This window comes from Rhinolophus ferrumequinum, chromosome 15 (assembly GCF_004115265.2).
Source record: "Rhinolophus ferrumequinum isolate MPI-CBG mRhiFer1 chromosome 15, mRhiFer1_v1.p, whole genome shotgun sequence".
NCBI lineage: Eukaryota > Metazoa > Chordata > Mammalia > Chiroptera > Rhinolophidae > Rhinolophus > Rhinolophus ferrumequinum.
The window spans coordinates 34,096,555-34,329,290 of record NC_046298.1 but is presented as its reverse complement, the minus strand read 5'-3'; the positions used below and the strand labels follow the sequence as shown (position 1 = coordinate 34,329,290).

The 232,736-nt window shown below is 43.4% G+C and overlaps 7 protein-coding genes across 13 annotated transcripts; 3 read left to right on the top strand and 4 right to left on the bottom strand.

The window, feature by feature from the left end:
- The first annotated feature begins 9,967 nt into the window (after positions 1-9,967).
- On the top strand, positions 9,968-58,055 carry RHPN2 (rhophilin Rho GTPase binding protein 2). Its single transcript, XM_033128867.1, has 15 exons — positions 9,968-10,088; positions 22,176-22,291; positions 31,920-32,048; positions 34,576-34,651; positions 40,524-40,601; positions 40,972-41,096; positions 42,696-42,862; positions 45,005-45,192; positions 45,596-45,752; positions 47,318-47,437; positions 49,321-49,515; positions 52,589-52,665; positions 53,382-53,528; positions 53,933-54,088; positions 56,727-58,055. The coding sequence occupies exons 1-15, from the start codon at positions 10,020-10,022 to the stop codon at positions 56,994-56,996; spliced, it is 2,070 nt and encodes a 689-aa protein (XP_032984758.1). The 5' UTR covers positions 9,968-10,019; the 3' UTR covers positions 56,997-58,055.
- Positions 58,056-58,168: 113 nt separating this feature from the next.
- On the bottom strand, positions 58,169-61,879 carry FAAP24 (FA core complex associated protein 24). Of its 3 annotated transcripts, none has more exons than XM_033128344.1 (5): positions 61,827-61,879; positions 61,413-61,531; positions 61,150-61,289; positions 60,817-60,969; positions 58,169-59,250 (listed from the first exon to the last, which is right to left on the bottom strand). In XM_033128344.1, exons 2-5 carry the CDS (start codon positions 61,516-61,518, stop codon positions 59,002-59,004), a joined length of 648 nt encoding a protein of 215 aa, XP_032984235.1. In that variant the 5' UTR covers positions 61,519-61,531; positions 61,827-61,879; the 3' UTR covers positions 58,169-59,001. The 3 variants fall into 3 exon arrangements, with proteins under 3 accessions (XP_032984235.1, XP_032984234.1, XP_032984236.1); XM_033128343.1 differs by having other exon boundaries at positions 61,726-61,864; XM_033128345.1 differs by lacking the exon at positions 61,827-61,879 and adding an exon at positions 61,722-61,729.
- Positions 61,880-62,096: 217 nt separating this feature from the next.
- Positions 62,097-129,512, top strand: CEP89 (centrosomal protein 89). The gene is made up of 20 exons (XM_033128931.1): positions 62,097-62,261; positions 64,071-64,177; positions 68,830-68,988; positions 70,340-70,526; positions 77,146-77,242; positions 82,519-82,547; positions 83,264-83,306; positions 85,597-85,815; positions 87,506-87,648; positions 92,993-93,043; positions 93,208-93,291; positions 95,242-95,345; positions 98,209-98,324; positions 100,970-101,150; positions 102,444-102,611; positions 103,241-103,382; positions 106,212-106,301; positions 115,045-115,214; positions 120,747-121,426; positions 129,425-129,512. The coding sequence occupies exons 1-19, from the start codon at positions 62,223-62,225 to the stop codon at positions 120,982-120,984; spliced, it is 2,367 nt and encodes a 788-aa protein (XP_032984822.1). The 5' UTR covers positions 62,097-62,222; the 3' UTR covers positions 120,985-121,426; positions 129,425-129,512.
- Positions 129,513-129,659: 147 nt separating this feature from the next.
- Positions 129,660-146,061, top strand: SLC7A9 (solute carrier family 7 member 9). 4 transcript variants are annotated; one of them, XM_033128929.1, is made up of 14 exons: positions 129,660-129,677; positions 130,329-130,415; positions 131,049-131,161; positions 133,201-133,348; positions 133,626-133,868; positions 134,278-134,403; positions 134,626-134,725; positions 135,507-135,551; positions 136,061-136,184; positions 137,017-137,120; positions 142,113-142,209; positions 143,122-143,271; positions 144,220-144,394; positions 145,398-146,061. In XM_033128929.1, exons 3-14 carry the CDS (start codon positions 131,075-131,077, stop codon positions 145,457-145,459), a joined length of 1,461 nt encoding a protein of 486 aa, XP_032984820.1. In that variant the 5' UTR covers positions 129,660-129,677; positions 130,329-130,415; positions 131,049-131,074; the 3' UTR covers positions 145,460-146,061. The 4 variants fall into 4 exon arrangements, with proteins under 4 accessions (XP_032984820.1, XP_032984819.1, XP_032984821.1 ...); XM_033128928.1 differs by lacking the exon at positions 129,660-129,677 and having other exon boundaries at positions 130,099-130,415; XM_033128930.1 differs by lacking the exon at positions 129,660-129,677 and having other exon boundaries at positions 130,335-130,415; positions 131,012-131,161.
- Positions 146,062-147,000: 939 nt separating this feature from the next.
- On the bottom strand, positions 147,001-199,426 carry TDRD12 (tudor domain containing 12). The gene is made up of 31 exons (XM_033127147.1): positions 199,369-199,426; positions 195,243-195,401; positions 193,385-193,521; positions 191,679-191,798; positions 190,676-190,731; positions 189,292-189,377; positions 184,476-184,665; positions 182,843-182,937; positions 182,174-182,250; positions 178,985-179,065; positions 177,369-177,429; positions 176,874-176,981; positions 174,228-174,413; positions 171,775-171,931; positions 171,131-171,258; positions 169,545-169,736; positions 169,175-169,303; positions 166,882-166,999; positions 165,902-166,041; positions 165,544-165,764; positions 162,796-162,895; positions 160,991-161,178; positions 159,581-159,791; positions 157,764-157,856; positions 155,681-155,853; positions 150,410-150,504; positions 149,325-149,385; positions 149,119-149,232; positions 148,879-149,032; positions 148,728-148,794; positions 147,001-148,304 (listed from the first exon to the last, which is right to left on the bottom strand). Exons 1-31 carry the CDS (start codon positions 199,390-199,392, stop codon positions 148,213-148,215), a joined length of 3,813 nt encoding a protein of 1,270 aa, XP_032983038.1. The 5' UTR covers positions 199,393-199,426; the 3' UTR covers positions 147,001-148,212.
- Positions 199,427-204,298: 4,872 nt separating this feature from the next.
- Positions 204,299-214,162, bottom strand: NUDT19 (nudix hydrolase 19). 2 transcript variants are annotated; one of them, XM_033128902.1, is made up of 4 exons: positions 213,142-214,162; positions 208,097-208,304; positions 207,082-207,269; positions 204,299-205,593 (listed from the first exon to the last, which is right to left on the bottom strand). In XM_033128902.1, the coding sequence occupies exons 1-4, from the start codon at positions 213,895-213,897 to the stop codon at positions 205,555-205,557; spliced, it is 1,191 nt and encodes a 396-aa protein (XP_032984793.1). In that variant the 5' UTR covers positions 213,898-214,162; the 3' UTR covers positions 204,299-205,554. The 2 variants fall into 2 exon arrangements, with proteins under 2 accessions (XP_032984793.1, XP_032984794.1); XM_033128903.1 differs by lacking the exon at positions 204,299-205,593 and having other exon boundaries at positions 205,702-207,269; positions 213,142-214,159.
- Positions 214,163-217,844: 3,682 nt separating this feature from the next.
- RGS9BP (regulator of G protein signaling 9 binding protein) lies at positions 217,845-225,525 on the bottom strand. Its single transcript, XM_033129170.1, has one exon. It carries the CDS (start codon positions 224,675-224,677, stop codon positions 223,970-223,972), a length of 708 nt encoding a protein of 235 aa, XP_032985061.1. The 5' UTR covers positions 224,678-225,525; the 3' UTR covers positions 217,845-223,969.
- Positions 225,526-232,736: the final 7,211 nt, after the last annotated feature.

Sequence of the window (232,736 nt, the reverse complement as noted above, 5' to 3'; positions counted from 1 at the left end):
AAAATAAAACTCAATTAGTAAGGAGTGAGGCTGAGATGAAAACTAGATCAGCAAGCCCAAGTCTTCAAAATGAGGGTCAGAAGTCTGTGAGTCAGAATCTAGGATATTGTTAAAATAACCATCCCCCCCATCCCCTAGACCTCCTGAACTGGAATCTGGGAGTGGGGCTGTTCCTTGAGCACTCGAAGCAGATCTGACCTCAAGGCCTTTGCATTCACTGTTTCCTCAACTTGGAATGTTATCCCCCCAGATACCACAGCACTCATTGACTCACCTTCTGCAGGTCTCTGCTCAAAGGTTACTTTCTCAGTGAAGCCTTCCCTGACCTTATTTTAAAAACAATCCCTATCTGCTACACTCCCTATCTTCTTTACCCTACTTTAGATTTTCCACAACACTTATTATCTTTAAAACACTATATAATTTGATCTACTCTATTATGTCTATTGTCTTTCTCCTTTGGGATGTAAGCTCCACAAGAACATAGATTTGGGCCAGGTTTTTTTTTTTTTTTTTCTCTTTGTTGTATCATCAGAGCTTAACAGTGCTTGGCAGGCAGTAAGTACTCAAATAATTTTGAAAAAAGAATGAATAACTAGTTAAATAAGTCATGATACATCACGTTAAAAAACAAAAGTTTCAAAAATAGAAAACAGGTTTTAAGATATAGCCCCAAAATTGTTTGACAAGTGTCCCATCGAGAAATGGAGTCTATATCCCCTCCCTGTAAATCTAGGATCCATGATTCCTTGACCAAAAGAATATATAGTGAAAGTGACAATAAAACATTTCCCACATCCAACTTTTAAGAGACTGGCAGACTCAACTTTCAACCTCCTTAATTCCCAAGGTATAAAAGAAACTGCAAAACTGTCATTCTCTGGAGCATTTTAGATCTTGCAATGCTTGTCAGTTTGGTTCAAATAAAATCTCATAAAGTTTGTTACAGGTATGGATGTTCTCACTTCCACACAAGCTAAATACCAAATGCCCTTCCTTCCTTTCAGATACGCAGGAAGACACAAATCTCAGAATCTTATCAGGAAACTGCAGATAAGAAGATGGGCTGAGTTACCTGCGTAGGGAGTAACTTTTCCCTCATGGTACACACGTCAGTGCTGGCAGTGGGATGGTTACTCGTGACATGCAAAGAAGCCCATTCTGTATGCTTAGGAATCAACTTCACTTTATTTTTTTCCATTGTGCTTTCTTGTTGAAATATAACATATGCACAGAAAAGCGCACAAATCATAAGTATACAGTTCTATTCATTTTCACAAGCTGAGTATACCCATGTAACAACAATCAAATCACAAGAGAAAATTTCCAGAATCCCAGAAACAATAATACCAGAATGGACTAATTTTGTTTGGTTTATACTTTATATAAAATGGAATCAGACAGTACCTTGTCTGGCTTCATTTGCTCAACAATATTTTTGTGACCAAAATACGCTGCTCAGAACATACTTGTTGCTTGTAATAGCAATGTGTTCATTTTCATTGCGTAAGCTTTTTCATTATGTCACTATGCCACATTATCCATTCTATAGGCAATGGTATCAGTGATGGAAAATTTTTCCCATCCCCTTCAAGGTTCTTCAGGCTGATCTAACAATCAAGTTGACATGAGACCGATTAGCAGGAGAAAAGCAAATTAAGGATTAATAACATGTATACCTCCTTGGATACAAGGGAGAGACCCAGGAAAATTGAGTAACTCACCAAATGGCAGACGCCATCACCTTAAATACCGCCTTCAGCTGAAGACAAAAGAAGGTGTTGGGGGTGCAGAGTCAGTTACAGAGGTTACCAGCACAGTAAAAAGCACAGTAAGCAAGGGTAAGATTGTTATGCAGATTTAAGTCCACGCCTTCCCTATGGGCAGTGAAGGCAAGCCTAGTACAAGTGAGGGAATATAAACAGAGATTTCCCTTACAAATGTAAATGTCCTTTTACAAAGGGTAACTTCTACTTGGTTTTCAGAGCTTCTCCCTAGTCCTGTTTCTTAAAATTAAGGGGAGTAGCATCTTTTGCAGTTTCACTGACTTGGATGATGTCATAGGGTGTTCAGGTAAACTAAGTGGCTTACATAGCAACAGGCAGGAAGATCGTCCATATATAAATGGTTGTGGTGATTTCTTTGAAGTTTATATCTAATTGCCTAGTTGCAGTTTGCAGGGCTTCAAGAAAAAAGACAGTTTGTAATGATTCCAAGTCAAAGGATGGGAGAAAACTGGAAATGTTGGTTTGGACAGTTACAGCCAAATATTTTAGGAAACTGGGAGAATTCAGGATCCAGTCCAGTATACAGCTAAATAATAATAATAATAATGATAAAGATAATAATAATAAACTTTCAAGAAGTTAATAGGACTAGAATTTAAAATCCATAAATGTGTATTATAGTTTCTATTGAATCGTAATTTTTCTAAAATCACCTTCATTTTTACTAGGGATTGCCAAATTAAGACTAATTTATTAGCAAAATAATAATTTTCAGTTTCAATAAACTTGGCTTGATTATTTGTGTAGGTACAATAAAAACAGCAATTGACCATATAGGTTCTTTTAAATCCACTTTGCTGGAGGTTTTTTTCATAAGAAATCTCCCTCCAGGTTGAACTTTAAAAGGCCTCTCAAGACCAAAAAAGTTCAAGAACTTGTCAGCAGACTTTGCCTACAATACCTATAGATTTGGATGAATTCCTATGTTTTCAAGATCTTAAATTAGACTTAGGCTCCTGCACCTGCGAAAAAGTGAGCTACCTTACTCATCTGGTACAGTTGCTGCAAACCATGTAAGCAAGATACCAGGCAATTTTTCCAAGGAGGCTTCCATAAGCCAGTCTTAATTCCTTAATTCCTTAAAGCTGTCTGGTCACATCTGAGTCTGTCTTTCGCAAACATGACATTCCAGTCAAAGCTTTGGTAATATAATCAGTTTCCAATTGTGTCCTGTTACGAGGAGAACAGATTCTAATTGAATTTATGCAAATAGCAATATTGCTATGAAAATAAGAATACTCACTGAGAGTTTCTGAATTCTGGAAGGATCAGGTAGGGAGAAAAGGACAAATGTTTCAATTCTTCATAAAAAGGTTTATTTTACCAAATTGATCTAAATCATAGAGGCGAAAAAAAAGAGTTTCCTTAGATCTGGAAAACAAAAGATTAAAGAGGCAGTAATATTTCAAATAAAAAGTCATAAATATTATAATTATCCTCATCGGTTCATTCAGTCCCACCTAATTAAAACTCGTTCTGCTAGAATCCAGTTTTTCCATTAGTTCTCTGAACATTGCCTGATGATTAAGGGTGATGACAGTGATAATTCCAAGACGTTTTCAAGGCCTTCATCAAGGCTCCTATGATTTGCCCAATGAAGTGGGTGCTTTGATCACTAGAGATAGTATAAAGTATACCCCATGTGGGAAACATACTTTCTAGCAGTTTCTTTGTCACTGTGAGGCCACAAGCATTTACAGGGGAAGGCTTCAACCCATCCAGAAAATATACATAAAACAAGAACATGATGATAACTTGTACTAAGTGGAGTTGAATGAAGCCCAGCTTAAATGCACTATTGTGGATGAAGGAAAGCAAAAACTGAAAAGTGGACTTTGCCAGGGATCTTGGAAGAACCAAGTGGCCATCTTGGGTTTCCCATAGCCCCGACTATTCTTGTAACTTACAGCTATTATTTACCAATACAATATACCCTGGAAGTTTATCATCACTTATTTGACAATGCTTGCCTTGTGATTCAACACACCAAATAAGCCTAATTATTTTAATATTCCCCTTTTATAAGGAGAGAAAGAGAGAGAGAGAGAGAGAAGAGAGAGAGAGAGAGATCCTTTAAAATGATGTAAGGGGACTTTTGGAAAATCTCAAAGTTATTTTCAGGTTAAGAAAAAAACCTAAAATTTAAATTTTGGGAAATTTGTCAAAAAATATCCAAAGGTTTAAAAACACTTGACTAAATAGGATCATGGGTCATTATGAAACAATACATAATCATCCATTTAACCAAAGTGGCAATAAAGATTTCAAGAACAAATACAGAAGGCTACATAATTGTTAGCAAAACTTAGCTCTTACTATTGACAAGATTCCATTTTCTTAAGTAATCAAAGACCTGATTAAGACAACATAAAACACAGAAAATTATTTGGATAAAACAGATGCTTTGCTTTCCAGGCAAAATACTTTTCACAACATCTTCTCAGGAACAGACCAATAATACAGGGAAACTTTGTCCTTTTAACAGGGAGAGAAAACTAAACTCTAATTCTGCATCAGCTTACTTTTGGCATTTAAATTCATGTACTCAATTCATTCCAATCTTATTCAGCTTGATCACACATAACATTTCCTTTCTCAAAATACCTTTTCACAAACCTTCTACATCTTTCCTGGTCCCTTTCAGTTTGTCTCTTCTTAGTCATTCAAAAATAACCAATTTGTTTTAGTGCAAACCACTTTCTTTTAATTTGCTCAAAAATGCATCTCCATACATCATACAGGTCAATGTCCATGTCAGGAACGGCCAAAGCTGTACAATTTTATGAGATCAGTTGAGCCAAACATGCCAGGAAACAAGACCTCAAATGCTTTGGCAAATGACAGTTTTGCAGTTCTTTTCACACATTTGGAATTAAGGGAACATAAGTGATACTACTTGAAGGTGGGAAAAAGCAAATCGGAGAAATCTCTATGATTAGATTACAGGACAGTTAACAAGATTATGTGCTCTCTTGAGGGTGGTTTGCCTCTGATTAGTCCTGGCATTTCAAAGGTATGTTAACCTAGATGTACAAGAACAATGGGTAAGTCTTGCTTAAGGCAAAGATAAACCTTTTATAGGCCTGGGGCATGACTACCCATCATGACCTGCTCAGTTAGGAATTTAGGATCAGAACACCCTGTGAAGGTACTTTCGGTCACTGAACTTGTCAGATTTATTACAGAGCCCCTTTTTTGTTCCCATACCTTCTTTTACTGAAAACATATTATTTCCTTGCATGCAAAGTTGTTTATTCTATTATGGCAAGTATTTTCAATTACATACACTGGAATTTTTAACTCTTCAAACCTTAATTTCTAATGAAAACTAAGTAATTAGCATTCTTTAGATCGGCAAATGTGAATACATTCTGCAACCTCTAGAAACCGGCTTTTTTACTGGTAAATATATTTCATAATTTTTAGAAACATATGCTTCCTCAACATAGCACAAAATATTTTTATTAACAGACAAATTTATCTTTCAGTTTCTGTATATTAAGCAGCCAAAAGCAGGGCCTGCCCGGTGGCTCAGGTCGTTGGAGCTCTGCGCTCCTAACGCCCGGAGGTGGCCGGTGCGATTCCCATGGCCCGCTGTTATGAGCGGCCGGCACCAGGCACGAGTGGCCGGAGGACGGGTAGAGCCGCCAAGCGTGGCCGACCTGCGACTGACTGCCTCAGTGCAGGGGGTGGGGGGAAGGGAAGGAGGAGAGGGAGGGGGAGAGGCGGGGTAAAGAGGGAGGGGAGGGACGGAGGGGGAAGGGGTGGAGAGGGAAAGGGAAAGGGGAGGAGAGGGAGGGGGAAGGGGGAGGAAAGAGGAAGGGGGAGGGGGAGCTAACAATGGCTTGAACCTGAGTGTTGGGGGGAGGCGGAAGACGTGGGGGAAAAGAAAGAAGCCAAAAGTAGGTAAACTTAGGCTGATTTAGCAAATAATGTTTCAGTTTTTTATCTTATTTGGAAATGATACAGATTTTCAATAATTTCCATCTTTTAACTTCATTTAGTAAAACTAAGGTTTCAAATTCCCAAAAGATAATGGAAAACTATTCTTAAATACATATAACACATAATTATTGCTATAAAAGCTTTACCTAAAAACTTTTTATTCTACTTACATCTATTTTTTTTTATGAGAAATAATAGGTTTTATGTTTTTTTGTTTTGTTAATTGGGGAATAGTATGTTTTTCCAGGACCTATCAGCTCCACATCAAGTTGCTGTTTTCAGTCTAGTCGTGGGGGGCACAGCTCAGCTCCAAGTCAAGTCGTCTTTTTCAATCTAGCTGTGGAGGGCCCAGCTTACTGGCCCATGTGGGAATCGAACTTGTGACCCTGGTGTTATGAACTCTAGGCTCTAATCACTGAGCCAACCAGCTGCCCCTAATTACATCTATTTAATTTATTTATCCTTAGCAAATATGTTTAGATGAAAACTTCATGAGGTGTTAGACCAAGTCAGCCATCACTCTAAGTTATTATTTTTGCTGACAAACTTATAAACTCATGTAGAATAAAAGTATTATATTTAATGTTGATAATTATAAAGACATGTCTGTTTTACTTAAATCAACAAACTAAATTGGCTTTAATTTCTAATATTTTTTCCCAAGTCATATGAACATGAAAAGCATTTAGCTTAGTTTCTATATTTCTGAGAATTTGAGTATACCCAATCCTTAATTTATATAAGTACTTGTTTATTACACACACAAAAACAAATGCAAACAGAGACCTCATGGCTTCCATAAAAGAAATGGGTTCTGTTCAAATGACCTTCCTCCCCCAACCCTTCTTAGAAAATAAGAATTATCTTCCTGGAATTTGCAGTTCAAAAAGATAGCCTAGGTAAGAGTTCCTAGAGAAGACCAGGTGTTTACATCTCAAAGGCAGAGGGAAAGAAATGCAAGCTCCTCTTAAAACGACTTTGAGATAAAGAGGGGAGGTTTGAGGAAGATGAAAATTCCCATGCTCCTGTGGCACCATATATGGCTTCAATTTCTACAAAATTTTCCATAAAATTTGAAAATTTTGGTCTATAATTTACAAAGAATTTTACTCACTTAAGGATGACCTTGTAATTTCTGCTTTTAATTTGGAAAATGTCATCAGATGCTCCAAGAGGGGATGTATGCCAGGCTGCTCCTTGTTAACCGAAAACTAAAGGGCAAAGTAAGAGGCAACTAGCATTTATTTGAGATCCAAGAGAATAGCTACTCTGGAAGCACTGATTTCAGATAGAAACTCAAATAGTGTTCCAATGAGACAGGGAAGGCAAGGGGTATTTATGAGAAAGGGAAGGGGAACAATTTCGTCAGTAGAAGGATGAGCTGACATAGTGATGATGCTAATTCTGAAGAATGTTGTTAATTTTCAGTCCCTAGTCACGATATCTGCTTTTTTGTTATCTTTGCAAATAGTTGCTCGGAATACAATGCCTCTTGAGACCCAGTTCAAAGGTTATTTTGCCCACTTTCAACATTCCAAAGGTTTGAGGAGATGTGCAAAGTAGTTCCTCTAGGATGGTTGCTGCTCTGCCTTCATTTTAGAGTGTGGCTCTGTTTATATTACTTTTCACACCTCAGAGAAGCCAATGTTTCTTTTGTCACCAAGCGTGTCTTAGGAGGTGAGACATGCATTATATTTGGAGGAACTGGGTCCCTGGACAATTAATTGCTGGCTTCAGCCAGATGGGAAAGCAGCAACGTGACAAAAATAGTTGTTTGCAGCTGAGATTTTAACCTTTTGCCCATCTCAGAAATGCCCACCCCACTTTTTGTTAGGCTCACAGGTCCTCACTGGTGTGCTTGTGACACATGCCACCAACAGGGTTGACAAATAAGAGGTGATGTTACAGTCCTGTTGGGCGAGCACACAGCAGGATCAGATATATGGGGTCAGACCTGTTGGTCCCCCAAGGAGTCATGAGAACGTCTAGTCCTGCACAGCCCCAAGGAATGCCACTGATACTCACGTTGCTCACATAGCCAGGAGATGCCAGCTGGGACTCAGAGAAGTGCTTCTTTACCTCCCAAGTTGCCCAGGAGCTAGTCTTAGGGTAGGTTGGTGCGTCTTTAACAACATGCTTCCTTCTCTTTCTCTTCCTTTTTAATCAAAGAAGCCATTCAAGAAGGCAGTGGTGCCAGGCTGGATTAAATAACAGGTTTTGGTTTTCGCTGTATTAACTTTTATGTGTAGCTCCCTACATGGCAAAGTGTGGCTGGTTTTCTGCTTAGTTATGACATAGTTGTCTTTTAAAATAAAGTTTGTTTAAATAAAGAGAGTACATTTAAAGAAGACTATTAAGTGAATAATAGTACAAGTGACACTATAGGTGAGAAATTGTAAAGGCGATTGGAGTTTCAAGGTGGTAGGTGACAAAAATCTGAAGGTGATAGGGAGTGACTTGAGTCAGCAAAACGGATCTCAACCAGAGGGTGTGCCTTTGACCACTCCACCCCTCTGAGCCTCAGGCTTCTCAAATGAAGGTTACTTAATCCATTTATTTGCAGAAGGGTATGAGAATGAATGAAACATAATATCTATAAACTTTCTGGCTAGAGTAGAGGTCCTATTATTGCTAACTTTATTATTATAGTAGTAGTAACAGTAGTAGTATTAAAAATGTAAAAGAATGACCCACCCAGGGATCCCCCAAACCGAAGCATCTGTTTTTAATTCCCACCTGGGGGTGGTACTTTTCCAGAGCAATGGATCAATTATAGGGTGACAGACCATATGATGCAATTAGCTTGATACTCACTTCTGATCCCAAAAGAGAACGTAAGTTTTTGCATCTGCTAGAGTTTCCCATACATCTGTCCCAATGCTGAGCTGGTGAGGACCCTCCAGGGTCTGAGAATTAAAACAGTCCTTTCCGGAACCGCCTTTTCTTGCGCAGCATCTTGGAGCTGGCAGTGATAGGTGGATTTTTTTGAAATTTACTTGGTTGTTGGTGCTTGGTTGTTGCTACTAGTTATTTTAAAACTTTCGAACACCCCCTAATATATCTTCTTCTTAAATTTTATTTTTTAAAGAGAAGTAAACGCTTCGCTTGTTTTGAAAGCAGATTGTTCTGTTCTACCTGTGGCATTTACTGCGACCCTCAAACGCAGCGACAACTGCGCAAAGGTGTCCCTTGGAGGAGTTTTGTGACTGCAAAACAGAGGCTTGGAGGGGCGTGCCCCCCCGCCCCGGGCTGGGGGCTCCGGCTCGGGCCGCAGGGTCTGGGACCCTGTTCTGCCAGGCTTCTGCCGGGAGTCTACCGGTCAGCGAGGGACGGGTCAGAGAGTAGTGCGAACCCCGTCCCTGGAGCCCCCCTTTCGCTAAGCCAGGCTCGTCCCTTCATCCAGCTAAGAGCTTTAACACGCACTTTAGTTGAAATACTTTCGAGCAGCGAGAGAGAGGGTGATCCAGCCCCATTCTGCAGTTGAGAAAGCTGAGGTTTGAAGTGGTGGTTAAGAAACGTGCTCAAGGACATCTGCCAAGTCTCTTGAGCACAAAACCCTTTCTGGGGATCCCTCCATAGTCGGACTCCCCTCTCCCAGAGCCGTCTGCGACCCCCAACGGATCCGCCTAGTCATTGCAGTAAGGGTAGGGAGACGGGGTTGACCGCAGCGCCAACCGGCCTGAGTCACCCGCCCAAAGCCTTCAAGTCTCTCTCAGAGTCCCCGACTCGGACCTGGGGTCCCTTCCAGCGGAAAGCTGTTCCGGACCACACGGCCCGGAGCCCAGAGAGCCCGCCACTCTCTCGACTTGGCGTCAGGTCTGGTCACTGTTCTCCTGCGTCTGCGCTCCTCCTCCGAGGAGCCGCTACTTGACCCGTGTGCGATGCATTTGCGCCCCCCACTCCAGACGAGGGGGCCAGGTCCCTAGCTCGGGCCTTACTGTGGGCGCGGAAAGCTCGGCCTACCCCTGCGCCACAGGGCTGAGACAGCCACGATGTCCAGGTTAGGCCCCCAAGGCTTGGAGAGAGCGAGCTACGCGTCCAGGGATCCCAGCTCTCTGCGCGGCCAGCCTCAGGCCTGGGCGCCGGCTCCGCCCCGCCAATCAGGAATAGGGGCGGGGCCAGAGGCGTGGTCTTGGCAGGCCCGGCCGGGTTTCCAGGGCTCGCAGACTGGCCCCTGGTGGGGTGGGAGGGGCGGTCTCGAGGGCGGGGCGGGGGCGGGTCCGGGCGCCCTCTGGAGCTGGAGCAGCTGCCCAACCTCAGTCCACTCTCCGCGCCCGCGTCGCCAGCATGACTGACACTCTGCTGCATGCGAGCCCCCAGCCACTGGAGAAGGAGGGCGACGGCTACTTTCGGAAAGTGGGTGTCCTCAGGCAGGCGGGAAGTCTGCGGGCTGCAGACCCCCTTACCCCCAGGCTGCGGGGTGGGGGCTGCGGGAGAGTGTGGCCGGGGTCGACCGGACCCGGAGGGGGAGGGGGCGCAGTGGCCTAGGGTGGGCCCGACGGAGTCTCGGGCTGAGGGGTGCGGCGGCTGTGTACCGGGCGGCCGAGAGCTGGTGGCTTGCGTGGCTGGGGCACCTGGGGCCTCTCCGCTCAGGTGCTGGCGGAAGATGTGGCCAGGAGGGTGCCTCTGGGGAAGGGACTGGTTCCTAGTTGCGCTGGCGCCCTCCTCGCGGCGCATGGGGACCCAAGCGCTTGGCAGGGGCGCGGGTGGAGATAGAAGGACCACCCCAGGCGGGTTGGCGGTCTCCTTTTGCCTCCAGAATGCTTCCAGTGTCCGTTTCTTCGACTTTTTAGAGGGCAAGGGAGGGCTGCTGGTGGGAGGTGACCTCGGGCGTCGCCCCCTCTTCTGCTCCAAGTCGCCCAGGAGGGCGTGAGCGCAGCAGATGTGATTGATTTATTTGATTGTTGGAGAGACCCGGGCGAGTGCGGGCTCCGCTGGAGCTTGGCTCGTCCCGGCGACCCTCGGCACACGTGCAGGCTTCCCACCCTGCAGATAAGTCTACAGTCCAGTCCCTCAAAAACGACCCCCGCCCGCAGAGCAGGGGCACTCGGGTGCCCGCAGGTGGCAAAGCCTGGGCTACAAAGATGCTTTTGAGCCTGGAGTCACGGTGACACCTTCCACCTTTCCTCCTTGCAGATCCCCGCCAGTCTAAAAATAGCCTTTGGAAGCTTGGCCGGGTTTGACTGGGTGGCTTGAGAAATTGTTGTGTGTGTTTTTTGTTTTTTTTTATAACATATGTGACCCACGATAGAGTACCTAATTATAAACAGGGAAGTGAAACTGTTTCCCACAGAACAATCAGTTCTTAATTGTTCGAAGCCTAATGATCCAGTGGGTGAATGGACTTGGTATCTTCCTCCTTCTCCCTTGTGAGGCAGTCTTTGGGTTTTTGCTCTCTGGTGAGGAGCAATGGCCCCAGGGGGTGGGCAGGACTAGAGGGAAATGTGAAAACAGGTGAAGGCAGAGTGGGAAAAAATTCTTTTTGGTGAAATTGCTTTTAGCATTTAAAAAAAGAGTAGTTTTAAGGTATATTTAAGTTCAAAGCTGTCATCATGGAATTACAGGATTATAACTTCTAATTATGTGTGGCATTTGGGACAGGATCACAGGCCATGGAATTGCAGAAGGAAGCCAGGCCTGGGAATCACTAGAGCCCCAGAGCCTGACGCCATCCCCACAAAATTGCTCTGTAGCCTCCAGCAAGTTGCTGCCTCTTTCTGGGACTTCATTTCCTCCCTGAATTATTTCTCTGAACCGATGGAGGTCTGGACCTACAGCAGCATCTTGGAGCAATGATAGAGGGAGGGGCAGAAGAGATAGAGAACACCTGTGAGGGTTCTCAAGTCTTCCAGAACAGGTTTTCCAGTGGGAGGATGTGCAGGGGGCCAGTGAGCCATGAAAGGATGTTTTTAGATGTAGTTTCTCTTTAGTGGTGGATAAGAGAATCATAGGTGCAAAAGAAATCACTGGTTTACAGTGAGGAACATCTCTTTTGAAAAGGAGTCCTTGTAATAATCATCATACAATTCTACATCATATCAGTCCAAAGAATGCACTTTGTAGGAGGATAAGAAAAGGTGTTGATGTTGCACCTTTCCTGATCTGTAATCCGAGCCAGTTTGACCTAAAACAAATACTCCTTGAATGAAAGGTAGAGGAGGGTGAAGAAGAGGAAGAGCACTTCAGGTAGATGCGACAGTATGAGCACAGGCATGGGACTGTGACCACTTGTGAGGGAAACCTCTGGGCTGTGGATGTGTAAGTGGGAACTAGGCTGTTAGGGGTCGTGCATCCTGGGTCCATGGGAAGAGTCCTGTAGGATCCATCAAAATGTTTAATGCAGGGCCAGGCATGTGAGATACATGGCACAGAAAGGCCGTTTTGACAGCGAGGGGTTTGTCGGTGGTGCGTGGCCCGCAGCGAGGAGTTGGAGTTGGGGGGTGGGGTTAGCCCCCTGTGATCTCCATGGTCTCTGCCCTTCCTTCTCTGATGTGGACTATTGATGACTTTTCAGTCAGTTACATAAAGTACTGTATAAGCACCGCCTCACCACCCATCCTTCCCACCCGCTTGCTCCTCTGACTCAGGCTGGAGGCAGTGATCCCAGTGAAGAGTTTGAAATGATAAGGTCCTAAGCAGTGACAGTGTCAGCAGGGATGGGAAGAACTAATGGACAGGCTATGGTGGGGAGGGCTGCGGAGAGGAATCCCAAATGTCTGCCTTAAGTGTCTGAGTGGATGGTCATGTGTCTCACTGACACGGGGAGCCCAGGAGGCTAGTGTGGGGGCAGGTAGACTTGAGGTACCCATGAGATATCCAAGTGGTGGTCCCAGAGGGGAATCCGCTCCAGGGACCTGGCAGCCATGAGAGCACCCTGGCTGGAGATGTGGTTTTGGGTGGCACTAGTGTGGGCTATTGTGAAAAAGGATCCAAGACAGAAGGGAATAATAGTACTCCCACTTAAGGGCCAGGCAGAGACAAGAAGCAAGCTAGGAGGGTGGCAGTGTGAAGGAAGCTGGGAAAAGAGAGTCTTTTTAATGGAGAGGTGAGGTTGAAAAGTTGGAGGACTTAGTCCTTTAGGATTTAGTCCTTTAGGATTTAGTCCTTTATGGGGTTGTTAGTAAAGGAGAGTTGGGGGCAAAAGTCAGGAAGAGAAGGGTGGAGAAGACAGTTGAGGGAGATTGGGGTAGAGAAGAGAGAAGAAGGCAGATTTGTTTTAGAAAGGAAATCTAGAGCCTTGTTAAAGCTGAAGGTGAAGAAGTTGGGTGGGGTGGGTTTGTTGAAGATTCAAGGGAGAGAGAGAAGCCGTGGAGGAGTCCCAGGAGGCGAGGGGGGAGATGAGGATTAGAAATAGCTGCTGTACAGAACGGTTGGGTGAGCCAACCAGGGGCAGGCAGTAAGTTAGGATCCCCAGACTGAGATGTAGTCAGAGCATCATATAGCTGCCCCCAAGGCTGGCTCCCCGATCCTGTCTTCAGACTTTTGGGATTTTATGCACCCTTCTAGTACCACTTTAATTTCTGCTAATGTCGTTTCCCTTTTCACCCTGTTTCCTTTATCCTACCTTTCCTCCCCTTCCTCTTTTCTTGAAAATGCCATTCTGCTCCATTCGTTCCAAAAGCATTTAGTGAGTGACAGCTCTGAGCCTGACCGCTGTTAGGTTCTTGGGTGCATGCGACCCTGATTCAGTGTGGTTTTTGTGGCAGTTCACAGTGGGCCTCATTTTCTGGGTGCCGAGCAGTGCTGGGAGTTGGTGCTTTGTCTGATAGCTCAGTCCATGCTTGGACAAGAATCAGCTTTTTTGCTTTAGTCCAGACAGCAAAAAGGGAGGGGGCTGGTCCGTGGCCTATATTCACAGCTTCAAGTCTGTTCTGTGTGACTTGTACATACAATGAAGACAAATTGCCCAAAAGTCCACTGTGCCAGCTGGGCCAGGACCCTGAATGTGTGAGACAATCATCGGCAGAAAGGGGGGCCCCTTTCAGGGTCTTCTTGAGGTTGTGCAGAACTTAGCTTGTACAAAGCCCGAGGACTCGGATAGAACTTCGCCCCAGGTCACTCGCGGACACCCCCAGTACAGACCCTGGCCTCCAGGGCTGGCAGCTTCGGGGGTTCTTAATTAAAAGCAAACAAAACACAGAACACTTTCTGGTTCATCATAATATATTTCTCTCTCTGGCTTCTCACATTAATATGTTGATACAGAGGTACAACTCTGTAAGATGAATACTATAAAGTCCTTTGTTAGAAGAATGACCAGTGGAAATGGAGTTTCCTTTCTTTGCTCATCCTGACGGAAGCCTTGGAAGAATGTGTGTTCTGGCCTACAGTGAACTGTAATGCGGGTTTCCAAGACACTGCACCCTGAGAGCAGGGCCTGTCTGCAGGGCTCTCTGGGTGCTGTAGTCCTAAAACCCCGGGGAAAACCTGCTCTTGGCCAAGAGAAAACCAGCTGGAGAAAAACTAGAGAAAGCAGTTCCCCAGGAGCGAGGAAAGGGCCTAAGGGAAAGGTCGTAGCACTGTGAAAAAGAAGAGAATCAGCACAGTGTCACTTTGTCAGTCCTTATCTCTGCCTCTTGATCCTTGGGGAACACTAATGACCCGAAATGAAGTTAGCTCCATTGTTTTTACTCAGGCGCTGGAGGAGACTTTGTTTCTTTGTTCACAGAAACCTGCAGGCTGGACAGGGCCCCAAGGTTCACTGTGTCCTGGTTTATGGTCATTGTTTACTCTGGGCTTCCCAGAGGCTCCAGCAGAGAAGGAAGGAGGAGAGTTTTTGTTGTGTTTTTTTTTTTAAACCCAGAAGCTCCTCCTGGGTCTTTTCCACACTATTCATCTTAGTGGGGTATAATTTCGTGTTAGACATGTGGGCATGATTTATGAGAACACTTGCGTGTGAAGAAGCCTCATGCGGGGCCAGGTCCGAGGAGAACCAGTCATGGGGGTTCCATGCTTTCCTGGGTAGTGATGGTGTCCCTCCAGGTACTTGGCTCCACGCCTTGGAACCTCACAGTCTTTCCCAGGTGGGGAGGAAGGGAGGAGGAAGGATGCGAAGGTTTGTGATGCTGCCTCTTCCCCACCCCATACCCCACCTTGGTCTGAGCCGGGTCCTAAAGGCCAGGCTGGACCCAGGATGATGACGACTTTGGGGAGGGTCTCACTGTACGGGTGCACACTGAGCTCAGAGGGTGTGTCTGGCAAATACCTCCTCACTCTGTGGGATCCTGGCCAGGAGGGGTCCCCTGGCAGCAACAGAATTTTCGTGGTGACTCAGACCAGAGTCAACGTGATAAGTTGTAACACTAAATGTCCTTTGTTTCCTGGGGCTATTTGGACGGGTTCCAGGACACCACCTGATGACACCAGGCATTAACTTTAGTCCGATCGCCACTTCCTCCTCTGGCTCAGATACCAGAGTCTCGTGACTCAAAGGCTGGCGGTGGCCTCAGAGGACAGTGGGATAGCAGGTGCAGCTCAGCAAGAGGACTGAGTGTGTGGCAGCACGAGCAGCCAGGAGTCCAGTGGGAGCAAGGTCTCCCGCCTGTGGCCCCAGAGACGGGGAGAGGTTAAGTCCTTCTGGCCTTTCCTGGCAGACCCATAGAGTTCACGATGGCCATATGCCCGTAGAGTCCCAGGCTTGGATTGCATTATAAGAAGAGAAAAGGCAGACCCCTTTAGAAGTCGTTGCTTTTTCTCCAATATTATTTGTATGATAAAAGTAACAAATAGTTGTGAAAAAGGTAATTACAGAAGTGTACAAAATCACACACACATGCCAGCCCCCACCCCACCCCACCCCACCCCGTCACCTACTACATAAGGACTGTTAACTATTGGCGACTACATGCTCCTGGCAGCAATAAGCAGATCGTTAGTTGTGGAAATGCATTTGCTTCATGAGAATTTTGGTGATTGTGAATCTTTGTTATTCATTCAGCATGTTGAAAAACAACTGAGTGGCACACAGTAGGTATTTATAAAGATTTGGAAAACTGACCGGAGGGAGCCTCTAGTTAAAGATGGCTGAGTGTTGATTCATACTGTGGTCCTGTACCCTTGAGTGAATGGATTGAGGTACTTTTGATGAGGCAGCTGAGTCTCGGCCTGAAGCCCTGATGGAGATCCTGGCAGGGCAGGAGGACTGTTTACAAGCGCCAAATTCATGTATTCATTTTTATGGATGTGGAAAAGCTGGATTTCGTCCATCAACTTGCCCCAAATCGCCAGTGTGGTGAAGAGTTAAATTGACGTATGTGTGTTTTGCAGGATATCGCATGCTATTTCTATGCTTTCTGGTTGACAGCTTCTGACTAACTCATAAACAAACAATTCTGGTTTTCAGACTTCGGTGGTTGAGTGAGGGATTACGTAACTAGGAAGGAGTGAGAAAGGCAGAGAAAATACCCTTGCCCTAAAGGGAGCAGCCAAAAGCACCTACTCTCCCATACCATGGGCGAGGGTCTGTATCCAGGAGAGCCTGCATTGTCACTCAGTCTTACTCCTGATCTGGCACCCCAAGTTCACACTGAGTCCTCAGTTTGCTGGAAAGGCATCTACATGTGTGGAAGGATGGCCCCGCTGGTTCCCCAGGTGGAGGGGTGCAAAGGCCCAGAGCAGAGCCCCAGTCGGGGAGGAAAGACTGCTCCATTCCTTCTGTGTCTGCTTCTCTGGTGCCCTGTCCTATCTACCTTTCCAGTGCCAGTCTCTGCAGGTGTAGATGAAGTATCCTTCCCTTTCTTTCAAACCAAGTGCCTCCAGTTTCTTCTGCTTAGTTCCTGCTCTTAAATACTTGCTTCCTATCTAAACAGTATGACTATACACTAAGGGCATGTGGGTGTAGGTTGATGAATAGAGTTTTCACTCTAGGTGAACTTGTTCTAGTTAGGACTTTTTTAGAGGCAGGTGCCAGAAGATCCAATCCAAAATGGCTTAGGCGATAAACACACAGTGGGACATCCCTACAATGGAATTCTATTCAACACTATAAAGGAACAAACCAGTGATAAGTGCAACCGCATAGATGACCCTCAAATACTGAGCAAAATAAGCCAGATACAAAGGAATACATACTACCATGTTTCCCCCAAAATAAGACCTAGCCATACAATCAGCTCTAATGCATCGTTTGGAGCAAGAATTAATATGACCCGGTCTTATAGTAGAATAAGTAGAATAACATAATATAATGTAATGTAATATAACATAATATAATAATATAATATAATATAATACCCGGTCTTATATTAATTTTTGCTCCAAAAGTGCATTAGAGCTGATTGTCCGGCTAGGTCTTGTTTTCGGGGAAACACGGTATATGATTCCATTTATATGAAGTTCTAGAACAGGCAAAAGTCTATGGTGATAGAAAAGAGGGAATTGGTTGCCTGGAGGGTGACAGAAATGTTCTACTGTTTGATTGGAGTAGTGGTTACACAGGTGTGTACATTTGTCCAAACTCAATGTACTTAAAAATCTACATATTTTATTATGTAAATGATACCTCATTTAAAACGTGACTTAGGCAAGAAAGGGAATGCACTGACTCCTGTAACTAAGAAGTCCAGAGGAATGGCTTCAGGCCTGGCTTGATCTAAGGCTCACACGCTGACACCAAGACTCAGCTTCTCAGCTCTGCTTCCCCTGGATTGGCTGCATTTCTGGGGAGACACTCCCCTGCTGTGGTGAGGTGGTTGCAGGGGCCCAGTCTCAGGTATTCCTAGGTTCACAGGAGATGGGGAAAATGAAGCCGGTGGGGTTCTGAATATCCTATGGCAGGTGCTCACCTGAACCCATCTCAGGGCCAGGGGCCTTTGATTTTCCAACTTGCCAAGCATGAATCAGATGTTCTTCCCCTTGGAAGGTAAGTGTGGGAGCCTCCTCATAGATTTACTACACCTGAGCATCATGGGTGGTGAGGTGGGAGAGTGAGCTGCGGGCCACGGTGACCACAGGCTGTGCAGTGACGCTGGGCAGCCCTCAGCCAGGAAGCTTGGGAGGGGTGTCTGGGGACTGTTTGGAAGGCGAGCTGTCACATCCCGTACATTTCTGTTGCTCAGGCTGCCTCATACCCCATCTTAGAGCGCCAGGAAGGGGCACGGGCCTACGTCCTATGCCCACCCTTACTGCCTCTAAGGTCTTTAGTAGCTCACTTAACCTCTAAGCCTCAGAGTCGTGGGATCCAAGATGCTCGGTCCACATTGGCTGCCTGACACGTGGGAGACACACAGGGCTAGCGATGAAGCTGAGGTTTCTCTCAGTACTTGCCTTTCTTGAGTGTTGGCTGTTGGACCATCCTTCCATGATCTGAGACTGATGCAAATGCCCAAACCTTAGTCTGGTAAGGGAACCAACGGACCTCATGTAAAGGAAAGACTCACTTCACTGTATGTCTTGCTGACAAGTCAATCCATCCCTCAACCCCCTCTCCAGGTTCCCAGGCCAAGCAGGTGTGACAGGTGCTTCCCTGGTCCTTGGTGCAAACTCAGTTTTGGAGCGAGCAGCTCTATATCCTGTTGTGAACCAGTCAAGAACTAAGTTGTGGGCAAGGACTGTGGGTTCCACCAACAGAATACCCCTGGCAGGGGCCAGTGGATAGCTAAACAGCCTTTGGTGATGCCGGGAGTTTCTTCTGGCCGTCTTGCCCGGATTCACCTCTCAGGGCTCTGGGAAGTTTCCCAGTAACCCCGTCTGTGTTTCTGGTGTTTCCAGCAGCCCCAGCATTCCTACTTGTCAATAAGAAGTAATGTTGTTTGGGTCCAATTACTCATTCAACTCTAATCCTAAACATTCCTATGTCTTATCTAGAAACTTGACCCCACATCTGTGGGCTGGTTAGGGTGTAGCAATTCTGGACCAGCCAGAAGGTGGGTAAAGTATATGAGCAAGAAACGTTCTTATCCGTGAGCTGGAATAGCTGTTTATCTTAGTTCTGGGAATGTACATAAAGGAATTAGGTATTAAAGCTTCTCTGTCGAATGGAACACAGCTTTGGTGAACTATGTAATTTTTAAGTCAGATGGAACCATCCTTTCACAGTAATTTTAGGAAGCGGAAAGGAAAGAGACTGGCAATTATTTTAGTCCTTTAATGTTAAAGATATTTTAATCATATCTGAAAAGAGACAGTTTTCTGATTTTTATTTTAAATCAGGGATCATTTAATAATTTGAAAGATGTGAACTTTAAAATCATTCTAACTCAGATTCTGAAATTTGTGTAATTTGAACTAGGGGGCTGTGTGGGGACAGGTGGGTAGCCACCTGCTGGGAAATGAGAAATCTTTGTGGAAGGAGAAACGTATCTGCCCTGCTAGTCCAAAGGCCACTGATATGGGGATCCTTGAGAAGGTTGGGGCTGTAGATAACCCACTTCTTCCCTCCTTCAGGTGGAGGCCAGGGGCCTGGCTGGCTCAGGTAGAGGTGGGGGAGGCTAGGTGTGTGCAGAGCTGCCATTGCAATGACGCAGCTGGAGAGAAAGGGCAGTCTTCTCACCAATACTGCCCACCAGCCACTCCCAGGGCTTAATCACAGATGCATCAGTGGGCAGAACCTAAAGATAAACTTAAAAAAGGAATGGAGACTTCACTCAGATCCCAGGGTTTCAACTGGCTGGGTTGAAAGAATACCATTGGGGGGGCTGCTGGATGGCTCAGTCGGTTAGAGCGCAAGCTCTCAACAGCAAGGTTGCTGGTTCAATTCCCACATGGGATGGTGGGCTGCGCCCCCTGCAACTAAAAATTGAAAACGGCAACTGGACTTGGAGCTGAACTTAGCCCTCCACCACTAGATTGAAGGACAACGACTTGGAGCTGATGGGCCCTGGAGAAACACACTGTTCCCCAATTTAAAAAAAAAAGAATACCATTAGGTTAAAATGAAATTGATTCTGATCTTAAACTTTTCAGAATAAAACATTGTAATCCAAATACCCCAAGAAATATGCGCAGAGAACATAGACAGTTCACTGACAAAGAAATTCAAGTGATCAGTAATATTTCAAAAAAATGTTTATCTTCACTAATAAATGCAATTTGGAAGAATAGGATACCTGTTTTTGCATATCAACTTGCCAAAGATTAAAACCAATACTTTTCTTTTTTTTTTCCTAAAGCTTTTATTGGGGAAGGGGAACAGGACTTTATTGGGGAACAGTGTGTACTTCCGGGACTCTTTTTCCAAGTCAAGTTGTTATCCCCTCACTCCTAGCTGTGGAGGGTGCCGTTCAGGTTCAAGTCGCTGTCCCTCCAGTCTTAGTTGTGGAGGGCGCAGCTCAGCTCCAGGTCCAGCCGCCGTTGCCAGTTGCAGGGGGCGCAGCCCACCATCCCTTGCGGGAGTCGAACGGCAACCTTGTGGTTGAGAGGACACACTCCAACCAACTGAGCCATCCAGGAGCTCAGCGGCAGCCCAGCTCAAGGTGCCGTGTTCAATCTTAGTTGCAGGGGGCGCTGCCCACCATCCCTTGCGGGACTCAAGGAATCGAACTGGCAACCTTGTGGTTGAGAGCCCACTGGCCCATGTGGGAATCGAACCGGCAGCCTTCGGAGTTAGGAGCATGGAGCTCCAACCGCCTGGGCCGGCCCCAAAACCAATACTTTTCAACTCAATAATAGAAAGACAAATAACCTAGTTTAAAAATGGGCAAACAATCTGAATTGATATTTCTCCAAAGAAGATATACAGATGGCCAATAAGCACATGAAAAGACGACCAGCGTCATTAACTATCAGGGAAATGCAAATCCAAACCATAATGAGATACCACACACCCTAGTTTGGCTATAATAAAAAAGACAGTAACAAGCATTATAGTATATAAATTGTAACACTCATATACTGTTGGCGGGAATGTACAATAGTGCAGCCACTTTGGAAAATAGTTTGACAGTTCCTCAAATGGTTAAACATAGAATTAACCATATGCCACAGCAGTTCCACTTCTAGGTATATAGCCAAGAAAGGAAAGCACACGTCTACATAAAAGGTTACACACAAATAAGCAACCCTATTCATAATAGCCAAAAAGTGAAAACACCCCCAAATGTCTATCAACTGATGCATGGATAAATGAATATGGTGTGTCCATACAATGGAGTATTAGCCAGGGAGAAAAAGGAATGAGGGACTAATACACACTACAACATGGATGAACCTTGAAAACATGCTAGTGAAGGAAGCCCGTCGCAAAGACTGCATTTTGTATGGTTGCATTTATATAAATGTCCAGAATAAGCAAATCTCTGCAGACCGAAAGTAGATTTGTGGTTGCCTACACCTAGAGGGGAGAAAGGACAGGGAACAGGGCATGTCTTTCTTTCCCTGAGGATAACTGGGCTGGTGCTTGGGGTCCTTAAAAAGGTTAGACCCCCACTGTCACTCTGCCATAGAAATCTACTTGAAGAAAAAACTTGAGGTTTATAAAGATTTGTGTTTACAAATATGTATCAAATGATTCTATATGATAGCAGATGCTTGGAGATAATCTGTCCAACTCTAAGGAAGTGGTAAATCCTAAAAAGCAATATTGCACAATCATTAAAAATCATGACTTTGAGGAACATTTCATAATAACGGACATTTTCATGATAGAACATTAAGTGGGGAAACATGATAAGCCTTCTGTGCCACTGTACAGAAAAGGGTTGACACAGCAGGCCTGAGGCTGCTGTCCTTAGGAAGGCCTGCTTGCACGGCTGGCCCTTGCTTGGCCTCTGGGAGCCTGGCCCCTGGAGGGTGGCTTCCATTGCCTAACTGATGACTTGGCTCGCTGTGTCAAGACTGGTGGCAAAAATCATATAGTTGACGATGAACCCCTGCTTTCCTTCTGCAAGCCTGGAATTTTGGTCCATGTTAGGGGGAATGTTCCCTTGTGATCAGCCCCCAATGACACCTCTGAGCTTTGATTCTCAAGTGTGCTGACCTGGGCAGACACATCATATACAGGTTACTGCATTTTTCTTGCTGGGAGAAGAATGCTCTGTGTACCCCTCATGCGGGAGGGAGAGAGAGAGAATAAGGAAGCCTGTGCATGGATTTCTCCACACTCCAACGAGTCTTTTTTCCTATGATCCAGCCATGTATCCTTACTAAGCTGCTGTCATAAATCTTAGCCATGAGTGTGATTATATGCGGAGTCCTGTGAGTCCTAACGAATCTCCAGATATGGGACTGGTCTTGGAGACTCCTGACAGCCACTATGTGGAGAATAATACCATGACTATAAATTACATGGGTAGGAAAGAAGAAACCAATTTATAGTGGCTGTTTTGGAGTTGTATTGTTACAAGTATTTTTTTTTCTTTATCTTTTTTATACTTGTCAATATTTTACATAGTTTCCAGGTTGTTTTATTGTCAGAAAAGTGTAGTTTTTAAATCACTTTCTGTTATATTAAACATCATCAGGTTAGTGTGGCTGACCTCTGAAGGGGCGTCTCTCGTTTTCCCTTAGGGTTGCAATCCCCTGGCACAAACTGGCCGGAGCAAACTGCAGAACCAGAGGGCAGCCTTGAACCAGCAGATCCTGAAAGCTGTGCGGATGAGAACGGGAGCAGAAAACCTTCTGAAGTAGGTGTCTGCTGGCTCAGCCTCTGCAGGGAGAGCCCAGCCTCCCCTGAAGCCTGTCCACCTATTCTCTAAACTCCCAGGCCTGCCCAGCTTTCTCTCCAACTCTCAGTTTTAGCTTTGGGTGCCTTCCTCCTTTCTGGCACCTGGAGCAGGTCCTTTCTTGTCTAGAGCTTGGTTATGTTAACGGTAAGTACTTTACTTAGCCTGTCCATGTGTTTGGGGGTGAGGGGCCACGGGGAGAGTGTCCAGTTGTATTTGTGTTTGTTTTTCCTGCTTTCCGTGGCACTTGTCTATTTTCTCTACTGCCTAGCACTGTGTCTGGTCTAGGATCAATGCTTGGGAAGTGTTTGTTGAATGTATAATATAAAGGAAAGTAAGGCAGAAAGGAGGGAATACGGGCATTTCTATTGCCAGTGTCCATCCTTCTAATGAGAGGGGCCCCGTACAGCCCCAAGCTCCCGGGGCACTCATTATTATGCTGTGGTAGTCAAATAGTTACTTATCAAGCATGGAACTCAGTGAAGCCTCACCTGTGTCATGGGCAGCTCTAAGCCCTCCCCACACCCTTCAGTGCTATGCAAGACCATGTGCCAGCTTCCTCTTCTGAACTTCCTTCAGAGTTCCAGGGGTAACGCTTGGCAGCCCCATGCTGCCTTCTGCACTGAGTAGTCGAGGCAGGCACCATTTCTGCTACCCCAGGAAGTGAGACAGATGCCCCCTGGAGCCTCAGAAAGAGATAGGGAGCGCTTGCGGGAACCTGGAACCTGGGAACCTGGCAGGGTATGGCTAATGGGTGTTCCCCATGGGGCAGCCTCTCTGGAGGACTTAGGGAGCCCAGAGGTGGCTCAGAGGTTGTTGGGAAAAACAAATCCACTACACTGAGTGTTTGTGAAGGAGCCACAATACTCTGGTGGTCGCAGATACTTCCCGTAGGCAGGATCAGCTTCTCCACGTGGGGGCCACTCACCGGAACACTCAACACACAGGAGGAGCCTTTCTGACCATGCACTTGGGCTAAATTTGTTTCCGAATCCATCTGTATTTGCTCCTTAAGAAAGATTTCTGGGTTAGTAAGTGGGGAGAAGAAAGGTGCAGGGCAGCATGGCCTGCATCTGTGTTTAAAGGATTTGTACACATGCTTTTGTGTGTGCGCAGACGTTTTCCAACAGGGGTGAAGAAGGAAGCTGTTTGTAGTGTCGGCTCTTGGGAGCAAGACCAGGGTTGGGGGTGGAGGTGACTCCTTTTCATTGTATTCCTTTCAGTGTTTGAATATTCTTTTATAAAGTACATGAATTACTCTTATTCATTTTATTGTGAAATACTGCAAAAGGCACAAGAAGAAGGACATAAACAGCCCCCTGACCGGGCCACTGGGTCAGGAAATGCCAGCGCTGTGCCTGGGTTGGGTTTGTTCCTCCTGGACGAGCCCAGGACACAAGTCCTGGGGGTGGCCACATGTCTGGAACCTCTTTTCCGGTTGCTTCTGTAACAGGGTAGAAGGGAGGTTATGACTGGAGGAGACTGGCAAAAGTATCGTAACATTTCACCTTTTAAAATGTTTGACAGCGTCCCTGTCCCCAGAAAAGCCTGGGAATTGTCGGGTGTACGGAACTGTGGACCACATGCAGCCAGCGCGACTCAGGAAAGGCCCCCAATTTCGGGAGTGCCTGCCGCATGCCGGCCTTGCTGTGCCAGGAAGGCTGTGGGTACATTGCTCTGGTGTGTTCTGTGGCTGCAGATTTTGGTTAACACTTTGACAAGCCAGGCCTGCGGCTGAGGGGGCAGGTGGGCAGCCCTGACTTTGTGGCTTCCCCAGGAAGTAGGCTACAATTGATTTACCTGTTCGTTCACCCCACACACAGATGGACTCGTTGAGTACCTACTAAGCGGCCAGCAGTGCTTGAGGGGCAAGAAGATATGGCTGCAAGCAATTCCAACAGAGGTTCTGCTTTCCTGGTGCTTAGTCTCTTGTGGGGAACCTTAATACCCTAGGAAACAAATCCAGTTGTGTCAGGAGGTGATATTTCTAGGATACCAAAGAAGGGGAAATGTGATAGAGGTTGACGCAGGGAGGTGCGGACTTAGAGACGGGGCTATCAGGGAGGCTTTCTCTGACCAGGGGCCCTGTGGTTTCTAACACGGGATCTAGGGCGGTTTTGTCTGTCTTGCTCTGTCAGTAACACCAGCACACAGTTTCTCTGAGGCCCAGTGGCTCAAGCTCATTGTCAAGTGGGCAGTTGAGCTGGCTGGGTGGGGGTGGGGTGGTGGTGTTAATGATTCTCGCAGTGACCTAAAGGTTCAAAGTGCCCCTCTCTGGAGAATGTTGTCAGAGGAAACCCTAAAGGTATTTATTAATCTGACTCAACCGGCACCAACCGTTCTGAAAACAAATAGGGCGTTAAGCCAAGCCCAGCCCTCGCCCCGTGGGTGTCCCCGGGCTGCGATGAGGTGGCTGTCCCTGCCAGCGTGGGGTAGTTTCAGTCATAAACTGGGCCCCGCCATCCTGTCTGTCCATCTGTCTGTTTTCGGGTTCCCAGATGTCCCATCACAGCCCTCCGATGAAGGTAGAGCAGTTGGAATATGGTTGGAGGGAGGGCACTTGGGAAAATGTCTCCCTAAATGCAGGAGTGTGAGGGTCCCAGTCCTTATCTACATTGGTGAGGGGCCTTCGAGGCTGGGCAGGCGCTGTGAGGGGCCCGGTGTCATACCCCTTGGGGGGGCTTCTCCGATCTGTAATCAGCCAAGAGTCCATGAGCTTCCTGGAGTTTGATTAGGAGCATACCAGATATTTTCAATATACTTTTTTCAGGTTAAGCAAGGGCAAGATTCCCTCTCTTTCCCCAGCTCCCTTCCCTCCCTTGTGAAAAGCTGGGGTAGAAATGTGATGATGTTTCTCTGAAACAGAGATGGTCTTTGTGAAATTTAACGCAAGTTGCCACTCAGTTCAGTTTTAACTAACTGGTTCTTTGAACAAGAAGGGTAAGTCATTTAACCTTTTTGGGCTTTAGGTTCCCCTCTCGTGCTGGTAGCAGTGGCCTGGAACAGGGGTGGCCCACTCTGAGGGCCCAGGTGGGCATGGAAAAGAGCGAAGGGTTGGGACTGGGGGACTGAAGGGAGTGGTAGCGACTGTGGCAAAATACGGAGCATGTGCGCTCTTTGGAAGGGCAACTGCAATTTGCCCCAAATGGAGGGCAGGGCCAGGGTGGCCAGGTCTTCAGATCTTTTTTTTTTTTTTTTAAAGATTTTATTGGGGAAAGGGAACAGGACTTTATTGGGGAACAGTGTGTACTTCCAGGACTTTTTTTTTTTTTCCCAAGTCATGTTGTTGTCCTTTCAATCCTAGTTGTGGAGGGTGCCATTCAGCTTCAAGTTGTCCTTTCAGTCTTAGTTGTGGAGGGCGCAGCTCAGCTCTAGGTCCAGTTGCCGTTGCTAGTTACAGGGGGCACTGCCCACCATCCCTTGTGGGAGTCGAACCGGCAACCTTGTGGTTGAGAGGAAGCGCTCCAACCATCTGAGCCATCCAGGAGCTCAATGGCAGCTCAGCTCAAGGTGCCGTGTTCAATCTTAGTTGCAGGGGGCGCTGCCCACCACCCCTTGCGGTACTCGAGGAATTGAACTGGCAGCCTTGTGGTTGAGAGCCCACTGGCCCATGTGGGAATCGAACCGGCAGCCTTCGGAGTTAGGAGCATGGAGCTCTAACCGCCTGAGCCACCGGGCTGGCCCCAGATTTTTTTTTTTTAATTCATTAATTATTTGTTTATTTTTTTCATGCGGAGCTAGAGATCTGACTTTTTTTGTTTTTTAACCTTCTGACAGTTGAATGTTTAAATATGGGCAACTAGTTCAAAGGTGGTAAAGATAACACCCCGAGAGCCAAGTGAACAAGTCCCACACACCTCTAGTTTGTGACCTTGGGACCAGAGGGTCATGAAGTTATGGGCCAGGGGTGACCTGGGGTGGCTTTGGCTGCTATGAGAGTGACCCACTCTGAGGCCTGCCTCCCTCCACTGAGAGAGGGGCTGGGGACAGATGTCCCGCCACACTGGCTGATCTGCTGCCTTAGCGTAGTGGCCACAGGAGGCACTGGGCAGCACGTGCTCCTTCCTGTCTCCCTGGATCCCTGGCCCGGCAGCATTTGGGGTCAGATGGATTAAGGCCAAACTGCTCCCCTAAGGCCTCTGACGCCGATACCTGTCAACGTGCCTGTTCCTAGAGGGACAATTTTACTGAAAGACTGAAAGAAAAAAATTATGCTAAAACAAGTGAAGACGTAGGGGTCAGAATACAAGCGATACGGGGCCTGGAAGCCATCATCACATAGGGGCTTTTTGTGGGGGGAAAGGTCTCCGATGCTCTACACTGAGGGAAACCGTGCGTGGAGGTGGTCGGCACCGTAGCTTCAGGAAATAACTGAAGGTGGCTTTCCTTCCCCTGGCCACACTTGTTGAGTTGATCACTCAGAGAAAGTAAGTGGGACACCTTCTCCTTCTTCACCTTTGCAGTACGTACATGCTCTTTATGAAAAACCCAAGGGAGTAGGCCTTCCCTTGGTGGTCCCAGCCAGAGGGAGGCCATGGAGACTCTGGGCAGGAAAGGGCAGGAACGCCCACTGCCTTATCCTGGCTGCTCTCTAGGCCTCTTTTGGTTGTAACATCAGTTACCAGACCACAGGGCCTCAGAGGAGGGGCACACGCAAGAGAAAGCTGAGCAAAGCCACGTTCTCCCAAGAAGGCCCATAAAAGCGATTCTTTTTATCCGGAAAGGCATCCAAGACACGGGGCACCAACGCACACTGAGCAGACCCAGGCTCTGATCTTAATTCCTAATTTGGGCCAGCGGATTCTGTTCTTGTCTGTTGCCCCAAGCTGTTCCCCCAGCTTGGTCACAGGGAGCTGGCACAGGTACCATATTCAATGGGTATTCCTTATTCGAGAAGCTGCCTTCCACCAATCGATCAGTGACAAATCGTTACCCATACTAGAAACAGCTCAAACTCTAGCGTTGCTTTCTGAATCACCATCGTACCCAAAAGTCAGCATCGTAGAAACCAAACCTGAGGTTCCGCCTGGCCACCGACCCTTTCCACAGTGACCCACATGAAAGAGGGCCACATCCAAAGAGCATCAATTTGTTGCCAATCGTAAAAATCTCAAATTGTTGCCAAGTCTAGAGGGAGGAGGCATTGGATATCAGTACGTAGAGGCAGAAAAATTGTTGGCCTATTTGGAGGCTCTCCAGATATTCAGACAGGGATCTTAGCGTCTAAACGTTATATCTAAGTTGGACTCACTCTGCTATGAACCAGTCAGCACCCCCTGCCCCCACCCCCACCACAGTTGCCTCTATGGAGTGGTCTTTATTCTGCCAGCTGTTCTTTCATGACTGACATGTGTTGAGCCCCCACCTGTGGAAAGGACTACGCCAAGTTCGAGGAGAAATACAAAGAGATAGAAGGAAAAGAAAGGACTTGACATTCAGGAGTTGCGATTGTTTACCTCGCCTCATTCCAAGATGGAGTTGAGGCACCTTAACACACTCCTACAACATGTAAGATTAACACAGGAGTGAGTGAGAATGTGGGGGGGACGGAGGAAGAAGAATGAAGGAGAGATTTAGCTGGAAGGAAGGCTGGCTAGTACATGCTACCACTAGGTCCTATATACTTTATTAAATGTGGGCCCCAGTTTGTCTCCGAGCTTCTGGGAAGGCCGTATGAAGAAGGGATGTGACCTGGAACACATTCCATACCCATTAGCCAAACGCAAACGAGTTGCTCAGAAGGAACCTTTCCCAACAGTCAGGGCTGGGAGAACTTTCTTCCGTTCATCCTCGCGGACGTTATCAGGTAGTGAATCAGTCACGTTCTCAGTAACATCTCTGTAGTACAGGTTTGACAAGCCGCAGGTCGTAACCCAGGGTACGTAATGAAATCAGCTCAGTGGGTTGCTGTGGTGGTTTAATAAAAAATAAATATTTGGTCTTTGTGCCCGGGTCCTGGCCCAGAGCTCCGAAAAGCCCAGGACTCTCCTGAGCATCTTTTGTATGCAGTGACGTGACTCCTGTGGGGCGGGGGCTTCAGCCTGGGAAGGGGGGCTGGATGCCAGAAAGACCAAGCCTGAAGAGAGAGGGTTGGAGCTTTCAGCCCCAACCCTGGACCTCCGGGCTGGGGGAAGGCGCTGGAGATTGAGTTCAATCATCAGTGATCAATGATTTCCTCAATTATGAAGCCTCTATAAAGCCCTAAACGATGGGGTTTGGGGAGCTTCTGAGTCGGTGAACACATGGAGGTGCGGGGAGGGTGGGGTGCCCAGAGGGCATGGAAAGTCCATGCCCTTCCTTGGCCTATGGAACTCTTCCATCTGGCTGTTCCTGAGTTGTACCCTTTTAAAATAAACCTCAGTGACTGTAAGTAAAGTGTTTGCCTGCGTTTTGTGAGATGCTCTAGTGAATTATTGAACCTGAGGTGGGCATAGGTGTGGGAGCCCTTGATTTAAACTGGTTGTTGAAAAGTACAGGTGCCCTCTACTTGCACCTGGTGCCTGAAGTGGGCGGTCTTTTGGCATGGAGCCCATGGCTGTGAGGTCTGTGCTAACTCCGGGGGTTGGTGTCAGAACTGAATTGAATCATTGGGCACCCAGTTGGTGCCAGAGAATCAGAATTGGAGAGCTTCAAACAGCATTGTGGTTTTGTTTTTAAAGATGTCATTAGAGTAGAATAGACTATATTAGAGTGTCCCATACATGGCAAAGAGTGGTTTTGTGAGAATTTGTTTTAGGGGTGCGTGTGTACATGTACTATGTTGTGATAGAAAATGTATTTGTTACTGGTGATCATAGCTTCAAAAAGAAAATATCCCCAAACCAATGACAGTCGCCAAGCTCAGCTTCCAAGATCTCCTTACCTGGCTGGGGAGCCCAGACATGCGTGTGTGAAAACTCACTGGGCAGTATATAGGGCAGGTGCCATCATATCTGCAGGCAGGGTCGGGCTCCGCTTTTCCTGAGGGGGCTGAGAAGAAGCCTGTTGTTTGGTCAAGGAGGACTTCAGTGAAGGGAGGAGAAGAGAGAGAGAGAGAGAAGGGAGTGAAGTATGAAAACATCATGGAGAGAACCTGATGGGCCCAAATATGTGGTGAGGTGGGGAGCCGCTCCAGTGGGGAGGACAGATGGGAGGGGAAGCCGAGCACTTTGCTCTCTGGAAGCATGGTGGTGAGGAAAGCAAGCTGGTGACAAGTGGCTGGATTTTCATCAGTGAGGAGGGGAAGGTGGTCAGGCCCCAACTCTCTGGCTGGCTGGGGCTCTTGGCTGATGCACCTCAGGTGTCATCTGTGAAATGAGCATAAATTCTAGTACCCGGTGTGAGGGATGACCGAGGACCTGCCTGGATGGTGCACGGAGGTGCGCTCAGCTAGGTCTGGCTCAGTACTTGGTTTTCATTGCCACTGCGATGTTTGCATTGATTCCTAATCTATAAAATGCGGGAGCACCTGTAAGGTCTACAAGTCAATGTCAAAACCTCTGCTGGAGGTTTTGGGTGAAGTTCATTCCTTTGTAGAGCTTCACACGAGTCTGCTTCACACGAGTCCATTCTATAACTGTACCACATCCGGTGTATCTATTTGCCATTTAGTCGGTATCTGGATTGTTTCCACTTCGAGGCTCTTATGAATAATGCTAGTATACACATTCATTTAACACGTCTTTGTTTGGATGTATGTTTTCATTTCTCTCATATGTAGATTCCTAGGAGTGGAATTACTCTGTTAGATGATAGGTTTAGATTTAACATTTTTAGAAACTCCCCAAGGTTTAGATTTAACATTTTTAGAAACTCCCCAACTGTTTTCCGAAGTGGCTGTACCCGTGACATTCAGCAGTGGTGAGGGTTCCAGTTTCTCTACATCCTCATTAACATTTGTTATTGTTTGTCTTTTTTTTTTTTTTTAAGAAAAGCCAATCTAATGGGTGTGTATTGGTCTCTCATTATGTTTTTAGTTTGCATTTCCCTATTGACTAATGATGTTGAACATCATTTCATATGCTTATTAACCATTCATAGTCTTTAGTAAAATGTTTATTCAAATCTTTTGACTACTAAAAAATTAAGTTGTCTTTTTATTATTTAACTAACAGAACTCTTTATATTCCGGATACAAATTTTTATCAGATATGTAATTTGCAAATATTTTCTCCTAGTCTGTGGCTTATCTTTCCTTCCTTCTTTCCTTTTTCCTTTCTTTCCTTCCTTCCTTCCTCTGAAGCACAGAAGGTGTTTTTTTTTTTGAAGCACAGAAGTTTTTAAATTCGACACAGTCCAATTTATCAATTTCTCCTTTTATGGACTGTGCTTCTGGTGTGTAGTTAAGAATACTTTTGCCCAACCCAAGGTCATGAACATTTTCTCCTATGTTTTCTTCTAGAAGTTTTAGCGTTTTAGCTCTTTTATTGAGCTCTCTGACGCATTTTGATTTAATATTTGTGTATGATATGAGATTTAGACTGAGGTTTATCTTTTGACTGTTGTGCAGAAAAGAGTTACCATATGCAGGCCTGAGGTGGCTATCCTTAGAAAGCCCTGCTTGTAAGGTTGGCCCTTGGCTGGAGTCTGGAAACATAGATTTCAGGAGAGTTCCCACCAGTCCCAGGACTGATCAGAGGGGCTCATTGTGCCGAAACTGTTTGTACAAACAATGCGCTTTATGTTGGACACGTGCTTTCCTTCTGGGAGTCTGGAACTTTGTAACACGCTAGGCAGAGGCTGCCTACTTGACTCGCCCCCAGTGAAAACCCTGGATGCTATATCCCTAATCAGCTTCCTTAGTAGATAGCATGTTACATGTGTTGTCATAACTCCTGGCTGTATTCTGAGTCTCGTGAGGCCTCCTAGTGAATCACCGAACCTGGGGGAGGTCTTGGGGGCACTGACGTACAGAGGGATGTCCAGTTGCTTCAGCACCATTTGTTGGAAAGACTGTCTTTTCCCCCTTGAATTGTCTTGTCACTTTTGTCAAAATCAATTGACCACAAATGTAAGGATTTATTTCTGGATTCTGTTCTGTCCTGTTGCCTATCCTTATGTTAGTACCACACTGTCTTGATTACTGTGGCTTTATAGTAAGTTTTAAAATTTCATAGCATAAGTCTTCCAACTTTGGTCTTTTTCAAATTTGGTTATTCTCGATCCTTTGCATTTCCATAGAGTTTTTAGCATTAGCTTGTCAATTTCTACTAAAAAGCTTGCTGGGTTTTGGAAGTGCATTGAATCAACAGCAAATGTCAATAGAGAATTGGTTCCTTGATAATAGTGAATCTTCCCATTCATAAACATGGCAGGTCTCTCCATTTCCTATCTTAGCAATGTTTTGAAGTTTTCAGGGGCTGAGAACAGGTCCCTTTTCTCTTCTCAAGGCTAATTCTTTGCAGAGATATCTTTAGGATTCATGTCTGGCAGCTCAGTGTCCTTGGCTATGTCCCAGGTCTGTTTACTGGTAGGTGTGGCTCAGAATGGGGCAGACACCTGACATCCCTGGGACACCTTATTGATCACATCTGTCAGTGGACCCATAGTGCTCACTGGGCACCCGGGATACCTGGCTGAGGGTGTTTCTCTCCCCCCTCTCTTTTAACAGAGCAACCACGAACCAAAAGGTACGAGAGCAGGTGCGCCTGGAACTGAGCTTTGTGAACTCAGACCTGCAGATGCTCAAGGAAGAGCTGGAGGGGCTCAACATCTCCGTGGGAGTCTATCAGAGCACAGAGTAAGTGGGGGTGGCGCTTCTTCCAGACACTTTCTGAGCCTCGGAACGTGCCGCATCAGGGATGGACTCAGAGAGTCCCAAGGATGTCGTAGACCCCACTTTGGGAAGCGAGGAAATGACCAGGTTTGGGGTTGAGCAAAGTGCAAGAGTTAAAGGGGTGAACCTCTGTATTTTTTTGAGAATACCCAGAGAATTGACCAAGACGACATTTATTTGTCCCGGGACCCTTGGAACGTAGATTTACAGGAGCTGCGTGGCTGGGTCTAGGCAAGGAGATGGCATCTCTCACGTGGCTGCGTAGTGGCTCCGTCATAAATAGGCTCTGAAAGCACCTGTGGTTATGTTACCTTTGAGAGCTGACCTGCCAGGTGGGGCCCAGGTTGCCCTGCCTTCTTCCCCTTTAGCCTCACCACCATGCACAGGGTCTGACTGGCTCACTCTGTTGATAGAATGCAAAAACGTATGAACTGCCTTTTACATCAACGGTCAGGGGGCCCTTGCAAGTTCCCTGAGGAGAAGGTGCAACAGAGACACTTCAGAAACGGACCCTGTTAAATATTTGAGAAACGAATGTGCTAACGCATAAGTCTCCATTAGGGAGTGTTTATGGGAGGTGAGGTATCGAGTGAGGTGTGGCCTTCAGAACAGCTCAGAGAATCTCCCACCCCATGGTGAACTACCTCGGAAAGAAATGTCCATCTTTAAGGAGAAATCACTTTGAGAAATTCCAAAGAAGGGTTGGCCTCCTTTTCTGTGTGGGGAAGTGAGACTTCTCAAAAGCTAGGGCAGCCGCAGGGGAAACGCAGTCAGAAAATAGTTCTCTGGATTAACAGGATGACATTTGGGAACCTCTGAGTCTCTGGAATGTGCTTTTCCTGATCATCCCCCATCCCCTGCACGGCACGGCGTGTTTTTCCGAGCGGAGGGAAAGCGTCAGCACGTGAAACCTCTGCTCTTCCTTGTTACGTCCGTGTGCTTTGGCTCGCTCAGCCGTGGGCTCCCAGTGCAGTTGTGAACACCTCGGCGAAACAACCAGTGAAAGCCTTCTTCTTCTTTGGTATTTAATTCCAGTGTTTTGCCCAAAAGGTCAAAGTTCCTCAAGGAGGCAAGGCAGGGCCAAACTTCGGTGATACATGGAGGATGTTTCATATTCCCATTTGCTTTACTGAAGCGCAGGGATGTCCATCATGAGGGCATCCCACGGAGACACGCAATTAAGGCCCCTGTGTGATGACGGTGTGGCTCTAAAGTGGCCAGTCGGTCCCCTGTGCTGTTGGGAAGAGGGAGAGAGAGGTGCACATTCATAATGGAGCCTTGTATTTGACTCCACCCCCTTCCTATTTTTAAAGCAGATTGTCTGTTTCTTAGCACAGTTGATCTTTAAACTCTTCTGTGAAATAAGTGGGGAAGAGACAGTCTCATTGTGCAGATGAGAAAACACAGGGAGGCCAGAGCTCATGGAGAAAATTACGTTAGCCCAAGTTTGGGGCTGGGGTGCCCTGGGCAAGGGGGGGGCCTCAGGACACTGGCTGCTCCTGGACAGTCGCAGGAAGAGCAGCCTTTGTCTCCAGTTCTGTGTGGGCCGAGGACAGGAGGGCACGGGGGTCCAGGGGAGAGGGGCATGGCCCATCCTCATCTTCTTCCAGCAGGGTCCAGCTTTCCCTGTGGGCTTTGGGGAAGACGCGCACCTCTGTTGGCTCTCGCCTGCTGAGCGCGCAGCCCCCCTTGTTCTCTCTCCATCACAGAGGCAGTGTCAGCTTACAGCTGCATTGTCCACTCACCCTGCTCTGCATTCCTGGCCTCCTCCCTGGGCTGGGCTGAGCGGCTGTAGGAGGTCTCCTGTTACAGGTCAGGGAGCTAAATCCCTGTTTGCAAAACAGCCTGAGCAGGTTCACTTCCTGTTGACCCTGCCCCTAAGAAGTAGGCTCAGGGCTCACTCCCATGGTGAGCTGTCGGGTAACTGGGTGGTCAGTGGGGGGAGAGGAGTTGGAGGGGCCTGACACTGGGCAGCGAGCTAGAAGCATGTAGATGTCAGATGCATCCCCTGCCTTCCGGGCTTTCCCTGTGCAGGTGGTGAGACACCCAGGGAGATACGCCCCAGGGAGGTGGGACCCACTGTGGTGACGAGAGAAGGAGGAGGAGTGTGGATGGAAATTGGGGGCTGATGAAGGAGGTCCAGTGGCGGGGTGGTGTACCCAGGTCAGGGAGCAGTGAGCACACAGGCGCAGGCCCTGGGGCGCAGTGGGTTCTCAGCACAGTTACTGAAGGAAGGGCTGAGACTGGCGGGTAAGTTGATAAGCGGGCCCTCGTGTGTTAGGCTGGACCTTCCAGAAGTGGCCGGGGACCGGGGCCAGTTTTAGAACAGCGACAGGGATGTGACCAGAGTTGTCTTTTATGGAAAATGAACCGGTGTGGGCTGGGTTGGCGTGAGAAGGGGGTGAGGACCTGAGCTGGGCTGCTGGGGGAGACTGTGGGTGCAGAGCGGCCGGAATAGGGATATTCATATACCTTGCTGTGCTCTTTGTAGGGAGACGTTTACGATCCCGCTGATTCCACTCGGCCTGAAGGAAACCAAGGATGTTGACTTTTCAGTCGTTCTCAAGGTAAATCTCAAAGCGATGGGAGCTGGACTCACTGTTGAAGAAGGAAATACAGAAATTGTGTATTCCCTGCAAGTGGCCTAAGGCTCAATGGGCCACGTGTCAGTTGATGTCTGCAGGGTGACCCTGAGTCCCCTCAGCAGACCACACAGAGACCTTGTGCAGTCCTCTTCTCCTTTGGTCACTCTGAGGCTCCTTTGCCTGGGGACAGGGATTGGAAACCCCCTCCAGCCTGCCCCCCCCCCCCAGGCCAACTCAAAGAAGTACAGTGGTGGATGTGCTTTGGAATTTCCAAATTGTATCCTAGTTTAGTATCTATTTTTCTTACATTTTGTAACTGATGCAGGCCATGTGTTTAGAAGAATAGCTACATTCCCCCCCCACCCCGCAAACATTTTATTATGAAAATTTCCAAACTTACAGAAAAATTGAAAGCATGTTTCATTGAACTCCTGTATATTCACTACCTAGATTTTACCATGAACTTTTTACTACCGTCACTTTATCACATAGTTATCCCTCTCTGCATCCCTGTGTCGCTACGCCAGTCCACCTTATTTTTTGATGCATTTCAAAGTAACTCAAAGATGTTGGTTCACTGACCTTAAATACTTGAATAACTAGAGTTGATGGTTGTTGTTGTTTCCCCATCTAATTCCTGGGGATCTGGCCTCCTCTTCCCTCCCTCCCTCCCTCTTTTCCTCCCTCCTTTCTTTCCTTCCTTCTCCTCCTCCTTCTTCTTTTTCAAATAATAGCTTTATTGAGATATAATTCATATACCATACAATCCACCTCTTTAAAGTGGACCCCATCTGGCTTCCCCATAAGTGGGTGTGTCTCTGGCGAGTAGCCAATACTTGGAGGCCCACCTGTGCCTGTCTCTGTGCTGGGTGCTGGTGATGTCACAGACCCTGTCTGCCGGCTCTATGTTTCAGTGGGGGATTCAGGTGGGAAGCGGGGGAGGGGCTTTGATGGAAGCATCAGGAAATGTGACGCCCTCAAGAGATGCCTCTCCCAGCCTGGAATGCCTTCCTCTTCTCTCCCCAGCTCCATCAGTCTGAGTTGCAATGAATCACCTCCAACTTCCATTTAGGAGGAGAAAGTGGAGGTGGGGCGGAAAGTTGTGCTTGTCTCTGGGCTTTCCAGCACAGGCGTGGTATATAGGAATGGATCCCAGCATCATGAAAAATGCTTCAAAGAAATAAGTTTCTTTTTCATAGTTAACCCTATTGATTGACTCACTTTTGACTACTTTTAGTTTAGAAAAGAAAAAAATCATCACATGGCATTTTGGGCGCTATAGAATTTGTCCTTTTAAAATAAATGGGTTAATGTTTCAAAAGTTTCTGCAGTTGACCTCCCTTCTGGAGCAGAGACTGTGAATTGTTTAATAGAAGATCTTTCAGTCAGAGCATTTTTTGCCTGTTGCCTTGTTTAAATGGTGGTCCCAGTCCCTGTGAGTTTGAGAAGGGATGCTGGTTGTCTTGCAGGACCCAGGATCACCAGAAATTTGATTATCTGGAGAGTAAACAATCCAGGAGCTGCAGCTTCATGCCAACTTTTCGCAGGCAACATGAACTTTCAAATGTGACACTGGTTGCACCTGTGAGACTCAGACAATCCTGTCTGTGGAAATGTCTTCAGTTACTCTTGTAGAATAGTTTCCTTAAGAATCAGTTTGTTGCTCAGTGCCAGACCTGCAAGAGTGCAGGCATTTTAAAGGGAGACTCTCTTAGAGAAACTTGGGAATTTTATGGGCATCTGTAAGGACTCAAACATATCACGTGATGAATTCCACATTAAAGGCAGTGAAAAAAAATCACATTTTAGGCATGGCCAACTGCTGTTCAGCTGCGGCTTCCAACCATGTCATTTTAGCCTAAAAGGGACTCTTCAAATGTCAATCATACAAAAATGAGAATGTTAAGGGATGTTCTCCCTTCCACATTTGTGCTTGAGAATAACACAGACAGATGCCACAGGAGTAGTTTGGCCGACTTAATGAGGGCAATCCAAGGTGTCTTCCAAATCTGACGTGTGTGTCTGTGTGATATTTAATGGTCAGTAAAGCTTCAGGATGTGACTTGGGCTTTATTTTAAAACAGGTTTTAAAATGGCCTCATTAAGAGCACCATCAAAATAAATTCCCTTTCCAGAGAATTCAAGTTGGGTTTTCTTTCTTTCTTTCTCTCTTTCTCTCTTCCTTCTTTCCTTCTTTCCTTCCTTTCTTTCTTTCTTCCTTCCTTCCTTCCTTCTTTCTTTCTTTCTTTTTGCTTTTAAATAGAGCTTTCTTTTTCTGATTAACAACAGTATTGCAGAATGTTCAGAAAATACCAAGACGTGTAGGGATCCCTCAGAGCCCACCACCCCTCCCCACTGAGCTCTGTAACTTGCTCAGCATTTAATCTTTGGACACCCCCGGCCTCTTCCTCTGATCGGGACCTGCCTCATGAGGGTGTATGTCTCCTCCCATCCATAAGGGCTCAGCATGGTGTCTCCTTGTGCTGTACAAGGTAGCTGTTAATTTCCTTCTTTAGGCAGCTAAAGTTCTTGCTATTGTCAGCTGAGCATCTCTGTACAGGTGGCTGAATATTCTCTTTGGATACATTTCTAGATGTGGATTTGGTAGGTCAAAGATACATAGTATCTAGTTACCCACGGGAAGTGGTCCTGCCTTCCGTCCTCCCATCTGTGTGTGACTGCTGATCTCCCTGCACCTTTGGTTACAATGTCATTCATCATTTTGATTTTTTAAAACTACCTTTTTGGTTTTTGTGAAATCAGGCAAAAGCAATACTTTATTATAATTTACGTTTCTTTGATCGGTACTAGTTGAATACATTCTCACATGTGTTTATGTGCCCCTTCTATTTCTCCTTTTCAAAAGGACTGCTTCTGTCTTTTGCTTTCCTTAGTATTATTGCTCTTCTTATTTCTTTTTTTCTTTTTCTAAAAGATTTTGTTGGTGAAGGGGAACAGTGTGTACTTCCAGGACATTTTTTTTCTACGTCAAGTTGTCCTTTCGATCATAGTTGTGGAAGGTGCCGTTCAGCTTCAAGTTGTCCTTTCAGTCTTAGTTGTGGAGGGCGCAGCTCAGCTCCAGGTCCAGTTGCTAGTTGCTGGGGGCGCAGCCACCATCCCTTGCGGGAGTCGAACCGGCAACCTTGTGGTTGAGAGGACGCGCTTCAACCAACTGAGCCATCCGGGAGCTCAGTGGCAGCTCAGTGGCATCTCAGTGGCAGCTCAGCTCAAGGTGCCGGGTTCAATCTTAGTTGCAGGAGGCGGAGCCCAGCATCCCTTGCGGGACTCGAGGACTTGAACTGGCAACCTTGTGGTTGAGAGCCCACTAGCCCATGTGGGAATCGAACCGGCAGCCTTCGGAGTTAGGAGGTCTAACCGCCTGAGCCACCGGGCCGGCCCTACTCTTCTTATTTCTTAACAAGAGTTTGTGTTGCATGTGAAGGATGTTAACCCTTGGTTATATACATTGCAAATATTTCTCTCAGTACATGCTTCCCTTTAACTTTTGTTATATAAGCAAGTTTAAAAGTATAATATGTATATATTTTTTTCATACAGATTTTATGTTATTAAACATATCAGTCCTTCCCTTTACAGTTCTGCCTTGATGACTTACTTGTTCAGAAAGGCATTCTCCACACCAAGATGTCATAAATATTTTGCTGTTGTTTCTTTACGTGCTTTGTTTAAAAATTTTTAACATCAAATCATTGATCTGTCTAGAATTTGTTTTGGGGTAAAAAGTAAAGTGTAAGCCTATAACTTTTTATTTTCACCAAATGGGTAGCCAATTTCCCCTGAACTGTGTGTAGAGAATCCAGCTGTGTTGCTGGATGGTGTCTTTCCCTCCTCCCGCTCTACCCCACCATCCTCCATCCTGCTCTGTCTGGGGAGGCCGAAACCAGCTCCTGCTCTGTGGTTTCCCACTGGGTGTGGCCGAGGGGCGGAGCAGCATCAGGAGATGAGAGGGTAGGAGAGGGAGGTCCGGCATTTAATTCCAGGCTCCCTCAGCTGGCTTCCTTTTGCATTTGCGTAGGGAAGGCCGGTAGCCATCTCTCCAGGTTTCCAGAGCTCCTTCTCCCCATTGACCCTTCAGCTCTGGGATTCTATTGACTCTGCAGGTCCCGCACCATCCACACCACGGCAATAGCCCTGTCCTTACACTCACATCGGTCAGTTTGCACAAATGTGTGCACCACCTCTCTCCTTTTAAGGAAATTCTTGCCAGTGTCCACAGTGGAGGTTGACAGAATAACGTGCTGCTCTGAATGGTGCATCACCTGAATGGTGGCCCTTAGCATGGCTCGTGGGATGTCATCTGAGAAGCTCGAGATAAACTTTGTCCTTCTCCTCATCCTCATTGGAATTAGTGTCACAAATAACAGAATTAATAACATTTGAAAACCATTGCAAATGTCACAAATCATCCTATTAGAAGAGCTGATTCCAAACACCAGCTTTTTAAGTAAAATCATGAATAAAATCTGTGGCGGCATCATCAAACAAAAAGAAAACGTGGGTAAAAATGAGCAGAGTAAAAAACAGGGAGCCTCTGCATATCCTCGGGCCCAGCAAGACCTCTTCTTGGGGTTTATTCTGAGGAACCAATCAGACGTGGACACAGGGATGACCTTTACGTGGTGTTATCTTTCATTGCAAAACGTACCAATGACTTTAATGCTCAACAAGAGGGCGTGAAGACTCATGGTGCATATTGGCTAGCACATAGTAGGGGCTAAATGTACTTGTTGAATAAATAGCTTAAATACGTTTATTACATTGGATGGTTATATGACCATATTAAAGGTTATGTTATAGATTATTGTATAGCAAATGAAAATGTTTGATGCATTGCCAATTTAAAAAACAAAGCAAAGCAAAGGTGTATATTTATTCAGTACAGTCCCATTTATGTAAGGTGAGGGGATATGGTGTGTGCGTGTGTGTGTAGATCTGCATTGAACGTGCAAAAAGCAGGAGGAGCTTTAACGTAGAAGGTGTGTAAAGAGTACACTCACGGGTACTTGAGAAAACATAATTGCACTATCTCCTCAACTTTCTTGCCACCAAGGAGAGCCAGCACTCATGGAAGATGTTGTGCAAGAACGAATTCACCATACCCCCTATAGTGTTCTTCCCCCCCCCCCCGCCTACAATACTTGCCATATTCTAATCTATGATGTAATTTACTTATTTGTTTGGGCCCATTACGTATTATCTGTGCCCCCTGCAAGAATATAAGCTCCATGGGGCAGGATCTTTGTTTAGTGCACAGATGTATAACCCTGGCTGTGTGAACATGCCTGGCACAGGGCATGTGCTGTGTCACGTGACTGAGTGAACTCACAGGGCACTTGTCAAACACTGGGCTGTGGGCCCCATTAGGGGGTCTCGCTGGGGTACTTCATTTGTGGAAGTGCTAGAGCTGCTCTCACAAAGGTTCTCATCGCAGATCCTGACGGTACCATCATCATAATAGTCCCCAGACGCCAGTTTCCTTTTTGCCCGGGTACTGAGGACAGCCCTAAAGACGAAGGTCTAAGCCCCTGATTATCTGTGACATTTGCCAGAATCGTTTAATGAATAGGTCATGTAATTGGCGCAAAGACATTAAAAGAAAAAAAGTTACTCAGCTTTCTTTGTTACCAGAGCATCAAAAGCAAAATTTAAAAATGTGCATTAAAAATTGATAAAATAAATCCCATCACTCAGAAAATCACTGTGGTATACAATCTCCCATAAGTTTTCGTGTGTTCTACATTTATTTCTAAAGGGAACACATTAGACATTACTCTCCTACCTATTTATGGCTTTGAATCACACCTTACAGTGTCTTCTCTCATTTTTCTTACAGGATTTTATTCTGGAACATTACAGTGAAGATGGCTACCTATATGAAGATGAAATAGCAGATCTTATGGACCTGAGACAAGTATGGTTTTGCACGCAGCAGGGAGAGGAGGATGGCTGCTAGAGCTTGTTGAGTCTTCAGAATATCCCATAATTGCTCACTTGAGGTCATATAGGCGCGCAGATGGTTGGAGGGGATCGGGAGGGATTGTCGAATCATCCATTCCACTTGCCACAGAAGAAGAGCAGGCGAGAGACCTGCCCGCTGGCATGTCTGAGGCTGGATTCTGGGACTCCTGAGTTCACCCCAGCCCTTTCCTTCCCTCCTAGAGTTCACGATACCAGCAGCAGGGCCCAAGCTCCACAGATGTAGCATATGTGAGCACCTTCCAGGATGCGCCGTCTACTCTGTTCTCATCTGCTCACCCCTTCGGTGTTTCCTGTCCTTGCAGGCTTGTCGGACACCCAGCCGGGATGAGGCCGGAGTTGAACTGCTGATGAGTTATTTCATCCAGCTGGGCTTTGTCGAGAGCCGATTTTTCTCGCCCACCCGACAGATGGGGATCTTGTTTACGTGGTAGGTGCCTGGGGCCTGTGCTGTTGCTGTCCCCCTTTCAGTCACAGCTTGGAGCCTGGGCACCACAGAGGCTCCTCTGCTCTGCAGGTCCCTCTCTCTAATGTCCCCTTTATGCAGGAGAGCCCAGGACGTGTAGCTAACCAGCTGTTGGTTTGTGAAGGGGACCCAAGGGGGAGGAGGCTCCAACATACCTTGCCTTCTTGATTCTCAGAACAAGTGAGCCGACAAAAAGGGACTTTTTTTGGGGGGGGGGTGCTCATTTTATCATCAGAGAAACACCAGGGCTCTGAGGTGGAACTAACCGGTAACAGGAAGCAAGAGTCCTGTCCCCGATGGGACTGGGCTGAGGTGGAGGGTGGGAATCACGTTTTGTCCCAATGACAAGAGCAGCAAACAGAAGTAGATCGAATTTAAAAACGGAAGCAGAACATTTGGTTCTTCCCTAGCGTTGGTATTTTCAAAGATTAATGTTGTTGAAATACGTCAGAGGTGCTGCGTGTGGGTGAGAGGAGACTAAATCCCCATAGCTAACGGGCACGTTCAGAGTGACAGTTTTACCACAGCAGGCCGATAGGGTGCCTTCCTTTTGAAAGGAAAAGCGGATCACGCTTTGTAAAGATGCTGCTAGCTGTCTGCTCTGGTGAAGGGAGAAAAGGGGCTTTCTCCCAGGCCTCAAATTAGGGAGAAGTTGTGTGTCTACCTGCTGATTGACGTGTGAACTTTAAAACAAATCCTGAATCCTTTTAGACTTCAGAAGAGATTATGAGGGGTTTGTAATTGCTGTATTTCATTTAGGAGAAGCCTTGTATTTTTAAAACACTTCATCTTTTAGAGCAGGTCAGGTTCACAGCAACATTAAGAAGAACGTACGGAGATTTCCCCTATGCCCCCTCTCCCACACCCCAACAACCTCCCTCTCTACCAACATCCCCCACCATAGTGGAGGTGCGTTCTACTGCAACTGATGAACCTCCCACTGGCACGTGATTGCCCAGAGTCCACAGTTTACATTACAGTTCGCCCTTGGTGTTGTACGTGCTATGGGTCTGGACAAATGTATGACATGTATCTACTGTTCTAATATGCAGAGTGGTTTCCCTGCCCTAAAAACTGTCTGTGCTCCATCTATTCGTCTTCCCCCCTAATCCCTCTCTGAAACCCTGGAAACCACTGATTCTTTTTTTGTCTCCATTGTTTTGCCTTTTCCAGAATGTCATAGAGTTGGACTCCTACAGTATGTAGCCTTTTCAGACCTGGCTTCTTTCACTTAGCAATATGCGTTAACGTCTCCTCCATGTCTTGTCATGGCTCAGTAGCTTAGTTCATTTTAGTGCGATAGTTATGCACCGAATGGATAGGCCACGACTTGTTTATCCATTCACCTACTGACAGACCTCTTGGTTGCGAAACCTTATTTTTGTGTGCGCTTGTGGGTGTCTTCAGTGTGACCTGGCCCATCACCTTGTTTGGAAATGAAAGCCTCATTGCATGTGCGTCTTTGAATTTTATTCAAGAAACAGATTTTGTCCATTTTTCACCCCAAAGTGGCATTAACTAGCCAAGTAATCCCTATTCTCATAACACATTTATATTAAATAGGTATGACTCCCTCACTGGTGTCCCAGTCAGCCAACAGAACTTGCTACTGGAGAAGGCCAGCATTCTGTTTAACATTGGAGCCCTCTACACACAGATCGGGACCCGGTGCAATCGGCAGGTGCAAGCTGGGCTGGAGAGTGCGGTGGACGCGTTTCAGAGAGCTGCAGGTGTGTCTCCAAGAGGGCTGCTGGGATAGAATCCTGGCGCTGCCAGTTGGCACTGGGTACCCCAGCCGAAGTGGATCTGGGGGTCCTCTCCAGGCCGCATGGGCCTGAAAAGGCCAGGCCAGTTTCCAGCGCTGGTGTCATTTCCCACCAAGAGAATTACTTAATGGTTTAAACCCTGTCGGCTCAGTCTGGGTTATGGCTCATGGGCACAGTGAATCCTGTGGTTAACAATTAATCTTTTCCAAATGAGTGGCCCCAAGGATGGCAGTGAATGAACTGTTACTTTGAACACTATATTGAAGAACAGAGTCCGTTTTACCAGCTAGTGAAAACGTATGCTTTTTTTTTTTTTTTAAACCAAGTGTGCCTCACTAGTACCTATTACTATTTATTATGCCTTTATATGTTCTTCATTCTATGAAGCCTGCCCACCTGAGGTTGCTTTTTTCGGCCCTTTGTCAAGCAACGCCTAGTGCTGACTCATAGCGGACCCAGGGTCGCCAGGCCGGGTGCCACTCACGGGTTATCGAGGGTTCTGCCTCGCTCCCCTCTAATAGGACTTGTGTCAGGCATAGCGGCGTGGGCAGTGGTCAGCCAAAGCAGCACCCCAGCACAGCCCACAGCACGATCCCCCGAGCTGGCACCACAGGTCTCCTTCTGTGGCAGCCCTCATCACTCTGCTTGGGGGTGTTCCCCTGCCAGAGAACCTCCTTGAGTATCTCATGTTGCTCTGCAGGGCTGTGAAGAAGCATAGCTTTGCCGTTTTCACTTATTATGGACTTGCTTGTGTTTCAATGATTGATCCCTCAGGATGAACCAATACGCTAAGATTCCGCATGGGAGTTGATTTCTTTCACTGTAAATCCTTTTCTGGGCTCATCTTTCTTTCTGAGGAATCTTTATCAGGTGGACTTTGTGACTTGTCTCTGAGATTACAGATATGAAGCTTGAGAATAGAGTGGAGGAATCGCAGAGGGGAGCAAACAGCCTGCAGCAGTTGTCGTCCTTCTACAGGGCGGTTTGTGCTTTGTGACAAAACCTGAGGAACCAGTTAGATGGGATTCATGGCTGGAGATTTTATTTTAGCTCCAGGTTGATTGTCAGTTTATGCTGTGACAGTTAATTTTCTAAAGCATAAAAAAAGTCAGCTGAGGGCTACAGCATGAAAATTTCCATTGGATTGGGCTGAGATGATCTTTCCTGGGTCTGGGGAAAAGCCCCCAACTTCTGAATGACCCAGGTGTGAAGTGTTAGCTTCCCCCGAAAGCCCCTCAGTCTTTCTGCCTGCTTTCTGCTTTTGCCTCCATCAAATGCCTGGTCATGGTTGGAGTTTCTCACAATTGTCCCAGAAGAGACTGGAATGGACCGGAGCAGGCTGGTTTCCTTTCTTGATAACACGCCTAAATGTTTTGGAAATCTGTAAATGTTTTGGAAGAGAATCCAATTTTTTTTTTTTTTAACTATGGTAAAAGATACATAACAAAATTACCGTTTTAACCATTTTTAAGAGTACAGTTCATTGACATTAAGTACATTCTCATTGCTGTGCAACAACTGTCAACCTCCAGGATTTTTTCATCATCCCAAATGGAAACTCGGTCCCCATTAAACAGTAACTCTCCATTCCATCTCCCTGCCAGTCCCTGGCAGCCACTGTTCTACTTTTTATCTCTATGAATTCCAGACTATTCCAGATACCTTGTCTCAGTGGAATCATACAATATTTGTCCTTGTGACTGGCTTGTTTCACTTAGCACAGTATCTTCATCCATATTGTAGCATGTGTCAGAATTGCCTTCTTTTTAAGGCTGAAGAATATTCAACTGTATGCATATACCACATTTCATTTAGCTATTTTATCCGTTAAGGGACATCTGAGTTGTTTCCCCTTTTTTTCTTTTGTGAATAATGCTGCAGAGAGCACTGGTGCACAAGTATCAGCTGAAGTCCCTGCTTTCAATTCTTTGGGGTGTATACCTAGGAGTGGAATTGCTGGCTCTTATGGTAATCGAGAACCAGATTTTTTAAGATGCTCCAGGATACCAGTTTTAAATTTCTTCTTCTGTCCTTCTCTTTATTTCTGAACAGCAAGGTGAAATAAATATGATCCCCAACTAATGTGCAAAAACTTTCCAATTGTAGGGGTTTTAAACTACCTGAAAGAGACATTTACTCACACACCAAGTTATGACATGAGTCCCGCCATGCTCAGTGTGCTGGTCAAAATGATGCTTGCACAGGCCCAAGAAAGCGTGTTTGAGAAACTCTGCCTTCCTGGGTTACGGAATGAGTTCTTCATGCTGGTGAAAGTGGCTCAGGAGGCTGCCAAGGTAAGTCTTCCTGGTTCCCGTGACTCTCAGGGGTGGGTGGGATGCGTCGGTGTGGCCTCACTGGGACCAACAGGGGCTTCCCATGGCAGCCGGCCCAGCACCTGGGCAGCATGCCTGCCCAGGCCAGAGTGTTGCCTTGCATTTTCTTGGCAAGTCCTGATGTTTCAGATACGGATCACTGATTCCATCTGCAGCTTAGCCTAAAAACCAGCATAATGACAGTTGCCTGATCTCCCTGTTAACTCTGACACTGACAGCACGAAGAACCCTTGGAGTCGCTCCCAGATTCTGGAGCGGACTCTGGCAGGGGCTGTTGCATAGAAGAAAGGGCTCTTTTTCCGTAGCCTGGGTGCGTGAGGGCCCCTGTGCCAGGCTCCCCTGCCCAACATCCCTTCTCTTTCAGGTGGGAGAGGTCTATCAGCAGCTGCACGCAGCCATGAGCCAGGCGCCCGTGAAAGAGAACATCCCCTACTCCTGGGCCAGCTTGGCCTGCGTGAAGGCTCACCACTACGGAGCCCTGGCTCACTACTTTGTAGCCACCCTGCTCATCGACCACCAGTGTAAGGCTCGGGGCTTGGAGGCTCTGGCTTTGCTCAGGGTTGTGGTTTTCCTGCCTCCAGGAGACAATGAGCTGGATGGGAGCTGTCTGCCTGCCTTGGAGATGCTCACAGCCTGGGGACAGGTGGTGGGAAGACAGATGGCCTAGGCAGCTGTCACACAGGCCAGGCTGGGATTCAGGGTTATACGTTCCTGCTGTGGGAGGAAGAGAGGAAGTGTTAATTCTGCCTGGGATGGAGCAAATAGCTTCATGGAGATGACTTTTCACCTGGAATCCAGAACAGGGCTAGGCCAAGTGAGGCTTCAGTCTCAGGCACAAAATCTAAGGGAATGCCCCAAAACTCAGTAATCAAGATAACGTTGTATGGTGATATTTAAAATGAATCAGTATTAATACAAAAAATTTCATGGTGATCAACATTTTAAATAAAGACAGGGGTCGGTAACAGTGCTGTGCTGAGCCACAGTGGAGCCTGAAGCAAAAAGGAATTTGGGTGTTTTGTTTCTCATGGAATTTTTTGCACTGATTTTGATGTTTGGAAGCTTGTATTAAAATATTACATATCTCGATTGCTGAGTTTTGGGCACCTCAAACTTTTAGCCCGACTTGAGTGCCTTACTCTGCTCATCCTAGTCTTAGCTTTGATCTCAAGTCAGGTGGGGCTTTTGTTGTAATTAGTACTAATCGAGGCAGCCCCAGAGTAATGAAAAGGATCACTTCTGGAGGCAGACTGCCTGGGTTCATTTCTCCGCCCTGCCATTGACTAGCTGTGTGATCTTGGGCAAGTTACTTAGCTGTTCTGTGCCTCAGTTTTCTCATCTCTAAAATGGGGGTATGAAGAGAACCTGTATCGCATGGCTGTTATGAAAACTGAGTGCCGCTATGCAAAGCTAAATAGTATATGGTGGGCTCTCTGAAAGTGTTAACTGCTACTGCTAGTATGATTATGTCATCTATTAGGCAAGGCAAGTCATGTAAGCCAGTGGAAATGCAATGCTTCAGTAATTGTGGTGGAAACAGCAGTGAGGCAGCAGTTGGATTCCTTGGTGTAGTAGTGGGCAGTTTCTCATTTGAGTTGGACTTTGAACTCTAAGAAGTACTTTTCCAGCTGAACAAGAAAGGACAGCTAGAGCAAGAACACAGTCTGAGCTCTGGGATGGAGGCCGAAAGTGGTCAGGTAGTACTGACTGCTTTGGTGAGGGTAGAGGGGCACACGTGCCAGAGAGGGTGCAGGCACGGAGGCCACCAGAGATTTGAGGTGGGGCTGTGCCGGGAGGTTCCGTGAGGTGGGCGGCCTGGAGGAGGTCGAGAGAGGGGCCTCAAAGCCACATCATGAGCCCCTAGCGTGTGCCTGGCTCTGAGTGCAAAGACCTGTGGGCTGGGTTGCCTGGGGTGGGTCCAGGGGCCCAAAGGAGACCTATTATCCCAAGAGCCTTGTAAAACTGGAGAAGAAAGGCACCTGAAGATGTGGGTGAAAGAGAAATCTCTAAGTGGGTCTGCAGCGCCATCTCCAGAGCCCATGGCCACAACCACAAGAAGGAATTAACCCCCCGGTTCTCATTGCAGTGAAGCCTGGTGCAGATGAGGACCACCAGGAGAAGTGCCTGTCCCAGCTCTATGAACACATGCCAGAAGGACTGACGCCCTTGGCCACACTGAAAAACGCTCATCAGCGCCGACAGCTCGGTGCGTATGGGCTCTCCTGCTCCCTCTCCTCCTCCTTCCTCGTGCCCCATTTGGTGCCCAGCTGGTCCTGCTCACCGACACCCCCAGGCAGGTCCCAGGGCAGGACTTGGAGACTGGGGTCCTGAGTCTACTGTGTCCCCTCTGGATTCAGAAACCATGAGGGGTAGTCCCCTAACCTCAGTGGGCTTCCAGAACTTGTTCTCACAGGTTCTGCGAGGGCCCCGGCTCCCACAGGGAAGCTAGAGCTTTGACAATCTTTCAGCACCTTCGTGGTTCTTGGGGTTGGCCCTTGGTCATCCTACTGTGGAGGGACATGGTGGTTCCTATTCTCAGGCCACACCTGAGAACTAACTGGTCATGAATCGTCCTGGTGTGGTCTCTGCCACGTCTCAGAGTGAATATGTGCAAACCTGCATTCCTCCACTACCCAAACCTGCCCCCCAACGCCACCCCCCCCAGTTTGCCCATTTCAGTGATGGCAAATGCATCCTTCTAGGTGTGCAGGCCAGAAACCTTGGACTTACTCTCCGTCCACATTTGATTAGGAAATCTCATTGACTATCCAGTAAACATAACCCAAATCTGCTTACTTCTTACCCTACCACCCTGGTCCAAGCTACACTCATATCATGTTTCCCCGAAAATAAGATCTAGCTGGACCGTCAGCTCTAATGCGTCTTTTGGAGCAAAAATTAATATAAGACCCGGTCTTACTTTACTATAAGACCAGGTATAATATAATATAATATAACATAACATAACATAACATAACATAACATAACATAACATAACATAATACTTGGTCTTATATTAATTTTTGCTCCAGAAGACGCATTAGAGCTGATTGTCAGGCTAGGTCTTATTTTCGGGGAAACACAGTATAGTGTTTACTAAACAAACACAGACTTGCTGAAACCTCACACAATCCTGAGATAGGTATGGTATGATCTCCATTTTTCATTTGAGGAAACAGTGGCCCAGAGAGGTTATACAGCTTGCCCAGTGTTTTGCGGTGTCCTCACACCTGGTCTCCCAGCTTTCCTCTTTGCTTCTTCATAGTCCATTCAAAGTCAGGCCACATCATTCCTCTGCTCACACCCTAATGGGCTCTCATGTCACCCAGAGTAGGAGCAGAAGTCCTCACCCTGCACTTGAAGGTTGGACACGGTCCAGCCCCTGCTCCTCTCTGCCCTCATTCCCTACCCTTCTCAGCCACTGTCATTCCCTCTAGCCACATCCCCAAGCTCCTTGTGGTCCTCGAACACATAGGCATGGTCCTGCCCCAGGGCCTTTATACTTGCTGTTCCTTCTTTCAGAAATGCTTTTCCATCAGATAGCCTCAAGGCAGTTCCCTTACTTCCTTAGGGCACTGTTCAAAAGTTTCCTTTAAAACAGAGTTTCCCTGATCACCCATCAGAGAAGAGCAACTTTCCATTCCCACTCTTCTCTGGCCACATCTGCCTTACGCTGCTTTACGTTTCTCCATAACCTTATTGCCACACAGTCCATTGCATGTTATTTTGCTTGTTAATTATCTGTCTTCAACCACTAGCTTGAAAACTCCATGAACGCTGAGCCTAGTGTTTGTTCACTGCCTTCTCTAGTGCCTGGAATATTTGATAACTATTTGCTGAATGGATGTTTTATAGACATAAGTGAGCATAATGCATATGCATTGAAGAGGGGCTCCGTGGGCCACTGTGAGCTGTGCCCTCTTTAAAAAAAAAAAAAAAAAAAAGAGGGACTCCAGCCGTCCAGGCAGATCCTTCAGAAGAGAGAATGTCCATCTCTCTGGGCTGATCCTTGGGCACTTTGGCTCTCCTGGAGGTACATGCGTTGCAATTTAGGACCCATGTCCCATGGCATTGCTTTTCTGTTGGCAGGCAAGTCCCATCTGCGCAGAGCCATTGCCCATCATGAGGAGTCGGTGAGGGAGGTGAGCCTGTGCAAGAAGCTCCGCAACATCGAGGTGCTGCAGGAGGTGCTGTCCGTGGCACACCAGCGGTCCCGGCTCAAGTACACGCAGCACCAGGAGGACGACGACCTGCTGAACCTGATCGATGCTCCCAACATTATCTGTGAGTGACCTGGGTGCCTGTGCCAGGGGCCGAGTGTGCCCTGTGTGAGACACAGGGTCCCTCGGGGCGCTCAGCCTGTATTTGCTCATCCTGCAGGGGTGGGCAAACCCTCTGTACCAGGAGGGGACGAAATGCTTCTCTTGCCCATTTCCCCTGCCCGAATCCAGGGCTCCTTTATGGTCTCAGCCTCCTCAACCACTTTGCGACATCTGACTCTCCTGCTGCCTCTCGACACTCCCTTGATGTTTGGGCACCTTGCCGCTTTGATCTGTTCTCACCTTTCTCGCCACCCCCCTTTGCTTACTGTGCTTCTTGCCCAATCCCACCCACCCCTCCTGGCATTCTCAAGGTCCACTCTTCCTCATTCACTTCCAACCTCCTTTGGGGTTCCAGACATCACCTTGTCAGGAGACCCCTGAAACTACCTTTCACCTTGACCATTTTTGCTAGACTCAACATCCACATACATTCCGTCTGCCTTCTGGGAAACTGCACTTTGTTAACCGTCTTTTACCTCTGGCTCCATGATTTGAAAGCCAAGTGCATCCTTATTCCCGCTTCTAGCCTGGTGCTTTCCCTTGTTTTCTCCATCTTTTATCGGCACTAACATTTTCTTTTAGGACAAAAATTATTTTTATTATGAAATGAGAAGTAAAACTTTGGCTGATATAGTGGAACCGGCGGTGCAGGGAAAATGTTTACTTTGGCACTGAAAATTCGTCAGAACCTACCATGTTTCCCCGAAAATAAGACCTAGCCAGACCATCAGCTCTAAGTGTCTTTTGGAGCAAAAATTAATATAGACCTGGTCTTATTTTACTATAATATAAGACCGGGTCTTATAATATAATATAATACCAGGTCTTATATTAATTTTTGCTCCAAAAGACGCATTAGAGCTGATGGTCCGGCTAGGTCTTATTATCGGGGAAACATGGTAGGTATCCTGTGTGTGTGTGTGCGCGCGTGCAGTGAGAACACTAAAATCTACTCTCTCAGCAAATTTCAAGTATACTATACTCGTATAGTATTGTTAAGCATTGTCACCATACTGTGTGTTAGATCTCTAGAACTTACCCATCTTGTATAACTGAAACTGTACCCTTTGACCAGCATTTCACCTCCCCCTCCCCCATACCTGGCATCCACCATTCTGCTGTCTGCTTCTGAGTTGGACTATTGTAGACTCCACATGTAAGTGAGATCATGCACCACCAGCATTTTCTAAGGCTCTCCAGGGTGTAGAGCACTGCCCTAGGTTCAGTAATACAGAGACGAACTGCATAGTTGTTGTAGCCCTTGGAGAGGTAGCAATCATTCTGTCCAGGAGGGCAAGAGCTGGGGAGACCTCCCTGAGAGGTGACTTTAGAGGGATGAATAACTAGGGTCTTCCCACGAGTTAGGGAAAGGAGATGGAAGGCGGCCTAATCGAGGGAACCCCCTTTATCCATACCCCTTCCCACCCCATTTCCTACACCTCTGTCCCTAGTCTCTGGAGTTCCACCCCCTATTTTCAGGGACCAGGTCCTTAGAGACAGAGCCCTGTTCAAGCTAGAATCCTGGGCTTGTCTGTAGTAATGTTGGCTAATACCCACTGGGCATTTGAGGCCTGCCAGGCACAACAGTAAGCACCATTTGTATACAGAATCTCACTGAACTCTTCCAACTCTATGAAGGAGATACTGATATTGCCTTGGTCTGAAAGATGAGGCGATAAAGCCTTAGAAAGATCAAAGTCCTTGCCTCAGGTGACAAGGCTGGTCGGGGGAAGCAGGACTGGCTCCCAGGGATTCTCCTTCACGGACACTGGCCACCTCCTTGCCCCCTGTCCACACGGTGTGCTCTGTGGCCAGGAGGTACAGCCATAACCTCCATGGAGGGTGGGACACACACGGCTCCTGGTAAGGCTGTGCAGGGGTGGTGACACCACTCTTAGCGGATGAGCAGTCTGTCCAAACCCAACGCTACCGTGTTTCCCCAAAAATAAGACCAGGTCTTATACCGTATTTCCCCGAAAATAAGACTGGGTCTTATGTTAATTTTTGCTCCAAAAGACCCATTAGGGCGTATTTTCAGGGGATGTCTTATTTTTTCATGTACAACAATCTACATTTATTCAAATACAGTCGTGTCATCTACTTCTGGAACATTGTCATAATGTACTAAATGCATCCGTCTGGCTGACGATCTTAATTGGGGTTTATTTTCGGGGTAGGTCTTATTTTCGGGGAAACACGGTATGTCAGGCAGATTATAAGAAGCCACAGGATCATCCTGTAAATTGAAGGGTGTGTTCTACCTTGGCGGTACCAGTCTTCTCCCCCAAGTTTCCTTTTTAGACTATTGTTCATGTACACTCGGGGATCCTTTGTGAGAAACTGACTAGCCTCGTGGTAAGGGTGAATTGGGCCTGCCACAGATATGCTGGTGGAGATTTGAGCCATCGATGGACACGATTTGGCAAACTCACTGCTCTTTGTGAAATCCTCACATCACAGATTACTAATGAAAGAGGAATCACATCTCCCCCAGGACTTTGTGCTATGAGACATGGTACTTCCGTCACAGACACACCTGATAGGGTTTTATGAGTGCCAAAGGAAGTCCACTAGAATATAAATAAGCCACTTGAATGTCCAGTCGTTGTTTTCAATCTTTCATTGCAGGGGGCACAGCCCACCATCCCATGTGGGAATTGAACCGGCAACCTTGTTAAGAGCTTGCGCTCTAACCAACTGAGCCATCCGGCCGTGCCTCTGGCAGCTCAGTGGCATCTTGTTGTCTTCAGTCTAGTTGTGGAGGGTGCAGTCTGGTTCTCACTATTTCGTCCCAGCCCCAGAGTGGGGTATGGCTCGTAGTAGGTACCAAACGGAAGGTACAGGTCACACTGGGCCAGGGGGTTGACTAATAGTCCATCTTCTGTAGTGTTTGTCTAAACCGAGCAGAAGGGACAGTGACGAGGAGAAAGGTTTGCTTCCTCTTCCCTTCCGAGTGAAGACTTAGACCTGAGTTTTCAAGGATAACTTTCAATTACAGAAACATTTATGCTTTCCCTTTTAATTTTCTTTTCTAGCTAAAACTGAGCAAGAGGTTGAAATTATACTGCCACAGTTCTCCAAGGTGACAGTAATGGATTTCTTCCAGAAGCTGGTATGTTGAACCCTTATTTCAAAATGACCTAAGGGGGGCAGTTTTTACGTGTTGCAAGTATGTAAAGGCTATTTTTAGATATTTTAGATTTTTTAAGTAGAGATTTTATTTTTTATATATATTTTTTAAAACAAATTTTATTGGGGAACAGTGTGTTTCTCCAGGACCCATCAGCTCCAAGTCGTTGTCCTTCAATCTAGTTGTGGAGGGCGCAGCTCAGCTCCAAGTCCAGTCGTTGTTTTCAATCTTTCATTGCAGGGGGCACAGCCCACCATCCCATGTGGGAATTGAACCGGCAACCTTGTTAAGAGCTTGCGCTCTAACCAACTGAGCCATCCGGCCGTGCCTCTGGCAGCTCAGTGGCATCTTGTTGTCTTCAGTCTAGTTGTGGAGGGTGCAGCCCACTGGCCCATGTGGGAATCGAACCGGCAACCCCGTTGTTCAGAGCCCGCTCTCTAACCAACTGAGCCATCCAGCCGCCCTTAATTAGATATTATAAATTTTAAAGATATTTTTATTTAAAACATATTGGCTATTTTGGGGGGAAATGGCAATGTTCTCATGACTGCTGTAGCATGTGTTATCCCAGATGGTGACATGAGCCTCTGAGCAAGGCCAAGTGAAATCTGCAAGGACAACAAGGCAACATTTCCTTTAGCTTTCAAATGCCTGATTCAGCCTTCAGATCCTATAGCTAACGATGCTCTATTCCAAAGGGCCCGTTATCTGTGTTTTCGGCGAACAAGAGATGGACACCTCCTCGAAGCATTCGCTTCATTGCAGAAGAAGGGGATTTGGGGTTCACCTTGAGAGGAAACTCTCCAGTTCAAGTCCACTTCCTGGATCCTTACTGCTCTGCTGCGGTAAGCATGTGCCGTTCTAGATTGGAAGCAAAACTCACTGGCATCATTTTTTTTTTAAATTTTGTTTTTTTCCCAGTTACAGTTGACATTCAATAATATATTAGTTTCAAGTATACAGCAAAAACTCACTGGCATCTTTGCGGGCAGTCAAACTAGTAAAATACAAAGAAAGCTGCTCAAACAAATATATCTGGGTGAATGAATTTAGGGTTCCTTTATGTAAATGTCCTGGCTTTATGCAAAAGGCCTTTCACGGATGCTACATGCCCAAAGAAAAAAAAGATTCATTTTTGCTTTCTTGAAGCAAACTTATGTAAATATCTATTTTGATAATGAACTTGGAAACTGATTCAGGGAATTGAATGAATAGAACACTGACCTTTATTTATATCAAACTTTTATAGCTGGCAGGAGCCAAGGAGGGGGATTATATTGTTTCCATTAAAAACGTGGATTGTAAGTGGCTGACAGTAAGCGAGGTTATGAAACTGCTGAAGAGCTTTGGCGAGGACGACATTGAAATGAAGGTCGTGAGCCTCCTGGACTCCACCTCATCCATGGTGAGCGCTGACACCCCCTGGCAGTAAATAGCGACTGAAGTCGGTGTGATAAGCTTGTCATTGCTGCGATGTGCTTTCCTTGGGTCAAAGAGATCACTGGACAACTTTTATTTTTGATCCTGTAGATCAAACCACCAATTGGTTTTGCTGATTACACCCACACTTTTTAATTCCGAAAGTACTACATACTCATGGTTAAAAAAGGAGTCAAATGATACAGAGGGCTTAAGACGTCGTGAGAGACCGTCTCCACATGTCAGAGAGCATTTGCTGCTCTCCTATGAGATCTTGGGAAGTGTTTGTTACCTGTGCAAATTCATGTGCATATTTATAGCCTCCTTTTTTCCCTAAGTGGGAGGAATCATTCCATATGTACTCTTCCACACTTTGCCACGTTTAATAATGTACCTTAAAGACTTCCCTCTATCACAACGTTCATTTATTCATTCAACAAATATTGATTGTTAGCTGTGTGCCAGGCCCTCCTTAGGTGTTGGAGCTACTGCTGGAACTAGATAAGCTCCCTGCCGCCCCAAAGCTGCCAATAAGTAAGCGAATAGTCATAATTTTGATAAGCGCTGTAAAGAAGATGTGTAACATACTAGAATGAGTGGGGGTAGGGAGAGGCTCCTCTAGACAGGGCTTGCACTGAGATTTGAGAGACAAGGAAGAACCTTTTGTATTCAAAGAGGTGCAAGAGAAGCATCCTGGGCAGGGGGACCAATGGGTGCAAAGGCTTTGTGGCAGGAATAAGCTTCCGCTGAAGGAACGAAAAAAGAGGGCTTTTCGGCTGGAGCATCGTGACAGCAGTTAAATGAGGTGGAAAGGAGACTGGGCCTCATTGGCAGTAGTGGGACTTTGGAGGCCACTGAACCTTTTAAGAAGGGGAATGAAATGGTAGGATGTTTATTTTAGCAGGATGTTTGCTGCCTGGAGGCTGGCCTAGTGGCAGCAGAGTGAGCTGGCTGTGGCAGTCCTCCAGGCCAGTGGTGTTAGCTGCTTACCCTAGGAGGCGTGACACCGGAGGTGGAGAGGGGTGGATGCACCCAAGACTTATTTTGGAGGTATTGCTAATGGGGATTTGTAGATGATTTGTGTCAAAAAGATGGTGGAAAGAGAGATGACGCCTCAGTTTCTGGCTTGAAGAGCTGCATCATTTCTCAGAATGATGGGAACGGGTTGGGGTGAGGGAGGCAGAGGGGAGAGAAAACAAGTCATGCACTGAATGTTTCATACGCCCTTAGACGTCCAAATGTAGATGCGAAGTAGGCCATTCGATGTTCAAATCTTTAGTTCGAGGGAGAAGTCAGAGACAGAATTAAATATTTGAGAGTCATCAGCATAGAGATGATACTTAAAGTTGTAAGAGACGAAAAGAAATTGCCTGTGAGGGGTTGAGGGCTGGGGATTAGACTCTGAGGTACCACGAGCATCTGCAGTTCTGTTCGAAGAGAAGTGGGTGCAAAGGGAAGTTGTGAAAGGGAGGTTGGAGAAAAAGGAGCTTCTGAAATCTAGAGGAGAAAACCCTGCGGGGAGAAAGTGGTTGGCTGTGTTGCAGTTAAGAGGTGCAGAGAGGGACGTGAATAGAGGGACTTCATTCAAAGGCGGCACACTCGAGTGAACGCCCTTTATTGCGACATCACTCAAATTCTTGATTTACATTATGAACAATGTACCCAAGCACTTTAGGTATATTGTATGTATATTTGTATAGATGGCCTGATTTCAGTGCCTGGAACACAGACGTTCAAGAAACATTTGGTGAACAAAGCAATCTCAATGTTAGGCAAACCTTAGAAGCAGGTGATAACCCATGTGGAAGTGTTTAGAAAACAAATTTCTTCGGATCTCCTATTGGAGTCCTATACAATCCTTTAAAAGTTAACAGTAGTAGTTAACTTTTAGTAGTAGTCGTAGCTATAGAGTTTCATTTGGGGAGGATGACAGTTCTGAAGATGGATAGTGGTGATCGTTGTGCCACAATGGGAATGTAATTAGTGCCACTGACCTGTACGCTTGAGAAGTTAAAATGGTAAATTGTTATTTATTTCCCCAGTTTAAAAAAATAGGGGAAAAAGTTAATAGTATCCTCACCGTGGATTCTATATTGTCTTTAAAGAGAATGACACTGATCTGTACCTAATCGCATGGACTGAAATCCCAGTGACAAAAGCAGGGTGCAGACTAGTGTGTCGTGTGTTCCTTTGAAGGAAAGACAAATGGTGATGTATACTTACGCACATATCATTACTTGTTAAAAGTGTAACAGAAATCGTGTTTACCTCAGGAGAAGGGCCTGGAGGCCAAGGTGGGAGGGACACGTACTGTTCATTGTATGTATTTTCATATTGTTGACCATGAGTATGTATTACTTTTTCAAATATGATAAGAACCTTAAAAAGTGCGTCGTGGTCCTTAACCTACATTAGTACTGGTGAGTATCTACATTCCTTAAAAATTCTCCTTGTTTTTAAGAACCTAATTCTGTGTAAGCATTGGCCACCCCAATTTCAGAAGTGTATCAACTTAATTTTGAAAAGGATGCTGTACGTGCAGAATGAGAGTCTCAAACTTTGCTGTCATTTATCAGATAGCTGGAGGATTTCTAACACCCTTTTTCTTCTTTTGCTATGTGCAGCATAATAAGTGTGCCACATACTCGGTGGGAATGCAGAAAACGTACTCCATGATCTGCTTGGCCATAGATGATGATGATGATGATGATAAAACTGACAAAACCAAGAAAATCTCAAAAAAGCTTTCTTTCTTAAGTTGGGGCACCAACAAGAACAGACAGAAGTCCGCCAGCACCTTGTGCCTCCCTTCGGTTGGGGTTGCCAGGCCTCAGGTCAAGAAGAAGCTTCCCTCTCCTTTCAGCGTTCTCAACTCCGACAGTTCTTTGTACTGATGCGAGGAAAAACGTGCAGGCCCAAAACATTTCCAGTGCTGACGAGGCCTTCATATTTGTGCCATAATGGAAAATTTCTAGAGTCTCAAGTCCTGTTTTCTCACAGTGTAACCTTACAATGGACATGTCTTTATGAATGAAAGTAACGTGAAACCTAGAAGTGACAGACTTATTCAAGGAATGTCACCATATTGTTGTTATTTATTACATAAAGTATTGTAAATAGAATGGTGTTGAAAATCTGGCTATTTTTAATGGCTACAATGATGATTTTTAGTTACTATCAGAGTTAAATTGGGGTTACCTATATAGGTCCTATTTGTAAAAGTTGCCAGGCTTGGGTAATAGATCCCTCCTTAAACCAGAACCCAGATGAACCCAAATTAAGGCAGATCAAGGCACTATAACGATGGATTTAAATTAGTGTTACTAAAAACTGTTCCAAGAGCTGCTTTCTAAGGGGGATTCGTTAACCTAAAATGACAAGATTTTACTATTATTTCCACATAACATGAATGCTATTTCCAGATACAATCTAGTGCCAAATTTGTCATGACTTATTGGATAAAACAGTTTAGGAGTGGCTTTTCTTCTAGTTACGTGTCATTTAAAAGTTGCTAACACAGTGACAGTGTTAGATGAAAATGCTGTCTACAAAGTAGATAATATACTGTTTGATACTCAAAACATTTTTCATTTTGTTTAAGGTAGAAAGTGCATAATTGTGTATTTTAAGTCTTTAAGATGGGTTAAAACGTTTTATAAGGTAAATATGTAAATGATACTAGTTTAAAGCTCTATTTGGCTTTTAAAAATCACATTTTTACCAACTGATTTCTCTTGCTATAAATTAGATGATACTGTGATTCTAGTAAGATTCACTGTTGACATAGAATATATAGCTAAAAAATACAGCATTGAAATCTAATTTTGAGAGTTAACAAGAATTTAAAGTATTTTCTAGTGTGCAATATCAAAAGGGAAGTTTGGGAAAGTGTATCCACTGCTCTTAGGGGCATTTTTGTATAAATATTTAAATAAACACATTCACTTGCTTGAGTTAATGTGATTTGTTTTTTACTTTTTCACTTTAATTCCTTCCTTTCAAATTTTTTCTAGCCTAGTGCACACGTTTTTGTTTGATTTTTTAAAAATACTAACATTTCACAAAACAGGACTCTTAAGTTATCTTAGTATCTTTGAACACACATGGCATCTTTAATTGTATTTATTTTTTGAATGGTCAAGTGTACCCTTTGATTCCCCATCCCTCCTTTCTGGATACAGCTGCTCCTGCCATTTTCCGGTGTACCTCCCCATTGTTGGGCTATACATTTACAAGCACATTCTTCTCCTCCATCCCACACACTGGCTTTTTATCTTGAAATGGGTACTCTAGACTCCAAGGCTTTCTGTGTTCAGATGTGCCCAGTGATTATAAACAAACTGCAGCTACCAGGAAGGGAAGAAGGGAGGAAGAACAAAGGCTGCACAATTGTTTATTTACACTGGCAGCAGCCTTCAAAGCACAGGTATATTAAGACCAGACCTGAAGAACAGTGGCTCTGCCACCAGGAACAAGGGACTTATGGTACACAGTGCTTCATTGTAGGTTTGTTTCCTTTAGAAGGGCATATCTACCACCTGAAACTTGATAAGACCTTTCCAGGACAGATGCAGGTCAAGGTCACACATTCAAATCTGCCCAAGCTGGCTTTTTGCTGAATCTGAGAGTCCCTAATTCAAGTGACTTTCAGGAAGATGCCCCCTGGCCCTCTTCATGCTAGTAGAATCGGGGCAGCGCCATCTGGGGCCCACTAACTTAAATGCCTACACCCAGAGAGCAGGGCAGGATAACCAGCAGGTTCCACTCAGGCTTCCCCTCATCTTTCACTGATTGCTGTGAGCGGGAATCTTTTTTTCTTGGTTTTTAAATATGAAAAGAAAACAAGACCTTGTAGTTTGTTATCTAAAGGAGAAAATGCAGATGCTGTGAGAAGAACTGTCACCTGGACTGTGTGAAGAACGCACGAATTTGCTGTGCTGCTGCTTGCCCAACGACCGGCTCCAACTCCTGGATGGAAGCGTTACTTAGTTGCTGGATACTTGGAAACTTCTGAAGCAGAAGGCGAGCTTTAATTTTTCCAATTCCTGGGATCTGTTGCACAGTTTGAAGGAGGGACTGCTCAGAGATCACAGCCCGGTTCTTCCTGAGAAAAGGGTTCTTACTGGGCTCTTTGCTTTGTTCTTGAACCTGAGCCGAAATTAAAGAAGAGCATGTGAGTGCCCTCTGGAGGACAAGTGGTTTTCTTAAAAAGCTGTGGAAATTTTAGTTTTTCCATTTGGTTCAGTTTGACTTAACCACTACGAATGTTTTCATATACCATGAATATGATTTTTCCAGACATCAGCAAAATTAAAAGATGAACCATATGGTTACATGAGGGAGTAAGAGATAAAAATTAATTTACAAGAACTTGAGTTTTCAGAATGCTTAGGATAAAACCAATGGAAACATACTCTGAGGAATTCAAACATGTACCTAAGGTCTACTAAGAAACGTTTCAGTTGTATGAGAGTAAAATGATGGCTATACCTTAACTGGACCTGCTTAATACAGGACCTGGAGGGAGCTGGCCTATCAAAGGAGAAGCCCAGTCTTCAGTTAGTGGTGGATATAGGAAGGCAGATAACAGCATTACATCAAGAGAAGTTAGGAATAAAGTGAATGAACTAATCAGAAACAGTTTTGGAGACAAAGAGGAAAAACTGAGGGTTGCTAGATGGGCGGGAGGGGTGGGGGGTGGGGGGGAGGGTGAGGGGATTGGAGGGCAGTCGGTGACCTCAGGATGGCCACGGGTTTGAAAATTAATCTGGGGAACGTAATTTGGTGGTTACCAGAACGTAAGGGGGTTGGGGGGTGGGGGATGAGGGTGAGGGGGATCAAATGTATGGTGATGGAAGGGGAGCTGACTCTGGGTGGTGAACACACAGTGTGATTTATGGATGATGTGATACAGAATTGCACACCTGAAATCTATGTAATTTTACTAACAATTGTCACCCCAATAAATTTAAAAATAAATAAATAAATAAATAAATAAATAAATAAATAAAAATGAAATGAAAAAAAAAAAAAGAAGTTAGGAATAGTGAAGTGAAAAATGTGGAGAGACATGGAGGAGAGAGCTGTGAACCACATAGGACTGCACTTCCAGTTTGGTTCTCAACCCCAGCTGCCCATCAAAGGGGAAGATTTAAAAACAACACAACAAAAATGCTTAGGCCCTACTCCCACACTCTGATTTTTAATCGGTCTGAGGTAAGCTCACGTATTACTATTTTGAAAAGTTCCCCACAAAATTCTGATGTACAATCAAGTTGTTGTACAATCGAGTAATCAAACCAGGTTCAAAACAAAACAAAACGTAAACTTGCACTCAGAGCGCTGATGTTTAACAAAAGATATGTAGGGATGAGGCAAAGCAACTGACAGTTGACATTTTCACCAGCATCAGGACAGAATAATGAAGGATGGAGTCATCAGAGCCTGGGAGTCGAAAATCGGGTCTCCGACCTGTGCACTTTGTTATACACTTGCCGAGAATGGGTGGCAAACTCAGCAGGCTACAGAAGCAGCTTCTGAACTTACATTCCTCAAAAAGGTTTTCTAAACCAACACAGAGAATTAGATTGGATTCGATGGACTCAGGAAGAAAGCATAGCAAGGGCGGCTGGCTGCTACAGTAAAGGATCCTTGAAGGTCAGCTGAGAGTCCACAAAACAAGGCTATAGTGGAGGAGTAGGAATCAGTACTTACTAACTGGATCATGAGGCAGGATGCTTCCATTTGGCTGGCCACTGGCAGCAACACCATGCCGAGGTCCAGCACAGTAAACTTCTGTATGGCTGGAAAGTACTGTTCACTCATCTGCGTTTTTTCAACGATTACAATTCCTTTAAGATTACTGGACTTCAAAGAAAAATACACAACAGTAAACCATTTTGTAACAAAATTCCTTTCAAGTTTAAGAAAGCTATCACTCCAAGAGTGCGTGGCATGGGCAATGGTTTTATAGCATTATTGCCAACATAAGAGGGAGGTGGAACAGAAGTCAGTTTTCAAGGTCAGTTTCTTCAATTCAATACTTACATTTCTGACCACAACAAGCCTCTTTCGGTAGCTATTTCCTGCCACCAAATCGGCTTCAGTGATATAAAGAATGCAGGATCTGCTAGACAAGTAAAAATCTACCGGTGTCAGGCCATCCTCAAAAATAAGCTTGATTTTCCCTTAAAATACAGACAAGAAAATAAGTTCCGTGAGCTCTGATGAAAAGGGGGCAATTGGTAAAACGTTTTTTTAAAAAGTGGGGTGAGGAGAGAGAGGGTTTACACAGAGTGCAGCCCACCGACCTTGCAACCCTTGCGTCAGCTGCGACCCACGCCATTTCTCATTGGCCACGACATGCCCAAAAGGCACGTGCACTGGGCCTGTGACATCAGGGGGGCTCCTTTCCATCCTCGGCCTGGATCTAAACAGGGAAATGCAACACAGCACTTGAGCAGGCTCTCCTGACATGGCCCCACATTCCATTCGAAGGCAGGAAGCTGGTCTGCAGTGTTCTCTAAAAGACTGAATTATTTGCCAAAGTCTAAGGACCTGAAAGTTTCTGTCCTGCTAGTCGCGTCCCTCATTTTCGTCACCTGCCTGGTTCCTGATACCTACTCAGTCCGCGCTGTGGCTCCTCACTCCAGTCCAGGGCGGGGCCCGAACTGGCCGGGGTCCCACCTCAGTCCCACTATAGGGGCTCCGGTGACTTTACCTACCGCGCACCACTTCTGGTTCCCTCAAGCACAAGCTCCGAGTCCTTCGTCTTGCCCGCCCTCTGCCTCTCACAGAGTCGGATTGGCTGTGGCGTCAGAGATCGACACCTAATCTGGCCAATAAGAGAACGAATAGTGCTCACAGTTTCCGCCCCAGAGAGGATTTGAGTGGACCCGCTGGTTGCCAAGAGCGACGGGTATGAAGTATCCTTGGCTTTAATTGGCCGGCGAGAAAGCAGAGCCAGTGGCAGACGTGGATGTTGCGAAGTCCTTTGCGTTGAAAATGCGTCTGGGCTAGGCCCGCGGGCGGAGTCAGGCTTTAGGGAGCGGTCCTAGGCTTTGAGGTGACCTGTGCTTTGTTGGGTCCAGCTCCGGTGTGACAACCGCCCCGTAGCAAGGATGCTCCTCGGGTTTCGGAGACGCCGCAAGGGCCAGTTTGTAAGTAGATCCTCGCCCGGCCTGCGCTCTGGCCTGGAGGCCAGGAATAAAGGGAGGAGGGTTTGAGATGTGGCCTGAGATTGAGGCAAGGTAACGGCGCTAGAGGGAGTGGTTTTTCATTCGAAAAGCCTTGATTTTTCGTGTTCTGAAGAATCCTTTATCCCAGGGTCAGCCTCAGTCGGACAGGAATATCCCTGTCTATCCCGCAGTATTCGCTCCGCTGTCGGGGAGTTCACTCTGGCACACGGCGCAATCCCGCTGGATGTTCCCGACGGGGAGCATCCTCTATCTGCCACCCACCACGGACACCCCATCAGCAAGATCCATAGATTCTACCCACCAAATACATCTGGCAGCTGTTCCCTCCCCCGCCGCGTCTTCCAGCATCTACCTGTACTGCTGCGGCGGCTCCGCGCTACTTCTCTGCTTCCCCTCTTGCTCTTTCCCGAGTCCGTTCTCCACTTGGCAGCCAAAGAGATTCTTTTTAAACGCAAATCTGATCGTGCCACTTCCATCATTAGAACCCAATGCCCCCCAACTCACTCTCTCTCCGTCTCCTTCCCTCTGGAATGTCTACTCTTCAGGTTGGCCATGCACGTGAAACTGGGGTGGAGGGAGGGCTGCAGGAGACATTTGGAAGGTCTGTCCATCCCTCACTCAGGGGTCCCCCAAACTCTGGCTGTTTCTGTTGGTTGCTCCTCCCTTCTGTCCCCTATACCTTATGCCTACCACTGCCTGATTAGTGTTTCCAGGGGCCAATTTCAGGGGGTGCTCCTTCCTACACCACAGGATCTCCTTAGTCTGGTATCAAAACTTAAATGGAAACAATCCCCACTCTTACCCCATCCCATTGTTCTAGCCTCCCCCTCCCAGGTGCCTCTGTGATTTCCAGAGCACTACCACTAATGTCTTGCTTCATTCTTTTGTTCATGGTGTTCCCTCTTCCGACAATGCTTTTCCATCACATTTCCCAAATGTGAGAGCAGTGGCCGTCTTTGAAGACCCAGTCTAAATGCCTCTGTGATTTTTCTCCAAGGAGATATTGAAGGGCCCCTTGCCGGCCCCCAGACCTGAAGGACCCTTTCCCTGGGCCACCTCAGTACTTTGTCTTTACCTCGCCATAAGTCTGTGTCATATAATAAGTATTTGGGTGTTTTTCTTCTGTACTGTTCCTCCTTGGGGATGAGGACAGGTTTCTTCATTGCTGTCACGGTGTTTGGCCTCTAGTACGTGTGAATGAATGGCTGGTGCACAGAAAATGATTGGGCTACACTTAGAAGCTTCTGAGAGACTCCCAGGTGCCTAAAGCAGGATTCTGCGACTTGCATTGTGTGTAGGAAACTAGCGTTTGTTATTCTGCATCATGGAAACTACTTAATCTTTATTAAGCCCCTCCGAGGTGTTAGACAATGTGCTGAGTGCTAGAGTTCAGGGTTGATAAAGACAAGAAGGTAGTCTGCTCTCAGGAGGCTTCTGCTGGGAGGTGGCAAATGAGTGAGTAGCGTCATCAAGGGCTGTGCTGTGAGACAAGTGGAGGTGCTGGAGGTTGACTCGGGAGGTCAGGGAAGCCGCTCTGAGGAAGGAAGGATGAGGGTCCCACAACAGGCAGTTGTAATGGTGCTCCCTGGGTGGGCATGCTTGCCTGGCCAGATGGGGATTGGGGATAGCAAGGTGTGGAGTGGGCTTTCTGGTGGGGCTAGATCCCTGGGCGGCCAGTGCAAGTGTCCCCTCTCAGGCCCAGGGAGGAGTGGTGGCAGGACCTAGGTGATTCCTTACACCAATGACCTCTACTGGGTTTTATTTGTGCAGAAACACATCATCCATGGCCTTCTCCCTGCAGCCAGCATCGCACCAAAGGCAGCTGTGCCCCGGACACCTCCACCCCGTAGTCCCAACCCCTCTCCAGAGAGACCAAGGTGAGTCTCAGGTGAGCACTGAGGTAGGTCACCCTGTGCTCAGTCACCAAGTGGTGGGTTCTGGAACTGTTCAAATTGGCAAGAAAATTATAAGTTAGGTGATTTGAATCATGTCCCTTGAGATATTTGTCATAGTTTCATAATTTAATATGGTTTCTCTGTGGGCTAATGGTCTAACCCTTTCAGGTATATGGAGTTCTCACGTTTCCTAATTGAATGCAATTTGTGTTTTTAAAAATATAAAGCATTAAAGCCCAAGTATTTCGGTTGATCGTATGTTGAAAGGAATTTTGAGTTGTACATATAATTTTCTTTTTAACATAAGTTTGCCTTTAATAACTGCTTGTGGGAAGGAAGGAGAAGGGGGTTCTCTTCCCAGGGCCTGGGTTTTCCCCCATCCTCCAGTGCTCCTAACACCAGAGAGCTGCCTTTGTTTTATACCTGAACCCCTGCCTGTGCCTCCAAGATTTTAGACACAGGAGAATTTTAGACCATCGTTTATCTATAAGATACTTGGGTATATGATTTGACTATTACCAGTGAGAACAAATTTCATTCAAGGGCGGTACGTTCTCTTTAATGTTCTTTGAAACTAGGATATTGTATGCCTCCTGTTGTTTCCCCGAAAATAAGACCTAACCGTAAAATAAGCACTAGCATGATTTTTCAGGATGCTTGTCATATAAAATAATCGGTAATGCATCTTTTGGAGCAAAAATTAATATAAGACCCAGTCTTACTTTCGGGGAAGTACGGTAGGGCTTATTTTATATTATGAGCATCTTGAAAAATTGTGCTAGGGCTTATTTTCTGGTTAGGTCTTATTTTTGGGAAACACAGTATATAAAAAAGCACTGAAATATTTTTAGTGTTTGTTTTTTCATTGAGTACCACCTTGATAACAAGAATAGCCATTTATTAGTATTTACTCTGTGCCAAGGTCTCAAGTAAGTGCTCTTGAAGCATTGTTTCATTTCATTCTCTCATTGACTCTACGAGAGGGGTCCTGTTGGCATCTCTCTTTCAAACTCAAGTGTGTGTCATTTGCCAAAAGTCTCACAGCTGGCGAACGGTGGCATTGCAGCGATGCACTTGAAGTTCATCCAGCTCTTCAGTGTTTATGTGAACAACCCTTAAGTTGTGTCATTAGGACATAGATGTTTATGTGTCAGCAATAGTGAGAATTAGCTTAACGTTCCATTATAAAGCAGAAAAACAAACCAACACGTGTTATTTCATGGCAAGCATGCTATAGACTCATTAGAAAATGTCTGTAGTTTCCTGTGCCTTACAAAAATATCTACCTGGATTGTAATCTTTATAAATCCCAAATAATCTACATGGCTTTAGCAGATCTGGCCTACTTCTCGATCTTTTTATTTTTAAAATATGACATTCAAATTAATCTTTGATATTATTCCACTTCACATGTAATAGTGGAAGAATCTTACAGCAATTTACTTGTTTCCTCCTTCCCATTCTTTGTGTTACTGTTATCATATATTTTAATTCTATATGCTATAAACCCCACAATATGCTATTACTATTTTTGCTTTACACAGTCATTTATCTTTTTAAGAACAGTTTTTTTAGGTATAATGGACATATGATGAACTGTACATAATTAAAATGCATAATTGGTGGGTTTTGATGTGTTTACATCCATAGAACTGTTAGCACAATCAAGATAATGAATATATCCATCATCCCCCAAAGTTTCCTCTTGCCCCTTTATAATTCCTTCTTCTGCCCCTCTCTCCCATTCTCAGGAAACCACTGATCTACTTTTTGTCACTATAGGTTAATCTGCATTTTCTAGAATTTTATGTAAACGGTATTATACAAAATTATTATGCTGGCTTCTTTCAACATAATTATTTTGACGTTCATCCATGTTATTGTAAAAATCAGTAATTTGTCCTTTTTTTTTTTTTTGTCGGGTAGTGTTCTGTTATACGAATATACCACAATTTGTTTATCCACTCACCCGTTGATGGATATTTGAATTGTTTTCAGTTTTTGGCTACTAGAAATAAAGCTGCTATGAACATTGTGCATAAATCTTTGTTTGGACATATGCATTCATTTCTCTTAGGAGAGGAATTACCTGGGTCATATACCAAGTATATATTTATTAAGAAATTGCTGGGATGGCTGGATGGCTCAGTTGGTTAGAGCGCGAGGTCTGAACAACAGGGTTATCGGTTTGATTCCCACATGGGCCAGTGAGCTGCGCCCTCCACAACTAGATTGAAGACAATGAGCTGCCACTGAGCTTCTGGATGGGCAGCCAACTGGCTCAGTTGGTTAGAGCAAGAGCTCTCAACAGCAAGGTTGCTGGTTCAATTCCCACGTCGGATGGTGGGCTGTGCCCCCCTACAACTAAGATTGAGAACAGCGACTGGACTTGGAGGTGAGCTGCGCCCTCCACAGCTAGATTAAAGGACAACGACTTAGAGCTGATGGGCCCTGGAGAAACACACTGTTCCCCAATATTCCCCAATAAAAATTTAAAGAAAAAAAGAAAGAAATTGCCAAACTGTTTTCCAAAGTTGTTATTCCATTTATGTTCCCACCAGCAGTGTTTGAATTCCAATTTCTTCACATTCTCACCAACACTTGGTTTGGTCAGGTGTGTGTGGGGTTTTATAACTTTATTTGACAATCAGCCATTAGTTCTCATTCACATTTATTACCCGTAGGTTTTTGAAAGTGGTGACAGGTACATAGGTAATACTGTGTAGAGCTTGTTTGGTGAATCTTCATGTTCATTACGCATTCTGGACAACCATATACCAATAAGGTATGGAACAGTCCTTATTCTTTTGGCCCAACAGTTTTGTTGAGCCTGGAGTCCATGTGCACATCAGGAATTCCTGTTTCCTTGCTGGCAAATTTCTGAATTTCTTTGAATGCCCAAGGGACCATTTCTTTTTCTTTTTTTTTTAACAGGACTTTATTGGGGAGCAGTGTGTACTTCCAGGTCTTTTTCCCAAGTCAAGTTGTTGTCCTTTCAGTCTTAGTTGTGGAGGGTGCAGCTCAGCTCCAGATCCAGTTGCTGTTTTCTAGTTGCAGGGGGCACAGCCCACCGTCCCTTGCGGGAGTCGAACCGGCAACCTTGTGGTTGAGAGGATGCACTCCAACCAACTGAGCCATCCGGGAGCTCAGCGGCAGCTCAGCTCAAGGTGCCGTGTTCAATCTTAGTTGCAGGGGGCGCTGCCCACCATCCCTTGTGGGAGTTGAGGAATCGAACCGGCAACCTTGTGGTTGAGAGCCCACTGGCCCATGTGGGAGTCGAACTGGCAACCTTCAGTGTTAGGAGCACGGAGCTCCAACCGCCTGAGCCACTGGGCCGGCCCTGTAACTATTCTTAATCCTATCCAGTGTAATTTTCATCTTCTGAAGTTCAAGTTATTTTTATAATTTTTCATGTCTCTACTTAGCTTGTTGAACATTTGGAATACAGTTATAATAACTGTCTTAATCTCCTTCTCTGCTAATTCTAACATGTGTTCAGTTCTGAATGGGTTTTGATTGCTTATTCTCTTAATTATGGGTCACATTTTTCTGTTTCTTTGCATGTCTGGTTATCTTTGATTGCATACTAGACATTGTTTTGAGTTTCACATTGTTGAGTCTAAATATTTTTGTATTCCTGTAAGTCTTCTTGAATTTTGTTCTGGGATGCAATTAAGTTACTTGGAACTGATTTGATCTTTTGGGTTTTGCTTTTACGATTTGTTACATGAGATCTGGGACAGTATTTAAGCTAAGGCTAATTATTCTCCACTTCTGAGGCTGAGGCAAGACCTTTTGAAGTACTGTACCCAGTGTCCCATGAATTATAATTTTTTTCCTGCTGTCTTTTGGGAGTAGATACTGACCTCAACCATGTGTAAGCATCTGGAACTGTTCCTCTAATGCTCGTGGATGGTTCTTCCTCCAGCCTTGGGTAGTTTCCTCACACTCATGCACAGAGGAGTATTTTGCTGAACAATGAGGGGGGCAGATTTCCGGAGTTCTCTCTGTTCAGCTTTCTCTTTTCTGGTACTCTGTCCTCCAAATTCTATCTGCCTTGGTTTTCCCGGACTCTCAGCTCCATCTCCACAACTCAGGGAGTCTGCCTAGCCCCACGTCAGTTCCTCCTTCCTGTGCTGTGACCTGGAAATTCTTTCAGGCAGGAAACTGGGCCAATTGTAAGTCTGTTTTGTTTTGCTTTTTCATGTGGCAGGGTAAATCTATTACTCTATCTTTCCTATATTACAGTTTTGAATAATTTGCAAGATTTTCAAATGCCTTTAAAATCTTTCATAATTGTTTTATGTCCCTTTTTTTTTTTTAAATTCTGATCTTTCATTTTATTAGGAAAACTACTTGAATATATAGACTCCCCAGATTATAGACCTGCTTCCATCTCCTATTAGCTAAGAAATCTTGGGCAAGTTATTTAATTTATATGAAAATAGAGGTGTCAATAATATGTATTCATACAGTCGATGTCAGAATGAAATGAGATTGTTTGATGGACTGCAAGTACATAGTCCATAGATTTGCACTAAACACTGTGGAGCGGGAGGTAAACCTTGATTAGTTCATGTATCCTGTTGTTCAGCCTTGAGTGCACCAGCTCATTGGGATGCTTTTGTCCATAGATCTGCTCTGGCTGCAGTCATTCTAGCAACAACATTGACTGGTCGAACCGTTGCCATTCCTCAGCCTCGTCGGAGATCCTGGTCTGAGAGTGACACGACTTACGTTGAAAAGGACAGTTTCATCAAACCCTATGCCACCACCTCAGAGCTGAGGCATCCGTAAGGACTATATCGCTGGCTCTGCTTCCTGTCAGGGCAGAGGAGTAGCAGCTCACGTGTGTGCATGTGCATGGGATTATGACTAGAGCTTAGTACTCGAGTTTTCATCACCAGTGTCAAAGGGACGCTGTTCTGGGACATTGATTGCTCTTGAATTGTATCAGAATTTTCTCTCTGGAGTGGGTCCTGTTAAAGTAGTGCTTGTGAAAACACTGGTTGTTTTCATGGCAGCACAGAGCTGTGAATTTAGTGCTGCGTGTAGCCCTTGGTAGGATTCTCTGCCACAACCTAGATGGCGAGAGTGGTCACTCACGACTTCTCTTGCATCTCCTCTCTGAACCCTCATACTGATTTTACCTTTTATGGCCTCTATATTATAAATTTTCTCCTTTAACATCATTTCCTCCATTGCTTGAGCTGCATTCATGCTAACCTAGGGTTAGGGGTTTGGGAACGTTTCCTCCTGAGGAAGAGAGCATTGAGGGGAGCACTGAGGGATATACAGGAATCAAGTGGGAATGGCTCAGGGGTTGGGGGGATGGTCACTGCGGGGCTGGGATGAGCTTTGTAGACAGAGAGGGGGAGCATGACACATGTGAGCAAGGGAAGGAAGATGATTGTGGCCGGGAAGACTTGAATGAGGTGAGGAGTCATTTGAGAGGGGGCAGGAGGAATGGGCGGGGGCCCGGCTGGGGCTGCCTTTGATGTTGTGCTCCCAGGTTTGGTATCACCCCCCGAAGCAGGAGCACACCGAGGGCTTTAAGGGCTTGTGGGGTGAGGGTGGGGGATATATGACCAGATTTGCCTTTTATCTGTCATGTCTATTCTGTTTTGTTTTTTTGTTTTTATTTTTTACATACCAAATATTCTGTTACGTAGTAAGATCGACGAGTCTTTTCTTGGTAGTTCCTGTCATTTGTCAAATCTAGAAAGACCTTCCCTACTGCAGCATTAAATAAACAAATGCTCATGTATTTCTTTCTAGGACATGTTTATATTTTTGGTTTTTACATTTTAATCTTGGCTCTATTATGAGATATTTGAATATAGTCTGCTTTTCTCCTGATAGGAATTATACTTTGGCTGAATAAGAACTAAAGCTGAGGACATGATTCTAAAACGCATTGGCAAGAATAAGCAGACAACACCATCAGAGGATAGTGGATGACTTACTCCTTTCGTTTCTATGTATTTTATAATGTAGTTATAATACTTTATGGTGGGGGCTCAGTAGCTGTGCTTTTGATACATACACACACACACACACACACACACACACACACACACACCAGTGTGAAGTATTAAGTGGCTGGTTTATTGATTTATTTTTCTCTTTAATGTTCTGCTATAGACCAAATTGGCAGAGTGAGATGGAAAGAAGAACTTCTTTGCCATCCTTTGAAATGCTGGGCTACGGAGAGGAAGACGACACCGACTCGAACCTGTCATCCAGCTACAAGGAGTCAGGGGATGGCAGAGCCTACAAAGAAGAGGGAGGTCTTGGTGATGCTGTGTATGCCGTGACACACAGAAACCAGGTTCTCGTCCCATTCCAGAATTCCTTCTGCACCTTGACATTAACTTACAGTAAATTACAGAGAGGGTATTAGGAAGGGCTTTCTTTTCTCTCTTCTGCCTTTGATGGCTTTTGTTTTGGGGCTTATTTTCTATCTGGTTAGGCTAAAATTTAAAACTTTTCCTTTATCTTTTAAAGACAAAAGTCCTTCAGAGATAAAGATAATCATCTCTTATGTTCTCAGCATAGATTTCCATCCAATACTACGTAATCCTGCTCTTCTCTTTGACCCCCAAAGTGATTTTCCTGTCACTTTTCTAATATCGGTATACATGTTGCAACCTTTCTTCAAGTTCATGCCTGACTAGATGGGTGTTATCACTTATCTCCGTAGTAGCTGATATTCTTTGAGTGTTTATCATATTTGTATGTGAGTCTCTATTTCAGGCTCTTGCATGTATTTATCTCCCACTATCTCGGTGAGGTAGGATCCATTTACGACCCTATATCGCACGTGGGAAACCAAGGCGCAGAGAGGTTGAAGGAGCCAATTTCTTCACCACTACCCAGCAGCTCTGGTTTAAACTCTGTGCTTCCAGGTTTTTGAAAACTGGATAGTGCCATTTCTTCAGTGGCAAAAGACAGCACCATAATTTCTTTTTCCTTTCTCTTTTTTCACCATCACTATAGCATGCTAAGCACAGTGACTACACATATAGACTGGTAACATCAAAGTATATTCATATTGATTATATTATATTGATCACCCTCCACTATATTGAATTCCATTTTAAATGGTCTTGTCTTAGGGAGCTTATTTTTAGGAATCCATATGTGAGTATTTCGTTAACTAACCGTCGCTTTCTAACATATACAGACTTTAACATGCAGAGTTAGTTTTCTCTATAGCAGGGAGCACTTGGAATAAGCAGATAGCTGCCAAGAGCCCAGAGGAAGGTCTTCTGTAGTGTTCTAAAAGGCCAAGATGAAGTCTTACTGCCCCTGCACACTTTCTGGCTAGTATTTTGGACCAAGGTTACCGATAGAGTTGTAACACCCAGCTATTTTGGAAGTGAAGCTTGCTACCGTATTTCCCTTAGAAGAAAGAGATTATAGTGATCTTTACTCCTTTGTCATTATCAGGACAAATATTCTTTAGGCAAGTATGTCATGGTACCTCTAAGACCCATGTGGAGTAGGGAAAATATTTTAAAATTTGAAAAGTAGAGCAAGACAACTGAAATATCAGGGATGGGTGAGGCTGTGGAGGAATTCTCTAATGCTGGTGGGAATGTCAGTTGGTGCCACCACTTTGGAAAACTGTTTGGCACTATCTATTAAAGCTGAACGTGTATATGTATTTTCTATAACCCAGCAAAAACAAAGAAAATTGAAAAGTAGAAAATAGTATAACACATTAGTGTTCTCATTCTCCAGAATGAGTATTGACATCTTACCTCTTTTTGCTTCAGATTTTTTTTTTAAAATAAAATAAGTAAAATTACAGTTAGGGTTGAATTCTTTGTCTCCCCTTTCTACTCTATCTCTAGAAGACCATCTTCTCTTGGATTTGGAATGCATTCTAGAAGTCTTTGTTTTTAATTTATTTTTTTTACTACAAGTAAGTGTCAGTAAACAAATATATATTTTTTAAATTGTACAAAGGTCACCATACTGAACCAGTCATTTCACCTCTTGGCTTTTTCCCTTGGCATTGCAGTTTTGAGATGGATCCATGTTAGTTTATCTCCTTACCTACTGATAAACTTTTGGGTTATTTCCTTGCACATTTGGTACACGTACCTATGTGTGCTGGATCACACTATTGGATATTGCGAAATTGTTCTCCACAGCAGTTGTCCACGTTTGCCTTCCCAGCAGCAGTGTGTGCATACCAGTCTCCGCATGTCTGTATGTCACAGCCAATAGGAAAGCCCTTTCCTGGATAGCCCAGGAACCGGAGGTAGAGTCCTGTTAGTAACTGATTGCAATTGAAAGGTTTCATCATAACCGTTACATTGTCCTGGCCAGTTGCAGATGGCATGGATGAAAGGGCCCTTAAGCTGGAAAGGGATTTCAGTTTCCCACAGCCTTATGATTCGTTTTGTTTTTGTTTTTGTTTTTTTTCAGGTGGGCTAGTAGACAATAGGGAGAGGAAGACACATTGACCTTTTCTGAGCACTAATATATGCTAGGCAGCTTACATGTACCAATTCATTTACTTCACATCCTTGGGGGTAAGTTTGTGAAGAAACAGGATAAACTTGCCCAAGGTCAACGAACCAACCACCCAGTGGCAGAGGCAGGATTCAGACCAGGGCAACCAATTTTCCCTATTTAGAATTAAAATTTGTGTTTACAGCCCTTGTGCACATCAAGAATATTTCTTAGACATAAAGTTTGTTTTTTTGAAACAGGCCAACTATTCTTAAATTTATTATGTGATTAAAAAATATATTATCTTTGGAAAAACGGGTGTGTGTCGCATGTAAGACTGCTGTTTAATCACTAGATGGCACCAGCTCTGAAGGAAATACTGCCTATGGGTACATTTTAATTTCAAAAACAAAGTAAAATTGACTTCCCTATATTTACTGTAGACATTCTGTAATTTGAGGTAAAAAATTTATAATTTTATCCTTTTTTATGAATCATTCATACTTCCTTTAAAGTAAACAGTTGTCAGAACTAGAAAGGTAAGAAAACAGACCAACCCCAGCAGACTATTTGGATGTAAGTCTATACCACACGCCTCTCTCTGTGTGTCAGGACAGTTTGGGCAAACATCTTCATGTGGAGTATGCACCTGCTCAGAAATGGCCTAACTAATGGAAAGAAAGCCTTGTGTTCAGCAGTTTTCTTGTTGGTCCACTGAAAAGTAAGGCTGGAGGGGAACTGGGGCTATGAATTTGTGATCAGTTCACGCAAAGTTAGCCCAGTGGACAGAGCAATGCCATGGGCCTTCAGAGACCCGAGTTCAAATCCCAGCTTCTCTACTTCCCAGTTGTATAACTTGGGTAAGTCAAACAACCTCCTTGTGCCTCAGTTTCTTCATCCTCTAAAGGACTGTGCAAAGGAGGAGACTGTCTTTGGGCAGGTAAATAATTCAACAAATATTTATTGAGCATCCATTGAGTACCAGGAATTGTGCCAGGTGCTGGAAAAGCAGTGTACGACAGAGTTCTTAGTCACACAATTAATAGTAATCAATTACAAGTATAATAAATATTACAAAGGAAGGGTATACAGGTGGCATGAGACTCTGCCTTTTCTGAGAGGACTACTGAGAGTGACTGCAGACGCCTGAGGAGGAGTCACAGCCTCCTTTCGTCTCCCCTTTGAGGCCACCAAAAGGGAGTGAGCTCTGTGCTCTTCTAATGTTGGGGTCTCCTCCCTGCAACAGGGGAGGAAGCGTGGATTCCCAAACTCTTAGTTTATTTACCTTAATGTACCCGGTCAGGGAAGGTCCAGCACATCGTTGGACCCACAAAGGTCCCAGTGCAAGCTGGAGCGGTCCCTCTACCTTACACATCAGCACTGCTCCTTCCAGGGTTATTCCTTGGTTCACCGCACATTTTTACCACACTCTTGCCTGGACTTTACCCCGAGGTAAAGCTAGCTGGCACCCTCTGTTGCTCAACCTCTAATGACTAAATATTTTAGGTGGGGTTAGCATCATTAATAGGAGGAGAGGCATCTGGGAAGGTGACTGTCCCATTCTGGGCTGGACCCTGTGCTTCATTAGAGTTAATCGCCACTGGATCTTAGAGTCATCTCACTCTTACAGTCACAAGAATCTGGACACTGCCACTTCCTTGCTGTGTTGTCAGGTTTCCCAGTATCTTGCTTTCATCTTCAAGTATTAGAATACTTCTGATGTCACAGATTAGTTTTGCATGTTTTGAACTTGATATGCATGAAATCATAGAACACATATTCTTTTGCATCTGTCTGACTACATTGTTTGGCATGTACAAATTTAAAATGATATCCTGTGAATTGAACATTTTGTCACTAAAGTAAACCTCTTTGTTTTTAAAAATTAGTTTTGCCTTAAGTCTGTTTCATCTGACATTCCTTATCTTTCTTTTGTTTGATATTTTCATGGTCTGTTCCTATTATCCTTTAATTTCAACCTTTCTATATCCTTATGTTCAGCTGTGTCTTATAAACAGGTTGTAGTTTTTTAAAACAAGTTTACTGAGATATAATTCACATACTATACTATTCATTCATTTAAAGTATACAATTCAGTGTAGCATATAGTTTTTGTTAACTGAGTTTGATAAACTTTTCCTTTGTCCTTTACTGGACCATTTAGGCCTTTTATATGAATGTATATAAGGATATATTTGAGTTTAAATTTGCCATTTTACTTTATTTTTCCTATTTGTCCTGTTATTCTATATCTTTTTGTCTCTTGCCTTCTTTTTGATTGATGGCTTTTTCAGTTCTATTTCTCTCTAATAGCTTGCAAGTTACACTTTTTTCCCCCTAATACCATAGAAATTATAGCATGTACATTTTACTTTTTAAAATCTGAATTAGTATACTTCCCAGCAAGAGGATGAAGGAGTTAGGACGAGTGAAAGGCCATTCCTAGCACCACTGGTGGCCGTGCTACGGCTGGGCTGGCCCACTGCTTCTTTTCCTTCAATGCCCAAATATGTTTTGTTTTAGTTAGCAAGGTAATTTTTACAATCAGAAGTATTTGGTAGTTTAAAAAATGTTTTTTATTAAAACTAAAAATTAACATTTTTTTGAATATTGTCACAATTCTTTGGCTTATTTATCGATGTATTAAATATACACAAAAGGTGCGTAAACCATAAGTGTACAGCTCAGTGAATTTTCACAAAGTAGCCACTACCCAAATTAAAAAAAGAACATTACTAGTACCCCCGATGTCCCTTTTGGTGACCGAGAAGAGTTAACGATTGTCCTGACTCCAAAAGTAGATTAAATATTAGAAAATAACATTAGATTAGTTTTCGGTTTTTTAATCAATAAAAATTGCAGAAAGTACTTTTAATAAAACTGAGTAAACGTTTGGAATGGAAGCAGACAATATAGAATTATAATTTGATCATGAATATTTCTGGGGTCATATATATATATATATATATATATATATATATATATATATATATATAATATTATTTACACTTACTTCATTACATGATGTATAGGAACATTAGATTAGTTTTGCCTGTTCTGAAAATTCTATGAATTTAATCATACAGTATGTATTCTTTGAGGTTTTTGAGAGCCTTCAGTTACTGTGCATAGCAGTAGTTTGTTCATTCCTATTGCTACATAATGTCCCGTTGTACAACTATACCGTCCAATTACTTATACATTTTACTGATGTTAGACATTTGCTTGTTTCCAGTCTGGGCCTTTAGGAATAGTGCTGCTATGAACATTTGTGGATATATGTTTGTGTTTCCAGTGGATATATACTGAAGAGTGGTGTATGTATCGGCAGCCTTAGTACTAGAAGATACTGCCCAACGGTTTCCATAGTAGGGTATCTTTTTGATGCTATTTGAGTCCCCTTAGCATTTTCACTTTTCCTTGATAATAGTGAGTAGTTTGATATATCTTTGACAGGGCAAGCAAAGCAGTTGCTTTGAGATAAAAACTAAGGTCATTTCTTTTTTCTTCCTTCAAATGATGAGTAGAGTAGGAGACCTGTCTGCCACTTCTGAGCTGGGTCACCTTGGGGCCCTGTCCACAGAGCCTGGTGGGCCCAACGGCCTTAGCTCTTGGCTCTGAAATGCTCCAGTGCATCTTGCTGGTCAGTGCCGCCCCCTGCCTGCCAGTCTTGGGGATGGCCCTTCTATTGCTTGCAGCTCAGCACAGCTAAGCCAAGCTGATCACATAAGTACGATTTTAGTGAAGCATCAGGATAACAGAAGAGACGCCAACCCAGAGAATACCAGACTCCTTAATTTTTTGTACGAGGCATGGTTCACTGCCCTTTCCCTTGGGCTGCCTCTGTCCCCGCCTCCCAGAGCCCTGCCAATGAGACTGTCTCCTCATCAGGGGACCGCCTGTCTCCTCATAAGATCCCATTCCTGGCCCACAGCTCTGCAGCCCTGCCACCCTTCCTGATACCTACGCAGGAGATACTCACAGACAGCGGATGGGAGGGTTCCATTTAATCAGGAAACAACGTTTGCAGTGGACTACGTGGCCAGCAAACATAATGGACTGCGATCCCAAACAGTTGCCCGAGTGAGGGCTCTCACAGGGCGAGTCGGCAACTCTTGTCCCATGTAGAGATGAACACACAGTATCAGTACCAGGGTCGTGTGGGATGGGGTGCTCTGCATCGCAAGCCAGAGGCAGCCCCTTTTTCTGGGTTGGTCGCTGGCAGGAACGAGGAAGAGAGGCTGCCCAGGCAGCATGGTGGGACATGAAGTACTTGATGGCCGAAGCATAATTTGAATGGCATTGACTTTGCCACTGGGCTTTTCCTGATGGTCCCGAAGTTTCATCCAGCCCTGCCAAATGTAGTCCTTTTTGTGTCTCAGAGAGAGAAGGGGCACAGAAGAAGAAGGTATAGAATACGCCATTTGAGTGTGCTAGGAGGAAATTTGATCACATGTTTACTCCTTTGTCTTTTGTTGCAAAAGGTTCCATTGTCACATGGGGTGGACAGTGAAGATGAAGAAAATATTTCTGAGCAAGATCCAGACTCACCTCTTATGCCACAGCGTATACAAGAAAAAGGTAAAGGAAAAAACACCAAACCCAATTTAAAAATAAATACAAAAATGTTTTGTGACAATAAATATTGGCTAATTTGGGGGACGTATAGCCATTGCACCTCCATACTGTGATTCCGTGATTACAGGTAGGACTAGTCTTGAATTTTATTTTCACTGAAGATAAGTTACTTCACAGTCGATTGCCTGGTTGTTGGGCTGTGCTCACTTTTTTGTCCATTTTGTCAGTTCTGTCAGCCCTGAGGGGACACATGGAGAAGAGGGTTATGGCTCAGGCTCTGAGGCTCTACACACTCTTTCCCCCTGCTCCCTGGTGCCTGGTGTAGCAAGGGGCCGGCGCACAGCGGTCTTCACGGAGTGAGCGAGTGAGGGATCTGTCTTGCTCACCATGTTATCTCCAGTGCCCAGAGCAGGGCCTCGCCCACAGTGGGCTGTCACTAAAGGTTTGTGGTATGGATGAATCCATGGACGTGTTTATAATACAACTCTGCCTGTGCGTTAGCAATTGTCTGTATATTTTGTTTGGCTCAGTGAGAGAACTCAGTGCATTCTAGTAAATGTAGGGAAAAGTTTTCAGTTTCCTAAGAGGTTGCTTAGGTTTGAGAAGTGAGGAAGAGGCATGGCTCCAGTGGGCACCAATAACTGCTTTCTCAGGACTCTCAGAGTTGCTTATGCTCAAGGAGACGCTTACATAAATCAGTTCGCAAGGTGACTGACTGAAAAACAGAATTCCAGTCTAGTAGTCCCTGGGCCAGAAATGCCAGTTGGTTAGGTGGCATATTTTATTCCTATGGGAAAAATCTATGTGAATATTAAAGTCATGTAAAAAGTATATTTCTTTTTTAATTATAGAAATAATACTGTAAAAAAACCAAAACCTGAAATGCAGACATATATCAAGTTAAACACTCATAATTGTACCCCCATAGATAATTAATTTTAACATACAATTGTGTATGTATAGGAAATACCTGTTATCTTGTTACCTGCCTTTTTAAAATCTTCTGACATCCCGAATGTCTCCCTATGTTCATACACATCCATCCACTCTCTGATGTCGGTGTTACCTGTGGCTTGATGTGTCACATATCAGTCAGAATCCAACCAGGACACAGCACACGGGGCTTTGAACAGGGAAAGTTTAATATAAAGAATTATTTACTATAACAGGCTTGCCTACAAAGGGGTAGAGAGAAGTCTAAAGAATACAGGAAGAGCAGATAGAGAGAACATCCACTTCCTCTACAGTGAACATAATGTACTCAAGGGAAGAAACACATTTAGAGAATCACCCAAGGCCAAGATGCAGACATTGAAGAGGGTGCAGCTGTGGTCCCCTGTCTGACCGAAAAGTTAGCAGAGGTGGTGTGCTAACAGAACTCGCTGGGAAGCTGTCTTCTCCAGGGGAGTGCCGGGAGAAGCTGCCCCTGAGGAAGTGCTGATGGCCGCCTAGGAAAAGGGAGGTGAGCTGGAAGAGAGAGGGAGGAATAGACACAGCACACTGGAATGAGGAACCCAAGCCCCTTCCTCCTCCAGTGTCTCCAGCGCCCTCTACTGAGGAAGTTTATCATTGCGTCACATTGCTGGTAGAAATAACGCAGCAACACAGGCAGGTGACACCAGGTGGACTTGGACCAGAGAGGCAGTGATAACTGGCACACTTGGTGACATGAATTTGGAGCTCCGGTGGTGGTTGGGATGAGTGCAGCTCCTGCAGTGGTTTTTGGTTTATGAAAAGGGCCCCATATCGACCCCAACTTCTAATTCAGTGGCTCTAGGCTGGGGCCCAGAGGTCTGTATTTTTAACAAGCACCGTGGTTCCATGAAAATAAGACTTAGCTGGACAATCAGCTCTAATGCATCTTTTGGAGCAAAAATTACTGTAAGACCTGGTATTATATTATATCATCATATCATATATCATATTAAACCCGGTCTTACAGTAAAATAATATGATATGATCATATATAATATATAAAATAATATAATATGGTCTTATATTAATTTTTGCTCCAAAACATGCATTAAAGCTGATTGTCTGGCTAGGTCTTATTTTCGGGGAAACATGGCATTTTGGAGAGTCTGATGGGGGTGATCTTTAGACAACACATTTAAAACCCTGGTTTGTAGTGGTTTAGTCCTTGACTCTGTCATTCCAGGTGGCAAGAGGCTTGGCTAAGTTCCTTAACCACACTTCTACTCAGTCTGAAAGTGCCTCTCATCAGGTTATTCCAAGGATTAAATTCAGTCACATGTGTGAAACACAACACCTTCCGTAAATGCTGGCTAATAATTATCATCTAAAGGCTAAAGCCATCAAGCTCTGCAAGCCTGATGCTTCTCTCTGTTCTCTGGCAGCACCCAGCCAGGAAGACCAGACCCTGAATTCTGTTGGTCCAGGTACCAGTGCCTCGGTCAGAGCTGCCAATTCTTGCTCATGGATGTCATCCCTCATCCCTTCTTTGATCCCAATATTGCCCTCCCACTAGTGCTTTCTCTTTCTTCTCCACAACCAGCTTTGTCAAAAGACACATCTCCACACATCCTCTCTTCCCTGATCTGACATTGTGTCCTCCACCCACTCCAGTTTGGCTCCGCCTCCATTACTCCCCCCAACCCGTGGTTTTCATCCTGCGAAATACAGGGGATGGTGTTCTGGCTTTACCTGATTTAACTTGTCAAGAACATTCCACATGGGATTGCTCCTGCTGTTTTAAAGTAATCTCTCCCCTGGTTTCATGAGATCACCCTCTTGTTTCCTCCCACCTCTTTGGGGGCCCCTTCTTCATCCCCTTTGCGGGCTCGTCTTTCTCTACATGCCCATTAAATGTTGGAGTTCTCCAAAGCCCAGTCAAGGTCCTTTTCTCTACTCTTAGAAGTAATCACTCTCTGCCCCTCTGCTTCCAATACCATTTATTGTGTGTTACGCCCAGGTTTCCTCTTCCAGTCCACGACCCCATGTAACCAGCTGCCTGCTGTTTGATTCCGTTCATGCCTTCACTCAGCCAGCAAATATATGTGCACATACGGAGTGCCTGCTATGTTTTGGCACCATGGTAGAAGCCAGAGCAGTCTTTTCAAAACATGAATCTAGTAGTGATCCCGCCTAACCCCGCACCACACTTTTTATTTGGATCTCTTCAGTGGTTCCCACAGCCTACAAGAACTACCAGGCCTGCCCCTGCTGACCATTCTCCAGCCACTCTGGTGTTCTTTTATTTCCTCAACTGCGTGATGTCTGCCCTGCCACTGGGCCTTTGCACGTGCTTTTCTCCTCCCCATCTTCTAATGTCTGTTATATGTAGACCTGTGAAAGGAGATGGGACGTGGGGTTTATGCATGTTTGACTTTTTATATGTTCAGATATATCTGAAAGGAAACATACCCAATTGAGAACCTCTTGGGAGGGGAAGGGTTCAGAGGATTATGGGAGTTTTGATGTATCTGTATGGTTAGAATTTTTGATGGTGTATACTGTGAACTTTCTGTAAAGAGTGGGGTAGCACCTGGTGTGGCATCTTGTATGCAGTGGGATGTCCGATATCGGAGACCTTTGTTGTTATTTTAATAGTTTATACCACGTGCGTGTACAGACTGTAGAAATGAGAAGGGTGAAGACTCTGGAAATCTTTTTGAGAAATTATAAATGAGAAAATAGAAAATAAAATATATGCACAGAGCCAAGTGAACTGCATTTACATTCAGTACCAAAGTAAACTTGGGGTGACAAATTCTGAGTTTAATCTTCATCAGATTCTTTTTCTGAAAAGTTGATGACTAAGGCAAGATCATTGTTTATTTTCTCGTGGAAATAGGTGAATTGCCCTTTAAAACCTTTTTATGATCATAATTTTCAAACATGTACAAAAGTGGAGAGAGTAGCAAAATGAATTCCCATGTACCCCTTACCCACCTTTTTCTACTGCTGTCAGCATTTTGCCATTTTTCTTCATTGAATCCCCTGCCCCTCCCCAACTTTATTTTGTGAAGAATTTAACGGAGACATAGAAGATTCCATTACATACAAAGGCAGCAGATCTGCTGCAGTATTGTAAGACACCAAATCAAAACTATTGTAAAAGTTATTAAAACTTTCTTTTTTTGTATCAGTTTAAACAATTGCTCATCAGAAATTGATTCAGCACTCACTGTGTGCCAGAACTGGTGGCACCGTGGGCCCTTCCCCTCACAGTCGGTGCGGGGCACGGGTGGGTGGGAGGGTGGGGATGTGCAGATGGCCAACTGCCTGGGTGCTAAGGCAGGTGGTAGAGGCGGGCACAAAGACCAGAGAGCAGTGAACATTGTTTGCTGATTGTAGAAGGCAGCAGGAGAGGAGGCCACACCGCTGGACGTGGAAGGGCTGGATAGGATTTCACCCGATGCCTCCATCCAGGCTGCCCCATAATACTTGATCAAAAGCAGTTTGGTTCAAAATAGTGGGTCAAGATGACTTTTTTGGTCAAAAATAAGCTCTTCGTTGATTTGTTGTTCAAGTGTCGGTAATTGTAATGAACCAGGAAGTAGATATATAATCTTGTATGCATCCGTAAGCATTTTTATCTGTTTTTCTGAATTCTATAGGTTTTTCACATCTTTTTGCATATTTGTTTCTAATTTTCAGCCAGTTTAATTTCTGCTCTGCAAATTAGTTGTGGAAAGTTAAAAACAACCAACTTTTCAAAAGTTGAAAGTCCAGCTTTTCACTACAGCCAAGGGTACAGGCAAATTGGAACATAAGGTCACCTGCTTCGTAGAGTATCTTGATCACAAATGTGTATTTGTACATTGAAAATGAGTTACTGGGCAAAATTTGTTTTTGTCTATGTCAATGAAGCAATTTGCTTCAAGGAACAACTACTTTTATGACCAAGTCAGACGCTACTTCCAGGCAGGGTAGGCTGCGCCCATTTAGGGAAAGGTGGGTGGAACTGTAGAGAGAGCATAGGGGTGGGGTCTGTTGGAAAGGTGGGAGGATTCCCCCCCTCACCCACCATGGGAAGGGCTCAGGGCCCCACTGAGGAGTTTGGCTTTGGTTCTGCAATCCTGTGAGTCACTGAAGGTGGTCAGGAATGAGCAGAATAGACAGATGAGCAGTTCAGCATTTGGGCTCCCTGTTTTGTTCCGGGCCCAGCTTGCCATGTGACCTTGCAAAGCCTGTCCCCGGTCCAGGCCTCATTTAGCCCATGTGTAGAAAGTGAGTTCCTGTGATTGTACTCTTCTGAGTTGTCAAATGTCTTTAATCTGCTTTAAATTTTTTCCCCCTCTTCTTTTTTTAATCAGATGATAAATATTCTGTTCTGAATTTAAAGGTAAGCTTATTTTTGTAAAAAACTGATTTTCTCAATAGACAGAATTTCCACCATAATTTTTAAACTACTTTTGTGATTTGTGGGGGAAAAGTCTTCCCTTAAGAGTTCTTTCCCATTGAATGTTTCTTTTTAAATACTTTAAAAACATGAAACTCATATTCACCATCGTTTAAAAATGAAAATAATGAGAGATTAGAAATCACTTACATAATTTGTGGAATGAATAGACAATAACTCATTTGCAAACATGGAAATAGTTCTAACTTGTTTTTAATTGTGCGATGTCATAGGAATTTAAAAATTAAACATTTCTCAGTAGAGTTAATTTATAACCTTATCTACTTTTTCAGCAGAAATTAGAAACTTAATATCAGACTGATGTGTAATGGAAAAATTAGCAAAAGTTCAAAGCCTTTTCTTTAAGTTTTGTATTGAAAAGCAAGATCTTATATGCTTTTCTCAGCACCTTGAACACATGCTTCTTTTGCGTATCCCAAGGAGAAAAGGCCTGGTTGGCGTTTGCTTTGTGCATCTCTGCTTAGCTCTTGCAGCCATATCACGTGCTTTAGATGTGAACTGATGGCCTGTTACTTGTGGGACATACATGTAAAGACATAGTGACTGAACTCACTGTGAAGCAGAATGGCAGGAAGGAAATTCACACAGAAGATGCTAAGACTCCTAATTCATTGCTCTCATGTTTTTTTCCCCCCTAGGATGAAAAACCACCATTATGTGAAAAACCTCCACCAACCCCAGGTATTTGCCTTTTGAATTTCATTATGATTACCCAGAATAATCTCACCTAAGATAAGGGTCATTTTTTTTTTTTCTTTCTGTAAAGGCTGCTGCTTCTGTCCCATTACTGGAATTGGGAAAAGGTAGCAATTGTTGAACTTCTGCCTTTGCCTCAAAAGAGAGGGTACAAACATTGAAACATTGGATGGCGGATGTATGTCCCCATGGGATGTGCTCAGATCCGGAGGGAGTACTGGGGGTAGGTCCCTGTGGGATGTGCTTAGATGTTGGGAGGGTGGGTATATGCAAATGAGGACTCTGCTCAGGGGCTGGAGGCAGAGTGTGAGGTCTAGAGATGCTTTCTGGGGTACTCTCCCCTATACCATTTGGGGAGCTTCAATAGCTTTTAAAGTGAATTTTGTAATGTTTTCCTGTTACTCCTCTCATCATTAGTCTGAAAATCGTATTGAGTATCAAGACTTTTAAGTCTATTCTTCATGTAGGACGGACTTAAGTTTCACCCATTCTAGCGTGGTGATTTTGGTGCTATATAGTGGGAAATTGCTAGGGCTCTAACTTCTAGCTCAGAGGCTCATTCAGCATTGTATATATTCTGCTACTCAGCCCTGCTTTGAATTTACATATTGATCAAAATGTTCATTTCCATGATTTCTATGGAGTATCGACAAGCATCTCTCTGAGAATATTAAATGTACTCATTCCAAAGTCTTGTAGTTTTGTGGCAGCCACTCACTCCTCTGTTATTTGACTTTGGTGCTTCCCTTGGCTCAGACACTGGATGGTTCTTAGTAGTGTGCCCACCTTGGTCCTTGAACGTCCCTGTTGGTCTGCCTGGGGATGCTATACCTGCTTACTGCAGGCTCCTCAGATGAGGAAACCAGCCAGGCTGCCAGTCCTACAGCCTGTCTTTAGTGAGTGACAGGGACAGGCAGAATGTGTGGCCAGTGGGGGTACGGGGAACCCTCTTCCTCCTTGTGTTCTCCAGCCTGCCCGGGCGTGCCCTGTCTCTCGGACCTCAGGGCCTGTATGTACTGCCTGTTGAGGGGCACGCATCTCTGCTGTTGTCTGCCCCATCTGGTGCTCTGATCAGACACCTCATCGGTTCTTTCCAGGCCACCTCATGTTCCCACTATCTGCCAGGGCACAGCATGCCAACCTTTTGTAGCTGACCTCTCTTGACCTACTTTAGGCTGCAGCTTCTGTCTTCAGTCTAATCTCAACTGTTTTCTTTCTGGGATTCCTGTGGTTCTCTTGTTCTCAGTGTAGTTGTGGAGTTAGTCATTTCTTAGCCTTTCTTTTCATGTTCTAGAAACTGGATATATGTATAGTAGGGGTTAGGAGAGGCTATCTGGAGCCACCAATCCCCTCCTTAGCCCTTGCCTGGCCCCTGGGGCATGTGCCAAGTCTACTGTCTGGAGCCACCAGCCCTCCCACCCTGTCTGCCCTCAGATGCTCTCTTCTGTTTCCACCTCCATCTGGATGTGTGCCCTGACCAGAGAGCCCAATGTAATTTTCACCTCCTTTGACATCTCTGAGCATATCTCCCCAAGAAACATCCCTCTCTCTTTTCCTCCAATCTTTCTTGCTTCCTTCTTAAAACCCTTTGTGATCTCTGGTTTGCTCCTATCCTGGGTCCTTCAGGTACTGCCCACATGCTGGTGGCTCCTGTCTCTGCAGCTGAGGTGCCATCAGAGCTTTGGGCTTGTGTCCTAAACTGAACTTCCCTTCCCTTGCTCCATTGTGTTCCTTGTGTGGCTAAGTGACTTCCAAACCACAGATCTTGAGGCTCATTCGCATTTTGCTTCTCCCTTTCTGCCCACACCCAGTCAGCCATTGAGCCCTGTTGAGTTAGGCCCTAGATCCTTCTCGCTGTCCCCACTGTAGTACTGCCCCTTGAAGCCCCTCTGTGCTGGGCCTCATTCCAGTTCACTGTCTTTACGGCTCGCCTGAGGGGTTCGTCTGAGAGTAGGACTTCTTCCTTTTCTCACCTCTGCCTAAAAGCCTTTCTGGCTCCTGATGGCCTCCACTCTGTATCTTATGATATGCAAGGGCCTCCCTTGGTTTCTGCCTCTCCCTCTGCCACCTCTTTTCCTGTCACCCACTATAGTCTCATCAGACCACTCATTTTTTCCTGTACCAGCATTCTCTTTTCAGGGCCCAAAGAACGTAGCACGAGGCCTGACATGAAGGAGTTGCTTACATGATTTTTCTAATAAAGTCTCGTGTAATTTCGATGTAAAATTGGAAATATCAGTTAATATTTTAAAACATTTTCCCTGTACCTTTTCAGATATAACTGGGAAAACACGTCAACGATGGATAGAAATGACCAAAGAAAATTTGGAGGAATTAAAAGAAGAAAATTTGCATCTGAACAGTACAAACCAGACCCTTACTCTTGAACTTAACGTAGTAAAACAAGCAATGAAAGAACTACAATTAAAACTTAAGAGAATAGCAGAAGAAAATAGAAAGCTGAAAGAGGCTGAGAGAGTACCCTCTCAGGAAGGTGGGGACAACTCTACAGTTCTTTTATTAAAGGAACAAACTGTACTCATTTTCTTACTTATTTTGAGTTAGTATTTTAGGTTACAATATTTGTTACATTAATATTAATATTTTTTGTTATAATATATTTGGTTCTTTCATTAATATCTTTATATTTGTTGAAATTGGATTTCATCTAGTATATCATTATTATTGTTATGCTAAAGAAATTCTTTTTTCCCCCCCCTTTTTCCACCTCCCCACCCCACATTCCGGTTCAAGCTGTTGTTTCTCAGTCTAGTTGTGTAGGACACAGCTCCCTGGTCCATGTTGGTATTATGAGCCTTGTGCTCTGCCCCAGCTGAGGCAGTGGTCGCTGGCTGGCTGCTCACACCAGCTCACGGTAGCTCTCGCCGGCTGCCGGCCACTCACACTGGCCACCAGCTGCTCACGGCAGCACACGGCAGCCCACACTGACCTCCGGCTGCTCACGGCAGCCCAGCTCCAGGGAGAGCTGTTGTTCACAATCTTAGCTGTAGAGGGCGCAGCTCACTGGCCCATGTGGGAATCGAACCGGCGACCTTGGTGTTAGGAGCACAGCGCTCCAACCGCCTGAGCCACCGGGCCGGCCCAAGAAATTCTAATACTTCTGAAATTTGATGCTTAGGAAAGTAACTTACATATATTTTGTATTAGTTTTTATCCCTCTGAGCAGCATATACAAGCGCCGTCTTCACCACATACTTACCAATGATGAGGATTGTATTTTTCTTGCTAGTTTGATAGGCACAAAAAAAGGGAATCCCATTTTAATTTGTATTTCTTTTATTACTGATGAGCTTGAATTTTTTTTCATATCTTTGTAGGTCATTTTCTTTTTTATAAATCTTCCCATTTAAAAATATTGAGCTACTTGGCCTTCTCTTATTGGTTTATGGGAGCTCTTTACATATTAAGAGTTTTAACCCTTGTCATGTATGTAGTATTTTCTCATTTTGATAATTTAGCTAAATCTATAGGATATTTTTCTTTCATTACTTATGCCCTTGTTGTCAAGTGCTTTTTACCTCTAAGGTTATATAAATAGTCACTACTGTTGTCTCTATACATGTATCTATTTACATAAGTCTAATATTATAGCCTGAAGAAAGATGATAAAGTTTTCTACATACACACCTTGCATATTTCTTGTCTTAGGCACATTTATTTCTAGATACTTTATATTATTTGTGTTATTACTTTGTGGGATCTATTTTCTATTATATTTTCTAATAGGACATTGCTATTATTTGGGAAGGTTGTTCCAATAAATTTTCCATTTATATTAGCTCTACCTGATTTCAGGAAAAGAAAAATTCCTTTTATTCTGTATGATTTGCAAGGCAAATATTTATATCTCATCAGAAGCAATGACTTTTCCAATCTGAAATTTTTATTTACCTTAATTGTACCTGGCAAAAATTTCCACAAACTTCCAAAACAGTGTTGATTATTCAGTGTTAAAAAACTTAGAAACTTTTATTCATTTATACCTATACAGTTTGTCATTCACTACCTTGTGAGCCTAAAAGGAAAAAAAGGCAGATTATTAACAATTTATGTAAAATTTTAATTTGTTACAAGTTCTTATAATATTAGTTGTTTTTCTTTCAATACTTTGCATTTTTATTTTGTTTAAAATATATTGAAATTTTAATTTTTTTTCCCAATAGTTGCTGCACCTGAATTACATTATCTAAGAAAACAAGCTCAAGAACTGGTGGATGAAAATGATGGGTTGAAAACGACTGTCCATCGTTTGAATGTAGAACTGAGTAGATATCAAACCAAATTCAGTGATTTATCCAAGGAAGAGGTAATGTTTCCAATTAAGAAAAATAACTTTTCAGATTTTTTTAGTCTTTTCTGTTGAATTTTTTTCTAACCATGAAGGGTTCATATTTATTATAATTTGTTATAAAAAGACACATACAAAGGACAGTCTTTCTAGGGACCTTTCTATTTCCTTCTTCTCTCTTTCCTTCCTTCCCTTTTTTCCTCCCTCCCTCCTTCTCTTCCTTCCTTTCTTTCTTACAACAAAGGCAATAAAGGCTCTTTTATCAAATTGGGACAAAGCAGGATTTTATATAAAGTAAAAGAGTGACAGTCCACGTCAGCTGCTCCATTCTCAGTCCCATTGCTCAAATTTACAGCTGTTTGTTTGTCAGTGCACTAACTTTCAAAAGAAAGCAGGCTAGTTTTTACAGGCCCCCAAATCACCCAGCTATGATAGCCAATGGGGCTTTTATTCACGAGACCCATATAGGACTATAGCAAACAAGCAGTTTTTAAATGGGCTCAGGAGCACCCCCCCTCCCCGCCCTGCCATACCCCTGTGACTATACACCCAAGTTCAGCACAAAGAGAGCAGGCAAGAATGACCATTTCCCAGTTTTTCCCTGGAAGGGGTATAGCTGCATACTTTCCCAGCTTTTGCCTGAGAGTCTGGCTTCTAATCTAGGTGCTCACTGCAGTCATTCTCCTTGGGACACTGGTGGGTCTTGGTACACCCTCAACTACTGGGAGCCACTAAGAATGAAGACAGTGGACAATCACAAAGGTTTGAAAGGCAACCAGGAGTCCCAACCAGGCTGATTAATAAGGTTCATCCCCTGTAAGACCATTCTGTCAAGACTGGGAGAAGTGGCTGTTTTATGTAATGCACAAACACCAACACAGTTGGGGAAAATGAAGGAAAAAAGGAATATGTTTCAAAGAGAAGAACAAATCTCCGGAAACCAGTTTTAATGAAATGGAGGTAAGTGATATGCTGACTGAATAGAGAGTTCAAAGTAACAGTCATAACGATGCTCATCAAGGTCAGGAATACAATGTATGAACAAATGAGAATGTCAACAAGAGACAGAAAATATAAACAGGCACCAAACAGAAATCATAAACCTGAAGAGTACAATCACTGAACTAAAAAAGTCAACAGAGGGGTTCCACAGCAGACTATAGCAAATGGAATTAAGGATCAGCAAACTCAAAAACAGGGCAGTGGAATTCATTCAATTAGAGGTTCAAAAAGGAGGAAAAAATGAAAAAGAGTGAAGATAAGGGATTTACGGAACTCCATCAAGCAGAGGACTATACACGTTGTAGAGGTCTCAGAAGAAGAAAGAGACAGAAAGCTTATCAAAGAAATAATGGCTGAAAACTTCCCTAACCTGGAGAAAGAAACAGATATCCAGATTTAGGAAGTCCAGGGTACCAAATGAGATTAAACTATAGAGACCCACACCAAAACACATTATCATTAATTGTCAAAAGTTAAAAACAAAAGAGAATCTTAAAAAGAGCAAGAGAAAAATAATTCACATACAAGGGAACCTCCATAAGACCATCAGTGGATTTTTCAGCGGAAACTTTGCAAGCCATAAGGAGGTTGGATGATATATTCAAAGTGCTGAAAGAAAAAAAGATTCTGCCAACCAAGAATACACTACCTGATAATTTTATTCTTCAGAACTGAAGAAGAGATAAAGTGTTTTCCAGACAAATGAAACCTGAAGGAGATCATAACCAGCAGACCAGCCTTATAAATGTTAAAGGGAATTTTTCAAGCTGAAAAGAGTGGATGTTAATTAGTAATAAAAGCATATGAAAGTATAAAACTTACTAGTAAAGGTAAATGTATAGCTAAATTCAGAACACTCTAATATAATGTTGGTGGGTAAATCCTTATTATTCTAGCATAAAGGTTAAAGACAAGAAGTATTCAAAATAACTGTATAATAATTTATTAATAGATACACAAAAAAAGATATAAGTTGTGATATCAAAAACAAAATATGGGGTTAGTGGTAAATATGTAGAGCTTTTGTATATTTAGTATGTACCAAGACCCACCAGTGTCCCAACAAGGGTGATTATAGTCAACACCTATATACAGACTGATTTTAAGCTCGCAGTTAAGTTATTATTAACTTAAAATAAATTCTTATGTTTTGTGTAAGATAAATGGTAATCACAAAGCAAAAAACTATAGTAGGTGTACACAAAAGAAAAAAAGAAAGGAATCAAGAATCAAAGCATATCACTACAGAAAATCATCAAATCACAAAGGAAGAGAGTAAGAAAGGAACTACAAAACAACCAAAAAACAATGAAAAAAATGGCAATTAAAAAGTCCATACTTATCAATAATTTCTTTAAGTGAAAGGACTAAATATTCCAATAGAAAGATAATGGCAAAATGGATTAAAAAAGAAAAATAAGACCCAACTGTATGCTGCCTACAGAAGACTCAATAAAGACACACATAGACTAAAAGTAAAGGGATGGAAAAATATATTCAATGCAAAAGGAAGCCAAAAGAAAGCAGGGGCAGCTATATTTAGGCAAAGTAGACTTTAAGTCAAAACTGTAATAAGAGACAAAGAAGGTTTTTATAAAATGATAAAGGAGTCACTATATCAAGAAAATATAACAATTGTAAATATTTATGCACCCAACACCAGAGCACCTAAATATATAAAGCAAATGTTAACAACTGAAGAGAGAAATAGACTGCAATAATAGTAGGAGACTTCAGTACCCCAACAATAGATCATTCAGACAGAACATCAAGAGGGAAATATTGGACTTGAGCTACATGTTAGACCAGATGGACCTAATAAAGAACTTTTCATCCAACAGCAGTAGAATACACATTCTTCTCAAGTGCACATGGAACATTCGCTGGGATAGATTGTACATTAGGACACAAAACAAGTCTTAATAAATTTAAGAAGATTGAAATCATATCAAGGATTGTTTCTAACCACAATCAGTAAATGTGATACACCACATTAAATGAAGAATAAGAATCATGATCATTTCAATAGATGCAGAAAAAGCATTTGACAAACTTCAACACCCTTTCATGATAAAAACTCAACAAAGTGGGTATAAAAGGACCATAACGTCAATGTTAGCTCACAGCTAACATCATACTCAACAGTGAAAAGCTGAAAGCCGTAAGATCAGAAATAAGGCAAGGATGCCTATTACCACTTTTATTCAGCATTAATACTGTAAGTCCTAGCCAGGGCATTTAGGGAAGAAAAAGATACAAAAGACATCCAGTCCAGAAAGGAAGAAGTAAAATGGTCTGTGCTGATGACATGGTATCATATTTATATAGAAAATCCTAAAGACTCTACCAAAAACTGTTAGAACTAATAAATACAGTATAGTTGCAGATACAAAATCAATATACAAAAATAAGTTGTGTTTCTATACACTAACAAACTATTGGAAAGAGGTGTTAAGAAAACAATCCCATTTATAGTCGCATCAAAAAGAATGAAATATTTAGGAATGGATTTAACTAAAGAGTTGAAAGATCTGTACACTGAAATCTATAAAACATTGACGAAAGAAATTGAAGAAGACAAATGGAAAGATGTGCTGTTCATGAATTGGGAAAATTAATACTGTTAAAATGTCCATACTATCCAAAGTGAGCTACAGATTCACTGCAATCCCTATCAAAATTCTAATGGCATTTTTCACAGAAATAGATAAAACAATACTAAAACTCTTTATGGAACCACAAGACACAGAATAGCCAAAGCAATCTTCAGAAAGAACAAAACTGGAGGCATTACACTTCCTGATTTCAAACTACATTACAAAGCTATGGTAATCAAAATAATATGGTATTGGCATAAAAACAGGCACACAGATCAATGGAACAGAATAGAGGGCCCAGGAATAAACCCATGCATATATGGTCAATTTGTTTTCGATAAAGGAGCCAAGGATATACAACGAATAGAGAGGATAGTTCTTCAATAAACGGTGTTGGGAAAACTGGATATCCTCAAGCAAAGGAATTAAACTGAACCCTTATCTTATACCACACACAAAAATCAACTCAAAATGGATTAAAGATCAAAAGACCTGAAACCATAAAACTTGACATTGGCCTTGGCAATGTTTTTGTATTTGATACCACAAGCAAAGACAACAAAAGCAAAAATTAACAAATGGGACTTCATCAAAATAAAAATCTTCTGTACAGCAAAATAACCATGAACAAAATTAAAAGGTAGCCCATGCAATGGGAGAAAATATTTGCAAACCACATGTTCAGTAAGGGGTTAACATCCAAAATATACATGCAACTCATGTAACTCCATAGCACAAAAAGAAATAACCCGATTTTTAAAATGGGTAAAGGATGTGAATAGGAATTTTTCCAAAGAAGACATACAAATGGCCAGTGGGTACATGAAAAAGTGCTCAACACTACTAATTGGGGAAATGCAAATGAAAACCACAGAGAGAGAGAGAGCACCTCATACCTGTTAGAATATCTGTTATCAAAAAGACAAGAGACAAATGCTGGGCATGGATGTGGAGAAAAGGGAAAGCTCGTACATCGTTGATGGGAATGTGAATTGGTACAGTCACAATGGAAAACAGTATGGAGGTTCCTCAGGAAATTAAAAATAGGACTGCCAGATGGTTTAGCAACGCCACGTCTGCATATATATCCAAAGGAAACAAAACCACTATCTTGAAAACGTGCCTGTATTCCCATGCTTATTGCATCATTATTCGCATTAGCTACGGTATGGAAATATTCTGTTTTTATTGACCTATAAATGGATAAAGAAAATGTGATACATATGATTTATAATACATGTATGATTTTTCAAATATATGCATAGATATAATAGAATATTCAGCCTTTAAAAAGAAGGCAGTTCTGCCATTTGCTACATGATGAACCTGGAAGACATTATGCTAAGTGACATAAGCCAGACAGATACTGCACAGTAATCATTTCTATGTGGACTCTTAATAAAAAACAAAAAACAGAAAAACAGTGGAACTCATAGAAAATAGGTGAATTTTGAATGTTGTTTGTAGTTAGAATATAGTATATCACTGGCGATTTCTTAATTTTTGTGGTTTTACTGTGGTTGAGTAAGTGAGTGTTTTTGTTTTTAGGAAACATACACTGAAGTATTATGGGAAAAGGGGCTCTATTATCTGCAACTTTTAAATATTTCAGAAGAAATTTTTCATATAGCTATATATATGTGTCTATACATACATATAGATGCGTAGATTGCTAACGTATGGTCTAGATTAAGAACATTTAAGGCTTGACATTTCAGAGGAAGTATAATTTAATTTGTCTTCAAAATGTGTTTGGTTTTTAGAGTGTAAATATTGAAGGCCTCCCATCAAAGGGCCCTATACCACCCTGGTTGGTAAGTGAAAGTTATTTAATTTCAGACCCATGTTTTCTGGGCTATGTTTGAATAGCTATTCAGATCCATTCCAAATGAAGTGGATTTTCTCACCTTTTAAAAAATTTCCTGACTGTATTTAGATGTAAGAAATATATTAACCTTCTTTACTCCATTATTTTCAGTTGGATATAAAGTATCTGTCACCCTTGTTGCTGGCTTATGAAGACAGAATGAAAGAGAAGGATGAGCTCATTGCCACTCTTCAGGTAGGTTGGCAAATGTCTCAGAAGAGACAAAATTTCCAAAAAATAAGACCGTTTCAAACTTTGAAGAAACATTTTGAAGGTAAATATGCCCAACGTCTAGTAGGTAGTCAAGTGTTTGTTAAAGGAAGGAAAGGAGAAAGGAAGGGAGGAGTGTAGCAGGGTAGGAAGGAGGGAGAGAAGGAAGGGGAGGCAGGAAGGGAGTGACCAGCGGAGCAGGAGGGGTGGGCAGGGACGGATGGGGTGGAGGGAGGTGTGGAGGGAGGGGGTGGTGCTGCATTGGAAGTTTCCCAGACAGGCAGCCCCGTGTGGCTGGAATCTCAGGGTGCAGAGAAGGCAGAGTGGGAGGCTCTCCTTTACTGGTACTCTGCAGCTGCAGACATCACTGTTAGAAGGGACATTTGGGCAGACAGGAAAAGGTAGTGGGCCAGGTATATTTTAGACAGACTTACATGCTTCTTCGTTCTGTGAAGAGCTGACGCCAGAGAAGTCCAATTATTGAGCTGTTGGAAGCGGTGAGGAAGTGAGGTTTCTATTCATTTCTGCCGTGTTCACCTGTTTTATGGGAATGGCTTCTGGCAGCAGAACTCATTTTAATTACACAGGAGACCAAGGCTGTGCAGGTACTGTAATTATGTCCAGGCCTTTCCATGCCGCATGCCTCTATGTTTCTCATTTACATGGCCAAAGAGATCTCTGGAATTGGAAGGATCCAGGGAGAGAAGTGTTGGTTTTTCTGGGATCCCCACCTGAAAGAGTCTCTTAAGAGTCACCCAGCCTGTTCTTACTACGTTATCCCATGTACATGGCCCATGTAGTGCAGTTTTGAATATTTTCTTCTAGACTTCCTGTTGGACACAATTTTTTAAGAGGATGAATTAATCTTATACTAATTGATTAATATCAATCCTAATACAATTACTAATTTGGTGCTCCTTCTAAAATAGGTCAGGAAACATTTTCTATAAAGGGCTTTGCGGGCCATGCAGTCTCTGTTTTGCAACTACTCAGCTCTGCTGTCATAACATGAAAGCAGCCGTAGACAACATGTAAACAAACGGGCATGTCCATGTTCCAATAAAACTTTATTTACCAAACAGATGGCTGGCCTGTGGGCTCTAGTTTGCCTGACCCCTGTTCTGAAAAAGAGCCAGTGGACTGCCTGCAAGTGGGAGTGTGTCTGGGCAGAAAAGTGAGGAGAAGTTACTTGGCATTATTGTTTAAAGTTAAGCATAAATGACGGGTGGCTGGGAGACATCAATTTAGAAGCATCCCAGAATCAATATTGGCACCTAAGATTCTCACTGGCAGGAGACACTGAAGCTGGCCAAAGGGCTGGCTGAGAAAAGCTGTGATGGGGGAGACCCAGCTGCAGCGCTGCAAACACAGACTTAGGCATCCAAAACAGCAGACTGAGCAATAGTCGTTGAGTTGGGCCTAATGACTGATGAAGCTGTGCTGACGCATGGCTTTCAGAGAGTTTCTCGTGAATGTAATGGGGCCAAGTTTGGAGCCTCCAACTCCTACGCTATCTAATCTCTTGAAAAGTTCTTAATTTTATTGAAAAAGCTCCATTTTATCCTCCAACGTCTTTAGAGGAAACATTACAGTGTTTACAAGCATCTCTACTTTTCTTATCCCCCTTTGTACCTTTGAAGTATTTGGCAGTCACAGGAACATGTTATAACGTTAGGAATTGAATGTTTAAAACTTGAGGTTTGGTGTCCCTTGTAATACTCAGCCTCATAGTTTCCCCTCGTGTTTTCTCACTAGACTCTGAGCTCCTTGAGGACAGACACTTGGTGCTGGCACCGAGTTCCGGGCTACTGACACTGTGAGGCTTTGCTAAAAAAGCTACTAACATTTGATTTTCACCACAACACCACCACTAGAACTAAGAAACGCAGATATGTGTGTACGTGGGCATTACAATTTATGTACATTTTATTTCAGGAGGAAATGAGAATATTCAGGATGCGAGTCCAAGAAGTGGTGAAAGAAAATGAAGAATTGCACCAGCAATTAAATAAGAGTAGTCCTGTGACCAGTGAGGATTGGCAAGTAGTGTGGTGTTTCTAGTATTTTACTAAGTTAAAAAATGATAATAGTAGGAATACATTTTATCACATCATCAAGTACATTTTCTTTTTAAACTAAAATATTTTAAGGGATAGTTTCTAAGAAATTAATAAGGTACAATGGAATCCTAGTAATTTATTCTAAACTTGTATTTTAAAGATTATTGTAAACATTCTCAATAAGTTTTTTAAACCTGAAAGCTATATTTGCTGCCCTCATTTTTATTTCTTGAGGTGGTATTTTTCTGGGGTGCTTTTCCCATCCCAGACCTATTGGATTGCATCATTTCTTAGACCCCTCTGATCATTCCCAGGGCTTTAGAATAGAAAGCTCAGGGAAAAAAAAAAAGAAAGAAAGAAAGAAAGGGAAAGAAGGGAAGGAAGGGAAGGAAGGAAGGAAGGAAGCCCAGGATGAGGCTCAGTGCAGCCAGCCCCCCTCAGCCCTGCTCTGTGATTCCATTCCTTGACAGCTGAGTGTTGCCTCACTTCTGTCCTGGTGTCAATGCTTCTCCCTTCCCCTGAAATGCCCCCTCCCGCACTCCTACCTATCCGTTAGGGACCCGCTCAAGACACTGGTCGGTAGTTCTCCCTGTAGGTAGAGTTAATTGCCTTCTTGTCTCAGTTTCTGACATAACCCTAAACACACCCTGTTCTGGTAACTGCCATGCAGCGCCTGCCTGTGTGCCACACTTCTGTGTCCCTCTTCTCCTTTGTGAGTTCCTCAAGGGCAGGGGCCATGTCCTGTTCACCCATACAGCAGCAACAACTGCCTTTTTTTGATGAATTCGAGAAAGTAAATGTCTTCAGAAGTCTAAAGGCAATATCCAGACAAGAGTAAGAAAGCAAAAATTATGCAGATGTATCTTTTTTGCCTTGGGGAGGGATGTTATAGGTGTTTTTTTTTTAATGTGTTAACATCACTGAAAAAAATGAAGTGTTTTCCGTATGTGATATTCAGAAATTTGGAATCGAGTCAAGAGCATCCTCACGGGTAGACTGGTCCTCCCTAACTGTGATCACTGATGAATCCGTTGGGACCCATCTGGGCAGCTGCTGGGTCTCACTGTACTGTGTGTGGCTTCCCCTGTCGAACTTGAATTTTCTTCTGTCAGGTTTCCTAGTGTGTCCCCCTTCAAACCCTCCTTGAGTAGTTCTCCGGAAAGCAGGTCAGTTAGACTGAGCCTCACGTGCCTCCAGGAGTCCTCGTGAGAACCTGGAATCTCAGATTCTTTCCCTAACCTTGTGTATAGCTGTAAGTCAAACCTCCTTACTTTTTCCGTAAAATAAAAATACATGAACTAAAGAGAAGAAAGACCCTGCTTTTAAACCCACGTGTCCAGTGTTTCCCGATCCTGTGTTTATCGGGGTTTGAAATTTGCACCCGGCTGTGGTGTGGTGGCCTGTGACATGGGAAGGGAGCTGTTAGGTCTGTGGTGCCTGTTGAGGTTCGGCCCCCCACTTCCGTGGAGTTGACTGACCTCCAGCTGGCCGAGGGGTCCCGTCTGGGCTCTGGAGCCACTCCCGAAGCCCCTCACAGTTGTGCCCTGCTCTGCACCTCTTTGACTGCTGCTCATTGTACCTGCACAGGTGTGAGGTACAGTACACGCCTGCCAGGTCCTCAGGCGTGACACTGACGTCACACAGGAGAAGCTTTCTCCTTAGCTCCAAGTGAAGTTCGATGAACTTCTGGGCTGCGACTAAACTCTCCGCATTCCTTTTCCTAACTCCCCCTGACCAGTTGGGCAACCTCAGGCTCGGTCTGTGCTAAACGAAATCTGAGGTTTTCAACTCTTACAAGAATGGGGAATCCCTTTCATTTAAAAAAGAAAAGAAGGAAGGGAGGGAGGTAGGGAAGGTAAGAAGAAGAAAGAAGGAGGGAGAGAGGAAAGAAAAAAAGAGAGGGAGGGAGGAAAAAACTATGTCTTATGAGAAAGTCCAAAACATAAAACAGATGAAGTGGAGCTGCTCTGTGCGAGGCAGGAGTGAGGAGACTGGAGCTGACCCCCCTGGGCAGATGATAGCCGTCTCCTTCCCACGGGTGTGGGGAGCTGGTAGGGACACCTCCAGGGTGCCAAGGAGATAGCTAGTGCACAGCCACTGTCAGAATGAATAATGGCTATAATAGCTTGATTCCGTTCATCTTGTTTCTCTCCTACTTCCACCTCATTTTTGAATTTAAAGTGGAAAATTGAGACAGTTTACTGGTTTATAGTGTACGTTGCATGGTTAACATTTATCTAGATTTCTAAGGTCCTTTCAGCTCATTCCAATTAGAATTTGCAATCATGAAGGTTAAGCGGAGTTGGAATTCACTTAGCACCATCTGTAAGGAAAGGGTTTGCTCGTAGTGAAATTAGGCTGAGGAGTCTTGGTCCAGTTTAAGTAATTGTCCAAAGGCTTTTAATAAAGCTATGTGGTGTGTTGTTGTTTTTTTGACAAATATGCTACTTATTACAACTGAGTACTTTTTAATTAAAATAGGAACTTTATAAATTCTTTAAAAATATTATATACTGTGTGTGGGAATTGGGAGTTTACATAAATGAAACAAGACTGGCCATTTGATAATTGTTCAAGCTGGGTGTTCTTTCTACTTAAGTATATATTTGAGATTTTACATTTCAAAAAGTCACTGAAGAAGTTCATAGTTCAAACTTCATTACTGTCCTTTCCCCCAATTTAATGCAAATGGCAAGATTAATTGTGAATAACATGTTTAGCATTAAAACATGTCCAGATATTCATTACCTACAACACATCAATTGCTTTCCTTTGTACTCAAGTATCTCTGTAAGCATTCAGTACCTGAACGGCAGTATTTAATTTTGTAAATCAATTATAGGCATCAGCTTCAGACTCAGGCAGAACTGGTTTTAGAGGAAAACAGGTTGTTGATAGAGCACTTGGAGACTCAGCAAAGAAAAGCCAAGGACACCCACCAGGAGCGTCTCCAGGAAGGTGAGTGGTCTTTCCAGGAAGTAATGACAATGCTGTGATGTCATTGTGTCATTTTACACTTGCACCCCGCTCCTGACAAGACCCCCTCCTTCACATTGAAAATAGAGAAAATCATGTTTTTTAGAATATATTCTTCTTTATTGAAATGCAGCTGTTTATCTTACAGCCAGCCATTACCCATAATGCATTGATTGCTTTCCCTCAGACTCCACAGTATTGCTCTAATGATTCTATATATTTTGTGAATCAGTTGTGACAGCTTTAGACTCAGCAGAACTGGTTTTGGGGGAAATAGAGTCATATAACTGGGACAAATCATCTGAGGTGAATATTTGAAACAACACAAGGATCTGTAGCTGAATATTTATTGAATGAGTAAATATGTGGAACCATTTGGTCTCTAAACAGTTTCTCTGCGCTCTTGCCCTTCCTTCAGAGCTGTGGATGTTGTCAGAGGTTAATTCTCTCTCAGATACCTTCCTGAGCACCTCCTCTCCTGTGAGTCGCTCCCTGCCCCTAGGTGCCTCACAGTATATGACAGTGGACTTTGAAATGGCCCAGATTAAGAGTCATTTGTTCCACTTCGATTAAATCCAAAATTTATGAGCAAAAAATAGTGGCATTTTTTCCTTGTGCTTTCCTGATTTTTTTTTCCAGTGAAGAATAATAATATAAGATAGGAGGCCAAAATTCTACGAGTTGTCTTGCCTGAGCCAATATAACCCCTTCTTTCAGTGTCCCTTTCTGCACCTCGTCATTGAACCACTCCCCTCTCCACACTGAGGAAGAGTTAACCACCAGCCTCTGCTGTTGCCGAAGCTACTAGGCTAGCACTTCCCTTGTTTCTGATAGCCAGGTCGTGTGGAAAATGGCAAGCATCTCTCAGAGTCCAGCAGGAGTTTCCCCCATGGGCTTCCCTACTCCTGATAGGGCCTCCCCTAGATTTTGCGTGGCACAGAAATATTTGCCCTTACTCTGGTGTTATTGGCGGGGGCGAGGACAGAGAGTGTTGTTGAGCCTCCTGTCTTTGCTTTCAAGATTAGAGGTAAAATTAGTAGCATATTTACTGAGTTTAATTTTCTCAAACAGCACATCTGAACAGGTGTGGTTCTTTTGGTCACGAGGAGCAGGGTCAGCCGTTCGGCCTATGTGCTTAGTCAGCTGCCTATGTTAGTTCCCCATTTCCCAAAAACAGCTATTTATTTTTATCAACTGATGTTTTGATAAAGTACAAGTGTCAAGGTTTATGCTATAATACTTCTATGTACTAGTTTCAACAGGTAGCCCAGGAGGTATCCTATTACTACATGCTACCATGTTACATAGGATGAAATATTTATGATTTACTTTAGATGCAGGACATAAAAACTTAATGAGGAAAGGGAAGAAAAATAATAAATTTGGGTCTTAGTTTGTACTACCAAATAGAGTTTATCCACCCAGCACTAGCACCGCCAAACACTATAAACACCGAGAACTGCAGGCATGCAGACATACAGCATGATGTTATCCCTACAAAGGCAAGATTTTCAAGGACATCAGATATGGCCAATTGAAACCAAGGGTCCTGATATAATGTATGATTTTGATTTAATGTGTAGCCCCAGCACTCTAATCAGTTCCTTCACAGCATTCCTGCATGGAACTTAAGGCCTTAGTCTTTGGAAAGTTATTTCCTTGAAGACTAGAATCATATCCTGTTAAATACTATGTTTAACAATAATATCTGGGCGGCTGGATGGCTCAGTTGGTTAGAGCATGAGTTCTGAACGCTGGTTGCCGGTTTGATTCCCACATGGGCCAGTGAGCTGTTCCCTGCACAACCAGATTGAAAGACAATGACTTGGAGCTGATGGGCCCTTGAGAAACACTGTTCCCCAATAAAATTTTTAAAAAAGTTTCTAACTCTTTAAACAACAAAACAGAACAATGATATCAAGATATTGAACCTCAATAAGAAAGTGTATATTTAGTGAATGCTTAATATAGGGACAGTAATTTCTAAGGACAAGGCCTTTGGTATTAATTTGTGAATCTCCAAAAGATTTTTAAAATATATATATATATACATATATATATATATATATATGTATATATATATATATACATATATATGTATATATATGTATATATATATACATATATATATGTATATATATATATATATTTTAGTCTTTTTATAGCTACTTTTTTTAAAATAAATTTTATTGGGGAATATTGGGGAACAGTGTGTTTCTCCAGGGCCCATCAGCTTCAAGTCGTTGTCCTTCAATCTAGTTGTGGAGGGCGCAGCTCAGCTCCAAGTCTAGTTGCCATTTGCAATCTTTAGTTGCCGGGGGCGCAGCCCACCATCCTATGCGGGAATTGAACCGGCAAGTTGTTGAGAGCTCACACTCTAACCAACTGAGCCATCCGGCCACCCCTCCGGAAGCTCAGCTGCAGCTCATTGTCTTCAATCTAGTTGCAGGGGGCGCAGCTCACTGGCCCATGTGGGAATCGAACCGGCAGCCCTGTTGTTCAGAGCCCGTGCCATCCGGCCGCCCCAAAAGATAATTTTTTTATATGCTGGCTCTCCCTGTGACCTAGTAATCAATAATCACGTGTTATTACGTCTCCTGTACCAAGTCTTTGTCCATGTTTTTCAGTTTCTAAACTGACTAAGCAGCTAATGCTTCTGGAGACTAAAACACAGAGCCAAGAAAAGGAGCTAACTATGAACAAGGAGCAACTGGAAAGTTTACGTACCAAATGCCAAGAACTGAAAACACAATTGGATGGCAAGAGTGCCATGAACGTTCATGCTTCGGTTGTAAATGAATTAAAAAGGTAAGGATTCAATGTTTTTTCAAGTGTTAGTGCATCACCATGCATGTTATTATAGGCAGAATAGACAGAAGTTGCTCCATCTTTTTCTGACTCATTTAGCTACACTAGCATAGGTGTCTGAGTGTGCCAATGGTAAATATTTTATTAAAGTAAAATACAGCTGTCCCTAAATAAATACCTAGAGGTGGCATTGTTGGGCTGTAGAATAAATGCCTTTTCTAGATATTGCTCTCTAAGGTGGCGGTGCACACCCACCAACACTTTCCCAACATTTCCTATTGTCTTTGGTGGCTTTTCATTGTGAACTTTTCTTTACTGGTTGATTTGGTACCAGGTGAGTGTGTGACTTTGGCAAAAAATACTTTTAAATAAAATTCTAAAATCAAAACAGAAGACATAGAAGAAAACCGATAAATTAAAAGAAGAGTTTATTTCAAACCTCACGTCTGTGGTTTTTGTCTACGTATGTCCTCTGCTCTTTGACTAACTAAAACTAATAAACTTGAAAGCAGTGGAAACTGTCTGGAAGATTCCTGACTGGGTGTTTAGGGAGCCAACCCAGGCTGAAGCCGCTGGACCTGTATGACAGGTGAGGGAGATTCCTGACACATGCAGTCAGAGCCTTGTTCTCCAGCCAGCCAGCAAGCCAAGAAGTAAACCCCACCTTATATGCAGAGAGATCCCCATCTCTTAGAATGTTGGGCAGCCTCTGCGTGTGGCCCCACCTGTTCAGTCCTGGTTAATACATGAAAATTGACCAATGAAGAAGTAGCTCTATTCTTGAACATCCTTTTGCCAGAATTATATATGGAAGTTATAATGCCCTCCTTGTGCTTTGGTTTCTTTTATCATAAAAACATGCAATTACTTTAGTTTGATACAAAATTTATTTTAGCATTAGAATTTTCAGGAGAGCAATTATTACTATGTAAAATAATTGAGCTGTCTTAAATTATTTCTGAAAGGAATAGGGTATAAATAAGCATACACACACACAGAACCCCACTCCCCCACACCCACCCCCATAAGCAAAAATTGTGGGCAAAAAAAAGGGAGGGGGTTAGGTCATTACCATCAAAGAAGTGTATACCCAACCGTGCCCTCTCTCCTGTCCTCTAGGAGCCACATCCCAGGTCCTCCAGGGGCTGGGATGGGGAGATGTTTGTTCAGAGTGCTTCCAAATGACCTACCCAGGGGCTGGAGGGCTGGGCTATGTATCACTAGCCTAGCGATGGCTGCCTCAGTTTCGCCTCAGCATATTGCATACAAGCCTGTGATGTTTTTGTCCATCAGCCAGTTGCAGAAGGAAGAAGAGAAAGAAAGTGCTGAGATGGAAGAGTTGACGGAACAGCTGGCGGTCCTGCAAGTGCAGAGAAAGAGCCTGTTGCTAGAAAAGAATGATCTGACAGCCAGAAACAAAGCACTGGAAGCTGAACTCAGAAGGGCACAGAAAATAAATAGGTTTTTAAATAGTGTTTTTCTTTCTTTTTTTTCCCCAGCCTTTCTGCAGCTATATATTTTTTTCTTAACCTGTTTTTTCAATATTAAAGAAAAACAATTGAAGCATATTCTTTTCCTGATATTGGCTATAAAAAAGAAAATAATTGACATTATTGAATATCAAAATATTAGTACAGTAAAAGCTTTTCTGTTGACCAACATTAACCAACAGTTCTCATGTCTACAGCTCACGTAGGGTTGATAGTCGTAATGTATGACCTGAAGACTCTGAAAGCTCTAGAAATTCTTTCCTAACCATTTCCCCAAAGTCTACTATGATGTTACTGAATTTCTTTTTCAAAAGAGTCTTTTAGAACATGAACCAAAAAAATTAATAGAATAGTATATAATTAACCTATTAATTGTGTTAAGCATTTTGTGGTTCCTATTGACTTGACTTTAAGTTAGTAATTATGCTTGGCTTAAAATTAAGTTCAGTTACCTTTCCTCACCTTGAAACTTACAGATTTAGGTTGCTGAAGAATAGCATTTAAATGCTAACATACTTGCTGTTTTTATAATATAGATACTGTGCCCTAGCCATTCAGGCTAATAAGTTTTTTATTCCACCATTTGGGGGAATTCTATAGGCGATCTCAAAAGAAAATTGATGTCCTCAAAAAAGAAGTGGAAAGAGCCATGGAGGATGAAATATCTACTCACCAGTACCTGGCAAATCTTGTTGACTTGGCAGAGAATCTAACCCAGGAACGTGACAGTTTTATGTGTTTGGTAGGTTTCCTCAGTTATTTCAAATACACTGCAAATTAATATGAAAACATAATTTTAAGAGTTATTTATTTATGTTTTTTTTTTTTTTTTTTTTACAAAATTACTCATAAAAAGCTTCACCTTTTAAAATTTCAACATCAAATTTTCAGATTCTCCAAAATTTTATCATTCACCCATGGGGGAGAAACATTTTTGAAAGGCGAATAACCCAAACTTTTAAATAATGGCAAATGATATTTTAGAAGGTAAACTAATGAAATTTAGTCCATTTAGCTAAGTAGGAACAGTAGTCATCAGGTGTTTATTACACACATAGTTGCACCTTTATATTCTCTCTGTAAAGCTGACAGAATAGTCCCTGTTTGAGGATAAAACATAAGAATCACAGACAGGTTAGATAGAGTTCTTTCTGAGGACATAGTTTAAAAGGCACAGTGATATTCATCCCACCTTGTCTCTAATAGCACCAATCCCGAGGAAGGGAACTGAGTAAGTTATTAGGGGTCCTAGATGACGGTGCACGACCCAGGCAGCACCAGTGATGCCATGGACATGATTTTTGGCATCTCCACATGGATTTTTCAAAGATGTCTGCAACAGATTGTACGGTGAAAGAAGACAGATACTGTGCCAAGTCATAGGCATTGAAAAAAAGTCTGATAGGATTTATGACAAAACGTAACAGATAGTACAAGTGGTGGACTTTCAGGAGATTTTTCAAAATTGTTTTACTTCTCTGCATTTTATGATTCTTCTACATTGAACACACGTTGCTTATGTATACTTAAACATGTTTATTTAAGCGCTGTTGCAAATCTGTGGTAGTGTAGGGTTAAAAGAAACAGTTTAATGGATGTCATTACAAGAGAGACCTGCAGGGTTCTGAAAGAGTCAAATTGGCAAACTTGGAAGTAACTCGGCCCTTCTCCAAGGTGAATGAAGTGTGGAGAGTCTGTCAGGATGTGTCACAGACTTATTCCCACTTGCTGGAAAGATACTGAGTTCCTCCATAGGAAAATGGACATAGGTTTTAACCATCATTTATATAAGAGGAAATATAAATAGTACACAGCTCTTGGGAGAAAATGTTAATCTTGTGCTAAAAGAAATGCTAATTGAGCCAGTCTTGAGTTATTCCATTCTGTACTTACATTTATGTTACCAAAAAAATGTTTTTATATTAGTTGCTGGTGAAGTGTGGTAAGCCTGGTTATACGTTACCAGTGATTTCTAAGTCCTTCCCTGAGTCTTTTAAAAGCCCTTTGACTGACACGGCATTTTAAGTCTGCTTCAAAGCATGCAGACTTCCAGACCCAGTAGTCTCTTTCCTGAGAAGTCCTATCCCAACCCAAGTGTTGGACTCTCGGGCATTTTCTAAAAGCAGCGCTGAGGACCTGTTTCCCCTTCTGCTTTACCTCCTGGGCTTACCCACTGGGGTAAGAGGGAAAAAAGAAAGCTTGTTGGAAAACACAAAGTGCCAAACGAACCTGTGCATCTAGCAAATATGCATGGGAACCCGGCTTCCATGTGTCAGTGCCACTGTAAAGGCAAAGCCATCTTATTTGCAGGGCAGGACACACAGGTTCCCCTAAGATGCAGGGCCACGTGGGCCAGAGAGCAGCTCAGGCTTCCATGGTGAAGCTGAGATCCTTCCTGACGCTCAGATGGTCCCCCTTAGGCCACCCCTCATATTTGTGGGACCAGGATGGAAATGTAAATGGAGGCCAAATACCATGTGTTCAAACACTTAAAAGTTTCAAACTAAGACTGTCGATGAACTGTGTTTTCTCCTCCTGCTTTGACCTTTGTTAATATGGCCTGAAAGCCAGGCCTGAGTTTAGAATCCTCAGACCCCCTCAGGTGTGGGGGCACCTGCTGTCATCCCACCCTGGCTCCACCCACCATGAGGGATGTCTGTGTACACATAGGTACTGCTGTCCTGTTGGCCCTACAGGGTCCTTGCCCTTGGGAGCCCCAATGCCAGCCCCTCTAGGTGGGGTCCAGGGGTGGTACTGGCTGCCTCTGCCCTGTCCTGGGATTGTGGGCTATACAACCCCACCTTACCCAGTCCTGGTCTCCCAGGCCTTGTGAGAGCCCCTTGTGTCTTAATTTATTGATAACTGGCATGTTAATTTCTAATCCTGCCTTTAGGATGTATTTTCCATGTGGCCTGTGGCAAATTATTTAACTCTCTTTATTTTATTTTATTTTTCCTTTCTGGAAATCAAATTGCCACTACTAGCTTACTTTAGAAGGAATGCTCACTTTCACGTTTTTTTTTTTAATTTTACTATTTGAAATAGCTAATTTATAGAGCATAGTAGTTCACGTCCCATGTAGATATTAATGTACCTCATTCAGCTTCAAATGACATCCATCTTGGAAATACTGCCTGTGACGTTTGGAGAACGGCATTGTGCATTCATAGTTATCCTTAATTTTGTAATTATTCGAATAAGTCAAGTTAAAGTTTATTTGCATCTTGGTACTTACTCCTTGCATATGATTGAAGGAATGGTATAATCCATAAGACTAGAGAAGCCACTAGAAGCCCTTAACCCTCTCACATTCCCCTTGTGCCCTGCAGGGGCTCCCAGCATGCTGTTGGAGCTCTCACCCCTCCTTGGCTGTTGGCCCAAGTTCCGGCCACAGCCCTCACAGAGGGAGTGGGAATCTAGGTCGGGGCGCCAAAGGGGGTCGGGCCTGGACAAGTCGCAGAATGGAGACTACTTGTGAGTAGTAATATTCTTTGCAGAAGAACTTTTTGTTCTTTTAAATTTTTCTGTAAAACTGAGAGCTCATTATTTTTCTTTTCACCTTTCTCCTTAGGCCCTATGTTTAGGAAGTGAGAAGCATGAAGTTCTCAACAAAATCGTAGAAGGCAACATTCGCTTGGGAAGGTTAAAGGAAAAAGTCAAGGTAAGTGGTCACTTAGCCTTAGAGATTCCATTCAAATGGGAACGTCTTTCAAATGGGAACACAGGCTTACCGTGTGCAGATTTTAGTGTTTAAGAAAGTGATGCATTTTGCATGTATATAGTGCTAATCATCCCTAGAGTCAAGCAGTATGTGTTTTGCTGGCAGAAATAGCCCCTCTTCAGAAATAGCATCTTTCATTAAATAAATTTCAGTTCATGTGCACGATAAGATACAATGCAGGTGTTAAAAAAAAAAAAAAAAAGATACAGAAACATCCCCAGGCTATATCCTTAAGTTAACGTCCAGGCTTTATGATCAAGCCTAGTTCAGTTATCGAGTCAGTTAGAGAGCAGGGTTGTCCTGGTCCTCTCTTGCTTAATCCTGATTGCACCCTCCAGTTTCTCTGCCCAGGAAAGCCATTCTCATTGTACCACCTCTCCTCCCGTTGGCCACCTCCCTCCCCCACCTCCTTTCTCCTCCCCATCACCTGCGCCGTCTGCATTCATCATCTCCTGCCCTGCATTCTGACTGCTGGTCTCTCAGCTTGCATCCTCAGCCTCACCAACCAAACCGGCTGCTCTTGGGCAGGGCAGGGGCAGGAGAGGACCAGTAGGGCAGTAAGCCTGTGGGTTTTGAAGGGGAAGGGCCTCTGAGGGCATGTAGCTCCAAGCATGGGGAATAAGATCTCGGACCTTTGGGCTCTAGTGCATATGTGTAGGACAGTGATAAGTGGAGAAATAGATTGATGACAGGGATATGTTGGAAAATCAACAAACCAGGAAAAACAAATCGAAACATTGACTGGCCGTGTGTAAATACTCATAGTAGTGGGTGAATGGTATAGAAATAGATATGCAGATACAGATTTAGATATAGATGTGTGTGTGTATGTATATATGTATATATATTGTGTGTGTGTGTATATATATATATTATATATATATGTAAATGTATGTTGTGAGTTTATTTTATTTTAGGAAACATAAGGTTTAGTCCTGAATTATTTACTTTTAAAAAGTTAAATGACATTTGACTTAAAATTGTTCAGACCCAAAGGTGTGCCCTGTTGCAAAGAATAGATTTTATTTTTCCTTTGTTTCATAAATATTGCTTAAGTAACAAAAACATGAAGTTTTTGGGGGCAGCCTCTTGGCTCAGTGGTTAGAGCGCGGAGCTCATAACACCCAGGTCGCCGGTTTTGATTCCCACATGGGCCAGTGAGCGACACCCTCCACAACTAGATTGAAAACAACGACTGACTTGGAGCTGATGGGTCCTGGAAAAACACTGTTTCCCAATAAAATTTAAAAAACAAACAAACAAACAAAACAGCATGGTTTTTGGAAGCTGAATTGCCTCATAGGTCTTGATTTTCAAGTGATACAGGCAGAGATGCTGCCTGAAGGGCTTTCTGGTTTCTAGTAGGGTCTGCGCCATGCAGCCTCCCTGAGCTACCCTGATGTGGATTCTGGGCCTTCCCCAGGGTAGATCACCTCCCTCTAAGAAAATTCAGGAAAGACCAGCATACCCCCCCAGGGAGTCACTGTTCCCGTTTATAATGGGTGATGGCCTTTTGTTGTCACCACGTTCTCACCATCAGTCTGAGATACTGCTTCCTTTTGTGACCCACAGCAGCTCCACGCTTACTCTCAAATGTCAGCTTTAATGCGTGGCATGGTGCTATTTGAAGAAAGGGCTCCTTTGCTAAAAGGAAAGTTGAAAATGCCGCCTGCATTATGCCACATTCAGCACTTGGGAATTTATCCTATGGCTTCTGGTGGTAGGAATGATTTATGTTAACCATATAGCCTGTAGAGTTGTGTTGCCTTTTTTTTTTTAATTATTTATTTTTTTTATTTTATTGGGGAAGGGGAATAGGAGTTTATTGGGGAACAGTGTGTACTTCCAGGACTTTTTTTCAAGTCAAGTTGTTGTCCTTTCAGTCTTAGTTGCGGAGGGCGCAGCTCAGCTCCAGGTCCAGTTGCTGTTTCTAGTTGCAGGGGGCACTGCCTGCCATCCCTTGTGGGAGTCGAACCGGCAACCTTGTGGTTGAGAGAACACACTCCAACCAGCTAAGCCATCGGGAGCTCAGCGGCAGCTCAGCTCAAGGTGCTGTGTTCAATCTTAGTTGCAGGGGGCGCTGCCCACCATCCCTTGTGGGACTTGAGGAATTGAACCAGCAACCTTGTGGTTGAGAGCCCACTGGCCCATGTGGGAATCGAACCTGCAGCCTTTGGAGTTAGGAGCATGGAGCTGTAACCGCCTGAGCCACCAGGCCGGCCCCTGTGTTGCCTTTTAAATGGCATCATAGATTCCTAGCAGAGGTCTTAGTTTTCTAAGAATTTGATCTGTGTGATATGAAGGCTGTATCACAGAATGTTCACTGACACGGTTTTAAAATCAATGAGGATATGGTAAATTTAGTCCACACTTAGACACTTTGTAGTGAAACTACAGAACACCAAAGGCAAAGAGAAAATGTTAAAAGTGTGAAAGGTTGAAAGTATGTTTTTACCCGTTTTGCACTTACAAGGTCAAAACTTAAGAAGTTTGACAATCCAAAGTGTTTGACAATGACATGAAGCAGTGGGAACTTTTCTACCTTGCTTCTGGAGCTGGAAATTGGTTCAAACCTTTAGGGAAGCAGAACATTCACATAACTCACAAGCCAGCCATTCCTCCCTTGAATATATACTCTTAACTGATAAGAGAACGTGCACCAGAAATCATGGAAAGAAATGACCACATCAGCATTGTTCATAATTGTCCCAAATTAACCCAATGTTCATCAGCAGTAGAACAGATAAATAGTAATGCATTCATAAAAGAAAACCTAATAGCAATGAAAATGAGCAAATTATATTTACAATAATGTAGATGAATTTCACAAACATTTCTGAGTGAAAGAAGTACAACACAAATGAGGACCTATAATATGATTGCATTTACATAAAGTTTAAAACGGGTGAAATGAAACTGTTGCATGCATAGACTGTAAATCTAGGCAGGAAGGGAAAGATGATAGCAGAAATGAAATTCAGCTCGTATCTTAGGGACACTTGGGGCCTTTCAGGTCTGATACTGATAATGTTCTGTTAATATTATATTTATTGCTTAGTTATTGTTAATTAAATTGTTCATATATATTTTATATGCTTCCTCCCTCCCCCACATATCTATGTGTCATCTTACCAATGAAATATACCTTCACTATTTAGTTTCTGGTCATCCATTTGTCCACACTCCTGATTCTCATTACCTTGCTTTATTGTTTCCCCTGAAGACAAGATCACCTTCTAACAGACCATGTAATTTATTTATTATTATGTTTATTGGTTGTGTTCAGAAGGTAGTAGAAAACACCCAATAAGTGTTTGTTGTAGATTAATTGACCATATATGCAAGGGTTTATTTCTGGTCTCTCTATTCGGTTCCATTGATTTTTGTGTCTGTTTTTGTGTCAGTACTACACTGTATTGATTATTATAGCTTTGTAGTGTAGATTGATAACCAGTATCATGATACCGCCAACTTTCTTCTTTCTCAGGGTTGCTGTGGCTATTCAGGGTCTTTTGTGGTTCCACATAAATTTTAGGATTATTTGTTCTAGTTCTAAAAAGAATGCCATTGGTCTTTTGATAGGGATTACATTGAATCTGCAGATGGCTCTGGGTAGTATGGTCATTTTAATGATATTAATCCTTCCAATCCATGAGTACGGTGTATCCTTCCATTTATTTGTGTCCTCTTCAATTTCTTTCTTCAGTGTCTTATAGTTTTCAGAATACAGGTCTTTCACTTCCTTGGTTAAATTTATTCCTAGATACTCTTTTTGATGCGTTTGTAAATGGGATTATTTTCTTAATTTCTCCTGATCATTCATTATTAGCGTATGGAAATGTGGCAGCTTTCTGTGTATTTTGTATCCTGCTACTTTACTGAATTTATTTATTAATTCTGTTATTTTTGGTGGATTTTTTAGGGTTTTCTGTATAGTATCATGTCATGTGCAAATAGTGACAGTTTGTCTTCTCTCTTTCCAATTTGGATGCTTTTTATTTCTTTTTCTTGTCTGATTGCTGTGGCTAGGACTTCCAGTACTGTATTGAATAATAGTGATGAGAGTGGGCGTCTTCGTCTTGTTCTTGATCTTAGAGGAAAAGCTTTCAGCTTTTCAACATTGAGTTAGCTGTGGGCTTGTCATATGCGACCATATCAGTTTAAGTTTAAGTTCCCTCTATACCAACTTTGTTTACAGTGTTTATCATAAATGGATGTTGAACTTTGTCAAATGCTTTTTCTGCATCTATTGAGATAATCATGTGATTTTTATCCTTGGTTTTTTTGATATGATAGATCACATTGTTTTGTGGATGTTGAACCACCCTGTATTCCTGTTATAAATCCCACTTGATCATGGTTGAATTTGGTTTGCTAGTATTTTGTTGAGAATTTTTGCATCTACATGTATGTTCATCAGGGATATTGGTCTGTATTTCTCTTTTTTGGTAGTGTCTTTGTCTGGTTTTGGTATCAGTGTAATGCTGGCCTTATAGAATAAGTTCAGAAGGATTCCTTCCTCTTTAACTTTTTGGAGTGGTTTGAGAAGGATAGGTATTAATTTTTAAATGTTTTAAATGTTTGGTAAAATTCACCTGTGAAGCCATCTGGTACTGGGCTTTTGTATGTTGGGAATTTTGATGACGGCTTCAATTTCAGTGGTAGTGATCAGTTTGTTCAGATTCTCTGTTTATTCCTTATTTAGTCTTGGAAGGTTGTATGTTTTTAGATTTTATCTATTTCTTCTAGATTGTCCAACTTGTTGGCATATAATTGTTCATAGTATTCTTTAATGACCCTTTGTATTTCTGTGGTGTTGATTATAATCTCCCCTTTCATTTCTGATTTTATTTATTTGGTTTTTCTTTTTTTTCTTGATGAGTCTTGCTAAAAAGTTTGTCAATTTTATTTATCCTTTCGAAGAACCAGCTCTTAGTTTCATCGATCTTTTCTTTTTTTTTTCAGTCTATGTTTTGTTTATTTCTACTCTGATCTTTATTATTTCCTTCCTTCTACTTACTTTGGGTTTTGCTTGTTCTTCTTTTTCTAGTTCCTTTAGGTGTAAAGTTAGATTGTTTATTTGGGATTTTTCTGGCTTTTTTGAATAGGCCTGTATGGCTATGAACTTTCCTCTTAGAACTTTTTGCTGAATCCCATACATTTTGTAAAGTTGTGTTTTTAGTTTCATTTGTCCAAAGGTAGTTTTTTGTTTTCTGCTTGACTTCCTTTTTGATCTACTAGCTGTTTAGTGCCTATTGTTTAATCTCCACATATTTGGTTTTTTTTCCAGTTTTCTCTCTATAGTTGATTTCAAGTTTTAGGCCATTGTGGTCAGAAAATATGCTTGTTATAATTTCAATCTTTTGCAATTTATCACAGCTTGTTCTTTATGGCCTAGTATGTAATCTGTCCTGGTAAATGTTCCATGTACACTTGAGAAAATTGTGTAATCTGCAGTTTTTGGATGAAGTGCTCCATAAATGTCTACTAAATTAATCTGACCTTATGTGGCATTTAAGGTCATTAAATCCTTACTAATTTTCTGTGTGTATGATCTATCCACTGAGGTAAGAGGAGTATTATATTACTGTTAATTTCTGCCTTTATGTCCATTAATATTTGCTTCATATCTTTGTGTGTGCTTATGTTGGGTACATAGATATTTACAATTGTTATATCCTCTTCTTGGATTGACCCCTTTCTCATTATGTAATGTCTTTCTTTGTCTCTTTAACATTCTTTGTTTTAAAGTCTGTTTTGTCTGATAGGAGTATTACTACCCTGGCTTTCTTTTTTTTCTATTTGCATGGAATGCCTTTTTCCATCCCTTCACTTTTAGTCTACTGTGTGTCTTTCAAACTAAAGTGAGTCTCTTGTAGGCAGCATATAGATGGGTCTTGCTTTTTTTATCCATTCTGCCACCCTATGTCTTTTGATTGGAGCATTTAGTCCATTACATTTAAAGTAATTATTGATAGGTATGTGCTTATCACCATTTTGTTTGTTTTGTTTGTTTTTGTTCCTTCTTCTCTTGATCTCTTTCCTTTTGATTTGCTCATTTTCATTTCTGTTTTGATTGGGTTCCTTTCTCTTTATTTTTTGTATATTTTTTTGTGTTTTTAGGTTTGTGATTCCCATGAGGTTCATATATATCCATCTATCTATATCTATAGCAGTCTATTTTGAGCTGTTAGGCATTAAAATTCAAATGTATTCTAAAAGCATTACATTTTTTACTCCCCCCACCACTGTTTCTGTTTTGGACATTGTGTTTTATATCTTTTTGTTTTGTGTATCGCCTATTTATTGTAGTTTTAGTAAATTTTGCTACTTTTGTCTTTTAACCTTTGTATTAGCTTTGTAAGTGGTTGATTCACTGTGTTTATTATATATTTGCCTTTACCAGTGAGATTGTATTTCCAGTATTTTCTTATTTCTGGTTATATAGCCTTTTCTTCTCTGCATAAAAAAGACCCTTTAACGTTTCTTGTAAAGTTGGTTTAGTGGTAGTGAACTCCTTTAGTTTTTGCTTATCTGGGAAACTCTTCATCTCTCTTTCAATTCTGAATGATAATCTTGCCAGATATAGTATTCTATGTCATAGGTTCCTTTTAGCACTGTAAACATTTTCCTGCCACTCCCTTCTGTCCTGTAAAGTTCCCCTGAGAAATCAGCTGAGGTTTTCCTTGTATGTGACTTGTTTACTTCTTGCTGTCTTGTTGTGTTTTTTTTTTATTTAACTTTTGCCATTTTAATTAGAATATGTCTTGATGTGGGTCTCTTTCGGTTCATCTTGTTTGGAATGCTCTGTGCTTCCTGGACCTGAGTGTCTGTTTCCTTCCCCAGATCAGGAAAGTTTTCAGCCATTATTTATTCAAATATATTTTCTTCCCCTTTCTCTTGCTTTTCTCCTTCTGGAATCCCTATAATGCCGACATTGGAGCACTTACTGTTGTCCCAGGGGTCCCTTATACTATCTTCACTTTTAAAATTCTTTTTTCATTTTGCTGTTCTGTTTGGGTGATTTCTACTGTTCTGTCTTCCAGGTTGCTAATCTATTCTTATGTATTAACTAAACTGCTTTCAATTCCTTCTAATTTAGTCTTCATTTCATTTACTGTATTCTTTATCTCTGATTGGTTCTTTATTACGTTTTCTAACTTTTTGTTGAAGTGCTCTCTGAGTTTCCCTATTTCCTACTCTCAAGTTTGGTGAGCATCCTTATAACCATTTCTTTGAATTCTTTATCAGGCAAATGAGTTATCTTCATTTCATTAGAGTTCTCTGGGTTTTTTCCTTATTCATTTGGGGTTTTTTTCTTATTCATTTCTTATTCAAATTTCTTATTCATCTGTTTTCCCATTTTGTTAGACTTTCTGTATTTGTTCCTATGAGTTAAGTGAAATAGCTATCTCTCCCAATCTCTGTGCCAGATGTTTTTGGTAGGCCAGTTATAGTTGGGCAGGCACATGCAGTGTCTGGTATGCTGCCTGGTCAGAAGGAATAGGTTCTAGGCAGGGCAGCCTTGTGTGTGTGTGCTTCCTTGCCCTTCGGCTTGCCCAGTGTGGCCTGGGCTGCCCAACGTGTGCTCAGAGTACCTTGTTGCTTTAATCGTCTGTTGCCTCAACCGGCTCTGGGCCGGGCTGCTCTGAGCGCACATGTGGCAGTGCCCCACTGTTTCTGCATTTTCTCTGTATGGGATAGCCCTGCATGTGGGTACCACAGCATTTTGCCAGTTCCACACTCTCACTGGGGCGCCCCGTGCACACTTAGCCCACTAGGTAAATGCAGCAGCAGCAGCACCACCATCACCATCTCTCTCACCCTGCTACACTGCTGGATCAGTCTCCTCATTTAGGCATGCTGTGGCGCTCTTGTGTTCCTGCTGGACCTACTTCCAGGAGGGGTGGCTGGGGACGTGCCACAGTGGCCCTGCAGTTTCTCCAGAGAACCTGGAGAGAGCTCCCACCCGCTATTCAAGTGCAGGGGAAACATGCACAATGGCGCTCACCAGTTCCTCCAGTCCTGAATAGTTCTCTCAGCTCTCAGGGAGCTCTCCCAGTTCCCCGAACTTCTCTATTCAGTCTTCCTTGGTTGTTGTGGAGAAGATGTTCAATTGCCTCTCATTTGTCTCTCAGGAGGAATTGCTCTAAATCCAATGTGTTTTTCTGAGGGGTCGAGTTCCTGTGGTTCTCTATAGGTTCTCCTACGCCAGCATCTTGGACCTGCCTCCAGAATGTTGTAATTTCTAAAGAGAAGTAAATCTTATGAACTATAAGTCAGAATCTATGTGACAACAGTTTTAGAAAGCCTCAGAGGGAAATTCATAACCATAAATACCATACAATAAAAATGTAAGTAGGAAAATAAGTGAATTCGTCTTTTATCTCAGTCATCTCTTTACCCATAGAATATGACAAATCTTACAAGGTCCTCCTGTTTAGTCTCATTTATAGCGTATAAAAAAACTAGGCATGATACAAATTAGAAATTTGGTTTTATTATACTTGAAATTCTTTTATTACGTTACATGACTTTTATAATCCAGACTTGCCCTCCCAGATCAGACCTATCCAGGGATAGCTCTGACAGCCCAAGGGAGTGGGTAGGGAATGCATCCAGGAGGCTGTCGACCTGGGCAACAAGCAGTGTCCCCTCACTCATAGAGTCCCTTCTCCGCTAGGAGTACAAGAAGCACTCAGCACTGAAGCTGGGTGACATTAGTCATCGTCTGACAGAGCAGCAGGAGGACTTTGCTAACAAGACAGCTCAGTACCAGCAAGAGATGAGGCATCTTCATCGGATGCTGCAGGACAAGCAGGATATCCTGGACGAGGCCCTGCAGCAGAAAAGGTAGGGCTGCCCCAGCCCCCTTTCATGTTTGGTTTTTGAATTTTTGGTAGAATTTTCCAATAAAACCCTCTGGATCTGTTTTGTTTACTTAATTGCTTATTTCTGTGTTTGCATTTTAGTTTTATATGAATTTAATATTGGTCTTGATTTTTATTTGCTCCTCATTTTGTTTTCTTTTGAAAATTTCCCCCAGCAATTGGCATGTAACATCGTGTAAGTCTAAGGTATACAATGTGATGATTTGATACACGTATATATTGTGAAATGATTACCACAATAGTTAACACATCCTTCACCTTACATAATTTCCATTGTGTTGTTGTTATGGTGAGAACACTTAAGATCTATTATGTTAGCAACTTTCTAATATGCAACATAGTATTGTTAACTATAGTCACCATACTGTGCATTACATCCCAGCTCTTCATTTTCTTTAATTCCTCCTTGAAAATTTTCTGTTTGAATATTGGACTTCCTAAATCAATTCAATCCCCTAAGTGTCATCCCCTTTTTTCTTCTCTTTTCCATTTTCTTGTGAGATTTTATTAATTTTTGATTAAATGTTTTCTCTTTTTTTTTTTTTTCATTTCCAATAACTTTAAAATCTCTGGTCATTCCCTTTTTGGAAGATCGTAATCAGCAGATTATGTCAGTTACATCTCTACCCTTTAAACATATGATAGAAGAAGTATTGCCAGTGTATTAAAAACATTGGGGAATATCATATGCTTGTGAAGGTGAACTTGGTGGTCCCTCACATTGTTTTGGTTTCATACTGAGTCCTCCCTTTCAGAATGGCTGGGTTGTCTTTGACAGACTGGAATATACACTGATGTATACAGAAGAATCATAATGACTCTCCAATGTGATTTTCTTCAAGTTATAGTAGCATCCATGTATTTGACGCCATGCAGAATGCGGTTATCTGTTTGTTTTCCATCACCCAAGTGCTTCTTAATGCCCGGCAGAATGAAGTCTTGTCTAACATGCTTTTTGTAGTCACAGAAATTCTTACCACCATGAATAGTCACTTTGTAAAAAGTTGGGCCAATACCAAATTTCTTGACAGATGGGAGGTTTAGAATTGCATTAATAGAATGGAACTTTATTTTTCACTTTCTCCCCATTCCATTTTTTTGCGCTTTCATTGTTTAAAAGTTATACATTTCTATTTCTGTCCCTTTAGAGGTTACCCTTAAAATTTCACCATGAATATTTAACGTTAACAAATAGCAATTTAATCAGCATCTCTACATTTCTCTCCCCAAATGCAAGACCTATGCTTTTTAAAAAAAAATAAATTTTATTGGGGAATATTGGGGAACAGTGTGTTTCTCCAGGGCCCGTCAGCTCCAAGTCGTTGTCCTTCAGTCTAGCTGTGGAGGGTGCAGCTCAGCTCCAAGTCCAGTCGCTGTTTTCAATTTTCAGTTTCAAGGGGCGCAGCCCACCATCCCATGTGGGACTTGAACAGGCAACTTTGTTTTTGAGAGCTCACGCTCTAACCACCTGAGCCATCTGGCCGCCCCTCCAGCAGCTTGTTGTCTTCAATCTAGTTGTGGAGGGCGCAGCTCACTGGCCCATGTGGGAATCGAACCAGCAAGCCTGTTGTTCAGAGCCTGCACTCTTAACCAAGCCATCCAGCCACCTGCAAGATCTATGCTTTAATCTAGTTATTTCCCACTCAGTTTATGTGCTACTGTTGTCTGGTGTCAGTCGATAGAGGTAATAAACAAAGGTCTATTTTATGTCATTATTTTTAGCCCCCCCAAATTAAATGTTATTAGTTTTATATAGTTGTTTATTTTGATTTGCCCACAGTTTACCAATTTCTTTCCTTACTAATTGTTACAAACAAGACAACAAGCCCCAAATGTAGTTGTTTATGCTAAGCCCTACGTCACCAAACCAAGACTTAATTTACAGTTTCGGCTCTCACAAAAATGGAACTTTAAACCAGTCAATCAGGTATCACCTGATCAGCACTAGTTAGGCAATCTGCCTGATAGGTCCCTGCTACCCCCTAAAGAAAAGTAACATTGCAATAATCAACCTACTTTTTTGCCTCATATAACTTCCCTGTTCCTGCTCCCTTCTGCCTATAAAAGCTTTTTACTTTATACGGCTCCTTTCAAAGTAAAAAAAAGCTTTTTACTTTATACGATTAGGCCTGGCGATGCCTAATCATGGGGAGCAATGTAAATTCAAACTGCATTTTTTGAAGTTCTCATGGAACAGTTATGACCTATCTAGGTCGCTTTTCTTTTCTTGTCTTGTCTTGTCTTCTCTTTTCTTTTTTCTTTTCTTTTCTTTCTTTCTTCTAGATGAGGTGCTACCAGATTCGAATTGAACTTTGCTAAAAAAATTAAAATTTTCATATTTCTCAGTTTATCTTTTAACATATTCTTTCTTAGATCTCAAACTTTATTTCTCAGATTAGTTTCCTTCTTCCTAAAGTACATTCGTTAATCGAACCGGCAACCCTGTTGGTCAGAGCTCACACTCTAACCAACTGAGACATCCGGCCACCCCTCTTTAGACGTTTCTTTAGTGAGAGTCTGTTGGGAGTAGCTTTCTCTAGTTTTGTGTAGCTGAAAACATCTGCATTTTGTCCTCATCACATTCTTGTAAGATGATTTTTGCAGAATTCTACCTTGACAGGCTTTTTCTCAGCATATTCCATTGTCTTCTCTGTTTCATTGTTGCTTTTAAGATGTCTTGTCATTTAAAAAAAATAAATGATCCATCTTTTCTCTTCTGTCTTTTAAGATCTCTTCTGTCTCTTGTATTCTACAGTTTCATTGTTATGTGTTTTAACTATGAATTTCTTTTTACTTCCCTTCTTTGTATAATTTATATGTGTGATTTTGTGTCTTAGTCTAGAAAATTCTCAGCCATCTCATAAAATAGGTCATTTCCTATTGTTCTTTCTAAATTTTCTTCCAGAACTCATTAAATGTATGTTAGACCTCCTTATTGAATACTGCCATGTGCCGTACTTTTTTTTTTTTTTTAAACTTCTCTCTTTGGCACTGTTCAATGTACTGTTTAGCCCATCTATTGGGTTTTTTGACTGACTGTCTCAAAATTGGCTTTTTACTCTTGGTTCACTCTATTCAGGGCCTGGCGATGCCTAATCATGGGAGCAATGTAAATTCAAATTGCATTTTTTTGAAATTTTCATGGAATAGTTATGACTTATCTAGCTCGCTTTCTTTCTTTCTTTTTTTTTTTTAATTTTTTTTTTATAATTACCATCACCATGTCACTTCGGGGTTTTCTTTTTTTTTGTTTGTTTTTGTTTTTGTTTTTTTAAAAAGATTTTATTGGGGAAGGGGAACAGGACTTTATTGGGGAACAGTGTGTACTTCCAGGACTTTTTTCCAAGTCAAGTTGTTGTCCTTTCAGTCTTAGTTGTGGAGGGTGCAGCTCAGCTCCAGGTCCAGTTGCCGTTGCTAATTGCAGGAGGCGCAGCCCACCATCCCTTGCGGGAGTCGAACCGGCAAGATGCGCTCCAACCAATTGAGGCATCCGGGAGCTCAGCGGCAGCTCAGCTCAAGGTGCCGTGTTCAATCTTAGTTGCAGGGGGCACTGCCCACCATCCCTTGTGGGACTTCAGGAGTTGAACTGGCAACCTTTTGGTTGAGAGCCCCCTGACCCATGTGGGAATTGAACCGGCCGCCTTCAGAGTTAGGAGCATGGAGCTCTAACCGCCTGAGCCACCGGGCCGGCCGGCCGGCCGGCCTGCCTGCCTGCCTGCCTGCCTGCCTGCCTGCTTTCCTTCTTTCCTTCCTTCCTTCCTTCTTTCCTTCCTCCCTTCCTTCCTCTTCTTTCTCTCTCTCTTTCTTTCTTTCTCTCTCTCTCTCTTTCTCTTTCTTTTTTTTCTTTCTCTCTCTCTCCCTCCTTCCCTCTCTACTTCCTTCTCTCTCTCTCTCTCTCTCTCTCTCTCTCTCTCTCTCTCTCTCTCTCTCTCTCTCTCTCTCATTGTCTTTGTTTTTTTTCCCCAAATGCATTTGAGAACAGTAGACTCTTCACCTCTCAGAGCAGGTTTGAAGATCGTCAGGTTGTCCACCCAACCATCCTTTCTGTGAAGGTCCTTCAGGTGCTTCCACTTTCCTGCCTAATTCAGGAATACATAGCTCAGCGTGTATCCAGGAAGAGGAGGAGAAACATGGACATGAGAGAGTATAGGGTTTTCTTTCACACCCAGTTTACATGCGCCCAAGACCTATTCTCCGTTCTACAAAAATTGGGCTATTATGGGCTTTTGTCCTCAAAGCAATACCAACATTTTGTTTACCTACCTCTCTGATTTCAGTTTAGTCTTCATTTTTTCCTGCCCTAGTCTTTGTTTTGAGTTTAGCCATTCATTTATCATGATTGCTGTACTTTATTAAACACCTAGGTGTTTTTGTGCTAAAAAACAGAAGTCTGGGGATTTTTTTAGGCAAAGTTTAATTAAATAGTGCCTAACACTCAGTGGGCATCCAGGGCCTTGGAAGGAACCAATATTTCACAAGAAAAGTGAATAGTGGACGTGGGCATGTCACTGGTCTCCCTGAATCTCATTGTTCTCCTTTGTAAACAATAGTGCTAAGTCCACCTGTAATCCAGTTTCTAACATTTTCCCTAACCATCTGGGAGTGTCTTTGAAGGAGCTGGCCTCCCCAACCCTGCCATCCTGTACGAGGCATCTCCTCCAGGGAGGAGGCTTGCTGTTCTCTTCCCTATACTTCTCCACGGGGCTGATCACCCTGTGAGCTGGGGATTGGTGTCCTGGTCTGTGCCCCCAGTGGACCACGGCCCTCTGAGGACATGGATATGTTTGTCTGCCCTGTTTCCTCAGCACCCCACATTATGCCTGTCACAGAGTCCTGATTCAGAAAAATCTGCTTTTCTGCCCTTTCCTTTTCTCAAGCCTTGGTTCCCTCTGGGCACTCGTCCTCCTGGCACTTGGTCTAGGCCAGGAGGATGTGTCCTTAGTCATGAGCCCCACCGCCCCACGGTCCCCTCCTCAGCCCGTTACTGACTCTCTATGTCTGGGCCCATCAGTGACTCTATGGATGGATGCCCGTGAAAGGTGCCTGAGTGTCGGCCAGGTCACAGTGGGGACAAGCAGAGGGGACAGAGGAGAGGCCTGCAGGCCCAGGCCATGTGGGTGCCCACAGCCAGGACACTGTGTATAGGTCGACCACTGCAGTTATTGTAGTTTATTTTTATGCGTGTTAATTCTGTAGAGAAATAAAGGATATGTGCATTGATGCCAAAATAAAAGAAAAGGCAAAACTTAGGGAGGAAAGGTAAGAAGTTGTCTTTAGCCTGTGTCTTATATTCTTTTCTACTTCCAGGAGACCTTAGTGCTTCATTCAACACTGGGCGTCTTTGCTTCAGAACCTAAGCCCAATGGGCTCTGTTCTTTGATGCGAAGCATTCTTCCATTTGAGTTCTTGGTACTTTAGGATTCAGAAGGGCTCTATAAATAGCTTGTAGTGGTGCTATTTAAAACTCTTCCTTTGTTCTGTTGATTTCTCTCAGAGCCATGGAAGGTGAGCTTGAAATTGTTTGGCAATCTACCTCCAAGGAAAACCAAAGAATCCGAGCACTTCTCCAGGCTACCCAGGAGCGGACAGGCCTGTGGAACAACACCAGAACTTTGGAAGATCTTGGCCTCAACGGCAGCTCTCAGGGAGCCGTGTTAGATGGCTACGTCTTCAGCTACTGTGACCTGAACCCCCCACCACCACCTGCCAGTCTTCGGGAGCCCCCGGGCTAGGGCCCCTCTGTCTGAAAGGTCTGCCTTAACCAGGACAGGAAGGGGCGAAATCCCACCTAACACTGCAGTGTGTTTTCTCCTCCGGGCAAGGAAGAAATAAACTATCTCAGAAATTTAATTCATTTTTTACATTTTGCTTTCTTTTAACAATGTGCAACTAAACTATAGCTGCCAGTGTGTGTCTTCTGGCCACATGGCCGCTGAGGCGGGCCCCGTGAGACCCCTTGCTCAGGTTAACATGTGACCGAATGAGCTGGCCCATCTCTGAGCTCCTAGAAAACCCCAGAGGGCACAGCCAGGCGGGACGGAGCGCTCATCCTGTGTGTTAGAGAAGTTTGGCTGGATGAGCCCATCATCAGGTGCAGCAGTGAGATACCTGTGCATTAGCTCCGGGTAGTACTGATTGTCTGGGAGAAAACAAGGTGCTGATACTCGTGACTCGGTAAGTTTACAAAACCTGTTCTGCCCTTTCCCCCAGCCCTTCTCGATTCCCCTGAGAAGGTCATTTTTCTAGGGCCACATTACCCTCCCCCCCCTTTGAGAGCCCTGACTTTGAGCGCCAAGGTGGGGTCCCTGCCTCACTGCCACCACAGAGAAGGATGCCAGGGGCCGTGGTCCTGCTCCACTCTGTGCCACCTCACTAGGTAGAGGATCCCAGCCTCTCGGGACCATTCACTGGGACTTCCTGATGGTCATGCCAGCTATCGAGGGCTGCTTGTCCCTGCCATGCTGGAAGGACCCAGGGACATCAGGCTACAAAGACCTCTAGACAGTGGTACATAAAGGGAGAGTCCTGGAACAATCCTTTTATGAATCCTTCCTAGCTAAGGCCTGCGTTGTTTTGGGTAAGCACATGAGCACCAGTGTTGGTCCTCGGTCTGTATTAAAGTTATACACATGCTCTTGGTTACATGGGAAGTTGAGATAGAAAATTGTAGTTCTTCTACATTTTGTTAAACTTGTTCAACGGTTAAACAATTGTGATTTATTATCATTTTACCAGGGCTAGAAAGACTCACCAGGATTTAAAACCGTGTATCATCTCCCTAAGAGATGACTTAGCAAATAACTCTGAAGTAGACAGGCTGAAAGGTGGCAGCAGCCCCCCAGTCTTTCACCTTCCAGACCTGTGCGCAGGAGTGGCTTGTCTGTGGGAACACTGCCATTAGCACATCAGCTAGAGAACCACTTTTGTCATCCCTGTCTTTTTCCTGCCTTCTATGAGAACATTTTATTCCTTGAGTGCACATTTTTACATTTCTGCTTTAAGTTTATTACACATTACAAATGTCCTTTGCAAGTTCAGCAATCCCTGGCCTGCATGTCCTGGCAGGGCTGAGAGTTGTGCAGCACTTGGCTCTGCCAGCCTCCTGCTGGGTGGCAGATGAGCTCAGAGTCCAGGATGCGAAGGAGAGCAAGGCGGGCAAAGATATGAAATAAGGCAGCTGAGAGGTGGAGACCAGACTGTTGGGCTGCTTCGTGGAGGAACTGGAATGCCCTGGGCCTTAAAGAATGGACAGGCGTTCAGGAGCAGAGGAGAGGCTTTGGGCCTGGAGGTTGGAGTGGGCAATGAGGCCAGACTGTTCCAAGGAGACCTTGGACTGCTGGGAAAGAGGTACCTGTCCCTCTTCATCCTACAGGTTTCCAGTCTCACCAGGAGCCAGTTCCATTCTTTCTTGGTCCTGGTGAGGCTTTATATGGCTCTAGAAAGGTCCTGTTTGAAAGTAACCCAAGGCAAAGAATTTTAAAACAGGACCCAGGAATTCAAGTGAGCCCTGCTGCCTTTGGCATTACTAAAAAGCAGTCCTGGGGAAATCAGGACTGAGTGGAAAGAGTGGGCATGAGAGCAGGAGAGAAGCTGTCCTCAATTTCTCATTTGACCCATGCAGAGGGACAGTGGGATCAGAAGTGACTCCTTTGCACCTCGACCTCTGAGGAAAATGGGAGACATTACCCTTTACCAGTAGCTTCATTCTATACAGAGCAGTGGGGTTATCAAACTCTAAGGAGAAAGGAGAAAATTTTGAATTATGTTGATTTTGATTGATATATTCAGCAAATATACGGAGTATGATAAAAAATACATTGACTGTTTAAATTTTTTAAAAAATTACAGTAAAAGACACATTGCTATTAATCCCCCTCAAAATACTCCCCCTCCCTTCAAACACACTTATCCCTTCATTCTTGCCACTTTCTGAAGTAGTTCTAGAAGTCTTCTTTCATGAATGTCTTTACTTCTGCTGTCGTGGCTGCTTCCATGTCCTGAATCATTTTGACTTTGGGAAGAGCCAGAAGTCGCATGGGGACAGATCCGGTGAATAAGGTGGATGAGGATACACTGTAATGTTTTTATTTGACAGAAATTGCTGTATACCAGAAGCGATGTGTAACACAGAGCGTTGTCACGATGGAGGATGATTTACAGCACACTTTAAAACACACCTTTTCTCAACTGTAGCTCACACCCGACTGACTGCACTGAACAAGTTGAAACTTGTCACACACTGTTATTATGCTAAGGTTCAGTGCACCGCTTCCCGTATTGAAGGTCCCTGACCTTCTGTTGGATGGCACTCAGCAGCAGCATTCACTGTATTTTGTGATCACAACGTAAAGGCTCCATGTCACACATCACTTCTGGTACGGCAATTCCTGTCAAATAAAAACATTACGGTGTGTCCTCCTCCACCTTATTCACTGGATCTGGCACCATGTGACTTGGCTGTTCCCCAAAGTCAAAATGATTCAGGACATCGTCGAGGCAGCCACAACAGCATAACTAAAGACACTCATGAAAGAAGACTTCCAGAACTGCTTCAGAAAGTGGCAAGAACAATGGGATAAGTGTGTTTGAAGCCAGGAGGAGTATTTTGAGTAATGGCAATGTGTTTTTTACTGTAATAAATTTTTTTATTTAAACATTCACCATATTGTTTGATCACACCTCATATATATATATTTAATTATAGTTGAGATTTAATGTACAGTGGTACCTCGGTTTACGAATGTCTCCGTTGACGAACATTTCAGTTTACGAACGCCGTAAATTTCATGGATCTATGGTATCATTAGGTAGTAAAATTCATGCTAAATTTGCAGTTTTAGGGTTGATTTTAAAGGTCTGGCACAGATTAATCCATTTTGCAGTACTTTCTATGGGGAAACCGTGCCTCGGTTTTTGAACATTTCAGAACTCAAATGGTCTTCCGGAATGTATTATGTTCGAAAACCGAGGTAACACTGTATTTTATATTAGTTCAGATGTGCAGTGCAGTGGGTAGGCATCTATATAATTTATGAAGTGATCCCCCCCATAAGTCCAGTACCCATCTGACACCCTACATAGTCTTTCAGTGTTTTTTTTTAAACAATACTTTATTGAAGCTTACTTAGATACGATAAAATGTACAATTCTGAACATGTTCACCTATTTAACTACCACCAAAAATACAGAACAGTGTTCTGAAAGGTTCCCTCCAGATCTATTTCCTAAGTGCTTGTAACATTTTCTATTCCCCGCACCAAGCACTGTGTGGGAGTTCTGGCCGTCCTAAACCTTCACCAATACTGGGTGTGGCCAGTAACAGAGGAAATTGATGTAAGGTAAAGGGTATCTTGGCATTTGGCCCCTGGTGCTCAGCTAGCATTGGACCTGGGCCCCTCATCCTGGGTACTGTCTGCAGCAGTAGAGGGTGGCAGTCACCAGCCTGGGCAGCTAAGGAATGCCCTCTCCAGGCCTGGGGTAGCAAAGGTTGGTCTGAGCCACCGTGCAAATCCCACACCTGAAGGCTGACTCTCTTGGGTGCTAAGCTGAAATCTGAATCCTCTTTTAAGACTGGAAATGTCATAAGTCCAAAATACTGCAGAGCAAGCCTGGGCAGCATAGGGAGGGCTTCGTGTGACCAGGTCACACGGCTCTATTCCAGCTGGGCTGGTGTCAGTAGTTAGAGTAGCTGGCAGTCAGGAGGTGGGAGAGGGCACATGGCTGGTCTGTGCCTTATTGGGTTTCCTGGAGGCAGCGGGTTCCAAGGGTGGGGCCCCATGGCATCTGGTCTTTCCTTCCTCCTGGGCTTGAGGTTTTCTCATTTTTGACAGCGGTGGAGTGGGTGGGGGTAGTAGTGTAGGGAAGCTGGACCGGGGTTTTCTTCTGGCTTACATAGGCTTGGCAGGAGCCTCCTGGGCTGCTTTTACTGGCTAGTGTCTCTAAAAGCAGGACAAAGATAGTTGGTGAGGACCCTGCTTGGGTTGACAAAGTGAATTTCTCATGGGAGGAATCCAGGAGGCCGCTTCCTTGAACTGGTCAAGACCCCTGGCCAAGGGCTCGGAGGTGGGCTTTCTGCCTTCGTGCTGGGTGCTCTGTGCTCCCTTGCCCCCATCCTATAGTTTTCAATCCACCCATGAGATAATATTACGGGAGAGCAGGCCCTTCTTGGCGTGGTGTCCAGATTCTTGGCGTCTCAAGCAAAGAATGAGACACAGAACTACAGTGGTAAAAGAGCAGTTTATTAGATGCAAAAGTACACTCCAAAGAGATAAGAGCGGGCCCAAACAACAGAGTGGCTCAAATGGTGCTGACTGAGGAGGACTTGGTGTTTTTATTTCCTTCTCTTCTACAATAGAGTGGGCTACTCCTCTCTATTTGTGGGGCTGCTTGATAGATAACTGTGATGGATAATGGCTAATGGTTTTGGGTGGTTGTTTCCCACAGACTATGTTGGACGTGCAGGAATGTTACCTGACGTATCCAGGTGTCTCGGAGATCCAGTTCCTTCTCTAACTAACTACCTGCCTTATGTCCCACTTGAGAGACGTGACCCCCATAAGTCTCTATGGTAAGTTGAGGGACAAGAGATCTCTTCTTCTGTATCTGCTTCCTGCTGAATGTGGCCGTTGTCCCTACCTACTGGGGATTCACAGGACTCTCGCCCTATCTGATCTTAGATGAGCGGAAGGAGTCTCAAAGTCCGCCTGGAGGACCATGTTGACCTCTGTGGTCGGGAGGTACTGGAAGTCTTATTGGGCCGTCACTTGTATCCCAACGGCCCCTAGATGAGGAGAGAGACATTTTAGTTAATAGAGTTAAAAGTATTGGCCCAAGAAGCAGGACTCAAAGCCATTGACACAGGGTGACTGCGTGATGAAAAATTGTTCAGCTTCATGGAGCCTGGCCTTTCTTCTGGTTTAACTGGTCATTCGGTTACTGTTCACCTGGGAGCTACGCCTGCAAAGAGCGCTGTGCTACAATGAGCATAGTCAACAGACATTAATCACAAGCTTTAGGGTAATTATCTAAAGCAGTGGGTAGGAGATTTCTGTGATTCAGCTTAGAAACAATCTATTATTTATGATTAAGAGACTGATTTGAAAAATGATTATAACCAGGGGCTATGGAGCCAAAACACTAGAGAAAAGAAAACTTAGAGTTTCTATAGTGAGAAGCCCTTTCGTTTGGCCCGTATCATAACCACTATGGTATACACCTGAAATTAATATAAAACAATATTGAATGTCAAAATAAATAAATAAAGTATAAAAAAGTTATCTCTCAAAAATGGACAAAGTTCAAAGGTGAAATTGCATTGTTTTAATAGTTCTCAGATATATATAGACTTAGATTGTTTCCCAGATAAGCGCTTTTAAATTGTGCTTTCCTTGCTAATTATTTTATGGTTAGACTGTAAATCCTTACCATTTAAAGACTTTGCTTATTCCGCTGACTCTTCAGGAGTTCTTCCGGTTGGAATTCAGGTAGGTAAGTGAGTACCTGTTATATGGTTTTTTTGGGTTCTCCAAAAGCTCTGTACTACTGTCAGCACCAATGGGAAGGAATGTAAGACCGAGTGAAATTGGGAACAGAAAAATGTTTGAAAACTTGGAGGCAGGTCTGGAACAAACTTTAAGTGGTAAAGAAAGATACAGCATCTGTGTGAAGGTTTGACGCTGTCTCTGTCATGGAGGAAGGTGAATCGGAGGACAAGAGGCTATGGAGAAATGAGTTTACACTGCCAGACTAGACATGTCTTTAAAAACCATTGCAGGAGAAGGGAACCAGATATGCACCAAATATGAGATGATCAAATAAAATGCAGGTGGTGTTAATATCTTCTAACCTCAAGCATCTTTGCAATTGGAAAAAGCAGTTTGAAAGTGAAGGTTAAGAGCTTTAGCAAAAACTTAAATAATGGAGTTTATGGGGAAAAATAACATGAAACTGATATAGGCCAAATGAAAGGGCTTCTCACTATAGAAACTTTTAAGTTTTCTTTTCACTAATGTTTTGGCTCCATAGCCCCTGGTTATAATCATTTTTCAAATCAGTCTCTTAATCATAAATAATAGATTGTTTCTAAGCTGAATCACAGAAATCTCCTACCCGCTGCTTTAGATAATTACCCTAAAGCTTGTGATTAATGTCTGTTGACTATGCTCATTGTAGCACAGCGCTCTTTGCAGGCCTAGCTCCCAGGTGAACAGTAACCGAATGACCAGTTAAACCAGAAGAAAGGCCAGGCTCCATGAAGCTGAACAATTTTTCATCACGCAGTCACCCTGTGTCAATGGCTTTGAGTCCTGCTTCTTGGGCCAATACTTTTAACTCTATTAACTAAAATGTCTCTCTCCTCATCTAGGGGCCGTTGGGATACAAGTGACGGCCCAATAAGACTTCCAGTACCTCCCGACCACAGAGGTCAACATGGTCCTCCAGGCGGACTTTGAGACTCCTTCCGCTCATCTAAGATTAGATAGGGCGAGAGTCCTGTGAATCCCCAGTAGGTAGGGACAACGGCCACATTCAGCAGGAAGCAGATACAGAAGAAGACATCTCCGGTCCCTCAATGTCCCACAGAGACTTATGGGGATCATGTTTCTCAAGTGGAACATAAGGCAGGCAGTTAGAGACAGGAACTGGGTCTCCAAGACACCTGGATACGTCAAGTAACATTCCTGCACGTTCACATTCCTGCACGTCCAATATAGTGTACGGGAAATAACCACCCAAAGACCTCCCCTCTCTGCCCAAACTTTCCCTTGTTTACCATAACCATTAGCCATTATCAGTCTAGCAGCCCCACGTCTAGAGAGGAGTAGCCCATTCTAGAAGAGAAGGAAATAAAAACTCCTCAAGTCCTCGCCAGTCAGCGCCTTTTGAGCCGTTCTGTTGTTCGGGCCCGCTCTATGGTATCTGTTTGGAGTGTACTTCCACTTCTAATAAACTGCTCTTTCACCACTGTATTTCTGTGTTTCATTCAATTCTTTGCTCAAGACGCCAAGAACCTGGACACCACGCCAAGAAGGGCCCGCTCTCCGGTAACAAAACGTCCTAGGAAATTCACTGTAAGAGGGAATAGACTGCAGTGAGGTGAAACTTCAGCCATGTAGTTGGAGAGCTAGACACACAATGAGCCAAAGGTTTGGAAGAAGAATTTGGGGGGAAAATGTGTTTTTTAAACAAATCCAGATTATTTTCTCTGAGGTGGGGGGACGTATGCTAATTGGTTGAACACTCACTCTGCTGGGGAAAAAACGAAAAGAAGAAACAGTAGCTTTAAGAAATGAAACGCTCACCATTGACCAAAAATTAACTGAAATAGATTTCTGACCCTCAACAAAGCGTCCTCACCCCAAGATGGCCCCACTCAGCCCTCAGCAGAGGCCCAAGGAGACGGGAGCCTCTGCACTAACAGGAGGCTGGAGTGGAATGGCTCACCTCTGCAGTTCTCACTTCCATGAGGGGCGTGTGCTGGTAGCAGCCTCATTTTACAGAATGGAAACTTGATGCTTGGAGAGAGGCTAAGTAACCACGTGGCGGGTGGTGGTGGGGTATCGTACCCACCCACCCCCAACTTGGTTTCTGTTAGAATATCAGCCCTCTGGGGGCAACCTTGACCCAGGGAGTATATTCTGTATCGTCTCGTAAGTAGAGACGGGCCAGGAGTTGCGTTTGAGTGCAGTTGCAGTGTTAGCAAATATTAGGTTGGTGCAAAAGCCATTGCGGTTTAGAAGGTTAAAAATAATTGCAAAAACCGCAATGACTTTTGCACCATCCTAACACTTTGCATGTGGCTCAAAAAAGCCTGTGGGCTGGTCCAGTCTAGGGCGGCAGGTCCCACCCTGGCCTCTGGCCTCCATGCTCCCTGGGGAGGAGCCCATGAATGAGCCCTCTGCTGGGGGCTCTGACCATGGAGGGCAGAGGAGCAGGTACCCGGATGTGCAAGCATGCCCTCACTAAGGGGGGGGGGGCAACAAACTTCTAAATCAAGACCCTGACTCTGGGCCAGTAAGGGTCCCCACATTCTCCAGATAGCTTTAAGAGGCGGGCCTGAGAAACCTGCCCTTTTCTCAGGTCAGCCTGTCCCAAAATGCTCCCTAAATAGTCCCCAGTGACTCATATGGATATCTGGGATGCTGTTACATTTGCCCCAGGTGATTTCCAAAGGAGCCAGCCCCATACCAGCAACAATGCTTCCTACTGGGCTTCTCCAGTCCCCGAGGAAGGCCTCATCTGAGATACGGGATTAGAGCTGCCACCTCAGTCACCTTGCGTGGAAAAGGGGGTCTGCCCCCAGCCCCTCTGGGCACATCTGGACCTCCGCTGCTTCCTCTCAGAGAGCCAGACCTCCGAGTGGGGCCCAGAGCTCTGTGGCCTGGCTGTGCTGCTTTCCCTCTCACGGTCTCAGTTTCCCTGTTTGGTAAGTAGAGTGTGGAGCTGATGACATTTTGTGCCTCTTTCCCACTCTACTGTGGTGAGCATGGGATTGGGCTACTCTAACAGCAGCAGCCGTGTGGGTGCAGATGGAGCAGGATCTGTGGGATGCCCCATTGCAGTGTCCGCATTTTCCAAACTGTCTTGCCTTCTGGGTGGGACCAAAACCTGATCCCTGGCAAAGGTGAATGGGAAGGACTCGCCACCCTCCCTCCAGCTTGGTCAGACCAGGCCTCTGGGAGGAAATTCCTGGCTGGGGAAGAAAACATCTGCCCTGATAGATGAGTTACAAGCACGGGACTTCCTGTTTGTACTGCCCAGATGGAATTGTAAATATAGCCTATTAAAGTAATAAAAGAGTTGGTTCCAAAGTTTATTTCCTCTTGTTCCAGTCTTTAGAGAGATTTCTCCTTAAGGGATGTTAGCTGATTTGGGGACATCTGGTTAAGGGGGGAAAAATTGATCTAGATACAAATGGACAAAACAAAATTGTTTTTGGAAGAGAAACTGGGTTGCCCGACCCTACCCTTTTTGTGTGGTGCATCGAAGCTTCATTGCTTAAAGAGAAAAAAAGGTGTTTAATAATTACCTTTGTTGACCTCTGTACCTTCTGGCTTCCTTCACTCCTGGGCACAAGATATGGCCATTGCTAGGGCACGACCGTGCAGACGCTGGCACTCAACTGCATGGACAACTCCCTGGGCTCAACAAGGTCAAGAACAAGGTAAGACCGATGGGTGATGGGCCGGCTCGTCACTTTCCCGGCCAGGGACTGCAGAGGGACTTTATTTAGAGAAAGGGTAACGGACGAGACCGTCCGCTAGTGAAGCCTTGCACTGATTTTCCTCAGCAATTGTTTTCATTCCTTGCATCACTCAATGAAAAACATCTACACGGCGGATCTATTATGTGCCTTAATCTTGGGAAGTAATTAGGAGAAAAGCATTCCTTCCTCGGACTTGGTTCTACTAAGTATACTCCAGAAATACGTACTACGAAGTGAAATATTTTTCACTTGGGAAAAAATGAAGTTGAACCAAGGAGGTAGAATGAGTTTCAAGCATGTCCTTGCTGTGGACTGGGAGCTCAGAGGAGCTTGTGCCTAAGGGGGAAGGTTTGGAAAAGAGCAGGGGAGCCCCCGTTCCCAAGGCCTGAGGAGCGGTCATGAATTGTTATTCCAGGGACTGAGAAGATTATCCCTAAGGGGTCAAAACTGCACTTTCCTGAAACGATAGCTGATAATCTGCTTTTGGAGTCAGTGTCCACCACGCAGGTGCGTTAGAGCCCTCGCTGAGCTCCCATTTGCATCTTGTCTGCTAGAGCATTTGCTGAATCAAGACCCATGCCCTCCTTGCAGCCTCCTAGAACTGGCAGGAGGTAAACATGGAGGAGACAAACCTGAGAAAAAGGAGAGAAGATGAGACGTCAACCCAGAGTAATGAACCCAAGACCACAAGTCTCCAGAAGGAGGTAAGACAGTGCTTGCAGACCAGCCCCTTCCCAGGTCAGTCGGGGTGTGTTAATGAGAAGCAATGGGGAGAAGTGCCCTCTGAACTCTGATTTGTACAGTACTTATCTAAATGAACAAGTTTTTTGCACTTCTTTCCCTCTCGCCGGTGAGCTCAGCATAGTCTTGCAAAGTTAGCACACGTGTGCCTCTGTGCACTGGGCAAGCATGGAGGGGCTGGTGTCTGCTCAGCCTGCTGGCCTCTGTAGGGACGGTCAGAGAGGGCCTAGTGATGGTTGAGTCCCCTTTATAGCATCTTCCGCAAATATCTGCCTCTCTGATGTTTGAATGATGAAAACTTCCCCTTCCTGCCTAAGTGAGCCTAGCAGGGGTGGAGAGTTTGATATGGGTGTGACAGAGGCGATCCCTCTGAGCTGGAATACAGTAAGGGCTGGACTTGGAGGTGCCTGAAGCCTTCGGAAGTGGGGAGAGACTGTGCAAGATGGGGCTGGCATTGGGGTGGGGGAGGGGAGTAGAGGCCAAAAGGAGTTCCACGCTCCACACTGAGCAGCGCTGGTCCCAGGTGTGGATGGTGGCTGCAGGCGGTGAGCACGGAGGAACAGGCTATAGGCTCACAGCACGAGGAGAGAGGGCCCCAGAGCAAGATCAGAATGGCTTCGTGAACAGGATGAGTGGGCTGAGCGCTGGGTGGAGCCTCCAGGAGCTCCCATGCCTGGCAGCACCAGGATGGAGGGAGGAGGGATGGGGGATTGACGTGGGAGGTGGCAGGGCGTGACTGTGGGTTGGCCTGGGATCTTGGGACCCCAGGAGTCAGCTGATAGGCAGCAACACCCTCCCTCTCAGCATGAAAAGAGCACCACTGAGCTAACCCCAGGCGAGTCCTACACCCAGTTGGCTTGGGGCGAACTCAGACCTCAGCAGGAGGAAGGATTCCGGGGACCCCGAGGTGTTGGTGAGCCAACCCCAGCCCTTAGAGGAGGCAAGCTGAGCCCTGAGGCCAGGATGGAAGCTGACTCTGCTCCCTGGGACCCCTCCTTCAATTGTGTGTGTCCCTTGGTAGCAAGTCTTGTTCTCTGGGCTCTAAAACACAGCCTCTACCCAGACAGGGGGCACAAGGCGTTCACCTGGGAATCCAGAAATCAGGCTACTGGCTTCTGAGGGCTGACATTATAAGTAGCGAATCAGACATTTTCTCCCTTTCAAAGTGTTTTTCTTTCTTGATTCATGTATAATTTACATACAGTGAAATGTGCAGATCTTGAGTTCACTTTAATAAGTTTTGACAAACGGATACCCCAGAAAGTTCCCTCTTGCAATCCCTTTCCCAGGAGGCCCCCCCGCCCTGAGCTCTATCTCTGCTTAGTTTTGCTTGTTGTGGAACTTCATCGAAATGGAATCAAATGTTGTGTGTCTGAGCTGGATCTTGTAAATAGGAAGCTCATACTCTACAAAATGGCATCAGAGGAAGTTCACAGCCCCCGAGTGTTTCTGTCCCTGGAGGCCTCCGTTGCACACCCCCACCCCGCCCCGTGACATCCCTGGCCAGGAACCCAATCCCTGATGTTACCCTTAGCTGTGGGGGGGATGCTTCACTCTGCTCTGCCTAGCTGATAGGCACGTTCCTAGAGCCTTTTTGGTTGGCACTGTTTGCTAAATCAACTTTTACCATCTGAGTCCTTTTGGCCAGGGTGGTAAGGGCAGTGTTGGTATATGGGACCTGAGCCAGGTCCACCCCCACAGGCTGTATAACCCTGGGCAGGAACGTAAGCTTTCTGTGCCTCCATTTTCTCTTCTGTAAAATGGGTACGATAGTGGTATACCCGACTCATGGACTTAGTATGAGCAAAGCCCCAGGAACAGCACCCTGGTGTTACTCCTACAACAACAGCACAGGGTGAAAGCCCCTGGGTTAAGGCAGGGTTCACTTGGGGCTACATGGGCCACACCCAAGGGAGGGACGGAGGGAGGGGAAGAGGGGGCTGGATCCGGTGCCAGTGCCGCACTAAATACTAACGCTTCTCTTCCTTCCTCCACATCCGAGGTGGGCCTGCTCAGCGGCATCTGCATCATCGTGGGCACTATCATCGGCTCTGGGATCTTCATTTCCCCCAAGTCTGTGCTCAGCAACACGGAAGCCGTGGGGCCCTGTCTCATCATATGGGCGGCCTGTGGGATACTTGCGACACTGGGTAATAAAGACGCTGTTCCCTGGCCTAGTCTCCTGTTGAACGTGGGGCCAGGCTATCTGAGCGCTAGCTTCTGCTGCTGGGGTCCCTTCCAATGCTGACGCATAAATAGGTGTAAATCGGGCTGCTCTGAAATGTCCAATGGCCAGAACTCAGGGTAGCCCAATGAGAAAGCAGCATGGTGGCCCCTGTGAGCCTGGCCCCCGGAGGGAAGGAGGGCCCTCTCCCGCAGGGCGACACCTCACCAGGGGGTTGGGGTCCCCTGCTCTCTGTGTTCCAGGTGCTCTGTGCTTTGCAGAACTTGGTACGATGATCACCAAGTCCGGGGGTGAATACCCTTACCTGATGGAGGCCTTCGGCCCCATCCCTGCCTATCTGTTTTCCTGGACCAGCTTGTTCGTCATAAAGCCCTCATCCTTCGCCATCATCTGCCTCAGCTTTTCTGAGTACGCTTCTGCGCCCTTCTACTCAGGCTGCAAGCCTCCTGAGATTGTCGTTAAATGCCTGGCTGCTGCTGCCATCTGTGAGTAGCCAAATCTGCCACCCTGGGCAGGGGTCAGAAAAGACCTGGCACAGACGAGGTGGGGACACTCTGGCCTCAGCTCCTGCACACCCAGGAAGTAGTTGAGTGAGCTCGCGGAGAGGTGAGAGGTGGGGCAGGGTCTAGCTTTGGCCCAAAGCCTGTCGCCCTTTGCTGCCCCTGCTCCGCGGGGGTGGGAACTGTCAGGGAGGGGGAACCGCAGACTATCTGCAGGGCAGCGCTGGGCTGGGGCCTGGCTGCTTCGCTGTCACCCCCAATTTCAAAGGTCGTCATCAGGAGCATCTGACAAATGTGGTGGAGATGGGGGGTTTGGGGGGATCGGAAGGAGCCCCCACAGGGCCTGGAGAATGGAGTAGGTATGAGCCCACACACACAGAATGCTCCTTTCCAGTGCTCATCACCATGGTGAACGCACTGAGCGTCCGCCTGAGCAGCTACGTCCAGAACGTGTTCACAGCGGCCAAGCTGGTGATCGTGGCCATCATCATCATCAGCGGACTGGTCCTCCTGGCTCAAGGTGACCTTCTGCGGGGGGCGGGGGGGCGCCACACAGACGGGCCTCCTTTTTCTGTGGAGGTCTTGCTGCTAAGCCTATCTCTAAGGCAGGAACTCAACTTTAGTTTCCCCGCTTTTCAGAGTTTGTTTCATAACCTGAGGTCATATACCTTCTTTCTTCACATGAAGACGATGCAAAGTCCCACTTTGGTCAGTTGACATCCACTGTCTGGCTTAATTACAGGAAATACAAAGAATTTTGAAAATTCTTTTGAGGGCACAAAACTGTCCGTGGGAGCCATTGGTCTGGCATTTTATAATGGACTCTGGGCATACGACGGATGGTAAGTCGCTCCTAAGACGTCACACGTCTGGTTGTGGGTTCTTTAGGCCACCTTAACTGAAACCGTGTGGAGAGCAATGACTTCTCCTTCCTTTCTGGGGTTTGGTGGGACCCTAAAATTCACCCTCACATCTCTCTTTCGTTAAGCACCTCACCCTTCTGTCCTCCTCGGACCCCAGAGCCCCGGAGATACCTACCCCTGTCTCAGTCCCTCATGTGGCACCAGCCCTTAACAGAGTGGTCTGTGAGCAGACAGTGGGGGGCCCGGTGCCACAGGCTGCAGCAGACACAGGCCCAGCCGATCCGGGGGCAGACAGGGCAGTCCAGGCACTTGGCAAGGCAAGAATGTTCAACAGCACGTCTGTTTCCAACTTGGAAATGCTGTGTTTAGTCGAAGAGATCTGCTCGTGTCCTTTAATGAGGAAGTGTGGCTCGTCTTTCCCTCGTGCAAAGAATCTGCAGGTTTCTCTCTTTTCAGACAAAGAATTTTCCATTTTTTCAAAGCACCTTGGGGGCTCGTGACTGCCAATAATTCTTGACAATGCTCTTGATTCCCATGGAGGGCAAAGACTTACCAATCGCCGGATGTGCAGATATTTGTAGGGCCCCTGCTTTCCCCCCCCCAAACACCTGGGGGGTGATTTCTGTGAAGGAAATTACCCCAGAATTCCTGCAGGAGAAGTTTCTCTGTGGTGGAGAATCTTCAACGAGGCCGACATTTTTTATTTTGTGTTTCACAATCTTAGCAACATATATTACTCACGCTGCTTTTCTTACTCTAGGAATCAACTCAATTATATCACAGAAGAACTTAAGAACCCTTTCAGGTGAGACAGCCGAGTCAGGGTAGGAGACAATGGACAGGCGAGCGTATTTCTTTCCTCCCAAGCGAAAGGGAAACCGCTTCCCCCATCATTCCAGATCCCCTTCCAGACGTTGCGTGGTTTTTTTGTAAGCTCATTTCTACCCATTAAGAGTTTGGTTTTGTTTGGGGGTAGTGGAATTGTTGCTGAGAGAAAGGAAGAACTCTAACTTTTTCTCTGGCTCATTTTTGCTTTATAAACAATTCAAGTAAAACAATTCAATTTACTTCCCTGGAGTCTGAGAGAGGGAGGGTTCTTTCTCCTTTGAAGATGTCACATGTCCCCGCTGGGGTTTTGCTACTTCACAAGCCACCTGCATGGGTGGGCCTCTAGGAGGGCAGCTGTGTCCCCCAACCCCCAGGTGGAAGGGTGGCGGGGGTGGGTGGGGTGGGTGGGACAAAAATAACAATCCTGTGAGTCTCTCAAGGGATGCTGTGATCTGACCCTGGGTCCCCCGTTCCTCCCCCTCCCAGGAACTTGCCCCTGGCCATCATCATTGGGATCCCTCTGGTGACAGGGTGCTACATCCTCATAAACGTTTCCTACTTCACTGTGATGACAGCGACGGAGCTCCTGCAGTCGCAGGCGGTGGCTGTGGTGAGTACCCAGGTGTCAGAGCTGTGCACTCTGTGGGCAGGGAACAGGCAAAGTATACATGCTCAAGCTGAGTACGCCCACGGGGGAGGAGCGAAACCAATTGTCTAGGAGAGAGGGACAGTGACCAGGTTAGGGCAGCACCCAAGACCCCCGAGGTTAAAGGCCGCCAGCAGGTGGGAGGTTCCACTTGCCAGCACACCAGCCTCCTGGGTGTGGGCACACGATGTTAGCTGGACCAGCGCTGGAGTTTTGACAGACACGTCGAGGGCAAGGGAATCACTGAGGGAGGGAGTTGCGCTGATGGGAGTTGTAATAGAGGGTTGTGGAATTTAAGCTGGGAAAGGAGGGCAGTGAGGATTTGAGGGAGGGATATAAGGGGCGGTGTTAAAAGTGGGTGGGGTCCCCGTGCTGGAGGCTTGGTGGAGTTGGGGTAAGACAGGAAATGAACTAGAAACAATGAGGTGGCAGGGAGGGCGAGCGTGGGGCGATGCAGTCTTGGTTATGGTGAGGTCACGGGGCTGTGGTGGAGGGAGAATAAGGTCATTCTGGGTGAGGGGCCACGTTAGTGAGAGACAGGGTGTCCAAATGATACTAGGATGACTAAGAATTATGACAGGTGGATGAGAGCTTTCTGTTAACATCAAGAGATACTGAGATGCTCTGAAGAGGAGACGAGAGACCCAGTTGTTTCCCTCCCACGCGGTTCTCTGCCAGAGGCTGTGCCCATCTAGGGGGTGGGGACCCAGGCCCTCTTGGGACAGCACAGTGGCTTTCTTGGGACCCATAGGGGATGCGGCGAGACCCTCAGGCCTCTTCTCATTTCTTTCACCAGACGTTTGGTGACCGTGTTCTCTATCCAGCCTCCTGGATCGTTCCACTCTTTGTGGCATTTTCCACCATCGGTGCTGCTAACGGGACCTGCTTTACAGCGGGCAGGTAGGGGATCCCTGGCACTGCCCCTCGGGGACGGAGGCACCAGAGCCAATTCCACACTTGAGGAAGACAAGTCTCAGGGTTCAATTCCTTGGGGCTATGCCGGGCTCCATCCCTCATGGCACAAGCAGGAAACCTCAAGTGCAGACAAGCTTGCACACTGGCCTGGACCCGGCTGGCCCCACGAATTGAGGCCCTAGGTTCCTCGTCACGGGAACAGTGCTGCCAACTCCAGCGCTAGGCAGAGTCTGGTGACATGGGGGAGAGAGGCACTGGTTTACATGTAGTACTTTTCCCCTAGTACTTTTTTTTCACCTAATGATATTTCTTGAACAACTTCTGTTACTATTAATACAACCTAGACCAGGGACTGGCAAACTTTTCCTTAAAGGTCCACATAGTGACTGCCACAGCTACTCAACTCTGTCGTCGTGGCCTGACAGCAAAAGGCTGTGGTTCTGTTCCACTAAAACCTTATTTACATGAACTGGCAGAGTTTGCCAGCCCTGCCGACCCTTTTGACCCTACTGGTCTAGAGACAGTTCACAGCGGTGTCATAATCTACTTCACAACGTAGCATAACTTAACAGGATGTCCACTCACGGGTGATGTGGGGTTATTTTCTTCAACACTGCTGCGGGCGACATTCCCGAACACGTCTTTGCCCAGTTGTCCAGCATTCTGAGTGGCCAAAAATATTTTGGCCAAATTCTTTGCATTTCAATATATTAATTTTAGAATCAACTTGTCTATTTCTAAAAAAAAAAACCTTCAGGGATTTTGATGAGTGCTGTGCTAAATCTATAGATCAATTTGGAGAGGACTGCAATTTGAAAGTACTGGTTCTTCCAATCTAGGCACATGGACTCTCCATTTCTTTAGGTCTCCTTTAATTTCCTTCAAAAATTTTTTTTAGTTTTCAGTATACAGTTCTTGTACATATTTTGTCAGATTTACCCAAAAATATTTCGTATTTTTTAATGCTTTGTAAATGGTATTTTTTAAAATATAAAGAATTTGAGTTTCTGATCATTTATCCATAGAAGCACAGTTTTATCAGCTCTATCGAGGCATAAATACCATAAAACTCACTTTGTAATTACACAATTCAATGATTTTAATAAATTTATAAAGCTGTGCAAACATCATCACAATCCACTTCCAGAACACTTCCATTAATCCCCACTCTCACCTCCAGCTCTAGGCAACCACTGATCTGCTTCTGTGTCTATAACTTTGCTTTCTCTAGACATTTCGTCTAAAGGGAATGATACAGTATGTCATTTGCATCTGGCTTCTTTCACTTAGCCTATTTTTTTTGGATTTCATCTGTGTCATGGCATGTATCAGTTCAGTTCTTTTCATTGATGACTAGTGTTCTATTATACGGATGAACCACATTTTGTTTTGGGTTTGGGCCATTATGAATAAGGCAGCTATGAACATTCACATGTATGTCTTTGAATGGACATATGTTTGCATTTCTCTTGGGCAGATTCCTTGGGATAGAATTTCTGGGTCATATAGTAACTTTATGATTAACTTTTAAAGAGACTGCTTAACTGTTTTCCAAGTGGTTGTCCCATTTTAATTTCTATAAACAATGCATGAGAGTTCCAGTTTCTCCACATCCTTACCAACATTTGGTATTGTCTTTTTGATTGCAGTCATTTCTAGTGGGTATTAATATATCATTGTAAATTTGCATTTCCTTAATGATTGCTGATATTGAGCTTTTTTTCATGTGCAATCACATATCTTCTGATGAAATATCTACTCAAATCTTTTGTCCATTGTTATTGAGTTGTAAAAGTTCTTCATATATTCTGGATATAAGTCCTTTATCAGGTATCCGGTTTGCACCTATTTTCCCCCAATCTGTGGCTTCTCTTCTCATTTTCTTAATGGTATGTTTGAAACACCAATGTTTTTAACTTTGAGAAAGTTCAGTTTATCAATTTTTTTCATATGTCAAACTTTTGGTATCATATGCAAGAACCTTTGCCCAACCCAAGGTCATAAAGATTTTCTCCTGTTTTTTATCCTAGACATTTTATAGGTTTATCTTTTATATTTCTTTAGGTATGTTATCCATTTTCAGTTACTTTTGTATAACTCTGTACTTGCGCAGTTTGGGGGTTGGACTTGTGCTATACCGAATTATGTTGGATATAATTTCTATGGGGTTAAATCTAAGATCTTTGCTTACTGGTTTCTGAGTTTTCTATCTCACATAGATAAACCTTCCCCTTTCCTTTTCAAGGATACTCCACCTGTTTATTTCTAGCAGTTTTTTAAAAGTTTATTTTATTTGGGTGTGTTTTTTCCAGGACCCATCAGCTCCAAGTCAACCCTCCACAACTTCAATCTAGTTGTGGAGGGCGCAGCTCAACTCCAAGTCCAGTCGCCTGTTTTCCATCTAGTTGCAGGGGACACAGCCCACCATCCCATGCGGCAATTGAACCAGCAACTCTGTTGTTAAGAGCTCGTGCTCTAACCAGCTGAGCTATCCGGCCACCCCTACTTCTAGCGTTTTACTTTAGCTCTTTGATCAATCTGGAATGCATTTTGATGCGAGGTGTACATCTCACTTTTTTCCCCAAACCTGTACCTGTTGTTCCAGTATTTATTGAAAAATCCACCCTTTCCCCTACTGGTTTGAAATGCCACCATTCCCATTTCCAGGGTACTTGGTTCACTTTGTTTCACTGATGGGTCTTTCTCTGTGCTATTTTCACACTTCTTACACATTTCACAGCTTCAGTAATGTACCATCTGGTAGACCTAGCGCTCTCACCTTAGGTTTCTCCTTCCTGTTTAACATTCCAGATGCACTTAGAATGATTCTGTCCAGTTCCAAAAGTCCTGCTTGCGTTTTGACAGCCTGGGATTTATATATTGATTTATGGTGAACTGCTGGGATTGAGAATGATTTCAGCAGCGTCCGACTCTGTCTCCCCACCTGGCAAACCCTCTACTCCCGTTTGCCCTGATTTGTTCTGGGAATTTGCCTTAATACCATGTCCATGGAGTTTTAAATCGATGGGCCTTTTTGGCCTTTGTATTCCTGGCTTCTAATTTTGTTGTATTGTAGTGAGTGTGTGTGCTCTTTATGCTATCGTTTCTTTGGAATTTTAAGACTTCCCTTGTGGCTTACTGCAATTTTTATGTTTCCTACAGTCTTGAAAATGACGCGTATTCTATTAACTTCTAGATTCTTTATCATGAAGCGGGTATCTTCCACTCATACAGATTTTTGCCTGTTTTTTATTATCTTCTTGGTACTGTAGCCCTTTTCAGGAGGAACTCCCCCTCTTCTTGCCTGAAGTGTTTTTGTCTGATATTGATATTGCTTAATCAGCTGTCTTTAGGCTGCTATTTTTGGTAACATGTCCCATCCGTTTCAGCTTCAGCTTCTCAGTGTTATCAGGCTGTGGCTTGTGTCTCTTTCAACAAATCCCACCCAAGCCTGTAGCCGGGCAAGCTGAATCAGATCACATCTAAGGTGACTACTGCTACAGCTGGAGTAACTTCTACCACATTCTTTTGTGTTTTCTTGCCTTTTTAAAAAAATCTTATTCTGACTTATTACCCATCCAATTACCTTTATTCCTTTTTTTCTTCTGCTGATGTGGAAGTTGTATTTCTATTCTTTTAACAATTACCCTTAAAATTTCACGTGAATACGTAATAGTGCATCAGTATCTCAGTTCTCTTCCCCCTCAGGCCGTCCCTTTCCTATCGCCTAGTGTCCCAGCAACACCTTGTCTATAAACCCATCCCTCTAAAAAAAGTTCATCATGACAAAAATGAAAAATCCAATACTTACACACATACCAACATGTGTTACTGCTGTTTCCTTAATGTTGCTTCGTCAATCAACAACTTCTGAGTTCAGTTTTTTTTTTGTTGTGAACTTTTTAATAGTTTCCAATGAGGATTAGAGAATAGTCAATGTCTTATAGCTCTTGTTTATCTAAAAATGTATTTACTTGACCAGTAGTCTTGAATGGTAGCTTAGTTATACAAAATTCTAATCTGAAAATCCATTTCCTTCATGACTGAAAAAATGATTTCTCATGAAATGTCTGCTATTGTCCTAATTTTGTAATCTTTTAAATTCACTAGCTTTAAATTTTTTGTTTTTTTCTTTCCACTATAATATTTATATCTGGGTACTTTCATTTTTCTAGAATGGGACTCAATTTGAAGGCTGAGTTTTTCAATTCTGTAAAAGCTCCCTGCTCTTCTTTGAACTTTCCTTCCTTACCCCATTCAATGTATTTGAGCTTCTTCCTGTTTCTCCCATTAATTTCCTGCCCATATTTTTCATTTCACTATGCTCTGTATTCAGATCCAGCTTCTAATATATTTTTCTACTTGTATCTAATTTATTTGTTGTTGATTAAATTTTTAATTACAGTAACTTTGGGGGTGGGATTCTTTAGCTCTTCCCTTTTTCTCTAACATTCTAAACATAGTTTTTCAGATTACTGAACCATGAGGGGTTCTTGGAGGAACTAGACTACTTGTTTGCACCTGCTGATTCTCTTTTCAAATTGATTTTTTTTTTCATATGGAAATTCTGTACAGCTTGGACATAGGAAGTGCAGACACGTCTGTGTTTGCTTGTGTCAGGTGCTCCAAGCACTGGGGTCCACTGGCCCTGGACTACTTTTTACATTTGTTTCTTGCATAACTTTCAGGTCTCAGATCAGGTATCTCCTCATTGAAAGGGCCTCCCCAAGCCATCCCCACCCTTCCCCCACCCTCTTAGGTGACTCCACGGCACCAGGATGCATTGCTCTCAGACACATCTAATCACCCCACTCACTTCTCCTAACTCAAAACTCACCCGCCCCCCAACCCCCCACACCAGATGCTGGTCTCCCACCTGAAGACACCGGGGCCACAACTTAGTCCCTTTCTCTTGGGCAGTGAGGGTGCAGCAGCCTACGCCCTTATCAGCTGACTTCTGTATTACTGCTTTTTCAGACTGGTTTATGTTGCAGGCCGGGAAGGCCACATGCTGAAAGTGCTCTCTTACATTAGCGTCAAGCGCCTGACTCCAGCTCCTGCCATCATCTTTTATGTAAGTATGAATTCCACCATGAAAACGCCCCCGTGAAGGCAGGGGATCCCTCCATTTGGATGAAGTAAAGCCGTATTGCTAAGCCAGATGACCCAGGTTCCCTTAGTCCTCAACATGAAACAGGTATATAAAAAAAGCCCAAGATAATTCAAACTATTTACCTAACTTCTACTCTGTGTTCTTAATTTATTCACGAGAGACACTGTGAATCTGCCAAGCCTGTACCTTCTACACTTCTTACATGTATATGTGTATGTCCTGGATCCCGGGTAACAAACTACAAAAACCCACTAGCTTCTGGGAAAAGAGAAGAAGGCGTTTTACACGGTGGTTACTGACAAGAGCTTCTCATTATGGTCCAATCATTTAGAAGTCACGGGATCCTTGTGTAGTAACTGCCCTTTGACATCTTCTAATGGGATGTTGTCAGAGGGACAGTCCCTGGTTGTGTGCGCCCGTCTTGGGCACTTCCGGGCTGTCCACACCAGCCTCAGGGCCAGATTCCTCCTTTCACCTCCAGAGGAGAATCACTACTCTGTCAGCCTCCTCCCTCTGACGATGAGGGAACAGACCCAGAATTGCAAGGCCCTTAAGAGTTACAAGGTGCAGCCAATGCAGGTCAAGACCAGACCCAGACAGCTTGACTTTCATAAGCCAGGGCCCTTTCCCGTGATGACTCCCTTTTCCCCTGCTTAAAATCGCTACTTCAGAGAAGCACAAATCTTCCAATTCCTTTCCATCAGGCCTCAAATAGAATGCCTATCTCAGCCAAAGTCTGGTTAAACCCCAAATATAATGGGGTTTCTTTCATGCTGAAGTGTTTACCCACAGGAAAAACTGCTTTTTCAGTCTTCTGTGATAGAAATGTTTTTATGTACTAATGACCTAAGAATTTATTCTTCTTTCTACTAGGGTATCATAGCAATTATTTATATCATTCCCGGTGATATCAACTCGTTAGTCAACTACTTCAGTTTTGCTGCATGGCTCTTTTATGGCTTGACGGTTCTAGGACTAATTGTGATGAGGTTCACGAGGAAAGAACTGGAAAGGCCTATCAAGGTAGGTTTAGTGCCCCAAATGTCCCAAGTGCTTTGCTTTTTTGAACTGAATTAGATAGAGGTAACTATTGCCAATTCTAGGGGCATGCTATTTCCACCCTGACTCTCCTCTTCTCTTGAATATCCTCCTTTAGAGTGAGGTTTGCTCCTCGATTCATTTCATATTATAGTTTATGAACCATTAGCCATTTAATGACTAATTTATTAAGTTCTGAAGAATACCTGTGACCTGTCTCTCTAGCCAGAGCTAGCTGTATGGACCGTTCTAGTACCATTCTAGTATCTATCAAACATATACTTTTCATACACTTACGGGGACTTCTGAACTGTGGCCGCAGGCTCATTCCTGGGCACGCGACCACTCAGTCACATCTGCAGTCTGTGTGGCGTCCCTCCCACCCCGGAACACACTGATTGGCCTCAGAGATTCAAAAGTGGGACAGTGAGACCTTAAATGCCTCGGGACGTGATACAAAAGGAAGTGTACAGCTCCAACCGGACGTGTTCTTGCCTCCAGGTCTAGCCACCAGCTTATAGGAAATATGAGGGCTAGAGGAGCACGTTACCAGGCAAAATTAGAATTAAGACATTGTACAGGACAAATTCCTACAACAAATCCATGACAAGATAAAAAAAAAAGGGGGGGGAGGGAATGAACATGTTAAAAAATCACGTCCTCTTCAGTTAGAGATGTATACTGACTATGATACAGGTAAAGTGGGACAAAGTTTGGGCATTTTCTTAATAATCTAGGGAAAAGAACAAAAGAAGGCAGAGTAGACAATGTAAGATTGGCAAAATTACTTAAATATTACTGCAATTGGAGGAGGGTACCTTGAGTTCATTACATTCTTCTTTATATACCCATGTTTTGGTCTTGAATGAAAAATTGCTAACAGAAAACAAAGGCACATGGTCAAATCATAACACCAGGTTGTTTTGCCCACAGGTGCCCATTTTCATCCCCATCTTGGTGATTCTTGTGTCCCTGTTTTTGGTTTTGGCCCCAATCATCAGTGAACCTGCGTTGGAGTATCTCTACTGTGTGTTATTTATGCTGAGCGGCATTATATTTTACTTCCTTTTTGTCCACTATAAGTTTGGATGGGCTCAGAAAATCTCAAGTAAGTATCACCAGAGGGACAATTCTGCTACTGGGGTAGCGCCGACACGCCCGGCATCCTGCAACCACATCTGTCCTGATTCCACCAAGACTTCCTTAGCGCAGGGTCTCGGACAGCTCACAAGTTTCACCTCCTCTTGGCAAGGATACCCGGCTCCTTACCCTCAGGGTGACACCTCTGGGCTCCACCTGGGGCCTCCTCCTTTGTTCACGTCAATTACTGACACAAGCAGGAAGGGGAGCCTCATTTTCCTTTTTTGAATTGTAAAACACACGTAACATACAATTTACCATCGTAACCCTTTTGGGGTTCAGTAGTGGTAAGCATATTCCCCCTGTTGTGCATCCGACCGTTTTCTTTTGCCGGATACACAGACATCATGTGAGAGGCTCACAGCAGCAACCCAGGGACACCCAGAAAGTGACCGAGTTGGGATGAGGGTCCGCCCCTTCTGAGGCCACAGCCACAGCGCTTGCTTTCCACTCCACCATCCTGGTTCCTCATCTACTTGAAGACAGTTGTTTGAAAGTTTAGGTACATAGCCACTTTCACTTTGAAAAAGCGGTGCCCAAAGTATATTAAAGGGACTCTCTAAATATTCAACTCTTGGTCAGGGGTAAATATATACGTATAACTGAGTCATTCATATCTTTCCTATAAATTGTTTGGTGGCAATAAAATAGTTCGTAGGTTCCTAGTGCTTTCCTGGGAAATAACTTATACCCAAAGAACCACTGTAGATGCCGAGGTGGTTCTGACCGCCTCCCACCGCCGCGTCGCCGCGTCCCCGGAGCGCCCGGGCTCTAACAGGGGACACACCGCCATGAAGTACTAGGTTGGTGCAAAAGTAATTGCGGTTTAAAAAGTTAAAAATAATTGCAAAAATCGCAAGTATTTTGTACTAACCTAATAATAACAATATCTCACCGTTCGCCGATAAGCAGGGTGAAGTTAATTTAATTACAGTGTCCTAACTGCACTTTCTGATGGATTTTCACTCCAGAGCCTATCACCATGCACCTTCAGATGCTCATGGAAGTTGTCCCATCAGAGGAAGCTCCATAGTAACAAGCTCGTTCACCGGTGGCCCAGTCCAAGCTGTGATGACTTTATTTTTGTAAGCAGTATTTGTAGTTATTTCTTCCTGATGTTTTTCTTAAGGAAAAAAATGTATTCAGATGTTTACGATATTAGTACTTTTAGATATCCTCAATTCTCTAGGGGGTTGGGAGGAGCTTCTAGATAGGTGCAGTGATGGTGTTTGCTAAGTTAACAGGCGCAGATGTGACCTAACAGGAGGCTGACGGCCGGGGAAGGGCTGAATGAAAACCACTACCATTATGACGGCGACTCTTTAACAAGGGGCACATCACACCTACTTAAATAAAGGGTATTCGTTAAACTCAGTGATCCAAAAGGCATACGTAGTTTTTTTTATATAAAATTGCTTTTGTATAAACTTTTGCTTTGATTGAAATAGACTTTTAAGATATGAAAGTACAGATGTTTTACCACTTCCCCGTCCCTCCTCCCCAAAGTCTTGGCATCCCCATATTTAGCCTGGGATGTGCAGGGAGGTCCATCCCGGCTGAGTGGGGAGGCCCCCGCTGCAAAGCAGACCGTCGGGCTCGTCCGGAACCACAAGGGACACAGCAATCAGTGGTCGGTGTCACAGGCTCCCCAGCAGCCGTCACTGGCATTGTGGTCAAACCAGAACGCATGGGGAATAAATTCTATTTTGCATTTGGCACTTAGGGACAATCCTGTCTAAAAATATGCAAAAAGTAACATTTCTGTGAAACACTGTGATTTTATTGATACACTGCAAAAGACACCACATAACTAAGTATGTGAGCGATTTTAGAAGCACAGAAACAGAAGTACTTTTACCTGGCATTTCAGAAATTTCCCCAAAACATGAAATCGGTACATATTAACACAACAAAAACCGATTAGTAAATGTTTACATTTCACAAGTCAGTGTCCTATGTCCTACAAAATGTTATTCAGAACTTCAAATAGTAAATATAAACGTCTGAAAAAAGAAATGAAGAGCAGTGTAAGGTATAGCTATCCTCTCCTAATCCTTTCAGTTAGCCGTCTGTGAACCACACAAGATAGTGAGCATCACATCTTTGAGAGCACGGCCGCCCACCATCTATATGGGAAACATATTTGCGTGGCTCTATTACTTGCTATTATTTGCTATGTTTTACAAGAAACTAAATACAAGTGAGTGTAAACAACCACAGGGAAAGCCAGTGCCACTCAGGAGGCCTGGCCTCCAACCCCCAAGGCTGTACCCACGGAAACTGACACCTGATGAGGACATTACGTAGAAGAGCTCTGCAGAGTCAAAACCTTTGCGAGCAAAGACATGAGAACTTCCTATTTTCTGAAGAGCCTGCCCAGTTTAGCCAAGAGAAAGGAAAGTCACCACCATATTTCACGTGCCAATCTGACACCTGCCAGTCCACCCAAAGGAGTCATGGCAGCAGCAAGGATGTGCCCCTGGCAGCTGTCCAGGCTAGACCCCACGTCCTCCCACCGGAGGGCAGTCGTCTGACCTGTCACGGCGCCACTGCGCATGACAGGCTCTCAGGCCAGCAGCATCTGGGGCACCTCCTGAGGTGAGGCTGCGCGGTAAACACAAGGTCCTATTTTACAGATGAGGAAACTGAGCCAGTGAGGGATCCAAACCTGCTCACGGGGCAGCCTAGTGACAGAGTTTACCTGTCATTCAAGTGGTGGCTTATACCTGGGACATATACAAACTTGTGCTTTCTGACGTATAAAACGAGTAAAGACCTCGGGGGCAGTCACAGGAGTCAGCATATCTTATCAACGTGCTTCTCCACGTCTGGGCTCCCTGCCCTTACCAGCCTCACACAGAAGCAGCACGCGGGGTTTAAATTTCCCAGGAGCTCACGTTCCTAACTTTTCCAACTGACACGCAAAGTCAGGCTCCTGGGCATTCCCACATTTAAGGAGTTGTGACAATACACATTCCTCCTGATAACTTTGTGACCCTGGGTGCCACGGCCTCACGCCAAAGTGGCATCATGAATGTTTTTAGGGGTCATCACATCCAGGTGTTCTGAGGGTTACCTGTAGGCACCCCACAGGTCGTTTCCAGTTTCCACTTTAGAGAAACCTTTGTCCCATTTACCCAGGACTTTGCGGTTCCGGGGGCGGGGGGGGGGCATCTTCCCCATTTTTATCTGGGACTGTCTCTTTAGAGTCCGTAAACTTACCCCGAGCAGCTATCAATATCTTAAGAATCCTAGAAGTATTAGCACACAGGCAGTTATGTTGAATCCCAATTAACTCCTGGTTGAAAGGGTCTGTTAAGCGCTACTGAATTTGTAAGACGGAAACTTCAATTTATATGCGCAAGACCACGTTTTTAGGAATGTACCAAACGCAGGTCTAAATGAAGAAAAACAAACAGATGACCTCCAGATGGCAGAGTTCCTTTACCTGAATGCCAGCATACGCTTTTTGCGACTCCACTGGAGTGTGTCAGGATCGGCTTCGCAGGAGGCAATGAGGATAGCCCGCGAAGACGGGCGTGTGTTCCACCAGCCTTTTCTGTCTGCTGCCACCCAAGATAGTGTCATCTTCAGCCCATTTTTAAATTGATTCAGAATTTCTTACCATTACCAATCCCAGCACCACAAGATGACACTTGTAATAAATTATCCTCGAGGTGGAAAAAAGGTTGAATATGACTGCTTATTTTCTTAACTTTCAGTCACACAACAATATCCATTTCTGTTCATAGTCTTTGGCCATTCTTCAGGATTTAATTCACATTTTCATTCACTCTCAGTTTCGTCATCCTCCGAAGTTTGGTCACTGTTCTCAATCACCTCTGCCACTTTACAGGACAGACTTTTAGAATTCACAACTAAAAGAATTAGATATTATAAAAAATACATTAACTGTAGGCAAATCAGCAAATCTTTCCCCCTCCCATTATTTTGGTCAATGCAGAAAAAGTCCCTTGGGTTTTACCTATCTATTTGGCAACTTATTTTATATTTTCATTATTTTGGGCAAGAAATGATCAGGTAAAATTTACCTGCTTATGAATAAATTTTCCTCCGTGGAAAAATAACCCGTGAAAGTGTTATAAGGAGGTATGTTTAAATCTATAAGAGCTGATACCTCCTCAGACCAGGACACTGAGGTCAAGCAAAAAACTAATTCATAAGGGCTTTACCTGAATCACCCATTTCCACAAAAGCCACATTCCTAAAATCAGCTGAGGGATTACGTGCGGTCCCACTCGGGACCTATCGTGCTCTCCGGCTGGGTACACCCTTCTTACCCTTGGAGAAATGGCTTTCCTCTTCACATTCTTCCCAGTGATCAAAATCAAAAGCCACATTAGGATTCTGTTCAATATAACAGTTCACATTAAGTGAGAAAATAAAACATACTCCAGTTGTTCAGACCAGCCACAGTTAATTTCAACTCACCCTCTGTTTGAGTAAGCTGCACCAGGACTCCCTTCTCTCTTTTGCAAGAGTGATTATGGGCTCATCATTTTTAATTATGCATTTGCAATCATCTTTTATTATGTTGGCCTGCAGTTCCATATCAGCCAAGTAAAACTTCTCTCCTACCCAGGCACTGGTTTACAAAAAGAAATTTAAAGTCAGTTTTCTAAGAAAAAAAGGTTAGAAATTATTTCTATTTTACCTTATACATAAACCTACCTGAAAATGACTCTATCTCTAAAATAGTTACATTTGTAATCTTTTACATTCCTTATTCTTATCTTCAATACGACCACATCGTCTTTTTGGAACCACTTTATTTGTGGGTGGAAGCTAGAGGAAAAGAAAAGGGCTTACGCACTCACCACTATTTATTCACGAGGTGAGGAAGGAAAGCAAACCTCTCCAACAATGAACGGACATACCTTTTCAGAGGCTCTGTAGTTTTGTTAATGGGGGCATCTCCAGTGTTTTCGAGTAAAGTTTCTGTACAAAAAGTCAAATTTTCCTATAGGTTATTTAGATGTAACTCCATAACATATGCACATATGTGTAGTTTTTTGCACTTTATGCAACTTTTAGCTGAGGAAGTACTAAGTATAAAAATCACAGTAACCCAACTAACAGTTGCAAAGAATAATTAGAAAAAATTAAAATGTACATCATTCAGTAAAACTAAGAAAAATAGGCTTTGACAAACATTATGATTAACCAACTGGGAACGTCAGGTTACTCTCTGAAAAGGAACCGCGTTACAAATGGTGGCCGTAGGGTACACCTGTTCAGGCTTCTCTTCTCTCTTCACCTGCTAAGACTGCACTAAAGCTGACTTCCAGAACAGCAGCCGATATACTCGAGGGACCAGTGCTGAACATACCATTTTCTAAAACAGTGCACCTTCAACCTCTCAATCTAAAACATTTGAAGCTTCTTCATCCAGAGACTGGAGCGAGAATGTTCCCGGCAGCTTTAATAATAATCAAAACAACTGAAAACAACCTCAACATCTATTAATAGGTGAACAGAAAAGCTGTGGTTCTTCCTACCGCAGAATATGACTCAGCAATAAAAGAATACCACTGCTACTTGCAGTAATCTAGATGACTTCCACAGGCGTAACGCTGGGTGCCTACTATGTGATTCCAGTTCAGCAAAACCGATGGTGACCGAAATCAGAACAGTGGCTGCTGGGGAGGGTTCCACAGGGGGCCGGTGCCTGAGGAGACTGCAGGGTTCAGGAAATACTCAGTAGCTTGATCTGGGTATGGTTAATGGACATACACATATGTAGAAAATTCGGATGAGCTTTACTGGATGAACATTACACCTCAAATAATAAAAAGGAAAAAAGTTACCAAAAAAAAACCACTGGGAGCTGAACTGTCAAAAATAGGAAGTTAGGTAATATCGGTTTATGGCACCTTCTCTGTAATCCATCTAGAAGTGGAAAGCCATTAGACATTTTCCAAGCATTAATGATTTTAAGGTAATCGTCTTTTAAATCACGAACCATGCTTTTGGTTTTCTGAGTTTGTCTCGGAGTCAGCGCCTCTTCCTGACTCCGTGCTTGGCAGACAGGACACATCTTCCTCCGAAGAAGGCGTCCTGGATAGAAGAGGCGGAGGTTAGCTCCAAGATGAGGAGATAGGCAAAAATCTGGCTCTCCGTAGGGACTTCTCAGCAAGAAAAGGCAGGTAGGCAACAAATGACCGTGACACATTTACAACCACAAGTCAAACCCACCCAGAACGTACAACTCATTTACAGGTGACGGGCAGGGCAGCTGGCTCTGTCACTCTGTGCCGCTTGCATCACGCACAGAGTAAATGATTGGTACATATGATCAGATAAATGCATTAACTCATTTATCAAGACAAGTTTTCTTTCGAATCATTTAACTTTAAGAATAATGTATACTGCCACCCACTTCCAAGAGGATAAAGGGACGGAAAGTAGAAGCCATCCCCGTTCCTCCCTGGCCCTCAGTTCCTCTTCCCCTCTTACCAGTCTGGGTCAGCTTCTAGAAACAGTCTTTGCATAAAAAAGCAAATATTGCCACCTGTATCTTTCTATCTAAAACACACACACGCGTTTAAACACAGGGGAACCTAAATTAACATTTCTGCCCCTTGTTTTACTGTACTTAATAACAAGATTTGCTATCATTATACAGAGGGCTGCCTCATTCTTCTAAACTTGTGGTTTTCTTGGCCTTTTGAGCAGGTAACCACATCCATGGGTTCAATAAAACGCTCTACACAGTGAAAAATCTCCCTCACTCCTGTTGTCCAGCCACGCAGTTTCCTTCCTCATGGGTGACAAGGTAGTTCATTTTTAGTGCATCGTTTTAGAGAGAAGTCAAGCCTAAAGGAGCAAGCCTATACCAACACGCGTGTACCTGTGTATACACATACATGCATCCCTGTGAAGTGGGGGTGTACGTGTGTCTCCAGGGGACTTGTGATTGACGCGCACAAAGCCTGCGGTATGGCACTCCCCTAATGGCAGAGGGCAGTATCCCAGCTCCGACCACTCAGGCAGGGACCCTCCCCGGCCTCGTCCTTCTCCCAGGAGGGCAGCACCAGCCCTCTGTCGCTCCCCCTCTAGCTCCACATGACCACGGAACAGACCCTCCTCTCCTGGGTTCTGTTCCTGCGCACACACTTACCAAGTTCTGAGTCTGCTCCAATACCAGGAAACCAGACTCTTCCCCAAGTGCTTTCCTGAGGTCTAGGCTTATACTTCCACTACCCATAACTTAATGTGTCCAAAGCAACTCAGTGTTTCCTCTTGGACGAGCCCTGCGGAAAGCATCCTGTCAGCCAGGCCAGTATCCTCTCAGTCACCAGGGCTCAGACTCGTGGCATCGCACTCCCCTGTGTGGCTTCCAGATCCTCAGGTCCCCGGAACCTACCCTCTTTCCCTCTCGCTGTGAGAAGGGTGCCCCTCTCCTTGCTTCTGATCCACGTACTACCACGGCTTCCATCCAGCCCTGGAAATGCGGTCTCTTCTTCCACGCGGGCTCCCTCTGTAGGCTCTTGCAGTCCTCTGCACTTCTCTCTACCCGTGTTTATGACCACAGGTGTGCAATACCCCTGCACAACCACAAAATCAAGGGTGCAAAGGGACCCAGCAGAGTGCTTTACACCAGAGCTGGGGCTCAACAGTAGTTGTGCTTCACATAAGTGATCAAGCCTTGTTTTGATTAAATTTAAGCTGTAATAACATCTTCATTTTAAAAAGAGTATCTTGTAAGGATGGAACAATTTTTGTTTCCTGAAAGTGTGGAGACACCAACATGTATCCTAATCCGACAGGTACCAATTTTATTAAGATAGAATACTCTAAAAACTTCAGACTATAGTATTTTAATCTTCGCCATGTTTTTTGAAATTTCCCTTTTCAGCAGTTGTTTAGGAATATTTCAAGGTCACCAGTCATCACATCACTAAATCCACTGGTCAGTTCCCCGTCCTCATTTCCTTTGGTCTCTTGGCAGCTCTGACACAGCTCATGGCTCCCCGCTCTGTCTCCCACGTCTGCCATCCAGGACACCCCCTCCCCTAGGCTTCCTTCGCCACTGTGGACTGCTCCCTTCCCAGGCTCCTCTCCGATGTCCCCACAGCTCCCACGCCTCCCAACATTAGAGGCCCAACGCTCAGCCCTGGGCCCTTACACTCACTCACTCAGGGCTCTCGTCCAGTAGCGCAGCGTAGGAACTGCTGACATGGGAACTGGTGACAAGCCTCCATGAGCAATTTTTGTTTCACAAGCTCACCACGAATATATTCGGAATGACTACTCACCTCCTCCACAAAACCACCCTAGTCCAAGCCGCTGTCATCCTGCCCTGAACTCCTGGCACAGCTTTTGTCCTCCTACTCCAGTCTATTCTCCACACAGCAGCCAAAAGTCTTTTGATTAAGTTATTGCTCTGCTCAAAACCCTCTCTTGGCTCCACTGCCTCAGAGTGGGAGCCTAATCCCTGCAACAGCCCCAGGGGCCACAAGATCTGACCCCAGCCCTGCTCCCACCTCCACACCTGCAGTTAGTTCCCCCTCCTTTGCTGCTCTAGTCACTGTGCATTCCCCGTTCCTGGAACCGAGGAATAACCGCAGCGCAGTCCCTCTGCCCACAGGAGTCCTCTCAGATACCTGCCTGGGTCACACCTCACCTGTGTCTTGGCCCATTGCTCACCTTCTTGGCCCCAAAGCTGCCCTGCCTTCCTTTCTGTGTTAATCTGAATTCCCCTCACATATCACCATCTGACCCACTATGTATTTTTGTAACCTGCTGATCATCTGTCTCTCGCCATTAAAATGTGGGATGACCCTGATTCATCTGTTTTGGTCACTACTGTATCTCTAGTAGACTCTCAATAAATATTTCCTGAATGAATTTTAAAACTTCCACTTTACCTAATGGCAACTTTAATTAAAAGCATCTGTGAATTAGATCAATTGAGACAAAATCAGACTGAAGAAATAGTCTAGCATCTTACTACCAAAACACATGCAGAGCAAAATGGCAAAGTAGGAAGACCCAAGTTCCCCTTTCCCCACAGACAAGGAAAGACCCACCAGGAGCTGTCAGAACTGATGTCGCAGGAACTCTGGAAAACAGCCAAAGGTTTACAGCAACCAAGGAAATGCCCAATCCAGAACGAGCCAGCTTCAAAACTGGAGCAAGGTTCTGTCCCCTTGGCTTGGTGGCTTTGGCTTTGGGCAGGCAGCTGCCAGATTCTGCTCCCCCCTCAAACTAGAGGGAGCAGAGCAGACTATTGGCATATTGTTGTGCGGGCCACTATAACCCGCCTAGGGAAATACCTGAGGGGCTGTTTCACAAATCCTGGAACACAGGCAGGAAAGCTGTGGACACTGCTTGGGAAAGCTGACACCCACAGACGCCTGGGGTCAGGGATTAGAGGAGACGCTGGGGTGAGACTCACTGGGAAATTAGGATATTCCAAAGCAGTACAGTGGGGGGTGAGGGCAGGATTTCGAAAGCCGTGCACAGGCCAAGGCAAAATGCACGCTCAGGAAAGTCCTGAGAAGACCTTAAAGTTTACCTCGGGCTGATTTCTAGGCAAGGAAATGAATAAATTGGAACTTTTGTGCACTGCTGGTGGGAATGTAAAATGGTGCAGCTGCTGTGGAAAATAGTTTGTCAGTTCAAAAAAATTAAACACAGCATTACCATGTGATCCAGCAATTCCACTTCTGGGTATACACGGAAAAGAACAGAAAGCAAGGGCATGACCAGCTATTTGCACTCCCACGTTCACAGCAGCATTATTCATAACAGCCAGATGTCCACTGACAGATTAATAAACAAAATGTGGTCTATCCATACAGTGGAATATTTTTCAGCCTCAAAAAGGACTGAAATTCTGACACACACTACATGAAAGCGTTATGCTAAGTGAAACAAGCTAGTCACAAAAAGACAAACATTATATGAGGTGCCCAGAGTAGGTAAATTAGTAGAAACAGAAAGTAGAACGAAGGTTACCAGTGGCTGGGGGGGATAGAAGAATGGGAGTTATTATTTAATAGGTATAGAGTGTCTGTTTGGGATGATGAAAAAGTTCTGGAGATAGACAGAGGTGGTGGTTATACAACACTGTGAATGTAATTAATGACACTGAACTGTACTCTGAAAAGCAGTAACAATGACAGTTTTTAATGTGTGTTTTACTACAATTTGAAAAAAAAATGAAAATGAGAAGTTTTGTTATATATATTTTAACACAATAAAAAAAACACATGCAACTTAAGAAATCACTATTAATCGTGTTAGATGTAATAATAGCATGCTGATCAAGTTTTTTAAAGCTTTTTGTTCCACATCCTTGCTAACACTTGGTATTTTTTCTCTCTCTTTTCTGGTAGAAATGTAGTGGTATTATTGCACTGTGATTTTAATTTGCATTTCCCTGATGACTAATGAGTTCAAGCACCTTTTCATATATTAATTATTGGACAATTAATTGGACATTGTGAGACGTCTGTTCAAGTGCTTTGCCCCGTTTTATACTGGGTGGCTGCAATTTTCAGCCTGATTGAAAGGAGTTCTCGATTCGAGTCCTTTGGTGGACAAGCATGCTGTGTCATCCTCCCTCTCTGGGGGTTGCCAGGGTCTTTCTCAGACTGACTTTCACAGTGTCTCATACTACCTGTGGGAGTGTAAACTGGTAAAACCAATCTGGAAAACTGCTGGGCAGTAGCTCTATGACTCAGCCACTCTATCCCATCAGAAAAACGTTTGTAAGTGCACCAAAACAAATGGAGGAGAATGTTCAATGTGCCACCTGGAGTAGCGCATCGACTACAGAATGGGTAGGTAACTTAGGGTTATGTTCATACAATAGAATACAGTGCAGCCATGAGAATTTATGATCTACAGCTACGTGCACATTATGCATGAATTTCACAAATAATGAGGAGCTAAAGAAGCCAGATACAGAAGAGACACACTGCATGATACCATTCCAGGGACAAACCGGGAGGAGCATGCATGCTTTTCCGGGTTGGGAGAGGGAGCGGGCTGAGTCATGCCCGTTTCTGATCTGGGACTGGTTTGTGCTCAGAAAATCCACCAAACTCCACTTAGAATGTGTGCACTTCAACAAAATTCCATGAATCTTGGTCATTATTAAAGCTGACTGATAGGAACATGGACACTCATTAAACTATTCTACTTAAAAAAAAATATCTGTAACACTTGTGAATTATATTTCCACAGAATAGCTCTTCCAAAAGGGAGACAAAAATCTACTTACAGGGTTTGGCTTAGGCTTTCTTCAAAAGCTGGCATTTTAGCTCCTTCGTACAATTTTCTCAGTTGTTCTATATGTTCTGAATTATCAATGCCCATTCCCATGGACAAAATTTCAGCTCGAACATTGTAATCAATGACAGAAGTTTTCAAATTGGAAAGTTTTGTAATGTGCACCTTGAATCAAAGAAAAAAAAAAAACACTTGCAGGAATCACACTTTGAACTTTAAATGAACCGCAAGCACTCTCACATGGCCTCTCGAGGTAGCTGTCACATTTGACGCACTTGGGCACATGCCAGGGCCTCCCATTGCAGCATCCGATCATTTCATAACCAAAGTCACAGCAGATTGTTCCTCTGTCCCTCCGTGTGGAAATACTATCAGCTGTGGATTGGGGCCAAGATCGAATCCTGAATAAAACCCCCAGATGAGACCAATATGGCATGCTGTAACCACACACAAGATTCTTAGACTTTTTGGATTTCTGCTCCAGCACTTGGACCTCTCCTAACACGGAGGATTCTAAGTAAGGCTTGGAGTCTTCAGGTGTCCAGAAAGGCTCTCCGCCAAAGCCCTAAATCCTGGCACTGGAGAGTTTCCTCCACTTGTCTTTTCTGCAACCAGAACATTCTCACCTATTTCAATTTATACAAAATTAAGTAAAACATGAAAATCTGCAACAGTCTGATTCCCACTGACAGGAGATGTGCACGCAGGACTGGGCGTCCCTTTCAGGGGTGGGGGAGGGTGGGCCAGGCTGGCGCTGGCTGCCGTACTGTCCTAAGTGAACCCTGGGAATATGTTCCCATCTGGCAGGACTGGCGGGAGATCCTTTCCCACTCACACTGGAGGAGAAAGCGGGAGGAGTAGGCTCTGTCTCCCCACAGTGTGCCATGGACACGGCGACACTTAGTTGCTGCGGAAGCATATCTATCTGCCAGTTGGGTTTCCTTTCCTTTTCTTTTTTTCTTCATTTTTTTAGCTATAGCTTTTTAAATTGCTGCTTAATCAAAGTTTCCTTTTGTCCTCCGATAAAGAACCACAATATTGACTATTACAGCATCCACTAAGACCTACCAATCTCTTCCTTTACCTGCCCTGATCATCTCTACCGTTTCTTCTAAACATTATTTTCTCCTCTTACTCTTAAATCTTATACCCAATCCAAACTCCTTGTAAAGTTTTAAGACTTTTCCCATCGTATGAAAATAACTTCCTGCAATATAGTTTTTGTGAATTGAATTCTTTTAAATTTTATGTATTATGATGGATAATTGAGATTTAAATCTAACAGAGCAAAATTTTGAATTGAAAAGTAGAGTTCTTGGGGCACAAGCGGAGAGGGGACAGTGCCGGCCTCAGAGGGATGATGCACCGAGGCTCCTCATTCACACGTCCTTGTCTCCCTCTCAGCCCCCAGCTCCCACGTCAGCTCCACAGGGTAGCAGTGTCTGTGCACAAACGGAATCCAAGTGTGCCGTGTAGGGCCCAGCACATAGTAGGTACTCACGCAATAGTTAGGAACGAATGAGGCAGAAACTGCGGACATCATAAAACCGGTCTTTGAAAGCCCGAGGGCTGGGCCTCAACATTACCGATCACGTGCCAGGGCTTTAAGCTCATGTACAACTAGACAAATGGACCTCTGTACTGCTGTAGGACAGTCACTGACCCAGGGCTCCCCCACCATGCGGTCAGAGGACGGTGACATCAATTTCACCGTGCACAACCAACACTTGAAAAAATGGAATAGAATGCAAGTGTAAACCTTAGAGACTGTCGCACATAGTAAGAATAGCTTCATGGAGCTTCTGTCTCGGCACACACACACACACACACACACACACACACACACACACGCCTGTGAGCACTGGGTTACAATATAAAAGAAGCCCTTAAACAAAACCACAACCAAATTCACGACCCAAACAACATGAAACAGTCTCCCTAACTCAGAGCCCCAAATGAGCCTCCCTTTGTGTGAGGCAAATAGCTAGTGACTCAAGCAACAGGTTAGAATAATTTGCAACATTTTAGGGGCCCATTCAATCACAGATTTATTTTTAGGAACACTGCACACTTACCATTGGATCAATCCAAACTGTATTTCCGAAAGCCAGTATCACTTTTGCATCATGCAGTTTTCCAATAATTTTTTGATGAATGTACCTAGTAACCTGAAAAACACACTGAAGTGATTTATCCGAAGCTTTAAGAAAATAAGCTTAGTCTGTATATGCTGTACAGTTTTGCAAAAATAACTTTTCTGTGCATTTCATCTGAGCCTCACAGTCATCCCACGAGAGAGGTTATGGAGGCCATCGTTTCCCTCCTATTGACAAGGGTCACCAATAGTGGAGTTAGTTGAATGAGGACAGATGCAAAAGCTGAGTTCCAAGAGCAGGTCTGACACCTCTGGCCTCCTAACAGTGTATGCTTCCTACTGTGGACATGTCCCCACATCCTCCTGGCTTTAAGGTGTGGATGTTTATTTCTTTGGAAGCTCCACGAGAGGAAATGCAATGTGTTCCTTGCGTTCCCGAGGAAGGCACAGCCATGGAGCGGCTCCTCACCAGTGACCGGGAACCCAGGGGCCCTGCTACTCCTTCCTGCAGCCTTTCCGAGCACATGGTTCTTCTCCTCTCAGTAGGGCCAGCAGATGAGGCCTCCCCGGGCACTCTTTCAGGCACATTCTAACTCTGGTAAAGCGGAACAGGAAGGAGCTGGCTCCTCGTGATTAGATTATTTCCATCTCCCTTGAATTTCGTAAGTTAATTTGAAAGAACTCACACAGGAGAACTCCCCATTTCTACAGAGGGCTCCTCTCCAAGAAATACTTGTGGTTGGTCTTGACAGATCAAATGTTTCTTGAGGGCAAGAAACCATGAAGGACCAAGAAGTTCTTCCTAATGGCTACATCCCCACAACCCACACGGCACCAGCACCCAGTGGGCGCTCTGGAAATACTTTCCATGGAGGGAAGAGACTGCTATTTAACAAAGGCTATTTTTACTAAACTCACTACAGCGAGACTGTGTGCTCACCCTGTACCGTGGAAACATTCACCTATTTATTTCCTGGATAATGTTCAACCTTGTTTACAACCCAAACTGTTTATACTTTGCCAACTATAATACTAGCTTACTTCATATCTCATTAATCAGATCATACAAAATTGAACCTTCCTTTGAAGAATCAAGACCATCATCAAGAACAGGACTCACCACTCTGGGGATGAGGCCAGCCTGTCTGGCCCATACATGGGTGGTGAGGGCCTCTCCATCCTGCCTTGGACAGCCCTGTAAGCCCATAAGGGACCCGTCTTCCATGCTCCATGGCTTGGCACTTTGTGTCTTCTTTGTCTTCAGTGCTTTATCCAGTGCCCTTGATGACATCCTAGCTACCCAAGCCAAAGGGCCCAAAGGAAATGTTCCTTCCTTTGGGAGATTTTTCTGGACTCTTTCTTTCCTTACCCATCCTCCCAACCGAAGTGGAATGACCTGGCTTCTCTAAAGAGTGGCCACCACCTATGTCCCCCTTTGGCAGGGGTATCCACTTTTATAGGTGCTTACATTGTTTCTTCTCCTTCAGCGGACAGCCAATTAATTTTATTACAACACATACTTTACACCCATTCAAAGTCTGTGAGCGCTAATGATGACGATGGCAACCCCAACCTGGCAAGCTAGGGCGCTGGCAGCTGTGAGGGTTCAGGGAGAGGTCTCTGGAGAGCGGCCCACCATGCTTCCCTGCACTAGAAAGCTATGTTTTCACTGCTCAGGAACATGAAGCATTTTACCCACACACATGCTCTAAATTCAAATAAGCCTCAATTCTGTGTTAGTTCTGGCTTAAATATATCCTGAAAGCCAAATGACTATAAAAAGCCAAAATAACTCACCTTTGGATTCCACTCAATTTCATTGTCCGCAGGTTTCACTCGACAAACAATAAACTCCACAGCCTGGTGGGGCAGAGTGTGGAAATTTTCTGGGAGATGCAGCAGTCGGTCTCTTGTGACAAGTCCAGTCCTGCCTTCATCTATGTACTTCACAAGGACATTATCTAGGGCCCAAGTGTCTTCTTTTTGGCTCATCTCCAACACCTGAACCCTGGAGAAAAATAGTGGCATCAGTTTTACATAGATTCTAAAACAGAAATAATCATTGCCTCAACTTACTCATTAAGTGTAAAACATATAAAAAGAAGGCTGACTGCATGATTTTATGCCACACTAGAAATAAAATAACGAGAGCTGTCAAGAGCACGTAGCAATGGTTTATTTAATTCAACTATACCTAAATATAAAAAACATGTAGTGTTTTCGGGGTTTTTTTTTTACAGATTTTATTGGGGAAGGGGAACAGGACTTTATTGGGGAACAGTGTGTACTTCCAGGCCTTTTCTCCAAGTCAAGTTGTTGTCCTTTCAGTCTTAGTTGTGGAGGGCGCAGCTCAGCTCCAGGTCCAGTTGTCATTGCTAGTTGCAGGGGGCACAGCCCACCATCCCTTGTGGGAGTCAAACCGGCAACCTTGTGGTTGAAAGGACACACTCCAACCAACTGAGCCATCAGGGAGCTCAGTGGCAGCTCAACTGAAGGTGCCGCGTTCAATCTTAGTTGCAGGGGGCGCTGCTCACCATCCCTTGTGGGACTCAAGGAGTTGAACCGGCAACCTTGCAGTTGAGAGCCCATTGGCCCACGTGGGAATCGAACTGGCAGCCTTCAGAGTTAGGAGCACGGAGCTCCAACCGCCTGAGCCACCGGGTCGGCCCCATGTAGTGTTTTTGAATAGAGTAAATGCCTTTATCTAACAACACAATAAAAAGTTAACATAGCAAATTAAAATGTTCAAGTTTCTTGATCTAGGCCATCACCAAGTGGAGCCAGGTGTGGCACTTGAGGGAAGTGGGTGCAAACAGGTACCTAAGTCAGACTGTGCCATTTACTGAGCTGACCTTAGACAAATTACCCAGCTTCGCCAAGGCTCAGTTTGCTTATCTATAAAATGGGAATGATGTTCATTTTCTAGGGATTTGTAAAAATTGAGTTAAAGATGTGTATGTATGTAGCACACAGTGACAGCTCTATAACTGTATATAAACGCTACACTGTCATCCAGGCTCTGTGCTCAGGAGTCAGAAGAGTCCCCAGGGTCTGGGGGCCATGACCCTGCCACCATCGTCCTAGGAGATAGCAGGCCTGGCATGTGAACACTGGGTCCGATGGACAGAGGTGAAAATGGGGATTCAATACCATTTAAAGTCACTTTGTGCTTCATAAGTTTTCAAGATAAATAAAGAGACATTCTACCTGTGAAAAAGTGTTTCTTCTGCTAATCCATATAATCCAAATTTCTCCACCTTTTCAACGGTTGTTTTATTACTGGAATCCTCAAAATACGCCTTCATTTCAGCATTAAGAGATGCATAAAGATCCACATGTTCATCAACGATACGACCAAAGTAATTTGTTGCATTTGAAATATAAAAAGGTATTATCTGAAACATATGAACATATCCAGAAAACAAAATCAAGCTAAACCCGAGACGTGTCCGCAGAAATCAGCACCTAGGAGCCCAAAGAACATGAACAGGGATTTAAAAAATCAACCAGGAAACTGGCCAGAAACCAAACCAAAACAAAAACCTTACCATACCCACAAATAATTAAGACTTTCACTTTAAATCTAAAGTAAGTTTTCTGGGGGTAAATCTCATTATTTTAAAACTGCATTATTACTCATGTGTTGTTTACTTTTTAACTGCACTTTATAAAACTCCTTCTTGAAATAGTATCCCTTTCTCTTGAGCCCTTTCTCTTGAGCCCTTTCCGATCCTTGTTCATGCAACGATAGGCATTTTATTAAGAGCCTCTACTGCCTGAGGCACCCAGGAAACAGAGATGAAGCCATGTCTACAGGGACCCTCAGCAACCCACAAATGGACAGACACGCCACAGCTAGTGTGTGCTCCAGAAGACAACTCTTTGCAGGCAAGTGCATGCAGTGTTATTGGTGTGTGAGGGGGAATGTGGGCATGCAGATGTGTTAGCAAGAGTACGGAGAAGACAATTCCAGACAGAGGGAGCAGTCTGTATTAGGGTAGGGAGCCCTGGCTGCCCAGAGAAGATGCCAGGAGTGAGAACTGGTTACTTAGTGGGATGGTGGAGAGGGCACTGCTTGTTCACTAAGAAAAGGATATATGATATAAAAGAACAATGTAAGTCAGAATTAGAAAACTTTACAATCGAGGTGACAGAACTCAGGAAAGGATTAGAAATTAAACAAAAAGAAGTTATTTCAGTAATGAAAATTGTAGTGGGTTGAATGGTGGCCCTCCAAAAAGATATGCCCATGTGTTAGTTCCCAGACCTGCGATGATGATCTTATTTGAAAAAAGGGTCTTTGCAGATGTAACGAAGTATCTCCAGATGAGGAGATCATTCTGAATTATCTGGGTGGGCCCTCTATCTAGTGAGAGGTGTCCCTTAGAAGAGACTTCTGGATTCCAGAACTGTGAGACAGTACATTTGTATTGTTTTTAGTCACCCAGTTTGTGATATTTGTCACAGCAGCTCCAGGAAACCAGGACAGCACAGCCACACCAGAAGACGCACGAGAAGGAATGAACACAACAGATACACCTTAAGGGAAAGGGAAGGTGAGAAGGACAACAATCAAACTCAAAAAGAAAGGAAGAAAGTAATAAAAAGGACTCAAAAGAAAGTGACGAACTCTTAACTCAGCAATTCTATCTGCTTCTCAGAATTTTCCTCAAAGGAATCATCATGGATGTTCTGAAAAGACTCATGTAATCATGGCATTATTTGTAACAGTCCTCCCCCAAAAAACAAAAACAACTTTCTTTCTGAAAAGGTAACAAAAAAATCCCCAAATTGTTGATAGCATTCATCTGCGTTCCCTATTTGATCTTGGTTTTCTAAATAAACTCGGGGGGCCTTATAAGGACTGGCGTCTATTGTCAGATTAATAGTGGTACATTAATACTGACCACTGGAAACCATAATCATATTCTATGAAGATTCTGCTGCTTAAAAATTATGTTCATTAAAATGACCCTTAATTATCCAACAAAAGGATCTTTACCAGAACTTACTTTAATGTAGCTACACACTGGTAGAGCGTGGTTGGATAATTTCTTTGGCGTGTCTATTTCTGGATTAATATGGTGCCGATTAGGACAGAACCTTTTGTCTCTGAAAAAAAAAGTAATTGGATTTTAAAACCAGAAAAATAAAAACCCTATAATTGAAACCAGAGAACTTTTATTTGAAACCCTTTAAAAGTTAAGTAACCATATTAAATACTTCAGATGACACTAACAATGCATAATTAAGAGGAAAGGGATCCTAAAATTTAATTAACACTGAATAAATTTAAGGAAAGAGTTATTTCATTATCTCCCGACATTCTTAAATGCAATACATAAATGAACAAAATGTACTTCCAAAATAAAGACTCTAAACAAGAAACACATTACCATAATCCACAACAAAGGGCCAATAACTTCTAAACCAGAACCCAAACTGAGAAATAGTTGAAGCTTCAGTTTCAAAAGTCGACATTCTTAAAGGCATAATAGAAACTGCTGATAATAACCTGTTTAATGTAACATACTTTTAAAAAAGTAAATGTCAGCAGTTATCTTAAAATTAAATTCAATCCCATAGATACATATCAGACACCTACTACCCACTCCCAGCCATGCGATTGTCAAGTATAGGCCTTATGTCTGGATCGGGGAGAGGGTCCGTCTGACTGTCAGGCTACTCATGGTTTCCCAACTGATTTACAGAATCAATGCAGTTGCTAGCAAAATTCCAGCAGGGTTTTTAAAGAAATTGACAAGCCTGTTCTAAATTGTATATGCAGATGCAATAGATTTATAATAGCCAAAACAAACTTAAAGAACAGCAAAGTTGGAGAAATTATATGCTGGATTCCAAGACTCACTATAATATACGCTATGGTACTTGAGAAAAGTATAGAACTAGTGTAAGGATAGACAAACAGACCAATGGAACAGAGTCCACAAATGGACCACATGTATTATCATGGGGTTTATATTGAAGGCACCAACTCAGTGAGAAACTTCTGTTTTCAATAAATGATCCTGGAGCAAGTTTTATCCATTTGGAAAAAAGTAAACCGTGCCCCCTATCTCATACTATACACAAAAGTTCAATATGGATCATACGCCTAAATGCGAAAGCTAAAACTATAAAGCTTCTAGCAGAAAATATACAAGGCTGTCTTCATGACCTAGAGACAAATATTTCTTACATAAGGACGCAAAAAAACAGCAGCCATAAAAAAGCTTCATCAAGGGCCGGCCAGGTGGCTCAGGCGGTTAGAACTCCATACTCCTAACTCCGAAGGCTGCCGGTTCGATTCCCACATGGGCCAGTAGGCTCTCAACCACAAGGTTGCAAGTTCAATTCCTCGAGTCCCGCAACGGATGGTCGGCTCCGCCCCCTGCAACTAAGATTGAACACGGCACCTTGAGCTGAGCTGCCTCCTGGATGGCTCAGTTGGTTGGAGCGCGTCCTCTCAACCACAAGGCTGCCGGTTCGATTCCTCGAATCCCACAAGGGATGGTGGGCAGTGCCCCCTGCAACTAAAATTGAACACGGCACCTTGAGCTGAGCTGCCACTGAGCTCCTGGATGGCTCAGTTGGTTGGAGCGAGTCCTCTCAACCACAAGGTTGCCAGTTCGATTCCTCGACTCCCGCAAGGTATGGTGGGCTGCTCCCCCCATAACTAGCAATAGCAACTGAACCTGGAGCTGAGCTGCGCCCTCCACAACTAAGACTGAAAGGACAACAACTTGAAGCTGAATGGCACCCTCCACAACTAAGATTGAAAGGACAACAACTTGACTTGGAAAAAAGTCCTGGAAGTACACACTGTTCCCCAATAAAAAAAGTCCTGTTCCCCTTCCCCAATAAAATCTTAAAAAAAAAAAAAAAAGCTTCATCAAAATTTACAATGTCTGCTCATTAGAAGACTATTAAGAGTGAAAAGGCAAGCTGCCATACTTGGAGAAGATATTCTCAATGTACATATGTGACAAAGCATTTGTATCTAGAATAAATTAATCCCACAAACCAGTAACAAAAAGATAAACGCCCCATTTAAAAAGTGGGTAAAAGACCTGAACAGGCATGTCACAAAAAGAGGATGGTCAAATGTCCCACAAGCCTATGAAAGGACATTCAACATCATTAATTATTAGGGAAACACAAATGCAAATCACAATGGTTTACCACTACCCCCAGCATACTAAGTGTTGGTGAGGATATGGAGCAACTCAAATGCTCTCACACACTACTGACTAAATCGTAAAATGGTCAGCCACTTTGGAAAAGTAAAACATATGCTTATCCTGTGACCCAGAAATTCCACTCCAAAGTATATATCCACGAGAAATGGGTTTATATTTCCACAAAAAGATAGCTTCATACATAATAGCCAGAACTGGAAACAATCCACAAGTCCATCAACAGAAGAATAGATATATATACACGTTGTGATATATTCATACAATGGAATACTGAGCTACCACATAAACAAAATACTGATACAACAACACAGATAAATGTCACAGATATTAGGTTGATGATGAAGTTCAAAAATAAGCAAAATTAACAGATATCAGGAGTGTGGTTACTTCTGAAGGAGGACAAATTGGGAAGGAGCATGAGGGGACCTCTCGGGTGCTTCCTCAAAGCTGGGTGGTGGTTCCCACGGGTGCATACATATGTAACAATGCATCAAGCTGTAAACTAATCACCTGTGCACTTTACCGTATATCTCAATTACGAAAAAAAGATGACTGGCTTACTTGCAAAAACCAAAAGCCTTAAGATATGGACAAAGAGGCCTTCTGGCTTTTTTGTGTTCCTTGGCTTCTAGAACCCCTGCAGTAAACTCATACAGCTCCGATGGAATCTTGGCATCTGCTCTCTCCAAATAGCGCAGGACACCAACTGCATGGCATGCATTTCTCTCCGTCAGCAGCAAGACAGATTTGGTTTTCTTATCTCCCTGTTCTGCAGGAGAACCCTTAAAATCGAGGGTGAATGAATAAAGGAAGTGGATCATCCATATCAGTCTAAACGATAAAACTTTGTGGACTCTGAATTTGTCATTACATGGAAAATGCCAGCGGAACGTTAAAAGATAATAAAAATTAATCAAACCTGTTCAGTTAAACTCTGAAAATGATCAGACATGCAATATAGACGTCCTCCAAAGATTTTTGGCGAGGAAGGAAAGCTGAAGTGAATCACACACGTGGCATCAGTGATGGCCAAGAGTGGTATGCAGTCATCAGTTAAGGCTGGAGAAAAGGATTCCGACAATTTGAAATGAGGCTGGAGTTTTACTGTACTTACTCCATTGAGCATACTTCAATACATTGCTTTATTGCATTTTACTTTTTAGATGCAAAGGAGCTTCCTTCCCATTTTTTCCAAAAATGTCACAGCCCAGTGACTGAATTCGAGAAAAGTGGTCTCCCTCTTACCTCTAAAAAAAGGACTCGTTTTATTACAAATCTAGGCCATCCATACCTATTTTACACGTATTTTATACATTTTGATTTTTACATTTCTAATATTAAATCTAACAGTCATCTATGACATGTTTCATCATAAGCACTTATGTATGTATATTTCGGGGGTGCCAAAAAATTGTATACAAGTGGACACTTTGGTCAGCGTTGCTCAAGCAGTAGTTCACCGTGCTCAGAAATGTCTGCACGCTGATGGTAACCACTTTGAGCACCTCTTGTAATTGCAGAAGTCAAACGTGACTCGTATTCATCTTTTGTTAGCGGTATATATTGAGTATTACAATTTTAATACAGTTTTTTCCTTTCTTAAAATGTGTATACATGTTTTTGGCACCCTCTGTATAAATGAGACAGTGATCCTCAAACTGGAACTCCAGGGAAAAGTCTAGACTAAGGGCTGCTGCCTCCTGGGGGACACACATCCACCTCAGCATCAAAATCTTAGTGGAGGTGCATTTTCACTTTGAAATTCAGATTACTAATAAATTCTCAATAAGTCTAAAAAATGATGAGAAATTCAGAGATGAGTTATATATAAATGAATTGAAGGCACGATTCCTATTAGCTCCGCCTTTTCTAAATGTAAGTAGAAATCAAAACACTTACCTAATACAATGTGAGAGCCAGAACTTAACTTCTTCTTCCACTGCTCTAAAACACTTTTTAAATCAAAAACCATTTCTTTATGCATTTTCAAGCAAAATATTGAATTGCTTTCTACGACCTAAAGATGAAACCAAGAGGTCAGTTCACAGTCAGGAACAGAACTTGAAGACAACTGTTCTGTCAATAATCATCAATATAAACCTCTTAAAATTATCTGTGAGGGTATTAGCTCACGAATCAAACAATTCTAAGAATGAGATGATTGTTATTTAAATAAATACATTTCCAAATTTCTATAGTTTGTATCTAAAAACCTGCTCAAATGAAACAAACTTTTGCTAAAACTATTTTCCTGCCTTTTAAAACAATGCACATGTGCATATATGTGTGTATGTACATATGTGTGTATATACTACTTATACAGATATTCGTATATACAGCCGACCCTTGAACAACATAGGGTAAGAGTGCTGACCACCCCCCCAAGCAGTCAATAATCCTGTAACTTTTGACTCTCCAAAAACTTAACTACTTATATAGCCTGCTGTTGACTAGAAGCCTTACCAATAATATACACAATCGATCAACACACGTTTTGTATGTTATCTGTATTGTATACTACATTCTTACAATAAAGTAAGCTAGAGGAAAAAAATGTTATTAGGAAAGTCATAAGGAAAATACATTTGTAGTACTGAATGTATTTACTATAAAAAATCTGTGTATGAGTGGACCTGCGCCATTCAAACCTGTGTTGTTGAAGGGTCAACTGTTAATGTACACGTACGCCAAATGTATGGTACTGCTGTCCATCGGGGCTTTTTCACTACGCCTACTAGTCCATTAGTGTTGAAATGTGGATGTACTACTGATTCTTTTTTTTTTCTTTCAATTGTTTTTTTTAATCAATTTTAGGTGTACAAAGCAACATAATAGACATTTACATCCTTTGCAATGTGATAACCCCCACCCCCAAGCTACTACCCCTGACATCTTATATAGCTGTTACAATACCATTGACTATTTTCCTTACGCTGTACTCCATATGCCATGAATATATATACACTGTATTATATGTTATAAATTACATATTATATTATATATATTATATATGTACAATATATATTACTTGTATACAATATGTATAATATACATGTTATACATATATATTTGTAAATGTATGTATACAATATACATACTATTATATACAGATATGTGTATGTATATATACTATATATAACATAGTATATATACAATATATATTATATAATGTATATATAATACATCTGATATATTATATACAATATATATTATATTAATAACATATACAGTATTATTCCCATCTGGCATATTATATATACAATACATATTATATATTATAAATTACATATATATAATTCTAATGGACATTCAATATTACTCTCCTTCAGCTTGAGGTGTACAGCCAGTGGTCAGGCACCTACGCAGTCTATGACGTGACCCCTGACAAGTCCCGTGCCCGTCGGGCCCCTACATGATCTTTACAGCACTGCTGCTTACGTCCCCCACACTGTGTTTCACACCCCCGTGACTGTACTGTGTCTACTGATTGGCACTTTCTAATGCCTTCACTTTCTCCCTCTTCCCCTCCCCCCTCCCCTCTAGCAACCAAGTTTTTTTCTATATCTCTCAGTCTATTTCTGTTTTGTTTGCTCATTTATTCTGTTCTTTAGATTCCATATATAAGTGAGGTCACGTGTTATTTTCTTTCTCAGTCCGACTTATTTCACTTAGCATAATATCCTCAAAGTCCATCTTACCATTTGCAACAACACTGATAGACCTTGAGAATACTACTGATTCTTATTTTTTATTTGGCCTCATTGCTACATTTTAGCATTAATTTATACACAATTAGATTAAATATATCTTTAGTCAATGTAGTTGGCTTTTCTAGCGACACGATGATATATTTGAGTGTTATCTTCTCTATTTTCTTAAGTAGAGGGTACAGAAGATGTAGGCATTTCTTCATGAACGAATCCTTTTAATGCTCTGCCCTGACAAAGTGTAAAGCACTGCTCCCTTTGGGGACAGTCTGCATCAATGAAAGGCTACTTGGCTCCTCCCCTCAGTCTCAGGCCTCCTGATGTCCTTTTTCATTGCTACCAGCACCCATTCTGACTGATGTTGAACTTGTACAATTTTATTCCCCTGTCAAGTATTTAACTACCACAGTAATTCTCTGATGACTTAAGATTCAATCACAGTTTAAACAAACAGTTAAGAACTTTCTATGCGTGGAAGGTCTCACCTTACACACGATTTCAGTTTCAGCTACAGAACAGGTGAAGATCAAGGTCTTTTGTGCCTGACTTGGAACGAAATCAAGAGTTTGGAGTAAAGTAGAAGTTTTTTCACTTTCTAGGCAAAGGTGTACTACCTGGTAATGAAATACAGAAACAATGTGATTTTTTAAATGTTCAAGGTGCTACAGTTTCACTTTGCAGAGGTTAAGTTGTGATTTTAATAGAAAAGAGTGTGTAGCAAACCAATATAAATTTAAATACACAATTATAGACTTGTGTATGAAATCAAAGCTATAATCTTTTAATATTAAGCCATGAAACAAAGGTTACTTGCCTGTGTTCATCAGCCCCCGACTCCTCCCCACGACTCATTACCTGTTGGACATTGCCATAGAGAGCAGCCTCTTCCATGGCTGTGATCACAACGTAGGGGTCATTCATGAACTCTTTGAGTAAATGTTCTATATGCTTGTTCCAACGAACTCCAACTGCAACAATCTGATGTGGTGCAGATTCCCTTTCGTCAACTTCAGTATTTTTTTTAAAGTTATGTAAGATAGCAAACATCTGGAAAATTAGTATAATTAATTTCACTTGTATTTCAAAAGAGACTAATCATTAGTTTGACAGAATGTAAAAAGTAAAGGATTTATATTTTTTGTGTTCAGAGTGGGAAAAGGCCTTCACAAACATAAAAGTAAAGGAAAAAACTAAAAAGGAAAAAATGTTAGGTCTAAACAAAATTAAAACATAAACATCTGGGTAACTATGTGCAACATATGTAACAAAGGATTTCCGTCCTTGTACAAAACTTCTACAAACTGATTAGAAAAAGATGGTCCCACAGACAGAAAATAAGCAAAGGAATGAAGAAGCAGCTCATAGAAGAATGGGTACAAATGACCAGTATGAATTCATGCTCAACTTAACAAGTTATCAAGGAAATACAGATTAAACTAGTCAGATGCCACGTTTAACAATCAGACTGGCAAAGAAAGCTGGACCGGGGCCTTCCACTGTCAGGGGTGCAAGGAGTGTGGCATGGCGGCACACTACCTAAGGGAGTGTAAATCAGTGTACACCTTCAGAAAGGCAACCGTACAATGCAGTATTCCAGATATTAGTTTGCAAATGAGAACTGAGATTTTTAAAGATGTTCAGAAACCCTGCACGGGTCCATATAGTCAAGTAACAGAGCCTGGACTTGAACCTGGGGCCATCACCTCTACCAAACAAATGCTCTTGGTCATCATGTTACACTGCTTCCAACAAATGCCTTACAAGAATTCAGTCTTTGATCCATCAATCGCTTGCCTAGGAATTTACCCTAAGGGAAACATGCAAGAAGATGTATGTTCTTCACACACACACGCACACACACACACAAATGATGCTAAATGTCTGAAAATAAAACGATTAAAAAAAAAATGTCCATAGGATTCAATACCATATGGCCAATAGTCATGCTGTAGAATAGTAACAATACAACGCTATTGACTGAAAAATGCAAGTTACAAATTAGCACATAAAGTAAGGGCCTGATATTGTTAACTACTTGTGTCAATAGACACAGGAATTATGAAAAAGAAGGAAATACTCCAAAATAGTAACAGTGATTACGTCTGAGTGTAAGATTACGGACCTTGGGGCAGTTCAAGTGCTCTTCTCTATTTCTCAAATTCTCTAAAATAAAAATGGCTTTCATAACCAGAAAAATATTAAATATTTTAGAAAACCACCCTCGAAAAGAAGTTTAGCTCTTTAAAGAGACCTTTAATATTGGGAAGGAAATTTCAGATAAACGTTCTCTCTTGTTAATCATAGAAGTTAAAGGGAAACTTTTATAGAGTAACCAAGTTTCTTCCCCAACCAGACACTTTTCTTGACTCCAAAAAGCAGTGAAGACTTTCATTATATATACTTCTGAATACTAATGCAATCTAAATGTATATCATACTTACTTGTTCATTAGCTTCAAAGAATAATACTTCTACCTCATCCAAAATTAGGTGACAGAGTCTAAGAAATAACAAGCTTTGATATTTGAGAAATCTCAGGAGACTATGTGGTGTTGTCACAATTACATCACCTACATTTTAAAAGAAAACAACAATTAACATTTTAGATTTCCCACAGGTTTTCCTAACATTTCCTTTACTAAGATTCCATATACTTTCTAGAAATGCCTTCTAATAAGACAAAAAGCTGTTTTTCTTACTCAGGTGGCTGAGGCAGGTGGGTGTGCCTGCCTGGGTTACTAACTGTTACCAACCCTGCCATTATCTGATTAAATACTAGGGCTCCCACCAGGTTTTGCACTCCTAAAAGACAAGGAGCGTTTTAGTCAACATCTAACAAAATGGTAGGTGTTCAGTAGATAGTTGATAAATGAATGAAATCACGTGGTTTTCTTATTTTCTCACAGATGTGAGCCAAGATCAAACCTGCATCATCTATTGCCATCAGTAATTGACAAGGGCAGTCTGGACTAGGGACCATCGGCTGCATCTACACAGCCCTGTGTCATCGGCAGCTCCCGGGCCTGCCCAGGGAAGGCTCCACTGTGTTCTGTGGGGAAAAGCAAACAGTTTGAAAGGATGCTTACACCCCCTTGGAAGCTTCATGCTTTTGGCTTCATCTTTGTGGAGTCCAATTGTTAACAACATAGGATGAAGAGGCCTGGAGGACATGTTATAGTCTCCCAATAATTCAAAAATAAATTGGGCCTTTTTCCACCCAGGACATATGATGACTGCCAGAGGCTGCGAAGACACACAAATTCACATTATTTGGGACAAAAGTTAGGAATCGAACACAGGATATGTGAAGCATGTAGAACAGCTCCTTGTACAGAGTAAGTACTACATACATTTGTATCATCATCATAGAGGTCAGAAAAGTTAAAATATTTCATTAAAATGGAGTTAGACACTCATCTGTTCCTAGAGCTTAAACTAAGCATTTCACAAATATTAATTCACTTAGTCCTGAAAACACTCTTACAGGATAGGACCTAGTACTACCTGATTTCACAGATGAGGAGTCTGAGGCACAGAGAGGTGAAGTCAGTTGCCCAAGGCTGCACAGCTAATACACAGTAGCAACAGGATTTGAAGCCAGGCAGTCTGGCTCTAGAGCTCCTGCTCCTAAGCACAAAGATGAACTAACTGCTTCCTGAAAGGGGCCTTTAAAAAGGTTAACATCGGCTGGCCCAGCAGTTAGAGCTCCATGCTCCTAACTCTGAAGGCTGCCAGTTCGATTCCCACATGGGCCAGTGGGCTCTTAACCACAAGGCTGCCAGTTCAATTCCTCGAGTCCTGCAAGTGATGATGGGCTGAGTCCCCTGCAACTAAGATTGAACACGGCACCTTGAGCTGAGCTGCCGCTGAGCTCCCGGATGGCTCAGTTGGTTGGAGTGCATCCTCTCAACCACAAGTTTGCCGGTTCAACTCCCACAAGGGATGGTGGGCTGTGCCCCCTTCAACTAGCAACGGCAACTGGACCTGGAGCTGAGCTGCGCCCTCCGCAACTAACACTGAAAGGACAACAACTTGAAGCTGAATGACACCCTCCACAACTAAGATTGAAAGGACAACAACTTGAAGCTGAACGACACCCTCCACAACTAAGATTGAAAGGACAACAACTTGACTTGGAAAAAAGTGCTGGAAGTACACACTGTTCCCTCAATAAAGTCCTGTACCCTTTCCTCAATAAAAAAAGAAAGAAAGAAAAAAAAAAAGAAAATAGAATCCTGAAGCCTGGCTTAATGTTTGAATAAACAAAGGTGAAGGAGGTACCGTGCCCTTAACCGTTAACTGGATGGAAAAAAAATGATTAAAAAAAAAAAAAGTCAAAAAAAAAAAAAAAAGGTTAACATCTCTTCCTTAGGAGATTGGAGTTTCCATCTGAACCTTGCCCTCCACTTGCCAAATATCTCCTGAAGCTACACTGCCTGCCAAACACCTTCTTGAACACCTCCTTCGATTAGCTAAAGACAAGAATGAGTCTTCTTTTTCCTTTACGAAGATCCAGGTGAGCGCTAGCTTCCAGGTGTCAGGGCTACAAAGCAGGCTGAATAGGGAGACACAGAGAAAGCAGAGTGGATACAAGACCTGGACATCCTTTTCTGGTCCAGCCAGGGTTCTATCTCAATACCTTCTGTGTCTCATCAACAGCGGTCAGCTGCTAACTAATTGAGGGTATCCATTTAGTTTTATTAAATCAATACATAACTTAGCCAATGACGTTTTCCAAAGGAAAATCATTAAACTACATAGCACAATTAGAAAAATAAATTAGAATCTTTTCTAAAATGCAATTCTAAGTGTCTTTTTGTACGGCTATGTTCCACCTTATAATGAGTGGCAGAACATTCTGTAGTGTGTCCTTTGGGATAGGATCTGAGACAAAGGCCTGATAGGACATCAGTTCAACTAACAACCAAAACCCAGCAAAGCAGATGTCACTACCCCCGTCATTTGATCCTCACATCCCCGAGTTCTCTCCTTCCCATCATCTCTCTCAGCTATTTTCAGATTCTTACACATGGGAAAAATAAAAGTGGGATTATAAAACAGTGTGTGGTGCTGTGAAAATATCTGCAAGAATATGGGAAAAGAGGACAGAAAACCTAAAGTCTAATCCTGCTTCTTTTCCCACTTGTCAGCTGTTAAAATTTATACTGGTAACTTTTCATGAGTTAATTTTTGCATCTATAAAATGGTGAAAAGAATACGTGGCCTGATCATCTCATAGGGTCACTGTGACAATTAGATTAATTAAATCCGTGAAATACTTTTATGAACTATGTATTCATCTATCAAAGTCAGGACTCTCGTCTCAGTGGATGGCCCACAACTGGGGGTCAAAGTGAGAATGGGTGTGGAAAACTGATGACTGTGGTAAGAGAAAACTTTCTCATAGGATGGTTTTTTGTCCTGCCAGTTTGGAAACTAAATGAATAACGTGACCTAAACTTTACCAAAGGTTAGGTGTAAAATTTAAAAATAAATATTTAATCCATTTTGTTGTGAAACAAAATTGTCTTCAACTTACTCCGTTTCTACTCGGTAATGACTGATAGCAGCCCCCCGTTTGCAAAACCGTAAGCACTGGTGGAAGGTACAACAAAGGGTCATTTCCACACTGAGAAATGACAACCACATCACAGCCACGTGCTATGGGAGGCCAAGAGTAAGATTCAGTGTGGTTAGGTCCCAGAAACTTATTTCTTTGAAGAGCCTACAAAACAACAACCAAAAAACCACAATAAAGTATAGAAAACTAATTAAAAAACCCATCTCATTGCTCATTTACCCCCAACAATGGGTGTACATTGCTCAGCCTGGCATTTTCCAAGACCTAGCTTTTAAGCCCCGCTGAATCTTTCCTCACATCAAACTCCTGAGTTTCTGGGCTCCAAATGAAAAGGATCCAATAGGCGGTCCACTGACGAACCAGGCGCTTAGAGCTCACCAGAGCTAGGATGTGACTTCTTCTCCCCTCCTCCTAGTAATCTGCCGGTGCATCAGCTCACTTGTAAAGCTTTTTAAAAATATGGCCTCTTTTGCTTATTTTTCTATGTAATTGTCATTAAAACCTCCCAAATGTTCTAACAGGGTAGAGTTCTCCAGCCACGAGGATACTGTCTTCCAAAAAGCTGACTTATCAGCTCCATCATCTCCGTGAAGTCCTCCTCCCCAAGCCCTGACCCCCACTGCAAGCGGGAATGACTCCTCTCTGCCCCTGGAATGCAGCGGTCATCCAGGGAGCTTCCCGCACCATCACCCTTTTGTTTGCAACTCACGTCATCTTCTTTTTTGTTCACCTTCTTGTGTTGGTGGAGAACATATTTCAGTAGCTTCTTGACAAAGGGTACAGAGGAAGTAAATCTGAGATTTTGTATATCTGAAAATGTCTTCATTCTATCCTCACACTTCATTGACAGTTTGAGAATAGACCTCTGGGTAAGAAATAACTTTTCATTAGAACGTTGGGGTCGATGCTCCTCTGGTGTTACTTTGGAGAAGTCTGAAGCCAATCCGACTCCTGACCACGCGTGTGGGACCAGTTTCTTCTCTCTGGAAGCTTCCATGTCTGAAGCGTCCAGTTTAGACGTTTCACAACATCCTGTCTACTATCTTATTTCTAAGTTGTGCTGGGCCTGTGGTAGGTAAACTCTCTTAATTTGGAGAGTCATATCCATTAAATCTAGAAATCATTCACATGTTCTTCTTCTCAGATTTTTCTGCCCTCTTCCGTCGTTTCTTTCTAGAAATCCCATTTTCAGATATCAGACCTCAAACTGACCCTCAAATTTTCTTTTTTTGGTTTCAGGCGTACAAAGCAACGTAACAGTTAGACATCTAAACCCCTCATGAAGTAATGACCCTCTCCCCAAGCTACTGGCCCTCTGACATCTTATATAGCTCTTACAATACCTTTGACTCTGCCCTGTGTTGTACTCCACATCCCGTGACTATATATACCTATATATTTAGTTATAGTTGACAGTCAATATTATTCTACTTCACGTCTTCAGGTGTATAGAGCATTGGTCAGGCACTCAAATTTTCTTTTGCCCCTCCTTTCCATCGCTTTTGTCTTTTTGTTCCCCTTTCTGACAGCTTTTATTTTACCTCTCAAGTCCACTATTGATTTTTATTTTTATAACATTGTGACTTCCCAAGAACCTTTTTTTATTCTCTGACTGTTCCTTTTCGACAGTACCCTGTTATTGTTAAATACATGCAATATATATCTTCTCTTATCTCTGAGGATATTTATTTTCTAATGTTTTCTTCTACTCCCTACATTGTTTGTTGCCTTTGGAGTTGTTCGGGGTTTTTTTCTTAGGTGAGGGCTTTCCTCTAATGTCTAACAATCCCTGGTGTTCTGTTCAGGCTGAGGAAGGCCACTAAAAGCTGACCAGAGGACCCGTGGGCGAGGCAAAGCTCATCTCCGTGTGACAGTCACATCACTGCAGGAAGACAGGGCAGAAGCAGACCCTTTTACTGGGAGAATTCCAGACAGCACCATCCAAAGGTTTTTCTCTAGGGCCATTCAGTTTCTCCAAAAAGAGCCTCCAACCTCCCTCCTGAGAGTCTGGCTGTGGAAACAGGTAAGGAAGTGCACGACGCTCGCCAACTTCCCTGCTTCCTGGGGCATGTCAGCCATACTCTGTTGCCTGTTTCCCATCTCCTCAAAGCCTGTGGGAAGCTGTTTTCCTAAAGACTTCCCTCTTATTCTATTTATCCTTGTGGTTCCATCTTCCATTCTTTTTTTAAAAATATTTTAAGTTGTTGTTGTTTTTGTATCAAGTAGGAAGTAGATACACACGTATGATCAATTTACTAAGGGAAACCACAGGTCTATAAAGCAACTTTGAAAAAAATGCTAAAAACTGTATTACAATTGCCCTGGCAACTTGTGCCTTCCAAGCCCCCATTCCACAGGCACATTTGAAAATTTAATTCAGATAAGCACTTAAAAGTTAAACAGGGATTTCTCCACAAAAAAAATTATTCATTTGTAAGAAGTTAACCCGGACTTAAGAATAAATAAGAAATTAATAATAAAAGCTTAAATGAGAATTTCAAAAGCAAAGAAATTATACAAATGCAACCTTAGAAGCATTTATTAAAAATCCTTCTACATTCCGTCAGTATTCCTTCTTGAGTTTGGTTTCAGAAGCACGTTTACCTTTTTCAGGTCCGCCGAAAGTGGCGACATATCAATGCATAAGCAAGGTTCGATCTTGTTCCGGAGCACTGTGAAGGGCTGCTGTATGCCCAATTTCAACTTCTGCAACTAGAAAACACGGATGTTAGACAACTCTGCCCTGCAGTATTAGCACAGAATATCAAGAACTTTACAGAAGTGAAAAAAATACAAGAGTTTGATTTCAATGTAAATCACCCAGGTGTATATGCTTATCAAAAACCACCAAAACTACCAAAATGAAAGGAAGAGCATCTATTACCCAAATTTAAAAACAAACAATTAAAAAGAAAAAACAATTTCTCTCAAGCAATAATTCACTGGACAATTTCTAAAAAGATGTCTTCAGCTGAAGTTCCCAATAGAAGGGGTTTCTCTTCTGATCTCAAATTTAGAGGGAGGAAGGAGAAGGATTTAAAGAGTAAACAGTTTTCTTTCTTTTTTATTTTATTTTATTTTTTTTTAGAGTTGTAGTACCTGCTGCAGATCAGAGATTCCATCAGCTCTCAAAGGATCAGGATTTAAAAATTGCAATAATCTGTAAAATAGTTAAAGGGCAACTTGAAAGGAAAAAAGTGTTTATATTTCTTCAATTGAACTATTAATTCTTCCTTGACGTAAGTAAAGTGAACTATATATCCCAAAGCATAGCTATGAAATCACTGCTCATTTTATTTTGCCTTGTTTATTGTGATACAAGGGCCACGGTGGGTCATGCCAGGCACATGCTTCCCCCACCCACCCGAGGCTCCAGGCTGAATTGTCAATCACAGGACCACCAGCTCTGAACAAGGAGAAAGATTGTATGATCACCAGGTCATCACATGTTCCTAATAAACTCATTGCCTCCTTCCTTCTTTGCTGTTTAATCTTGAACACTTCAAAGCTCCCTGTAACCCACAGTAGAATAACTGGTATAATTTAATCAGCGGGTACTAAGTAAAGGGCATTTAGCCAAATAGAAGATAAGATACAACCTTCTAACACAAATATAAAAGGCAACAGCGTTATCTCAGGGTTAATTTATTAAGTAATACTTTCATATAATAAAAGAAAGAAATGAGCTATATGGATAATGCAAGGTCTTTTGTTCCAAGAAAAATAACCACTTGTAACACCACAACTTTCAGGTATGAGGGTGGAGGGATATCCCAGGAGGAGGCTGTCAACTCAGGTGCCACCCCAGACCTGTGGGCTCCATGGCTGCCTTCAAAGCCCCTGGCCTTGGAACATTGTGAGGAGCTCCTGAACTTCCAGTCAAGATGGCAGAGTAGGTAAACGCTGTGCTCGCTTCCTCCCATGACCTCATCGATATTACAACTAAATTATAGAATCACCACCCTTGAGAACCCGTGAGGAGCTCCTGCTGGATGACAGGCCGTTACAGGGCCACAGTGTGGCTGGCCTCTGGGAAGCAGGGCATCCTAAAGCATCCCAAGCCAATCAGTAGATACAGCATGACTTTCCCACCTCTGAACTGGCTTAAATTCTTTGTTACTCTGGTGGCTTCAGAGCAGCCAGTTATTTGGAATATACGTGTAAGAGTGTTTTTCGGTTAGTATGGTAAGAAATCTTAAAAATAGGTATGAAATATTTTGTGGATTAAACAAGTATAAAATGAAGTTATTACTCTATTGTTAACAACTTGTAAGTGAATACTTTGAGAATCTGGCAGGACAAAAAATATCCTCAAATTCCACACTGCAAATAATTAGTTTCTCCAGCAAGTGATAAACCTGTCCAACATCAGAAAACTTGAAAGAAAGCAAATACCAACCCATATAAAATCAACAGCCCCCAAAGTTCAACTATATCTAATTTATTTCATAAAATTGTTCACTTCACCAAGAGAATCAGGAAGAGGAGGCAGAAAATGACTATTTACAGTGGAACAGAGCTTTAAACAGAAAAATCTACCTTACGTAAATAGAAAAGAAAAAACTAATTTCAAAGCCTGCAGAAGACACTGCACGTATGTTTTTTAATGGGGATGCAGGTCTGAAATTAATACTAAAATCATATAAATTCTCTAAGCTTATAATTTTATCACCATTATTTCAATAAAAAATTTAGGCCAAGAAAAACATTCGTACTTCACACAGCCATTCTTCTCATTGTAGTCTTTCTTCTCAGTCAATCTAAGTGGTGTCTCATTTGACCTCTGACATAAAGCACTAGAAATCAAAAAAGCATTTATTAAAATTTCTGAACCCATTTACCCCAATCGTGAAAATACTTTTATTTTCTGGGAGAAAATTTAAAAAGTACCACTGAGGAGTAAGTTGTTCTATATAGGTAAATTTATGTGAGAACTAGAGCTGAGCCCTTTAAGTAAAAAAACCATTTTGACAGTTCTGGTGCTTGCCAAGAGGGAGTTAAGCCCACTCTAGCCCATCTCTGCTACTGATTATCACTAGAAACCAAATAAAATATAAACTATAGGAGCAAGAAGTTAAAACCTAAAAAACAACCAGAATCACGGACAGTTTCCTGGGCTTTTACCTTCTATCTCTTAGTGTTGACCTGAGGGTGGCCCGAGACTTAGCACTCTGTAGAGGACACAGACATCAAAAACTCTGAGAAAAACCCTCTATTTCAAGCCAGAGAACCAGAAATGGAGGCTTCAAACAGAGTGTGGGGAATCCTCACCGATTTTTAATTCCTCTTTTTCTCTCCTGGTCCTGCCCAAGGCCAGCTCTGATCATGGGACTGTATGCTACAACGGCAACAGCTGTGTGGTCACCTAAAACCCTAAGAGAAAATGTTCCCCTCCCTCTAGAGGAACTAGGAAACAGGGAGTCCATGGTCTAAAGACTGTGTAGGGACAATCTCCATCTTTTTATTCTCTCATTTCTTCTATTGCTGTTTTGCTCCACAAGTAGCCCCAATCACACAGAACCACATGGCAGTTTCTCAGACAGAAACCATCTATATGGCCAGAGGAACAGGGAGAGGGAGCATCTGGAAAATGGTGAATGTGAAGAAAATCCTAGAAAAAGAGCAAGATATAGGGGAGGGGGAATCCCCTATTTCTGTGTATGACCCAGCATAAATCCCAGGGTCATCCCAAGTTGAGCATATTCAGAACTGACCCAAGTCACATACTAAAGATTTGGAAACTGAGCTAACATTACGATCAACATCCACAGAAAGAAACAGAATTGAGGTCTGAATCTAAGGGAGTTGTCGACTTCCTGCTAAACCAAATGAACAACAAAAACAACAAAATTAATATTCTACAGAGGACTTTAACAGAAATCAGAGCCTCACATCATAATATTCAAAATATCCAGAATACAAACCAAAATTACTCAACACAAAAAGAACCAGGAAACTCAGATCAATTATCAAAGGAAAAGATAATCAACAGGTGCCAACCCCAAGATGGTTCAGAAGTGGTAATTATTAAACATTTTACTGCAGCTATTATAACCATGCTCCACAAAAAAGGAAAGATGAGGGCCGGCCCGGTGGCTCAGGCGGTTAGAGCTCCGTGCTCCTAACTCTGAAGGCTGCCAGTTTGATTCCCACATGGGCCAGTGGGCTCTCAACCACAAGGTTGCCAGTTCAACTCCTCGACTCCCGCAAGGGATGATGGGCTGTGCCCCTGCAACTAGCAACGGCAACTGGACCTGGAGCTGAGCTGCGTCCTCCACAACTAAGACTGAAAGGACAACAACTTGAAGCTGAACGGCACCCTCCACAACTAAGATTGAAAGGACAACAACTTGACTTGGAAAAAAAAAAAGTCCTGGAAGTACACACTGTTCCCCAATAAAGTCCTGTTCCCCTTCCCCAATAAAACCTTAAAAAAGGAAAAAGAAAAGACTATGGCTTTAAAAAAAAAAAAAGGAAAGATGAGCACTTTTGAAAGGAACAATGAAAGTTCTCTGCAAAGAAATATGAACTACAAAAAATGAAAATTTTAGAACTGAAAAGTGTAACACATCAAATAAAGTGAGATAGGCTCAATAGCAGAATGGAGATAATAAGATTCAATTAAGTTGAAAACAGATAAATAGAACTGTTAATCGAAGAATAGCAAGAGAAAAGGTTGAAAAAATGAACAGAGACTCAGAGACCTTTTGGACAGTCTCATCAGTCTCAAAATGAGAGGAGAAAGATATGGGTGCAGAAAAAATATTTATAGAATAACTGCTGAATACATGCCAAATTTGATGAAAGACAGAAACCTACAAATGAAGAACCTTAACGACAGGTTCATAAATGTAGAACCTTAACGAACCCCCAGCATATAAAAAAAGTGAGAGAAATGACACCAAAGTATATAATAATTAATTTGCTCAAACCTGTAATAAAGAGAAAATCTTAGAAGCCATCAGAGTTCCAAACAGAAGGACAAAGAAAAAGATGACAGTAGATTTTGCATTGGGAACAATGCAAGCAAGCAGAATGTGGGGCAACATCTGTAAAATATAGGGGAAAAAACTATCAACCTAGAATTCTATACATAGCAAAAACACTTTTTTTCAAAGATGAAGCTGAAATAAATTTTCAGACATACAAAAACTGAAAGAATTCATCACCAGTAGACCCACAATGCAAGAAATAGTAAAGAAAGTCCTTAGATAGAAGGAAAATGATACCAAATAGAAACCTGGAACTACACAAACAGCGAAAAGCATCAATGGTAAGTACTTAAGTGAATATTTAAGATTATCTTCTTATTTATTTAAATCTCTCTAAAAGATAACTGTTTAAATAAAAATGGTAGTAGATTCTAGATTTATAACAACTGTATAAATAAAATGTATGACAACACTAGCATGAAGTCCAGGAGGAGAGAAATGGAAGCACACTATTTTAAGATCTTACACTATATGTGAGATGGTATATTACATCCTTTCTGTGATTTCATTAATTTCACTGGCATGTTTCTTGATGAGGACAGGGTTACAGTCAAAAGTCTTTGACACTCATCTTCAAGAAGATAACAAACTATCCTTTGCTTTCCACCAACCTGTATTGCCATTTGGCCCACATTTGTGCATCATTTTACACTAAGAGCACTTTGTTGGACCTGCCTTATGTAAACTTTAGCTGACAAGGTAACAAGGAGACTTTAGAGCCACTACCAGTTTTTGGTCAAATGTGCTGCCAACCAGTTGTCACAACATTTTTCTTTTGAATTAATAAATGTTTAATCAAAATTTATGGGGCCAGTCTTTTTTTGAAATTGAGTACCTTCCTATCATTAATTTTATAGAACACTGTATAATACAATATTACACTTAAGTTTCTGGTCAATTTTCAAATCATACCTGGCTGCTGGTATATCTGGATCAGCATATATGGTTATGCCTCTTTTTGTTGGCCAGTACACGGAAGATTCAACACACTGTAAAAAAAATATTTTTTAGAAAGAATATGTATTGCTACCAAGATATATAGTCATGACATCAAAATCCCATGGGAATTATTCTCATAAACCACCATCCCAGATAATTTTCAGACAACACAATCACAGAGACACAGAGCTGGAAAGCTGGGTGATTATGCCATTGCAATAACCACTAGATTGAAGTGTCCAAATAGCAGGCAGATGGCATTTCAGGTAATCAGTATTTAAAATGTCCTGTAATTACTTTCACCTCTCTTGTCAAAGGAACTGGAGGAACAGGTTAGACTTGAACTTAACAATTAGAGTGTCCCATAATCCCAGATTTTCACACCCTTGTTAAAATGAGAATAAATACCCAATTTTGTAGAGAGGCCACTAGGCCAAGAACTAGGCATAACAAGAGGGGAGCTGAATTATTTTGTTCTTTTGAAACAGAACATGCAACTGTATTTTTCCATGAATGAAATTAGCCAATGATTTTTTTTTTTAACAGAAAATACAGTTTTGGCTCCTAGTATATTTTAAAGGAGAATATTCTAAAGTTAACATTATATGAACTTTATATTTAAAGAACATTTAAAAATACAACCTTATTTACATCTTTTAAAGAGATGCACTGTTGTTTCTTCTCAGTTTGTTTAGGTGAGCTTCCCAACGAATCCATTTTACATTTTATAGTTTTATCTGTAAAATAAAAATAATGATAAAAGGCTACCTTATAAAGTGTTATTAAAAATAGAAAATAGGACAAAAGGGATTATAACAAAAAAGTACTATCATAAAATCTTAATACATGAAATTACTATGGAATAGGGTTTTGTATTAAACCTTACTTGAGGGGATTAAATTTAAAAATCTTGTTTCCACCCTTATTATAAAAAAAAAGTTTTAAAAAATCCTTACTGGCTTACTAAGAATTAAACATAATTTACTTTTCTAACTTGGCATACTGTTTCCCAAAGAGGGCCATAACATGTCTCCCAACACACATGCTACTCTTACAATGTGACTTTGTCACTTCTCCTATTGAGAGATGGGCTCTGTATTCCTTTCCCATGAGCCTGAGAGGGTTTGTAAACAACATGGAAGTGCATTATATGACTTCTAAAGGTAGATCACAAAAATGCCATGTATTAAGGCGGCTGGATGGCTCAGTTGGTTAGAGCACGGACTCTTAACAATAGGGTTGCTGGTTCGATTCCCACATGGGCCAGTGAGCTGCGCCTTCCACAACTAGATTGAAGACAACGAGCTGCCACTGAGCTGCTGGTAGGTGGCAGGATGGCTCAGTTGGTTAGAGTGTGAGCTCTTAACAAGAGGGTTGCTGGTTCAATTCCCACATGGGATGGTGGGCTGTGCCCCCCGCAACTAGATTGAAAATGGCAACTGAACTTGGAGCTGAGCTGCGCCCTCCACAACTAGACTGAAGGACAACGACTTGACTTGGAGCTGATGAGTCCTGAAAAAACACGTTCTTCCTCAATATTCCCCAATGAAAACTTTTTAAAAAAGAGAGAGTATTCATATTTTATGCTGCCTATGAAAGGGAAGCGAGCCAAGTAGAACTTACCCACGACCATGGGCGTTGGCCCTGGGTCACCCACACGGTTGGGCCATGGATGCTGGAAAGACTGCGCCAGAAAAGTTAAACCCTGTGATTCTGACAGAAAAAACACATTTCAGGATTACAGCAGCATGAAATAAAATCCAAAACAGAAATGCGAATTCGTTGGTATACTGTTGCTCTTGCTTTTCTGTAAGGTTAGAGGAAGCATTGCTCGTTGGTGGGGAGCAATGTGAAGAGACTAAACAAAACTGAATGTAGAGAGAAGTTATTTCATTGTCCATGATGGACTCTTCTCATCTTTTCATGCTAATAAATAAGTAGTTCTTTTAAAAAGTATCTAAAGCTCTCAACAAATGAAAATTTGTTTTGGTGATGTCTTTAAATTAGGAACATACAGACTTCTGAAAATAAAATTCCATATTGACAAGAAATTGAAAATAGTTTTTTCTGTTCTCATAAAAACGAACTGTAGCAGCTTTATGATATCAGAACTTTTCACAAACTCATGAGGATGAAAATTAAAATATTAAATTCAGAGTCTAAGTCACGGTTTTCATACGGGTAAAAGCCTATATGACAACTTATATCAATACGCTAAGATTTCTATTAAAAAAGACAGTTTAAAGGAAACATATACTGATGACAAGCTACTCACTTTCCATTCCTTGAGAATTTTTTCCTTGCAAAAGCATTGGCCAAAGAGTAAGTGCCGGATTGAGTTGATTGGAAAAGGAGGCTGACTTTATATTCAATCTTGATTTCTCTAAAGAATCAAGGGTTTTATTTTCCATGGGTGATACATAACAAGCGAAGTTCTTTGCAACCAGATCATCATTAACACAAACCTGTACAATTTTAAACATTTCATGAATAAAAAGACAAATATGTAATCAAGTGACTGTTCAGAAAATATTCTAAATTTAACTGCAATTTTGATCTTCAAAAAAATTATTTTATAAAACATAATTTGACAGAAATTGATTTTGTGACTTCTGCACTGGTAATGGTGAACTAGATACTTCTGACCAACCCTCCTGATAAGAAAGAAAATTAAGAAGCTGTATGAAATATAAGAAGTATCTTCTTTTAAAAGCACTGAAGAACTAACACGACTTTGCCAGGCAAAGATCTAGGGGGAGGGCAAAGACAAAACACAAACCATAAAAGGAAAAACTGGTAAATCAGACTTTATCAAAATTTAAAATTTCTGCTCTTCAAAAGATACTGTTCAGAACAATCCAAAGACAGGAAGAAGATATTTCTAAATAATATATCTGGATGGGTGTGAATCCAGAATATATAAAGAACTCTCAAAACTCAATAAAAAGAAAACAAACAACCTAATTAAAAAATGGGCAAAAGATAGTAATCAAAACAGTATGGTACTGGCATAAAAAGACACATAGATCAATGGAACAGAATAGAGAGCCCAGAAATAAACCCACACAGATATGGTCAATTAATCTATGACAAGGAGGCAAGAATATACAATGGAGAAAGGACAGTCTTTTCAGTAAATGCTGTTGGGAAAACTGGGCAGCCATATGCAAAAGAATGAAACTGGACCACTATCTTACACCATAAACAAAAATTAACTCAAAATGGATCGAAAGACTTGATGCAGACTTGAATGTAAGACCTGAAACCATAAAACTCCTAGAAGAAAACCTAGGTGGTAACCTCCTTGACATCGATCTTGGTGATGATTTTTTTGGATTTGACACCAAACACAAAGGAAACAAAAGCAAAAATAAACAAGTGAGAGAATTAAACTAAAAAATTTCTGCACAATAAAGGGAACAAAATGAAAAGACAGCTTACTGAACAGGAGAAAATATCTGCAAATCAATATCTGATAAAGGGTTAATATCCAAAATGTATAAAGAACTCATATAACTCAATAGCAAAAAAACAAACAATCCAATTAAAAATGGGCAGAAGATCTGCAAAGACATTTTTCCACAGGAGACATACAGATGGCCAACCAGTACGTGAGAAGATGTTCACCAACACTAATCATCAGGGAAATGCAAATTTAAATTACAATGAGCTACTACTAAACAACTACAAGAATGACCATGAAACTATTGAAGAGGATATGGAGGAAGTCGAACTCTCATACATAGCTCATGGGATTATAAAATGGTCAACCACTTTGGAAAACAATTCGGTAGTCTCTTAGTGCCTACAATAGCATCCAAAAGTTTGACTCCCAGGTATTTACCCAAGAGAAATAAAAGCACAGGTCCACAGGCAGCTTGTACATGAATATTCATAGCAGTTTTATTTGTAATTATTCAAACTGGCCATGACTCAAATGTCCATCAACAAGTGAATGGATGAACACAGTATCGTATACAAAGTCTGACAATTAAGTTCGCCAACTTGTTGCACCGCTGTTGCTAACCTTTTTTTGATATCAGAGGGCTTATTCATTATGAATTTGTACCAACTGGACAAACAGTTAACCAAGTTTACTATTTGGAAGTGCTGAAAAGGCTGCATGAAAAAGTTAGACGACCTGAACTTTTCGCCAACAATTCATGGCTCTTGCATCATGACAATGCACCAGCACATACAGCACTGTCGGTGAGGGAGTTTTTAGCCAGTAAACAAATAACGGTATTGGAACACCCTCCCTATTCACCTGATCTGGCCCCCAATGACCTCTCTCTTTACCAGAAGATAAAGGAAATATTGAAAGGAAAACATTTTGGTGATATTCAGGACATCAAGGGTAATACGACGACAGCTCTGATGGCCATTCCAGAAAAAGAGTTCCAAAATTGCTTTGAAGGGTGGATTAGGTGCTGGCATTGGTGCATAGCTTCCCAAGGGGAGTACTTCAAAGGTGACCAGGTGATACTCAGCAATGAGTCATGTAGCACTTTTTCTAGGATGAGTTCGCGAACTTAATTATATGACCTCATATCTAGACAATGGAAGAGTACTTGACAATAAAAGGAACAATATGGATATATCTTAAAATAACGTTGTTGAGTGAAAAAAAACAGGCAAAAAAAGAGAACACCCAGGGATATACATCCTTGTGTTTCCTTTGAGAGCTGGAAAAGGATTGTTGGCCCTATTTTTCTTTTTCTGGCAATTATGACCTCCTGTATCCCAAGTAAGTTCTCTCTGCTAAGCATGCCTTCTCCACTTCACTACCCTGAAGCAAATTATCACCCACACACAACCATATACAGGAAGAAAGAGAGATCTACCATTGAAAAACAGTAAGAAAGAAGCAGGTCAGTAGAGAACTTGTTTTAAAAAATGTTTTTTTACAAGACTGGTCCTAGAGCCAACAGTCTGGCATTTTTACCACGTTGTAAAAGAAGTAATGAAAAGTCAGAGGTAAAATCAACAAGGATGTGGAGGAACCCAAAATACAAAGAATCACAAATGAACTTTATTATAAACATAATCACACTGAAGAGGGTAGGGAAGAAAAGAACAAACCTGCTGTAAGGCTAAAGACAAATTTATTTTTCACAGGAATGTGACTTAGCAATTCTGAAATTACTTTCTGTGAATCAAATAAGTATACTGTAGCTAACAGCAGCAGGTTTCTCGCTATCAGAGACAGGTGTCAAGAGAGGAAAAGAGAGGTGCTGGATTGAAATCAGAGGTACCAGAGCTGTTAATATATGTACAAATGGATAGATCTGGAAACAAATGTAGACGTACGGTATGTGTGCACGGGGTGGTATATGCACGTATTTCCTAACTGTCTGCTGAGAGGCCCTACAATCAATGACACCCATTAGCAATGAGCACACCTAGTACTACCCTGATCTTGAAATCCAAACATCATTTTTCAATAAAAGGAACCACTTCTTGGAGAAGTAGTTGACTCTAGGGCTGGGGCTGGAAAATGACCAAGTTAGCCAGGAGTAACTTGTAGTACCAGAAAATAGAGTTTTCAACAATGATGGGGGCATTGAAATAACACATATACCACTCTGAAAAAGCTAATGGACAAATCTGTGATAATCTGAACAAGAAAATAATGACAGTAAACGAGTATATTCTGCAGAGTAAAATAAATATCCAGATGCCCACAGTAAGATAAATTATTGAATCAATTAATAAGTGGGGAAAAGGGATAATTCCAATTTAAAACGTAGACGACATGATGGAAATGGGCAAACACCACAGAAATAAGTTTTGCAGGCAAGAGTCACTGATGGATATTTGCACAGTCTCAAAGTATCTCCCCATAAAATACTTAATAATTTCAAAAGAAAAACAATAGTAACTCTTTGGAGGAAATACCTAGCAGACACCACCTTATTACCCAGCTGATCAAGGTTAACATGACTAGTAAGAAGACATATCAACATCATGAACCTTCTCCCATGATGCACTGAGAAGCACTCAGTATCACTTCTGTAGCATTCTTGCTAAAAATGTAGAACCTCAATCTAATCATAAGAAAACATCAAACAAACCCAAACTGAGTGACATTCTACAAAATAACTGGCCGGTACTCTTGAGAAGTGTCAAAGTCTTAAAAGATGAGGAAAGACCTGCCAGGTTAAGGATGAAGGAGACATGACAATCAGATGCAGTCGGGGATTCTGGCCCAAAGAAGGGAAATTAGTGGGAAAACTGGCAAAATTCAAATAAGGCCTATGGATTTTCTAAACATGGCATTTTATCACTGTTAATCTTCTGGTTTTAATCGCTGTGCCATTGGTTTGTATGGTTAACATTAGGGGAACCCAGGTAAAACAGATACAAAACTCTGCACTATTTTTACATCTCTTCTGTAAGTGTGAAGTTATTTCAAATAAAAAATTAAACAAACAAAAAATAACTTAAAAAATGAAAAAGAAATAACATAAGATAAAAAAGGAACACAAAAAAGTTATTTCAAAATGAAATTTTTAAATAAATCCGTGGTTTAGACGCCCTGTGTGCGCCCCGAGCAGCCTAATCTGCACCTCCATCTACCTGCACACCCGGTCGGAGCTGTACCCTGTGCCAGCCTTCATAAAGGCAGCCAGACGAACGTTAACAGCTAATGGAGGCGGCGGTGGGGGGTGGGGGGAACTCACAGGTGATACCCACTTGCTTTCTACTGTGTTATCTGAATTCTTTACAATGAGCACATAGTACACACAATGAGAAAATTATGGGGGAGAAAAAGCAGTGAACTAAAACCATACTAAATGTATTACAGAAATTATGTCCTCTTAGAAGAAAAGATTTTATACCCATCACTATAGCAATAATTGCTTGTCCATTACTACGTAAAATGCTGCCTAAATAAAACACTACAGTAATTTTTTTTAAATAGTTAAAAGAAGAAAACACAAACCTAACTTTTGATCTAAACCAGATCTTGAAAGATTAAGAATATTTCTATGTTGTGTGAATGACATTGTTTCCCTTGGTGTTTTTTCTTTATTAAAATAAAAATGTTTCATGATAAAATGTTTTTAAAATACAATTCTTTCACTTACTTTTTCACTTCTTACAGTCACGTAAAGGTAAACCTCAAAAGTATCTTCTTCCACAGCACACAATTTGGCTTCCACCTGGGTAGTTGCTAAATTGCATAAATGAAAACACAAATTAGCTGATATTCAAAAGTATACTTGAAACAATGGTGACTAACCCCCACCTATATCTCTGCTAACCACTTCTGATTAGCCCGCACCACAATACCGATGGCTTCCTCTAAAAGCGGATCGTAAAGCAGACCGGGTCTGGGGCCACGTGGGGGAGTCAAGGGGAAGCTCTCCTGGCATGGAGTCAGACTCGTATCCTCTGTCCCCCTCCGCAGCATCTCCTCCTGCCACCCTAACACCACCTCGAGCACAGTTCTTGGCCCTCTCTTCTCTTCCAGTGACTCGCACATCATTTCCAGTCACAGTCTTTCATCTGAGTCCCTCTACCCCTGCAAATGGTCATGGATCGGAGCTCTCAGCTACTCTCTCAGAGACTTAATAATCCAAACAGCAGCTCCATGTATGGGTACCTATCAGACACTATGCTAACTCCTTCACAAACGTATTTCATTTCACTCTTAACACAACCTTTGAGGGTCACCGCACAGGTGAAAGACCAGGCTCAGAGAAGGCTACCCAGAAGTAACAGGGCCGTGTTCAAACCTAGGTGCTCTGCATCCTCCAAACCTGTGTCTACTAGCATCCCCTCCATGGACTCACAAGGACCAAAACTCCAAAACCAGCGACCTTCCCATTTCTCCCAGGTGCAAAACATCTGGCTGTTCCTTTACCCAGACAGTGGGCGGCAGAGGAGAAGGGCCAGAACCCCAACAGGTACAGGCAGCACCCCAGGCATTTCACCCCTACTACTCCTCAAAACAGCCTTGGGAGTAAGCAGTTGCTTGGCTCTTTACTGACAGGGTTAAGACAGATGACACAAATGAGACTATGTTAGTCGACAATACAAAGACAGCACACTACATAGGTGCTCTGAGACATTCTATACATCTCAAATTAGCAATAATGAGGATTGCACAGTAAGTTAGGCTTTTCATCAATTGTTGGTTCAATGAAATGCGTGTAGATTTATCTTGCAGTGCTGCAGCGTCTTTGCAAACTAAGAGTCAGGCGTTATTATTGTGTAAGGGTCCCTCCTCCAAACAGCCCCTTTCTAACTTCACCTGTCAATTACTGACGTCCACATCCACCCTCAGAATTCCAGAGGTGCAAATTCACTGTAACACTGGGGTGTAAGAAGCTCCAGGGAACTTATGAACCCGTATGAGAAGGTTCAGACAGCTGAGCACACACATTTCACACCCCCTCACTCACAGAAGGTGAAAGCACCTTGGGTGTCAGTTCAAAGCAGGCTGCAGTGATCATTAACTTGCCTTACCTTTGAGAATGTTCTGGAAGTACTGAATAGCTGCACTGTCCCACTTCTGGGCAGGTCTGAAACAGTGAACAGATGTAACTTCATCAAATAAAAATCTGAGGCCAGTACACCACCATCATTTTGTAAACCATACACTGGATGTTTCTGACATTACATGTTGAACGTATGATGCAAGTAAGGGGGTGCGTGGCTCTGGCTCTGCTCTGGGGTGATGATCCCAGCTGCTCCTCTCATCACTGCCGCCTGCACCAGTGCAGAGACAGCTGAGAAAGGGCGGGCGCCTTCCTGGGGCTTCCTGAGTGACCCGTGCCCACCACCATGGCATTGTCTGTCCCAACACCATCGTCCCCAGTTATTTGAGACATATCTGCCTCCCCAACCAGAACACAAGCTCCCTGGGGCAGGGCCCCTGAGTGTGAGGTGTTCAGCACAGGCTGGCACAGAGGGAGGCACCCATGAAGTAGAAAGGAGTACAAAGAGCTTCAACATAGGTTCTCAAGTTAAATGTAGAAATAAGACAGAATGTTCTCATGTTCATTAAAAGCTCCATGCATACGAATGTCTATAAAAGCACTGAAAAAAGTCTACAAGTTCAGAGACTGAACAGATCAGACAGACTTCCCAGGAGGGAGAAAGCGGGGCTGAAGAAGAATGCAACAGACTTTTTATTTTTGAAGCTCCATGATCCTATGCATTCTTTATCTTTACAGTTGATTTATTGCTTTTTGCAAGTTAAAAAGAAGAAGAAGAAGAAGAAGCCGAAGAGCACAGAGCTCAGGTCCCATTCTACACCCCTCAACTGCAGCCTCTGGAGATGGGGCCGCCCAGGGAATTCTGCTCACGACCCGGTTTGCCACACACGGACTCAGAAGACACCTCCTGAAGGACAGAGAGACCTTTGAAATCGCTTAGCACTTCTCAAGAGGAGTTAATTTCATACAAGCATCACATACTTGGTTTAAGACTTTCACTAATGATTCAACACATCAGAAGCTATACTTACACAATTTCAGCACTGTCTTCACAGAAGTCAATGTGTAATGTAACAGGTTTTGTGCAGTACAGTCTGAATTTTTTTGCTCTGTAGGGAAGCTGCATAAAAGTTTCTACTGCAACTCGGATGCTTGACAGTGAAACAGAAACAGTTCCATTATGAAGAAAAATTATATATAACATAGTTCTTTAAATCACATCAATATAATTAATACACTTAACATGAAACACATAAAAACCAATTCTTTCTCTTTCATATAGCCACCAACAGCAGGAAGCACTTGGAGACATTTGCCTAAAAGGGTGAAAATTGGCTCTCAGAGGATAAAAAAAAAATCTCACTCTTTTTTCTGTATAAAGCATATACATGTAGTATTTACACAGTATATTTACATTTATATCTTTAATGTTAAAATTTCATGGCATGGTGGCAGGGAGGGATTAGTAAAATGATGTCTAATGAAACTCCATACACTGAGAAACACTGGGTAATAATGAACAAACCTGGGAAGCAAATTCTATTTAAGATTTTTAAGTATCCATTTCAATACATGACCAGAATTACCTTAAAGTTTCTGTAAATGAACAGATGTTTTAGTAATTAGTGTTTGCCAACTTTGCACAAAAGACCTGGAGGACTGAGATTTGATAAGTAAGTTGTTCAACATTTTTATTTCCAGTTTTTCAGACAAACGACAGATCACTTTACCATTTCCACATAAACAGGGCAGGCTCGGCATCTTGTGTCTCAGCCCAGAAGAAAGTGGCTGCACTACCTGCCCCTCGGGGCCTCCCCGTGCTCTATGTAATCATGATTCTCTTGCCAAAAACAAATTAAACTTAAAACTCCAAATACTAAAAGAAAATAGTCCCAGTTTAACACAATAGTTTTCTTTACAACAATTATGGTTACAAAGGTGCAGAATCAAAAGTTAGAAATGCATCTTTTTTTCTTAAATATCTGCAAATTTCCAATGTCTGATAAGTCCTTCTGCTGAGTGAAATTCTATTCAAGATAAACCTCTTGTTGCAGTTTAAGTCTATTTGGCGCGTCTCTTTTGGAAGAAAGAAGGGTCCCCATATTTATTTATTAAACTGATATCCTCTTAGTCTGGGACAAGAAGCTATTAACAAAATAACCACAAACACCAAGGCTAACTTAGTGTTTTCTAATGAACTATGACGTGTGGCCCTGGAATCCATGAAGGTTCATTCTGAATGTCTCTCGCCTTATTTGACAGTCACATCCTCACTTTGTTAAGATAACCAGGAATACATACTTGAATATATGCTCTGCTCTCCGCAACCTGAGGCTGTACCAGCAAACTGCCCCTTCTGTGGAGAAGATGAGTTTCTCTCTGCCCACGGCAGCATCCTTCTTGCAGCCACGCCTCCCTAAAAGACCCACACCATCACGTGAACAAACTAAGAGGCCCGGCCAGGTGAGGCGAGCAGCTGGCCAGGAACCCCTAGGAGATGCAGAGCACCTGCCCTTTTCAGGACGGAAGGTAAAAGGTGGGAGCTGCCTGCTGAGCCTGCGTTCTGACCACTTGCTCTCGCATTCACTGCAGGTAGAACTGGAACCTGCAAGTCTTGAAGCTAAAAAAAAATTCCGGTTTATGACCTCTATCTCCTTACTCTGAAAACTGACACTCTCCTTTAAAACTGACCTTTGTCTCCTTAAAGAGCACGAGGCAAAAAAAAATTCATACGTACTTTTTAGATTTCACTGGAATGGACTTGGCAAAATCCACAAGGAAACATTCTGCCAGGTAATGGTCTGCTGAAGACACAATTGACTTAATAACAGCCCTGCACCAGCACTTGAGCTCCTGACAATACACCACACAAACCTACAAAAAAAAAAAAAAAAACAACTTCAGTGTTAAAATCTCTAGCCACATAATGAGAGCTAAAAGGTGCTCCCCAAATCATCTCAGCCTACATTTTACCTTTCAGAAGAGAAAACTGATTCAAGGAGGCTGACCCTGGTCAAGCTAACTAACAACCACTGCTTGTCGGGGAAGCGGGGACAACCTCAGGAAATAAGAATACAGGGGCCCTGAGTTCTATTTGGTTTTCTTACTACCATCCTTTTGACTGTTTAACTAAGGACCATTTTTAGAAATTAAAGAAAATGCATTGCTTTACCTTCTTAAATCAGAAAACAAAGCTTACGAATGATTGTCAATCATGCGCCAGACCGGTATGAAACCTCAATCCCAGGCTCATCTTCCCCGTTCTCCTCCCGTGGCTTTTACCGCCCTCTGACATTTGTTTACTACCTGCCACAACTGTACATCAGCTCCATGACGTGGATTTTTGTCTTGTTTGTTTACTGCCATACTCCCAGCACCCAGAACAGTGACTGGCAGGTACTAAGTCTTCAAAAACGACTTGATGAATGATTGAATAAATAAATGCCGGCCACCCCCTTTTAGGGAAACTACCCTCCTGAATTGACAGGCCTTAGCATCCGAACTGTCCCATAGGGCTGCCAGGCCAACACTGACTCAACAGCAACCCAGACAGGCAAACCATAAGTTGACCCCAAATGTACAAAGTGGCCAACAGGGAAGAAGTGGGCCAGTGGAGATTCCTGCCCTTGGGAATTCAAGTTGGAAAATATAGTGCAGCCATTCCGCAAAGAACGGGTTCTTGAGAGCCTCACACGACTCAAAACATAAATAATTCAGGAGAAATTCTGCCAAAAGATGGAGGGTTATTTCTGTTTAACGCTTAAGTCAAAGTAACCTGGAGGAACGGTATGAACAGATCATTCACACAGCCAGTCAACTCTGAATTGAAGGTACAGTAGGTCTTCCACTAGCCCAAAATGGGATGATTTAAGCATCAAAAACCATGATGACAGGTGATGAATATATTAAAAGCCTTGAGTTCCATACAGTACTTAAAAAGTGAAAACGAGGAAAATAAAAAATCTCTGGATACCAATGTAGATAACTAGGCACAAATCACTCCGCTGAAAATTGATAAGAAAAAGAATCAAGCAATTCTTCTGCCTTCCCAGTGTGAAATGTATTATGTCCAGGTAGCCAAACAGTCCTAATAGAAGAGGGAAAGTTCCCTACAGAAGAATTCCAGCTCCTAAATGCAGAAAGAATGTGAAAATGACCATTTTGCAAGCTTAAGTGAACGTGTTGATTCGGGCAGTGGTGGTCACAGGATGGTGCAACTATTATATGAAAAGCTGATGGCACCACAATGGAGGCATCAGCCCTAGACCAACACCACCCACGACCTCTTTGCTGAGGTACCTACACCTGTGACGATCTCATACACTAACCCTCAGGTTCCCAGCCCCAGGAGGATGGCCCCAATGCCTAAATTTAGATGACGCTCTTATCTCCTGTTGCTCCATGTGAACCTTATACAACAATTGAAACTTTCCATGATTAGCCTAAATCTTCTGCAACCCAAAGAACCTAACACAAGGCAATGATTATAAGCAATTAAAATACTCTAAAAGCTTTTATCATCTTAGTTGCCAAAATATCCTACATTTTGAGTAGTATTTCAAGCCATGGTGCTTAAAGCACATTTAGATACATACCTGCCCTTCTTCCAACATCAATGGTTTTATTTCTACATCTCCACACATGCTATTATAGAAGTCATTCATGGCACTATTTAGTTTTTGATAGTCCATTTCATGATCTAAAAAGGGACTGCATCCTTTTATAATAACCCAGAAACAACCTGGATCTTCAACCTGTAAAATTTTAAAGGACAATGCATGATTTAAAAGTAGAACCATAAAGAAAAAAGAAAAATTAAAAAAGTAGAACCATAAAATAATAAACCTTAGAATCACAATAACTGTTTCAGATTTAAGTGATCTAACAAATTCCTTTGTCTTAAATGGTCAGACTAAAGATAAAAAATAGAAGACTCTCAATACATATGTATATCATCACGCTGTACACCTTAAACTTACACAATGTTATATGTTAATTATATTTCAATAAAACTGGGAAAAAGACCAAAAAAATAAAATTCTAAAACATGTCACCAATAATATGTAATTCATAATTATGTGTTGTGACTCAAAAAACAGAGATCAATGTCCTTGAGCTCTTGTTATTTTGAAAATATCCATAATAAGATACAAAAGCAAGGTTCAGAACAATGTTTTCGGTATCCTACATCTTTTGTAAGAAAAATAAGGAAATATAAACATATGTACGTTTTGCTCATATTAAAAGAAGTAAATGATAGGAGATAAACTGGAACAAATACAGGGAAGCCAGGAACGAGATAGAAGGGAAAGGGATGAAAGTCAGAACTCTCTAAATGTATCTTATTATCTATTAATGTTATTAGAAACCAAGATTTTCACTGTTAAAGATACAAACAGAAAATGAAAAGTTAAATCTGAATTGAAAATATCAATAGGAACTCATTTCTGTATTTATCTCACGTATTTATTTCCTAATTTTGCCTACTGAAAGGGTCTGTGGGGTGGCCTTTGTTTTTTTTTTCTTACTCTCTGCTAAATAAACTTACTCTCACTTTAAACTCTGTATCAGCTCACATTTGAATTCTTTCCTTTATGAAGCCAAGAACTTTCTTAGCCCAGGGCTTCAGTCCCCACTCCAGGTTTCACCTCCCCTTGTGTCACACTGAAATTGCCAAAATGTTGCATTTTTTTTAAATCTCCTAAAACCTGAGAAATGTAGACCAGGTGCAGTTTTACCAGCAGCAGCACAAAGGTTCAAGCTGCCATTTCATCCACGTACTTTCCTAAGAAGGGATGGGCTCTCGATTCCTCCCATCCCCGCCTCTTGCACGAAGGTTGGAGCCTACTGCTTCCCACCAGTGCCATAAGGCAGTACTGCCTATGTGGCAGTTATCAGTGTACTACTGCCTTACACATTTCTTTCCTGCATGTCTACTTTATTTCCATCAGAAAAATATGTATATAACTTTTGGTCCACTCTCTTCTCCTTTACCTCTACCATTCACACTTGAATAATTTTACTCAAGTAAAAGCTGAATCATCTGTCTGGTACTGAGTACTAAATATTTCACATTATTAAATTCACAGGATTTAATTGAATGAGGTGTGTTCTTTGTTTCTCAGGGATAATAACTCATCTTTCCTACATGTTACTTCCTTTTACTTTTATTTGAGTAATTATGTAATGAGTATCTTTTCCCACATTCAGCAATATGAGTGTGTAAAGTGTAATTTATAACATCAGTAACTGGATTTATCATCTAACCTTCAATTCATGTTCAATTCCCTTAGTATATGGTATATCCATAATAACTTCAGGTATTTTAGTCACACTTATATTTTCCAACATAAAAATTAAGATGTTAATTTAAAAACATTATGAAAATGTGTTTCCAAACTAAATAACACTGGGCCCACTTATAGTCAGGCTGTTATGAGAGGTTCTTGGACAGCTACTGCTTCAATCTCAACTCAGCTTCCTGTGGGCAAAGAAGCAAAGTGGTGATCAGCTCTAGCAGGAAAACTACCCTTGAAATGCTGTTTGTGGATTTCACTGACAGTACTGAAGCTAGCAAAACAGTTGTTTTTCTTTTTACCACATTAGTGGGGTCAAGCCTACAGGTTTTAGAATTTCACCCATGTAAGAGCTTGTTTAGCTTTTCTACCACCCCTCCTGGCACAAGCCGCCCGCTTGAAGGGTGTATGCCTAGCTGCCCTGATGTATACAATGTCTGTCCACTAAGACAGTTTGTAGTACCCAATGGCCCTGGAGTTCCTCCTCCCCCCATGGGGATCACCTTTGTGATCAAGGATGACCTGGCTAATCCCTTTCACTTTTGGCCCCTCTGGGAAAACAAGCCCATACTCACTTCTGACACAACTGCATGTTACCTGGGTTGCTTTCTTAATATATATTTTAAATCAACACCTTTTTCTGTTAGCGTCATCTTAACAGTTTTGTTATGCCAGTATGGTTTCATTTATAGGGTATGTTACAACAAATACATAACTGTTAAAACTTTAAAATTTAAAACAATTTTAATTGTGGGGAAAATATACATAAAATTTACCACCTTAACCATATTTAAGCGTGCAGTTCAGAGGCATTTGGTATGTTCACATTGTTATAGCACCATTATCACCATCCATCTCCAGAACTATTTTCACCCCACAAAACTGAAACCCATTAACAATAACTCCCCAAGGCCACTCCCTTCAGTCCCTGGCAAACACCATTCTACTTTTTGTCTCTATGAATTTGATCATTCCAGGAACCTCACATAAGTGGAATCATACAGTATTTGTCCTTTTGTATCTGGCATATTTCACTTAACACATTCTCAAGCTTCATCCATGTTGTAGCACATTTAATTTCCTTCCACTTTACGGCTGAATAATATGCCATTGTACATATATACCAAATTTTGTTTATCCATTCAACAGCTGACACAGACGGGAGAAAAATTTCTTTATCCATGTAAAAGCTAATTTAATCTGGAGAACTACAAGTGGTCCTTGTACCAAGAAATACTATATTGGATAGAAAATTTGTTCAGTGAGATCAGGGTAGGTGCTGGAAGTAGGGGCAGACCAGAGCTGAGGGGGTAGATAAAAGAGTTCCTGGATACAAATATAAGACATGGGTTCTCAAGCTGGAGGCAATGAGAATCCAGCTCCTCCTGCCAGAGTTCTGCCCTGATGGATTGGCATATGGCAGGATCTGTACCCCTGGAAGAGCCCCGTCTTTCTAAAGGAGAAATTGCACTAGCCTATTTAGGACTGATGGTGGAGAGGAGCTTGCCAGTAGGATCTGAAACACCTAAAAGTCTCAGAGAAATCCTCTGTAAAAGTCAGCTCCTTCAAATGTTTGTGAGTCTCTGTTCCTATATACTACACGACATAAGACCAGGAAAGTTGATGGGTTTTTTTTTTTAATCCCATGATTTGCTGTGGCCCTCCTCTGCCCACTAAAGTATGTTTTTAAAGTGATTTATACTAACTTTTCGCAATAACCGAAACCGACTCCTTTACTCTGGTTTGTATTCTTCCTCCAAGAAATGTGAACACACCACGTATTCCCCGCCTCAAAGAGGAAACTGCAGCTCTGCGCTGTACTTAACAGGCCCCCACCCAGGTTGAGCCCCAGCGCGGACGCCCCTCCGCTCCCCACCTCCCCACCCCCAACCCCCACTCCAAGGATCTGAGCCCCGAGGCGCCTTCGCGGGAGGTAGTGGCCTCCAGAGTCCCGGGGCGCGAGCGGGCAGAAATCCCCACCAGTGAAGACGGAACGCGCGTGTGTACGTGGATGGAAGAAAGGGAGGTACCGGTCACCCCGGCCCCTGTCCAGCAGGGGCCACCAGAGAGAACCCTTGTCCGGAAGAATAGGTCAGGGTCCCCGTTTCCATCGACCTGGGGCGCGCGGGAGCCCTCAACCAGCGCCGATCCGGTACTCGGTGCGTCCCATCCCCTAAGGTTCTGGAGTTAGTAAATACAGGACACGCAGTTAAATCTAAATTTCGTAGAAATGAGTAATTTTTTACTGTATGTCAGAAACAGTGCATGGGACACGGCTGAGCTAAAATTTCATGTTTTGCTGAAATTGATTTTATCTGGCACCCCTACCCTCGCGGTCCAAAGACCGTCGTCCCAGCCGGGCGGACCAGCACTGGGAGGGTTGGGGCGGGTCAACGGCCCGGCCCCGGGCTTCGCGCTCGCTCACCTTCAGCACCAGGACCTCGAGCATGTTCCCGCGCCTCGCTGGCCGCCGGCCGATTCGCCCGAGGAAGACACGCACCGTCGCGGCCGCGCCCCTTTTCGGGTCTTCCCGTCGCTACTAACGCCAGTGAACTTCACGGGCAAAAGCCGGTTCTCCCACTGCTGGCCTCCAGCCTCCGCCCTCCGTAGGGGCCCGCACCTGCTTCCCAGTTGGCCTCTGCGACCCTGCGCGCCCAGCTCCGCCCCCTCCCCAGGTTTCCGGCCCCGCAGCCTACGCCCGTCACGCACCACAGGCGACGCTCTGCGTCCTCCAACGCTGGTCCGGGCTGCCCGACTCCGGCCTGCGCCGCGCAGGCCTCGAGGCTTCTGGAAACCACGTGTTGCGCCAACGGCACAGACAACTGTCAGCGCCCTGCGCACAGCGCCCCGGTGGGGCGGCGGGGCGGGATCCAGAGCCCGGGAAAGAGCTGCAGAGGAAAAGCGCCAAGGCTGTGGGGCCAGGCATCACGTGGTTTAAAGGATCTTGGGGTTCGAGAGGTCATGGGTTTCACTCTCTGGCCTGCCCGACCATCGAGGGCCCAGGGACTCCCACGTCTACTGTTTTTCCCGTCCTGAGGACCCGAGTAGCCGCAGGTGGGCGACTCAGGTCATGGTCAACTGCCAGGAGGCCCAGCCCTTTGTCTGCTTCTTTGCCAGCCTTCACCTCCTGGCCTTAAGGTGAGTGAGAGTCACGACCTGCCAGTGATGCCTGTGCTTTCAGGGCCTCCAGGAAACATTCCCCGTCCTGTCCTCCCCTCACCCCTCACCTCTGGAAAGGTTCTTGGTCCCTGTTTTCCTCCCAGCTGGCTCTCAGCTGACAGGGCTCCCCAAGAATCAAGCCTTGGGCATCCTTGTCACCACCAAAGGTCACAAACTGCTGCCTAGTGGGCTAGATTCTCCCCGTGGATGTGTGTTTTTTTGCTATTGTTAAGGTACTGCAGAGTTCTCTGAAGACTTGGAAGCCTCTGTTTTCTCACCTGAAAATTGGGACTTGAGAGAGTGGATCTCAGAATTAGATGAGGTCACACTATAGGGAGCAAAGTGAGACAGGATAGGTAGCCTAGGAAATTGACAACCCCCTCCAGGGTACAATGTGAGGTTCCTCGCTTGTTACACAAGTAACAAATGACTGTATTCAGTACCTGCAGCTGGAGAAAAACAAGAACCAGTTTCATCCAGCAAGGCTGATCCCCATGATGAGGACCTGACCTTTAGCTAATTATAATGTCATTATAGTCTAATTTACATTGTCATTACTACGACTCCCAGCATGCATTCCTTGTTTGTCGGTGATGAACTCCTTTGGTTTTTCTTGTCTGAGAAGCTCTTCAATTTTAAATGCTGGTTTTGCTGGATAGAGTAGTCTTGGTTGTAAGTCCTTGCTTTTCATCACTTGGAATATTTCCTGCCAATCCTTTCTGGCCTGCAAAGTTTCTGTTGAGAAATCAGCTGACCGTCTTATGGGAGCACCCTTATAAGTTACTAGTTGCCTTTCTCTTACTGCTTGTAGGATTCTTTTTGTTTTTAACCTTTGCCATTTTAATTATAATGTGTTTTGGTGTGGGTCTGTATGGGTTCATCTTTTTGGGTCTCTCTGTGCTTTCTGGACTTGTATGTTTGTTTCCTTCGCCAGATTATTAGGAAAGTTTTCATTCATTATTTCTTCAAATAGGCTCTCAATCGCTTGCTTTCTCTCTTCTTCTGGTACCCCTATGATGCAAATGTCGTTATGCTTGATGTTGTCCCAGAGGTCTCTTAACTATCCTCATTTTTGTTTTTATTCTTTTTTCCTTTTGCTGTTCTGATTGGGTGTTTTATGATACCTTGTCTTCCAAATCATTGATTCGATCCTCTGCTTTATCTGGTCTGCTGGTGATACCTTCTAGTGTATTCTTCATTTCAGTTGTTGGATTCTTCACTTCTAATTGGTTCTTTTTTATGGTTTCAATGTCATTTTTTAGTGCTTGCTGTATCTTTGTTGAAGTTCTCACTAGTTCCAGTGTTTTGAACTCTGTCCATTTTATTTAGTTATTTTTCTGGACTTTTCTCCTGTTCTTCATTTGGGACGTATTTCTTTGTTTCCTTATTTTGTCTGCCTCTGTTTCCATGTATTAGGAAGATCTGCTACATCTCTTGCCTGGTGGCCCTACGTGTAGTATGTGTCCTGTGGGTCCCTGGCACAGTCTCCATTGTCAGTAGTGTCCCTTGTGTGGATCATGTGTGTCCCTGTTATATTTGAACCTTGATTGCTATTGGCACATCAACGGGTAGGACTGACCCTCAGGCTGATTGACGGCAGGATTTGGCCACGTCCACAGCTTACAGGCTGCTGTACAGGGGGCTTACCACCTGGACTGGAATTCACCTCAGTGGGCTGTGGTGCCTGTTGAGACCATGGGTGTGCCACTTGTGGGGCTAATTGGTCAGTGCTATGCTGTGGTCTGAAGCCAACCTCCAAGTATGTTGGTTCTGGGGCCTCTTGGGAGGGGTTCCAGTGTAGGCCCAGGTAAGCCACTGCCTGTGACCAGGCTGGACTAGCTGGTAGGAGCTACAAAGCAATCCACAGTTGGTCGCTGCCTGTGCTGGACCTGGAAACGTGGGAGAGGCCACGCTGCGAAATGAGGAGGGCTGTCACCGGTACCAAGCCTGGGGTAGCTCTGCAAAAAGCCAGGACACACCAAGGCCTGCTGCTGCCTGCTGCTGGCTCCAGTAAGGTTCAGCCACTGATAAAGCCTCCTGTGGCATAAGAGTTGGTGGGGCGGGATTCCAGTGAGTCAGCACGGCGGAGCTGCAGAGCTCACCAGACCAATCAGATTCAGATCTGGCTGTAAGCATATGGGGCGGGCTCAGCACAAGAAAGATGGCACCCACCTGCCAGCTGCATGGAAGGAGTTCCCCACACAGGGAAAATGCCAACTGTTCTCCAGGCTTCCCCCTGAGGCCACACACCTCATTCTGCCCCTCTATGTCTCCAACACCCCCAGAGTCATCATCCCTCCGCCAGAGCCCAGAGTGAGTACCTGCAAGCGAGTGAATCTGTGCATGGGCCCTTTAAAAGGACAGCTGGGTTTCCCACTGCCTTCCATATCCTACCCTGACGGTCGGGATCCCCACTGTTTTTAGCCAGATGTTGTGGGGGCCCCTCTCCCTGGCACCAGTTCTCTGAGCTAAGGAGGCTGATGTGAAGGGCTGGGGTCCCTTGCTCCTGTGTGGTCAAGATACCCTCCCAATTTTCATCCACTACACGTTTGGGACCAGCCCATTTTGCATCTCTGCCTCTCCTACCAGTCTCGATGTGGCTTCTTCTTTATATCCTTAGTTATAAAACTTCTGTTCAGCTAGACTTAAGCTGGTTCTCCAGGTTGATTGGTCTATAATTTAGTGGTAATTTTCATATGTTCACGAGATTAGGTAAGTACAGTATTTATCTACTCCACCATCTTGGATCGTTCTCTAGATAATTAGGTTTCAAAATATTTAATCTGAGATTCTTTATCTTTTAATAAATTTAACCCATTTTTTAATGTTGTTAGGGTTGACTCTTATTCCTACTTGAATCATTTTATTCTAAGCTTTGGACTTTTGTTGCCATTTGCATTGTTTTCTATCTGTTACATTAAAGGGTACACTTTGTTTCTGATTGATTTGGAAAGTGACCATTCTATTTTTAATTCTATTATCTACTTTTGCATTTAAAAACACTTAAACAGTATTTATTATAAGAAAACTGCAGCTATTGATTCCCTCCTCTCATTTTTTTTCTTATTCCTCCCATAACCACTTAATATAATCTGGGATTATAGAACCAAATTATTTTTATGAAAAAGGGGTTTTACAAAATAGGTTAAAATTTGAATTATTCTTTTTAACATTTGCAGTGCTTTATAGCCATATCATTCACATTTACTTCCTATATTGATTTCCATACTCACCATCAAGACTTCTATTATGCACTTCTACTTCAAAAGTTTTTATTTTGATTAATCTTCCCAGTCGTCTATAGTATTTCTATGAAGTGAATTTTTCCAGAATGAGTAGAATCTTCAAAGCCTATATATGAGATTTAAATCTGTGGCTTTCACATGTGTTTGATGGAGAATTATGGAACCCACACACTCTTTTCCCTTCAACGTATTATATGTGCTGTTGTTACTCTGTAACACGCTCAGAAGCCTGATTTTATACCTTTCTGAGCAATCTTTTCTTCCTGAAAATCTGTGCATTCTTTATCTTTGAAGTTCAAAATGTCATCCAGGTATTGGACAATTTTTGTTATTTTTGCTTTAACCACAACAGGACCTTTTAACCTGAAGATCAACATCTTTCTTCAGCTCTAGAAAACTTTATTCCCTTCTCTAAATAATGCTTTTCTTCTATTCTAGAATTTTCTTTTAGACAGGCCATAATCCACATATTGGGTGCCCATCCTCAACTGTTTTTCTGAGGCTGCAGTAGGGACTCAAGAATAAACCAAGGTAGCTGTTCCAGATGTCACCATTTCCAGCCAATAAAAAGGGAAAGTAGAGGGCCAACAATTTCATTTTTAAAGGATGTGACTTGGAAATTGCTTACATCACCCAAAGAGAGAAGAGGATCTGAGAACAAGTATTGAGGGACTCTAACATCTAAAGGTCAGTTTGAGGAGAAGAAGAAATTAGAGAAGACAGAGGAGGAACGGCTAAGGGGGAGCAAGGCGGAGTGGAAAATTGTCAAAAGTTACAGAGAGGCTGAAAAGATAGAAGTTTGAGGAGAGAGAAGAAACTATGAAATAACTGAAAAAAAAGAAAGAACTACATGTGCTCAAATGTGAGGGACACACACACACACACACACACACACACACACACATAAATCAGCACTCAGAAGAGAGGAAGTCCCCTTATATTTGAGTCCTTATTATATCTCCCATATTATAGAGCACTCTTATTTTTATTAACAAAGAACTTTGAGGACATGTCAGCCTGAAATATTGATGCCACATCAGTTTTGGATTCTTATGGTCATCCAAAAGAATAAGCAAAAAAAGGTCAGCAGTGAAAATGTATACCGACTTTGTATTTATTCCTGAATTCATTGATATAACTGAAGTTTCAGGAAATTATACAGTATCATAGAAAACAAGTTTTCCTGGCTGTGCCCTGGACAAGATGGCATGGAGAGGGATACCAGCAGGGGCAGGAAGGAGGAGGGGTAGGGACAAATAATCAGCTTTCTGGCTTTCTGCTTCTGTATCTGAGGCCCAGGCAGCTTGAATATATGAAGTAAGGAAGACCATATGATAAATACTACAACAACTAGCAAGCTGGGCTCTGAAACAACACTTATTCAGTTCATCAGGGCAGCCCTATTATTTTTGGTTAGGGTATCACCACAAGTAGGAAATCATGTGACAGCGTCCCACAAGGACTTGGAAGGAGACAAGTTTCATTCACATTGAAAACAACAAAAAAATAGATCTTTATGAAGAAAACCCAGTCATATTACTTTCTCACTACATCTCCTAAAATCACCCACTTAGCCATGTAACTGGCAAAAAGGGTGCATGGCCAGGAGTGTTGGAAAAGTCCACGTCATGCACAGTCTTTCAACCCTCCCTTGGCTGCATAAGAATGGGCTTTGGGCCTGGAACACTTCCGTACCAAAACATTGAGTCCTCACAGCCTATGCTGGACTTGTCACCTGTGTGGAACTCTTTCCCTGTTTCAGACTCAATGTGTGCTCCTTTGCTCTTCTGCTTAAGCATGTGCATCCTATGGCACCTAGACAGGCCCACTGTTATGTCTGTCCCCTACAGGGAAGAGATGGCATCCTTCTACTGCATCACAAGAGAGATGTGAGCAGGCCAATTGTCTTGTGTTGGCTGCAGGGAGGGGACCTGCTGGCAATGGGTAATCACCGTGTACTGCTAGAGTTGATCTTGCTCTGCCTCTTCTCTATGTGAGTAAAGCATTGTTCCATCCAATGCTTGGCTCTGTTGTGGTTTCCTTGGTGATTACACTACCAAGATGCAAAATGGGCAGAAGTGTTCAGATATCTGCTTTTGGTGACAGGCAACAAATGTCACTTGCTTGACAATCAGGTTCCACTCTTGGATGTGGCACTAACTCTGTGAATCTGTTTCTCAGTTTTCTCAATGGAAAAACTGCAGTGTTCACTGAGGTCCCTTCCAGCTATGTAACAATTCCATTTTCTGTAAGAATGAAAGAAAATATTATATAATATTATATATTATGCCCAAGGCCAAAAGTCAGTAAGAACTTTTGACCAGATAGAATGCTAACAGTATCTGTGCTTTTCAAAATTTACATATTGGAATCATTTATTGAAGAAAATAGATTTTACTCTAGATCAGTTTCTCAACCTTGGCCAGATAATTCTTTGCTGGGGAGGCTGTGCTATGTATTGGAGGATATTTAACTGCATCCCTGGCCTCTCCCCACTAGATGGTAGTAGCACCTTTCAGCTGTGACAACAGAGTAGTCACTCAGCTGGGACAACCAAAAATAATTCTAGACCTTTCTAGATGTCTCCTGAAGGGCAAAAGTGCCCTGGGTGAAGAACCACTGATCTAGATGTATTCTTCTAATCAGAATTAAATAATACACATAAACTTTATTCATCAATACTTCTATTTTATAAGTAGAAAAATTAAGACATTTCATGAAAAAGTAAATCTATAGTACAATGCATAATATAGTCAAAGACCCGAAATACAATTGGTGTTTAACCATTTCCTATCTTTAATAAATAAACAATATTCCTCTTAACAGGTGAAAAAATTACCCATATTAAAAACACTGAAAATAAACATCATTAATAAACACCATTAAATGATGAATAATTCTACATTTCTCTAAGCTCTTTGTTTCATTAACTATTACTCCAGACTAAAAATAGTTATGACTTTTGTTATGGATTCATATTTATTTAAAATATTAACTAAAATAGGTTTACAATTTCATGAACCTAATAACTAATGCCATTTGGTTTTAAACAGAACTGTATCTTAATAATCAAGCTAAATAATGACATCAAGCTAAATAATATTGAGAAAATAATGACATTGTCACTCAAGGGTCTTCTCAGTCTACTGTTCACTATGTAATCAGACACCCTTAAATTAATTCTAGCAGAAAGGCTAAGGAACTCATGGATCGATCTCCTAAGCACATCAAGGAAAATGCTAATACACTGGACATTTAAAAGACAATGGCAGTAGAAAAGCTTATTTAAACTTTTGATAGTGAAAAAATACATAAGTGGAAACCCTTGTGAATTTTTTTCTTCTCATTTCGATAAGATCATTAATACTTTATACCTGTGTGACACAGCAAGGTTTAAAGAATAAAGCAAGAGAGCTCCATAATATACCTGAAATATGAAAGACTGTACTATAACTTTTTTTTTTTAATTTATTGGGGTGACAATTGTTAGTGAAATTACATAGATTTCAGGTGTACAATTCTGTATTACATCATCTATAAATCCCATTGTGTGTTCACCACCCAGAGTCAGTTCTCCTTCCATCACCATATATTTGATCCCCGGTACTATAACTTTTACAGGCACAAAGTTAAGTTCCAAGCAAATCTAGTCAACCCTCATTATTCATTAGGACAATTTCAAGTGAAGTGGGCCAGCTTACAAATAAGTAATACTACAAATGGCTCTTACTTACTACATAGTTCTTAGGAAAAACATGTTTGTTCTTCGACTGAACAGTCACATGGATACTATAAACATGATTCAGACTGTGTATCACTAATCGGTGAAATTTCCTGCCTTCCTTCATGATTTCTTCAGTCTTTTTTTCGGTGGTCAAAACATTTTCTAAAAAGTCTGAATCTTCTAAGTATAGCTCATCTCCTGAAAAATATTTTAATTCCACAAAGTGTTATTTTATAAAGCATTGCAATATATTAGTGACACATAAATCAATATTTTTTTAAATCTACTTCATGGGGTGGCTCAGGTGGTAGGCTCATGCTCTTAGCGCCGAGGTCACAGGTTCGATTCCCACGTGGGCCAGTGAGCTGCGCCCTCTATGGCTAAGATTGTGAACAACAGCTCTACTGGGAGCTGGCCAACGAATGCATTAGCTGGGGGATTTCATGTGTTTGGAACTGAGATAGTTGTTAAATAACCTTAATAGCTGTTAAATAACCTTAATTTTATGAGCTTACCTCAATTTCTTTCTTGTGTTTCCCCATTATCCAGCCAAGAATTTTCTTTGGGTACATAAATATTTGACTGGTATTTTTTCATCAAAAACTATAACTTTTATATAGTTCATGAGCCTCTTTATCCTAGTCAATATTAATATTGGTCTTGATACCCATATATTTTTGGTGTTTCAAATTGGGCTGCTTTAGTAATTTTAAAGTTAAATTACAGAAATTATCATTTATACATCAAAATTGCTAAATTATCCCACTGCATAGGATGAATAACAAATATTATCACTCTTCTGAGAACTGAGACAGGTAACCACGAATAACACAGGTCACAAAGCCCCACTCTACACTGCCACAAAATCTCCATCCTACACTTGCCTAACAACTGACCACCAACAAACTCCCTAATTCAAATAAACTGACAATTCACATGTTCTCATAATTCAAAATTAAAATGTAGAAAAGATAAGCGAATTAAATGTGAATGCTAACAAAAGCACTGATGCCTCGCTGACTTACCTGGTAAAAGCTGGATCCGCCCATCAGCAGTCAATAATGAGATAGGCAGCCATCTTTCCACCTCTTCCAATGCGAGATCCAAACAAAACTTGTGCAAGTCAGAGAGCGAGGCAAAGTTTTCGAGTCTTCTTATTTCATAGAATTGTGGGGGTGCCAACCAAATTTCTTTTGATACGAAACTTTCAGTTGCCTCTGATGGAGATGACCACTGTGAAAGACAAAAGTAGGATTCCCTGAGGTTTATTCCATAGACAGTGCAAGATTTGAGAATGTTAGATCAATATGTAAGATCTAACTGAAGATGTAGAATTAGTTCATTAACGTGCCTTGCTAGATTCCTCTGAGACAACATGAAAAGGATTGGTGAAAAAAGCTCGGTTGATCCCCTTAAGAGGTTAGTTATTGGGATACCTGAGAACTAGTAAATAAGCTAGGAGAGATCACCAAGGGTTGGCCTGTGAGAGTCACTCAGCATAAAAGGCAGGAGATGCTAAGGTCATTCCCAAAGGAAAGAAGACTCTGAAGTAAAAACTCATGGCAGCAGATTGAGAATTTAGTGCCCAGTGTTCCTTCCATAAATAGGTGCCTTGGTTAGGCCCTGAGGACATGGTAGTGGACAGGCCTATCGGGCCGTCAGCACCCAAGCTGTGTGCTGTGTGCCACATGCTACAATGGGGGTAGAGTCAGGAACAGTAGGGATTTTCAGGAAGCTCAAGAGGCATGACTCAGGCTACAGCCCCAGGAATGTAATAATAACAGGGTATCAACCAGCCAATGTTTGCACATTTAACTTAAGGGGCCTCACTGCTGTGACCTACCCTCCTTCCCAAGCCTTCCTTCCATACACACTTAGATAAAAAGAGCTGATTCGACAAATATGGAATAACCCCAAAGGTTTTTCTTTTACTGCTTTACTAGGGGAAAACTGATTTCCATGCCTAAATCCAGGGAGTTGAGATTGATTTCTGCCTTGGATAACTATATAGGCCAAAGTTTTATAAGCTTGTATGTTCTTAAACATCCCTTAAGAAACCTGTTAAATCTTCAGTCTATGGGGCCAGCAATCTATGTTTAACAAGCACCCCAGATTATTCTGAAGTTGGTTGCATTTTGAAAACAAAGTTTTGGCCTCAAAGGACCACCCAATCTTTCAGTTATTTACAAAGCATTCTGCTTTGTCAGTTCTATGTGAGTTCAGTGATAACAATTAAGACGAAGGGTTAAACAATGGGCATCAACCCATTTAATTTAACCTATTCAGGTTAGTCCAGACTATAGGTTAAAAGAACTTACCATTTATCAGTTACTTGTTACTAGTAAAGCACTGCTTCACATACTTTACGTAAAATAATTCCAGTCCTTAGGACAACTCTGCATACTGTCATTTGGTAAATGAACAAACCCAGTTACTCTAACTAGGCAGTTACTCTAACTAGAAAATCTGGGCTTTGGGCTCGTGTGGGGAGGTGGACTGGCTCTAAATTCCACTATTTCCACTAGGTTTCAGAACCTCAGCAGTATGGACACTTTAGGCCAGATAATTCTTTGTTGTAGGAGCTTGTCCTGTGCACTGAAGGATGCTTAACAGCCTACCTGGGCTCTAGTAGAAGCCAACGGAAGTCCCCAAGTTGTGACAACCAAAAATGTCTCCAGACATTGCCAAATGTACCTGGGGGTTGGGGGGTGGGGTAAATCATTCCCTATTGAGAACCACTAGCCTAGACCAGGTTAAGAATTATTTATTGGAACCTCCTCTTCCAGCCATGATTGCTATAATTACCTTCCTCTGACATAATATAAAAAGATTGGTGGACAAAGTCTATAAAACCACCATTTTTGAACATTAAAAAATGTGAATTGTACTATGTAACAAAAGAAAAACAAATGAGGTACACTCGGTAGAGTTCCAAGAGTTTCCAAGGCTTTCTGCCTAACAGGAATCCCCAGTCTACACCACAGGGAGGGAGAACCTCATCAGTGTAGGAGGCTCATCAACTTAAAGAAACAAAGACTAGAGTTTGGAAAACCCATACAGGCTAGAATTTGGAAGGCAATGTACGTGAGAGGAGAGATCTACAGAGTAGAGCTCCAGATACCTGTATAAAGTGCCTTTGAGTCTTCACTAAACACTAATCTATGCATGCATAAGGTGAAACCACATGACGTTGTTCTTTTCTCAGGAATTATTGTTTTCCAATTACCTGGGAGCTTTAAGACTAACAATCCCAGGGCTCACCTAAGGCAAGGAATTTTTCACATTCCCTCCAACCCCAATGGAGAGACCTTGCTGAATATAAGGGGCATTCTGTAGACCGCAGAAGGGTCACACATTAGAAGTGCAGCTATTTGCCTTAGAATAAAGGCTACCATAGACCTACCCTAAAAACACTTCAAAAACAAACCTCAAAAGGATCAAGTTAATTTGCAGTAACTTAACTTCCTGCCAGATAAAGTCCATTGATCCTTAAAGGAATTTGACAAAAATCTAGTACTTGATTAAAAATCACAATATCCAACACCCAACCAAAAATTGCAAGAACCACAACAAAACAGGAAAATGTAACACATAGCTAGAACAAAAATCTATCAATAGAAACAGACCCCAAAATTGCAGAGATGATGGAATTAGCGGAAAAGGATGTTAAAACTGTTACTAGTCCATCGGCTCAAAGATGTAAAGGAAAGTATGAACATGCTGAGAGAAACAGAAAATATTCAAAAAGAACTAAATGGAATTTCTAGAGATGAAAAATATCTGAAATGAAAAATACACTAGTGGGGAGTGGTCAGATGGCTCAGGTGGTTAGAGCATGAGCTCTTAACAACAAGGTTGTCAGTTCAATTCCCACATGGGCCAGTGAACTGCACCCTCCACAACTAGGTTGAAAACAATGGCTGGAGTTTGGAGCTGAGCCACTGGTGGGCAACCGGTTGGCTCAGTGGTTAGAGCACAGTGCTCATAACACCAAGGTCGCCAGTATGAGTCCCACGTGGGCCAGTGAGCTGTGCCCTCCACAACTAGATTGAAAACAATGACTTGGAGCTGAGCTGCACCCTCCACAACTAGATTGGAAAAAAAAACAACGACTTGACATCCTGGAAAAACATACTGGTCCCTAATAATTCACCAATTTAAAAATAATAATAATAATACACTGGTGGTATTTACAGCAGATTAAATACTCATAAGAACTTGAAAACAGCAGTAGACTCTATTCAACAGAATCTATTCAAGATAAAGCATGGAGAGAAAAAATGTTTGAAAAAAATGAACACGGTATCATGGGACATGACCAAATAGTCCAACTTACATGTAGCTGGAGTCTCAGAAAATATCTAGGAGAAGATGAAAAATATTTGAAGAACTATAAATAACAGAACAAAAAGAAAACCATGATCATAATCAAATTCTGAATACCAGCAATTAGGAGGAAATATATAAAGTAGACACACACCAAAAAAACCGAAAAAACTCCACAACACATTATGTACAGAGGAACAAAGATAAGAGATAAAAGCAGACTTCTTATCAGAAAATTATGCTAATCAGAAAATAATGAAGGAACATCTTTAAGCACTGACAAAAACAAAAAACAAAAAAAACCTGTCAACCTAGAATTCTATCTATACACAGTCAAAATAGTTTTCAATAAATGACAAAAATAAAGTGTTTTTCAGATAAACAAAATTTAGAGGATTCATTGTCAGAAGATCTAAATACAAAATATATTAGAGGAAGTTCTTTAGACAGAAAGACACCAGATGTAGATCTAAATCTACATAGAAGAATGAAAGATGTCACGAATGGTATATATGCAGGAAAAAGAAAACATTTTTCCCCTTATTTTTACAGTCTTTAACTGTAAATGATTGTTTAAGGCAAAATAATCAGTATATTATATAGAGTTTGTAATAGCAATAAGAGGCAAATGTATGTAACAGTAAGATGGTAGATTTGAAACTAACCTTATTGATAATATTAAATATAAATGATCTAAACACTCCAATTGAAAGGCAGAAATTGTCTTATTGGGTATAAAAGCAAGACTGTATACTACCTATAAGAAACACGCTTATAGGGCTGGCCCGGTGGCTCAGGCGGTTAGAATTCCGTGCTTCTAACTCCGAAGGCTGCCGGTTCGAATCCCACATGGGATGGTGGGCTGCGCCCCCTGCAACTACTAACGGCAACTGGACCTGGAGCTGAGCTGCGCCCTCCACAACTAAGATTGAAAGGACAACAACTTGACTTGGAAAAAAGTCCTGGAAGTACACACTGTACCCCCAATAAAGTCCTATTTAAAAAAAAAAAAAAAATGAAAGGTAGAGTGGCTATATTAATATCAACGTAAATTTCAGATTTCAGAATAAGAAAAATCACCAGGGATAAAAAAGGATATTTCATAATAAAGGGTCAATCCATCAGGCTTTAACAGGCCTAAATGTCTATGCAGCACCTTACGCAAGGGAGCTTCAAAATACATGAAGCAAAACCTGGTAAAACTGAAAAGAAAGAAGACAAATCCACAATTATTCATTGAAGATTTAAACATTCCTCTCTCAGTACAGTTATTTGATGGAACAATAAAAATGGAAGACCTGAAAGACAATAGGTATCAAGGAATTTAACTTGTCATTTTTACAAACACAGAACATTCTTTTTAGGGGCAAAGCGTACATTCACCAAAGTAGAACATATTTGTGGCCATAAAACAAGTTTCAATAAATGTAAAAAGACTTAAGTCACATAAAGCATGTTCTCTGAGAAAATACAATTAAACTGCTGTGGGATGAAATGACTTAATCAAGGTAAAGTGCTTAGAAGGGAGCCTCACACCTAATCTGCGCTTCCCTCCGCTCCTGCGATGGGGAAGGCGGGGAAACACCACCAAGGTCCTGGCTTTGGCCTGTAGGGCTGGGGATCGGACCACCTGGGTCTCATGACCGTTTAGTCACTTATTGGCTGTACAGCCCTTATTCCGAGGTTCCGGGTAGGCCCTGGCCGCCAGCCGGGGTCCCTACTCGGCGCCGTGAGGTCCCCCTACCTTACAGCCCACCACCTCGGCCAAGTCTGGGTAGACCGGCGGCGGCTCACTCAGGCAGCACAGGAAGAAGGTCGTGTCGTAGCGGCGACCGCCACGTTGGATGAACGGTGTGAGCCAGACGCTCCAATCGTGCAGTGCCCAGATGTCCGGCGTGCAGTCGAGGTGCTCACAGAAGCGCAGGAACTGGCGCGGGTCGCGGTGGACTTGGGCGCGCCAGGCTGCCAGGCCCGCAGGCGGTGGGAGGGCGCGGGCCGGCTCAGGCGCAGCGGCCAGCGAGGCCCGGGGCCGCAGCAGCAGCACGCCGGCCTCCTCGAAGGTCTCCCGGATGGCACAGATACGTAAGGCTACGTCATCCGGCAGCGCCCGGTCTACGGCGTGTGTCCTGTCGGCGGGCAGCACCGGGAAGGGGCTGCGCGGGGGCGGTGAGGGGTTCAGGCTGAAGCGCGGTGGCTGGTGGTGCGGCGCGAAGAGGCTCAGCCAATCGGCGGAGTAGTCTGCCGCGTCCAGTATGCCGCCGGGAAAGACGTGCGCCCCCGGCAAGAAGCCTTGGCCCTTGGAACGCTGCAGCAGCAGCAGTCGGAAGCCCTCAGCGGGCGGCGGGGACAACGAGGGCCCGGCGGGGCCCCGGTGCTTCCAGCCCGCCGTTAGCAACACGCTGGCCGCCCGCCGCCAACCGCTTGGTCCCGACCGCAGGGGGCCGCTCATGGCGTTGCTTGGCTTCCGGCCTTCGGGTTCTGGCGCGGCAGGAGCTCTCATGCACGGACCCCAGCGGCCTTTCAGGGCGTGAGGACCCAGACCCGTGTCTCGTATGACAAACTCCAGGGCCTACGTGAGTACCGGCAGATGGGCCTTCATCAACAACGACCTGTGGGAGGGGCGTGGCACCGGCAAGCACCGCCTCCAGTGTCCTCGTTGCCAGCCTGGTCCCTTTCAAGGGACAAGGGCTATCAGAGCCGCCTGAAAGGAGAACCACACCATCCTCACTCAGGACCAGGACCAGGAATGCTTATGGGAGCACGTGACCTGCCGTGGTAAAAGTGCGATGCAAACCCAGGGTTGGTGACACCTGCCCGACTAAAACCTGAGAACTAGGACTTTCTCCCTTATATTTGGGGTTGACACAAGGGTGTGTTTCCTTTTGAGGGGAGGAGGGAATGTCCTAGAAGCAGGGGTCTGAGTTTTGCAGGCTTACATGAACCCCATCAATGAGAAACTGATGGATGAGCCAGGTGCCAAATCATAAATTTCTCACTGCTCAGCCTGAGTGTGAAAGGTCTTCCATGAATCCCTACTCCTCAGGGTAATCTGGTGTTGTGGACACCTTTTATTACCTAGGACCACCCACCTTAAGCATCTTAAGCATATGATGATTTTTCACTTTCAGGGAGATGTTTAATTGAGGCCTAGAGATGGGAATTTCTGTTGGCTCCACATTTTCAGTGGCTGTAATACAAGGTGTGATCAAACAATATAGTGAATGTTTAAATAAAAAACATTTTATTACAGTAAAAGACAGTGCCATTAGTCCCCCTCAAAACACTCCCCGTCACTTGGAACGCACTTATCCCATCGTTCTTGCCACTTTCTGAAGCAGTTCTGGAAGTCCTCTTTCGTGAGTGTCTTTAGTTGTGCTGTTGTGGCTGCCTTCATGTCCTGAATTATTTTGACTTTGGGGAAGAGACAGAAGTCGCACAGTGCCAGATCCAGGGAATAAGGTGAGTGATAACACACCACAATGTTTTTATTTAACAGAAATTGCCGTATACCAGAAGCGATGTGTGACACGGAGCATTGTCATGATGGAGGATGATTTATGGCACACTTTAAAACAACACCTTCTCTCAACCGTAGCTCACACCCTACTGACTGCACCAAGCAAGTAGAAACTTGTCACACGCTGCTACTAAAGTTCGAGGCACCGCTTCCCGTATTGAAGATCCTGCCTTTCCGTTGGATGGCACTCGGCAGCAGCATTCCCTGTATTTTGTAATCACAATGGGAAGACTCCATGTCACACATCACTTCTGGTACGGCAACTTCTGTCAAATAAAAACATTACGGTGTGTCCTCCTCCACCTTATTCACTGGATCTGACACCATGCGGCTTCTGGCTCGTTCCCAAAGTCAAAATGACCATGAAAGGTAAATATGTTGAATTGCTTCCCTGTGGCTCTGCAAATTGTTTCAGAATCTATTGTAGATTCTGGGGTGGAACCCTGGAACCTGCATTTTTAACAACTCCCAACTACCAGGTTGTTCTAGTGCTATGAGCCATGGGAAACCATGAATTTGGTCACAGTGACATGATCAAATGCATATCTTCAAAGGTCATCCTGACAGCAGCATGGTAACTCAGTTGATTGGGGCTGGACAGGAGGCCCATGGAATGTGCTAGGCATGAAATAATGAGGGTCTAAACTAGGAGAGTGGCTGTGGAGAGGGGGTGAAGTGGGGAGAAGGGAATGATTCAGAGAATATTTAGAAGATAGACTTGATTTAATTGGTTGAATATGCAGAGCAAGGGAGAGGAAGGAGTTAAGGTTCTATAGAAGCTCTAGGGAGACTGAAGTATCTATTCGTCAATCTTGGGAGTAATAATACTAGTATTTACTAAGCACTTACTGTGTGTGAGGCACTAGCAACTCTGTGAGTATTAGCTGTATAATCCTCACAAAACCCTATAAGGTGGAAATAGCTATTGCCATTTTACAGATGGGAAATTCACAAAGGGGTTAAGTATCTTAAGAAAGAAGACACACTTCACTATGAAATAACACCATGGTTTTATAGGTATAAATATTGATTTCTATATCAGCTGGTTTTCTCAAAGGCTGGTCATTCCTGAGTGAGCTGACCAGGTTCTGGAGTGCATGGCAAAGTGGTACAGTGCCACTTTATGGATGTATCCAGAGATCACATCCTATAACCTCACTTATTGGAACTGTAGCCAAGAACCAGAACAGAAGCAAAGAGCAGACCCTGAGCCGCAAAAAGGATAGAAATATATTCAAATCTAATGCGTCTGCTCAGAGGAAAAATTAATTGATGGACATATTGCTTCTCTATTGCTATTAATAGATTCTTCTAAAACTTGGTGGCTTAAAAAAATAAACGTTATCTCACAGTTTCTGTGAATCAGGAATTTGAGAGTATCTTAGCTAGGTGGTTCTGACTCAGTGTCTCCCATGAGATTGTGGCCAGCAGGTCAGCCAGGGCTTGACTGGGGACTGGGGGATCCATTTGTACAATGGCTCAGTCACATGGCTAAACAATATGATATACTTTCTCTTCATATGTATAACTTTATTATGACAAAAACACCAGAAGATTGTCTAAGATATTTAAAAAGTGGAAAAATTATCTGTAACGCCTGTCACAAAAGATTAAGAGTTATGGCAGACCCGGTGGCTCAGGTGGTTGGAGCGCCATGCTTCTAACACTGAGGTCGCAGGTTCTATTCCCACATGGGCCAGTGAGCTGCGTCCTCTACAGCTAAGATTGTGAACAACGGCTCTCCCTGGAGCTGGGCTGCTGTGAGCAGCCGGAGGTTGACGCTGGCTGCCGTGAGCTGCCACAGGCTGCCGTGGGGCTACCGTGTGCCTGGCGACCTACTGCCTCAGCCGGGGAGAGCGCAAGGCTCATAATACCAGCATTGGTCAGGGAGCTGTGTCCACACAACTAGACTGAGAAACAACGGCTTGAACCGGAGTGGGGGGTGCCGGGGAACAGGAGGCGGAAGAAGGGGGGAAAAAGATTAAGAGTTAGAAAAAAGAGAAAACCTCCACTTGTGTAGAAAAATTGGCAAGAGATATGAAAAAACAGTTCACTGTGATTTATCGTATTTAAGGTCCCATAGCCAACAACTGTCACAATCTCTCACCAAACATACCAGCATGTTCTCAGAGTGTCCTGCCCAGCCTGGGACCTACTGCCACCTACCCTCGGCATAACAGTAAATATACACAGCCCTCCAGTAAATATACACAGCCTTCCCCTACTAGTGCTAGCAATTATCATGTGCCACTTGGTCACAAGACAGTTACCATTTTGATGACAACAGTTGCTTACTTCATAGCTAAGGACAATTGACTCTTCATTCTTATGTTCTACTGGTCCTTCCCAGCTATCTTTACAATAAGAAATTTCCTTATTTGAATTATTAGCATATGCATACTCCTGAAAAAAAAATGTTACAAACATGTTGCTTCTTACCTACAGCTCCAAGTGGATTTTATTTCAGTCTCTTATTCAGCGAGCCCAAATTCATTTCTGTATATCCATTACTTATCAGGTTTTTCAGGTGAAAAACAAAGGAAGAGAAAGCAATCTGCAGAGCTAGCCATGGAGAAATGACTTCGGCTTGGAGACTCAAGAGTAAGAGGAGAGTTTGTTCCACCTGTCTGGAAGCCAAGGCATGTCACTGCCACGAAAACAAAACGACCTATGAATGACCAGTAACATCCCATGCACCAAAAATCGCCACATAAAAATGCTTTCTCTAAACCTTTTTCTGAGAAGGGTCTTTAAAAGGTTCACAATATTGTTTTCTCAAAAATGTATGGACACCATTAATGTGCCATTCTCGAAAAGGCAAAACTATAGGGACAGAAATCAGATCGGTGGTTGCCAGAGCCTGGGGCAGGAAGAAAGGACATGGGGAAATTTGGGCGGGGGGGGGGGGTGGAGGGGGGTGATGGCAACATTCTATGTCTTGACTGGGGTGGTGGTTACATGATTGTATACATTTGTCAAAACTCAAAACCGCACACCTAAGAAGGGTGAATGTTACTGTCTTTAAATTATACCCAATAAATTTGACTACAAATGTATGGATTCCCACTTCTGCATCCACCTGAATTTCCCTCTGTAACCTTGACCTTATTACATACCTTCTCTCATTTAACGAGTTTGTTTAGCTTTAATCTTCAAATTGATTTTTAGCAAATTTTACCTAAGTTACAGAAAGTAAAACGTTTTCATATATGTTGGTTCTTTTGCCAACCATCCCATTTTTCAGACTTCTGAAATATTATAATAAATAATAACAGTAGTGGCAGCCAACATTTATTGAGCCCTGTGCCTGGAAAAAAGTCTTACCTCAACATCCCTTTGCAGTTTACCCTATTACTCCCATTGTAAAGATAAGGCAAAGGTATTAAGGCAAAGGTATTAAGGTACTATTGAGGGCAAAGGTATTAAGGAACTTCTTCAATGAGTTCGGATCAAAACTTAGGTGTACCTTATTCATAGGCAGTCCTCTTAACCTTTATGCTATTCTGTCTTGATGCTGTATTTCAAAACATGCTTCTGGTTCCCTGGGTTAAGATTCCTGAAGTGTTTTGCTTTGTTTTGGGGAGGAAGGTCCTGAAGTTGTTTCTCATTACAATTGAGGCCTTAACTGTTAAAATGTATATTTTAATAACAACATTTTCTAGGTGATAAGAGCCAATTTTTATTGTAAAAACAATGTAACACTAAATAAAAATATTGAAAAACACCATTCATAATCCCACCACCTTAACAAATATTTTCATTTATGTATATTTCCTTATAGATCTCTATATGCCTAACACATACATGCAAGCAGGGACACTCACCTTTGCCGTCTGGCAACAGCATATTAAAAGGACTTTTCAAAATCATTTTGCCAACAGGAGCTCTCATTTGGCCTGTTTATGTCTGTCAGATAAGCCTTAAGGTTATACACTTCTACACTTACACACCAAAGGACAAGAATGCCCAAGATCTTACAGTACTGCAATGAAAACAGCCGGAATCCTCCGCGGAATGAGATGAAAATAAGTAAATAAAAGGAGTGCTTTTACAGAAATCCATCTGGTGTTCATGGACACAGGCTGCAGCATGTGGTCAGTTCCTGCCCTTTTGGTCAATTCCTAAGAGTCAAAGAAACAGTATTTGAATATGACTTTGATCTGTGTTGACCACAGCCAAAGATCGTTCGTGTAGAGACATACTATTCTTCCTGGATTCTATCCTGTGTTAAAAGATGAGTATAATCGTATTGTAGAAAAGCACTTGGAAATGTATAATCCTGGAGTATTTCTGAACATCTCTTTATGTAATGAAATTTTATGTAATGAAATCTGTGAAGGGTAAATGGGTTGATCAGGACATTCACTTCAAAAGTGCATGAAGAAGATTAAGAATTTTTTTTTGAAATTTTATAAGTTTATTTGAGTCAAACTGACAACAGATGGAGGGGAACAAGATCTCAAAAGCTCCCCAAAATATTTTTTTTAAATCACAATCATTGATAACTGAATCATTTGAGGGTGCCTTTTCCAACTAAGTTATAAATGTTGCATGTTATCTTTAATTTTTTATTAATAAACATTTTAGTTAGAAGCATCATTCAAACAGTAGACCCGAAGCCTTTAATTCCACGTTAGACCTGATGCCACATATAAAATAACCCATGCTATGCTCAGGTTCTCCGATATCAGGCAGCCAATGTAGTTACAGTTCTGAGGGCACCAGGTTACTTACAGAATAGGATTGACAAATGACAGGTTTTCACATTCGTAATTTACTAGAATCAGTTTAGGTGGTCTGACAAGAAACTAATAAATACTAGGCTTTCTTGAACTTAGACGAGTCTGAATTTAAATTCCTAATCTAATTTAAGTACTACAAATAAGTAGCATTTACACAAATTTGCTTTCAAGTCCATCCACTAATTCTGATATGGACTAAAATCACAGTAAGCTCAGTTCATTCTGATTTTTAAAATTCATATGGAATTTTACCAACAGACTAATTTTAGACCATCACCACCAAACTGTAAGATTCCATTTCAATATGCACCCAAAATAATCCAAACAAACAAAATAACCCTTTCTTGTTTAACTGCATTCTGTTAGACGTTTTAAGCTCAAAGGAAGGGACCTTTGAGCTAATCAGTCAGGACTCCCTCCCCCCATTTCACAAATGAGGGGAGTGAGGCACAGGGAGGTCAATGATGCGTCTGAGGTGCTTGGAGAGAGAGGCCGAGCCCCTGCCCACTGCAGCTGCTCAGGCCTTGTCCCAGGAGGCACGTCCTAAGGGAATGCAGAGGCCAGGCCTATAGCACTTGATTTCTCAGACTGACATACAGGTCACACTCTGGTGCTCACACCCTTAACAAGCATTCAATACAGAACAGAGAACTACATTCTGAAAAACAACCAAATAGCTAAACACATATCAGTGTGCACATTGAAAAGGAAAACGCTGCGTTATCAGCATCTTCATGCAAACCAGAACTCTGTTCAACCAAAACTACTTTTTAGATATTTGACATCACACACCTCTTATGCAGCTTACTGTAAACCTTAGGTAAATCGTGAAGCTTGTGCTCTAATTTTATTTACCAATAATATTTTAGTACAAGTTCTTAGAGCACATAAAAGGGAATTTGCCAGCAGGCATTTTTCTCCTACAAACATTATTAGTTGTGTGTGTGTGTGTGTGTGTGTGTGTGTTTGTGTGTAACTAATAGCAGTAGTTCAAAGTTCCCATGATAAGTGCCCTGACATTCCAAGTTCTTGTCAATATCAGATAAAGGTGTGCTGTTTTTCCAAAAGAGAAGCCAATGATGATACAGGTATTTAACTTCACAAGAGATTTATAATAGTATTTTACTTTGGAAGCAAAGATCTATCCTTTAACTTGTACCTTTAATTTGGGAAAGCAAAGAGTCTCTGTCATAGACTTTAACATTGACCTCTTCATATATATCCCATAGTAAGCATTTTGAATTTTTGTTTTCTCACGTATCAGAGTATAACCTCATACCAAATGTTCTTAGAAAATTAGTAACTTTTGTATCAAACATCTAAATTGAATCAGTCTTGTATCAGAAAGCAATCTCTTGAATTATATATAGAAATGAGAGCAGAGAGATAGACAGCAGACGATTGCTCAAGCAGAAAGTGATTTTGCTTGCATCATATAACAAAAGTTCTATTAGGCAATGTTATATTAATAACTCCAAATAATGCCAAATATCCCTAATGTTTAAAATTTTCAAACTCAGATTTGTTTACGTTAACAGGCCCACAGAATAAATATGTTTATTGTAATTCAACTTTTTTGTTTTTGCAACATTTTATCACTAATTTCAGTGAGCAGAGGACTCTTGAAATCAAGAACACCTCTGATTGCACATATGATAACTACCCAAAGATCGGCCAAGTGGATGGAGTGACAACAAAGAAATGTGATTGCCCCAATTGCTCTCTCTGAATTACACAACTTCTGATGGGTTGTTTTTTTAACAATTTGTTGTGCTTAACAATTTGTTTTTTCATGAACCAAAACACCTTAATAAGAACAGAGAGTCACAGTCATAGAAAGAGAAGAATCTATTTAAGGCTTGGTTTTTAGGGATATTTTCCAACAGTGTGTCACTAAATGCCCCAGCCTCCTCTTGCCTGAGATGAGTCTTTGGGGAAGGTGACAGAGATTCCATGTTGTGTGTGAGAAGAGGAAGAGGAGAGTTAGACAACGTTGTCATCTTTGAAGTTACCCCGGGCAGTCAGATGCAAAAGAATTTGATGTTAGACCCTACTCAGATTCACCCAGACTGGATGGGGCAGGGGGTTCCTTTCAATTAGTTATTGTCATAAAATTTTTAATCAGCTTAAGACCTTGTGGGTATTTTAAAACCATTATCACAGATACATGCTAACAGACCTCATATTCTAACGTACTGGAACCTGTGTGCAAGAGGAGTGGGAGAGGGCTGGGCTGGGAGGGTGGCCCTTAGGACTGGGTGCCCAGACAGCATTCCTGCTATTTGCCTCTGGCCCTTGGTCCTTGTGAAAAACTGCCAATTCCCTCCTCTTGGTCTCCTTTCTCACTTTTGGAGTAAAAAAGGAAAAAAAATAATCCTTGCAGTTTTCTGCCAAACCAAAGCCTCTGTTTTATTCCAAATGATTACCTTTAGAGTTAAATGCATCTCTTTTCTCAACAGATACTCGCTCTGGACCATAAGTGGGAGGTGGCAGCACTGTCCAGGCAAATTCCTGCCTGAGACCAAGCGTGTTTTTCACATTTCCTTATTTATTGACCAAAAGGGGCAGGGGCCACTTAATTTCTGTCATCTATATCTGTGGTACCAATAGTTTTTCCTATGACCTCCTACCTTCAAGAAGATCAGTTTTAAAAATAGATGCAGATGTATATTTAGTAACCAAAGTGTGTTAAGTAAAGACTGCTATATTTGACTCTTTGGCACGTATTAAATTTGTGGCCAAATGTCCTTTATAAAAAAAAACCCAGCTTTGATAATACATAGTGTGGTTATGCGATTTTTAATTCATACGATTGTTACGTTTAAAAAGCTTCCCCCCCCTTTCTACCGCCTCTCCCTCCCCCACTTTGGTTCAAGCTGTTGTTTCTCAGCCTAGTTGTGTAGGATATAGCTCCCTGGCACTCACGCTGGCCACCCGCGGCTCATGGCAGCACACAGTAGCCCACAGCAGCACACAGCAGTTCACGGGAACCGCCAGCTGCTCACGCGAACCTCCAGCTGCTCACGGCAGCCCAGCTCCAGGGAGAGCCGTTGTTCACAATCTTAGCTGTAGAGGGCGCAGCTCACTGACCCATGTGGGAACCTAACCAGCGACCTCCGTGTGAGGAGCAAGGCGCTCCAACCACCGCAGCCACCAGGCCAGCCCTAAAAAGTTTCGTAAATTCCAAGTTAAAGCTGTTACATTCTAACCCAGTCTCAGAGCTAATTGGCTCAACATCTGTGTGTGCCAGTGATGCCACTATACCCTTTCAGGGGGCAGTGTCCGGGTCAGAGAGCTGTGCAGCTCCTCCCAAAGCCCGCTCTCCTACTGGCCAGCAAGCAAATTCCAAGGGATAGACAGGATTAAGGGCTCCAAAGAGGATTCCCCAGCCCTCCCCCAAAGCAGGATCAAAAATCTCTGGTCTAGTTCTGGAACAAAAATAAGCCGCAGTGAAGGAGAAAGTCCCTGTTTAAACAGTATGTGCCCCTTCCCAAAGCTTGTACCCCTTCCAGGCTGGCTGCAGAGAGCCTGTTTTAAATAGGCAGTGTGTGCAGTGGCTCCAAGCTCCTGAGGGCAGGTTCTACAGCGTTTCTTTGGTTTCCCAAGTAAGCAGAGTCCGATCCTGCACTGGCGGGCACGACCCCAAACCTTTTGGGCTGCTTTTGGTGACTAATAGATAAACTCTGCCAAGCTCAATCCTGTGCCATCGCGAAAGCACTTTCCATGCACTTCTATTTGCACTCTCTTAACCTTAGGCCCCAACGGATTAATAAAAAAACAACAATAAACTGCTTATATCTTGTTGCAATTTGCCTCCTGTCCAGAAGAAAGAAAACCATCCCCACCTCAGCAAAATAGCCCCCCTCTGGACACTTCATTTCACCTCACCCCCTTTTTCAAACTGCCCCATGCAGAGAGTGGGGAGTCTCCGTTAGGGATGGGGGCGCCAAGCTGGAACTCAGTGTAAACACGCCTCAGCAGCACACGCAGTAACCCATTAACACAGAGGAATCTGGGGTCACTGTGGACGGTTTTCTATTAATAGGGGATAAAGCTCCTGCATACATTAATGGTAATGCCCTAGCGGCCCTGCACAAAATTAACTCCTCCCAGGCCAGCAAGAGGAAACCACGTTCTGTCCAGGCAGAGGTGTGCCTGAAACGAGCGTGCATACCTACACACACGGGGTGTTAGAACCAATTCCTTTAGGCACGCCAGATCCCATTCCCATCTGAGTTCTGGCAATAGCGGTCATTCTGGGAGGGGTGTCTTTGGGGAAGGAGGGGTGGTGGTGGGGGATCATCGGGTGTCAGTTAGCTCAACTTCGCCACGCACACAGCCAGGACTACAGCCGCCAGGAGCACGGCGCTGAAAACGGTGGCGGCCAGGGCCTTGTTCAGGTCGCAGCGCCTTGTGCGCTCTTCTATAGACACAAAGCCTGTCGAGGAGGCACCGGCGCTGGACAGGAGCTCGGCGCCCGCCACCTGCCGGGCCTGAACAGTCCAGCGGGGCACGTTGACCTTCATCTCCATGTTGTGAATCATCTCGCCCACCTGAAGGATCTCCCGCTCCAGTTCTTGCAGGTCGTCCACGTCGAAGCCGCGCTCCGCCTCCTGCCGCAGGCTTCGGGCGCTCAGGGCACGCGCCGCTACGCCCGCCGCGCCGCCCGCCACGCCTGTGCGCACAAGCGGCCGCCGCGGCGCGTGCAGCGGGAACGCCGTGCCCAGCGCCAGCGCGCGCCGCATGTCGGCTTCCAGTAGGTCCAGGCAGCCGGAGAAGGCCACCCAGAGGCGCTCGAACTCAGCGCGCTCTTCGGCGCCCAGACCCCGGTCGCGCAGTGCGGTCGTCAGCCGGGCGCCGGTGGCCACCGCCAGCTCCTGCGCCTTCTGGCGCGTTTTATGCAGCTCCTCACGCAGGTTCTGCGAATCTGCCGAGCCGCCGACGGTCAGCACCAGGTGGTGGTAGCATGCAGTCGCCTTGTTGAGCGCATCCAGCAGTGCCTTGCACTCCTCCCTCGCCATCGCGGTGCACTCCCGCGCAGCTTGGGAGCTTGCGCCCCTCTGGGCCTCACGCCCTCAGCGCAGTAGGACGCTGCCAGCCCCGACGGCGGCCCCCGGCCAGGCTGCCGGCGCGCTCCTCATGGCCCAAGATTAGCTCGGCTCTGCGATGCTGTTGACCGAGCCCGCTCGGGACCCGCGAGGTGCACCTCTGAGGAATGGGCGCGGACAGGGAGCCCCGTTAGCTGCCTCGCGTCCCCTCGTCCATCCTCCCCAGATACGCTGTGAGTCACACGCCGAGCCTCTGCACCGCCCTCGCTTCCACGGTGGCCCCCTGCGAAGTTTGGGTTGCGGTCCCCATCCTCCTCTGGTCCGGTCGCCAGGGCTAGCCTGCCGCCGAGCAGGGCGCTCAGCCTTAGCCGCTGCCAAGGGCGGCCGAGTTGCGTTTCTTAGGATCCACCCACCCCCGCCCGTCCTCGCAGGGCGCTTCCATCCCCTGGACAAGGGATAGGCGGGGCCCCGCGCGGTAAGGTCACGTGTAGGTCCCCCCTCTCCTCCTTCTCCGTACCCATTGCAGTTCTGGAATATTAACGCTCGGTAGATCTAACCCTCCTCTATTTTACGGGTGGGGAAACTGAGGCCCAGGTAGAAAAGAGGGCCTAGGTCACGCGACATCACTGCAAGTGAGGGCACTAGAATCTAGGGACTCTGACTCCCAGACCCTGCCTGCGACCGGAGTGGTGTGCCTTGTAGGATTGGGCACCTCCATCCTCCAAAGCTAGCAGTAAAGGGCGACCCACAATCTCCCGGGTCTCCCCATCCGGGTCCAGGCGCTTTCCAGAGACCGAGCTTGGACCCCTTCCCTAGTGTCAGGTCTGCTCTCGGCCCCGCCCCCTCCTGTTTCGGGCACGCGCAGTCAGTGGCTCTGGGCTGGTCCAGCCTGAGTAGGAAGCGTTGTGCTCTGCCTGAGCCCCTCCCCCCGGCTGGGCGGACTCAACGATTGCTCTGCGGGCACGTCACTCTAAATAAGGAGGATCACTCATTGGGTTGACGCGGGCCCTTAAGGCGCGGCTCCGCCCAACGGTGGAGTAAGAGGGTGGGCGGTGGAGTGGAGCCGCCGCGCCGGGGTATTGGGTACTGAGGTCCGAGCCCAGGGCCAGGGAGGCGTCGCTGCCGCTTCGGGAAGAGCAAAGAGTGAAACTATGTAGCCTTTTAAGTAAGTGTCCTCTCTTCTGTCTGCTCCCGCACCTCCCTTCTCGCTGGACAGCTGCGCCTCGGGGCCCAGAGGCCGGGCGGGGCCAGGAGAGGAAAGGGGGAGGGGCTCTTTCCTCTCTGTCGCCCGCGCCTTGCGGTGCCCCAAGCTGGGTTGGTGGTCCCCCAGCGGTCCCTCGCCAGGTGGACCGCCCCGCGCGGGCGCTCTCCTGGTCCGGTCCGCAGCCGGCCTCGTTCTGCCCCTCCTTTCCGGGTGGGGTGGGGTGGAGTGGCGAAGAACGCGCCCTCTGACCCCCGCGGCTCCAGGACTGGTGAGAGGGTCCGTGGTCCCCCGAGCTCGGAGTTGGGGTGGGCGGGACCGTAGCTTCTGGGTTAAGTGGCCTCCGGCGTTATAAGGCGGCCTGGCCGGGAGGGTGGAGGGGAGGCAGTGGGTGCGGGTCCGGCGCCTCGGGCCGGGCCCGGGGTGATACAGGAGCGGGGGAGGGAGTAGGGAATCCCAGCCTGCCTGTCTCTCGCGGAGCGGGGTCTCCTCGTCCTGCTAGGTAAAGATTATTCCAGGAAAACTCTTAAGCACCAAGAAATATCCTGGACTCTGGGTCTGTTAGTTCTTTTCATTGCAAATGGACTGCCCAGAGGCGTGCGAGCTAGACGGTGCCCCTCTGGGAGCCCCTGGAGGTGCTGGGGACCTGGGCACTCGGGGCCCTTGGTGGGCCCAGTGAGCAAGTGTCGAGTCTTCATTGAGAATTTAGGACATTTAGGGAACGAAGGGCAGGTGAAACTGGAGGGACTACTAGTTTACATGCCAGCTGGGATTTTCCAAGTTTATGGGTAACCTGGAGTGAGGCTCCTAATGCACCCTCCCACCAGTCCTAGATCCAGGTGTTGAGGCAGCCTGCAGGGTCCAGAGCGTTGAGCCTCAGGTCTCACTCTCACTCAGCAGTCCGTCCTTTAATCCGTTGATTCAGTGGCCATTTGTGGTTTGGGCTCAGGCTCTCTCTGGGCCTTGGCCATTCTCTGCGGTGGAGGGTCTCAACTACCCACCAGCCAAATGGGAGCCTGACAGGAGAAGAGTAGTTTTCAGGACAAAATAGTAGAAAGAAGGAGCTGTGGCGACAGCAGAGGGAGGTGAGGCTGCAGAGGTGACAGGAGGCCAGCAGCAATGAGAGGCTCTTAATGCCACTCGATGAAGTTGAGAGTTCATCTACCGTGTCTCCCCGAAAATAAGACCGGGTCTTATATTAGTTTTTGCTCCAAAAGGCGCATTAGGTTTATGTTCAGGGGCTGTCATCCTGAAAAATCAGGCTAGGGCTTATTTTCTGGTTAGGTCTTATTTTCGGGGAACACACAGTAGCAGGAAGTGGAGGGGAAATTGTTGAAGAATTGTGCACAGACCTCAGTGTTGGAAGGATCACCTTGTGGTCTTTCAGGTGAACAGTTTTGAGTGACATCAGGAGGCAGAGCCTGTAGGCCTCCAAGGGGGGAATGCAGGATGGGAGCAGGAACATACTTCTGACTAGCCCTAGTGGCAGGAGAGCAGTTGGGACTCTGAAGTTGGGTAGACATTTTGGGTGAGCTCTCCTTACCTTGGCTTGTCACCTGAAATAATTCTGCCCGGCAACATTGCTGGGGGAGTGCACAGTAGTGTCTGCACAGGGCCTGGGGTCAGATCCTGACTGTGCCTCCTTGTGGCTCTTGGACTGTGTTGCCCTCATGAGGGCAGCTGCTGGGTCTTTTTTGTTCACATGTCTGTACCCTGTCAAGGCTCTTCTGTTTACGAATTGCCAGGATTATGCTGGTGTTCAGTAACCTCATCTTCTAGAGGGACAGAGGAATGTGACCTTGTGATAATAGACCGGACCTAGAAAGGATTCAGACCCGAAGCATCCAGACCTGATTTGTCCTGAGATTGCTTCCCTATCTGAGAGACACTGAGAAGTGGCCCTTGGAACTCCTGCCTTTCTGCCCAAGATGCTGGCAGACAGGTGGATGCTGGTAGCTCCACCGGCAACTCCGGGAGCCGGGTGTTGGAGTGGTATTCGGTGGGACAGTTGTGCTCCTCCAAACTCTCCTGCTCCCTTGGTAGTCACACCCCTCTTTCAGCCCTAAGGCCTTCCCTCCCTCTGTGACCCTCCCACAGTCCCACTGTCACTGTATTTAGCCAGCTCTGAGCATACTGTTTGTTTCTGACTCTGCCAGTGCCAGCATGGCTGCCTGGGGTCAGCCCCTCACCCTTCCCCGAATAAGGGCAGTGGATTTCCAGCTCCTGTGAGAGACGATCTCTCGCTGAGAGCTGGATCTTCCTCTAACACTCCACTCTCATTTTGTTAAGTGGGCGAACAGTTACTGCGTGCCCACAGTAAGCTAGGAGGCCGGGTGCAGGCGGGTGCTTTGAAGAGGAGCACTGAGAAAAATATGACAGGATCCATAGACATTATAAACCAAAAGGACACAAGTGACCGTAACACCATAGATTATATCATCGAATTGCTTCCATTTGGTATGAAACATAGATAAATAGAAAGTTTTCCCTTTGTGTCTTTTCCTTTTGAATCACCAATTAAGCCAGCTGGAGAGTATTGGTCATCAGTTGGAAAACATGGCTGGTCAGGTCTTTGGTCAGGGTCCTGGAAGGGTGGGGGCAGCCACAGCAGTGAGATTTCGGAAGGGAGTGTGTCCCTGGGGTTGGGGGGAGACTTTCCTGTGCTGAATTCTGCTGAGCCAGGCTGCACGCTGTCACCAGATGGCCCCTGAGCACCCAGAGTCATGCAGGCTAGCAGGACGGTTGAAGACCACAAAACCACAAGTGTGCACACTGCCTTCTGAAATGCCAAGTACTGGTTTGAGGCCTTGCGTGGCTGTCCCGTCACAGAGTAACCCTCAGATAACTCACATTCAGGGGTACTTGGTATCTCTGACTAAATCACTGGATCTTCTGTAACTTACCTCATCATTTGAGCTTAGGCAGGGGTGGAGGTTTTTTTTAAAAGGAGTTTTATAAGAGGATTCACTCATCTTTTGAGTTTTACAAGGAAAAGTCAGTTTACTTTGTGTGCTATTTTAAAATATAAAACTAATTCCTGCAAGTAAACTTGTTGGGGTGTTAAATACTATTTTTAAGCATTTACCCCTATATAAGAATTCAACTCCAGCCTTAAGCACCAGATTGTATGTGATGATTACATATTTTTAACCCTGGGGCAGAAAGGTTGAGAACAGTGCTGGACAGAGAGTTCAGTCATTGGCAACCGGGAGGACTGATGTCCAAGACTTAGGACTGAAAAACAGCTCGGTCCCACTCACCAGCAATACTCGCTAAGAATTTTGTGTGTTTACGCAGTTCATGCATTTGAGCTGAATATGTTGATGTGGCATTCAGGGGCCTTCTCTTCCCTTGCTGCCCTTCCCTGACTGGCTCTGTTTGGATTCTTAGTATTTCCCTGGCCTCATCTTCTCAACTAGTCAAAAAAAGATTACTCGGGTTTTCTGTGCCAACAGGAACCTTTTCCTGCCTCCTGAGCATTTGGCCCCGCGCTGGTCCTTGCCAGGATGCGTCCCCCCTGCCCACGCCCATTCCCCTTCCTGCTGCTCCCATCTCTGTCTGGTCCTTATCTCTCCCAGCACTGTTCTGGGTCTGTTTTACTCTTCTGGTGCACATTCCTTGTCTCCCAGCTAGGTTGGTAGTTTCTCTATCAAAGTAAGCCCTGGTCACCTTCCTATGGGGACGGAGGCGTTGGTGTTCTGCCAGCCTCTTGTCTGAAGAGCCCAGCTTTAGTCTGAACATATCACATCCTGTTTCTCATGTGGTTTTTGTCCAAGGCACCCTTACTTTTGCGCTCTGCCATGTAGAGCCAATTGTGTCAGGAACCTGGAAGAATTTTGTTTTCTTGTGACTCTGTCCCAGCAAAATTCCATTATCCAGTTGTTCTGGTAGGAACTCATAAAACGATTATCTGGGCTCTCGTAATAGTTAAATTCAATAATTCCAATACCTGAATTGTTGCAGTGCTGTCTCGGGGGTCCAGGAAGGGATTACGTGTAGGCATTTTCATGCTAGGCTCTTCTCCCGAAGCAGATTTGCAGGGAGCTCGGGCCTCCTTCAGGCAGTCCCCAGGACCTGCAGCCAAGGCGGCTCTGGCCAGACCAGACCAAGGGGATTGGATGTGGGGCTTGTGCCGCTGTCAGGGAGACTTTTCCTTTGGGGGAAATGAAGTATGGAATCTGTACATCCGTAGCTCATGAAATAACCCCTAGTCCAGGCATATTTATTTTACATGATGAATGTAGTGGTTAAAAGGATGGGTGTTAGAATAAATTCTGACTTCTGTGTAACTTCAAGTTGGCCAGGTCTGCCTCAGTTTCTTTATCTGCACCATGGGGCTAATGATACCTATAGTTATCTTGAGCACTAGTTACCTGCAGTTATCAGGAGCATTAAAATGGGATGTGCCTGGATCAAGGATGCTCTCAAATGGTGGCTGTTTTTATCATTAACCATAAAGGATAGAATTTAACATACACTTATGCATACTGTTCTGGTGTTTTCCCAAGGAGGCATATTGGAATATTGGTATATAGTGAGAAAATACTTCAATTTTTCACTCATATTTCATTCATCTGATTGTATCAAAAATAACTTTACTTGATGCTCTTTAATAGTTGCTAATTTTCTCTTTTTTAAAAAAGATTTTTCTTTTTTTTATTATTGGGGAAGGGGAACAGGACTTTATTGGGGAACAGTGTGTACTTCCAGGCCTTTTTTCCAAATCAAGTTGTTGTCCTTTCAGTCTTAGCTTGGAGGGTGCAGCTCAGCTCCAGGTCCAGTTGCCGTTGCTAGTTGCAGGGGGCACAGCCCACCATCCCTTGCGGGAGTCAAACCGGCAACCTTGTGGTTAAGAGCACGTGCTCCAACCAACTGAGCCATCCGGCAGCTCATCTCAAGGTGCTGTGTTCAATCTTAGTTGCAGGGGGCAGAGCCCACCATCCCTTGCGGAACTCAAGGAGTTGAACCGGAAACCTTGTGGTTGAGAGCCCACTGGCCCATGTGGGAATCGAATCATCACCCTTCGGAGTTAGGAGCATGGAGCTCTAATCGTCTGAGCCACTGGGCCGGCCCTAATTTTCTCTTTTTAATGAGGAGGACTCAGGTGAAGTTCAGAATCTGACAGGTAATGGTATTGAGAAAAGTTTAAAATAATGTCAGTTGTTTTTATAATTTTTAATTTTAAGATTATCTTCTCCATATGGGAGTTGATACTGTTTTTTTTTTCCACTTAAGTAGTAATAAGTATTCTTTTAAAAATAAATTTTAAAAGGGAGTAGGTTTTTAAAGGAAAATGTCAAACATTAACAATGGAGCCATTGTGTACACTATGCAGGTTATGTATTGCACAGGTGCCATGCCCGGGGGAGGGGAGCTGTTGGCAAACTGGGGTCAATATGTAGCCTATGATCTACTTACCAAGCCTTGTGCCCTGGTACAGGATTGTACCCCCTGGGAAAATGGTGTGCTGTTTTTCTAATTCTCACGAAGGGACCGTGTAAGCAGTGGGCTAGCAGTAAGCAGTGGTACATTGGTATGCAGTATGGCAAAAATAGTGAGGGTGGCATGTAAGTGGGAATCTTGCAAGACAGGTATTTGTATTCTCCCTTGCACAGACTGAGATGGAGGCTCAGAGAGGTGCATTGACGTGGCTAAAACTCTGACTCCTTTTCTGTGCTCATGTTGCATATTCCTCTCTGAGAGCCCAGTAAAACCACGCTAATAGGTGGTAAGGGGAGCAGACCAGGGGCAATGGAGGCTGCATTCACAATAGGAGCAAATCCATGCAGAATACGTAAATAATATTTCATAAAAGTGATCTATGATCTTTATGGAGAAAATTTAATTGGAGGACATAAAAGATGTACATGGAAAGACATGCCATGTTCATGGATGATGAAGTTCATTATTATAAAGACGTTGACTCTTGATAAATTCAGTACAGTTTCAATAAAAATCCCAACAGGATATTTCATGGAAATGATAAGCTGATTCTTTTTTTTTTTTTTTTAAGATTTTATTGGGGAAGGGGTACAGGACTTTATTGGGGAACAGTGTGTACTTCCAGGCCTTTTTTCAAGTCAAGTTGTTGTCCTTTCAGTCTTAGTTGTGGAGGGTGCCGTTCAGCTTCAAGTTGTTGTCCTTTCAGTCTTAGTTGTGGAGGGCGCAGCTCAGCTCCAGGTCCAGTTGCCGTTTCTAGTTGCAGGGGGTGCAGCCCATCATCCCTTGTGGGACTCGAGGAATTGAACTGGCATCCTTGTGGTTGAGAGCCCACTGGCCCATGTGGGAATCGAACCGGCAGTCTTTGGCGTTAGGAGCACGGAGCTCCAACCACCTGAGCCACCGGGCCGGCCCGATAAGCTGATTCTGATTCATGTGATATTGTAAAGAATTGGGAATAACCAGACAATTTTGGAGAACAAAGTGGGAAGCATTTCTCTATGAGATATCAAGGTTTATCGTAAAGGTGTAGGCATATAAAATAATGTGGTCCTGCTCTGTCCAATATAATAGTGACGAACCACATGTGCCTGTTAAGCCCTTGAAATGTTGCTAGTATGAATTGAGAAGTACTATAAATGTAAAATACACACCAGATTTTTGAAGACTTAGTAGGAGTAAAAAAGAATGGAAACTATGTCATTAATGTAAAAATATTGATCACATGTTAAAAAGGTAATACTTTGGACATACTAGGATAAATAAAATATTAAAATTAGTCTCCCCTTTTTTTTATGTGACTGCTAGAAAATTTTAAATTACATGTGCAATTATGCATAATATATATGTTATTACGTTTCTCACATATATCTGTTGGGCAGCACTGGTTTA

Excerpts from the sequence above, each read along its gene's own strand:
- FAAP24 (XM_033128344.1), bottom strand. The coding sequence starts at position 61,518 with ATGGAAAGGAGCCCCCCTGATGTCACAGGCCCAGTGCACGTGCCTTTT. Across the intron at positions 61,290-61,412 it reads GCTGACGCAAGGGTTGCAAG|GGAAAATCAAGCTTATTTTT; the intron begins GTCGGTGGGCTG and ends CTGTATTTTAAG. Across the intron at positions 59,251-60,816 it reads CCTGCCTCATGATCCAGTTA|GTTCAAGAACAAAGCAAAGA; the intron begins GTAAGTACTGAT and ends ATTTCGGCTCAG.
- TDRD12 (XM_033127147.1), bottom strand. The coding sequence starts at position 199,392 with ATGCTCGAGGTCCTGGTGCTGAAG. Across the intron at positions 193,522-195,242 it reads TGATGTTGGAAGAAGGGCAG|GTTTGTGTGGTGTATTGTCA; the intron begins GTATGTATCTAA and ends TTTTTTTTGTAG. Across the intron at positions 148,305-148,727 it reads GGAAAGCCATTTCTCCAAGG|TTGTGAATTCTAAAAGTCTG; the intron begins GTAAGAAGGGTG and ends TAATTCTTTTAG.
- RGS9BP (XM_033129170.1), bottom strand. The coding sequence starts at position 224,677 with ATGGCGAGGGAGGAGTGCAAGGCACTGCTGGATGCGCTCAACAAGGCG.
- RHPN2 (XM_033128867.1), top strand. The coding sequence starts at position 10,020 with ATGACTGACACTCTGCTGCATGCGAGCCCCCAGCCACTGGAGAAGGAG. Across the intron at positions 40,602-40,971 it reads ATCTTATGGACCTGAGACAA|GCTTGTCGGACACCCAGCCG; the intron begins GTATGGTTTTGC and ends CTGTCCTTGCAG. Across the intron at positions 42,863-45,004 it reads CGCGTTTCAGAGAGCTGCAG|GGGTTTTAAACTACCTGAAA; the intron begins GTGTGTCTCCAA and ends TTCCAATTGTAG.
- NUDT19 (XM_033128902.1), bottom strand. The coding sequence starts at position 213,897 with ATGAGAGCTCCTGCCGCGCCAGAACCCGAAGGCCGGAAGCCAAGCAAC. Across the intron at positions 207,270-208,096 it reads GCGGATCCAGCTTTTACCAG|GAGATGAGCTATACTTAGAA; the intron begins GTAAGTCAGCGA and ends AATATTTTTCAG. Across the intron at positions 205,594-207,081 it reads TTTTTCCTAAGAACTATGTA|AAAATGGAATTGTTACATAG; the intron begins GTAAGTAAGAGC and ends TCATTCTTACAG.
- CEP89 (XM_033128931.1), top strand. The coding sequence starts at position 62,223 with ATGCTCCTCGGGTTTCGGAGACGCCGCAAGGGCCAGTTT. Across the intron at positions 70,527-77,145 it reads CCGTGACACACAGAAACCAG|GTTCCATTGTCACATGGGGT; the intron begins GTTCTCGTCCCA and ends TTGTTGCAAAAG. Across the intron at positions 83,307-85,596 it reads AAAACCTCCACCAACCCCAG|ATATAACTGGGAAAACACGT; the intron begins GTATTTGCCTTT and ends GTACCTTTTCAG.
- SLC7A9 (XM_033128929.1), top strand. The coding sequence starts at position 131,075 with ATGGAGGAGACAAACCTGAGAAAAAGGAGAGAAGATGAGACGTCAACC. Across the intron at positions 133,349-133,625 it reads TGGGATACTTGCGACACTGG|GTGCTCTGTGCTTTGCAGAA; the intron begins GTAATAAAGACG and ends TCTGTGTTCCAG. Across the intron at positions 137,121-142,112 it reads ACCTGCTTTACAGCGGGCAG|ACTGGTTTATGTTGCAGGCC; the intron begins GTAGGGGATCCC and ends CTGCTTTTTCAG.